The sequence below is a fragment of the Dipteris shenzhenensis genome, chromosome 9, assembly GCF_047967505.1.
Source record: "Dipteris shenzhenensis isolate YYH24624 ecotype China chromosome 9, Dip_SZ_1.0, whole genome shotgun sequence".
Classification (NCBI taxonomy): Eukaryota; Viridiplantae; Streptophyta; class Polypodiopsida; order Gleicheniales; family Dipteridaceae; genus Dipteris; species Dipteris shenzhenensis.
The window spans coordinates 38,221,025-38,509,382 of NC_141604.1; the positions used below are offsets into that span (position 1 = coordinate 38,221,025).

Genomic DNA, 288,358 nt, shown 5'->3' on the forward strand with positions numbered 1-288,358 from the left:
TAACAAGCACAAACTACACATTTTAACCTGTACGAACCCAGTAGGTGCCCCTGATGAGTTTTATTCTTTCTATTAATTAGTGAGGGAGAGAGCGAAAGAATTAACCTAAGCTTGGGGATGGAACGAAAGAGTTGACACCTAAGCTTGAGGAGGTTTTACGAAAGCTTGGTCTCGAAGGTTCTCACCTCTTCTCGTGCCTGTGTCCCCTCCTCTATAAATCTGCTTCCTCTGTCACTCCCTTGCCCTCCCTTCCTCTTTGTCGTCACTCGACCTCCTCTCAATCAAGCTCTCTCTCTCTCTCTCTCTCTCTCTCTCTCTCTCTCTCTCACTCCCTCCTCTGCTCTCTCCCTCTCTCTCTCACTGTCACTTGCTCCCTCTCCTGTGGGCTCTCTCTCTCTCTCTCTTTGTGCTGACGTCATCTCCCTCTCTGCATACTCCCTCTCTCGCAGCAGCCGTGCCTTTCATTTGTTCATGGGAACTTTGTATTGAAAATTAGAATCCCATTGTGTAGAAGTACAATGTTTGAAAAAATAAAATAAAAGCATTGGTTCTCTGTCCTCCATGCGTTTATTAGGCAGTTACCTCCTAAAGCTTATAACCTGCTTTATCAACTTTTGGAAGTCCTTTAGTGTAATCTTCCACTTCCTTTTCTTTTCTGGAAAAAGCTTGGAAGCCATGCTTGTTAATTGGTTCTGCCCTTCTTCTTGCTATTTTCAGAGTCTTCTATTTAAAAGAGTAGTAATGGTGCATAGGAGGTGGACACCTTAGCATATAGGGAATGTTAACGGCAATTACCTGGTATTGACCAATTTTTATCCCATCCTAGACCCCAGCCTCCAAACCACGAGGTGGATTTTGTGGATAGATTTTGTGCCTGCGAACTCAGGTATGGAAGACTGAGTTTCTATGTTTGTAAATTCATACAAATCAGCCAACTGTGGGTTTCCAACTGTGGAAGAAATGCTAGAAAAAAGAATTGGTTGTCAACCAGCCAGTTTTCAGAGAACCCAGCTCTCCACATAGGAAATCTTTGAAACAGGGGCTAGCAACCTGGGTGGAGCACTATATATCCAGCGTACGCCTCGCTCCATAAGTAATAAGTATGTAGGAGACACTTGCAGGCCAAGCCTTTCAGAAATGCATCCGCCTCTCAGTGATCGTCCGAGATCTTGATGTCCCACACTCCAATAAGCATGTAGGGTGTGGATGATGTCTTGCCGAATGGCAACTAGGGTGGCCTCCTATCACAAAACTGCAGCAGGCAACCCAGATGTTCCAAACAATGATGCTTTCGCATTTGTTTGGGATGACATAGGACCTTGTCGGGAAGGAGGCATCATGTCTTGTGCCTCTATTCAGAAGATCTGCTGACCATGGATCCTGTAAGCTAGAGAGGCCGGATTGATGGAAAAGGCATGACCCCCCTCGTCAGCCTAGCAGCCATCCCCTCCCCCCAATGAAGTCTTGCTGTATCCTATGTGTCCCGGCATCAATCTGGAGGGCCCTATCCGAATCCTTTGTGCTGCACAGCAGCTCCAAAGACAATGTGGGATCGTCTCCATATCTTTATCTGCATAATGGTGGCATCTACCATCTACACCCACCTGCTCCAGCCATGGTTCAATGGGCAAAGCTCCATGGGCCACCATCCAAAGAAGTATGAAACCTTCTGTGGCCCGTGGCTCGTCGTCCATAAGCGTGACCAAAATCTAGAGATAAACTCCTAGGGAACAGGTTGCTCAACCCAGTGACTTGCTCTCGAGGGAGTCTTGGCTGCAGCCTGCAACTAAAGGCGATGACCAATGCATGTCGTGTATGAGAAAAAGGACACCTCCTCCACCCTCTCCGAGTGTCAGGCTAGAACCGACGATCCCACTACACCTCTTAAAGAGGCCAATCCTCCCATAACCAAAGACACCACCACCACCCCTTCTGCCCTGCCAAGACTAGAATCAGGTCAATAGTCAAGTCCTTACCCAAACGGTCTACTATCTAGATCTTTTGCCACTCAAGCATATCTAGAGCCCCATCAATCTCTTAGTCGCCACCTGTCTCGGGGTGAAGGTGGCCTCCGAGCTCCACTCTGTAGCATTTGGAACAGAGCTCGTGGGGATCTATGCAAAAATGGATCTTGCTGGGCACCCTGGTCCTAGAAAACTGCCCATACCATCAGGGGGGAGGCAAAGGCTTTATGCAAACCCTCCCACCAAGGCTTCGGGGTCACTAAGTCTATCTCCATCATCGGAATACCTACCCCCTTCGAATGAGAGAGTGCTCTTGAATTGGCTGGGCCACTATCCCATTGTGCCCAATCAATGTGCATCCGTTGCCCTAGCATGAAACGTGATCTCGAACCTCCAGGCGCCGCAGGAGGGGCTGTCACTCAAACTCCTCATAGCACCACTAGGTGGCCCAAATGAGTCCTCTCGACAAGCGCTGCCAAACTCTGTGAAGACATCAGGGGGGAGCCTTTGATAAGATCCAGGCGCCGTAGGAGGGGCTGTCACTCAAACTCCTCATAGCACCACTAGGTGGCCCAAATGAGTCCTCCCGACAAGCGCTGCCAAACTCTGTGAAGACTCCTCATCAAGGGGGAGCCTTTGATAAGATCCACTTGTGGGACTGTTGCCACTGACCTTCAGTGTGGGGTCTATTCTTGATAAGCTTTTGCTGAAGCAGGAGCTTTTAGGGCTCCGAGCATGTAGTGCGACCTCGCACTACTAGCTTGCCTAAAGGGCTCTGCTCTACATCTCAAGTCAAAGCCGATTCCTCCCTCCGCTAGGGGCAGGATCTCCGTCTTCCAAGCGACCTTGGCTCTAGCGTTCCTCCTACCATCCGATCCCGGGCACAAGAAATTGCACACTAGGCACCCAAGCTGTCCATGCAACACTTGTGAAATTCCTAGCACGAGGCTATGTACCATACCATGCCCAGAAGGACGTGGTTGACCACGAGGGCTTTCCTACTAGGGAGAGTTCTGCTTAGCTCAAATACAGAAGCTTACTCCTCATACTCTCTAGCACATTGGCAATCTACTGCTCTGTCGAGATGTCAATACCCATCTGGCAGCCTCAATTGTTTGCCCTCATAGAATCCAACAAAATCCCAACACGGCCCCCCAATTCGGGATCTCTTGGACCTTGTCAGTCGCTGTGAGGAAGCCGATTGATTTGGTCCACTAGATCGTAGCCCTAGAGGCCAAGCAAGAACTCTCTGGGGCTCCCCAGACCCCCTCTAGGCTCTGTGCCGTGCCGTGTCATCTGCATACTTTGAGTCCAGTAGCTCCTCCTCTGGGCAGATCCGGAGCGTCAACCCAGTGGGGTCCGTTGCATGGGCTTGCAAGAAACAGCCTAGGGCCTCCACCAAGCAGCCTTGTACAACTGAGTGGCAAAGTGAGGCGGCCTATCCTTGTGACCTCAAATACGCATCAGGTTGGGCCTCCCTGCGTACAAGGCATAGACCCTCTAAATCCATTTGTTTGAAAAACCTAACCTTTGCATGGCGCGCTCCAAAAATACCACTCCACCCTATGACAGGCCTTCTTGAACTCCAAGAGAGAGATTGTGAGACTCCTCCGAAGACCAATCCATTGCCCGAAAAGGTGAAGATGTTGTTTAGGATACTACATTCTTGAACAAAAGTTGTTTGCATGTAGTGGATGACCTGAGTGAGGTGGGGCTCCAACCATAGGCTTAAGATCTTGTAAGGGGTATCCAATAAGGTGATCGGTCTCATGTATTGAATGCCAGACCTCTTCCCCCCTTTGGGGATCAAACAAATCCACCCTTGACTCAATGACTGGGGAAGCGAGTCGAATTCAACAATCTCTTGAAAAGCCAGATGTAGGGGAGTTGAATGTACTCCTAGAAGCACCTAAAGAAGGGTGGTGTCAATCCATCCTCCCTAGGGCACTTTTGTGGAGGGAGGGCCTTGAGGGCCTCTGAGAGCTCCTCATCAGTGGAAGGGTCCTCCACTTGTGTACTCAGGCTTGGGGAGACACATTGACGGGATGTGGGCCCAAATTGCCTCTTGGGCTGAAAGGATCCAGGGGGAGCACCTGCTTTTGAGCCCCATCAAGGGACATGAGGTTTGCATGGGGAAATTTTTATTGGTGTAATTATGACCTTTCTTGGGAATAGAGAGGATCCTTCTTAGGTTGTTTCTGGGGGCTGTGAGGGCCTGGTCTAGGCACAGCAATCGCTGCAGGAGGCTGGAGTACAGCAGCCCCAACTATATGGGAGACTGAGCCTGCAGTAGGCCTTGTATAGGTTAGTAACTAGTCGGCCAGCAGATAGACTGGTCGGCTGGAGTAGGTTGGCCAACCCTAACCTGGGTTGGCTTCCAACACGGATACTCAACCAGTTTAGGAGCTCTTCCAGCCCCTATATAAAGTCCACCCCAGTCTCTCTTGTCACTTTTCCCCTCACTTGAGCGATTCTCCTCTTTAGTTCCTGCCTACCCTTGCATACCAAAACCACTCCCTCACGTGCGTGGGGCAGTAGTTCTGGTGCAGCAGTGGTTTCCTCCACATTGTGGAAAGGCTGCAGTGAATCTTTGTTTATAGGTTCACTAATTTGTTGCTGTAATATATATACAGTTCAATATACTGTGTGTTTTCTGAGCTGATTGCTAAGTTGAACTTGTGTAGTGCAGGCCACCCCTTAGTGAGAGGTTTTTGAGTTCTGGTTCAATTCGCTTCTATACCATGCCTACTTCTTCGACAACAGTTGACAAAGGAGAGCAGTGCTAGATGGCTCACTCGGGCAACTCGAAAGATAACTACACAAAGGCACAAATTAGCAGCCAATGCAAGAAGCAATTTCAACAATGTCAAAATGACTCTGATTCCTACGACAACAGTAAGCATGACCACAACAACGCTCAGCTGTGACAAACTCTTCTACAGAACGCTAGACTCCTACAATTGACTAACAGCTGGCAAACATCACAGCGATCCAACTTCAGTGCAAACACACAACAAAGTGATAGCACTTAGCCCTACTAGTATGTGCCTTGTAGGTCAGGTCAACTCATAGAGTTGACTTCATTGGTCAACCATATGGTTGATTTGGGGGCCATATAGGCCACCCTTTGTACTTTCTCATTATCCATTTGCAAGTACTCACGTTTGCTTCAGTTTGTTGTTTGCTCCATTGCACTCCCATTCCATTGCTGTTCGCACCCAACAGTGGTATCAAAGTAGGTTCTTGCTCTAGGCTTCTATCCTGCGTGTTGCAAATGTGCATCCTTGCGTGGAATTGCCTTACAAATTCGTGGCTCAGTGTCGGTCATCCGTACACACGCTTATGCCGTACGTCTTCCGTACATTTGCTACCGTACAAACACAAGTTCATCATCGCTGCAGTTTTGCAAATCGGCGTACATACAAGACTACTCGTCGTACATCATCATCTGCACAACTTATGGAATCTGCCCGTACAGCCAGTTGATTTTCCATACACAGTACAAAATCTGTCTGTACAGCCGGGCATCATCGTCCATACAACGTATGGAATCTGCCCTGTACAGCCAGACATCATCATCCGGACAACGTACTAGAGCTGCCCGTACAGTTTTTTGATTTTGTCCGTACAATGCCTAAAATCTGTCATGCAGCCTGCTTGATTTGCTCGTACAATCGCCGTACATGTATTGCATAGAACTAACAAACCTTCCATACAATTGTCCATACAGCCTACAAGTGTCTTCCGTATGATTGTTAAAGATTGGCCGTACAATTGAAGATTTGCAATCTTGGATAAGAAATTGGGGCTTTTGAGTGCTTAGACGTCAGATTGACAATTTGCAGCAATTTTTTAGGCTTTTTCTCAATTTGCCCTCTTTTGTTGCAATTTGCCATATAAAAGTTGGGGCTTTTCACATTGGGCTTCAATTTTGCAAAGGACAAGGCTTTTGGCACATTTGCAGGCACTTTTCCACTTAGTTTGAGTTAGATTGTAGGATATTTTCAGATTTGCAGGCTATTTTGTCACATTTGCCTAGGTAACAGTGACACGTGGGTCCTTTAATATGACATTGGGATTTCTAAGTGACATTGGCAAGAAATTATAGCAAATTTGGTCGATTTGCAATTTTGCAGCTTAATTTGGGCCTTTTTATCACATTTGCCCTCTTTTTGGCATATTTGTCCTCTCAAAATTTGGGGCTTTTACCAAATTTGCTGTCAATTGCAGTGACATTTGCTTGGTACATGATAGCAGAAGTGAGAGGGAGAGAGAGAGGAGTGCACACGATATAGCTACCTGTATACTAAGTGTATTGAACATGAACATGAAGATATACATGTGAACCCCTTAGGGTTAGGGTTAGGGTTTTTCCCTATGCCCTATGTAGATGGCCCTATGTAGATGGTGCAATTTACACCATTCTCAACACCTCCTCTTAAATTACACTGGGTAAGTAGAGGATGCATGTACAAGACCTATTTGTGGATTTCGTTTGGCGCATATGATAGCATCTAGAACTGGAATAGAAAATTGAAAGAAATTAGAGTAGTATGTGTATATGTGAGCACATTGACTACATAGCGGAAGCATGTACAATGAGTACAACTTACGATCCTGTATATAACGTGGATATCCCCCTCTTAAGTTGTGGGTCATCCTTTGCCTTTGGAAATAAAACCGAGAAGATAGGCCGAAAGGGAGAGGAAGGAAATGTGCAGAAAGTCAAGTCCACCTAGATCCAAAACTGGCCGATCGAAAGATGGCTGCGTGAATGACGGTGTGTATGGCTGCATGCTGAACATGTCAAAGCTGAGCATGTCATGAGTTGCCGTGGACTGTGCAACTGCTCTGTGGCACTCAGTGCTTAGGAGGCACTGCTGATGTGGTGTCACTACTGAGGTGGCCAGTGACATGACACCGTCACATGTCATGATGACATAGAAAGAGCTTGTGTCTGTTGAGTTGGGAGTTAGGGATGACATGGCAGTGCCACGTGTCTTGCTGATGTGGCAAGGTGGTATGCCGTGATATGGCAACTGTCTGCCAGTGTGGCAAAAAAGGATGGATGCCTAGTGCCCATTTTACCATTTCTACATGGCAGATAGGGCTGCCATGTGGCGGTTTGTTGAGGTGGTACCTTTGGAGATAAGGTTTGCCACGTGTTGCTTGATCGGAATCTTCTAGATTTTGATGCAATCTAAGAAGATTCTATTTAGGGCAACAAATTCCATTGAAGGTGGTCGTCCGCACGGCTCGATACTTGTCGAATAACCAGGACCTCTACAACGAAAGCATCCACCGATTGTTGCACTCTCAACAACAGAGCCACGCCCTCTTGCGCCAAGACTCGACCTCCACGCACAACAATCCCTGCATCTCGGACGACTCAGCAAAGCGGCTCCCTACTAGTCCCGCTCCCAGGGACTCAACCATCCACGCCGGCTGACCTACCAACTAGGCGCCTCCTCGAGCAAGCATATGGGCAAGTAAAAGAAGCCACGGTCGAACAGCAGTGAACTCCAGGGCACCTCCCAAGCGGCTCAGCATCTCCAACATACTCGACCACAACATGGCAGCTGCGACCTCCAACGTCCTATATGCACACAGAGCCCACGTCTCAAAAATCTTCAACGTCTACGACTCCTAAGCTCCATGACGGCCGGCAGACGAGCAGCCTGGCCACAACAAGCTCCTTCGGCCAGCAACCTTCAACGGCCACTACCCTCCAGCCTACGGCTCCTTCATGCTCCACATCTACGGAGCTGCTTCACCGACGGAGGGCTTGTTGCCTTGACGGAGCAAGGGCTTGCGTGCCTTGACAAAACAAGGGCTTGTGCTCCCTCTCTCTCTCAAAAACTCTCTCAATGGAAGATGTCTCATGGAAGGAGGGCTTGACACTCATGAAGGGAGTGGGAGCATGGTGGTCTGATACCATGATAGCGGTCTTAGCAAAGGGACCCTCATGGCAGCTACCTAGACTCCCCAAGCCGTTTGGGTTTTCCTCTCCCTAGAGAGGTGTAGATTGAAGTTCAGTCTTTGCATGACAAAGCTTTGGTGGGCTGCATGGTAGGCCTCACACCCACGAGGAGCCAAGTATGAGATTGAATCTAGGCAAGCTTCGCGCTGGAGGGTGACCAATGACTACATCCAAGAGGTCACGTTCTATGGGAGAGGCATAATGTAATAATGTTGTAATGCTTGTTAATTAACAAAATAGTCATTTTCCTTGTCAAGACGTTGTACAGCCAATCTTACAGTTGTACCAATGCATCTATGCTTGCTGCCTAGATGGCAGATTGATTGTACTATCTGATTTGCCCACATGGCTTTTCTCAAGCCAAAAATATATTGCTAGTACGCCTCCCCCATATGCTCATTTGGGGGCTTACAAGTGGGGATGGGACCCCAATAATTCCAACACTCTTTCTTGCCAATCCACTGTGGTCCTACATCAAATCCTTGATGTAGATGTTGCATCAGCTCCTAGAGAGCAGCTCTCAGGAACAAGTTGTAGATGTCCTTAATTTTTGGTCTTCGAACCCATAGCTCCTGTTCCTCTAGGTCCAACTCCACCGAGATAAGCCATCTTGAAACACATGTACAATCTAGTAGCACCCATTGTCCATGGTACCACCATCCTCGATCCTAAACATGCCAACGTACTCGAGCAATCCTGATACAAACTTCAAGCACATCCAGCTGCACCCCTCAGAATCCAAGGACAGCTTGGTTCCTGTCAAGCATCATGCTCCAAGAAGTCTGTTTTAACTGTCACCATGCTAGTAGTGAGCAATGAGATCTGAGTGTATGATCCACATAGATCTCCATCACCAAGTATGTCTCTAGAACTTTTGACTGTTAAGCTCCAAATGAGCTCACACCTGATAAATCCGCCGGCAACAATATCCTCTCTTGATTTGTAAATGTTCCATAAAGATTTCAACAAGTTCACCTTCTTATGCTTCTAATATCCTGCAACTGAGACTTGATGAAGTCTCTGACACTCGTCCCTGTCAGCAAGTCATGCTCCTCGAAACAATCATCATGTTCTTTTACAAAAGGCATGCAGCAGGCATTGATGGTCTTTGCAACAAGACATTCCCCTCTATCTGCCAGGAAGACTTTCATTCTACATTTCCTCAACATCTAAGAAACACAAGGTAATGCCAATCCACTTAAATTTTTTTCTACAGTTGTTCTTTAACACCCTTGATTATTATGCCCTTCTCTATTCATCTATCAGCTGTGTTCTTCACCATCTTGAAGTCTCCCACTGCTACAAAGTTTTCATCTTGGAATAATAATTTTGTCATGGGTTAATAGTTTATTGTTTTTCAACTCCTCCAAAGACACCGCCCTCATGCAAGTGGTATAAGCCTTGTAGAATAGCTACATCTAAATTTACATACCTGATCTTGGCAACACTTGGAGTAATCACTAAGAAACGTTCTTATGTTGTTACGAGGCTTGCCATTGGTTGTGACTCGTCTAACTCTTGCTTGGACTTTCTTTTTGCAGTCCCTCTAACCTAGTTGCAATCAAAGCATGTTTCCCTTGCTTCACTTCGGAACTTCCTTCTTAGAGATGTCCTCATCAATTTGTCTTGTTTCTTCCTGTTGGGCTTGCTGTTGGCTTGCCCTTTCCTGTGCCCTTACTCACAACGAAGGTTTTGTCTTTATCACTATCCCCGTCGTAGACCCTTGCCCTAGCTTCCACCTATACCAACATAACCCCCAGCTTCTCAAAGATGAGTGGCCTTGATCTTTCCGAAGTCGTAATGCTGGTTACAAAGGGCAACATGCTGAGCACAAGCATCGACAACTCGACCAGGTCCCCCTTATGATGCCAATTGAATGTACCGTTTTCTGGATCAGCTAGTTTTCTCTCTTTTCTTGCCGCATCCTTTTCGTCTTCAAGTTTTAGATCCTCTCCCGTGGTCATCTTCCACCAACTTCCTTGCCACCAAGTAGCTTCACCTTCTAGATCGGGAAGCTATCCCCAGCTTGCTTGCTTCTCCAAAGGTTGGAATTAAGATTCAGAGAGGCATGCCTTGGTAAGGGATTGCTAGTATCAAAGAATCATAGCCCAGGAGACACACAATGCTAAAATCAATCTCGCTCATTTTCGTCATGACACAAGCTAGTTATAGACACAGATCTTGAAGAATGCATAGTAGATAGCATGTATTGTAAATTGCTCCAAATGTGGACAAAAGTTCATACGAAAGGTTTGCTCAATGTGCCACCATGTACCAGATAGGGTACTACCTAGATGAGGACCCCTGGCTCCTTGGAACTGTCTTCTAGCTCTCTTGGCAGCTTCAAAACTTGTCAGCCTGAAGCTTCAGTTGATTGCTCAGATGCTGCACAAACAGGTCTCCTTGCAGCTCCGCAAAGCAACCAATGGTGAGACAGTGTGTACCTTCTCCTTGACCTCCCTGCTGCTCTGGATGCAGCCCAACTGTGAGGCACAAGGTGAGCTTAATTCCTAGCCTCCTTGCTGCTCTGGTATGCAGCCAAATATGGGGCATCGGACGAATGAATGGATGCCCCCTCATGGGGCCTATTTGTAGACTTACCACCCTCTGAGCGGGCCAACATGCTGCAGCATTGCCAATCAGTCTGTCAGTGGGCCGACCTAGTCTGCCCTTCCTCTGATCAACCAATTTGTTCATGGGCCTATTTAAGGCCTTCAAGCCCCTTGTTGGGACCTTTCCCAGCCCATTTGCAGTGGTGAGCAACCCAAGCGTGATCTACTGACACCATTGAGTTGTTTCTCACAAGCGACCCTAGTGTTGCATTGCTGCTCATTTGCATTTCCAGGTCTGATTGGTGGCCATAAAGGAGTTTGTATGTGTTAGCTTCATGGATTCTCTCCTATCATCTCTTGATTCCATCCATATCTGTGGTTTACCTATACTGCTTCAATGCTAGGTGATAACGTTCTGTTAGCCCCAGGAGACATGTTCGTCTACTAGCTTCTCCTACTTCTGTTGTGGACTTGCTAAACTAAGTTCCCCAAAATTCAATGTCACACTTGATAGCTCCATAGATACGGTGAGAGTTATGCAGATAATCCACGTATGTGCAGGGGATTCTTAAGTCTGAACGGTGGGTGGATATATCTATTTATACCTTAGGGATTCATAAATCCTGAAAGTTGGGTGGAGATATCTGTTAGTGCAAGGGATTCATAAAATAAGAGAGGTGGGTGAGTGGTGATAGAAATGACCCAACAGAGGGTGTACACAGCAGAAGACTTATAGTAATGCCCAGGAGCTCACACAGTGTGCGTGTGGGATGTGGAATCACAAATTTCTTTACTTATGTGCATTCAATAGGTGTGCAGACTCATCAATAGACAATGAACCAGCTAGATATAGAAGACACCAAAAACTTATATATTTCCATCCAAAACTATGGACACAATACAAAATAGATAGATCCAGAGTCCCACCAATGGTGTGGTCCTCTGATCTTACCACAAGGTCCTTCTCCTATCTGCTGGCTATCTCTAGACTCGAGTCCGCGTGCTCCACCTCGAGCATCTGTAGACTTTCCGTCCATTGTGTTCTCCACCTTACTGCCTGTGAATCAGCCTAGGTGGGCAGCCTCTGCCAAGCTTTGTCTGCAGCACACATGTCCCTGTTCCACTGCTCCAACCTGCTTGTGAATGGCTGCTCCAGAAGGTATGATGATCTCAGCACCTTGCTGCCCTAGAAGACAGCCAAGGTCCAGCCCCTTCCTGGCGCTAATAAAGGCTCCCCCCGTTCTCCACTCCTTGTCTCATAGTTGGGGGCCTTTCCTTGGAGCTTTATCTCTCTTTGACCAGCCCCCTTGGCTATGGTTTTATTTTGAATTATATAGTTGTTATTGCCTACATCTCTCTCTCTCTCTCTCTCTCTCTCTCTCTCTCTCTTCTCACACGTGGACACATACACAACTCTCACATATCTTCATGATGTTGAGATGAGCCTCAACATCTTCCCTCAAGATCAACATCATGATGTAGGCCTTCCCAAACATGATGTAGGCCTTTCTAAACAAGCTGATGATGAATCCTCATCATCTTCCCTTAAGATCAACATCATGAAGTATGGTTTTCCTCAAGATGGTGATTAATGGAAAATGGAAGAAGGATTGTATATTCCACACCTCCTTAATGGGAATGTCTTTCCTCTGAGTCAAGCCAAGATCTTGTCAGTGTTTCTCGGAAAGCGCTTTCCCAAGAGGTTTGGTAAGATATCTACAACATTCTCTTGTTGTCACAATGTTGCAATGTGATGTCCCCAAGTAATACTCTTTCTTTGATGAAATTCTCTCTAGCATCAATGTGCTTTGTCCTGGAGTTATATACTGGAACTTTGGCTAATACTTGAGCTAAGTGATTATCATAGTATAGTGTTGTTGTCTTTGTATCATCAAATTAATATGTTTAATCTTCTGAGCCATATAGCCTCACATGCACATGTTGTGAGTGCTCTATATTATACTTCTAAGGAAAAAATTGGTTATTTTTTTAACAACCATGATATAGCATCTTGACCAAGGAAAAATGCATATTCTTGTGTGGATATCCTAGTCTTATGATCTCTTGCATAATCACTGTCACAATGTCCTATGCAACCTTAGATGAGTTCCATTGTATTCTACTTCAAATTGTCTTGTACCTCAAGGCTCATGGCTACATTCCAACGCGACTGTTTTGTATTTCTCATGAACTGTGCTAGTGAACTTACTGCAAAAAATATATTTGGCCTTGTGATAACCAAATATATAGAGATTCGATGAGACACTGATAGTATTTGTCATTGAATGTAGGCTTATCTAAGTCTTTGTTAAGTTTCAAATTCTACTCCATGGGAGTTTGATGCAATCTTGCAATCTATCATGTGAAACTTCTTTAAAAGACTTATACATATATTTCTACTAACTCATGAAGGTGCTATTTGAGTCTCTCTAAAACTCAATTCCAAGATGATAATGCATAAGTCCAAGCGCATATGGGTGGAGACAGATGAAAATGATGGTGTAGACTCTTCCAATGTGAATGCCCATGCATAAGTTTCAGAATTTCTTTGTAATTTTAGTTATGTGATTTGCAGTAAAGCCAACGTATAATGGACATGAGTTGCAGTATAAATGAGAAATTTTGTATTATTGGATGTTAATTATAAGTATTTAGCTCCAGGTTGCACTAATTTTACTTTTTTTAGGGTTTTTATTGAAATAAGTACTTTTGAAAATTAGGGTTTTGTGCCCCTATATAAAAGAATGTGCCCTCATTTTCATTTCATTGTTTAAAGAGCTCTCCACTCCCACACCACCTCCCAGTTGCCCCTAACATTTCCACCCTATCTCTCGCACCCTTATCCTTTCTCTCGTACACTCTCTCCATCCCCCATGGCCAGGCCCAAGATCAAGGCACCACTAAGACTGGCACCACCAGACCCACCTCCAGACTCAGAGACAAAGAGTGATAGCCTCCCCCCCTCTCCCCCCAGTGATCCCTGTCAAAGGGAGAAACTACCAATCCAGAAGCCAGACAAGGAGCAAGAGGGACATAGAAAGGCACAATAAGATCCTTTGATAGAGACGGATGACTCAGAGAGCACAAAGGAGGAGCATGAGGAAGAGGAACAACGAAGGACAGAGTAGAGGACCAAGGCAAGAACAAACAATCGAGGTCCACGCCAATGGGGGAGAGGTGCCCGAGCTCCAAGTGCAGGTCAAAGAGGCCCTCAACATCTATGAAGAGTCCCTCCACATCAAGGGCAAAGAGGCCCTCCTCCAGTGAGGCAGTACAGATTCAAGCCAAGGACAGTGGCACTTCGAGAGATCAGAAAGTCCATTGATCTGCTCATCTCGATGGCCAGCCTCGCAAGGGTTGTACATGAGGTCATGCAGGACCTCAACCTTAGCCCAACACCCTGGTTTTATAGGCGCGGAGTTGTGGAGGCTCCTTGGAGTATTTCTACCTACAAGCGTCTACCTTGTACTCTGCCTAGGGGCATTAATATAATAAAATGTCTTTTTTAGAAATGTCTTTGTATGTGCAATCTCAAATTTATTTTCAGTGTATTTGCAATCTATTAATTTACTTACATGCACTCTCAATTTACTTACGAAAGACTTTCTAATGACATATACAACAGCAAAATGAAATAATAAACATCAAATCACAATAGAACATGCAAAAGGAAATAATACTCAATTTTACTTAACATAGAATAGGAAACAATGTTGAGAAAATGATTTGAAAATGGTATCCTTTATTTACATTGAGTAGTATCACAAAGATCATCAAAGCTTGAATGCATAAGCTACTCTAGTCTACGCTTCTTCTTGCTTGGCTCAGATCCCTTTTTTGCTTGCTGAAGTAGAGAGGAATGCACAATTTCATTCTCTATAGCCTGGGGATGTATAATCCCAACTAGCCCTACAATAGCTATAATACTATGTAGCAGATCGGATCGTGTGTTCGAGAATAAAAATAAAGCTACACTACGCCTAATCAGAACAACACGATCGGTAGTAGGATGGATGGGCCTCATCTTCACCATCCGACTGAGGACCCCGAACTTCATGATATTCATCTTTTTTCCATCTGGTGATAACTTTCGATGAAACACCAAAATGTGTTGAGCCACTCTGTTGATGTAGTGGCCGATCGACACCATCCTCGCACCTGAAGACCCTCTGGTTCCACCCTTGCGTCCGGTATACTCATCAACCCAAAAGATATCCTACAACCAACATATTACATAAAAACCCAAAGATTATATAAATTAATAAAATATCATTTTTCAAGAATTAATAAGAATAAGGGTTTTCTGCAAAAACTGGGCTTTGGTTGCATGATGTCAGATTTTGGGCTTGTAGGGGTTTTTTGGGCATAAAATTGATGCACATGGTTGCTAGGGTCCCAATGGCCTCCCAAATATAATTTCTTAAAGATATGATTTTTCAACTGTGAAAAAATCATAACTCTAATTGTTTGCACAAATGGAGTGGGAGGGGTAGCATGTGTCAGGGGCAAGTGGCAGGGGCAAGTGGCAAGGCAAGTGACAGTGGTAGGATGTCCTGGGTTTAAAATCATAACATTTGGTTGGGTTTTGTACCCTAAACCCTCAACCTTATTTTTTATTCCCTAAATCAAATTTGGGAGGCCACTGACACCCTAGCAACCATGTGTAGAAATAGGGCTCTGGTCGCATGATGTCAGACTTAGGGTTTCCAAGGGGTTTTTTGCTTGAAAATGATGCACATGGTTGCTAGGCTTTCACTGGCCTCCCAAATTTGAGTTTTTTTAAATATTTTTTTCCTAAATTACAAAATCGTAACCCTAATTGTTTCCAGAAATGGAGTGACAGGGGCAAGTGGTAGGGGCAAGTGGCAGTGGCAGGATGTCGGGTTCAAAATCATAAAATTTGGTTGGGTTTTCTACTCTGAACCCTAAACCCTATTTTTTATTCCCTACCAGTTGAAGAAAAAGCAATGATTTTTGTTGCTAAAATGGAACCTAGAATTATACTAATGATTTTGAATCACATGATGAAGCTGGCAAAGCTACATACCTTTTTTGCCTCATCGCGGAGTACGTCAGCTACAGTGTCCAACTGGACTCCCTTTTGTGGTTGGTCTTGAACTTCATGTTGGCTTGAGGTGCTAGCTTCTTCATCTCTCTCCCCAAACAATCCCTCTGCAAATTCATGAACTGCTCATCGGACATGTCGTACTCTGGTGTGGCATCCTCGATTGCCTTCTGTGTTAGTTGGATTGCCTTCTGGTGTGACATATCGATAAGGCTCGAGTCATCAAAGTGTGCATTCTCATCAATTGCTGGATTGACTGGAGCATCAAAGTCAATGACAGCATCAAAAGTGTCATTCGAGAGCCGACATAGCACCTCATCCTCTTTCTTCTATCACTTCCAATAGGGTAAGGTATTCCTCACCCTGAATCCTGATTGGATCAACCAAAGCAAGGTGTGGCTTGGTTGCTACCTCATTTGGATTATAGGTAGATGATGGATATGCATGAGTTAGATATGAAGATAAGATGACCTCGCTTTTAACTTGCTCCTCAGCTAGGCTAATAGTATGCTCCTCAAGCTCCAGGTCTAGGTCATCTCCTCCACCACTTGGTGATGGACCTGCTCCACCACTTGTCAATGCAAGACCCTTGGGCTACTCGCCAACATCCTCATCAAACTTGCTAGTAGTAAGGAGAACAATAAGGGCTGCATCTCTTTCGATCAAATGAATTGGGGAAGATGAATCATCCTCGATGGGAATAGTGTACTGATGGAGAGAGATAGGGACATTATCCATGGCCCTACCTAGTGTCTTCTTGAAGTTAGCACTCTGGTCAAAAGAGCTCAAAATATCCAATGAAACCCATTGGTGAGGGGAGTTCGCAATTGTGACAGATTGCCCATGGATAAGTCTATCAAAAAATTAAGAGAGGGATTATCAGCAGGAAGGAGAGCTCTCAAGTGTGACTCAAGATGGAATGCCTTATAGAAGATAGGATAAACCTGATTTGCAGAGGCATGGCAATCAGTGGATGAAATCCACTGGTCAAAAGCCTCTCTAGGGGAAGCCATGAGTGTAGGAAAATGCTCGGGAAGACAAAAGAGGAGGTTGTGGAATGCAAGGTTGCTCAAGAGTGGGAAACTGAAAATATGAAAATGACCTTAGAAGTGTACTTTATAAATGGGCATTGCCCTTAAAAATGGGCATTGCCCTTAAAAATGCATTGACCTTAGAAGTGTACTTTATAAATGGGCATTGCCCTTAAAAATGCTCCTAATTACAAGATTTTTATATTTATTGTTTTTTCTTTGAAAAGTCTCTCTCTCTCTCTCTCTCTCTCTCTCTCTCTCTCTCTCTCTCTCTTCTCTCTCCCTCTTCTCTCTCCCTCTCTCTCTCTCTCTCTCTCTCTTTCTCTCTCTCTCTCTCTCGTTGCCCTTAGCTATCTCCCTCTCTCTCTCTCTCTCTCTCTCTCTCATAGACCCGTAATGTCTTTCGAGGATGTTAATATATCTTTCTTTCTTTCCCTTCTTTTGTGTCCCTCGTTGCTCTCTCTCTCTCTCTCTCTCTCTCTCTCTCTCTCTTTCTCTCTCACTCCCCCTCTTTCCCTTGCTCTCTCTCTCTATCTATCTATCTCTTTCCCTCCCTTTGTGTCCCTATTCTCTCTCTCTCTCTCTCTCTCTCTCTCTCTCTCTCACACACACACACACACCCAATGATCACCTTGTTGCCATGTTGCCCTTAGCTATTTATGTCATGGACATTGATTTTACATATACACTTTTTGTATTTTGTTAGCGGCTCCACCCTTTGGTTCAGTTGTATTTGGGTTTTTTTTCAATCTCATAGTCTCTCAAAGACCTTAATTAACGTTCTTATTTTTCTCTTTCTCAACTTAGAGGTGCAAATGAATAAATATAATCTTACTCTCTCTTTCCATTCTCTACCTCTCTCTATCCCACTCACCATCTCCCTCTTTCTGTCTCCATCTCCATTGTCATGGACATTAATTTTACATATACACTTTTTGTATTTTGTTAGTGGATCCACCCTTTGGATCAGCTGTATCTGGGTTTTTTTCCAATCTCATAGTCTCTCAAAGACCTTAATTAACTTTCGTATTTTTCTCTTTCTCAACTTAGACGTGCAAATGAATAAATGCAATCTTAACTCTCTCTGTCTCCCTTTGTGTCCCTCTCCCTCCCTCTATCTCTTTCCCTCCCTTTGTGTCCCTGACTGCTCTCTCTCTCTCTCTCTCTCTCTCTCTCTCTCTCATACATCTAACTCTATCTCATGGCCAAGTGCATTATTTGTGTCGCTTATTATACTCTTAACTTCTCTCTCTCTCTCTCTCTCTCTCTCTCTCTCTCTCTCTCTCTCTCTCTCTCTCTCTCTCTCTCTCTCTTGCACGCTCTAATTGCTATCTATCTCTCTCACACACTCTCTCTTGCACAATACAGATATACAAATACCCACACAAATTTAAAATTATAAATATTTATCGCTTTATCATTCACAGACCATAGAGAACCATCAATCTAGAGGTGCAGATTTAATTTAGAAAATATTAACAATAAATGAAACAACACTTTGTATTATATATGATTTTAGTTCATACATGTAACAATGCCTCATTGCCAAGTGCATTTTTAAAACGCTAAGGATCCAAGAAACTGGATATCATATGAAATACCTACCATCATGTCTCCACTATCTCTAGAGTATGGGGGGGGAAACAATTCTTACAAAGGATACTTGTCTCATCCCTATATCTAACTTTGTGATTATCCATTCCTACAAAGGATACTTGTCTCATCCCTATATCTAACTTTACGATTATCAAGTCTAAAATAATAGTCTTGGGGAGGGATTGCTATTGCCAACTGCAATTCTTCCCTGATAAATCGCATGGTCTATTCCTCTTCCAATTCCAACATTAGATCAAGATGTCCTTGCTGATAAATTGATACCTTGACAACAAGACTGTGAGTCCCATCGTGCAGATCATCATCCATTGCTTCCCATTCTTCCATCTAAACCTTCTATATGTGAAAGTCATGCAAAGATTTTGCCTTCCAATGAAATACATGTAAAATTTTGTATCTGTTAATACATAGTATCCTGATCATTTTTTATACAAACAAGAATTATAAGATTTACTCACCGAAATGTCACATCCGAAGTGTTCAATCGACATTGTACTAAATCTTCAGCATAGCATGTTCTTGTTGTCCATCCATTGTCAAATAGCTCAGACAGCCAGTCCATTTCTAAGCTCTTGCAAGCATAAGTAATCTTTGTTTTCCTTAATTGCCTACAACTTGTAAAGAAATCAACAAAGCATAGAAATGAAAGAAACCAGCTCAACCTAGCATTTCTTCCACTAGTAATTGGCTTCATAGCATTTCTTACATAATTAAACATTCTATTTCTATATGATTCACTTATCTCCATGCTTGGAAGCGGCCATTCTAGACTATCAAAAGAGAGCAAGGGAAGAGATTCTAATCTACCATACTGCACAATGAACATTGAGTCATAGAAGAAGATCCCATCCTTTTTTAATTCTAATGGTGTGCGACCTTCATACTGAAGACTCTTGAATCCAACATGAAGGACATGCAACACCCAACAAATACAAGGATGAAGATAGTTGTGTCAAAGTCCCCAAATAAATGCAAATACTCTAAAAGCAAATTAAGTACTAGTACACTTTGAAAAACTTACAATTGGGCCTACGATATGGAAGTCCTGCATTTAGATACACATATATGTTTGCATGGGTAAAGACATGCTTAATATATACCTATGTCACTATGTTACTGCCAGGAGAAATTTCAAAATCTAAGATCCTTCCCTTCCAATGTTTGGAGATGTCCATTGCATCCTTCCGACCCACTTTGTAGCACCCACAATTAGTGGGTTGCATTGTGATCCAAGAATATTTCATGTAGAGCTGAGGGATCCATTTCCCATGCTCATCCTTAACATTCTTCAATACAATAGACTATAAACTACTTGTATATCTATCATTTTCTATTTCCATAGTTTCTGCCCTTGTACCATATGATTAAAATTGGCTCTTTCTACTTCCAATGACCCTCCAAATTTATGTCTTCTATTCTCTCTTTCTCTATCCCTCTCTTTCTCTTTCTTTGCAAGTCTCTCTCTCTCTCTCACTCTCTCTCTCCCTCTCCTTCCCTCTCTCCTTTAACTAAACCTCTCACAAAAACAAACAAAATATTATTACAAAAAACATAGAATACTTCTCTCTCTCTCAGTCAATCTTCCAAGGTACCCCTCACACAAACAAACATTAATTTTTTTAAAAATACTTAGTTTACGATATGCTCTCTTCCTGCTCTATTTCTCCACAAACAAAGAAAACATTATCAATATCATATCACTCTCTCTCTCCCTCCCAAAACTCTTTGATTAGGATCTCTTTTTCTTCCTTCTCTCAATCCTCCCCTCAACAAAAGAAAACATAGCAGTTCGAAATATAATCTCTCTCTCTCTCTCTCTCTCTCTCTCTCTCTCTCTCTCTCTCTCTCTGTGTCTCTCTCTCTCTCTCTTTCTCGTGTAACTATGCGAGAACCAGCTAACTCTACTTGTAAGCACCCCATATGAGGAGAAGGCATTTGAGTAGCTCGGTTATCCGGTAGGTCCTGGTTTGGACACCAGATGGGGGCCATGTGTGGCCTGATGGCTGGATGGCTTCAGATAGAGTTGGCACACTGCCAACTAGGCTACATGCAAGTGTGAGAAGGCATCCCTTGATTGACCATACTGAGGGTAAAGGGAGCATTTCCCAAGGCAGCTCACTCTCGGGTTGCGGGGCCCATTTGGAGCCACATATGATCCCGGATGGCTCTGGGCCAAACAATAACCGTAGGTTAGTTGCTCTATTTTGTGCACTCGTTCTTTCGTATGGTTGGTGGCCTATTTTGGGACCGACCCCCAGTCGACCGTTTTGGGCAAACTAGGTCAGTTACCCAATTGAGCCTAACCGACTAGGGCTGGTGGCTATATAAGAGCAAGTCCGTGAAGCCCATTTTATCATTGGCTAGAGCAACCCTGATTCCTTAGCATCCAGCCTCCATCTTCTACTATTTCCAGCACGCCATCAAAGCTTCTTTCATAGGAGCGCACGGTTGGGAGCCAGTGCCATCTATTGTATCAGTTCTACAGTAATCAAATTTTTGATTCTTCATACTATCTTGTTTTCTCTCTTACATACAGGTTCTTGTTATCTGTTGAGCATAGATGTTGTATTATTTTCTTACATGGTATCAGAGCCTGGACTCTAGCAAGAAGATTTGGTAGTGTGTTTTCTGTTTGCAAGCAGATTGTGAGAGATGGCCCAGCCCGCAAGACTGTGAATCCCACTGTTTGGTGAAAGCGAAAAGTTGGACGGCTCTAACTATCCACTCTGGAAGTTCAAGATGAAGACCATCCTAAGTGCATACGAGCTTTGGGACACTGCTACTGGGGTGGACGTGAGGCCGGTTGCGAGACCAAATCCAGCCAATGCAGGACAACATATGTACCAATTGCGGATGAGATTCTCGTGTGGACAAGAAGAAATGCACATGCACTGTGTTCTGTTGTCTGCAGTGTTAGTGATTCCATCATGGTGTTAATTCAACATGTCACCAAATCGGAGGAGGCATAGATGGTCTTGAAAAAACAGTATGAGACCACGAATCAAACGCGGATTCAGAATCTGGGGACTCAACTCGCAAACGAGAAGTTGTCTAAGTCTGAAGCGGTAGAGAAGTTCATCACCAAGGTGAAGAATCTACGCGATCAGATGACAGCGATTGGCATCACCATCACCAACAAGAATCTAGCACATGTTGAGATATCGAGCTCCACTCGTGATATGCCAGGGTGACCGTTGTGCATTTATGTCATCGACTTGTTAACTGCATATGCAGTTGGTACACCACCCATGAATAATAGCTAGATGACAGCTATCCTTATGTACTCTAGTTCGTGGCTCAGTTAGTATGCCACCTTAGTTAGCTGAGTTTGGTTTGAGACCCACATATAGGGTTTTTCTATTTCTTTGTACTAGAATTCTTTTGGCTTTCACAACTAAGAAGAGAAAAACTGTTTTCAGCTTCCACCTTTCTGTGTATTCCCCCATTGTGTATGTGAGAAAGCCGCAAGTGAGACTCCTTTCCTCTCTCCCACTATCTTCACATGGTATCAGAGCCTGGTTCATGGTAAGGAGCTCAAGAAAGCAAACCAAGTTCGTGGTGTCCTGGTAAGAGGACCAGCGTTGCTTTCCTTTTTCGAGTTTGGGAGCAAATCTCTGCAGGTAGCACAGCCGAAAAGTGCAAGAGTGCATTGTCTCAGATTGAGACACCCTTTGCAGTGTGGCGAGAGGGCATTATTTTCTGTGGGCAAGGGCGAAGCCCTTGGTGACTTTATAATTCTTATTTGAGGTCATTTCAGGGCCCGTTTTAGAGGCGGAAGTTCTCCACAAGCATTGAGAAAAAGGCCCTGTTTTTGTTGTGCGACGACTGCTCCACAGGTCAGTGAAAAGTTGCCGCAAAAATTGCATCATATGCCTGTACGCAGAGATATAAGGAGTTACAAAATCATCCTTACTGCCTATTGATGCAAAATCGTCACTAGGAAGTGACTGTGTGGTCAAATACCACTTTCGTCAGTTTTGCAAATTTGCCCTTGTGAGGCAGAAGCTGTGTTTTTTGCAGTGACATAATATTTTGTAGTGTTCTGTAATGGTGTCTGATTCTCTTTCACAGATTGTCACTAAAAAGCTTGACAAGAACAACTTCCAAGCATGGAAGTTTAGAATGACGAATTTCCTTATGGGAAAAGGCTATTGGGAGTTCATTACAGGAAATAAAGAAGAACCAGTTCTTCCTAATGTTCCCAATCAACACGAAATGTAGGCATTTAAAGGATGGCATGAGAGAGCCAGAAAAGTTATGTACTGGCTGTCTATCAGTATTTTGGATTCTATGATTGTGCATATTCAGGATGCAAGTACGCCAAAGGAGGCATGGGATACTTTGGCAAAAATATACAGCATAAATACACAAGCCAGGAAAATGCAACTCAAGCAGGAGTTGCACAATGTACAGAGAGAAAATATGAGCATCAATGACTACCACATGAAGGTGAAGAAAATTGCAGATGCACTTGCTTCCATTGGGTCGCCAGTGGAAGATGATGATCTAGTTTCTGTGACCTTGAATGCTCTAAGAAAGAATTATGCACAGTTCTGAACATCCATTGCCGTCCGTGAAAAATTTCTTGATTTTGAGGAGTTGTTTACTCTTCTAATTTCTGAAGAGAAGAGAAATGGTGGTGCATCTTCTTGAGGAGGAACTTCAAAAGAAACTATCTTCTACTCAAATGCTAGAAGAGGTAGAGGCACAGGTAGAGGAGGTCGATCCGGAGGCCATGTTAGAAATCAGAATATGTAGCAAACTCAAGAAAACCAGTCCTATGGAGAAGGACATGGTAATTCTAGAGGCAAGGGAAGCCATAGAGGTCGTGGTGGATGGTAGAGAGGCCAAAATGCAAACAGCAATGTTGAATGCTACTATTGTGGTAAAATGGGTCATATGGCTAAAGACTGCTACAAAAAGCAGAATGACATTATGAATGGAAAATTGCAGCAAGGCAATTATGCATCCTCTAGTAGACAAGGTGATGACAGAAATGAGCATTTGTTTATGGTGCAGCACATGACCAATTCTGTGACAAGTGCAAAAGAAAGTAATGAATTGTGGTATGTTGACTCAGGTGCATTAAACCACATGACAGGTCATGCAGAATGGATGCAGGATGCAAGGAAAATGGAAAGACCAGGATTTGTGGAGACTGGTGATGATACTGCACATCCTATTGTGCAGATTAGTAAAATTCCTTTGTCTATGCAGGATGGGAAAAAGAAATTCCTGTCTGATGTATTTTATGTCCCGAATATCACCAAGAATCTAGTTTCTGTTAGTCAAATGGTTGAGCAGGGCTTGCAGGTCAGATTTAAACGTCATGGATGCTTTGTTGAGGATATGAAAAATAACGGTCGATTGATAGCAAAAGGAAAGAAGAAGGGCAGGATGTTTACATTAGATGCGGACATGCCTCAATTGAGTGTAGCAATGTTTGCACATGGGACCGGTGTAGTTGTAGATATTGATATCTGGCATAAACGCATTGGTCATGTTAATAGACAGTAACTCAAATCAATGCAGGCCCAAAATATTGTTGCAGGATTGCCTAAATTCAAGGTTGCAGAAATGCATAAGGTATGTGAAGCCTGTCAATTTGGAAAACAGGCAAGGAAACTATTTCCTAGACATGTTCAAGAGAGTAAGAAGCCATTGGAATTAATCCACTCTGATATGTGGACTACTAAAGTTGCATCTATTGGAGGCTGTCATTACTTTGTCACTTTTATTGATGACTACAGCAGAAAAGTTTGGGTGCATTTTATGAAAAAGAAAAGTGAAGTGTTTAGGCATTTCAAAGCTTTTAAAGCTATGGTTAAAAAAGAAACAAGCCTACAAATAAAATGCCTAAGGTCAGATGGAGGGGGAGAGTACCTCTCAAATGAGTTTGCAAGGTTTTTGTAGGAGCATGGCATAAAGCAGCAATATTCATGCAGTCATACCCCACAGCAAAATGGACTTGCAGAAAGGAAAAACAGGCATATTGGAGAGGTATCTCGAGCCATGCTAAATGAAAAAGACCTACTAGATTATTATTGGGCTGAAGCAGTTGCTACAGTAGTTTACATAATGAACAGGACTCCCACTACAGCAATACATGGCATGACGCCAGAGGAGATGTATACTCGTAGGAAACCAGATATTTCTCATTTGAAAATTTTTTGTTGCATTGCCTATGTTCATGTGCCAGATGAGTTGAGGTCCAAGTTGGATCCAAAAGCTGAGAAGTGCATCTTTATTGGTTATTCTCTGTAGCAGAAAGGGTATAGATGCTATAACCCTTCTACTCATAAGTTTACAGTGAGTAGAGATGTTGTCTTTGATGAGATGAGCAGCTGGTATAAACCAGTAAATGTGATTGATGATGTAGATGCACAAAATGGTAATGCTGCATAGAATTCACAGCAGCAATCACAAAATATTAGTGGACCTATAGTGTCCTCTAGCAGTGGTTCATATACTTCGCCATGGACTGGTAGATTGAGATCAGGAGAATCTCCTCAAAGCAATGCAGATAGTGGTATGCAGGTATCATGAAAAGGAAAAGAGAAGGTAGATCAGCCCATGCTTGATGTGAATGCAGGTCACTCTTATGTGGATGGTGAATCCAATGGCTTAGAACAGAGCATTGATGATGAGTTGGGTATTCCTTCTGTTGTTACACCTGGAGTAAGGAAGACCAGGGATGTTTTGAGAGTACCTGAAAGTGAGCCTACTTTGCGCAGGTCTACCAAAGCTAGGTATCCTGTGGATAGGCTGAAATATGATGGATTTACAGCCATTCACTATGCCTATATGGTCAAAGTGATACAGGAATAAGAACCCACTTCTTTTGAGCAAGCCATGGGAAAAGAAAAATGGAAGAAAGCCATGGATGAAGAAATGGATGCCTTGGAAGCAAATGCTACATGGGAATTGGTGCCTTTGCCTAAAGACAAGAATGCGATTGGCTATAAGTGGGTTTAAAAGGTGAAGCATAATGCAGATGGTTCTGTGAACAGATACAAGGCAAGATTAGTTGTCAAGGGATATGCACAGACATATGGCATTGATTATGAAGAAACATTCAGTCCGGTTGCAAGGATGGCAACCGTAAGAGCAGTCATTGCTATGGCTGCATCAAAGGGATGGTCTTTACATCAGATGGATGTAAAGAATGCCTTCTTGTATGTTGATTTGAAAGAAGAGGTCTTTATGGAGCAGCCACCAGGTTATGTTCATGCTATTCATCCTGAGTTTGTTTGCAGGTTGAAGAAAGCCTTGTATGGCTTGAAGTAAGCACCTAGAACATGGTCAGACAAGATAGGACAGTATCTTATCACTATTGGCTTTCAGATTTCCAAGGCAGATTTCTCACTTTATGTGAGAAAAACAGAGAAAGGTATTATGCTGCTTGTCATTTATGTTGATGATTTGATCATCACAGGTGATAGTGATGAAGATATCCTTCATGTAAAAATGCTATTGAAGTAGAAGTTTGAGATGAAGGATTTGGGAGAGCTACATTATTTCTTGGGCATTGAGGTGATAAGTTGAGGTGATTAGATCACCAAGTGGGATATGGCTCTTGCAGAGACAATATGGATTGGACATGCTGTCCAAATATGGGATGACAAGCTGTAAGCCTATTTCAGTTCCTTTGGAGCAGAATGTGAAGCTAAGTGCAGATACAGGTGAGCTTCTGGAAGACCCTACTATGTACAGACGCATAGTAGGAAGTTTGATTTATATGACTATTACCATGCCAGATTTGAGCTATGCTGTTGGATTGGTAAGTTAGTTTATGCAAGCTCCAAGGAAACCGCATTTGGATGCGGCTAGACGCATACTCAGGTATGTGAAGTCCACATTGTAGTATGGACTATTTTATGAGGCTGGGGTTCAGATACAGTTGCATGGATACACTAATGCTGATTGGGCTGGTAGTATTTCTAATAGACGATCTACCAGTGGATATGTGTTCTCTTTTGGGAGTGCTGCAGTCACTTGGAGCAGCAAGAAACAGACTACAGTTCCCTTGTCGAGCATGAAGGCTGAGTACAGGGGTGCAACAATGGCTGCATGTGAGGTAGCTTGGTTGCATAAGCTACTTTATGATATGCATCAGTCTACAAATGGGCCAGTTGTCATTCATTGTGACAACATGAGTAGTATACACTTGGCAAATAACCCAGTCTATCATGCTAGAACAAAGGACATTGAGGTGCATTATCACTATGTGTGGGAGAAGGTCTTACTAGGTCTGATTGATCTAGTTTATGTCAGCACAGAGGATCATGTAGCTGACATATTCACGAAGGCATTGGGCACAGAGAAGCTGCACAAGTTCAGAGATTTACTTGGTGTGCAGGAATTGGGATTGAGCTCGAGGGGGAGTGTTGAGATATCGAGCTCCACTCGTGATATGCCAAGGTGACCGTTGTGCATTTATGTCACTGACTTGTTAGCTGCAGATGCGGTTGGTACACCGCCCATGAATAATAGCTAGATGACGGCTATCCTTATGTACTCTAGTTCATGGCTCAGTTAGTATGCCACCTTAGTTAGCTGAGTTTGGTTTGAGACCCACATATAGGGTTCTTCTATTTCTTTGTACTAGAGTTCTTTTGGCTTTCACAACTAAGAAGAGGAAAACTATTTTTAGCCTCCACCTTTGTGTGTATTCCCCCATTGTGTATGTGAGAAAGTCGCAAGTGAGACTCCTTTCCTCTCTCCCACTATCTTCACAGCGCACGAAGGTGCATACGGATTCTCCCACCAAAGTACGACAGTCTTGTTACGGTGCTGAATTCGCAGAACAAAAATCCACCCCTCAACTTTGAGGATTTTAGTGCGATGCTTTTGGAGGAGGAGATACATCAAAAGACGAGGACTGGAGAAGATTCGGCTTTCTGGACCAGATCAAAGAAAGGTAAGGGTAAGGACTCTGGTAACCCATCTTCTTCTGATGATAAAAAGAGAAAGAAGAAGATCAAGTGCTCCTATTGCAACAAGGCTGGGTACAAGCAGAATGAGTGCCGAAAGAAGATTGCAGATGAGAAGAACGGAGTAAAGAAAGAGTCCAGCAACAGTGTGCAGGCAGTACCAGTAGAGCTGTTCATTGCAATTGAGGAGATTTGCACGGAGGCAATTCATGTACCTGCGGATGAATCGTGGATCATTGACAGTGGTGCATCATGCCACATGACCAGTCGGAAGGATTGGTATACCTCTCTGCAGCCAGTAGGGAATGACATCCTAGTAGCAGTCGGCAATGATGCAAAATGTCCAGCAAAAGGAAAAGGTACGATTGCTCTCAAGTCAGATGGAGTTGTAAAACAGTTGTCCGATGTTCTTTATGTGCCAGATATCAAGCGGAACTTGTCCGTTTCTGCAATCACAGATTAGGACCTCAAAGTTCAATTCAATAAGAATGATGCATAGATCCTAGATCTTCAAGGAAAGGTCGTTGGTAAAGGTACACGGCATAAAGGTACACGGCACAACAACATTTACGAACTCTCAGCTTTCAGTGCTCAAGTAGATGTGAAGAACACTAAGCTGTGGCATGAGAGGTTTGGTCATCTAAACCTTAGTTCCTTGAAGGAGATGCATAAAAGTGGAATGATTGCAGACCTACCAGAAATTTTAGATCTGCCCGATGTATGTGAAGCTTGCATGATGGGCAAGCAGCATCGGCAGCCCTTTCCTAAAGAGGCCAGTAGGGCAAAGGCTCCTCTAGAGCTTGTTCACACGGACCTTTGTGGAAAGATCTATCCTCTAAAAGGGGCTACCACAGGCAAACAAGAGAGTTGAAGAGGAGAGACTTGGTCCTTGGATCTTGAAAATGGAACTAAGATCACCAATGCTCAAGGCTAGCAAGTGCAACATACCCTAAATCTCGTCTGCATAGTGTGAAGATAGAGCCTAAAAGAGAACTACCAAGTACGTACAGAGAGACCATATGTTTATAAATACACTCTACACCCATCGTTGGGTACTAATGGCATCCATGGGATGTCAATAGAGCTAACCCTTGTATGGTTAACGCGTATAGCATTCAATTTTCATGGATGACTACAAAGAGGTTGCACTCTTTTTTGTTAAGAGGGAGAGCTAGAGCACTTTCACAAATTTAATTAGATGTACGTTTTCATCATATTACCAGGATATTATTTTCACTATGTCAAGTTCGTGTCTAATTGCAACCTATTGATATTGTGATAATTCATTTTAAAATCAATATATGTCTCTATCAACTATCTTTTCTAGGTGTTTGAGCTTAGAAATGCTTTCTTGGGAGAGAAAATGAATTACCCAAGTCTTCACAAGTAGTTATAATCTTAGTCAAACAAAAATCGACTCTTTTTTCCTAATACTAGCCTTCGTCTATATCTCGTTTTAACCCTCTTCTAACAAAAACTTGTACAAAGACAAACCTCTTTACAAATGGGTGCGTGCGTGCATGTCATTAGGAAAGAAGGAAACTCATTTTGGGACCCTCTAAGAAATTCACTATTCACCTATTTTTGTTACACTTAAAATATGGGAAATGCCGTAAAATACGGATACTTACTGCAAAAATGTCAATCTAGTACTTAGGCTTCACATTGAATGCATATATAAGATCCTTGATTTTCTGTGCAGTATTTGATGATTTTAACATCGCCAACGCGTCCGAAGCAAGCCAAAATCCCAAATCGACCCTAGAGACACCGAAAACCGAAGAAATTCACTATTCACCTATTTTTGTTACACTTAAAATATGGGAACTACCATAAAATACGGATACTTATTGCAAAAATGTCAATCTAGTACTTAGGCTTCACATTGAATGCATATATAAGATCCTTGATTTTCTGTGCAGTATTTGATGATTTTAACATCGCCAGCGCGTCCGAAGCAAGCCAAAATCCCCAATCGACCCTAGAGACATCGAAAACCGACGCTCGGAGGTCCGAAAAAGAAAAAAAATGCTTAGAATGAAGATTTGCACAAAAACGCGATTTGGCCAGCTACACATTGACCCTGGAGACACCGAAAACCGACGCCCGGAGGCTCGAAAAAGGGCAAAAATCTCGAAATGAGGGATTTGCACAAAAACTGTCCAACTGGCCAAATCGCGTTTATGCAAATCTCCCATTCCGAGCATTTTTACCCTTTTTCGAGCCTCCAAGCGTCGGTTTTCGATGTCTGGCCAAATCACATTTTTGTGCAAATCTCCCATTCCAAGCATTTTTGCCCTTTTTCGAGTCTTCAGGCGTCGATTTTCGATGTCTCCAGGATCGATTTAGGGATTTTGGCCTACTTCGAACGCACTGGCGATGTCAGAATCATCAAATACTGCATAAAAAATTATGTTTTGAAGATCATGTATGTCAGACATAATAAAAGAAAAAGATTTTGAATATGACTTATTTTATATTTTTACATGGTTTTTAGTATTTTTCCAACGTTACGTTGGCCCTCTTTTGATTGGTCGAGAGCCTATTTTTCTAAACCCTAAAAGACTCCAAAATGAGCTCCCTTTTTTCCTAATGGTGTGTGTGTGTGTGTATGTGTGTGTGTGTGTGTGTAAGAGAGAGAGAGAGAGAGAGAGAGAGAGAGAGAGAGAGAGAGTATACTAGCCTTCATCCGTATCTCAATTTAAACCCCTTCTAACAAAAACTTATACAAAGATAGACCTCTTTAAAAATGGATGCTCGTGTGTGTGTGTGTGTGTACTAGACAGTCCCTGGTTTATACAGGGTTTTGATGCCTCCTCCTTGGGTATCACATCATGTGAATCAGATTTGTTCTTTAAATCGTAATGTCAAATGGTGGCGTAAAAGATTACAGTAGCAAACTTCCACTTTGTCAATTTCTTTCTATGGTAAGTGATGCTTGGTGTTATTCCTTTTGGCCAACTCTTGGCTTGTAGACATATTGCTCTTGCTTTATGCCGTAGACGTTTGGCTCCCAAGGAATCCTTGCTCCATCTTTTTGGAAATTGTCCTGTCACTTGTGATTTCCTGCTATTTCTTCAGTAGCACCTCTAGGCTCGCTTTCTAACTGCTTCCTTTAGCAAGCTTTTTTGGATCTTTGGCATTCACCCACAGCGATCAAAGTTCAATCTACTTTTCATATGGATACGATATTGGGCACTCTGGACTCTATGGAAACACAAGAATCACATAGTTTTTCGAGAGCCTATTTCTTCTATGTTCAACTATTTCCGGATGTCACTCAAGCAATCCTTTTATAGTTACCTACCTGTTCGTCAGATAGGTTATACTGTCTACTTGTCCTACAATGAAATTTTTTGATCTTGTATTTGCTGATCTCCGTGGACTTTGGGACCTCTTTGTAATATAAAGATACATGGATTTGACCCAAAAACAAAAGTGTGTACTAGCTATTCTTCAATGGACGGCTATCATATGTTCTCTTTTTCAGCTTTTTTAGCGTATAAGTAGTAGGAGACAACTATGAATGTACATTCTTCTTAATGAAAGGTTCTTTTACCCACAAAGAGAAAAAGTGTGTGTGTATAAGACCATTGTCCAAAGTGTAGTCTACACACACTTCATGAAGTCCTTGGGGATACAACCACAACTAGTTCCTATAGTGTGTGACTAAGTTTATGGTTTCGAACTTGTGGGTGAAGGTCATGTGGTTAACACCATTTATTTTTCTTTAAGACAATAAGTGCCTAAAATTCATCTAGATATATACTTTGAGGCTTTTTCTCTCTAATTGTTGGATTCAATATGCAGGACTCAAGGACTGATGGAGGAGCTGCTCGGTGAGCTCCCCCCTGCTGCGTGCGGCGACCTGTAGGCTACCCACGGCTCCTGCTTGCTCCGCCTGCTACCCCCTCGTCGCCCTTCCTCCCTACCTTGCCCTTGCCCTCGCCCTCGCCCTCGCATCGCCTCGCCCCTCCTCCCTCTCCGCTCTACCCTACCTTCCCCGCTCCACCTCCTCCCCCGCCCTACCTTCTCCCCCGCTCTGCCCCGCGCCGCCTCCCCTTGTTGCTCCCTGACCCTGCCTTCTCCCCCGTCCCGCCTTCTTCCCGCGCCGCCTTCCCTTGCTCCACCCCCCTCCCTACCTTCTCCCCCGCTCCACCCCTCCTTCTGCATCCTTGCCTCCCAATCCCCTCCTTGCCGCCTTGGACCTCCTCCCGCCCTTCTAGCCTCTCGCCAGCGCGCCCCCCTCGCCATTCTGCCTCCCCCCACCTCCTCCTCTTCTCCCACCTCTCCCGCCCTCCTTCCTCTTCTTCATTCCTTCCTCCTCCTCCTCCCCTCTACTTTCCCTACCGCCCTCTCCTTCGCTCTCCTCCAACTTTCCGCCTCACCTCGCCGTACTTTCTTTTCCTTTTTTCATTTGCATCCCTGCAGCAGGAGCATTCATGTTTGTTACGATGAAAGAAAATCTTGGTGGCGACCTTTGGTCTGGCCAGAGGGACTCTATGGCAACACCCTCGACTCCCACAGCCATCAAGGTTCTTCTTTCCCCAGTTGACAAGCAATAGGTACAGCAGGCAGTTCAATCCCTCCAAGACAAGGCGCTTGTGGTCAGAATTATGGGCCTCACGTCTACACGAAGACAGGCACAAGAGTGGATCCAAGCGAGCTTGACATTCATTAGAGAACGATGACATCCAGGAGGTCACCATCTATGGACGATATGCTTTCCTCATCCAACTGAGCTCCCTTAACACCGCCTCGACACTTATGGAGCAGAGCCCCATACTCCTTGGCCCATACCTTGTCTACGTCTTTCCTTGGTATCATGGATTCACAGTGAAGGACATGGATACAACACACCATGTTCCACGATTTTCGGTTAAACTCCGCTTCCCAAGGCTCCCCAAGGAGTATCGAACCATCCTCCCTTCCATTGGGCATTTGGCACAATGCTTGAGTCCCCGCCGGAGAAAACCACCTCCGTTCTAGCAGATGATGGAGTCCCTAGGATCAGACTGGTGATGGAGAGCCCAGAGTCCCTCCCAAAGTTGATCCTTCTCGAGACCCTAAAAGGAGGCACACTTCGCCAGAAAGTGGAGATCTCTGGGTTACCAAGCCAGTGTCTTCACTGCAAATAGATGGGTCACCTTGCCAGAGATTGCTCCCGTGGCCTCCCTCGTGCGCCTCCTCCCCTCCTCCACAGAGTAGGCAGAGTCAGCAAGCCCGAGTTCAACACCCTCTCAAGCAAGAGCAGCAAGAGTCTCAGACCCCATGGGTTACCCCTCAGAAGGAAACTGGATACAGGTTAAAAAGAAAAAGAAACCAAGCAAGCAAGCCCGCAAAATGCCGCAGATAGAGGACCAACCGCAGGGAGAGGAACAGGGTTGACCGAGAGGCCTCAAAAGAGGAGGAACAGGGGCCTCCCCCAGGACTAGGGGCCTTTGCCCATCCAATCGATCCTCCAGCTTCGGAAGTTCAGCCTCCGCACCCACCCTTGCGACAGTAGAGAGCCCCAGGAGCTCCAGATGCGACGATGGCGAAAGCCGTAGACGCTAGCCCGATGAGGGCCATGGAGGAGCTGATCTAGAGCCTGGACGAGCCTGATCAGCAGGGGGGGCCTGAGGTCACCCTTTTCCCTCTCCCTCCCCCTCCCCCCCCCCCCCCCCCCCAAGACCCTCCCCCTCCTCCTCCAGGGTTCCCCCCGCCCCCTCCCCCCCCCCCCCAGCCCCCCCTCCTATGGTCACTCTCACCACCCGTCCCCCGCCTTCTGTCCCCTGCGTCCATACCTCTCCCTCTCCCGCTGCCCTCCCCTCTACTTCAGTAGCAACTTCTTCAGCTTCGACACCCCTGCCATCAGGCAAGGCAACGACGACACCCCTGCCTGCTTCCTCATCATAGCAGCAAGTCCGCCCAGAGAGAGATCCTGAGGGACGAGGCTCGTCTTCCCGACCAGCAGCTCCCAACCTCCAGCCTGGGCGTCCCTTATCACGAGACTTCTGGAAGTTAGGACTCTGGAAATATCTAGAGATTCTGGACTCATACCCTCTACCGTTGGAGATCACACTCATGGTCTTTCAGTCCCGAAAGGGGGGTTTGATCAATGCAGTGGGATCTCAGACACATCCCATTTGGAGATTTCCGTTTGCCTCCACAGGGTTGATGTTTGATGCTATTTTGGATAATCAGATTATGCTCATGATGGACGAGTGGATGGGACCACAGGGACTAGATCTTTGGTACGCCCATGGCGCAGAGGTGAACTTTCAGCTGAGCTTCACGCACGAGGAGCCGATGTGTGGTTTGGCGACAAGAGTTATCAGATTGCCGATGGAGGCAAAGGTAGAGCAGGCACACTTCTGGCCCCTCCAGACGTGTGCGGAGTTGTTCGGGGTGGAAGCCTCCTTCATGAGGAAGTGGGCACGGAAGATCGCTATTGAGCCGGTATCCACCCTAGTACGATGCCGCACAGACACTGACGACTCCCCCTCCAAACCCCTGGCAAAATCACACAAGACAATCTTTCTAGGACAGGCACCCACCCATAGGAGAGCCTTGTTCCCGACTCCCTCGTCCTCATGAGCTGGACCATAGTGAGTTGGAACGTACGCGGGCTCCATGACCGTGTTCATAGCCAGCCGCACTCAAGCAATCCTTTTATGGTTACCTATCTGTTCGTCAGATAGGTTATACTATCTACTTGTCCTACAATGAAATTTTTTGATCCTTTATTTGCTGATCTCCGTGGACTTTGGGGACAGCCTCTTTGTAATATAAAGATACATGGATTTGACCCAAAAACAAGAGTGTGTGTACTAGCTGTTCTTCAATGGACAGCTATCATATGTTTTCTTTTCAGCTTTTTTAGCGTGTAAGTAGTAGGAGACAGCTATGAATGTACATTCTTCTTAATGAAAGGTTCTTTTACCCACAAAGAGAAAAAGTGTGTATAAGACCATTGTCCAAAGTGTAGTCTACACACACTTCATGAAGTCATTGGGGATATAACCACAGCTAGTTCCTATAGTGTGACTAAGTTTATGGTTTCGAACTTGTGGGTGAAGGTCATGTGGTTAACACCATTTATTTTTCTTTAAGAGAATAAGTTTGGGTATGTGCCTAAAATTCATCTAGATATATATTTTGAGGCTTTTTCTCTCTAACATCATATGCTAACGTTTTCAAGGAACAAAAGATAATTCTTTAGAAATGAAACGAATAATGCAACTTTCTTCAATATCTACACTAAATCTAGAAAATAAACATTCAACTCTTTCAAATTTTTGCATTGGATATCTTACCATGAAAGTTGTCAAAGAATAAATGTTTAAAGAAGTATCCTTCTCATATCGAGCCATATCAAACCAAATCCCACTACAAATCGTTGGAAATATGACCATGGATTGTACAAGGATAATATAATTAAATAAAATCTATTCGTATTTATAAGAATGGTTGAAGCGCCCTTTTTAAGGTAGGAAATTATTATTTCCACTATACACAAGCTGAATCAAAAAATTATTATCTACATTTACACATCATTGCAGTCCAAAAGATTATTGGGACTTTCCAAACCTCTTATGAGAATTCACTCTTAAATTGCCATTACAAAATCGATAGCTCTCATGCTACTGTACAAAACTTGCTCAAAAAACATATGAGCTGCCGTCTACTCTCTCTTCCGTCAAATAGCCACTGCAAGATTATTGCAACGATTGCACACTCATTGATGGGATTCCAGTAACATTGATCTCTTGCCCTGGAAGTTGGTATCCTACACCAAGATCCTCAAGTTGTTGCTTGAAATATAATAACATATTGCTTTTTCTTTGAAATCTCTCCCCTGGGTCCTACAAACACAATGCTTCAACGTTAATTTGAACTAATGTTCACATATTTATTTCATCAGATTACGAATGATGGAATTTTATATCTAACAGTACTTCTACTGTTCACTAGTCTTTGTGTGTGCTTTCTATATTGTTAGAAAGTGTGGTTATGTGAACTATTGGTTATAAAACATTGTAAAAAAGGGCCAAAATTTTAGATCTTAAACATAGTATGAAATATATAGGTGGCAAACTCCAAATTGAAGCGGTAAGGTAGCCTAAGATTAGGTGTTTTTAATTATTAAGTAGCACCCATAAGGAGGATGCGAAGACACATACAAAAAATTGAACATTTATGAAATAAATAATGGCACATCATGACCCTACTCCTCCACAATGACATCTCTAGAGCAATCTCCAAAACTAGCCCTTCCTTTAGCTATTGGAGAATAGTCACTGGTTCGTTCATGGTCTTAGGCAAGCTTTGATGTTCTCTCTTAGGTTCAATGATTGGCTATTGGAGAATAGTCACTGGTTCGTTCATGGTCTTAGGCAAGCTTTGATGTTCTCTCTTAGGTTCGATGATTGGCTCTAGGTTGGGTTTTGGCATACACTCTTTTTTTGTAAAACTAGTAACTATATTATTAACATGAGATCAATGTACATGACATTAGACTCCGAGATAGAGCCTAATGGGAGAACTCAAAAACAGTCAGAAAACACTTCAAGGCTAGTAGCATCCAAGTCCCTCGCAGCATAACTATCATATAGAGATTGCTTGAGGGACATTCTGAAGAAAGCATATGCCTGAGGAAACTGTTGTCCCATCCTAGAATGCAATCTCTGTGTCCAAATGGTCCATAGTACCCAAAAGCGAGTCCAGTGAAAGAAAAGGAGGAATGGAGACATCTGAGATGAGAAGCATCCAAACATCCAGAAGAGTTTCCCGAGTCTGATGGAGGGAAACCGAAGCCGCAACAAATGAGAGACATGAGTGATCAATATCCGGGAATGCGAGCAAGACCATAATAGATGAGGAACTGTCTCACGGTGATGAGAGCAACGGGGGCAGGAAGGGGAAGCAATGCGACGTGCTACCAATTTCACCCCAATGGAAAAAGCTCCCACTATACATCTCCAGAAGAAAAGCCTCTGTTTCAATGGCAATTTGGCTTTCCAAATTTTCTTGAGTCGTGATTGCCACCAGGATAAAGGCCTATCCAAATTCCAAAGAGTGTTGGCATGCTTATCAATCCATGGCGATGGAAGAAGAAATCTGTAGACCATCGAAGAGGTCAAATTGTGCATTGAAAGCGAACAGATAGCAGGGGATGGAGAGATCAGATTCCAGTCCAACAATCTGTCCTGTGCAAACAGTGGAGGAACAGGAGCAAATGGCTGCAACATAGTTGTAAGTATTCTCCAAATGGATCTATGATGTAGACCCAAAGGGAATGTCCTGCAAGCTGGAAATGATAGCATGTAACCTTGTTGATCCACTACATCTCCAACCGATCTTATGCCCAATTTCATTAGATTATACGCTTTAATGGGTGCCTGTAAAGCGAGGGGCGATTCAAACACCTTGCTCCAATGGATGGTTTCCAAGTGAAAGGAATTGCCATGATGAGAAGAAACACCTGTCCATTTAGCATAAGAGAGAATTCTCTTCCAATCATGAATGAAAGCAGTAGAAAGAGGACAACCAGGAATTTTCCCCTGAAATGTGGTCATGACTGCTTCCCAATGATCCGTAATCCAGTGCCCATATGTATGGGACGTCATGTTTCCACACATCGCTGATAACATTATGGCCCATGGCTGTTTTTGCTGAAAAATCAGCAATCATAGTACTTTTTCTTGCCAACATATGAAACTGAAGATTGAGAATATTCAGCCCCCCATGAGTCTTAGGTGAACAAACAGACTGTTGCCGCAAAGCCTTTTTGTGAGATTTGCTTTTCCAAAATATCTCCATGGCCTGGGACATATAGGAAGCCAAATGCTTATGAGACCAGGAAAGAAGAGGCAAATAAAATTGCACATATGCCATAATGATGGATTGTACTATCCGAAGTCGAACGTGTAGAGGCCAAGTGGATAGATGCCAGTATTCCAGCTTCTTGTTGATCTTTTGAAGCACCCATATGAGCTGTTGTTGCGGGGTAATATTCCAGCCAATGGGATACCCTAAGTGCCTCACAATAGTATGGGAAGAAATAATGTGACCTGGCCAGAGAAGTGCATGCCAATCAGCTTCTTTCAAAGCTAGAAGATTTGATTTCTGAAAGTTAATATGCAGTCCAGTAGCTATGCCAAAATTGTTCAAAGTATGCATCAAATGAGATAGGTCACTTTGAGAATTCCTGGGCATGAAATATGAGTCATCAGCATATGCCTGTGCAAGAAATGGCTGTGCCCCTGGAATTTGCAAGCTATGAAGCTGCCCTGTATCTGCAAGATGATCCATATGCAACAATAATGGGAGGGTAGAAATGGCATACAATAGCGAACTAAGGGGGCAACCCTGTCTCATTGAGCGGGTCATAGTCCATGTTCTTGACAACCCGCCAGCAAGCAAACATTGCGCAGTGGCATGAGAGTAGAGCCAGTAAATAATGTGAACCAGCCAAGGGCCAAATCCCAATTTATGCATAGTCTGAGAGATAAAATCCCAATGGACAGTATCAAATGCTTTAGCAATGTCTACTTGCAGGATGAGAACATCTTGTTTGGAATATTTAGCATACTCAATTGCAAGCAAAGCATTGGAGATATTGTCAGTAATCTGCCTTCTGGGAACAAACCCATACTGCCTGGGATGAAGTCCTGCATGCAAAATGAATCGAACCCTGAGGACAATCATTTTGACAATGAGTTTGTAAATGACTGGCATAAGAGATATGGGCCGCCAATCAGGCATTGTCTCAGATAACCTTTTTTTGGGGATCAATTTGACAAGGCCATGTTTCCAAGGAGGAAGAGATTGTTCTGCCCAAGCATGATTGATCATAAGAAGAAGTGTGTGTTTGAGATCACCCCAAAATGCACGGAAGAATTCAACAGTCAATCCATCCCAACCAGGAGAGCTGCCTTTACGTAAATGACTCAAAGCATCATCCAGTTCATTAAGCTTAAAGGGCTGCTCTAATGCATGAGCCTGTTCCCGAGACAATATGGGTTGAACATGCGTAAGGAATTGAGACCTGGCTGCATTCACTTGCACGGAATGATCAATCTGAGGAGAAAAGAGATGCTGGAAGTGACTAGAGCATTGCAATTCCAATTCTGATTCGGAGGTAGTCCAAGTGCCATCATCTTTCCTGATTCTGCAAATATCCTCCTTTCGCCTATCTGCGTGTAGGCTTTTAAAGAAAGCTTTGGAGGAGCAGCCCTTGTCCAAAAGAGGTTTCATGCGAGCTCGGATTTGCCACTTCTTTAATTTACGAAGATCATTTTGATGGATGATGTGAGCTGCATAAGCACAAGAATCCTGTTCAGAGTTTTGGCATACACTCACATAACTTCAGCGGTTCGTACTCAACCACTGCTCAATGATTGGCTCTGATTGAGCCTGCACCTCCTAGATGAACTTCTATGTTTTTTCTCTTCCTTTTCTAGTATGAAGTTAGAATATTCTCCAAGCTTCATGGAAAGATTTTCACAGTCAATCGTTCCTTCCCCTTGTCAACAGTTGGCTTCACTGGGAGGCGTCTACTGTCCCACCAAGTGAGGTAGCATCTGAACTCTTGCCCAAGCCAATTTCAATGGTTACTACATCATCATCCTTCAGTGCTAGTTGGCTGCCTGTATGGTATCATAGCAGGTTTTCGGCGCGCTGTCGCATGTGTGACACGCGGCGGTGGCAGCCATTTCTAGACTGGATGTGTGTGTGGTGCTGCGGAGACATCGGGATGCATGGCGGCATTAAGTGTGACTTGGATGGCAGCGATGCATATTCCTGGCTGCTTTCACTGCAGCTCCCCGTGGACTTTGGTGGTGGCTACCCGAGGACTTTGGTGGCAGCTGGTCTTTGTTTGCTTGGCATGGACTTCGGGGCAGCTTTGGTTTGTTGCACAGTGTCTCACGTCGCCTTGTTTGGGCCCAGCCTTGATTTGGTTGTGGGTCGCCTTTGGTTTGATCAGCAGGTCACTGTTGTGTACTTCGGGGTTTATCCACAGGGGGGTGTTGGAGGTGGTGTCCTTCAACCCTCGTTTGGGCATGTGGAGTATGGTTTAGATGAAGGGGTGCATGCGCTTGTGACACTATAAGATTTAGGGATAACTAATCCCATATACAAATAGGTGGCCTGAGTGGCATTGGATATATATGCCTCATATCACTCCCGGAATTTTTTGGGGAGATGAGGCATGCGTGGCTAGGAGGAAGGGGTTCTGGGACCCCTGCACTTGGCACTCCATTTGACAAGTGGCACCTCTGGTTGGCTGCCTGCATTTCCTATAAACCCATGTTGTGCACCACCACATTTATTGCAGTGAACCATAATTGATTACTGATCTCCAATAAATACCCCTCCAGTACTCTCAATATATAGGAAACGTCATTCCTACTTAGGTTCACATACGCTACGAAGTTACTATTTGCCCCATCCCATGATAATGCAAACAGAACTCAAAATTCCCTTCCATATGCATATCCACCGTGTTATATTCGGTTAAGGTAAAAATTCTGTATCAGTTCTTCAAAATTCATAGGTAAGGAACATATGATTCTAATACCCTTGGTATGACTAATTTAAATCAACTCTATATGTTGTTGCCAAAAACCCTAAGAAAACAAATAGTTCGATGTACACGTGGTGTTGCATGCTAGCTGATAGAGCAACACTCAACAAGACACTACAAGATATTATGAGCCTGCAATGTACAACTTTATGGGAAAAATCAAGAACTGTATGCCTTCTGCAAAAATTTAATGGGTTGTGGTATTATCCCATTATATCTATGGGGCATTTCTATCTATGCTTTCTGTGGTTTCCTTGTTACCTAACTACTTTAGTGCTGTAAGTTTTTATGTAGCACATGACAATGAGACCGCTCACCATTCTTTGTCAGTCTAGTATACTGACTGACTACTGAATTTCTCCAGAATGCTGTCCATGTGCTTTTATTGCAAAATGAAAGTAGTCTCTTGGTCTCTTCCGAATTCAATTCCTAAAAATAGTCAGTGTTCCAAGATGAACTTCAAACTCTCTGCTAAAATCTGTTCAGTAGATTGATCAGTCACGTCTCCCAATCAAAATCAGAGCATATACATAATATACTTCATACATCATTTTCTTCCCTTGCATTTTCTAGTAGAACATATGATCTGCATTTGATGTTGAACTAAAATCATTTCCCTAAAAGTGGATTTATTATATTTGGCAGATCATGGTCCTTCAATTGGCACATGATCTTATTCTCCTACAAACCTAAATGTTCCCTCCAAGAAGCTGTATACCCTAAGAAATTCATGTATGCATGAATTTCTTGATTGTCTATTAATATCCCCTTTGCTTTGGATATGGCGCCGTGCGTGTCCATTTGTTCCTTTTTTTTTGAGCCATTTGTAATTTATTCTTTCATGTCTTGCTAGTTCCCATATTTCTGTTCTTTTGCAAAGATGCTATTCTGTCATCCAGAGCTTTATCCCTTTCTGTCTGTATCTTCAAATTATAATGGCTCTACAATTGTCATGATAATTGCCATCAATGCACCATTGGAAACTTCCATTTGTGATCAATAAATTCCTAGATTTTATATGAAAATTTGGATTGTGTTCCTATCTCTCATTAATCTTTTGAGAATTCTATCATTCCTGTCTACTTCTTGTTTTTGTCTCTGACTGTTTTCCATTTCCACCCCCTTGTAAGTCTAAGGAGTTGCACTTCCTCTGAGAAAAATTGTATGAGCAAGATTTCATGAGCGATTCAAGATTAGCAATACACTCAAGGAGTGTTTACGTTACAGACTCTCAACTAACTACTGATAATCACGGGAGCTAGCACCATAACTTTCCACCCAGCCAACCTTGCTGGAGCGTGAGAGTACACACGGAGAAAATCAAAATCTGAAAACATACGTGAAGGTCCCTTCTCATTCTCTCACTAACTCCAACAAGCCCCATCTCCCTAGATGGATCTAGATGCCTCATGCCATCATTATAGGGCCTTTCCTAATGCATCTTTTTTTTTTAACCCCTCACTTGGGATACTTTGAAATCCTTTGCCCCTAGGCACATTTCTTGCATTAGGCCCTTAGCCTTGAATCCACCTAGTCTGGTGCTATCAGCCCTCACCTAGGACCTTGACATTAAAACCCTCCCGATCATTTACATGAAGCGCAAACACATATATTACAAACGTAGATCCTTAAGGGAAATGTCGACTGATTCTTCCGAGGTCATGCCACCTCAGCTAGAGCGTAACATTCCTTCCCTCTTCAGACATCAGCATCCTTGATGATAAAGTCTAGGAACACTCTCCGCAACTGGTATACGGATTCCCAGGTAGCTTCTGATAGAGGCTGACCATGCCATGCAACCAACACCGTGGGTATCTTCCGATTTCGCACTTGCATTGTTCCTCGGTCCAGGATTCTTGTTGGTTTGCGTCTTGCATTATCCTCTATCTCCTGAAATAAAACCACACCTTCGATTAGTGAGTCACCTGTATGCAAAAATTTCTTTAAACGAGAAACATGAAACACTGGGTGCACCTTGCAACCCTGTGGCAATTCTAATTTATAGGCTACCTTGCCTATTCTCTTTAGAATTAACCACGGCCCACAATATCGAGGTGATAACTTAGCACACTCTCCTGCAGTCAAAGACTTAGAGTGCGAAGGAACTCTGGTAAAACTTTTTCTCCTTCCTTAAATTCTCTTATAGACCGGTTTTCATCCGCATACGCCTTGGCTCTATCCATAGCCTGGCGGATATTAGCTCTCGCAAGTGCTAGCATCTCCAGCATCTGAACCACAAAGTTCACGGCACTAGGCACTCTCTGAGATATTCCAACTGTAGTTGGATTTGCTGGTCTATAACCATAATTCAATTCAAACGGACTAAACTCCGTAGAGGAATGTTTTCTATCATTGTAGGCAAACTCTAACAATGGCAACCACTTGTCCCATGTATGTTGCCTCAATGACACATACGCCCTCAGCATATCCTCTAAAATCTGGTTGACTCTCTCCGTCTGACCATCCGTTTCAGGATGATCCCCACTACTCATTTCCAACTCAGTCCTTAGTGTCTCAAATACCGCTGTCCAAAAATGATCGGTAAATTGGCCTAACCATCCACGCAGACGAAATATATGTCTAATAAACAAATCCGCCACTTGCGGGGCTCTAACAGACTCTCTAGTGGGAATGAAGTGAGCCATCTTGGTTAGACGATCAACCACCATAAGGATAGAATCATACCCTCCTTGTGTCGTAGGCAGACCCACAATAAAGTCCATGGAAATGCTCTCCCACTTACCTAGTGGTACTTCCAAGGGCTGCAAAAGTCCGGATGGCTTCACCCGTTCTGCCTTACTTACCTGACACGAGAAACACCGTGTCACATATTCATGAATATGCTTTTTCATCTTTGGCCAAAAGAAATCTCGCTTCACGAGATCATATGTCTTCTCGACTCCTGGATGTCCCGCACATGGGCTATCATGGCACTGTCGAATGATTCTCTGCCTGAGATCATTCTGACTAGGTACTACAACCTTGCCATTTCTTTTCAGCATACCATCCCTTATGGTATATCTTGCATATGTTTGGCCTTTTGTGGATGCCAGGTCATCCTTTTCTTTCCCGGGTCTAAACACATGAGCTTTAGGCCATAAGCTCTGGACAAACTCGTCCACCTTTTGAGTTTCTCTAATCTCGGTCATTAGAGCACTCTCTAATACCGTAAAACTCATATTGTGCATAATGCGAGACAACGCATCAGCAATCTTATTATCCTTTCCTCTTCGGTACCAAATCGTCAAATTAAACTCCTGCATGAGCTCTGCCCAGCTAGCTTGGCGGCCCCTCAAGTTAGGCTGTTTACAAAAATGTTTCAGAGTATCATGATCCACATCCACATAAAACTCTGAACCATACAAATAATGCCTCCATGTTTTCAAAGCATGTATAACAGCATACAACTCCAATTCATGAGTTAGCCAATTTCGCTGAGAGGGAGAAAGCTTCTTGCTTTCAAAGGCTACTGGCCTTCCCTCTTGAAGAAGAACCGCTCCTACTACAATGCCACTTGCATCGGTTCCTAGGAAAAACGGTTTCTGGGGATCAACTATTTTTAACACCGGTCCTGAAACCACAGCTTGTTTCACGGCGTTAAAACTTTCTTGTTGATTCTGTCCCCATATAAAAGGTACTTTATCTGAGGTCAGATCAGTCAATGGCGATACTATTTCGGAATATCCTTTGATATGCCTTCGATAAAGTTGGACAAATCCCAAGAATGATCGCAAAGCGGTCAGACTCTGAGGGATTGGCCAAGTTAGTACCGCAGCCACTTTCTTTGGATCCATTTCTACCCCCTCTGGAGTAATTATGAATCCTAAATATTCAAGTCTAACCATACACAATATAGTTTTCTTTTTATTTACATAAAGACTGGCTTTCCTCAAAGTACTGAACACTATTCTTAAGTGTTCGCGATGCTCAGTAATACTTTTACTGAATACCAGAATATCATCAAAAAAATGTACTACAAACTTTCCGATATACGGACGTGACGTAGTAAATCGTTTATAAGCATGATGAATGTAGCAGGAGCATTGGTAAGTCCAAAGGGCATTACCAAAAACTTATAATGACCAAACCTGCTTCTGAAAGCGGTTTTATGCACATCTTCAGCTCTAACCCGGATCTGATGGTAGCCACAATTAAGATCTATCTTGCTGAAAATCACGGCTCCATGTAATGCATCTAGCAAATCATCAATCCGAGCCATCGGATACTTGTGCTTAACAGTGATATTATTCAATGCTCTGTAATCTATACAGAGGCAAAACGTATCATCCTTTTTCTTCTTTAATATCACTCGCGAAGCAAAGGGTGAGAAACTTGGTTGAATCTGCCCCAACTTGAGGTATTCTTCCAGTTGCCTTCGCACCTCCGCTTCTTCAGTGAAACTCATTCGATAGGGAGGTCTATTTACAGGTTCTGCCCCCGGGATTAGTTCGATCTTATGCTGAACATTCTGCTCTGGAGGTAACCCATAAGGTAGCTCATCCCTAAAACAGTTAGAGAACTCCTCTGCTGTAAGATCAGCCAGCTTGGCCATTTCACCACTTTGCACAACATCGGTGCTAGCCGAAGAATCATCAACCGGCTCTACCGATGCTGTACAAAGGAATAAAAACTCTTCTTGAGCTTTTCGGATTTTCATCACGGAAACCAACGGTCCCTGAGGTACATCTTTCTCACCTCGTAAGACATAAAGCACATCATTCATCTTAAATTGATATACGTGCTTTTTCCAATCAATGGCTGGATTCTTTCTAAAATGCCACGCCTTACCTAAGGCTATATCTGCATGAGCAAGCTTAGTCATTTCAAAATCAAGCTATGCAGAGGTCATAGGCAGATGACAACAAGCCAGAAAACAGTTTAGAAACAACTCATAACCAACCTCAACAACCATCAAATTACTAATCAAAGAGAAATTTCACTTCCAACGCAAATCAAAGCCACATAGATCACAAGCGCCTAAGCTGCTGCTCCTCCCCGTGAGCTACTACCCTCCCCTCTCCCTCTCTCAGCCAGCCCCCTCTCCCTCTCCCTCTCCCTTGCTGCCCCCCCCTCGCTGCTCCTCCTCTCCCTCCCCTCCCGCCAGCCCCCTCTCCCCTCCTCCCTTACCCTCCCTCTCCCCTTCCTCCTCTCCGCCCTCCCTCTCCGCCCCGCGCTACCCCCTACCTCTCCCTCCCCGCCCAACCTCTCCCCCACCCATCAGCCCCCCCGCCCCCCTTCTCCTCCCCCATCCCCTCCCCCGTCATCCCTCTCCCTCGCCAGCCCCCCCCCCCCCCCCACTGCCCCTTTCTCCTCTTCCCTCCCCTGCTGCCCCCCTCCTCGCTGCCCCCTTCTTCTCCGCCCTCCCTCTCCCCCGCCAGCCCCCCGTCCCCTTCTCCTCCCCCGCCCCCCCCCCTCGCCCTCCCTCTCCCCCCCCGCTGCTCTCCCCCTCCCCGCTGCCCCCTTCTCCTCCGCCCTCCCTCTCCCCCGCCAGCCCCCCCGCCCCCTTCTCCTCCCCCACCCCCCTCCCTCCCCCACGCTCCCCCCCACTGCTCTCCCCCCCAAGGTTGTCACGACGGCAAAGTTTTCCCTTAAACTTTTTCACTTTTCTCTCTTTTTCCTTTGCTCCCCGGTTTGGTCCCCTACCGGGATCCCAAAGTATCCGCTTAATCTCGTGGGGTTGCCACTGCCTTGCTGACGGGAACCTCCAGCTGGCTGAAAGTCCTTCACCTTCACAAAGCTACCTGGGTCCTTCAGATGCTCAAAAGGAGAGCACAGAGCTCCTCCCGGGAGCTACGGTCCTGAAGAACCTCTCCTTCCCAAAACACTTGTTGAACCTCCGTGGGGCAAAAGCAATGCCTAAGGCTTACCCCAGAAACTTAGTACGAGTGCGGAAACACACCTGTGAAATCTGCTCCCCAAAACTCCTTAACTGGCTAGTTGGGACTAGCTAAATTTAGCTGGGGCTAAATTAGCAAAACTGCCAAAACGGATTGGCCGTGCCTCTAAAGTTAGCTGTCCTGCCAAAAAGAGAGGCCACCTGTCGGAATCGAACTCAGGAGATGGAGGTAACAATGCGCAGAACTTTTCGTCGGGCTAGCCAAGTGGGCTGGTCTTTGCTATTAGAAACAAAAGACCCCCACTTACTTATGACGTGAACTTGCTTCCACGCGTCCCGATCTTCCGCACAACTGCGAGGCGGACTCGAACGCGGGACCTCCTTCCACGAGCTCACCGCGCTAACCACTGAACCAACCACTTGGTTGATGTAACCAAACGCTCCTTCTTACCTATATTCTGTACTGACCCGAACGCGGGCGCTCCCAAAATGGACGCGCACCTTGCGAGCAGGGATCGAACCCGGAACCTTGGAGGCAACAGTCGAAGCGCCTATCGTTGGGCTAACCAAGGGGCCTGGTCACGGTTGGTGTAACCAAGTAAAACCTCTTAGTTATATTGTGTATCCGGTTGATCGGAGCAAAAGGGGGTCGGCCCCCTTCGTCGGCTCGCGACCTGTCTCCCCTGCCCGGAATCGAACCCAAGACCTGCGCGCTAGTACTCCAAATACCTCACGGCCCGACTAGCCACCGGGGCCGTGGCCTTGCTTGAGACTTCTCTTCCACGTTATGGTTATATAGAGGACTTTGACCCTCAGAGCTATGGTGAGCTCTCCGTCGCCATGCACACGTCGAACAGACGGTTTGAAGCGTCACTTTCCTTCTCCAGGTCCTGGAGCATCCGCGGGAGCGAGGGCACAAACAATAGAGCTCGCATCAAACGTGACGATGCTTTTCGTCTCTTCCGTCAAGTCCCGTCCAGTTCTGTCGACGGGTTTTCGTTGACGCTCGAGACCTCCGTCGACTCCGTGCTCGCGTTCCGACGCTCGGCTATGATCACAGATCTGGCCTTGTGATCCCAACGACCGGGTGCTTTGGTGTGCTCGAGGATGGGTTCAGAGAAGCTGTGGAGAGCTCGTATGAAGCCTCCCAAAACTTGGCGTGACGGAACTGCAGTTCCGTCGCCTTACGGTAGTCGATGGTGGAGTCTCAGACCATCGGTTCTCTAGCGTCTGAGCCCCGCTGGCCGAGCTGCTTTGTAGGAGGGATATTTAGGGAAGTCTTCAGATCCTCACGAGTTCTCAGATCAAACGACCCACTACATCCTCCGCACAGCTCTCTGTATCGACGACGCGACCTCCTGAGTGGACTCAGCGACCTACACGGCTTCTCCCACCAACCACCGTTCGTGCTGCCCTTTTGTGGGCTGCTTCTCCAAGCCAAGGGGAAGCCCTGGCTCGAAGGGTAGCTCCTGTCTTCACTTGCAAACGCCACACTCAACGAAGGGGAGGGGGATACGTCACAAGCCTCTCATCTACCTTCATTTTCAAAACTCAAAGACACTCAGGGAGACAAATGCTTTCGTATTCAAAAGGAAGGGTCCATGTGGTCAAAACGCCACAGGGAAGATTACATTGATGCAAAAGAAGAAGATCTCACACCCTCTCTCAGGATTACAACAGGAGCTCACAGCTCTTGCATACTCTTCCAGTTCTGGTCTCTCTCTCTGGACTAAATCCTGTGTGTGTGTGTTTTGAATTTTGGAGGGAGTTCTCTCTTTGGCTCCAACGTCCAGCCGCCTTCATTAAGGCCTCATTCCTCCTTGGTACCTTTTTCTCCAACAGTTACCTTGAAGGGCCAATCAATTCAAATCCTCCCGTTTGAATTGAGCCCCTCCAAAGCCAAGGTTGGGAGTCCAACCTCACCATGGGCTGCTCCCCTTGGTTAGGCCTAAGGATGTCAAGGGTTGTCCTCCCCTTGACCCAAAAGAGGGTAAGGATGTCCTCCTTGTTGCCGATGTCCAGTCCAAAGGATGTTGATAAAAGAGGGGCGGACTGAGGCTCAGTCCCTTGTCAGCGGGCCACCCGTTACATTCCCCCCCTTTTTCTCTTGCTCTCCCGCTTCTTTGGAAAGGGGTGTGAATCATTGTAGCCGCGCACGATGTCCACGAACCGTCATAGAGAAGGTTCTGTCCTCCATGAGTCTTCACTTGAAGGCTGCCCCTTCCAGTGGCAATGGTACAACCTGTTAGGCCCGAACTGATTCGGTCTATCACGGTGTGCCATGATTCTCTCGAGGTCTTCACCCTCTCCTCGATCCATCACTAGAGCTGGACCTCTATTCCTCTGCTCACGATCTGGATCATCATCTTCTTGAGCACCCTTCAACATGGAAACGTGAAAGGTGGGATGAATATGTAGATGGGGAGGAAGCCGTAGACGGTAAGCCAACTTGCCTACCCTCTCAAGGATCTCGTATGGCCCGTTGTACCTGCACGCAAGACGATCCGTGAGCTCCTTTGGCATGCTGAACTGCTCAGGGTTCAGTTTGAGGTAGACCTTCTCGCCAACCTCGTACTCTACATGCCTCGTCTTCCGATCTGCAAACTTTTTCATCCTGTCTTGAGCTTTACCCAGCTGCTCCCGGGCAGTTTTACGCCTGGTTATCCACTCCTCGTGGAAGGCTCCTCCTGCTGGAGCTACTCCTCCTGCAGTAGATAGTACAGCTGCTTCCCCCGGAGCCAAAGGCTGATACCCATAAGCTAATTCGAAGGGGGAAAATCCGGTAGAGGAATGCTGCCAGTTGTTGTAGCAGAATTCTGCTGCATCCAGATGCATGTACCAATCAGCCTGGTCTCCCTGGACATAGTGTCTGAGAAAGTCCTCCACAAATTGGTTGGTCCTCTCAGTTTGTCCGTCAGACTAAGGATGATACGAGCTGCTAAATGCAAGCTTTGTCCCGCACATGGCAAACAGTGTGCTCCAGAAACTGCCAGTAAACCGTCCGTCTCTGTCAGACACTATTTCCCTTGGTAGACCATGGTGTTTAACCACGAACTTGAAGAAGAGTTTTGCTGCTGCTGGGGCATCCAGCGTACCCATGTATGGAATGAAATGAGTCTACACACCACTACAAGTATGCCCGTATGTGCTCCGCTGTTCGGTAGACATGTGATGAAGTCCATGGAGGCACTCTCCCATGACTTTGTTGGAATGTCAAGTGGTTGAAGAAGTCCTGCTGGCTTCATCCTTTCGGCTTTATCTTGCCCACAAATGCGGCATGTTCTTACATATGCATCCGTATCTCTCTCCATCAGTGGCCACCAGAAATTTCTTGAGAGTAACTCAAGAGTCTTTTGCTGTCCCGGATGGCCTGCCCACTGTGGCTCATGATGCTCCTGAATCATCCTCTTCCTCAAGCCTCCTATGCATGGAACATACACTCTCCGCTGCTTGAAGTATATGATCCCATCACGTACCTCTATGTGTGGCCTCTTTGCATCAGTCCTGAGTAGCTTTTTGGCAAACTCATCCTCTCCATACCCTGCCCTGATTTCCTCCAAAACTGTGGATCCCTGCAGAATCTGAACTGCAGCTAGGTAGGGAACTCGGGAGAGGGCATCCGCTACTACATTCTCTTTACCGGGCTTATACTTGATGTCAAAGTCGAAATTTGCCAGAAAATCTTGCCACCTAGCCTGTTTGGGTGATAGCTTGGGCTGAGTCACAAAGTATGATGTTGTGACATTATCTGTGAAAACAGTGAATTTACTGCCCAGTAGATAGTGCTTCCAAGCTCTCAAGCAATGGATTACTGCAGTCATTTCCTTGTCGTGAGTGGGGTAACGGGTTTCTCTATCGATCAACTTCCGCCTCTCAAAAGCTATGGGGTGCCCATCTTCAAGGAGTACTCCTCCTATAGCAAAATCAGAAGCATCCGTCTGTACCTCAAAGGGTCTCTCAAAGTTTGGAAGGGCTAGGACGGGCTGGCTGCTCATGGCTTCCTTCAATTTCTGAAAAACACTTTCATGCTTTGGACCCCACTTCCACGGTGTATCCTTGCGGGTGAGATTAGTGAGGGGGGCTGTAATCTCACTGTACATATCTATGAAGGACCGGTAGAATGAGGCTAACCCATTGAAGGCCCGCACATCATGTACACCCTTCGGAGTAGGCCAATCTACTATTGCCTTCACTTTGCTCTCATCCATCATGAGTTTACCTTGGGTCACCTTGAAACCCAGAAAGTGGATGGTCTCCTTGGCAAAGTCGCACTTGCTCTCTTTCAGAAACAGCCTGTCTGTCAAACACTTCTTTTAAATGCCTTACATGCTCTTTGAGAGTCTTGGAGTAGATAAGAATGTCGTCCAAGTAGACAACGATGCATTCATCTAGAAGATCCCTGAAAATACCATTCATGAGCGTCGTGAAGGTCGTCGGGGCATTGGTTAACCCGAAGGTCAGAACCTTCCAATCGAACGACCCATATTCGGTCCTCATGGTGGTCTTCTCCACATCAGCTTCTGCAATTCTGATCTGATGGTACCCTGATCTGAGATCTATCTTTAAAAAATACCTTGCATGCACTAGAGAGTCGAACAACTCCCTCATGTTGGGAAGGGGATACCGGTTCTTGATGGTAATTTTGTTAAGGGCCCGGTAGTCTACACATAGACGTAGGTCCCCTTCCTCCTTCTTCACGAAGAGCACGGGTGCTCCGTATGGGGATTTGGAGGGCTGGATGAATCCGGCCTCTAGCAATTCCTGCAACTGCACCTTCAGCTCTTTGTTCTCTTCCTGTGACAACCGGTAAGGTGCCTTGGCTGGAGGGTCTGATCCTGGATATACCTCTATCCTATGGTCGATCTCCCGTTTAGGAGGAAGCTCCCTTGGGAGCTTCTCGGGTAGGATGTCAGCGTACTCCGCCAGTAAACCCTGCATCTCTTTTGGTATGTGACCCTTAGATGAAGCTGAACTCTCCTCATGCTCTTTGATAACCACAAGGTAAGCTTGCTGTCCTTTTCTTACTGCTTTTTTCAACTGCATAGCTGAGAGGACTTGAGGCAAAGGGCTTCCCTTTTGCCTTGAGGCTTTGACCACCTCCCATCCTCCTTCCTTGCAGAAAACTAACTGTTCATCATGGCTGTTGATCAGGACTCTATTGGCTCTCAACCATGTTTGCCCGAATACTATGTCGAAGTCATCCATCTCCACTATAGAAAATTCTGCCTTGTGAGAACAGCCTCCCACTTGGATGCTTACCCCTTTGGCTACCTTGGCAACTGCTTGTCCTGGGGTATTTATTGTCTTCATGACCTTTCCTTTACTAATTTCAGCCTTCAGTCCTATCTCCTTAGCTTTCTTGGAGGTGATGAAGTTATGGCTAGCTCCGCTGTCCACCATAGCCCTCACTAGGCGTCCGTTTACTGTAGCAGTAATGAACAGCAAATCAGAGGCTACCTGATCTTCACTCATGGCCCCTAGAAGCTGAAGGGGGGTCATGGTTTGTGTGGGCTCCATTCTCAGTTTCCTGGATAGTCTGAAGTGACTGTCGCATAGGGCAGTCCCTGGCAAAATGGGCTCTAGTGCAGATATAACAGCCACTCCCTTTCGGGGCTGAAAGACTTGATGAAGCTTTGGCTGACCCCACACTGCTCTTGGGCTGAACAGTACCTGTTTTACCTTTACCTTTTTGGGCTGCAGTAGCTTTAGGTTTGGCCTGCTCAGCTGGAACATCTCCCATAGGGCGGTACTTCTTCTTTTTGGAGCCAAACCGCTTGAACTTCTTCTTTTTGAATGGGGGAATCCCTTGTCCACTTGGCTTGGACTTGGCTTGACCTTGTCTCTCACCACCATGCTGCTTCTCTTGCCAATCGGTGAGGCGGTCCGCTACCTCGTATGCTTCCGCCACAGTCTTTACATGCTCTCTCATGAGCTCATCATGTGCCCAAGGCCTCAGCCTTTTGATGAAGTAGTAAAGCCGATCGGCCTCACTCATCTCCTTGATTTGTAGCATGAGGGAGGAGTGAGCTTTGATGAAGTCCCTCAGGGTTCCGGTGTGTTTGAGACTGTTCAAGGCATCCCGAGCCTTCCATTCGATGTTGGAGGGCAAAAACTGTAACCTCAGCCTTGTGAGAGCGCATCCCACGTGGAAATGGTGTAGGTGTTGCGGTGGGTTCTCTCATCCTGCTTGTAATTCCTCCACCAAAGCTTGGCATCGTCCACCAAGTAGGTTGAGGCATGGAGCACTTGCTCTTGGGGCTCGGTTATCTTGGCAAGGGCAAGGTATTGCTGCATGTCATAGATAAAGTTCTCTAATACCTTGACTTCCCGCGTGCCTGTGTATGGTTCGGGCTCCTTGAGTTTGATCCGATGCTTCCCAAGTGGTCCAACTCCATCATCCTTGATTAGCTTGCACATCACATGGGCAAGTTCTATCTTAGCTTCTGAGAGTTGCTGCTGTAGCAGCCCCTAGCTGGTCTGCAGCTCAGTTAGAGCAAGCTCTATGCCTCAAGCCTTGCTTCGTGCTCACGGAATTTGAGTTTAGTTCTGCTCCTGGTGTTGCTGGGCTCAGCACCAACTACCTCATTTGAATCACCCATGAGATATGGCCTTCAAATCAGCTGGACTGCCTGTGGGAGAAAACTGTCAACTCCTATCAAGCTGATACCTTTGGGGAGACTGACTCTGCTCAGTTCCTTCAGCTCTGATACCACTGTCACGAGGGCAAAGTTTTCCCTTAAACTTTTTCACTTTTCTCTCTTTTTCCTTTGCTCCCCGGTTTGGTCCCCTACCGGGATCCCAAAGTATCCGCTTGATCTCGTGGGGTTGCCACTGTCTTGCTGACGGGAACCTCCACCTAGCTGAAAGTCCTTCACCTTCACAAAGCTGCCTGGGTCCTTCAGATGCTCAAAAGGAGAGCACAGAGCTCCTCCCGGGAGCTACAGTCCTAAAGAACCTCTCCTTCCCAAAACACTTGCTGAACATCCGTGGGGCAAAAGCAATGCCTGAGGCTTACCCCAGAAACTCAGTACGAGTGCGGGAAGACACCTGTGAAATCTGCTCCCCAAAACTCCTTAACTGGCTAGTTGGGACTAGCTAAATTTAGCTGGGGCTAAATTAGCAAAACTGCCAAAACGGATTGGCCGTGCCTCTAAAGTTAGCTGTCCTGCCAAAAAGAGAGGCCACCCGCCGGAATCGAACTCAGGAGATGGAGGTAACAATGCGCAGAACTTTTCGTCGGGCTAGCCAAGTGGGCTGGTCTTTGCTATTAGAAACAAAAGACCCCCACTTACTTATGACGTGAACTTGCTTCCACGCGTCCCGATCTTCCGCACAACTGCGAGGCGGACTCGATCGCAGGACCTCCTTCCACGAGCTCGCCGCGCTAACCACCGAACCAACCAATTGGTTGATGTAACCAAACGCTCCTTCTTACCTATATTCTGTACTGACCCAAACGCGGGCGCTCCCAAAATGGACGTGCACCCTGCGCGCAAGGATCGAACCCGGAACCTTGGAGGCAACTGTCGAAGCGCCTATCGTTGGGCTAACCAAGGGGCCTGGTCACGGTTGGTGTAACCAAGTAAAACCTCTTAGTTATGTTGTGTATCCGATTGATCGGAGCAAAAGGGGGTCGGCCCCCTTCGTCAGCTCGCGACCTGTCTCCCCTGCCCGGAATCGAACCCAAGACCTGCGTGCTAGTACTCCAAATACCTCACGGCCCGACTAGCCACCGGGGCCGTGGCCTTGCTTGAGACTTCTCTTCCACGTTATGGTTATATAGAGGACTTTGACCCTCAGAGCTATGGCGAGCTCTCTGTCACCATGCACACGTCGAACAGATGGTTTGAAGCGTCGCTTTCCTTCTCCAGGTCCTGTAGCATCCGCGGGAGCGAGGGCACAAACAATAGAGCTCGCATCAAAACGTGACGACGCTTTTTGTCTCTTCCGTCAAGTCCCGTCCAGTTAAGTCGACGGGTTTCCGTCGATGCTCGAGACCTCCGTCGACTCCGTGCTCGCGTTCCGACGCTCGGCTATGATCACAGATCTGGCCCTGTGATCCCGACGACCGGGTGCTTTGGTGTGCTCGAGGATGGGTTCAGAGAAGCTGTGGAGAGCTCGTATGAAGCCTCCCAAAACTTGGCGCGACGGAACTGCAGTTCCGTCGCCTTACGGTAGTCGATGGCGGAGTCTCAGACCGCCGATTCTCTGGCGTCTGAGCCCCGCTGGCCGAGCTGCTTTGTAGGAGGGATATTTAGGGAAGTCTTCAGATGCCCACGAGTTCTCAGATCAAACGACCCACTACATCCTCCGCACAGCTCTCTGTATCGGCGACGCGACCTCCTGAGTGGACTCAGCGACCTACACGGCTTCTCCCACCAACCACCGTTCGTGCTGCCCTTTTGTGGGCTGCTTCTCCAAGCCAAGGGGAAGCCCTGGCTCGAAGGGTAGCTCCTGTCTTCACCTGCAAACGCCACACTCAACGAAGGGGAAGGGGATATGTCACAAGCCTCTCATCTACCTTCATTTTCAAAACTCAAAGACACTCAGGGAGACGAATGCTTTCGTATTCAAAAGGAAGCGTCCCTGTGGTCAAAACGCCACAGGGAAGATTACATTGATGCAAAAGAAGAAGATCTCACACTCTCTCTCAGGATTACAACAAGAGCTCACAGCTCTTGCATACTCTTCCAGTTCTGGTCTCTCTCTCTGGATTGAATCCTCTGTGTGTGTGTTTTGAATTTTGGAGGGAGTTCTCTCTTTGGCTCCAACGTCCAGCCGCCTTCATTAAGGCCTCATTCCTCCTTGGTACCTTTTTCTCCAACAGTTACCTTGAAGGGCCAATCAATTCAAATCCTCCCGTTTGAATTGAGCCCCTCCAAAGCCAAGGTTGGGAGTCCAACCTCACCATGGGCTGCTCCCCTTGGTTAGGCCTAAGGATGTCAAGGGTTGTCCTCCCCTTGACCCAAAAGAGGGTAAGGATGTCCTCCTTGTTGCCGATGTCGAGTCCAAAGGATGTTGATAAAAGAGGGGCGGACTGAGGCTCAGTCCCTTGTCAACGGGGCACCCGTTACAAAGGTGACCCCCCCCCCCCCCCGAAGGAAGGAAAAAAAAAAGTTTTTAAATTTAAAAAAAAAAAAAACCTCCTCCCTCTCCCTCCCCGCCCCCTTCCTCCCTTTCTCAACTCCCCACGCCTCCCCCTCAGCCTACCTCCGTCTCCCCTCTCTTTCTCCTTCTTCCTGCCCCTCTGTTTCCCTCCCCTTCCCCTCTCCTACCCTCTCTTTCTCTTTCTTCCTGCGCCCGCGTTCAGGGCATCCTGGGCAGTAGTTTCACGGATGGAGCTTTTTCAGTGTTGGAATCGGCCTTTTCACATCGATTGGCGAATGGATCCCCATTCAGCCAATCTTCGTCCACCTCCACCGGCCACGAGAACCGTCATTTTTTCAAAAGACGAGCTGCAGCAGCTCAAGAAAGATGTAGAATTAGAGGGCTCCACATCACTTTTTGCCCGCATCTTTGGGTCACACCCTTCCAGATCACAGGCTAGAGACTGGATGCTAGTGGCATTACCAGGAGACCTCGCCCCTCACCTCAAGGATATTCAGCTTTTGGGACGTGGATTCTTCCAAGTGGTTTTCGACTCCCACGAGTCCACAACCCTTGTTCTCAAAGCTAATCCCCTGGCTTTGGGTTCGAGGAGGATCTTTCTTTTGCCCTACACCTTGGGCTTCGATCTGGTCGAGGAGGACAGGCAGGTCACATCATTGTTTATTAGGTTTCCTGGTCTTCCTCAGGTCTACCATCGACTGCTTGCCACTATCGGAGCCACATTCGGAGTGGTCACGGAGATCCCCTCCCTTCCTGGCATGCCTTCTTCCTTGACAGAGGCAGTCAGTGCAGACGGGGTGCCTCGTGTTAGGGTCATTGTCTCTGACCCTAACATCTTAGATGACCACATTATGCTTCAGCGTCCAGACGGCTCTCTCTTTCGACAGAGAATCAAGATTTCAGGTAGACAGGATCAGTGCAGGATTTGCAGGATCCTTGGGCACTTTGCTAGAGACTGCCCAAGGAAAAGAAAAAGACCCAAGAAGTCTTCTGGTGCGGCTCCTTCACATTCTACCACGACTGCACCTCCCTAGCACCCTGTACCACGCACTCCAGGACCACCAAGAGCAACAGGGCGCCCTGCTTCGCGCACCCCAAGACCACCAGGGATAGCAGAGCGCCCAATGCCCGCAGCACACCCAGTACCACGATGGAGAGCTATCAGAGCAGCTCCCTTACCTCAGGAGGAGACTTTTGATCCTGTTCAGACAGACGCCTTTTAGACTCCAGAGGTGGATGTTGCTGCAGCCCAAGACACTACAGCTCCACATCAGGAGGGGCCTTTAGATCCACCAGCCCCAGTCACTTTGGTCTCTGACCCCTTGGTTTCTGACCATGAGGGGACTACAGGTACTTCTTCCCCGCAGACTGTTCTTGCCACAGTCAGGACAACCGAGAAAGTGCAGGCGCAGATGAGGGCTCCTGATTCCTCTTCACCCCAGCCACAGGCCTCCTCAACCCCCAGCCCCAGTTCTGCTGATAGAGGCCTAGCAGGTCCTTCTCCTCCATCTTCCACGAGTGCAGGTCTTCTTCGCACTCCTCGGCCAGACTTGCTTATCAGGAATTCTTTTTCGGCACTGGCAGATTCGGCAACTTTCATGGATGATGAGAAGTTTGTGCCCTCCACCTTAGGGGTCCCGGTCATTGGGATTCCTTCTGACAAGGCCTCCCTTTTAGCAGGTATGGGGATCCTTTCACCTGTTGAGTTTCCTGCCCTCAGCAGGAGTGTTTCGGCCCAAGGGAAGTTGGTCTCCTCTACTAGGTCGGGTAAGCCTTTCCATCCAGCATCCTCCTGTCGATGAGGATAGTCAGCTGGAACATACAGGGCCTAGGTGGAGTTCCACACCGTCGCCGTAGGCAGCTGATCCGGAACCAGCTTCATCCACGCGTCACTAGAGGTGCTATTGATATCCTTTTTATCCAGAAACACAAGCTGGATGCCACTGATTGCTCTAAGTCTGGCAAACTACTTTCAGGACATACCTTCTGGTCGCCTGCTATGGGCACAAGGGGAGGTACTTGCATTTCGGTCTCTCTTTCTATTCTCCCCTTGGTTGCTGGTCATGGTATTATCTCCCCTTCTAGAGCTCAATGGATCATTATTTTGATTGGAGGGCGTAAGATTGGTCTTCTCAATCTTTATGCTCCCAACAACAAAGGGGAGCAGATCTCCTTTTGGAAGGAGTTACTCTCTTGGGCCCCCATTGCAGATTCTTGGATCATTGGTGGCGACTTCAACATGGTTGAGTTGCCTTCAGACAAAAAGGGAGGCAAACAGCGTGGAATTCATTCTTTGGAGAGGACAGCCTGGGATGCCTTTCTCTTTCAGTTCAGTGGCAGAGACACTTGGTTGGATGATGCCTTTCATATTATGCCACAGTCACTCTTGTACTCTTGGTCGAACAGGAGAATACACATGCCCATTCATGCACGGATTGACATATTTTATGTAGACGATTGGGCACTTGACAGAGGAGGATCTGTATGCATTTCTACTGGGGTTTCCACCTCATATCATTTTCCAGTGGTGTTGCAGATTCTTGAGCCTCATCGGAGAGGACGCTCTGCCAGTGTCAAGATTCCGGATGCCTTTTATGCAGAGGAGAGCCTCACGGAGGATATTTTACAGATTTGGGTTTCTCACATACAGGGTGGAGCTGTCCATCCATCTCAGGTAGCTGCAGCCTTATCCGGAATTAGTGACTATTATCATTCAGTCGCTGATTCTAGGAGACGTGAGATTCTCAGATGTGAGATTGGTATACGCCAGCAGTTAGCGTCCCTTCAGAGGGAAGAGCAGAAGAGGCCCACAGATGCTTGGATTCAGGAGCGCCTTGCTGCAGCAAGGGCTCATTTGCAGACATTGTTGGATTAGAGAGCAGAGTATGCCTTTCATTCATGGGAATCCTTTTGGATTCAGATGGGTGGCAGGGTCAACAAACGCTTTTTCTCTACTCATGGGCCAGACATAGTAGAGATAGTGTTTCGCAGCTTGTTGACTCAGACGGGGTGTTACAGTCAGATCCTGATGCTGTCATGCGTGTAGCTTCAGATTTTTTTGCATCCCTTCTTACTACAGATCCAGGCACACAGGCCATTGATGATGCCAGAGAGGTTATTTGGCAGTGTATCCATGTATTGGTGAAGGATGAGATGTATGTTTCTCTGGATGCACCTTTCACCAATGCAGAATTCAAGACTGCATTACTTGCCTTCACAAGGGCAAGTACCCAGGTTCAGATGGACTTAACCCCTCCTTTTTTATTAGCAGATTGGTGATCACATTACATCAGCCCTGTAGGGCGTGTGGGACTCTAATGAGATGCCGGACTCACTCACAGATGGTCTCATTCATCTCATCCCAAAGGGGGGTAATAGGAATCTTGTGTCTCGATGGAGACCCATCACTCTTTTGGGCACTTTTTACAAGATTCTGGCGAAAGCCATCAGTCTGCGGCTACAAGTTTTTCTTCCAAATTTGATTCATAACACGCAAACAGGGTTTGTGCATGGCAGAAGTATTTTTGATAATATTTTCTCATTTTGGGAGGCCTCAGAATGGGCCATGCAGAGCCACCAGAGATCGGCCATTCTACTCTTGGACTTTGAGAAAGCTTACGACAGAGTAGACTGGGATTTCTTAGAGGGTACTCTATCTCGCTTTGGTTTTTCAGATGCATGGATTAGAGGACTATCCTCTCTCTATAGATCAGCCCATAGCCAATTGCTCATTGGGGGGGTAAGAGGGGACAGGTTTCAGATATCCAGATCCGTCCACCAGGGATGTCCTCTTGCCCTATTTCTTTTTCTGTTTGTGGCAGAAGCTATGAGTATCTACATTAGATCTCAAGCTGATATTTATGGGCTGAGGCTTCCTATCCGCCGGGAAGAAGAGCTCCTGGATAGTGAGTTGGCAAATGACACAACTGTTTTTTTGGATGCCTCCCCCAGGACACTCACTTCCTTCCGGATAGCCTTGGATTTGTTTTGCACGGCTGCAGGTGCACACATTAATTGGCATAAATCCAGTGGTTTTTGGATTTGCGAGGATGACACCCCGGATTGGGGTAATGATATTGGCTTCACTTGGGTACAGAGGGGCTTCTCCGTCAGATATTTGGGCTGCCAGGTTGCTGCTTTGGAGACAATACAGCACTGCCATTGGGATTGCAGACAGGCGAGAATCATATGGAAGGGGATTGCAAGACTTTTCAGCACTTGGGGACGAGCATTTTCTGAGCGAAATCTTCCGAGCGTCCGAGCGAAGGAAAAAAAAAGCTTCCAACTATGCATAAATATGGCAAAAATCGATCAGAAGAAAACATAGTTTCACTTAGAAATATGCAAAGTATTATAGCAATGCCTATTTTATACAAAAATCTTTAGGTGAATCTATAGGAATGGTGAGAGCATAATGGGATGGCTTTTGAAGAAACCCACATGTAGAGTAGACTTCTCTATGAAAATTCCCTTATGATCCTTCTTACAACTTTTACTTAATAGGGGGTGACATTGAAAACCCTCTCTCAACCTATCTTCATGAAAGAGTTTCTTCAAAGAAAACTCATTGAAGCAAGCCATCCAGGTAGTTTCGCCAGCGAAACTCCTTTGAAGCAAGTCTCCCAAGGTAGTTTCGCCAGCGAAACTACCTTGGACAGCACTTTTAAAAGTGACATAACTTTCATATCCAATGTCCAAATATAGTCATTCAACCACTCAAATTGATCGGAACACCCCATCTGAGCACATCTATGGAGTTATATTTTGGAAAATCTTTCATATATAGTATTAAATATTACATGTATTTTATGAGAGTGATATATAAGCCCAAGTTAATACTTATTTATAGTAATTTAAACTTCTTTAGAAACATGTCCATAAATATGCTATAAAAACACTAAAAAGATATTGCCATATGATATAAATGTGTTAATAAGTAATTATATATGCATAGTATTATTACATTGAGAGTGATTATGAGGAATGTTTCTTAAAGGAATCAACACTTTTTTAAGGTAATAACAGGGGTACAAAGGGATGTCTCTAAATAAGAAAATTATGTTGTGTAAAAATGAATGAGTGACTAGTTTGTATATTTTTATGATAAAGAGATCTAGTTCTAGTGAAAATAAAAGTGTAAAAACCATGTTTCCTAAAGAAAAACATTTTAAAAAATCTCTTGAAAAACACGCTCGGATAAACCTGCTCATAGGTTTTTGCTCGTAAAATTGACGCATCCTCAGCACTTTTGTTCGCCTACCTTTCTATATGACCTGGGGATCAGTGGCTTGGCTTACTCTTTCAGGGCCCCAGGTATTTTTTGAGAGACTTGACTCCTCTTGGGCTCTTCACATCCGACGACACCTTGTGGAGTCGTGCTCTCTAGAGGATGTTCCGGCCACTCTTTTTAGGGCTGCTCACTCCTCGGTCGACTCTCCATGGGAGATCCTAGCTAGCATTGCAGCATGGCACATTTGGAGAGCCAGGTGCACTGAGGCTTTGGAGGGTTCTCAGGTTCACCCTTCTCAGATCTTGGCCAGTACTTGGACAGATACGATACACACTCTGATGGCCATTTGGGCGACCATGCAAGGATCATCTCGAGCAGCCTCCTCCAGGAGAGTTACTTTTCTCACAGATTGGAGAGACTCCCTTCTTTGTTGAGACTTCTACAGGGTTGAGATGGCATTTTCAGCCTCAGCCTTGGTTTCTTTCTACCTCATTCCTCTGAGGTGTTTTTATTACATGCTTAGCATGGTGTATTTCCGCACAGAGCTTGCTCTAGCGGGTTTCTTTCTTACTTAATAGAAGTCTCTTTTTTGGGGGGGAAAAAAAAAAAAACCACGTAGATGCAATATGTGAGTTCACATGCATATTCTGGCTCACAAAGGCAAAACTGATGCTGCAATTTATGCAAGGGGATCAGCCATGGATTAATATGATATGAAAGTTAATGTCCCACTTATCTTTGTCTGCTTTTGGTCACTGGCAGCCTATTCAATGGAACTTTCTTTTTTCATATTGAAGGCGGAGTAAAGGGTTGCCCATTTGTTACGTGCTTACTTTCTGATTCGAAGAACATATTTTCCCACCTTAAATAGAATGGTGGGGATACTCTTGCAGGAAACTCCTTGCGAATTGAGAGCCTTCATTGGTTGAAGGTGTTCTCACCCCTTTTGGCTTTGCAGGAACCCCGTCGTTCTTATTTTCTTTGTTCTAAAGGAATTTCCCATGTAGATGATGTGGTTGACCCTACTAGTATGGTCATCTCTTTTCTAGCAACGGTGAGACAATATGCTTTAGGACAGCACTACAGGCCATTATGGCATTTACTATCATAGATGCTCCATGATTTTCAGCCAATTCCTCTGCTTTAGGTTGGTGATCGCCTCAAAGACTGGTTTCTTAATTCAGATAATCATCTTCTTCATGGGGCTGATATCACAGTTTCATCTCTATACAAAGTTTCGCTGCCTCCTCCTGAATTTTCCCTTAATGCTAATCATTTATGATCCATGGCACGCACCTCTCGATGGTGGCAAAAAAGATTGCAGTATTAGCTCGTCGTCACATTGCACCTGCCACTTGTAGACGATGCCTCATCTTTTTTGGCATTTCCCTGAGTCACGGGATTTCTTGCTTCTGCTACAACGGCTTTAAGCTTGTTTTCCCAGTGTTCCCTCTTTGGAGACTGCTTCTTGTAATATAAACATACATCGATTTCACCCAAAAAATGTGTGTGTGAAATGGTGGCGGAAACGTTTGAGACAGATTTGGCATTCTAAGATTCCTCTCCGTCAGCAGGTTTTCTTGTGGAGAGTTTTGTTGGGTGTTCTTTCTCATGGACAGCTCTTGGCACGACGACATATTGCTTCCTCTATTTTTCGTAGATGTCTAGCTCCGAGAGAGACTGTGCCTCATCTCTTTTGGCATTGTCCTTCCTCTTGTGCTTTCTTGGACTTCCTTGGGTAGATTTTGAGAGCTCGGTTTCCTCAGATTGCTTTTGGCAAGTTCTTCTAGCTTTTTGGTATACATCCACCCAGACAAGAGTTTGATTTCTTTTTTGTTTGGGTTCGGTACTGGGCACTTTGTGTGAGAAGGGGAGAGAGCAAAGTGAGAGCAAGAGCAGGAGAGTGAGAGAGCTGAAAACGATAGTTGCAATTAGATGAGTGTGTACAACTGAATAGAGTGATAGGTTTTGTCTAAGTGACAAAACCTTATCCTTCACTAACCGTAGTTAGTGAACTAACTGTGGTTAGGGGGAAAAACCTCTAAGTGAGGGAAAAGTGCCCCTAACCTACTTATTACATTACATTGGTCACTGCTAAATTATAGCAATAATTCTAACACCCCCTTGCAGTGCCAATGTCATGTACAAGGAAATGATCAATCACCAAAAGGAGATAAGTTCAAGGCACTGCGAAATGCCTCAAACTTTTCACGTGGAAGTGCTTTGGTGAAAATGTCTGCAACATTGTCATGTGTTGACACATAGATTATGCTGATCTCTCCTGCATGCAACTTCTCTCTGACGTAGTGATAGTGAACCTCAATGTGCTTCCTGCGAGCATAAAACACAGGATTCTTTGCCACTGCAATAGCACTTTGACTATCAGTGAGAATTGGAGAAGGACCCTCCAATGAAAGATGAAGATCAGCAAATAAACGACACAGCCAAACACATTCAACTGTCGCTGTGAAAGCTGCCCTATACTCAGCTTCACCTGAAGAGGTAGCCACTGTAGATTGTTTCTTGCTCAACCAAGAAATACAAGCTTTGCCCAAAAAGAAACAATTGCCACTTATGGACTGCCGAGTGTCATAATCTCCAGCCCAATCTGAGTCACTATAGGCATGCATCTGCAAGTCACCCCCCCTGGGAAACATCAAGCCAAAAGACTTGGTACCTTGCAAATAAAAGAAGATGCGTTTTACAGCCTGCCAATGCATAGTCTTTGGGCTGTGCATGTATCTGCTCACCTGAGAAACTGCAAACTGAATATCAGGTCGTGTATTGCAGAGATAAATGAGGCATCCAACAGCCTGACTGTAGAGTGTGACATCAAGTGATTCACCTGCTTCATGCATTGTAAGCTTCAGCCCCGGCTCCATGGGAGTAGCTATGGGCTTACAATCCTGCATGTTGAATCTGTCCAAGAGTTTTTGCACATACTTGGATTGAGACATACCGATGTCACTTTGCTCTTGAGTGAACTGGATCCCCAAATAAAAGTGTAGCAGCCCCAAATCTGACATGTCAAAAGTGGTCTGCAATTCAGCTTTAAAATATGCAATATTATCTTCATTTGACCCTGTGAGCAGTAAGTCATCTACATAAAGAATGATGACTAAAATATCCCCCCCATCCTTCTTGATGTAGAGGGTGCTTTTAGTTGGATTGTTGTGTAGCCCCTTGCTGGTCAGAATGGCATGAATCTTTGCATACCATGCACGTGGGGCCTGTTTCAGCCCATATAAAGCTTTATTGAGCTTGCATACCTTAAGTGCATTTCCTGAAATTTCAAAGCCTAGAGGTTGTTTGACATAAACCTCTTCCAACAAGTCTCCATTAAGGAAGGCTGTTTTTATGTCTAACTGATGAACATTCCATTGAAAATTTGCAGTCATTGCGATAACTGACCGAATGGTTGTCATTCTAGATGTGGGAGCAAAAGTCTCTTCATAGTCTATGTCCTTTTTCTGAGCATATCCTTTTGCCACCAGCCTTGCCTTGTACCTGTCAATGGTGCCATCTGGCTTTCTTTTAACTTTGAAAACCCACCATGTACCTATGGCATGTTTACTTGGTGGCAAATCGACAACTTCCCATGTCTGATTTTTTTGAATGGACTGCAACTCATCGTGCATGGCATTCATCCAATGCACATTATCGTCTGCCTCTTTAAATGTCTCAGGTTCCTCCTCATCAAGAAGAGTATCTGCATAAGCTGATTCAACTGAAAGAGCACCTCCCCCATGCCTTACTGCACTCCGAGTTCTGCCAGGTAATGGAGCATCAATTTTACTCTCCCTGAGAGTCCGTAACAGCTAATTTGGGACTGTTTTTGCTGCATGTATATCTGCAATTTCTTGCTGAACAACCTCTTCCACGGCTTGTGGAGGTGGTATGACATCCTGTGGCTGAATCGAAGCATGTGGAGGTATCTGAAAATTCTGATTTTCATCAGATATATCAGCAGGGGAACCCAAGGCAATGGGTAGTAACCCCTCAAAGACATCACCGGAAGAAGAAGGCATATCAAATTCAGCTTGAGTGTGAGCTGAATTTTCTGAAAATATTACATCTCTACTAACAATAATCTTGCGTGTGACAAGATTGTAGAGACGGTAGCCCTTGCTCTCTGCACTGTACCCAACAAAAATGCATTTGATTGCCTTATCAAACAACTTATGCCGAAACTCAACAGACACATGAGCATATGCAAGGCATCCAAAGACACGGAAATGATCCACAGAAGGCTTTCTCCCTTGCCAAACTTCATAGGGAGTCTTGGTTTTCAAAGCTTTTGTGGGCGCCCGATTCAAAACATAATTGGCACACATGAGACCTTCAAGCCAAAATTTGTGAGGCAATTTTTTGCTGAGTTAGCCTCACTGTAAGCTGATGTACAATGCCCTTGTCTTTAAAAAAAGCATCAAAATCTGCAGACAAGTACTCCCCTCCTCTATCTGTGCGTAATGTCTGTATCTTGAGTCCGGATTCATTCTCAACCATGGCTGCAAAGTGTTTGAAAACCATAAACACTTCTGATTTGCGTTTCAGCCCATAAACCCAAGTATAGTTGGAGTAGTCATCTATAAAAGTGACAAAGTAAAGATGACCACCCAATGATGGAGTCCTCATGGGACCACAGACATCACTATGGATAAGCTGTAATTTTCGAACAGCTTTAACTGATCCATCCTTCTTACAAGGAGATCTGTGCATTTTACCAAGAATGCACCCTTCACAGGCATGTGGAGGAGGTGTTTCAAGAGGAGGCAATGCATCAACCATGGCATGTTTTTGAAGCGTCATCAAGATGCCATAATGCATGTGTCCATATCTGGCATGAACTCCGCATTCTGCATAGCAGCAGTAGGAGTGGAAACTGCAAGAACATGTGCTGGTCTTTTCTCATACATGTCAAGCTGAAAAAGACCACGCAACAAAGTGCCAGACAATCTCAAGGCATAGTCTTGCTCTCTATCATGGACTGCACACTTATCATCTTCAAAAATGACCTGAAATCCAGCTCTGTTAAGAGTGGACACGGAAAGTAGATTTTTTGTGATACCAGGCACATACAAGACATCAGAAATTCTGAATGTTGAGCCATCAATGGCTGTAAGTTCAAACTCTCCTGTACCATGAACTGAATAGGAGTTGTTGTTGGCACATGTGACCTTTTTACCAACGGGTGGTGGATGCACAGATGTGAAAAGACACTTCCTGAAAGTGATATTCTTTGAGGCACTGCTGTCAAAATACCATGTATTTTGTGTCTCATTGACACTAAAAGCTGATGCATCCTTGGAAGAATCAGTACTGCATGTCAGAAAAGCATAAGTGTCATCATTACAAGTGGCTGTACTATCCCGAGCAGCCAACTGAGAGTCTGAAATGCAAGATAAGAAGGTATAGTCGTGCTCCACAAAGTTGGCTGTAGATTGCTCATTGTCAGATGCATGAGGAGCTGAATCTGAGACAGCCATGCCGGAGCTGTTTTTCTTTTCTTTTGCAAGCCTTTTCTTGCATTCTCCAATGTAGTGACCTGGCTTTTTGCAGTAATGACATATTCCCTTCTTCTTGGGCTTACCTGCATCACCCTTAGCCTTTTGATAAGGCTGTCCTGAACCACTGGAAGGCTGATTTGCTGAAGTCTTTGCCTGTCCCTTTACTTTAGGCTTGAATTTTGAGAGCATGGCATGTTCACTTGCTCGTGAAGCCATGTTTTTCCTGGTCTGCTCTTCCTGCAACAGAAGTCCTATCAACTCGTGAAAAGTGAGAGAATGTGCAGCCCCCCTCAATGACAAATTCAGCGAGGTATGAAAGCTCAGATAAGACTCGGGAAGAGAATTCAGAGTAGTGGTAATCATCTCTGAATCAGGAATGATCTCATCAATATTCAGCAACTACTCTCGTAAATCTTGTAGCTTTGTGAGGTGCACTGACATGGAGTCACCCTCTTCCATATGTGTGTGAGGAGTTTTTCAGCATTAAAAAGTTTGATGGGACAAACTTTTCTTTGTGGAAAGAACAAATAAGGGATGTGCTTATTCAAAAGAAGCAGATTAAACCCTTGGCAGGTATTGAAGCTAAGCCTGCGGATATGTCTGAGGATGATTGGAATGAGTTGGATGCATTAGCAAAGTCTACTATTAGACTTCATCTTGCAGAGTCAGTTTATTTCACAGTAGTAAATGAGCAGACTACGGAAGATTTGTGGAAGAAACTGTGTGCCACTTATGAGAAGGAAACTGCCTCTAATAAAGTTTACCTCATGAAGAGGTTGTTTGAGCTGCAGATGAAGGAAGGGATCTCCATTGCTTCTCACTTGAATGAATTCAATATTATTTTCAGCCAGCTTCAGGCTCAGAAAATGAATTTTGATGCGGAGACTAAGGCAATATTTCTCTTAAGTTCATTGCCATCCTCATGGGATACCTTCCGTACAGCTGTCAGTAACTCTGCACCTGGTGGAGTACTGAAATTTGATGATGTTGTGGGTAGCTTGTTGGCCGAGGAGATTAGACGGAAGTCTATGGATGGCAACAAGCAGGATGCAGCCTTAAATGTGCAAAGGGGCAGATCACAGTTCAGGGGGAAGTCCCAAGAAAGAGGGAAGTCTCGTAGCAAATCCAGGGCACGGAACATTGAGTGTTACCATTGTGGCAAGAAGGGCCATATGAAAAAGGATTGCTACAAGCTGAAAAGAGAGCAAAAGGATAAGAAAAAGAATGCAAATTGGGGTGCAAATCAAAAGGAAGAGAGTCCAAGGGAGGACAAAGGAAAAGTGAAGATCGAGGAGATCAATGCAGTCACACGTGATAGTGACAATGATGTTCTCTTCATGTCTAGTTTATCTGCAGAGTTGCTTACCACTTCAGATGATGCATATTCCCAGGATTGGATTTTGGATTCTGGTGCTTCATTCCATGTTACTCCCCATAGGGAATGGTTCTCCACTTATGACAGTGGAAAGACAGGTTGTGTGCATCTTGGAAATGACTATGCATGTGACATAGTGGGAGCAGGTGACATAAAGTTTTCTTTTGCAAATGGGTCTGCATTTGTTTTGAAACATGTGAGACATGTGCCTAAGCTGACCAAGAGTCTTATTTCAGTGGGTCAGCTAGATGATGCTGGTTTTCACACCACTTTTGGCTTTCAAAGTTGGAAAATTCAAAAGGGCTCTATGCTTTTGGCCAGGGGTGCCAAGTGTGGGACTTTGTATCCCTTACATGTATCAGGGGTATTTGATCATGTTGTTGCAATAACCGAGCAGCCAAGCACTTCTCTATGGCATTGCAGGTTGGAGCACATGAGCCAGAATGGAATGAAACTCTTATGCCGTTTGGGTTATGTACCGCATTTGAGTTTCTCTGATTTTGAATTTTGTGAGCATTGTCTCTATGGAAAGCAGACTAAATCAGCCCATAAAAGAAGGGGAAAGAAAGAGTTTGAAATGCTTGATTTGGTGCATTCAGACGTATGTGGTCCCATGCCTACACGGTCATTAGGCGGGGCTGAATACTATGTGACATTCATTGATGATGCAACTAGGAAAGTGTGGGCTTATGCTATAGCTCGGAAGAGTGATGTGTTCCAGGTATTTCAGAAATGGCTGGCCTTGGTTGAGAATCAGTCAGGTAGAATGCTTAAATGCCTACGGACTGACAATGGTGGAGAGTATCTCTCTCATGACTTTCAGCATTTCTGTGATACACGTGGGATTAAGAGGGAGCTCACATCCCCTCGTACTCCAGAGCAAAATCCAGTTGCAGAAAAGATGAATCGTACCATTCAAGAAAGGTTGCAATGCATGCTTTCCAATGCAAGTCTTTCTGGTGGTTTTTGGGCTGAGGCAATGAAGACTGCAGTGCATGTGATCAATAGATCACCTAGTAAGAGTTTGGATGGTGGTATTCCTAAAGAGGCATGGAGTGGCAAGAAGCCCTCTTACTCTCATTTGCGTATATTTGGGTGTGAGGCATATGCACATGTGCCAAAAGAGCTTCGAAAGAAGCTAGATCCTAAGTCTAGGAAATGCATCTTTCTGGGTTATGGTGAAAGTGGAGAGATGGGCTATCGTCTCTGGGATCCAGAAGCAAAGAAGATCATACGCAGCCATGATGTGGTCTTCAATGAGAAGAAGATGCATAAGGCACCCATGAGGGATGTGGAAATGAGGAGAATCACTTTCCAGGATGTGAATCCACCTGCATATGTTGATAGACAGCAAGCTGTCCATGCACCAAATGTGCAAGAAATGGTGCCACCAAGTACTCCCACAGGTATACAATCAAGGGTAGATGATGGATCATCTATTGGTGGAAATGATGAGCCAAATGTGGCTGATATGCAAGTGGGACAGCAAGCTGAAATGCCATTGAGAAGATCATCTAGAGTGTCTAGACCGCCTGATAGGTTTGTTCCAGGGGTAGACTATGTGATGCTTACTGATTGCGGGGAGCCTTCTTGCTACAAAGAGGCTATGATGCGTGAGGATCAACGCAAGTGGGAGTATGCTATGCAATCAGAGATGAGTTCACTTATGAAGAATAAGACTTGGGACTTGGTTTCTTTGCCACAAGGAAAGAAAGCATTGCCATGTAAATGGGTCTACAAAATGAAGGTCACAGGTGATGATGTGCCTAGGTACAAGGCCCGATTGGTTGCTAAAGGGTTCAAGCAAGAGAAGGGTGTGGACTTTGATGAGATATTCTCTCCGGTTGTGAAGATGACCACACTTAGATGCATGCTTGGACTAGTGGCAGTAGAGGATATGGAGCTTATGCAAATGGATGTCAAGACAGCTTTCTTGCATGGGGATTTGCATGAGGAAATTTACATGGTGCAGCCGGAAGGCTTTGAAGAAAAGGGCAAAGAGCATTTAGTTTGCAAGCTGAAGAAGAGTCTCTATGGTCTTAAGCAAGCACCTAGAGAATGGTATCAAAAGTTTGATGCTTTCATTCGGTCCCAGGGTTTTAGAAGGAGTGAAATTGATCACTGTCTCTACACTAAAAGGGCTAAGGATAATAGCCTGATAATCTTGGCACTATATGTGGATGATATGCTATTGGCTAGCAAGAATACTTATGAGCTAGATGCTTTAAAGGCCAAGTTGCATGAGGCCTTTGATATGAAGGATTTGGGACTTGCAGGTCATATTCTTGGTATGCGCATCACGCGTGATCGGAGTAGAAAACTCCTTTGGCTTTCACAAAAAGAGTATGTTACAAAAGTATTGCAGCGTTTCAATATGGAGGGAGGGAAGGCAATGAGTACTCCATTGCCTCCATATGTGAAACTGAGTCATACAGATAGTCCCAAATCAGATGAGAAGAGGGCCATGATGGCCAAGGTTCCTTATGCATCAGCAGTTGGGAGTCTTATGTATGCTATGATAGCTACTAGACCAGACATTGCATTTGCGGTGGGAGTTGTGAGCCGGTATATGGCTAATCCAGGAAAGAGGCATTGGGAGGCAGTTAAGTGCATCATGAGGTACATGAAGGGTACCAAGGAGATGTGCATTTGCTTTGGTAAAGGAGACATGCGTGTACTTGGGTACACAGATTCAGACTATGCAGGGCATGTGGATAGTAGGAGATCCACTTCTGGTTATGTGTTCACCTTTGCAGGTGGTGCAGTGTCGTGGATGTCTCGCGCACAGAAGTGCATTGCTTTGTCTACCACAGAGGCTGAGTATGTTGCAGCCACAGAGGGTTGCAAGGAGGCTATATGGCTTGATCGGCTAGTGGGAGATTTGGGGATTCATACAGGTGTACCGACATTGCATAGTGATTCCATGAGTGCTATTCAGCTAGCACGGAATCCGGTCTTTCATGCAAAGACCAAACACATTGAGGTCAGGTACCATTTCATCAGGGAGGTACTTGAGGATAAGCGCATAGAGCTTGTCAAGGTTCATACAGATGATAACCCTGCAGATATGCTGACGAAGAGTCTACCTAGTCAGCGGTTTGAGTATTGTCGTGTATTGATGGGCATTGGATAGTATGCTCACTGGTTGTTCTCCCTTAAAGGCACATTGTCCTTTAAGTGGGAGGTTGTGGGGGTTAAAGGTCACTGTGCCTTAGCCCCGGTTATGTACAATACTCAAACACATATATAAATGAATGAAAAAGAAGATTAGGGTGGTTCTGCACCCACCAAACCTGTGTGGCTCTCTGTCTCTCTCTCTCCTTCTTCCGTTCTTGCTTCCGTTGAGAGCACTCTCATGTACGGTGTAGGTACATTACGATCGACACATGTTGTACGGAAAGAATGGCGACCTGTACGGACAAACTGCAGGTGTACGACCTGACAGTTTGTACAAACGTCGAGGCGCCACACGTGCGGGTACGGACGAACTGTACGCAGGAGCTGTACGGAACTGTACGGCGAACCGTACAGTCTGGGGACAAGCTGTACGGCTGAAGACTACTGTACGGCGACGATGGCGATGGGACAGTACGGAATGGCAACACAGGTACAGTACAGGACTGTACAGAATCAGTCCGTATAGATTGTACGGACGGTCTGTACGGACGACGAACTGATGGAGCAGGGAGCTTGTGGGTTGGAGCTAGAGGCGAGCAGCAGGAGCAAACGCAGATCGAGCCCGCTCTGATACCAAATGTGAGAAGGGGAGAGAGCAAAGTGAGAGCAAGAGCACGAGTGTGAGAGAGCTGAAAACGATAGTTGCAATTAGATGAGTGTGTACAACTGAATAGAGTGATAGGTTTTGTCTAAGTGACAAAATCTTATCCTTCACTAACCGTAGTTAGTGAACTAACTGTGGTTAGGGGGGAAAACCTCTAAGTGAGGGAAAAGTGCCCCTAACCTACTTATTACATTACATTGGTCAGTGCTAAATTATAGCAATAATTCTAACACTTTGGACTCTCTGGAAGGATCGCAATCATAGGGTCTTTGGTGATCCTGTTTTTTCCAATTTCTCTTTCTTCAGACACTCTTTGCAACAATCGCTTTTTGATTGCTTGCAATCTCGTGTCTTTGATCATGATGTATATTTGTCCTACCGTGAGATTTTCTCTTGATGTATTATAGCTCTCCCTTTTTGGGATAGCTTTTTTTGTGATATAATGACTCAAAGATTCCACAAAAAAGTGTGTGTGTGTGTGTGTGTGTGTGTGGTGTGGCGTGGTGGAGAGCTGCACGTAGGTGTGTGTGAGAGAGAGCTGTGCACAGGTGAGTGTGTGAGCGAGACGACCTGCTCCACATTTCCTTTGGACTGTGTGCAGCCTGTTCGGAGCCCTTACCTCTGCTCGCGGGAGATTTTGTTACTGTTTCGCCATCCTGTGTGCTCTCTAAAGCCACAGCGCCTCGTTTTTGGTTTCCTCTCAGTTTTGCCCATTCTGTGAGTGCGTTGGATTAGTGTAAGTTGTGTATAAGACAGTATATCTGCAAGGATTTTTGTCACAACAGGTTCTCGTGCCCTCTTGTCCAGGTCTCGTGCCCTTCTGTCCAGGTCCCATGCCCAGCTGCTATAGCGTCGCCCCCTTTTTTTGGTTTCAACCCAACCTGTCTAGTTCGCGTTCTATCTGGTTACTCCCTCTCTCGCTTGGTTATTGCTCCGCTTGTCTATTCCTTTGAAGAAGATGATCTAGTCAAGTAATTGGATTCTGAGGGTCAGCAAGACCCTGAGGCAATGGCAGAGGCCTGATGCCTCCTTTTCTTTTTGAGGACTACTCATTTCTTGTACATATTTTCATGCGTGCTTCTCTTAAATGTGTTTCTTACAATATACAGGGCCTCTGCAACCCGAATAAATGGAGGCTCCTTTGGCACTATATAAATAAAACTCATCCAGATGTTGTGTGTTTGCAAGAGCATAATCAGCATTCTTTTGCTGGCCAGCATGGATTCTTTTCAGGATATGATATATTTTATGCAGGCTCTGATTAATTCTCTAGGGTGTGCATTCTAGCCAGACATGATTTGCAGCCCTGTGTAGCATATAATGATCTTTGTGGCCGATGGATGATTATCCAATGCATGATCAATGGAGAGATTTTTGAGATTGGTTCCTTGTATGCCTCTCAGACTTCAGGTTCTAGAGCTCGAATGTGGGACTCCATAAAGCGATATTCTTGGTCCACAAATGCTATAATTTGTGGTGACCACACATAAATCCCATATGCTGCCCTCTGAAATTCAGCAATGGGAACATATGATTTCATCACTTCGTACCGCAGATTTATGGACAGCAACTCACCCTTCAGTTTTGAGATTTACTTATCATCATTATGCTTTTTCAGAATATTGGGCCAGGCTTGATAGATTGTATCTTATTCATGCTCAGCAATATGATGATTATACATGTCAAATGTGGACTGACCATTCTCAGCAACTATCTGATCATACTCCACTTTGGCTGAACTTCTCATTTGCCATGCCTCTAGATGACATGCAGCTCTCTTCAGTCAGACACTTACAGGTCAATCAATTATATCTTTCTCATGAAAAATTCCAGCAAATGATTCGATTGGCTTGCAGGCCAATGTTATCTCATGCTCAGGAGGATATTGACTTTGCTTGGAACTCTTTTGTACATCGCATTCAAAATGTCATCAAGGAATATGGAAGATGGTACATGATAGAAACCAGGCATCATATCCAGTGGGCAAAATCCTACAAGCGGTCCTTGGTACAGATTAGCCATCAAAGGTCCCTTTCTACTTCTGAGCAGAGTTCTTTGTCTTGTGCTTCTTCCATAATTGATGCTAATGATAAACACAAGCTTTCCAAATGGCAGACAAGGGCTAGAGTTAAGCCTATGCTAGATAAGGGCTGTTCCTCAAAATATTTTTTTCGGAATTTACATGCATATAGACAAAGTCAATCTATCATGAGAGTCTGAAAATCAGATGCTATTTGGACCCAGACTTTATCTCAGCTAGAAAAACAATGTCTGGATCATTTTCAGCTGCTTTTTTCTCAGCCATCTTCTTCTACTCCTCAGGTTGAATTGGCTCAGAGCAAATTTATTGATCTTGTTTCTCCTATTGTTTCTTTGCCAAAAGCTTCATTGCTGGAAGTGTCTTTCTCAGATATTGAATTGGATGATGCTCTCAAACATTTGGGTAAACATAAATCCCCTGGCTGGGATGGTTTGACGGTTGAATTTTTTGTAGCCTTCTGGGCTGAATTGAAGGGTCCAATCTTGAAGCTCATTAATGTAGCCTGGCAGCATCAACATCTTCCTTCAGCTTGGAAGCATGGTCTGGTCAAGCTTGTGCCCAAAAAACTCCTATATGAGACTATGGCTGACTGGAGGCCCATCACTTTGATGCCTGTTATATATAAACTTATTGCTAAAATGTCGGTTCATCGGATAAAGGATATTCTTCATGATGGTCTTCATCCCAGGCAATATGGTTTTGTTCCAAGAAGGAATATACATGATAATATCTCCAATACTCTCATCGCAATGGAATATGCTAAATATTCAGCTCAAGATGTTTTGGTCATGCAGGTGGATGTGGCAAAGGCATTTGATACCGTACAGTGGAATTATGTCTCTCAAATCATGTCTAGACTTGGTTTTGGGCCAAAGCTAGTTAATGTTATTTATTGGCTTTACCCAGATTCCACTGCTCAATGCTTTATAGGGAATCACTTGTCTGAGTCTTGGACTTTGGGACGGCGGTCAGTTCAACAGGGATGCCCTCTCAGTGCTTTGCTCTATGCTATTGCTTCACATCCTTTGTTTCTTTATATGGGATCATCTGGTTGATACTGGACAGCTAGTGGGGCTTCAGACTCCTAGCTCACGGCCTTTTATTGCACACGCTTATGCAGATAATTCTTTCTTCATGCCAAAGAATTGTCCTCTGAAGCTTCGCTTACTGATGGATACCCTTTCTGATTTTGGGTTGTTAGCTAGTCTAGATATTAATTTTCAGAAATCAAAACTCTTGCCTCTCAAGCATTGCGACTTGCATGCTCTCCTTTGGCCAGGTCAGATTATTCATCCAGAAAACATAGTAAGACATTTGGGTTATCCAATTGGTTGGAAAATCAGAAATAAGCAACAAATGTCTTGGGTATTCAACAAAATTCAGGACAAATTAGAATATTGGAAGATCTCCACTTGGCCTTTGCATGTTCGGCTTCGAATTGTCCAGTCCATTGTTTTAGCTTATGTCCAGTTTTACCTGCCTTTATTACATTGGTCATCTCGAGATCTCTCTTCTTTTATGTCTCAAGCCATGGAGATTTTTTGGAAAACTAAGCTTCATAAAAAAGCTTTGAGGCTGCTCAAAATGGACCTGCTTTGCTCTCCAAGAATGCATGGAGGTTTGAATATTCTAAACATCAAATTTCATGTGTTGGCTAGAAAGATCACTATGCTCAAGGTTTTTTTTGCAGCGAGAGTAGCCATGGTCTATTATGTTGGCATTTTCATGTGGCCAGATGCGCACAAATGCTTATGGGCATTGGTTAGTTGATCCATCGGAAGTAGTACTTGGCAAGTTTCAAGGTAAAATACCTTGCTTCTATAGCTTCATCGCTTCGAATGGAAAGCCTTCACTGGAGTGCTGTTTTTTACTCTCCTCTTGCTGTACAACAACCAATCAGAGCTTACAATCTCATGAAGTTGGGCATCCGGTTCATTGATGATGTGGTGGATACTCAAGGGCATATTCTCTCTTTTCCAGCAGCATGTCAACAATACAATCTTGGGATGCATCATAGACCCATATGGAAAGTTATTGCAGATCTCTTACTCCCTTTGGTTCCGATTCCAACATTGGAAGTAAGAGACAGGCTTCAAGATTGGCATCTTCAGTCTTCAAGTCTAGGATTATCTTCTCAGCCTTTGCATCTATTGACTTCCATACAGGCTTATCGATTGATTTTACCTCCTCCATGGATTGCTGATCATGCAAATTCTCTTTGGCATCTGAATAAGTCTTTAACTTGGTGGAAAGGAAAATTAAAATTGATATGGAAGTTGAAAATGCCATTAAAGCAGAGACTCTTTTTCTGGAGATGAATTGTTGGTATTTTTCTAGTGGGAGTGAAATTGGCTCAAAGAAGAATTACCTCTCCTCTTTGTCCAAGATGTCATCATACTCCTGAGAGTATTCAGCACTTATTGTGGTTTTGTTCATATTCCAGAGACCTTCTGGACAAGATCTCCTATTTTTGATCTCTCACATTTCCAGCACACAGGTTCTCGAGGTTTTTCTAGATGTTTGGCAGATTATCAGCTTCTTTGTCACAGAATTCTCTTTTCTTTCATTGGATCAGATACTAGGCATTATGGACCCTCTGGCTACAGCAAAATCATGCATTTCTGAATTCATCTCTTCAGCACCCTTATGAGTTCTTCCGGGCCTCATTGCGGCAGTCCTTATATGATGCCTTGCATGAAGAAGATTTGGATGTTTCTTGCATTCAGCTTTTCTTTTACTATTTCTGATGGATAGGGCATTGCCTCTTTTCTCGAGCACTGTCCTATTGTAAAATGGATGTTTCATAATATAATGTTCTTAGTTTCACCCAAAAAAAAAAAAGTGTGTGTGTGTGACTGCAGACTCATTACATAGATTACAATGTGTACTTGTCATATAGCAAGATCTTCTGCTGATGTACTTTTTGAGCTCCCCATTCAGGGGAAGCTACTGTGTAATATAAAGCATCTAAATTTTCACCCAAACAAAAAGTGTGCATGTGTGTGATGCTGCTTCCTTAGACAACCGCTTTTCTTATGGGGGTGTTTGGTCGGTGCTTTGCTAGAGGGTTCTTTCTTGGCTGCCAGGCACATTACTTCTTCGCATTGTCCATCTTGTTCGCATCCAAGGGAGATAGTCCTTCATCTACTCTAAACCTGCCCGATTGCCCATGACTTTCTTCCCAGATTGGGGACTTATCTTCATGCCTATTTTCCTCGTATTGCTTTTGGCAGGCAGTTCTAGTTGTTTGGGAGATATACCGCCACCCCGACTACATTCAATTTTTCAGTCGGTGTCGTTAATGGGCTCTGCGGTCATTATATCATGCCCGTACTTCTCGGCTCTATGGACATTCTGCTATGAATGTTTATCATTTCTTCCATTCCTCCTGCTAGGATGCACATTGCATGGGAGATCTTTTGTACTGGCTGTTCTTTACTGGAGCAGCTTTTATTACTTTTAGTTGTCAGTATTTTATTGTGAGTAGTAGCTGTCCCACTTTGGGATAGCTATGAATGTAAATGCTTTCTTAATGCAAAATTGCTTTTATCCACACAAAAAAAGTTTGTGTGTGAGGCTGACTCTATACAGGAGTGGGATTGAGATGTAGAGGCAAAAGGGCCAAGAGTACAGAAAGGCCGTTGGGCCGACCAGGATTTGGGCTGGGGAGACCTATAGATAGCCCCCTCTGCCCTGATACTCTTCCGCTGGTTCATCCTTGCCCCGAAGCCTATACCGGCTGCTCTTGGGCTGGGTGGCTGCGATGCAGACAGCCATGGCATGGACTGGCAGATGCCCATGACAGTTGTAGATTTAAAGCTTGGTATTATAAGTTGCTGACAGAGAACAATATTAGACATTATTTGGAGAGGTATAAACTATAGAATGTTTCCAATAATCCAAAACAAAGATGCCAGTACAATCTTAGACCTACACACAGGTGGGAGCAAAACCTGAACTTTTAAATACAAAAGGAGAGCTTGTTGATGGCTGATTGAGAGGAAGTGTTCAGCGGGTCAGCAATTGATGAAGTGAAAACCATGAAGGCAAAAGGGAGGGGGGGGGAAAAATCACATGACGCTTTAGCTTTACAGCAGCAGGAGATTGCATGCATTATGAAAACTGAAATAGCATTAATGACCTCCTATTTTTTAATTTTGCAAGCAATAGAGACGGAGTGTTTCTGTCAAAGTTTTGGTCAGTTTTAAAGATCATATGTTCATGAAATGCAATAAAAGAGGCAAATTTTTAAATGCACAGCATACCTGGAAGTTCAGGCGGTGTCTTAACCACACTGCCATGCTCATCTTGTTGGAGTCTTGGATTTTTTCACAGACAATGCGAAAATCAGGATACCAAAACTGTGGCAGGCTTTCAATGTATCTTTGCATTCTCTCTTTTAGCATTCCAAGCTTCTCCACAGGAGTGGTCATATTTATCTGAAATTCAATGGCATCACCTTGGTCTGGACTTCGATAGCAGTTTGCAATGGCTTTCACAGAAAGTAGGGCATTTGGATAGTACACTTTCTCATTTGATGGCCTGCAGACATTGAGTAAAAGAATGTTAGAAACTATCAAAACAACTAAAGTTCATAAGCTTCATTGAGAAACTTAAAAGAGGCCTGTACTTGGAATAAGACTTGGTGTCCTAAATAATGTGCTGAAGAGCTTTGACAGCAGGCTTACCCTCTTCTGTAGCAAAGGCGATCAGTCAAATAGGGTTCCTAGAGTTAGTGTCATTATGTCAAACCCTAATATTTATTATGACCACATCTTGCTCCCACGTCCTAATTGTTAGAGGTCAACATCTCCGAATGTCACAGAGAGAGAGGGCCTTGCTTGTGGGTGTGCCCGACCAGTGAGTGAGGGTAGCGTAGAGAGAGAGGGCCTATGTTGTGGGTGTGCCTGCCCCCATGAGAGTAGGTTGGTGTTGCTTTCCAATGCCACTTGTGGGCCCACGCAGTGCAACGGTGGTCATGGAGGTTCACACGAGTGAGCTTTCACAAATGCCCCACCTCAAATTGTCTAAAAGTTTGAGACGAAACCTTCTGCAAATCCAGACCTTTTGGTTGCTTATTACCATTCTACAGTTCTACTGCCTTTTCCTATACGTTTGCTTTGACCAGTAATATGAGAAGTAACCCTTTGTAGATCTAGGTGCCGCCGGCCACTTTTATTTCTCTCGTGCAAGTCTGAACCGAACCAAGGGAAAGAAGGGGGGATCCCCCTTTAATAAGAGGGGGGGTGTGCCCTCTTACAGGGCCATGTGCAGTGTGGGTCGGCCCTCATGCTGCATAGCCGTCTAGGCAGGGGGGGATGCCTATATATAGACCCCCCATTCCACTTGTTGATTACCACCTGGAGGAGCAGCATAGCACTTCAATCCACTGCCTTGTAGAGCAGCCCAACCTGCCTTGGTGAGCAGTCTTAGGGCAGAGCTGTGGAGCAGTTCATCCACTCTCTGTGCCTCCCGTGTTTATGGGTGTTGACCTGTCTGGCTGAGCTCTCGAGCAGCCTATTTGTTCAGAGGTTTTCCCCTAGTTGTAGCAGGGTTTTCTCCAGAGATCACTTGCAGTTCTCTTGTGCCTTTCTCTCCTTCTCAGTTTGGTGTGCGTGTGAGGCATTCTTCTCTCTCTCTCAACGGCTTTATTGTTGCTTCGTGGACTTCAGGAAGGCATTTGACACAGTTCCGCGATTCAGATTGTTTCAGAGGATTCGCCAGATGGGCTTCAGTGGAGAGATACAGTGGGCTATCATGGCTTTGTATGAGAGGGTCACTGGTCGGGTTCGGACACGTGAGGGGCTCTCAGAGGAGGTATGCAGCACGATTGGGGTGAAGCAGGGTTGCCCGCTCTCTCCTACTCTCTTTGGATTATATATTGATGAGCTAGAGATGTTTATACAGATGACAGGCGGTGTGGGCTCTACTCTCTCAGGATCCTCCATTCCTATCCTCCTGTATGCGGACGATGTGGTTCTCATTTCCTCTACTGCTCAGGGCCTCCAGGCACATATTGAGGCACTCCACAGGTTTTGCCAGGACAGGGGGTTGACCGTAAACCTTGGCAAGACCAAGGTTATGGTTTTCAACACCTCTGATCGTATTTACAGCACGGATGAGTTTTGCTTCACTTATGACGGACAGCCCATTGAGCTTGTTAGAGAGTACACTTATTTGGGGGCAATTTTCAGGGGACCGGTTTTCACCATGACATATGCAGCACGAGATAGGATTAGTAAAGGGTATGCTTCGTTGGCTCATCTTGAGCGTCAGTGTTTTCAGTCCCACTTTCATCATCCCGATACGAAATCCTTGCTTTTTGATACATTGGTAAGACCAGCTGCGATGTATGCAGCTCCTTTCTGGGCAGGAGACCTCGGCGCTGCAGATTGGAGACGAGTAGAGAGGTTACAAATCATCATGTTCTCTCGGCTCATTAGGGCCAAGGCTACAGTTCCGCACGAGATCATGCTAGCAGAGTTTGGAGCTACTCCCCTTGCATTGGATGCAGCGTTTCAGTCAGTCATGTATTTGCATAGGGTTAGGGAGTTTGGAGACTCAGCAGCAGGCAGAGCTCGGTTGCCATGGTTAGCACTTGCATCTTCTATGGAGTTGGCACGATCTGGGGCCCGATACTGCTGGTACTTCAAACTCACTAGGTGGCTCACATCTCTTGGACTAGACATGGATAGACTGCCTCCCTTCCGATACAGCATAGATGCCCCTCATCTCGAGTTGACTCGCCACGAGCTTAGCCAGGTCACGAGAGCAGACTTGCTGCAGCTTCATACGTATCGCACTTGGATTTATCCCACGCAGCTTCCGACGAAGATGGCCACATATCGTAACCACTTCCTTCGGATCTCAGAGGATGGATTTGTCATTCCACCAGGCTATACAGGTATCCACATGTCCCACTCACTGAGGATTGCCCTTAGCCAGCTTAGAGTCTCTTCGCATCAGCTCGAGATAGAGGCTGGTAGGATGCGACGCATGGAGGATGGACGGCGACCAGGCCGAGAGACCAGGATCTGCCCTTGTTGCACCATGGGAGAGGTGGAGTCAGAGGAGCACTTCATTTGCAGATGCCTACTATATTATGAGCTCAGAGGTAGATTCCACTGTCTCTTCACGGATGGCTTTGGACCTCTCTCACGAGTGATGGACTACGAGGATTAGCATTGCCTAGCTCTTTATGTCAGGGAGGCCACTATGCTTCGACGAGACTACCTCAGAGACCATCAGCACAGACCGGGGCGTGATAGAGCCCAGCCTGATAGAGCTCAGGCACACGCTATACCAGAGGACAGAGACCAGGAGGAGCACGAGGAGGTCAGAGCTCACACAGGACACATGCCTCCACCCTGTGGATGTACATATGAGATGGTTTGCAGACGCCGCAGGATCTTGTCACATAGGGGACGTACTCGTCGCTTCATCTCCAGACAATCCACGATGATGGCAGCTTTTCGGAGGAGACTTACTCATGGAGATCTCGCCCCACCAGCCGCTCACCTCACCTTTGCTCAGATTTGTACTCTCATAGCAGGAGGCAGAGTCGATGGACAGGATTTCCAGTATTATTTTGGTTCTCAGACTCCGTGACACCTGGACTTGTATCTTTGCATTGGCATATTGTACTCATCCCCCCATTTTGCACCCAGGGGCGGTTTCCTTGCATCTAGTTTACTTTGTATTTAGGCTCAGATTTGACATTATGTACTTTCACTTGCATTGTATTGCGTAGCACTTAGATGATATTCGACGATGCCTCTTCTTTGTGGCACGTTGATTTTGTGCTATCTTGTATGCAGAGTTCTTGATGTCCCATGGGCCCATTTTGGCCTTTAGTGGACAATAATACACTTTCTTTCTTTCTTTCTCTCTCTCTCTCTCTCTATATATATATATGTGTGTGTGTGTGTGTGTGTGTGTGTGTGTGTTTCTACGATTGTTTTCAGACTCGTTTGATTGATCAGGATGTGTATACAGCAGCCTATACTGAGATCTTTTCTTGAGTAGTAGCTACTTCGCTTTTGAAGCAGCTATGAATGTAATTATTCTATAGAAATAAAGATTTCTTCTCACAAAAAAAAAAAAGTGTGTGTGTGTGTGTGTGTGACACATGCTTATGACCACACTACCATTGTATGGATTAGCAGCGGGATTGCATGTCAATTTTGACAAATCTAAATTGCTTCCCCTGAAACAATGTGACTGGCATTCTATTCTCTGGCCAGGTTAGGTGGTGCACTCCAAAGATGTAGTCAGGCATTTGGGATATCCTATAGGATGGCATATCACCAGGAAGCAGCAGTTAAAATGGATCTTCCAAAGACTTCAACATAAACTGGAATATTGGAAAATTTCTACTTAGCCACTTCATGTCAAGCTCATAATAGTACAGTCCATTGTAATGTCCTATGTTCAGTTCTTTTTGCCTTTGTTACATTGGTCCCCCACCAGAGATATTTCAGCCTTTATGTCTCAAGCTATAGAGCTGTTATGGAGGACAAAAACTGCTGTGAAAGCATTGAGACTAATGAAGATGGAAATGGTGTGCTCTCCTAGGATGCATGGTGGACTTAATGTTCTCAATATAAGATATCATGTACTTGCAAGGAAGGCGACTATGCTCCATACTTTATTCCGTCAACAACAGCCATGGACTTGTATGATAGCATCCATGTGTGTCAACTTGAGGACATCGGCATATGGCCATTGGACTACTGATCATTGGGAGGTTGTCATTGGGAGATTTGTAGGGAAGATACCTGGCTGTCCTTTCTCTACTGCTCTGATACTTGACTGGAAACAAGTACTTTCTAAGGTCAAATGGACTCCCGATAACTGCTCGGGGACAAACTCAATGAGGAAAGAAAGTATTCATTGGAGTGCCATCTTTGACATTCCACTTGCTTTACAGGAACCTGTTCATGCATATAATCTCATGAAATTGGGAATTAGATACATAAATGATGTGGTCGATGATCACGGCTATGTCTTATCTTTTCCTCAGGCCACTGCTTCCTATGCATTGGGAATGCATCATAGGTCGATATGGAAGAAAATTGCTGATTTGTTACATCCTCTTCTACCTGTTCCTCCTATGGCTGGCACAGACAGGCTTATGGATTGGCAATTGCAACCCTCTGCTACATGCTCTCATCCTGTTCCTCTGCCTGTCTTGACCTCCATCAAAGCCTACAGGCTTCTTCAGCCTACTCCATGGATTCAGCAATATGCTAATACTCTGTGGCATATCAGGAGGCCCCTTTCATGGTGGCAGAAGAATCTTCGGATATTATGGAAGTGTAAAATGCCTTTGAAACAAAGACTTTTTCTTTGGAGATGCATGACCGGCACTTTGTCAGTGGGAATAACACTTGCCAAACGTCACATTGCACCATCCACATGTTTACGATGTCGAGCTCCTTCAGAGACTGTCCCTCATTTGCTTTGGCACTGCCCGTGTTCTAGGAACCTCCTTGGAAGAATTTCAGATCATCTTCAGCTCTGTTTCCCGAGCCAAAGATTTAGGAAACATTTTTGGTTATTTGGAAGATTTATGAGGTCTTTGTCTCACTATTCACTATTTCTCTCATGGGTCAGATATTGGGCTCTTTGGACAATCTGGAGTGAGCATAATTTGGCATACTTGGGTCGCCAGATTCACAAGTCATATGTATCTTTCCGAGCCTCATTGCGGCAATCCTTATATGATGCCTGCCATGAGGGTGATATCCATGCTTCTTGCATGGAGCTTTTCTTTTTATGTTTCTGATCTTTGGAATACTCTCCATTTTGGAGACTTCGCATCTTGTAAATTCATGAGAATATAAATACACTGGATTTTACTAAAAAAAAAAAGTGTGTGTGTGTGACATGCAAGTGAATGCATGATCAGCCTGATCATTCAATGCAAGTGAATGCAGCTAGGTCTCAATTTCTTATGCATGTTCAGCCTATATTGTCTCCGGAACAAGCTCATGCATTGGAGCAGCCCTTTATGCTTAATGAACTGGATGATGCTTTGAGTCATTTACGTAAAGGCAGCTCTCCTGGTTGGGATGGATTGACTGTTGATTTTTTCCGTGCATTTTGGGGTGATCTCAAGAACACTCTGCTTCTTATGATCAATCATGCTTGGGCAGCACAATCTCTTCCTCCCCCTTGGAAACATGGCCTTGTCAAATTAATCCCCAAAAAAAGGTTGTGTGAGACAATGGCTGATTGGCAGCCCATATCTCTTATGCCAGTCATTTACAAACTCATTGCCAAAATGATTGTCCTCAGGGTTCGATTTATCTTGCAAGCAGGACTTCATCCCAGGCAGTATGGGTTTGTTCCCAGAAGACAGATTACTGACAATATCTCCAATGCCTTGCTTGCAATTGAGTATGCCAAATATTCTAAACAAGATGTTCTCATTCTGCAAGTGGACATTGCGAAAGCATTTGATACTGTCCATTGGGATTTTATTTCTCAAACTATGCATAAATTGGGATTTGGCCCTCGGCTGGTCCATTTTATTTACTGGTTCTATTCTCATGCCACTGCGCAGTGTTTACTTGGTGGTGGGTTGTCAAGAACATGGACTATGACCTGCTCAGTGAGACAGGGTTGCCCTCTTACTCATCCGTTATTGTTGCATATGGACCATCTTGCAAATACAGGGCAGCTTCATGGCTTGCAAATTCCAAGGGCACAGCCGTTTCTTGCACAGGCATACGCTGATGATTCATACTTCATGCCCAGGAATTCTGAAAATGATCTCTCTCATTTGATGCATACTCTGAATCATTTTGGCATAGCTGCTGGACTGCATATTAACTTTCAAAAATCGAATCTTCTAGCATTGAAAGAAGCTGATTGGCATGCACTTCTCTGGCCAAGCCAGATTATCTCTCCCCATACTATTGTGAGGCATTTAGGGTATCCCATTGGCTGGAATATTACCCCTCAACAACAGCTCAAATGGGTGCTTCAAAAGATAAACAAGAAGCTGGAATACTGGCACTTGTCCACTTGGCCTCTACATGTTCGACTTCGGATAGTACAGTCTATCATTATGGCATATGTGCAATTTTATCTGCCTCTCCTTCCCTGGTCTTTTATGCATTTGGCTTCCTATATGTCCCAGGCTATGGAGATATTTTGGAAAAGCAAATCTCACAAAAAGGCTTTGCGACTACTTCCCATGCAGTCTGTTTGTTCTCCTGAGACTCCTGGGGGACTGAATATTCTCAATCTTCAGTTTCATATGTTGGCAAGAAAGAGCACTATGATTGCTGATTTTTTTCAGCAAAAACAGCCATGGGCTATTATGCTAGCAGCTATGTGTGGAAACATGACGACCCATGCATATGGCCATTGGATTACAGATCACTGGGAAGCAGTCATGACCACATTTCAGGGGAAAATTCCTGGTTGTCCTGTTTCTAATGCTTCTATTCATGATTGGAAGAGAATTCTCTCTTATGCTAAATGGTCAGGTACTTCCTCCCATCATGGTAATTCTCTTCGCTTGGAAAGCATCCATTGGAGCAAGATGTTTGAATCGCCTCTTGCTTTATAGGCACCTATTAAAGCATATAATCTTATGAAATTGGGCATAAGATTTGTCGGAGATGTTGTGGATCAACATGGTTATGTGCTCTCATTTCCACAAGCTTGCAGGACATTCCCCTTGGATCTGCATCATAGGCCCATTTGGAGAATACTTACAACTATGTTGCAGCCATTTGTTCCTGTTCCTCCACTGTTTGTACAGAACAGATTACTGGACTGGAATCTGACTTCCTTATCTCCCGCTATCTGTTCACTTTTAATGGATAATCTGGCCTCCTCGATGGTCTACAAATTTCTTCTTCCACCTCCATGGATTGATAAGCATGCCAACACTCTTTGGAATTTGGATAGGCCTTTATCTTGGTGGCAATCACAACTCAAGAAAATTTGGAAAGCTAAATTGCCATTGAAACAGAGGCTTTTCTTTTGGAGATGTATAGTGGGAGCTTTTTCCATTGGGGTGAAATTGGCAGCACGTCGCATTGCTTCCCCTTCCTGCCCCCGTTGCTCTCATCACCGTGAGACAGTTTTCCATTTGTTATGGTCTTGCCCGCACTCTCAGATATTGATCACTCATGTCTCTCATTTGCTGCGGCTTCGGTTTCCCTCATTGCGGCAGTCTTTATATGATGATGCAGTACATGAGGAAGATTTGGATGTTTCTTGTATTCAGCTTTTCTTCTACTGCTTCTGATGGATAGGGCTTTGGCTCTTTTCTTGAGCAGCACTGCCCTGATGTAAATGAATGTTTCATAATATATTGGTTTCACCAAAAAAAAAAAGAAAGTGTGTGTGTGTGCGCTCAATCTCACAAGCAACAGATGGATGCAATCAGCTCTCATAGGCAGCTCACCTATTCTGAACAGGATTCTTGCACTTATGCAGTTCATATCATCCATCAAAATGATATTCGTAAATTAAAGAAGTGGCAAATCCGAGCTCGCATGAAACCCCTTCTGGATAAGGGCTGCTCCTCCAAGGCCTTCTTTAAAAGCTTGCATGCGGATAGGCGAAAGGAGGATATTTGCAGGATCAAGCAGGATGATGGCACCTGGACCACCTCCAAATCATAACTGGAATCGCAATGCTCTAGTCATTTCTAGCATCTCTTTTCTCCTTAGCCTGATTATTCGATGCAAGTGAACGCAGCTAGGTCTCAATTTCTTATGCATGTTCAGTCTATATTGTCTCGGGAACAGACTCATGCATTGGAGCAGCCATTTATGCTTAAGGAACTTGATGATGCTTTGAGTCATTTACGTAAAGGCAGCTCTCCTAGTTGGGATGGATTGACTGTTGAATTCTTCCGTGCATTTTGGGGGGATCTCAAGCACACTCTTCTTCTTATGATCAATCATGCTTGGGTAGAACAATCTCTTCCCCCTTCTTGGAAACATGGGCTTGTAAAATTGATCCCCAAAAAAAGATTGTGTGAGACAATGGCTGATTGGCGGCCCATATCTCTTATGCCAGTCATCTACAAACTCATTGCCAAGATGATTGTCCTTAGGGTTCGATTTATCTTGCAAGCCGGACTTCATCCCAGGCAGTATGGGTTTGTTCCCAGAAGGCAGATTACTAACAATATCTCCAATGCTTTGCTTGCAATTGAGTATGCCAAATATTCTAAACAAGATGTTCTCATTCTGCAAGTGGACATTGCGAAAGCATTTGATACTGTCCATTGGGATTTTATTTCTCAGACAATGCCTAAATTGGGATTTGGCCCTCGGCTCGTTCATGTTATTTACTGGTTGTATTCTCATGCCACCGCACAGTGTCTGCTTGGTCGTGGGTTGACAAGGACATGGACTATGACCCGTTCAGTGAGACAGGGATGCCCTCTTAGCTCCCTACTGTATACCATTGCTACTCATCCGTTATTGTTGCATATGGACCATCTTGCAGATACAGGACAGCTTCATGGCTTGCAAATTCCAGGGGCACAGCCGTTTCTTGCACAGGCATATGCTGATGATTCATATTTCATGCGCAGGAATTCTCAAAGTGACCTCTCTCATTTGATGCATACTTTGAATGATTTTGGAATAGTTGCTGGACTGCATATCAATTTTCAGAAATCGAATCTTCTAGCATTGAAAGAAGCTGATTGGCATGCACTTCTCTGGCCAGGCCACATTATTTATTCCCATACCATTGTGAGGCATTTAGGGTATCCCATTGGCTGGAATATTACCCCTCAACAACAGCTCAAATGGGTGCTTCAAAAGATTAACAAGAAGCTGGAATACTGGCACTTGTCAACTTGGCCTCTACATGTTCGACTTCGGATAGTCTAGTCTATCATTATGGCATATGTGCAATTTTACTTGCCTCTCCTTCACTGGTCTTTTAAGCATTTGGCCTCCTATATGTCCCAAGCTATGGAGATATTTTGGAAAAGCAAATCTCACAAAAAGGCTTTGCGACTACTTCCCATGCAGTCTGTTTGTTCTCCTAAGACTCATGGTGGACTGAATATTCTCAATCTTCAGTTTCATATGTTGGCAAGAAAGAGCACTATGATTGCTGATTTCTTTCAGCAAAAACAGCCATGGGCTATTATGCTAGCAGCTATGTGTGGAAACATGAAGTCCCATGCATATGGGCATTGGATTACAGATCACTGGGAAGCAGTCATGACCACATTTCAGGGGAAAATTCCTGGCTCTCCTATTTCTACTGCTTTTATTCATGACTGGAAGAGAATTCTCTCTTATGCTAAATGGTCAGGTGCTTCCTCCCATCATGGTAACTCTCTTCGTTTGGAAAGCATCCATTGGAGCAAGGTGTTTGAATCGCCTCTTGCTTTACAGGCACCAATCAAAGCACATAATCTTATGAAATTGGGCATAAGATTTGTCGGAGATGTGGTGGATCAACATGGTTATGTGCTCTGATTTCCACAAGCTTGCAGGACATTCCCCTTCGGTCTGCATCATAGGCCCATTTGGAGAATACTTACAACTATGTTGCAGCCATTTGTTCCTGTTCCTCCACTGTTTGTACAGGACAGATTACTGGACTGGAATCTGACTTCCTTATCTCCCGCTATCTGTTCACTTTCAATGGATAATCTGGCCTCCTCGATGGTCTACAAATTTCTTCTTCCACCTCCATGGATTGATAAGCATGCCAACACTCTTTGGAATTTGGATAGGCCTTTATCTTGGTGGCAATCACAACTCAAGAAAATTTGGAAAGCTAAATTGCCATTGAAACAGAGGCTTTTCTTTTGGAGATGTATAGTGGGAGCTTTTTCCATTGGGGTGAAATTGGCAGCACGTCGCATTGCTTCCCCTTCCTGTCCCCGTTGCTCTCATCACCGTGAGACAGTTTTCCATTTGTTATGGTCTTGCTCGCACTCTCAGATATTGATCACTCATGTCTCTCATTTGCTGCGGCTTCGGTTTCCCTCTACCAGATTCGGGAAACTATTCTGGATGTTTGGATGCTTCTCATCTCAGATGTCTCCATTCCTCCTTTTCTTTCACTGGGCTCGTTTTTGGGTACTATGGACTATTTGGACACAGAGATTGCATTCTAGGATGGGACAACAGTTTCCTCAGGCATATGCTTTCTTCAGAATATCCCTCAAGAAATCTTTATATGATAGTTATGTTGCGAGGGACTTGGATGTTACTAGCCTTCAAGTGTTTTCTAACTGTTTTTTAGTTCTTCCATTAGGCTCTCTTTTGGAGTCTAATGTCATGTACATTGATTTCATGTTAATAATATAGTTACGGGTTTCACAAAAAAAAAAAGAGTGTGACACTCCACTTTGGTTCACGCCCTGGTTAGACGTAGAGCTACGACCAAGAGACGTGCCAAGACCGCACCTCTGAGTGACCGACAGCACTCTATTGCCGACTTCATGCCTCCACTGCCTCATCCATCCTGATATCTTGCTGTTGCTGGGGATGATGATGATATTGATGATGATGCTGAGATTGATATATAGTCGACCACCGACATCACTATGTTGTACTTAGGACTTAGTACTGCCATTCTGCATTTTTGGCATTTTGCATTTTGCATTGGTATGGACGCTCGTTTAGTAGCTCCACTACCACAGCTCGTTGTATCAGGATTTTCACAGTCTCATAGACCCATCGGTCTTCCGAAGACTTTAATAAACTTTCTTTCTTTCTTTCACCCTTTCATTTGGAATGCCTCTAGATGACTTGCACCTCTCTCCAGTCAGACATTTACAGGTCAATCAATTGTATCTTTCTCATGAAAAATTCCAGCAAATGATCAGATTGGCTTGCAAGCCATTGTTATCCCATGCTCAGGAGGATTTGGACTTTGCTTGGAACTCTTTTGTACATCGTACTCAAAATGTCATTAAGGAATATGGAAGATGGTACATGGCAAAAACCAGACATCATATCCAGTGGGCAAAATCATACAAGCAGCATTTGGTACACATTAGCCATCAAAGGTCTCTATCTACTTCTGAGTAGCATTTTTTGTCCTGTGCTTCCTCCATAATTGCTGCTAATGATAAACGAAAGCTTTCTAAATGGCAGACCAAGGCTAGAGTTAAACCTATGCTAGATAAGGGTTGTTCCTCGAAATCTTTCTTTCGGAATTTACATGCACATAGACAAAGTCAATCTATCATGAGGGTCAGGAAACCAGATGGTCTTTGGACCCAGACTTTATCTCAGCTACAAAAACAATGTCTGGATCATTTTCAGCTGCTTTTTTCTCAGCCCTCTTCTTCTACACCTCAGGTTGCATTGGCTCAGAACAGATTTACAGAGCTTGTTTCTCCTATTGTTTCTTTACAAAAAGCTACAATGCTGGAAATGTCTTTCTCAAATATTGAATTGGATGAAGCCCTCAAGCATTTGGGTAAACATAAATCCCCTGGCTGGGATGGTTTGACGGTTGAATTTTTTGTAGCCTTCTGGGCTGAATTGAAGGGTCCAATTTTGAAGTTCATTAATGTAGCCTGGCAGCATCAACATCTTCCCTCAGCTTGGAAGCATGGTTTGGTTAAGCTTGTGCCCAAAAAACCTCTATGTGAGACAATGGATGACTGGAGGCCCATCACTTTGATGCCACTTATATACAAACTTATTGCCAAAATGTTGGTACATCGGATAAAGGATATCCTTCATGATGGACTTCATCCCAAGAAATATGGTTTTGTTTCACTACGGCATATTCATGACAATATCTCTAATACTCTCATCGCAATGGAATATGCGAAATATTCAACTCAAGATGTTTTGGTCATGCAGGTGGATGTGGCCAAGGCATTTGATACGGTACAATGGGATTATGTCTCTCAAATCATGTTTAAACTTGGTTTTGGGCCAAAGCTAGTTAATGTCATATATTGGCTTTACTCAGATTCCACTGCACAATGCTTTATAGGGAATCATTTGTCTGAGTCTTGGACTTTGGAACAATCAGTTCGACAGGGATGCCCTCTCAGTGCTTTGCTCTATGCCATTGCTTCACATCCTTTACTTCTTTATATGGATCATCTAGTTGATACTGGACAGTTAGTGGGGCTTCAGATTTTTGGTTCACGACCCTTCATTGCACAGGGTTATGCAGATGATTCATTCTTCATGTCAAAGAACAGTCCTTTGGAGCTTCGTCTCTTGATGGATACCCTTTCAGATTTTGGGTTGGCAGCTGGTCTTAAAATTAATTTTCAGAAATCAAAACTCTTGCCTCTCAAGCATTGTGACTGGCATGCTATCCTGTGGCCCGGCCAGATTATTTCTCTGGAAAACATAGTAAGACATTTGGGCTATCCCATTGGCTGGAAAATCAAAAATAAGCATCAGATATCATGGGTGTCCAACAAAATTCAGGACAAATTAGAATATTGGAAGATCTCCACTTGGCCTCTGCATATACGGCTTCGAATTGTCCAGTCCATTGTTCTAGCTTATGTCCAGTTCTACCTTCCTCTATTACATTGGTCATCTCGAGACCTCACTTCCTTTATGTCTCAAGCCATGGAGATTTTTTGGAAAACTAAGCTTCATAAAAAAGCTTTAAGGTTGCTCAAAATGGAATTGCTTTGCTCACCAAGAATGCATGGTGGTTTGAATATAATAAACATTAAATTTCATGTGTTGGCAAGAAAGATCACTATGCTCAAGACATTTTTTCAACAAGAGCAGCCTTGGTCTATCATGTTGGCAATTTTGTGTGGTCAGATGCGCACAAATGCTTATGGACATTGGCTAGTTGATCCATCGGAAGTAGTACTTGGCAAATTTCAAGGTAAAATCCCTGGTTGTCCATTTTCTACTTCCTTGATTCAGGATTGGAAGCAAGTACTCTCTCACATCAAATGGTCTCCCCATCCTACTTCTATAGCTTCCTCACTCAGAATGGAAAGCATTCATTGGAGTGTTGTGTTTTCCTCTCCCCTTGCTGTACAACAACCAATTAGAGCTTACAATCTTATGAAATTGGGCATCCGTTTCATTGATGACGTGGTGGATACGCAAGGACATATTCTCTCTTTTCCAGCAGCATGTCGGCAATACAATCTTGGGATGCATCACAGACCTATTTGGAAAGCTATTGCTGATCTCTTACTCCCTTTGGTCCCGATTCCAACATTAAATGTAAGAAACAGGGTTCAAGATTGGCACCTTCAGTCTTCAAGTCCAAGAATATCCTCTCGGCCTTTGCATTTATTGACTTCTATACACGCTTATCGATTGATATTACCTCCTCCTTGGATTGCTCATCATGCTAATTCTCTATGGCATTTGAATAAATCATTAGCCTGATGGAAAGGAAAATTGCAATTGATATGGATTGAAAATGCCATTGAAGCAGAGACTCTTTCTATGGAGATGCATTGTTGGTATTCTTCCAGTGGGAGTGAAATTGGCTCAAAGAAGGATTGCTTCACCTCTTTGTCCAAGATGTCATCATATTCCTGAGAGTATTCCGCATCTATTGTGGTTTTGTTCATATTCCAGAGACCTTATAGACAAGATCTCCTATTTCTTATCTCTCAAATTTCCTGCACACAGGTTCTACAGGTTTTTCTGGATGTATGGCAAACTATCAGCTTCTTTGTTGCAATATTCTCTTTTCTTCCGATGGATCAGATACTGGGCCTTATGGACCCTCTGGCTGTAGTGAAATCAAGCATATCTGAATTCTCCCCTTCAGCATCCTTATGAGTTCTTCCGAGCCTCATTGCGGCAGTCTTTATATGATGCAGTACATGAGGAAGATTTGGATGTTTCTTGTATTCAGCTTTTCTTTTACTGCTTCTGACGGATAGGGCTTTGGCTCTTTTCTTGAGCACTGCCCTGATGTAAATGAATGTTTCATAATATATTGGTTTCACAAAAAAAAAAAAGAAAGTGTGTGTGTGTGCGCTCAATCTCACAAGCAACAGATGGATGCAATCAACTCTCATAGGCAGCTCACCTATTCTGAACAGAATTCTTGCACTTATGCAGTTCATATCATCCATCAAAATGATATTCGTAAATTAAAGAAGTGGCAAATCCGAGATCGCATGAAACCCCTTCTGGATAAGGGCTGCTCCTCCAAGGCCTTCTTTAAAAGCCTGCATGCGGATAGGCGAAAGGAGGATATTTGCAGGATCAAGCAGGATGATGGCACCTGGACCACCTCCAAATCATAACTGGAATCGCAATGCTCTAGTCATTTCTAGCATCTCTTTTCTCCTCAGCCTGATTATTCGATGCAAGTGAACGCAGCTAGGTCTCAATTTCTTATGCATGTTCAGTCTATATTGTCTCGGGAACAGACTCATGCATTGGAGCAGCCATTTATGCTTAAGGAACTTGATGATGCTTTGAGTCATTTACGTAAAGGCAGCTCTCCTAGTTGGGATGGATTGACTGTTGAATTCTTCCGTGCATTTTGGGGGGATCTCAAGCACACTCTTCTTCTTATGATCAATCATGCTTGGGTAGAACAATCTCTTCCCCCTTCTTGGAAACATGGGCTTGTAAAATTGATCCCCAAAAAAAGATTGTGTGAGACAATGGCTGATTGGCGGCCCATATCTCTTATGCCAGTCATCTACAAACTCATTGCCAAGATGATTGTCCTAAGGGTTCGATTTATCTTGCAAGCCGGACTTCATCCCAGGCAGTATGGGTTTGTTCCCAGAAGGCAGATTACTAACAATATCTCCAATGCTTTGCTTGCAATTGAGTATGCCAAATATTCTAAACAAGATGTTCTCATTCTGCAAGTGGACATTGCGAAAGCATTTGATACTGTCCATTGGGATTTTATTTCTCAGACAATGCCTAAATTGGGATTTGGCCCTCGGCTCGTTCATGTTATTTACTGGTTGTATTCTCATGCCACCGCACAGTGTCTGCTTGGTCGTGGGTTGACAAGGACATGGACTATGACCCGTTCAGTGAGACAGGGATGCCCTCTTAGCTCCCTACTGTATGCCATTGCTACTCATCCGTTATTGTTGCATATGGACCATCTTGCAGATACAGGACAGCTTCATGGCTTGCAAATTCCAGGGGCACAGCCGTTTCTTGCACAGGCATATGCTGATGATTCATATTTCATGCGCAGGAATTCTCAAAGTGACCTCTCTCATTTGATGCATACTTTGAATGATTTTGGAATAGTTGCTGGACTGCATATCAATTTTCAGAAATCGAATCTTCTAGCATTGAAAGAAGCTGATTGGCATGCACTTCTCTGGCCAGGCCACATTATTTATTCCCATACCATTGTGAGGCATTTAGGGTATCCCATTGGCTGGAATATTACCCCTCAACAACAGCTCAAATGGGTGCTTCAAAAGATTAACAAGAAGCTGGAATACTGGCACTTGTCAACTTGGCCTCTACATGTTCGACTTCGGATAGTCCAGTCTATGGCATATGTGCAATTTTACTTGCCTCTCCTTCACTGGTCTTTTAAGCATTTGGCCTCCTATATGTCCCAAGCTATGGAGATATTTTGGAAAAGCAAATCTCACAAAAAGGCTTTGCGACTACTTCCCATGCAGTCTGTTTGTTCTCCTAAGACTCATGGTGGACTGAATATTCTCAATCTTCAGTTTCATATGTTGGCAAGAAAGAGCACTATGATTGCTGATTTCTTTCAGCAAAAACAGCCATGGGCTATTATGCTAGCAGCTATGTGTGGAAACATGAAGTCCCATGCATATGGGCATTGGATTACAAATCACTGGGAAGCAGTCATGACCACATTTCAGGGGAAAATTCCTGGCTCTCCTATTTCTACTGCTTTTATTCATGACTGGAAGAGAATTCTCTCTTATGCTAAATGGTCAGGTGCTTCCTCCCATCATGGTAACTCTCTTCGTTTGGAAAGCATCCATTGGAGCAAGGTGTTTGAATCGCCTCTTGCTTTACAGGCACCAATCAAAGCATATCAGCTTCTTTTGCAGCATATTCATCCAATTCTGTCTTATGCTCAGGCTTTGGAACTTGAACATCCCTTCACTGAAAGGGAATTGTCTAATGCACTGAGATCCTATGGCAGATGAAAATCTCCAAGATGGGATGGTCTCACTGTTGACTTTTTTCTTGCATTCTGGGATCTTCTTAAATTCACCTTGCTGCAAATGGTAAATACAGCATGGCAAAATCAGCATATGCCTTTATCATGGAAAAAGGGTCTTCTCAAGCTGATTCCAAAAAAGCAGCTATGTGATTCACTGGGTGATTGGAGGCCAATCACGCTCATGCCAGTCATTTACAAGATCATTGCCAAAATGGTGGTTGATTGGATTAAAGGTTATTTGCATGATGGGTTGCATCCCTCCCAATATGGCTTTGTTTCACGTCGCCATATTACAGATAACATTGCCAATGCTTATATTGGGATTAAATATGCCAAATACACACAGTAGGATGTTCTACTCTTGCAAGTAGATATTGCAAAAGCCTTTGACACAGTTCAATGGGATTTCATCTCGCAAACTATGCGAGCTTTGGGGTTTGGACAAAAAATGCAGCAGGTTCTTTACTAGCTTTACAGAGATAGCAATGCGGCTTGCATTATTTCTCGGGATATCTCTGATATTACTACGTGTATTTGGCATATTCAATCCCAGGATGTTCTACTCTTTGTAGGTAGATATTGCAAAAATGCTCCTCTGCCGATTCCGAATGTGTTATATGTAGAGGAGAGCCTCACAGAGAATGTTTTGTGGATTTGGGTGTCTCATGTATAGGTAGAGTGCCATCTCCTTCACATGTGGCAGCAGTCCTCTCTGATATTGGTGAATTTTATTATATCGTCGCTACTACCAGAAGGTATGATATTCTCAGACGGGAGATTGGCCTCCACTGGTAGTTCCCATTCCTGTAGAGAAAAGAGCAAAAACAGCCTACAGATGCTTGGATTTAGGAGCACTTTGCTGCAACAAGGGCTCATCGGCAAGTTTTGTTAGATCAGAGAGCAAAGTATGCTTTTCATCCACGGGAATCCTTTTGCATTCAGATGGGAGAAAGACTCAATAAACAATTCTCTACTCTTGGCCCGAGGCAAGGTAGAGAAAGTGTTTCCAGCTTATTGACTCCGAGGGGGTTTTATAGCCGAATCCTAATGCCGTCTTACATGTAGCTCCGGAATTTTACACTCGATTCTTTCAACAGATAATGGCATGCCTACTTGAGATGATGCCTTGCATAGAGCTTAGCAGGGTATTTCAACCCCACACATGAGAGTATCACTTGATGAAACTTTTACCAATCTGGGATTTAGGACTGCAAAGTGCCTGCGCCTAGGATGGGTTAACACCCTCCTCCTTCATTGCTTTTTAGGACATGATTGGGGACCATGTTATCATCCCTGCAAGGCGTTTGGAACTCTGATACTATGCCTAATTCACTTATAAAGGGTCTCACTCATCTTATCCAAAAAGGAGGTTGTAGAAATCTAATCTCCCATGGAGGTCAAATACCCTTTTAGGCACCTTTTATAAGATTTTGGCCAAAGCTATCAGTTTGTGTTTATAGGCCTTTCTTCCAGATCTCATCCATGATATGTAGATGGGCTTCGTACATGGCAGAAGCATTTTTTATAATATCTTCTTATTTTGGAAGGCTTCTCATCGATGCAAAGTGGCCAGAGGTTAGTCATTCTACTCTTGGATTTAAAAAAAGCTTATGATAGGGTAGATTGTGTTTTTTTGGACGGTACTCTTCCGCAGTTTGGATTTTCAAATGCTTGGATTAGAGAGGTTTCTTCTTTGTAAAGATCCGTCAACAACCAAGTACTTATCAGAGGGGACAGGGGAGAGAGATTCAGATTTGTATACCAGTCCAACACGGGTGCGCTCTTGCTCCTTTCCTGTATTTATTTGTTGAGAGTGCTCTCAACGGAAGCAAGAACGGAAGAAGGAGAGAGAGAGACAGAGAGCCACACAAGTTTTGGTGGGTGCAGAACCACCCTAATCTTCTTTTTCATTCATTTATATATGTGTTTGAGTATTGTACATAACTGGGGTTAAGGCACAGTGACCTTTAACCCCACAACCTCCCACTTAAAGGACAATGTGCCTTTAAGGGAGAACAACCAGTGAGCATACTATCCAATGCCCATCAATACACGACAATACTCAAACCGCTGACTAGGTAGACTCTTCGTCAGCATATCTGCAGGGTTATCATCTGTATGAACCTTGACAAGCTCTATGCGCTTGTCCTCAAGTACCTCCCTGATGAAATGGTACCTGACCTCAATGTGTTTGGTCTTTGCATGAAAGACTGGATTCCGTGCTAGCTGAATAGCACTCATGGAATCACTATGCAATGTCGGTACACCTGTATGAATCCCCAAATCTCCCACTAGCCGATCAAGCCATATAGCCTCCTTGCAACCCTCTGTGGCTGCAACATACTCAGCCTCTGTGGTAGACAAAGCCACGCACTTCTGTGCACGAGACATCCACGACACTGCACCACCTGCAAAGGTGAACACATAACCAGAAGTGGATCTCCTACTATCCACATGCCCTGCATAGTCTGAATCTGTGTACCCAAGTACACGCATGTCTCCTTTACCAAAGCAAATGCACATCTCCTTGGTACCCTTCATGTACCTCATGATGCACTTAACTGCCTCCCAATGCCTCTTTCCTGGATTAGCCATATATCGGCTAACAACTCCCACTGCAAATGCAATGTCTGGTCTAGTAGCTATCATAGCATACATAAGATTCCCAACCGCTGATGCATAAGGAACCTTGGCCATCATGGCCCTCTCCTCATCTGATTTGGGACTATCTGTATGACTCAGTTTCACATATGGAGGCAATGGAGTACTCACTGCCTTCCCCCCCTCCATATTGAAACGCTGTAATACTTTTGTAACATACTCTTTTTGTGAAAGCCAAAGGAGTTTCCTACTCCGATCACGCGTGATGCGCATACCAAGAATATGACCTGCAAATCCCAAATCCTTCATATCAAAGACCTCATGCAACTTGGCCTTTAATGCATCTAGCTCATAAGTATTCTTGCTAGCTAATAGCATATCATCCACATATAGTGCCAGGATTATCAGGCTACTATCCTTAGCCCTTTAAGTGTAGAGGCAGTGATCAATTTCACTCCTTCTAAGACCCTGGGACCGAATGAAAGCATCAAACTTCTGATACCATTCTCTAGGCGCTTGCTTAAGACCATAGAGACTCTTCTTCAGCTTGCAAACTAAATGCTCTTTGCCCTTTTCTTCAAAGCCTTCCGGCTGCACCATGTAGATGTCCTCATGCAAATCCCCATGCAAGAAAGCTGTCTTGACATCCATTTGCATAAGCTCCATATCCTCTACTGCCACTAGTCCAAGCATGCATCTAAGTGTGGTCATCTTCACAACCGGAGAGAATATCTCATCAAAGTCCACACCCTTCTCTTGCTTGAACCCTTTAGCAACCAAACGGGCCTTGTATCTAGGCACATCATCACCTGTGACCTTCATTTTGTAGACCCATTTACATGGCAATGCTTTCTTTCCATGTGGCAAAGAAACCAAGTCCCAAGTCTTATTCTTCATAAGTGAACTCATCTCTGATTGCATAGCATACTTCCACTTGCGTTGATCCTCACGCATCATAGCTTCTCTGTAGCAAGAAGGCTCCCCGCAATCAGTAAGCATCACATAGTCTACCCCTGGAACAAACCTATCAGGCGATCTAGACACTCTAGATGATCTTCTCAAGGGCATTCCAGCTTGCTGTCCCACTTGCATATCAGCCACATTTGGCTCATCATTTCCACCAATAGATGATCCATCATCTACCCTTGATTGTATACCTGTGGGAGTACTTGGTTGTACCATTTCTTGCACATTTGGTGCATGGACAGCTTGCTGCCTATCAACATATGCAGGTGGATTCACATCCTGGAAAGTGATTCTCCTCATTTCCACATCCCTCATGGGTGCCTTATGCATCTTCTTCTCATTGAAGACCACATCATGGCTGCGTATGATCTTCTTTGCTTCTGGATCCCAGAGACGATAGCCCATCTCTCCACTTTCACCATAACCTAGAAAGATGCATTTCCTAGACTTAGGATCTAGCTTCTTTCGAAGCTCTTTTGGCACATGTGCATATGCCTCACACCCAAATATACGCAAATGAGAGTAAGAGGGCTTCTTGCCACTCCATGCCTCTTCAGGAATACCACCATCCAAACTCTTACTAGGTGATCTATTGATCACATGCACTGCAGTCTTCATTGCCTCAGCCCAAAAACCACCAGAAAGACTTGCATTGGAAAGCATGCATTGCAACCTTTCTTGAATGGTACGGTTCATCTTTTATACAACTGGATTTTGCTCTAGAGTACGAGGGGATGTAAGCTCCCTCTTAATCCCACGTGTATCACAGAAATGCTGAAAGTCATGAGAGAGATACTCTCCACCATTGTCAGTCCGTAGGCATTTAAGCGTTCTACCTGACTGATTCTCAACCAAGGCCAGCCATTTCTGAAATACCTGGAACACATCACTCTTCTGAGCTATAGCATAAGCCCACACTTTCCTAGTTGCATCATCAATGAATGTCACATAGTATTCAGCCCCGCCTAATGACCGTGTAGGCATGGGACCATATACGTCTGAATGCACCAAATCAAGCATTTCAAACTCTTTCTTTCCCCTTCTTTTATGGGCTGATTTAGTCTGCTTCCCATAGAGACAGTGCTCACAAAATTCAAAATCAGAGAAACTCAAATGCGGTACATAACCCAAACGGCATAAGAGTTTCATTCCATTCTGGCTCATGTGCCCCAACCTGCAATGCCACAAAGAAGTGCTTGGCTGCTCGGTTATTGCAACAACATGATCAAATACCCCTGATACATGTAAGGGATACAAAGTCCCACACTTGGCATCCCTAGCCAAAAGCATAGAGCCCTTTTGAATTTTCCAACTTTGAAAGCCAAAAGTGATGTGAAAACCAGCATCATCTAGCTGACCCACTGAAATAAGACTCTTGGTCAGCTTAGGCACATGTCTCACATGTTTCAAAACAAATGCAGACCCATTTGTAAAAGAAAACTTTATGTCACCTACTCCCACTATGTCACATGCATAGTCATTTCCAAGATGCACACAACCTGTCTTTCCACTATCATAAGTGGAGAACCATTCCCTATGGGGAGTAACATGGAATGAAGCACCAGAATCCAAAATCCAATCCTGGGAATATGCATCATCTGAAGTGGTAAGCAACTCTGCAGATAAAGTAGACATGAAGAGAACATCATTGTCACTATCATGTGTGACTGCATTGATCTCCTCGATCTTCACTTTTCCTTTGTCCTCCCTTGGACTCTCTTCCTTTTGATTTGCACCCCAATTTGCATTCTTTTTCTTATCCTTTTGCTCTCTTTTCAGCTTGTAGCAATCCTTTTTCATATGGCCCTTCTTGCCACAATGGTAACACTCAATGTTCCGTGCCCTGGATTTGCTACGAGACTTCCCTCTTTCTTGGGACTTCCCCCTGAACTGTGATCTGCCCCTTTGCACATTTAAGGCTGCATCCTGCTTGTTGCCATCCATAGACTTCCGTCTAATCTCCTCGGCCAACAAGCTACCCACAACATCATCAAATTTCAATACTCCACCAGGTACAGAGTTACTGACAGCTGTACGGAAGGTATCCCATGAGGATGGCAATGAACATAAGAGAAATATTGCCTTAGTCTCCACATCAAAATTCATTTTCTGAGCCTGAAGCTGGCTGAAAATAATATTGAATTCATTCAAATGAGAAGCAATGGAGACCCTTTCCTTCATCTGCAGCTCAAACAACCTCTTCATGAGGTAAACTTTATTAGAGGCAGTTTCCTTCTCATAAGTGGCACACAGTTTCTTCCACAAATCTTCCGTAGTCTGCTCATTTACTACTGTGAAATAAACTGACTCTGCGAGATGAAGTCTAATAGTAGACTTTGCTAATGCATCCAACTCGTTCCAATCATCCTCAGACATATTTGCAGGCTTAGCTTCAATCCCTGCCAAGGGTTTAATCTGCTTCTTTTGAATAAGCACATCCCTTATCTGTTCTTTCCACAAAGAAAAGTTTGTCCCATCAAACTTTTTAATGCTGAAAAACTCCTTTTCAGACATGGAAGAGGATGCCATGATGCAAATAAAGCAAAATCCCAAATGCTAGTGCCTCAAGAGAGAATCACACCAAATACCAGGTGCACCCAAATGTGTATGCCACAATAGAGTGAAATATCACCAAAACTCAAAGCTCAAAGCATCTGACTCATGTGCATATACTATGCATCCATATGAGCAAATCTGGCCCAAAAGAAAATGCCAATAAGTGCCAAATGACTCAAGCATAAACACTGTCCACTGGCATATGCATCAATAATGTCTCATCCAAGAGAGCATAGCACTATCAGTGCATCACCTGCAATGTGTCAAAGCTGTCCCTCAGCTTAAAATAGCATCCATGTGCAAAGCGTCCATAAAAAATAGCATCCCACAAGGCAATTTGGCCTATCAGCGCATCCAACAAGGACCGCAATGCATCCAAATGGCCTATAAATCATCCACTGCAACCCAATGCATACCACGAATGAGCGCACACACTGCTCAAACTGCAACCAGAGTGATCTGCATAAGGTATGCTCAAGAAATCATAGTCCCACGGTAATGAGCGCTACTGAAAATAGAACCTGAGATGCTTCAAAACATGGGCGCCATTGCATAATCGGACTCAGCAAGAAAATCTGCAAATATCTCTCTTCTGCCAGAACTCCAAAATCCCAACCGATGAGTGAGAAATGGGAGTCAACACTTATCCACTGCCATGTGGCATAAATCTAAGGTTTCAAAACCTTAGTATGAAAAATGCATAACAGAGAGACGAAATCGAATACACAGAGATTTATAACTCTGAAAATCCTCCACCGAATCACGCAAGAACTGATAGGTAGGGGTTTTTGGGCATCCGGAACGGAATGGGACAGACGGTTTTGGAAACCGTGGCCTCAATCACTGGGTCCAACACACGGACTGAAATACGTTTTTGGAAACAGAGCTATCTATAAACTCCACCGGAGTGCGAATGATGAGCAACATAGAAGTTTTGGGACCTCCTGAGTCCACCGGAACTGACAGATCTGTAAATGGTTGCTCCAAACTTGAGTTCCAACACCCGGGCAAAAAACGCAGGAACTGACACAATCCAATGAAATGATCCCAGATTCAAGAATAAAGGTGTTTCCAAGCTCCTGAAGTAATGTGGATACTAAAAGCAAGCAATAGTTGCCTCTACAAGTCAATATGGAGTCTCTGTCATCGCACGGAACAGAGAAAAGCTCAAAAAACGACTTTTTCTTTAAAAGCTCTTAACAGGCTCTCACAACCACTTCGCAAAGCCAAAGTGACTTTTCCAAAGGTTCCTCCAAGGTCTCTGCACACTCGGATGCAAGTAAAGTCACCCACAAAGCTTCCCACAAAGCTTCTCCTTCCTCCCACAGAGCTGCTGAGCTTCCAAGCATTCACGCACGCTCAGCTAGATCACCCGGGCTCTGATACCAGTTGAGAGTGCTCTCAACGGAAGCAAGAACGGAAGAAGGAGAGAGAGAGACAGAGAGCCACACAAGTTTTGGTGGGTGCAGAACCACCCTAATCTTCTTTTTCATTCATTTATATATGTGTTTGAGTATTGTACATAACTGGGGTTAAGGCACAGTGACCTTTAACCCCACATTTGTGGCCAAAGCAATGGGCATCTTCGTGAAGTCTCTGGTAGACATTATTGGGCTGAGACTTCCCTGAGACAAGATGAGGAGATCTTGGATAGTGATCACAAGGCTATGTTTTTATGGTGCCACTCCACAGAATCTCACTTCTTTCAAAGAAGACTTGGATTTATTTTATTCTATAGCCCATGCAGATGCGATTCCTAGAATGACACCAACAAGAGAAAACACATCATGCCGTGACCAGCAATACTTGGTTGACCACAATCACCCTGGCAATAAGCAAGTCTCACTGAACTCCAAGAAATGACTTTTCTCTTGATACTCTCCAACACGAGTAATTTGTTACAAGGAGAAATACCTATGACCTTGCAACCCGAGTATCCAATAGAAGCACTCAGCTCAAAAGAGCTATAAGAAATATTCTATGGAGATGGTTCTGCGGACACCAGAGCCAAGGTGGCTTGGGAGACCTTGATCCTCCCCACGTCGAAAGGGAGCCTTGATATCATTGATACAGACTTGCAATGCAAGGCCTTTAATGCAAGGTGTTGGTCAAGGGGCTTTTGCCTGGACGAGAACCATGTAAAGACCTTTTCATTCGATGCATATAGTCCCTTCTCCTTCCACGGATTGGGAATGGATGGAAAGCACTAGGTCAAGTTTTACTTCAGCCCATCTCAAGGTTCCCACCTTCCCTCTTATGGCTGCTATTCTAAAAACCCAGGGCAAATTCAAGACTACTCTTCTAAGACTTCCCCCTTCCTCTCAATAAGAGATTGATAGGTAGGCCTATAATGTGGAATGATAGTATACTTGATGATCATGGCAAACCACTTGGTACTTATCACTATATGCAGTGGTCTAGGTGGGAAAGAGATCCCGCTTCCTCTGTGGCTCTTGGAAGGATCTCAAAAACTTTCCAAATGATCGTAAACTCCAATTAGTATGTCACCTTAGATGAAGTGCATGGAAAATTCAGCAGATTGTGATGTAGCCACACCCTTGGATAGGGTTGATATAGATGACAAGACTCGTTCTCGATCTACTTGGCTTGGAGCCTTTATGAGGTCATGTATGATATTATCCCACTTCAGGTCATAAGACTACGAGGTTCAGACCAGGTAGCCTTGGTCTTTGATGTTCACTATGGGACCAGCTTGTCCATGTCTACAGATGAGGATGTTCCTGTGGATGTTGCTTTTCAGCCTGTCAAGGTTTCAAGTCATATGGAGCAGGGTTCTTTGGCTTCAAGATGGTATCTAGAGGTTAATGGAGGATTTGGCTCTATGGAGGTGTCCCCATAAAGTTTTGCAATGGGAGTTGGACCGGATTGATGCAAGGCATCGAGAGAAGAGTCTCCCCTTCTTTCTATACACAATCAGTAATGCCAAGAAATTTAAGCTCAGCCTTAGAGGTTGGAAATGCACTAGAGCTCCTCATTGGGAGATCAGACTTCTGTTGACGTACAAAAATCCTCTCAGAAATCACTCAAAAATAGCAAAATCACTCTTTTCTTTTGGCTTTCTATCCATCGAGGGATTGCCATGAACCAACGGAGTCCATGTTCGGGCAGCCTTTACTTGTCCTCGTTGCCTCTATGCTGAAAAGTCTATTCAGCATTGCTTATGGGACTACAAACAGGTGACAATCATCTAGAAGGGAACTACTAGCCTATCAAGCACCTTTGTTCCTTTTCCCTTCTTCAATGACCTGCGGCTCAGTGGTTTGGCTCTCTCTTTCAAGGCCTCAAGTAATAAATAAGAGGCATGACTCTTCTTGGGCTCTTTTGGTTCGACAGCATCTAGTTGATTAATGCTCTCTGGGTGATGTTCCTCGTTCTCCTTCCAAACCACCACATGCCTCAGTGGATACTTCTTGGGAGATTCTTGCAAACATTTCAGCATGGCATATTTTGAGATCCAAATGCACAGAAGCCTAGACACTTTGATGGCCATTTGGGTGAGCATGTAGGGGTCTTCCCTTGCAGCTTTTGCCACGAGGAGTATTTTTCTTAGGGAGTGGAGTGGCTCCCTCTTTTTCTCAAAGTCCCAAGATTACACTAATGCACCCACATAGTAGACACCATCGCAATGTCCCATCATGGTAAATAGGGGGACTTTCAACCTAATCCCCTCGTGCCAAAATGGCCTCGAGGAGTATTTTTCTTAGGGAGTGGAGTGGCTCCCTGTTTTTCTCAAAGTCCCAAGATTACGCCGATGCACCCACATAGTAGACACCATCGCAATGTCCCATCATGGTAAATAGGGGGACTTCCAACCTAATCCCCTCGTGCCAAAATGTCCTCGAATGCAGAGATCATGATTACATGGAGTCCCCTAGACTCCATGTCCCTTTCACTACCTGCTACCCTGCCTCTGTTCACAAATGCCAAATACTGTTAATTCCAATTGCTGATACAAAATTCACCTCAATTTTTCTGAAATTTATCCCACATTCCACACGTGGAATTTTACCTTGTCCTAAATGGCTGCTTCCCATTCTTGCAAGCTGGACTCCATGAAACCTGAAATTGGGTGAGGAATTGCAGAAGGCATACTGAATTCCTCAAATTTTGCAATAGTATGAACACATGCAGAAACATTGACAATTGATGTGGTGGCTGGTTACTCCACTGCAATACCCAAAAAATGCCGGGAAATTGAATTACTGCAGCTCTTTCAAAATACCCATAAGCCCTGATACCATATTGGAAGGTGTTGTGGAGCTGGTGGATTCGAAAAGATGAAAAAAACAGAAAATTCTTCATTATTGCAGCTCTCTCCTGCTTCCTACAGGCCTTGATACCAATTGGAGTAGAGGGAAAACAATACTCCACCCAGACTGATTTCTTGAGGTTCAGAAGTATCGTCCTTTTCCTTTCTTCATGAAGCCTAAATGATATGGTTCTGATGTAACCTGATCTTTTTTGTTCTTGATGCTGGACCACTTTGTGTGGTGTACCTTGTAGGATCGAATGAAAGAGAGAGAATGCAGGTTGTGAAAGAGTCGATAGATTAGCCATCACGTCAAAACTAGGATAATAGAAAAAAGAGAAGTACAAGGTACAAGTACCTAGACCTAGGACTAAGTGTCCTAGGTGTCACATAGGATTAAGTGTCCTATGTGGCCTAAAAGGCACTAACACTACAAGTGCCTTTATTTATGCCTACAAGGCACATACCATGGCCTATAGGACATCACTAGAACCACCAGGAGATGGCCTACAAACCCCCCTCCATGCAATGGGCTGAAGTACTCTGGAAACGTCTCAAAATACGTAGTATTTTCTGGTCATGGTGGCACATGTTCATCCAAAAGGATATAGCCACCTATGAATGTACAAGGGATGTCAGATCATGTAACAAAGGGAACCAAGTGTAAAGCCTGTCGAAAGACTTCGAACTTGGGACGAGGAAATGCCTTTGCCGATTTTTCGAGTTGGCGGACTTCTACCTCTTACTTCCTGCGCTGGACCCTTCTGGTGGCAGGTTCATCAGACGCTGTTGGAAAGACTCAATTCGCTGTTGTGCGCTGTGGTGCCAACAACCAACTGGTTTGGTTGACCTTTGATTGATGGCTGTGGTTTCGAACTGGGGACCTATTGTGGTTTCGAACTGGGGACCTATTGACCTTTGATTGATGGCTGTGGTTTCGAACTGGGACCTATTGTGGATACTGCTATAGACCTCTTCTTCCTTGGAATTATATGTCGGATCCTTTGCAATGGTCTCCAACCTATCCACTACTTGCATACATTTATTGTCACTCTCCTTCGACTTGAAGTGGGTCGTATCATAGTCTTTGGTTGATTTGCCACTACGTCAAGGCCATAGTTCCGACCAGGGCCACAAAGTACAAATCTCTTTATAGCAGCTCACTCAAGGGAACTGTATCGTCATCGTTGAGGCGCACCGTTGGATTGCTTCTGTCCACGCCATGGGGTGAGTCAGCATTCAGCCTGACATTTACTGTTGAGAAAAAGTTCAGTTGGACATATGAGTGCTACTTGTGTCGCGACCGTGTATGGGATGCAATGGGGCTTGTGTCAGCATCAAAACTTGACATACAGTTGAGGGTTGATTGATGTCCATTCCCTCCACTACACCTAGTTCAGTGTGCACCGTTGCATCGGTCGATTTCAAGCATCCCTGAAGACATCTCTCCACCAGAATAGTCTGTCCAATATACTTGGACTGAGACACCATGATACCCCCCTCAACATGAGCAAACTGAATGCCCAAATAATAGTGGAGCTGTCCCATGTCTGACATTTCAAAAATCTGCTGCAAATCAGCCTTGAAAGCTGCAATTTGCTGAGTATCTGGACCCGTGATGAGCATATCATCCACATATAAAATCAGCACAAAAACAATTAGATCCACTCCCACGGACATAAAGAGTGGGTTCTGTGGGACTATTCTGAAAACCAAGGGATAGTAAGTGTGCATGAATTTTGGCATACCATGCCCTGGGTGCCTGCTTCAAACCATAAAGGGCTTTTCTACGCCGGCATACCTTATTTTCAGAATTAACAACCTCAAAGCCACGAGGTTGTGTGACATATACTTCTTCCTGTAGATCCCCATGAAGAAAAGCAGTCTTGATGTCAAGTTGGTGCACTTGTCAATGATGATGGGCTACAATGGCAATGACACATCTAATGGTAGTAATCCTGGATGTGGGAGCAAATGTCTCCTCAAAGTCAATGCCTTGTTGTTGGGCATACCCTTTTGCAACAAAACGGGCTTTGTATCGATGTATGCTGCCATCAGATTTCCTTTTTAATTTGTAGACCCACCGGGTTCCAATGGCATGCTTGCCGGGAGGGAGATCTACTAATTCCCATGTGTCATTTTTAGCAATGGAATGTAGCTCAGCTCTCATTGCATCCATCAACTCTTTGCTGTCAAAAGCATCTTTATGGCACAAAGGCTCTTCATTGCAAGCTGTAGCAAGGAGTTTTGCAAATGTGACCCAATGTATGCAAATCTGACTCAAAGTCCTGCAAAGGTGACTCAAATTCCTGCAATCTGACCCAATGTACTGCAAACAAACAAGAGATTGCAGACCAAACTCCAAAGCCCCAATGTTCTTGCAAGAAATTGCAACCAAAGAAGGTGAAAAGAACTGGAAGCCCCAAGACTGTTGTTTTCACATTGTTAAAGAATTTCATGTTGTGGCAGCCCATTTCCTCAATCATTGTTGTCATAATCATGGTCACACTTGCCATAGAAACAGTGACAGTTTTGACCATCGTCACAATCACAACCACATTTCCATAGTCACAGTCATAGTTTGCATTGCCATAGCAACAGTCACAGTTTACATGGACACAGTCACAATCACAACCACCATTTCAACCTAGCTACCCTCAACCAAGTTTATACAGCCAGTCATAATAGTCACTGCCACATCACAATAATAACCACGACCTCTTCCAATCCTAATTTTCTACATGTGCCTTATGACCAAAACGGACACCCAACATCCATCTAAAATGTGTCCCACCCTAACCCATTCATTGTTTCGATGGATAAATTTATATGGAACTGCCCAAGGATGTAAATTGGAGTCCTCATGAGTAGTTAAGTGCATACCAAGAATGTAGGCATGAAAGATTATAAACTCTTTTTTTGAAACTGCCCAATTTGAGTTGTAAATCAGAAGTTACGACTGCCAACAGTAGTATGTAAGGTGTCCTACAATGGAGGGTGGAACACATCCCATCACTCTAAATTTTCAAAGAAGTGTCCTTTGCAACTAGTGAACTTATAAAATTGTGTAAAATGTGCGTACTTTGGCCTTGAATTTGACTGGAATCAACTCGGTTAGTTTTCTTGGACCAAGATTAGGCTGATTGGACTTGGTTCGATGTGAGCTCGCCTGACGATTGAAAGCTCGCATACAAAACAAGCGGATATTAGTGTGAGTATTAAAACAAACAGATTTTGACTCGGTAAACTCATGGATATATTTCCCTTTGAAAAACATTTGGATTGGCTTATGGCTATATGGTAGAAAGAAAGAAAGTTTATTAAAGTCTTCGGAAGACCGATGGGTCTATGAGACTGTGAAAAACCTGATCCAATGAGCTGTGGTAGTGGAGCTACTAAACGAGCATCCACACCAATGCAAAATGCAAAAAATGCAAAATGGCAATACTAAGTCCTAAGTACAACATAGTCATGTCGATAGTCGACTATATATATCAATCTCAGCATCATCATCGACATCATCATAATAATAATCATCATCATCAACAACAGCAGTAGGACATCAAGATGGATGAGGCAGTGGAAGCATGAGGTCAGCAATAGAGGGCTGGTACGTCTCCTGATCATAGCTCTGCGTCTAACCAGAGCCACTATGACCCTTGTCGGTCGACCCTAAACAAGAGAGGATGTCTCCAAGTATGATCTGTGTGTCAACCGTTTGTCTGAGCTATCGAGTCACAGGCTCCGTGTCTGGTGTGGGGGTGTGGGGGAAGGCGTGAAGAACAGCCTCGTGTAGTGAGTAGGTGACTAGGGCAACATGATCCTCTAATAGGGGTATAAAGTCAATGTATGCGAGAAGTATGTACAGACGGCCAAAGTAAGTAGGTGAGTGATCGCGATCAAAGCGTATATCATGGTAGGTGGAGTAAGAACTCAATGGGGTAGAAAGTGTTGTGTGGCGGGGGGTAGAAATGCTAAAGAAAAGATAGGTATGATCAGCCCCTGGAGGAAGAGGTGCTACGGTAAAGTCAGTGATGTGAGATGTGAAGGCAAGGGATCCCATGATGTAGTCCACAACACTGAAGCCTCCCCCATGTGGAAAGCACGTGAAGCCACCTGATGCAGGCCATCTGTCAAGACCATTATAAATAATGAGATCATGCATCCTGTCGAGGTCTAATAGGGCCTACCCATAAGATGTGAACGGTCCTCGTCTGTCAGCCGAAACTCGTAGCATACCTGTCTCCTCAAGGTCAATGTCTGGCAATAGAGTGGAATCATCCCTAAAGTCGAGGAGTGGTGCCTGACGAGTGTCTGTCCTCGCGTTGAAGTCCCCAACTAGGAGGACTTCTCCACGGCTAGAGAAGTCAACAATGGATTGATAAAGAGTAGCAAATGGGGATGTCTCATCCTCCCCTCGAATATCTCTAGCAAAGCGCGAGGTCTCGGGGGGAAAGTAGCAAACTGCAATAAACAAATCTTGGCTATCCATGTGTCGAATCCGGATCCAGAGAAACCTGGAATGTGGATCTCTCTGCTCCATTGATATGGCCCCCAAAAGTGTGGATCTGTAAAGCACTGCGACTCCTCCTGACCCTCGAACCCCTCTTGTATCCCTCGTCTCATCTCTGTAGGCAGACGCCCATGTATACCCGCTGACTACTAGTAGTGGGCACTCTGGACTCTGATGTGTCTCTGTATAAAAGACTATGTCGTGACTTGTGTAGGATTCCGAGAAGTTCCCTGGTTCTGATCATAAGGTACCATTGCAGTTCCAGATGGTACAGGATAGGGTCTCGGATGTCTGAGTCTCATAGACCCCGCCTCCGTATGCGGGAGGAGAGGTGGGTGCCCGACAGGGGCCTGTAAGGAGTCGTCCATCTCGTACTACTGCTCACTTCCCCTCCTTGCGGGCCTGATCCCGTTGCTGCAATAGAAAGCACCTCTTCTCAACCTGTAGTGGAGTGAGGTCCTCATCCATGGAGATCGTTGGCTAGGCTCGTAACGCTGACCTACGACGTAAAGCCGAAAGTCGTGTCTGGGCGTCATGGAACCGTATGATAAGGGGCTGCTCTCGGTTGGGGTCCCTCCCTACCTGCCATGCTCTCTCAATCCTGTGCTTAGTCGCTCATAGAGTAGTGGCCATGAAGGCCGTCGCATCTGCCATCGGTGTAGCCTCAGTGCGGGAAATCCCACGTACTCTGATGTTGAAAGCCTTGCTGGCTCTCTGCTGCTGCTCCAGGAGGGTAGCCGAAATGGTTACCCTTGCAGGTTCCCATTTGGCTATGTTGACCCATCTGGACGTCTCCTCGATGGCAAATTGCATGCTCGCAATCTGTGCCTCCACAACTGGGGTGCTCCCTGGGACTGTACATATAGCAGTGACCTCCTGTCGGAGTTGTGAGATCTCCTGCCGGAGCCCCTGAATAAGAGGTGACTGGCTTGTCTAAAAATATAAATGAGGGATTGAGGATCAAAAACTCGTAGGGAGAGAATTCTCACTTTTCTTGATTTTCACATGCTCTGGATGCAAGGAGGCACACTTAGTACACAATCTTCCTAACGAGACCTTGGATAATCAAATAAGATTTCATAGGTACACATATCCAACAAAATGCTTTAACTTGGGAGAGGAAGAGTACCAATCATGTTCAAAGGCTATCCAAACATGCTAGGTTCTAAAAGAGGTAGTGAATTTGAGTCTCATTCTATCCAGGAGACAGGGACATAGAGTCCTCTTCCATAGGCTCTAGACAAGATGATGTTAATAAAATCTTCCAATAAGGAATGGAAGAGATGATCTTCAATACACTAGATGAAAAATATTCAAGAATTAGGAATGTAGATATCCAAATGATAAACTTGGGGCATGGCCCAAGGACCAAAGGTAGGTGTTGTGAATATCAAGAGCGTGAAACATTCTCAAAAAATAAACTCACAAAAGTTGAAGAGAAGCCTCTGAGAAATTATTCAAGCGCTCTATGGTCACTCATGACTCAAAGTGAATTAGAACTCACATAAAAACAAAGGGAGGATGTGTGACTTTATGACAAAGGAGAGAAGAGAAGGGTTAAAATTTATGGGGCTCTCTTTCTTTAAGTTTATATGAGAGGGCTGACTGGGATAGGTGGCCCCCTTTCAAAGGATTACTTGGGCAGATGGGTTGAATAGTGTGCACAACTTAGAGAAGGGGTGAACTCGTGACTTTTTAGGAGACACCAAAAAGAGCGGTGGTGCGGCACTAGGCAGCATGCACAATTGGGCCCCCTTGTACCTTCACCTATCTAGCACTTCTCTCCAACCTATCTAGCACTTTGTCTTGGGGGGGGGGGGGGGGGTTCCTAACACTTCCGAAAGTATTACCGGAGGCCTAGGGCCACTGGTGCGAGAAGCGAGTAAGACATGCCATAGGTGTCACTGATGGTACGTAGGCAAGTGCTAGTCGATGGTGTCAACTATGTGCAAGCGGTACAAGTGCTGAAGTGATGTGAGCAAGAAGAAGACCAAAGCGGAACAACATCATAAAAGCCAACCCTCGACATGAACAGAAAAGAACTTCAACCACATGACACAGGTCCGTTGTACCAGGTGAAGGGAGAGGAGGGGAGAAGAACACAATGGAAAGAGATTTTAGAGTAGCGAGCAGAGATGGGGAGTAGCATAATTCATTAGAAAGCAAGATGACTGATACACCCGGAGGAGATACACACAAGGCGAGCTCTTGACTCTAGCCTCTCACTCCTTCACTCACGCCTCCCGCCCCTGCCAGAATGTCCTTCCCCCTTTCCCCTTTCCCCCTCTTCACCTTCTTCTCCTCTGCTCCACCCCCCGCTACCAATCTCCTTTCCTTCTTTCTATTGGATGTCTTCTTGCATCCTTGGCCATCCTTAGCCATTCCACCGTTTGTGGGCCGCTCTGCCCTTGATGACTTCCACAACACTCCAGCCTATTTTGGGTCAGTGAATCCCGTGATCCATGTGTTCTGGCTACCTCCTTCTCATGTTCCAAGCGGAGGTGTTGCTTCTGTGACAAAAGCTTGCAAACCTGGCCCGTAGTATTAAAGAGTAAGGCACCCATCTGAATGAAGCTGTCATCTATAATGCGCTGAGCCATACGAAGGGATCTTTTAGCCCATGCATACCTGTCCCGATAGGTCATTCGGTCAGCCATGTTAATGAGTTCGCCATATTCCTCGAAGGCTGCTTTCATCCCTTCTTGCTCTAGGTCCTCGAGAGCTGCCACTGGAGCCAGTGTGTCGATGTCTAGGTAGCAACTTGGAGCTCGGGATGCTTTCTTGTTGGAAGCGATTGTCTCTTGCAAGGGAAGTGTGAAAATTTGGTCCAGGTCCTCCTCCTCCATGCAAACAGGAGACCGCTTCCGCTTTAATGCATACAGCAGCCGTTTGTGTTCATGGCTCTGTTCCTCTATCTGGGCCTCATGGGTGAATAGATCTCCTGAGGAGGATGCGAAGTAGGTATCCAACATATCATTCTAAGGAAGTGGAGGACAATCAACTTGAAAAGGTATCTTACCCCCAGCAACAATAACCTCGCCAGATCGAGTTTCCAGTAGGTCCTGTTCAGCAGCCTCCATACTCGGATCAGGGGTCAGTCGTTGAGACACCCGCGGTGGTGTCTTCGCGTCACCAGTGGCTCCCAAAGTAAGATTCAAGTTCAATAACCTGTGTCGCTCTGATGCCTCTCCACCACGAGATCCCAAGGCAGAGGTCCCTACTGCCATAACTTCTGTCGATGGATCCCCCTGAGTTGTGGGGCCAATGTTCGTATCTTTGCACCCTACTGACCCTGATGAGATGATCGGAGGGGGAATGTTCATGACTCCGGGGGAGGTAAGTGGTAATGTCATGCCATGGTGGGTGAGACCTGAGGAGGGCAGGGGAGTGACTGCAAGGACATCATCAGGGAAATCAAAATCTGCCTCGAAGGGGATGGATGGAGAGGAAACTCCTGCATGAGCAACGGATGACAAAGCTCCAGAGGCTGGCCCAAGAGGCGATGGCTCGGAAACCTGTGCTGCAGATGTGGGTGGAGCAAGAGTGGGTATGGAGACTGGAGGGGAAGAGGGGATAGAGACTGATGCAGCAGAGGCCGAGGATGCTGGGGCCGCACTAAGAGCCAGTGGAGCTGATCTCGAGTGGGGAACCATAGGGACGGAAGGTGGACGGTGAGGAGAAGATGAAGTATGTGAAGGTCGAGGAAAAAGTGCAGGTGTTGCAGCCCGCCACTGGTGCAAGAGGTAGGTGAGGTGAGGTCCACAAGTACATGTGTGTGTGCCTCTACGTGTGCGATTTCGAATAGTGGCCCGGAATGTTGAATAGAAGAGGGATGCAAAATCATACTGAGTGATGGTGAAAAGAGCATTGAGAGCAAGACGGATACCTTTCGTGATGTAGTAATGCCCGGGTGCTGAATAGAAGCGAGTGAAGAAGTAGCGAGTGATCACTGCTTCTCTGCTTCCACCTTCCAAAACCTTTTTGAAATCATATTTTAGTATACCCTTGAATGGAAACATGCAACAAGGAAAGAAGATGTTGCATGCAAAGATTCGTAGGGAGATGAAGCTGGCACCGTGAGATGATGACAAGAAGGGGAGCTGAAGCAGGAAGGTGAGCTGATGACGAGGCGAGGCTAGAAAGGAAGCAGGAAAGGAAGGGGAGCTGATGACGAAGTAGAAGTGAGATGATGACAAGAAGGGGGGGCTGAAGTAGGAAGGTGAGCTGATGACGAGGCTAGAAAGGAAGCAGGAAAGGAAGGGGAGGTGATGACGAAGTAGAAGTGAGATGATGAGAGGAAGGGGAGCTGAAGCAGGAAGGTGAGCTGATGACGAGGCTAGAAAGGAAGCAGGAAAGGAAGGGGAGCTGATGACGAAGTAGAAGTGAGATGATGACAGGAAGGGGAGCTGAAGCCGGAAGGTGAGCTGATGACAAGGCTAGAAAGGAAGCAAGAAAGGAAGGGGAGCTGATGATGAAGTAGAAGTGAGATGATGATAGGAAGGGGAGCTGAAGCAGGAGGTGAGCTGATGACGAGGCTAGAAAGGAAGCAGGAAAGGAAGGGGAGCTGATGACGAGGCAAGAAAAAAGTTGGCCAGGTGATAACAAGGAGGGGAGCCAATGACGAGGTCCAAGAAGGAAAGCTGGCAAGGTGATAGTGAGGAGGGGAGATGATGACGAGGTCTGCTGAGAAGGGGATTAGCAACCAGGGTGACTGCAAGGAGATGGAGTCAAGGAGAACGCAAGAGGAGAGAGATGGAGCTTGAAAAGATGGAACACAATGGAGAGGTGGCACAAAGTGGAAGAAGAGAGGTGGCGTAGTGGGTTGGAGATGGCCCAAGGTGGCGCAGAGAGTGGAGATGGCGCAGGGTGTGGAGGTGGGCATGGAGCAGGAAGCTGGCACAATTCACTGGAAGAGGGGCTGCTAGGAGGTGGAGATGCGATCCAAGGCAAGATGGTGGAGCAGGGAGAGCTGCGTGCAAGCAAGAGGGGCTGCTGAGATGGAGTTGCAATCCAAGGAAAGGGCTGCCAGGAGGAGAAGATACGTTCCAAGGCAAGATGGTGGAGCGGGGTTGCCGGGTGAGATGTGTGCAAGCAAGAGGGGCTGCTATTGCTGATGGAGGGAGCTGCTGCAGGAGAATTCGCTGATGTAGGGGAGGCTGCTAACGTTGATGGAGGGAGCTGCTGCAGGGGAATTCGTTGATGGAGGGGGGGCTGCTATCGTTGATGGAGGGGCTGCTGCAGGAGAATTCCCTGATGGAGGGGGGGGGGGGGGGGGGGCTGCTATCGTTGATGGAGGGCCTGCTGCAGGAGAATTCGCTGATGGAGGGGAGGGAGCTGAGGAGAAGTCATGCCAGCAAGAGGGACGATTTGCTTGCTGCGTATGGTTTCATTGGAGGGGGACAGCCACGAAGACGCAACCAAAGAGAGCCAAATTTAGGAAGGTAAGCCAAAAATAGCATGAGTGGGTAGTAAGATGCGATGGATGACCTGATCCCAAGGATCTACGCTGAGTTTACCCAAGTGCTAAATATAGCACTGGTGGGGATTGGGAGGTGAGATGAAGGATCTACGCTGAATTTGGCGGCTAAATATAGCCCTGGTGGGAGGTGGGAATTGGGAGGTGAGATGAAGGACCTACGCTGAATTTGGCAGCTAAATATAGCCCTGGTGGGAGGTGGGAGGTGGGAGAAAAAGCGGTGTGGACAAGTGGTAATATTTGAGTGGATAATTTGAATATTCTACCACTTGAGAGATGGAAGGATGACTATTCTAGAAGGGTCCCATGGTGGACAAGGTTGGACAAGGAATAACCAAGGGTGGGTGAACTTAGTATGAACAAGGGGTGACATAGGTGTGAACAGGGATGACAGAGAAGTGAATATGGGGTGACACAAAGGTGAACATGGGACGGGTGACATAGGAGGGAGCATAGGTGAACTAGGGGTGAACTAGGAGTGAACATGGGTGACAAGAGAGGTCAACATGGGGAGGTGACATAGGAGTGAACAGGGGTGACCTAGGCGTCCCACCGTAATCGCCATCAACTGTCTAAGGGGAGGGGGGGGTCCTAACACTTCTAGAAGTATTACCGGAGGCCTAGGGCCACTGGTGCGAGAAGCGAGTAAGACATGCCATAGGTGTCACTGATGGTACGTAGGCGAGTGCTAGTCGATGGTGTCAACTATGTGCAAGCGGTACAAGTGCTAAAGTGATGTGAGCAAGAAGAAGACCAAAGCGGAACAACATCATAAAAGCCAACCCTCGACATGAACGGAAAAGAGCTTCAACCACATGACACAGGTCCATTGTACCAGGTGTAGGGAGAGGAGGGGAGGAGAACACAACGGAAAGAGATTTTAAAGTAGCGAGCAGAGATGGGGAGTAGCATAATTCATTAGAAAGCAAGATGACTGATACACTCGGAGGAGATACACACGAGGCGAGCTCTTGACTCTAGCCTCTCACTCCTTCACTCACGCCTCCCGCCCCTGCCAGAATGTCCTTCCCCCTTTCCCCCTCTTCACCTTCTCCTTCTCTGCTCCACACCCCCCGCTGCCAATCTCCTTTCCTTCTTCCTATTGGATGTCTTCTTGCATCCTTAGCCATTCCACCGTTTGTGGGCCGCTCTGCCCTTGATGGCTTCCGCAACACTCATCTTGTTTTGGGTCAGTGAATCCCGTGCTCCATGTGTTCTCCTGTCTATTCCATGCGCTCCTGACACTAGTTGGTTGTGAGGGTTGGTGCACCACCTATACCTCTTAACTGTTGGACTGCTTCCCCTGTGCACCAACGAGTACCGCCTGTGCACCTGTGCACTCTGCTGGACTGCTTCCCATGTGCACCATTACGCCAGCTGGACTGCTTCCCATGTTTACCAACAAGTGTATCCCGTGTACCATTGCGCCAGTACTTCCCTCTGATCAACTTTGACCATGGTGGGTCGAGGTTGAGGTTTGGCACTCTTCAGTCATGTATTGCTTCCGTCATACCCAAGTCATGTCCAAGTCAAGTCATGTCCAAGTCATGTCAAGTCATGTCAAGTCATGTCCATGTCAAGTCATGTCCAAGTCATGTCCATGTCAAGTCATGTCCATGTTTGTTCCAGAGTGACCAAGATGTGAGCATATGTGAACACGATGCGACTAGGTATGACCAAGGTCTAACAACTTGGCATGTTGCTGAGGTGACCATGATGTGACCTAGGTGTGACTCTTGGTGGGAGTCCCGGAGACTTTGAGTACAACACACTTCTCTCAGGTGCCACAAGCAGCGAACCCATCTTGGGCGGTGTCTTGTCTACCATCCGTCTAGGGTGCTCTACCCTTGACAATAAGCTGCCTCCATGATCTTTTATCATTTGACAACTACGTTGCCATGCCTAACAGCGTGGCTCTTGGCCAGTAAAGTTAACTAAGGCTTAAAAGCCTTGGATTTGGAGCTTGGGAGGCTGTTAACCCCTTCAGCTTCACAAATGCAAAGGGACTTCAAAAAGGATATGAATGGGGGCTTTGAGCTATAGCGCGCCTGCCAAAACAACAAGGACAACCCACAATGAGGGGAAGGGGGGGGGCGGAGGGTAGCTTGAGGTAAACACTTCTTCTCGAGTACGATATCATGAGGGGAGAGGAATTTCCTCCATCACTAAAGAGGACGGGAAGCGTGGGAGAGGAGAAAGAAGAGTAGAGCACATGCAAGATCGAGAGAATATAAATATACCCCTAAGTGAGCCCTATTAGGCACTTCACACATACCCTTAGCAATTTAGGACATGCCTTTTTACCATTCTTTGTTTACATAGGTCCTTACACGAGCATAGTGCAACTTACATTCTCAACATATTCTTCTCTGTCTGAATTGTGATCATGGATTACACCATAGTTGTATGTGCATCTAGTAGACAACATGTAATTGGTTCTATACCTAGCTTGTCATCTTGTTCTAGGGCTTGTTAGTTTGAAATACTCTCCCCTTTTCTCAACCTCATGAAAGATATCATATGTAGTAGCAATATCCCCTCCCACGGGAAAGGGGATGATGCAATAGACATGAGTTGGGTACAGTCAAAACAACAAGCGAAGACAGCAACTAAGGCGAATTTGTCTCATCCATTTACATGGCAAATTCCCACTATTAGAGGTGAGAAACTCCATTCCCCCTCTATCTTGTGCTCTCTGTCTACTTTTATTGGATGAAACTTTTCATTCCACTGGGAATTTGAGAGGAGTTTATGTTTGGTTACCAATGTTGAAACTGCCAGATTTTTAGTTGTTCTGCAAAGATTTGCCCTTTTCGGAAATTTCCACCTTTCTTGAGAACAGTTCAAAGTTGACAATGCACTTATTGAGCAAGTGCTGCTCTATATATTATGAACACTGATAATCTATTTGTTTTTATTGGAGGGGGGGAATGTATTGCAAAATTTGATATGATCCTTCATACAAAATACACCAAGAAGATCTTACCCAAGAAGAATGGTATTGAGGACATTCATCTCCTGCCGAAAAACCACCAAATGAAGTTCAGCATGTTGATTAGTGAAAGAGTTTAACATTTGCAACCATCTGCCACTCATGCATTTTGACACTATAATTATCACCACAGCAAGCAGATCATTGTCGAAGTATACAATCACTTAAGATTTGTGTATTTTTAGTTTCTACACAAAAGTACTCATTGGTATGAGCACTAACCTCTACCAGCATATTTTGTCCATCTACCACAACCCTGTCTCCCACATCAAACGGGTGTGTAACAAATAGAAAGATAAGAGACTCAAAAGTAGTCCTTGCAGCATTGCCAAATATAAACACAGAGGGCAGGAATACTGATGAAAAGAATACAAGAAGCTTTGAAGTTTCCACTCCAAAAATGAGAAAGAAAACTATGATAAGAGCTATGGTCAACACCTGTAGGTCAAAACAGATTATGTAAATGAGAAACATTTTTCTCTGGCAGATAAATCAAACAGTGCATTGCATGTAGACAATCAAGATACTTCTGAGAGCAAGGATTGTTCCTTATGATGCCTGCTACTTACTGTACGGTGCATTTATATTTGGTATTGCATTCAGGAATATTATTACACACAAAGAAAGATGTGGATGAGACGAATTTTAGATTAGAATCCCTCTTTTCAAAATGCTGAGTTATCTTACAGCATTTAGAACTTTGTGTAGCTTTGCAACAACAGTTCTGTTGTCATTCATTGTTAATGCAAGAGCTCTGCGTTCCTTGTAGACACCTACAACCCACTTTGCAAGCGATTTCTTGGTTATCTCTCCAGATTCTGTAGTTTCGAACAGAGAGAAAGCCCTTGCTGTCTGCTCCTCTGGTAGAAAATATAGGAAATCTTTTAATACAAGATACTTCTGACCAGGCCTTGCCATGTTGTAGAATATCTGAAAGGAGAGGGAAAAGCTTTATGCTTCATGACCGCGCATACACATATGTATGTATCTCTCTCTCTCTCTCTCTCTCTCTCTCTCTCTCCACATTATGCCTTGGTACATGTGGATACTACACCCATTATCAAAAGCTTTAACATAGGGATGAAATATCTGGAATGGATGGATCTTGACATACACCTTGAACATAGGGAGCAGAAATTTTCAGCACATGCAGGAGGTTTTAAAGTAGACCCAGACAAACACCAAGTTTATGCAGACACTTTGGATGCAAAGCTGAGAGCAATAACCAACCCCACATGGACAGCCTTGCAGGAAGCAATACTTGCCTCAGCCACGCAAACATTTGGAGCAGCAACTACAAGAAAAAAGAAACAGGTCAAAGGCCTACCACACAAGAAATGGTATGACGAGGAATGCAAACAACTACGCCAAGAGCTGAAATACATACTGGATGCAGATAGGCATAAACAACTGGAGAAGACATACAATGCCCTCACAAGGAAAAAGAAAAGAAAATATATTTTGGAAAGAGAGAAATCTGATTTGGTCACTTTCATCAAAAATCCAAGAAAGGGCTGGAAACAAGTGGAAGGCAGACGGAAACAGGTCATAGGGGATATATCAGATGCAACCATGCTTAATTATCTTACCAAGTTGTACAATCATGCACTCGCTACTGAAATGGGGAAGGAGGATCTATCGGTCACATGCACTAGTCCTTTCACCTTTGAAGACATTGAAGTTGGACTAAAGAAGATGGCTAATGGCAAAGCATCAGATCACATGAAGAGGCGGAATTTGTGAAGTGGACAGGAGACCGAGCAAGAACATGGCTCTCACACATCCTAACACATGCTCTACACCATGGTTTCCCTCAGGGATGGAAAGAAAATTGGGTCCAACCTTTACACAAAGGTGGAGACAAAAATTCAGTCACAAATTACAGAACTATAATGGTCAGCTCTACATTGGCCAAGCTCTTTTGTACAGTGCTTGAAATGAAAATCAGCTCATGGGCAGAAGAGGCACAGAAAAAAGCCACTGGACAGGCAGGCTTTCGCAAGGAGCACAGGACAGCCGACCACCTTATTACATTAAGGGTCCTCATGGATGAATGCAGACAGAGAGGACACACTCTATTTTGTTGTTTTGTGGATTTCAAGAAAGCATTTGACACAGTTCCAAGAGGAGGATTATGGAAGAGAATGCAAGAAATAGGAGTCCCTTTGGCCTTAAGGGTAGGCATCTCTCGCATCTATGAAAAGGTATTATGCCGACTCAAACAAACACAAGGTATGTCTGATGTATTTGAGAGCAATATGGGAGTGAAGCAAGGCTGCCCTCTATTGCCTACCTTGTTGAGAATATGCATTGACCAACTGGAGGAACTCATCAATGAATTTGCAGTAGAGAAAGGGTTGCAAGGACCGCAATTGGGGCTTTGGACAATGCTATTGTTGTTATACGCAGATGATGTCGTTCTTTTTGCATACAATCCAGAATCTATGCACAAACTTTTACAAGTGCTTAAGACTTTTTGTAGGAAAAGCGGGCTGCAAGTAAATGTCGGAAAAACAAAGATGATGGCAGTCTGTACCAATCAGCCAGAACATCCCCCTGAGATCACCTTTGATGGACAGATCATTGAGTATGTCAGCACCTTCAAATACTTAGGGGTTGATATCCCGGCAGATCACAGATGGTGGCAATGTATACATAGAAGGATGGACACTGGTTGGGGGAAGTACTACAAATAAGAGACTGAACAGCAAGGCCTTGAATGTCCTCGTTAGAGGACTAACAGTAGGCAACACCCCTCTAGCAAATGCCGAAGCATTGTTCACCAAGATGGGTGTCAACCTTACTTGTGAGATAGCTTGGAGAGTGGGCAAGGCTGATGCACCAACCAGGCCATTGGTAGTGGGATTCTGGACAGCAATGAATAGATCCACCCTCATGAGTATGAAGGCAACATTGAAGGCTACTAGGACATATTTGAATGATGATCTCACACTCTTGCAACAACAGCACCAGTGGGAGGGGATGGCAGGTGTGATGGCAGCAAGACGAGAGAAAGCGGGCTGCCTACAAGGATGGGAAAGTGATTATTCGAGAGAGAGCAGAAAGGGCAGAAAGGGAAAGGGGGACACATTATGGTGTCGGGCCTATGGGACAGGGGCAGAGTCAATTGTGTATGGCGGTGTGGAACTGCAATGGCACCCTTTGGTCTGATCCAAGGGGTTCCTCAGAGATCTACATTGACAGAGATGTAGTATTCTATACTGAGATATATGAGAGCCCAGAAAGAGGGCTACCCACAGGGATAGGATACACCTAGGAGTCGGCTCACAAGAGGGAAATGATAAGAGATGGTGGAATATAAGACTCTGGAGGCGTGGTAGCTCTTTTCATGTCACATCTGGCCATATATCTGTGATGCGGAAGGAGAGCAGTGTTAGAAATGAACCAAACAGAGGGTATCCCGCAGCGGAGGACTAATAGAGCATCCCAGGAATTCACACAGAGGTGTTTTAACTTTACTTGTTTGTACTCAACAAACATGCGTGTGTGTGCAGGCCAGTAAGTAGACAACGCTCCACAAAAGATATAGAACCAACCAAAATACCGATAGGACACAATACAGAAGAAGTCTAGAGCCCAATCAAATTGTAGTCCTCTATCCTTACCCCAAAAGGTGTTGTCCTACTACCTCCATGACACTTCTAGATCCTTGAGCCCGCATGCTCCTCGTCGAGCTTCTGTAGACTTAGTCACCGTGCCTGATCCCCGCACCTTAATGCCCTGACTGCCAGCCTAGGTGTGCAGCCCCCTTTCAAGCTCTGTCTGCAGCTCTCCAGCCCTTCTTTGTACTCCTAGATGTAGGCCCAAAGATGCTGGTCTGCTGCTCCAGTCTGCTGCCTGGAGTGCTGCTCTGGTGGAAGTTGAATGAGGCCCCAAGGGGCCCCTTTTATAGGGCTGGAAGCCCCCAAAATAGACTGACCCAGTAGAGGCAAAATGCTCGACCAAACAACCCCCTACTAGCCGACTCACTCGTTTGTAAAACCACCCAGGTGAGGGCACATTTGCTGAGGTATGGCTGGCCCTGCCTGGCCATGTGGCACCCTGCCACTGGCCCAGGCAGTCCCGCCCATCCCCCGACCTGATCTAGGGTTCTTTCAGCCCCAAACTGTTCTCCAAACAGGTACCTCCTTCCTCTGCCAGTCCCGCCATCTGCCAGGCTTGGTTCCAGCTCCTGAAGGCCTGCTCTAGGTCCGTATAGTTCTCCAATCCCTGCAGCCCCTCCGTACAAATCCGTACAGATTTTGCACATCTGTTGACATCATCTGCCATGTAGGCGCCCTGCTCCAGGCTGTAATCCCTGTGCAATCATGCTCCAGCCAACAACCTCTGGCCAGACACGTGGCACATCAATACCCCTGTTGTCCACCATGGTGGCTCCAAACTGCCAGGTATAACCTCTGTTGTGCTGCCCACATGGCAGCCCATGTGCTGCCCATGTGGGAGCCCCATGTGCATTCCTTTTTTTGTGTGTATTGCTGCCCACATGACAGTCTCATATGGGGGCTTATAGATGGGGAGGTGACCACACCAGTTCCAACACTCCCTCTCACTGACACATTTGGCCTGATCCCAATTTGTTGATGAAGATGCTCAGTAGCTCCCATGTCATAGCCCTCTAGACGTTGCGGTGTCGATGTCACTTCCTGGCCTTTCATCCAGTGGCTCCTACTACACCAAGTCCGGTCCCATCCAAGCAAACCACCACTTCCTTTAGTGACACACCCGCCATCGAACTCGAGCACTCCAAGCACCAACATCCCCCATTGTCCCCCTCATGATGGTGATATCACGGAGTTTTCTAGGTAAGGGGAGATCCTCTACTAGGTCATTTCAATGCACATACGGCGAGCACACAGGTGGGTCTACTTGGTTTTGGATCAAATCCCCTCAAAGTACCAAAGATGGACTCAATTGAGCTTGGGATAGTGAGACACTCTGAGGATGCACACAGGTGACAAGATATGGATGACACTTATTGGAGATGTAGTACATGACTTGATCATATATAACGGTCTCCAAAGATGGCTGCTATCCAGAGGGCTCACATGCTTTCCACATGGAGGAGGGACAAGTATAGTGAACTACTTGATGGGTTCCTCATCCTTCGTGTCACGGGTACATGACTTTACTTTCCCTCTCCCCCCACTTGGCAGCGCTAACCACACCTATCTGGCAATCAACATCTCAACTGCCAATGCCAGCCACACGATGGGACCCTCCTGCCCCCACCCGTGCCAGATAAACTTTGATCATGCCATGCACTTTATGTGAGCCAACTGCCCCATGAGCTACCAACCTTCCTAGAGATGATGCTAGACCTTGGACACTCTTGTATCAATGGTTCAAGATGCGGCCGCTAGATCCTTCCCCACGACTCGATCCACAACACACTATCCTACAGGGAAGATGCCCGAGAACCTATGGTTTGATGATGAGTGCCGAGAGATCAGGTCTCACCTCATACGTGAGCACGCTCTAGGGTGGCTCAGAATGCTTGAGACACAACCCCAACCCTAAAGGGTTTGTATATCACATCGCTTGACACCGAAAAAGAAGGCTTTCCTCTTGCATAGGATGGATGAGGTGATCTGATACTTTTGAGGAGGGGACCCCACTATTACGTGGGGGCTTCTCTCTTAGGGGAAGCTACCTATCCCCATGACAGATTTAGATGTCTGGCACACTTACGTGACATCGCTGTATGATATCCTAATGCATGCCCCACCTGACTTGTCCTCTCTGTCCAGGCCCACCAAATCCATCTTATTCGTTGCACAGAATGTGAGAGCTGCGTTATGTCGGCTCTACAACCGGAGAGAGCCCAGGACTGTGAGGGGCTGTCTCGATCTTAGTGCAAATATTCAACCATGATGTATCCACGCTTTCCCCCCTACTTGGAGTACCACTACCACCATGTCGATACACAAAGCAGAGGAACCCATGGACATGGTTGCAGGCCATCTTTTGGTGGTTCTAGTGATGCCCTATAGGCCATGGTATGTGCCTTGTAGGCATAAGTGTAGGCACTTATAGTGTAAGTGTCCTATGTGACACCTAGGACACTTCGTCCTAGGCCTAGATACAAGTACTTTGTACTTGTGTTTAGGAACCTTATCTATCAATCTAAGTTTGACATGACTTCTCTTCGACTCGTCCTGTACCTGCACTCTCACTCTCTCTCTTCGTTTCGCATCTTCAGTGGTATCAGAGTAGGTTTTGCTCTAGCCCTCCAGCTCTCCTCAGCCCCGAGCCTCCATTGCTCATTAGAGAGCTCTTGACCTGTTTTGAGCATCCTTTTTTAGTTGCAATTTGCTCTCCCAGCTTCATCTTGTACATTGGACAGCTCCTTGATCGTTTTCAGTTTGAGGATTGCAAGCCAATCTCTACTCCAGTGGACCCTGGCTTCAAATTCTCAGCTCATGATGGGAGCCCACCATGTGATATCACTCTTTATCAGCAGGCTGTTGGATGCCTTATTTATTTATGTCACACCAGACCTGACTTGCAGAGTATGTAGTATCTCAGCTCAGCAGATTCATGCACATGCCCAGTTCACAGCATTGGCAGGCAGTGAAGAGAGTCTTCAGATATCTCAGAGGCACTCAGGATTTAGCCCTCTTCTATGGTGATCAGGGTTCACTTACCATGCATGCTTACACGGATAGTGACTGGGCAGGATGTTCCGACACCAGAGTGTCACATACTGGCAATTGTTTTTTGCTTGGCAATTCAGGTATTTCTTGGCTCAGCAAGAAGCAACCGACAGTTGCCACGTCTAGTTGTGAGGCTGAGTACAGGGCAGCCTTCACTGCTACAGTAGAGTGTGTTTGGCTTTGACAGTTACTTACAGATCTTGGTATTTGCCACACATCCTCCACTATTGTCTACACTGACAGCCAGAGTGCTTTGGCCATTGCGCGTAACCCAGTGTTTCATGCGCGTACCAAGCATATTGAAGTTCACTATCATTATGTTCGGGAGCGGTTGTCAGCAGGAGACATAGAGTTGTCCTATCTTTCCACAGAGGACAACATCGCAGATATGTTTACAAAGGCACTTCCTCGTTCCAAGTTCGAAGTCTTCCGACAGGCTTTACACTTGGTTCCCTTTGTTACATGATCTGACATTCCTTGTACATTTATAGGTGGCTATATCCTTTTGGATGAACATGTGCCACCATGACCAGAAACTACCAAGTATTCTAAGACGTTTCCAGAGTACTTCAGCCCATCCCATGGAAGGCGGTTTGTAGGCCATCTTTTGGTGGTTCTAGTGATGCCCTATAGGCCATGGTATGTGCCTTGTAGGCATAAGTGTAGGCACTTATAGTGTTAGTGCCTTCTATGCCACATAGGACACTTAGTCCTATGTGACACCTAGGACACTTAGTCCTAGGCCTAGATACAAGTACTTTGTGCTTGTGTTTAGGAACCTTATCTATCAATCTAAGTTTGACGTGACTTCTCTTCGACTCGTCCTGTACCTGCACTCTCACTCTCTCTCTTCGTTTCGCATCTTCAATGGTAACTACCTCACTCTCATGATTCATCACACATTGGCCTAGATTTATGGATCAATACTATAGAGAGACTACGCAAAGACACAAGGACATGGGGCTTGGAGACAGGCAAGATTCTAGAGGCAGCATTTCACTCTTTACCATATCTTCACTCTATGGGCCGTCATCGAAGAGTCAAGACTCAAGATCGAGATCCCAAGTAGTCTACTCTTGCTTTGTAGAATTTCGAAAGGCCTTTGACATAATCCCATGAGCCTGCATGATTAGGAGACTCTAGGAGATGCAGATTCAAGGAGGTTATGGTCTGGGAGGTGATGAGCTTATGTAAAGTCAATCAGAGGGAGCCCCTGGAGGACTGTCACATTGGAATAGGAGCACGGTTGGAGTGAAGCACGGATGCCCCCTCTCAATAACACTCTTTCGGACTCTACGTTGATGAGATCACGACTTTCATTGATCGCCTAGGAGGTGAGGGATCCTTGCTTGCTGATTTGATAATACAGATACTATCATATGCAAATGCCATAGTTCTCATACCTCTTCAACGACTAGTCTACTGAGACACCGAGAGGCCCTAAAGATGTTTTGCAGAGAAAGAGACATGGCAGTCAACCTTAGCAAGACCAAGATTATGAGTTTCAACACCTCACAGACAATACTTCATCAACATAGCTTCACTTACCATGGGGAATCGGTGGAGATCGTGCAATCATACACGTATGTAGTCACGGGCCAGGTTTCACAATAACTCATGCAACCAGGGCACAACTTACATGAAGGCAAGGAGCTCTAGCTCTGCTAGAACAAGAGTGCTTTCCAGCACATCTTCCAGGACCCTTCAAGGAAGGGATGGCTATTTGATACACTTGTGAGGCCGACAACCATGTATGCAGCACCCTTCTGGAGGGAGTAACCTATCAGAGACCGATCCGTGGGGATTCAAGAGGCTACAGGTGATTCTATGGTCTAGGATAGTTTGAAGTAAGCCCTCAATTCCTCTCATCAGATCATAAAGGTATAGTTCACCATGACAACACTCCTCCAGTTGATGCCATCTTCGAAACAATGACATATCATCTCAGGGTTTGAACTTTGCCGAGTTGAAGACTACCAAGGTTGGCACTAGATTCATCAAGACAACTAACCAAGAGAGGGGTTCGCACGGCCTGCTATGCACACATATCTAGATGGTTTGCCAGACAAAGTATTTAGACAGACCACCTACCCCCCTTCCAGTACAATTTGGATACCCCTTGTCCCTCAAGATGAGATCAACCATATCATTCAGCTAGATCTACTCTAGATCTATACATCACAGACTTGGGAGAGGAGGGAAAAGTTCCCCACTAAGATCCTCTTCTACAATGACCACTTCTTGAGGGTATCAGAGGATCCAGTGATTATTAGACCCCAGTATGAGGAGGATAGACGGTTGACACAGGCATTGAGGATTGCTATTGGACAGATGCGTGTCTCATTCCTTCAACTAAGGATCGAGGCAGGGAGAGCCATAGCATGCCTAGAGAGCAGTGGATCTGCAATTATGCACACTGGTGAAGGTGGAAACAGAGAAGCATTTCCTATTTAATTGCCTAGTCTACTGTGAGATCTAAGGATAGTACCACTCTCTTTCAAGAGGAACAGGTTTTGGGCCACTCTCTGGGCTGATCCACATTCATAACCAGGTCTGTCTTGGTCTCTATCTAATGGAGGTGTGGTGACACAAGAGACCCTATTGGGGCATATCAGATAGTAGGAGGTGGCAGTGCTTCAGGAGACAATGATTGTTCAAGCAAAGCAACATGTCATAGAATACTATGCATTCGTGCTAGCCTCAAGACATAGTGGAGTAGAGGGGGAGGAGATAGTAGCTGACATGACGATAGCATGGATCAGTGGGAAGAGACGACGCGGAGCAGTGGCACCAGAGACACGAAGACCGCATACGATGCATAGGTTGACCAGAGCTCATACGATGGGGTTCATCAGCCCATCCTGGCTCTACTCAAAGGGGACCATCCAAGCCGAGGTGGCACCCTTGATGTGGATCATCTAATACGCTCCTACGCTCCACTAACGTATAAGCTGTTCCAATATACCTTGTCTACGATCAATCACGGTGCAGACACAGATTAATCCTCCAAGCCAACCTCGGTGGTTGCAAAACTCAGAATCCCAAAATTACGTGAAAGCTCCTGCTTGCAAAGTTCCACCGAGCCCCAATTTCCTAGATGGATCTAGTATGTCACACGTCTTCATTCTAGGTTACCTCCTAAATGCATCATTTACCCCTCTCTTGGGATATCATTGAAATCATTTGCCCCTTGGCACATTTAATGCATTTAGACCCCTTAGCCTTAGATCCACCTAGTCTTGTGCCATGTCACCCTCACCAAAGACCTTGACCTTGATTCCTTTTTTATCATTTACGTAAAGCTTAAACAAATATAATACAAACATTGATCCTTTAAAGGAAAATGTCGACTGACCCTTCCGAGGTCATGTTGCCTCAACTTCAGCGTAACATTCCTTCCCTCTTCAGGCATCAGTGTCCGTAACTGATATACGGATTTCCAAGTAGCTTCTGATAGAGGTAAACCATTCCATGCAACCAACACCGTGGGTATCTTCCGATTGCATACTTGCATTGTTCCTCAGTCCATGATTCTTGTTGGTTTGCATCCTGCATTATCCTCTATCTCCTGAAACAAAACAACACCCTCGATTAATGAGTCACCTGTATGCAAAAATTTCTTTAAACGAGAAACATGAAACACTGGGTCCACCTTACAACCCTGTGGTAATTCTAATTCATAGGCCACCTTGCCTATTCTTTTTAGAATTAACCACGGCCCACAATATCGGGGTGATAACTTAGCACACTCTCCTGCAGTCAAAGACTTAGAGTGCGAAGGAACTCTGAGAAAAACTTTTTCTCCTTCCTTAAATTCTCTAACGGATCTGTTTTCATCCGCATACGCCTTAGCTCTATCCATAGCTTGGCAGATGTTAGCTCTCGCAAGTGCTAGCATCTCCCGCATCTGAACTACAAAGTTCGCCGCACTAGGCACTTTCTGAGGTACTCCAACTGTAGTTGGATTTGCTGGTCTATAACCATAGTTCAACTCAAACGGACTAAACCCTGAGAGGAATGTTTTCTATCATTGTAGGCAAATTCTAACAGTGGCAACTACTTGTCCCATGTATGTTGCCTCAATGACACATATGCTCTAAGCATATCCTCTAAAATTTAATTGATTCTTTCCGTCTAACCATCCGTTTTTGGATGATCCCCACTACTCATTCCCAACTCAGTCCTTAGTGTCTCAAACACCGCAGTCTAAAAATGACTAGTAAATTTGACATCCCTGTCTGACACTATGGATTTGGGCTTCGGTACCGAATTGTCAAGTTTAACTCCTACATGAGTTCTGCCCACCTAGCTTGGCGGCCTCTCAAGTCAAGTTGTTTACAAAAATCTTTCAGAGTATCATGATCAACATCAACATAAAACTCTCACCCATATAAATAATGTCTCCATGTTTTCAGAGCATGGACAACAGCATACAACTCTAATTCATGACTTGGCCAATTTTGTTGAGAGGGAGAAAGCTTCTTGCTTTCAAAGGCTACTAGCCTTTCCTCTTGGAGGAGAACTACCGCAGTGCCACTTGCATCGGTTTCAAGGAAAAACGGTTTCTAGGAATCAACTATTTTTAACACCGGTCCCGAGAGCACATCTTGTTTTATGGTGTTAAAACTCTCCTGTTAATTCTGTCCCCATATAAAAGGTACTTTATCTGAGGTCAGACTAGTCAATGGCGATACTATTTCGGAATATCCTTTGGTATCCCTTCAATAAAATTGGACAAATCCCAAGAATGATCGCAAAGCGGTTAAATTCTAAGGGATTGGCCAAGTCAGTATCGCAGCCACTTTCTTTGGATCCATTTCTACCCCCTCAAGAGTAATAATGAATCCTAAATATTCAAGTCTTACCATACACAGTACGGTTTTCTTTTTATTTACATAAAGACTGGCTTTCCTCAAAGTATTGAACACTATTCTTAAGTGTTCGTGATGCTCAGCAATACTTTTGTTGAACACAAGAATATCGTCAATAAAATGTACTACAAACTTTCCGATATACGGACGTAGTAAATTGTTCATAAGCATGACGAATGTAGCTGGAGCATTGGTAAGTCCAAACGGCATTACAAAAAACTCATAATGTCCAAACCTGCTTCTAAAAGCGGTTTTATGCACATCCTCGGCTCTAATACAGATCTGATGGTAGCCACATTTAAGATCTATCTTACTGAAAATTACGGCCCCATGTAATGCCTCTAGCAAATCATCAATCCAAGCCATCGGATACCTGTGCTTAATAGTGATATTATTCAATGCTATGTAATCTATACAGAGGTGAAAAGTATCATCTTTCTTTTTTTTTAAGATCACTAGCGAAGCAAAAGGTGAGAAACTGGGTTGAATCTGCCCCATCTTGAGGTATTCTTCCAGTTGTCTTCGTACCTCCGTTTCTTCAGTAAAACTTAACCTATAGGGAGGTCTATTTACAAGTTCTATCCCCAGGATTAGTTCAATCTTATGCTGAACATTCCGCTCTAGAGGTAACCCATAAGGTAACTCATCCCTAAAACAATCAGAGAACTCCTCTGCTATTTGATCAGCCAACTTGGCCATCTCTCCATTTTGAGTAACATCAGTGCTAGCTAAAGGACCGTCAATCGGCTTTACCGATGCTGTACAAAGAAACAAAAACTCTTCTTGAGCTTTTCGAACTTCCATTACGGAAACCAACGGTCCTTGAGCTATATCTTTTTCACCTCGTAAGACATACAGCACATCATTCATCTTGAATTGATAAATGTGCTTTTTCCAATCTATGGCTGCATTCTTCCTAGAATGCCAAGCCTTACCCAAGGCTATGTCTGCGTGAGCAAGCTTTGTCATTTCAAAATCAAGCTTCTCTGCATAGTCCTGAATTCGAAGCTCCAACTGGGTAACCCTTTGGTCCCATACTTTAGTTGAACTTCCGTCTGCCATTCTGTCTGTGTATGCATAGTCAGATGGGCTAGTCTTTAATTTCAGCCTCTTTACAAGCTTGGAGTTAATTACATTGTGCATTGATGCTGAGTCAAACAATACAATGACATCATGATTGGCTACTTGCCCTTTCATCTTAATTAACTCCGTATCGTTAAAGGCTGTATACCCCGTTGCTACAGGCTTTGATAGGACATTATCAAGTGCACTAGTTACTCGCTTAGCATTAGACACACATAACAAAACAGGTACTGACCTTTTAGAAGATCCCGCTAGCTGAATCTGCATCTGTTCTGCTCTAGGACTTCCCTCCATTTCCACGTCACATTCTGAGATCACCATCTCAGCCATCCGACAATCCTTGTTTCGTGGACAATCTTTCCACTGATGAGGCTGAAGGCATCCAAAACATAAGCCTTCTCTCCTCGCTTTTTCTCTTTGCTATGGGTTCAAAGAAGACTTCGACCAAGCCCGGGCTGCCATTGGTGTTACTTTTCTTTTCATTCCAATGGTGGTACTTGGTTCAGGAGTCTCAACTGGCTTAGCCTGCTTGGCTTGACCACTAGGCTGTGAGGCACTCCCTTTGCTAATCCACTTCTTGTTAAACCCAGTTTTCTTCGGGTACTCATACCGAGTCCCAACCTGCACAAACCCACTTGGTCTGTTCCCTTTGGCATCTTCATAGTTCAGGGCTATGGCAATTGCTTCATCTAGCGTGTTCGCATACTTAGCCCGAACTTCCATCTTGATCCGATCATTCAATCCAAAGATAAAATCTTTTACCCCGATTGACTGAGGTAGAGGTTCATAAACTTTCATTACACTTTCTCTTCACTTATTAGTGTATCCGCCACTGATAAATTTCTCTGACGAAGGTTTCGATACTAATCCCAAGTCGGGATGCTTCGTCAGGAGGTAAGAAGTGTTTTCTAAATTCTTTTTTAAACCCCTCCTAAGTAGTGGATGCCATTCCATCTTTCTGTTGTTTTATCCACCACCTATCCGCTGCCTCATTAAACATATGGATGGCCTTGCGGATTTTCTTCATATCATTCCTGATTTCACAAATGGCGAAAGCCTCATCCCATTTGTGTAACTAGGTCTCTATGATATCGGAACTACGGTCAGACATCCGACCAGAATACTTTTCTTGCCTATAATTGGCAATATTAGGTACCTTAGCCCTCCTAGGCTCGACCGTATGAACATTGGTTTCAGGCTCCATTGGAGATTTACCTCTCTCTTCTCGAGATGGTCTAACAGACATACTATGAACCATTTTCCTGAGCTCGGATTGCCCTACATTTGCTTGTAACTGTTGCCCTAAAATCTGTTGCAAGGCATCCTCCAATAATGCAATTCTACCAGATAGTGTATGGCCTGTTGGGCGTGACACCTGCGGGGTTGGTCGGACTCCTGATTCAACGAGATCCACCCTAGAAGCTTCTTCTTCAACTTCCATTTAGGTCAATGGGTGTTTTTTAAATAAATAAATAAAACACCGCCTGAAACTGTATTTACAAACTTTTCTATCTCATAACCACAAAAGGTGTCTAAACAGGCGTAACCATCAACTGAAAATAACTGAGAATCAAGATGAATATCTTTTCCCTATACTAGGGAAATATCTGCAATCTCAAATAACTCAAACACCGAGGGCAAATAAACCATCATATACCCCAACAAAACTTAAAAGGCATAGAAACTCCCTGGTCATATTCCTGCTGCATGAAGAGATCAACTTGTCCCAATTAGCTGGTTGTTGTCGGCAATGATAGACCAAATCCTTGGAGCATTGCAGAGGTTATTGGGGAAAAAACCTCCGATAGAATTCTCACTTATAATAAGGCGTGAAGATTTGGGAGCTTCGCAAATGATTTGGGGATAGCGCCACTCTCTCCATTATTACTCAAGTCCAGAATTTCAAGGCCAGATAGATACTAGAAATCTATTGTTGTGTAGCATGCTACATCATCAGTTGCACAATAGACTTGCATCTTCACTGTGTTGTATTCTGGGGATGATGGAAAAATATCTCAAGACCTTCACTGGAATCATCTCCCCTAGCAAGTCCTGTCTATAGTTGTGCTCAATACTCTAGATAATTAACCAAATCGCCATACTCATGACGAAACAAAATACAATCATTAGGGCAACCGTGGATGGTGTCATAATCATAGTCACATGAAAATCCGTTTCATCTTGTTCGAAACCTCAAAACGCAAGACAGACGAAACGTTTCGAAACAAGACAAAACGCTCTCAACAAAACCTTTGTTTTGCCCAAATCAAAATATACGTTTTTGCCCTGTTTTTTCTAGAATCCATATGCTATTAAGTTTTGACTCCATAAATACTAAATGTCCTAAAGCTGAAACTTGAGAAAGGAGATTGAACGCTTGAATTTGAAAACATTTGAAGAATGTGTGTATTTTGAATTTCCTTTTTAGGTATCTTGACTTGTATTTCTCTTTGTTCACTCTAAACTTGAATATAGCATATCTTATTTGCCCCTATCCTTATATACATTCAGTATCATCTTGAAACCTATCCAAACTTGAGAAAGGAGATTGAATTTAAATAAATTTAAAAATATGTTTGTGTTTTGAATTCCGTTTTTAGTGTCTTGACTTGTATTTCTCTTTGTTCACCTAGCTTAAATATAGCATACCTTATTCGCCACTGTAAGGGTATATATTAAGTATCCCAACCATTGTTAACATCTTCTTTGCTTTGTATCTAGAATGGTCAAATCTTACGGGCACGCTTGTTAGAATTATTATTATATTCTAGCGGTGACCAATGTAATGTAATAAGTCCGTTAGGGGCACTTTTCCCTCATTTGAGATTTTTCCCCCTAACCACAGTTAGTTCACTAACTACGGTTAGTGAAGGATAAGGTTTTGTCACTTAGACAAAACCTTTCCCTCTTGTTGTACCACTTCACTTCATCTATTGCAAGCACAACATTCAGCTCTCTTGCTCTCTCACTCTTTTTCTAACATTTGGTATCAGAGCAGCAAGACCTTGCTCCTAGCTCCCTTGCCCGCAAGCTTCATGCCTAGCTACCCTACTCCCTACCCCTGCTCTCGTCCGTACAATCTGTACGGAATCCCTACCAGTCCGTACACCCGCTGTACTAGTTTCGTACATTCGCCGTACGACGTCCGGACCGCCGTACTGCTTTCGTACACTTACCGCGTATACCTTATGTACACCGTCGTACTGTTGTCGTACGGACTAGTTCCGTACAAATACACAGTCCGTACATGTTTCGCACGCGTTACCGTACTTTCGTACTGCTCTCCGTCGTTTCGTACACCGTACATTGTACGTACGGATTTTCGTACATTTTGCAGCTCGTGTACTTTTGGTTGGCATCTACATTTCTGTTCAGGTACTAGAGCACTTGTTTTCTGGCAGGCAGTATCTGCAGATAGCCATTGTTTGGCTTAGATCTTGCAGAGAATCTGGGGCATTCTATATTTGTGGGCAGACATTGCAAGTTGTCCACAATTCGGGGCTTTTGCAATTACACTGCAATTTTGCAGTGAAATTTGGGGCTTTTGCAGGCAAAGTGCAATTTGTGCAACATTTGGGTCTTTCAGACCATTTGCCCTCTCTTGTATGCAATCTCCCACAAGAAATTGGGGCTTTTGCATTTAGGTTGCAATTTTGCAGGTAAAAGAGCATTTTGGAAGTTTGCAAATAGTTTTGGACTCAGTGTGAGTAAATTTATAGAGTTTTGCCACTTTTTTGCAGATTCTATTTGCAGATTTTTGGGCATTGAGCAGAGTATTGTGGTGCATTTTGAGCCTTTGATAGGCTGTGACAATATTTGTCACTAAGGGCAGATTTTCTTTGGCAAATTTTATTTGTGCATCTTGCATCCCAAGAAGGGATTTTACTTGTTCAGTTTGCTGTATTTCTGAGTTTATCTAGCAAAAATGGCACAGAACAACTCAAATGAGGTGTTCGGGGTTCTCACACAGGAGGATAAGTTGGATGGCACCAACTAGTCCTTGTAGAGTTTCATGGTTCGCAATATCTTGGTTGGTAGAAATCTTTGGGATTATGTCAATGGAGATGAAGAAAGACCAGATACAATGCCTATACCTGTCACTCCTACAGCTGCAGGCAGGGGTAGAGGTACAAATACAGCACAGGTGATTGGAGCAGCCGCTCCAGGAGCTCCCACAGCAGAGCACAAAAGATGGGACTCTAGAGAAGCACAAGCTCTTTTAGTAATTTCTCTTTCTGTCAAGAGGTTCATTATACCTCATATTCGGTCATGCAAGACATCTATGGCAGCTTGGGTAATACTTGAGAGTATGTTTGCAGCAAGAAATGATGCCAGGGTTTCCTTTCTGAAGCGAGAACTTTCCCATACAAATATGGAGGAGGGAGATTCCATGACTCTCACCTCACGAAGCTTCAAGACCTCAAGGAACAATTGCTGAATATTGATGAAGTCATTCCGGATTCAGAGATGATCACTACCACTCTGAACTCTCTTCCTGAGTCCTATCTCAGTTTCCACACCTCACTGAATTTGTCATTGAGGGGGGGCAGCAATCCTCTCTCCTTTCACGAGTTGGTAGGACTTCTGTTGCAGGAGAAACAAACACGCAGAAATATGGCAACCTGGGCTAGCGAGCATGCTATGCTCTCTAAGTTCAAGTCCAAGGGTAAAGGGCAGCATAAGCCACATGCAAATCAGCCCACACATCAGCATAAAGCTGATTCTGGACAACCTTCTTATAAGACACAGGGTGATACAAATAAGCAGAAACAGAAGGGCATCTGCCATTATTGCAAGAAGCCAGGTCATTATATTGGAGAGTGCAAGAAGCGCATAGCCAAAGAGAAGAAAAGGGATTCCGGTATGGCTGTGTCAGATGCATCAGTTCCACATTCTCATGATGGAGGAGATGTTGCAGCAACTTGGTTGAAGAGCACTATGCCTTTCTATCTTGCACTTCAGATTTTTTAGTGGGTAGTTCAGATACTACAGCCACTAATGATGATGACCCATATGCTTTCTTGACTTGCAGTTATGATCCTTCAAAGGATGAATGCTCTTTTAGTGTTGATGAGACACTACATACCTGGTATTTTGACAGTGGTGCTTCAAAGCACATCACTTCCAAGAAGAGTCTGTTTGTAACTCTACATTCTTCACCCACCAAGAAGAAGGTAACTTGTGCGAATAATTCTTCTTATTCAATGTGTGGAGTGGGAGACATTATTCTCACATCCACTGATGGCACAGATTTCAGAATTTCAGATGTTCTCTATGTGCCAGGGATAAAGAAGAATTTGCTTTCAGTGTCCTCACTCAATAGAGGAGGATTTCAGGTTGTTTTTTATGATGACAAGTGTGCAGTCAGAGACAAAGAGAATGACCATGCTTTGATGTTGTCTGGCACTTTGTATCGGGGTCTTTTTCAGCTTGATCTATATGAAAAAAGATCCCATCTTGCATTATCAGTTAGCACTCCCACTGCTGCGATGCAAAATGCGGAGTTATGGCATGCCAGATATGGGCACATGAGCTATGGCAGCTTAATGATACTTCAGAGGCATGATATGGTTGATGCATTACCTCCTTTGGAGTCGCCTCCTCCTCATGCATGTGAAGGTTGCATTCTTGGCAAAATGCATATTCAAAAAGGATGGTGCAGTAAAAGCTACAAGAAAATTGCAGCTTATTCACAGTGATGTCTGCGGTCCCATGAGAACACCTACTTTTGGGGGTTATCTCTATTTTGTTACATTCATAGGTGACTTTACCAACTACACTTGGGTCTATGGTCTCAAGGCAAAATCAGAAGTGTTTATGCATTTCAAACACTTTGTGGCTATGGTTGAGAATGAGACAGGACTCAAGGTGCAGACACTTCGCACAGATTGAGAGGGGGAGTATATGTCTCATGAATTTGAGACATTTTTTAAAGAAAAAGGCATCATGCATCAGCTTACAGTGAGGCTTACACCTCATTAGAATGGCAAAGCTGAGCGGAAGAATCGCACCGCCATGGAAATGGATAGATGCATGCTCACAAGTAAGAAGTTGCCTCACAGATTTTGGTTGGAAGGCCTCATGTGTACCAACTATATTTTAAATCGGGCTCCTACAAAGGCTTTGAAGACAATCACTCCCTATGAAGCATGGCATGGGAGAAAGCCTTCCGTGGACCATTTCAGAGTTTTTGGTTGTGTTGCATATGCCCACGTGCCTGTGGAGTTCAGACACAAGTTGTCAAATAAGGCACTTGAATGCATTTTTGTGGGATATAGTTCACAAACCAAAGGCTATCGTCTCTACAATCCTGCTACACGCAAGATTTTTGTTCGTAGAGATGTTATATTCTCTGAAAATTCTGCACATACACATGCTGAATTTCAGATTCCGGCCTCTTCAGATGATGTGTTTGAGGGGATGCTTCCTATAGCATTTGGTTCCCCCGCTGAAAATCAGAATTTACAGCAACCTCCGCCAGCTCCACAAGTACAGATTCAGTCCCTAGCTGAATTGGTACAACCTCAGGGTGTGGATGAAGTTGTCAGGAAAGAAATTCAAGAGATACACGCAGCCAAAACAGTCCCGCATTGGTTGCTTCAGACTCTCAGGGAGAGTAGACTTGAAGCTCCATTGCCTGGCAGAACTTGTAGTGCAGTAAGGCACATGGAGGGAGCTCATTCAATTGAATCAGCTTATGTAGGTACTCTTCTTGATGAGGAGGGGCCTGAGACATTTGAAGAAGCAAAGGATAATGTGCATTAGATGAATGCCATGCACGATGAGTTGCAGTCCATTCATATAAATCATACTTGGGATGTTGTGGATTTGCCACCAAGTAAGAATGCCATTGGTACATGGTGGGTTTTCAAAGTCAAAAGAAAGCCAGATGGGTCCATTGGTCGGTATAAGGCAAGGCTGGTTGCAAAAGGATATGCTCAGAAAAAGGGCATAGATTATGAGGAGACTTTTGCTCCTACATCCAGGATGACCACCATCAGGTCAGTTATAGCAATGGCTGCAAATTTTGAATGGAATGTTCATCAGTTGGACATTAAAACAGCTTTCCTTGATGGAGACTTGTTGGAAGAGGTTTATGTCAAACAACCTCCGGGCTTTGAAATTTCAAGAACTGCACATCAGGTATGCAAGCTGAATAACGCTTTGTATGGGCTGAAACAAGCCCCACATGCAATGTATGCCGAAATTGATGCCTTTCTAACCAGCAAGGGGCTGCAAAGTAGTCCAACTGAGAGCACCCTCTACATCAAGAAGGATGGGGGGGATATTTTGGTCATCATTCATTATGTAGATGACATGCTCCTCGCCGGATCAAATGAGGAAGTAATTGCAGATTTCAAAGTCCAATTGAAAGCTACATTTGATATGTCAGACTTGGGCTTGTTACATTTCTTTTTGGGCATTCAATTTATTCAAGAGAAACGTGGCATTGTTATGTCTTAGTCCAAGTAGGTTCAAAAGCTCTTGGACAGATTCAACATGCATGATTGCAAGCCTATGTCCACTCCCATGGAGCCGGGGCTGAAGCTTACAATGCATGATGTGGGTGAATCAATTGATGTCACACTCTATAGCCAGGCTGTTGGATGCCTCATTTATCTCTGCAATACAAGACCTGATATTCAGTTTTCAGTTTCTCAGGTGAGCAGGTATATGCACAGCCCAAAGATTATGCATTGGCAGGCTGTAAAACGCATCTTCCGTTACTTGCAAGGTACAAAGTCTTTTGGCTTTATGTTTCCCAGGGGGGTGACTTGCAGATGCATGCTTACAGTGACTCAGATTGGGCTGGAGACTATGATACTAGGCAGTCCACCAGTGGGAATTGTTTGTTTCTAGGACATGCTTGCATCTCTTGGTTAAGCAAGAAACAATCTACAGTGGCTACCTCCTCATGTGAAGCTGAGTACAGGGCAGCTTTCACAGCGACAATTGAATGTGTTTAGCTGCGTCGTTTGTTTGCTGATCTTCATCTTTCATTGGAGGGTCCTTCTCCGATTCTCACTGATAGTCAGAGTGCTATAGCAGTGGCAAAGAATCCTGTGTTTCATGCTCGCACGAAACACATTGAGGTTCACTATCACTATGTCAGAGAGAAGTTGCATGCAGGAGAGAACAGTATGATCTATGTGTCAACACATGACAATGTCACGGACATCTTCACCAAAGCACTTCCACGTGAAAAGTTTGAGGCATTTCGCAGTGCCCTGAACTTATTTCCTTTTGGTGATTGATCATTTCCTTGTACATGACATTGGCACTGCAGAAGGGTGTTAGAATTATTATTATATTCTAGCAGTGACCAATGTAATGTAATAAGTAGGTTAGGAACACTTTTCCCTCATTTGAGGTTTTTTCCCCTAACCACAGTTAGTTCACTAACTACGGTTAGTGAATGATAAGGTTTTGTCACTTAGACAAAACCTTTCCCTCTTGTTGTACCACTTCAATTCATCTATTGCAAGCACAACGTTCAACTCTCTTGCTCTCTCACTCTTTTTCTGACAACGCTTTCTTTGACATGGGCAAGATATATGACCTTGTCATTACTAATGGTCTTCCTCAAGTGGATTCACTTGCTTTCCACAGAAGGGAGGGACTCCAACGTAGTTGACTACCTCATGGGATCCCTTGCCATCGTCCTACATATCATTGACTTCTCTATATCGCCACCACCACTAGAAGTTGACCACACCTATCTTCTCTTTAGTATACCCATCCCCCGCCACATGACACACACCACAACATCGCCCACACACACTATGTATCCTGACATCCACTTGATCATAGCTTCTCCTCTTGATACTTTGCACCCCTTCCACTTTATTCACATATCTTGGGAACATCCCGCTTCTAGAAGATCAAGCAACCCTGATCACCCACTTCCTTCACCAGGCCACCTTGCACACCTTCCCACACACCTGCACTCACCCACCGTCCCTTGGCTCAGTACTTTGCAATACCTGGTATGATGAGGAATGTAAGGCTTTATAGCTTCAACTGCAATTCAGGACTAAGCATCACCTTCCAAATGAGGCAGAGATGATATGCAATATCGTTGCCTAGTCCACCGTAAGATCAAGCTTTGCTCGCCAAAACGAGGAGTTGATAACTATTCTTTTTAGTAACAACTCCAAGGACCTCGAGCACAAGTTTCTCGAACGATGAGCCCTCTCTCCTCTCACAAATGCCACACTCTCGCACTCTTATGTATGCACATTATACGACATTCCTCACCAGCCACCACCTGACCTCTCACACTTAATCCTGCCTCCACCTCTTGCATACTGTTCACAACTGGTGGCATCAAACAAGCAGCTTTGAAGCTCCACAACGGCTGAGTGAATATTAAAAGGGACTACGTACTAAATGCATTGCACTTACACTGTCAACTGCGATTCAGGACTAAGCATCACCTTCAAAATGAGGCAGAGATTATATGCGATATCGCTGCCTAGTCCACTGTAAAATCAAGCTTTGCTCGCTAAAACGAGGAGTCAATAACTAATCTTTTTAGTAACAACTCCAAGGACCTCGAGCACAAGTTTCTCGACCGATGAGCCCTCTGTCCTCTCACAAATGCCACACTCTCACACTCTTATGCACGCACATTGTACGACATTCCTCACCAGCTACCACTTGACCTCTCACACTTAATCCTGCCTCCACCTCTTGCATATTGTTCACCTCTAGTGGCATCAAACAAACAGCTTTGAAGCTCCACAACGGCTGAGTGAAAGATCATGAGGGACTACGTACTAAATACATTGCACATGGACTAAGTACTATGACATTGATCTTAACAAAGCTTTTCAATGAAGCGATTTGCACTGGTTTCCTCCACACCTAGACCCTTAACATCATCACTCCCATTCACAAGGTAGGGAATCTCATGAGCTTGAAAAGCTATAGGAACATTATGATTGGGTATGTCATGTCCAAGATCTATGTCTTAGTATACAGGAGTCAAAGGAGAAATTTGCTCTTAGACGCCCTACATACTATGAGATTCAAAGCCATCATCATTGTCTCTTCATGGATCTGTTCGAACATATATATATATATATATATATATATATGTATGTATGTATGTAGGTATGTATGTATGTATGTATGTATGTATGCATGCATGCATGCATGCATGCATGTATGTATGTATGTATGTATGTATGTATATATGTATGTATATAGATATGTATATGTATATGTATATACATATCTATATATATACATACATATATACATATATATACATACATACATTATATATATATATAGCCTCTCTTCTCACTCGGACCAAGAACGTCTAGTGACTTTCATTCATGAGGTTGTACGACACAGAGACCACCTACTCAGGGCACATAGATGAGATCAGGGTGCTTAGTCAAATTCAACCCTGAGTGTGATCACTGAGTTTTTCCAATTGGAAGCATGGACCATAGGATAGAATAGGGGATTTTTAGTTTGTAGCAACAATGCCAAGGAGCCAATTACTAACTCCTCTAAAGCGATTCCTAGGAATTGAACGTACACACACACAAGTTACAACACAATACCGACAAGCTCTAAGGAGACAGTATAGCTAAATCCTAGAGAGCAAGAGATACGATAGACTCATCAGCGTGTTGATGCAAATTTCAAACTCAAGGATCTTCTCTCCATGTTCACAAGATCAGAGGCACGGCCGACAATGTGACAATAACACTTATCCGATGCAAGGCCATAGTTAGGAGACCAAAGCGGACCATGCATGCTGACCATCACTAGCGCTCTATCATGGGTTTTATGTGCTGCATCCCTGTACATCACCAAAGCCTCTTGTGGACTTAACACCTCTACCAACATACAGAGGAAACCCATAGTGACGCCAAACCACAGCTTCCATCCTCTCCATGGCCTCAGACACTTTGCACTTAGAGGCTCCACCCATTCAGCTCATTGTATCTGGGCTTTCCAATCTCATAGACACTTCAATCTTTCGCCACAGACTTCAATAAACTCTCTCTCTCTCTCTCTCACACACACAGACACACACACACTTTTTTTTTCGGGTGTAAATTTTAATGCTTTATATTACAAAGTAGCTTCCCCTAAAGGGGAGCTCAAGAGTACATCAGGCTGAAAATTCAGTATATGACAAGTATACATTATAATCTATGTAATGAGTTTGTAGAAAATCAAAGAAAGATTGCTTCATAGAATGTAGTAAAAAAAAGAAAGCGGAAAAAGTAGGATCACCAAAGACTCTATGATTTCTATCCTTCCATAGAGTCCAAAGCGCCTAGTAATGAACCCAAGTGAAAAACAACTCAAACCCTTGTTTGTGTGGGTGAATCCCAAAAATCCAGAAGTGCTTCCCAAAGGTAGCATTAGAAAATCTAGTTCTCAAACGCTGCCTAAGGAGACCCAAGAAATCACAGGTATGTGGACAATGCCAAAGAAGATGAGGCACAGATTGCCATGGAGCCAAACATCTACGACAACTAGCTGGAGCAATATGACTGTGTGCCAAGAACTTCCCAGAGGGAAGAACACCCAACAGCACTCGCCACATAAAAACCTATTGTCGAAGAGGAATTGTGGAATTCCAAAGCAGTCTTTTCTACCACCACTTTGCCGCGTGATTCATTTGCTAGAGCTGATTTGCCCTATCTGAAGCTCAAGGTGGGGACAGTAAAACTTTATACAAGGAAGGTATTGTAATGTGGGGCAACCTCAAGGAACAGGTTGATGACCCTGGCGAATGACGAGTCCAATCCTGAAGCCTATCGTCAAGCTCCAGTGGTGGCACCAGCAGAAAAAGCTGAAGCATTTGAGTAATATTTTGCCATAGAGGGCGATAATGCATCCCTAAATTATTGTGTTTGGCAGCCAAAGGAAAATATATGGGGGTGCCCCTGGGGTTTCCACTTCGGATCACTTTCCGGTGGTGCTGATGGTTTCTGAGCCGCACTTGACAGGTCGGTCTGCCAGTATTAGGATTCATGCTACCCTTTATGCAGAGGAGGACCTCACAGAGGCAACTTTGCAGATCTGGGTCTCTCACTTGCTAGGTGGAGTGCCTACCCCATCACATATGGCAAATGCACTCTCGGATATTAGTGGCTTTTACCATATGGTTGCAAGTACTAGGAGACGTAAGATTCTTAGACGAGAGATTGGTGTTTGCCACCAGTTAGCAGCCTTGCAGAGCGAAGAGCAAAAGAGGCCACATGATGCTTGGATTTAGGAGCGCCTTGATGCAGCAAGGGCTCGCCAGTAGATTTTGATAGATAAGAGAGCAAAGTATGCCTTTCATGCACGAGAGTCCTTCTGGATCCAGATGGGAGGTAGAGTCAATAAGCATTTCTTCTCTACTCATGGCCCCAGACATAGTAGAGAGAGTATTTCTCAGCTGATTGACTCAGACGAAGTTTTATAGTCAGATCCAGATATCTCATGCGCATAGCTACAGATTTTTGTGCCTCCCTTCTCTCTGCAGATCCTAGTAGCGAGGCCATTGATGATGCTAGATAGGTCATATGGCAGTGAATTCCTATGTTTGTGAAACCAGATATGAGGCTTTCTCTTGATGCAACTTTCACCAACATAGAGTTCAAGTCTGCGCTTCTTACCCTTCACAAGGGGAAGTGGTTCAGACGGACTCACACCTTCTTTCTTCCTGACCTTTTGGGATATGATTGGGGATAACATTACCTCAGCCTTGCAAGGTGTTTCGGACTCCAGTGAGATGTGTGACTCACTTACAGAGGATCTCATACATCTGATCCCAAAAGAAGGGTACCGAAATTTAGTCTCACAATGGAGACCTAATACTTTATTGGGCACCTGCTATAAAAGCACTCAGCTTGTGTAGAAAAGGGGTAGGGACAGATTTGGAGAAAGGGGGATAGAGGAGCAGAAGGGAGAGAGAGATAGGGGAAGAGGGGGAGGAGAAGGGGTAGGAGTGAGAGAATGAGGTAGGGGGGAGAGAGAGAGAGAGAGAGAGAGTAGGGAAGAGAGAGAAGGTGAGAGAGCATAGGGAGCACGTGGCAGAAGGAGGTGGGAGAGTAGATATCACATCAAAAGTCCCCTTGTACATGAGGATGGTACTTATATAGTACCTCCCTAGCCCTTTAGACCCCTCTATCTTACAAACACCCCAAATACTAATTATCCTAACCCCCACTAACTTGACCCAATTTTGGCCTTCATTACAACCATCCCTCCTTAAAAGAAATAATTTTGTCCTCGAAATTGCAGGTGATGGGCCCCCTGCTGTAAAGAGGACATACGTCGTCATGCATACCACCAGGGTCAAAAGGAAATGTAATATATTCCTGTGCCTTGGGTGTTTTGGCACCTCCAGGGTCATGTGGGTGGTAATCCCTCTTGCCATGATCATCATCATGAAACTCCATAATCACATAAGTTCTAACTATCTCCATGGTTTTTGTTTTGCACACCACATTGTGCTTTGCTGCCCACTTTTCTTCACATGTAAAGCATTGATTGCTTTGCCATATACCCTCAATGGTAGCTTCCATGAGCACTTCAATGAGCTGTCCTTGCATTGCATCTCTGGTTATGCTGTCCTTGCCAAATGTCAAGAACTGAAAATCATCTTCATTATAGCTGCTGTATTTGGGCTCGAACAGCTCCATAAGCTTCTTCAATACCTCAACATGCCATGGATCTAGAATTCTCCCATATGAGACAACACAGGGTTCCAATATTTGGATGCTAGTAGTATACATGTCTTTCAGACGGCTTCGAGGTGCATCTAGCCTGCAAACAGCCAAATAACCTAGGAGAGACGAATTACGCCTGCCAGGAGTCATGTTGGCATGGTCCCACAATCTTTCCTTGTCACTGGATCCACCAAAGTCCAACCCCACGACAACAAAATATTCAAACATATTGTTTGAACCTAATGTGGTAGAACAAGGAGGGGGCATTGGATAAAACAAGCAAACGCCAGATCCTGTGTGACCTCCGTTTGCTTCGGGCTGAAAAGGGTCAGCTATCCATGGTACTGTTGTAGTTCGAAGACAGCATAAACATGCCCATCCCTTAAAAGCTATCAGCCATGTGCAACCCAAAGTGCATGTGTGACCCATAGTCTTGAGTGTGCATGCCATATCGGCTGCATCTGAGCACCATTGAGCAAGTCATCTTTGCCACAATCTACTAACCAAGCTCCAGTCCAGCACTCTTATGAGTAGCCCTTCTTTCTTGAAGGTGAGGCATGAAATTGCATATGTAGATGTGCTGCAACCAAATCTGTAACATAATTACCATTCCCTGGTTGCATGCTTATGGCCCTTTTCCCAAACAACACCAGTAGGTTGTATGTAACATGAACATTAAATTTGGACTAACAAGGCCTAGCCATACAGTCTCGTGCAATCATTATGTTCCTCATGCATCATTTTGTTCCAAGTGGCTCCTTCAAGGTCAGTTAGTTCTTTTACAAAGCTGCCTCTGCTTAAGCTCTCCATACAAGGGACAATTCCCAAGATTGATATCATTGTAGGGTTTCCAATCGGCTGATAAATGAGGTTCCATAAATCCTCGTTGCGAATGGACTGAAATAGTGACATGCACGTAAGGTTGTGTAATGCATCACCCCTTGAAAAGAATTCAATCAAAAATTTCAGATCCATAGCCACCATGCTCAAATCTGGAAGTGCAGCAGCTTCATTTCCGTCCAGGCTTGAAGCATGTCTATCAAGCAGCCATTCATTTCAACAGCATGATTCCCTTCTATGATTACATTTTGCATGTGGCAATGAAGGAACTAGCAAACACATGGGTGATCTTCCTGTGATATAACACCCATGGACCTTCATTGTTGGTAAGCTGTAATAACTGCATGCAGCATAGAGTTTAAAGTTTGTAATTACTCATTTTAGTCTCTATATTTTAAAATTTAGTCTCTATATTACTCATTTTGCAAGTTCAAAGGTAATCTTAGTCTAAATTCTAATTTAACTTTTGTCTCTAGATTTCTGTAACTACTAATGAGTAACACATTCGAGTCTATCCCAAATCCTTGATGATTGGGAATTATAGGCATTGTATGAAGTCATTTTGTGAATTTTTAGCTCGTTTTGCATAGTTTCAACACATAAAATTTGCATTTTTGAGACCCCTTTCTTTTTGAAACTCTCCTTTTTTGAAACGGTTCTTTGAACTATGCTTGGTGCCTGGCTATTCCAAGATTAGCAGAGCTATTTAGGGAAAAGCGTGTTTTAGGTAAAGTAAAGCTAATTTATGCGTGAAGCCTAAAGTAACGACTCACTACTGAAGATAGCCAGGAGGAACGGCATGTCGGTATGGAATGGTGGGAATGGTGGAAGAGAATAGATGCATGGTGACTCAAGACAAGAGAACACAAGATGAAGCCAAATAGTGTTCCATTCATTGTGAGAGAGGTAACTCTCTTTTATAGAGTGTGTGGAAGGTTGGCCTAAATCAAAGACACCTCTCCTACATCAAAGGAGATCACTCCTATATCATAGGAGCTCCTATATCATAGGCATCTCCTTAAGAGGGAGCCTTGCATTACATCATCACCTGTGTCATGGTCCATAGCACTAAGTGTGCTTCACTACACACACACTTTTTTTTTTTTTTTTGGTAAAATCCATTGTATTTATAAGCTCATGAATTTACAATATGGGAAGTCTCCCACACACTAGCATAGAACTCCGAAAGAGAGCCCGATAGAAGAACTCAAAAACAAGTAGAGAACACTTCAAGGCAAGTAGCATCCAAATCCCTTGCAGCAAGACTTTACTACACACACACACACATGTGATTGCTACTTGATGGACACATGCACCTTAGAGCAAACCTTTGATCACAAATATCCCAACATACCCCCCCCCCTCAAGGGTTTTCCTCATGCTATGTCAAGAATACATCTAGTCACATAGTTTCACATACCATCTCATGGTGGTCAATGATAAAACTATGGCTAAGATCTCATGCTAGCAAGGTCACCCAAGAGTCAAGGTTTACAAAATGGGATAAACCTTTGGGGGCAAAGACATATCACTGGCCTACATCATATGGTGACTAGAGGTGATTTACAAAGACTATAAGGAATAAATAACATTCTTTTTGAAGTACTACTCCAAGCAGAGAACCTCAAAATTGACTACATGACCAAGTGATAACAAAAGTTTAAAAAAATGTTGGACTTTACAAGGTCCAATCTTTATCTTCCTCTACTACAAAATTTGTTTCTTCATTTGCTGATGCTAGCACAAAATTTGTTACTTCATTTTTTGATAGAGTTCTTTCTTCAACCATGTAAAACTTCTCAGAGTGATTGCTTTTGCCACAATAAGTGCAAGGATTAATTCTATAGCAATCTTTGTCAAGATAATTAGTCTTTCCACAATGTTTGCATGCTTTGTACTTGCCCTTTGATGAGAACTTCACTGTAAGTGCTTGAGTTTGATCTTCTACCTTCCTTAAATTCTTCTCTCTTTTTCCTTCTTGTAGAGCACTCATGATGCTCTCTGGTGTTGGTTGGGAAGATTCTACAAAGTAGTCACAACATAGTCAAAATCCTGAGCACACTCTTCAAGAGTACAGCCATTGCATCATCTTCAGTGACTGGAGATTTAACTGAGTCTCCATCCATGTTAAGTTCAAAGAACTTAATTTTCAAAGTCAATTTAGAGTTATGAAAGCTAGCACCAAATAGTACATCTGACTTATGCCAAGCCTCAGAAGGAGATTTCAAATCTGAAACATGATGCACATAATCATCTCCCAAACCTAATGCAATAATTGCATAGGCTTTCTCTAGCCTTTTAGCATCTGCTGGAGTTGTTGAAGTAGAGTCACTTGCCTTCCCCTTTCCTTTGACTGTGGTAGATTCACCCTCTTGTGATGACCGATTCCCTCGCTTGACTAAATCCCACAAATTCTCTTTCATTAGCACAAATTAAATTTTCATTTGCCAAGTATGGAAGCCTTGGCCATTGAATTTGTCTATCTTAAAGGTAGCCATGAGAGGGTCTTACCTTTATGTGAAGGCAGTGTCTGCTCTCTTACAAATAGCTATAAACCTTAACCATACAAGTGCATATTTCAAGCAATGAAATCCGAGAACCCTAGCCTTTTTGCATCAGAATAATAATATGACTTTTTCTTCACAAGCTTTGTCACTTTTCTATTGACATATCTAGGTGCTTCTTTCTTCTTCTTCCCTTTTGCTTTCACATATCCGGCATTAAAAGAGCAACAAGAAATAGGCATTGTGAACAATCATTACCAACTGAAAATTTACTGTTAATAAATCATATTTAACACTCCTTTAAGCTTGCATCAAGCATCCAATCACCAAAACTGCCCAAAACTGTAGTAATAAAACAGAGAAAGATGGAGGCCTCAATTCAAACAGTCTGAAGCATATTTGAGAGGGCTTTCATTGCGCATTGAAAGATCTTATATCAACTCATGTCCACCCAAGAGGATTGACGAAAACATGCGCGGAGTTGCCCGTGAGAGTTGTGCCTATCCCGACTGGTCTTTTGCTAAATTCTCCTTGCCTAGTGGACCATTTCTGTTCAGATTCGAACACAAGTTAGGTCTTGATGTTGCCCAATAGTAGCTAGGAGCATTACTTGAAATTTGGAGTTTGCAGGCCGAATTTGTCAAAAGGTCAACGGACAGAGAAAGCGTTGGGACGGGGTATGGCGGGACAATTTTCGGAAAAGCTTGGAGCTGCACGATCGCCTATAGCAAAGGAGTCTATAGCTGAAAGGATTCAGAAAATGACGCACTAAGGGCAGAGAATGAGCCTAAGCAAAAAAATTCAGCAAAGTGGAGACAAATGAGAGAGAAAGTGGAGGGTAAAAAAGAAGGTGATGAGGTGGTAGCTAGGAGGCTAGAGAGTTTACTAGAGCCTAGAGCTCTGATACCACATGTTGGGAATGGTGGAAGAGAATAGATGCATGGTGACTCAAGACAAGAGAACACAAGATGAAGCCAAATAGTGAACTAACCTACGGTCTCCGTTCGGCCCAGAGCCATCCGGGATCATCTGAGGCTCCAAACGGGCCCTGCAACCCGAGAGTGGGCTGCCGTGGGAAATGCTCCATCTACCCTCAGTGCGGTTAGTCAAGGGATGCCTTCCCGCACTTGCATGTAGCCTAGTTGGCGGTGCGCCAACTCTATCTGAAGCCGTCCAGCCATCAGGCCACACATGGCCCCCATCTGGTGTCCAAACTAGGACCTATCGGATAACCGAGCTACTCAAATGCCTTCTCCTAATATGGGGGGCTTACAAGTAGAGTTAGCTGGTTCCCGCGTAGTTACACAAGAGTGGAGCATTGATATCTAACACCCCCCCTCAATGTCCACCCACAAGTGAACTTACTTTTTCGGCCCAATGCCAAGTCGATGAAGATGCCTCTCCAGCAAGTCTCTTCCAACAGCCTTCGTGAAGATGTCCGCAACATTCTTTGTAGTCAAACAGTACACCAAGTCGACCTCTCCATCCATGATGAGCTCGCGTACAAAGTGATATTGAATCTCAATGTGTTTTGTGCGAGCGTGGAACATCAGGTTCTTTGCAATCGCCATGCAACTCTGATTGTCACATGATAACTGCGTAGGCTTATTCTGCACTGCACCCATGTCCCCCAAAATCCACCTCAACCACACTGCCTCGTGTTATGCTCTAGCCGAGATAGCATGACCTCGGAAAGATCGGTGGGCATTTTCTCTTAGATGACCGACTTCTGTAATATTTTATGTGCGTAAATGAAATGGTCAAGAGAAGTAATTGCCAAGGTCCTAGGTGAGGGTGAAATGGCATTGACTAGGTGGTTTTGAGTGCTAAGGCCTAGGTGCACCTAAATGTGCAATAATGCCAGGGGGCAAGTGGTTTTAAATGTGCCCCAAGAGAGGGGTAAATGGTGCACCAAGTGAAAGGCTAAAATGATGACATGTGGCAAGGGGGAACCATCTAGGGAGTTGAGGGTCTCGTGGATATGCATGAGGAAAACATGAAAGACGTATCTATTGAAAATCATGCGATCCAGGAGAGTATGGCTAGGTGGAATAATTGAGATGCCATCGCTCGTGATCCAAGAGAGTTAGATCATAGAATGTGTCAATTGGTATCAGAGCTGAGGTAAGAGAAGGGATTCGTAGGCTGTGACGGACAGCAGGCGGGAAAAAAAAATAATTGCGACTGTTTGTGACGTGTGACGGACTGCAAGATCGCTGCCCATGACGATGACCTCGTGGTAGCTGAGTTTGAGTGGCGGGGGACTTCGATGAGGTGCAGGGAATACATGAGCAGGTGGACGGGCATCTCCGATTGATGTTCTGCGGTGACAATGTGGCGTAGTGTTGACGGGCACTTACGCTCATTTACGCAGGCCTCCCTCCATCAGAGCGTTGTCCATCTATAAGCCTATAGAGATTACGTCGGTTAATGAATTGTAGGCTTAGACATCCTGGTGGATTGACGACGTGCAGAGGAGCGGGCGATGACCTTGGCGCTACAGCAGTTGTGATGAAATTTCTCACCTAGCAGCTGGTCACCGAGATTGCAAGATCTCTCACCTTTAGAAGAAACGCCTCACGATCAGGATCACGATCAGGATAGGCAAATTTCCTTGCAACAGCCTTCGAAGGTCGCCGAACAGGACCCTATGGACGTTGCTACGAACATTGTGCCCGTAAATCCCACACACGTGCCTCGGTCTGGGTACTACTTTCAGGTGGAGGGAAAAGATCGTGGTTAGCCCAGGATGCTTAAAACCCGATCGTTGAACTCGGGATATATTTAAAAAAAAAATTTTGACAGCGAACTAGAGATAAATACGACAAGGGGGATCAATCGACATTTCGAGAGAGAAATCAGGAAGCACCTTCTTTCGATACAGTTTTTACAATTTTTATATATGGTCCTGTTATTCCTGCACCGTAAAAGGAACGTTCGGAGTATTATATATTTGGGAGTTTAGTGTGCAAGAGAAAGAAAAACAGGAAAGCAAAATAGAAAAGAGGTGTATATATATTTTATTTGGGTTCTAGAAAAGACTGACCAAAAAAAAAAAAAAAAACATTTTTCCTTTTTAAACTATGGAGGTAGAAGGACAGAATTCTAGGGTGAATCCTAGTGAGTCTAGAGCACGGTCTACACAACAAATGTCACATCACATAGCACCTACTTTGATTGGTAGGATTTCGATATTAGAAGATGCTTTACAGCAGATTATGAACCAGCAGCTTCAAGTGAACCCTGGTCAGAATGAGATCAGGGAGATGGTGCAAGCCTTGTCGGCTAGACCGTCTAGAATTGAGAAGGGCAAAGCTCCAGCAGAGCCAGAGCCCAGTATACATTCATCAGAGCGCGCGAGGGTCAAAGTGCCTAATATCGCTAATTATAGACCGGAGAAGTACGCTGGTCGGATGACCAAGCACAGTTTTGATGTGATCGAGGTTTGGTTACACAAGTGGAAAGAAGCCTTCGCCATTCGTGAAATCAGATCTGATCTAAAGAAAATCCCTGAGGCCACTCACCTGTTTATTGAGGCAGCGGATAGATGGTGGATAAAGCAACAAAAGGATCAAGTTGCTCCTACCACCTGGGAAGGGTTTAAAGCTGAATTTAAGAAACACTTTCTTCCACCTGATGAAGACTCCCGAGCTTGGGATGCTTATAGAACTTCGTCAGAGGAGTTTGTCGGTGGCAGAGTACACTGACAAATTCAGGGAATGTGTCATGAAAATAACAGACCCTCTCCCCATGTCGGTTCAGTTAAAAGACTATATCTATGGACTGAACGACAAGATCAAAATGGAAGTTCGGGCTAAATATGTGGATTCATCTAATGTAGTCACATATTTGTTCGTCTATGAGGTAGACCTAGTGGATTTGTGCAGGCAGGGACTCAGTATGAGTATCCGAAAAAAGGGGGATTTCAGAGGAAATGGACTTCAAAGACAAGTGTCTCACAGCCAAGTGGCCAAACCAAGCAGGTGAAGCCGGTTGAGGGACCAGCAAAAACAAGTACCACCGTTGGGGTGAAAAGGAAAATAACTCCAATGGCAGCCCGGGCTTGGTCAAAGTCCTCGTTGACCCCTGAACAATAAGAGAAAGCTTGAAAAGCAGGAGAGTCCCAATGCGGAACATATGCAGATGCAATTGGCGGGACCTTCTCAGAGGTTAGTACCTGTGTTGTTAAGTGTGTCTGTTACTAAGTTAGTAAGCGGTGCACCTAATAACATCCTTTCTAAGCCCACAGCAACGGGGTATACGGTTTTCAATGAGCCTGAGTTGATTAAAATGAAAGGGCAAGTCGCCAGTCATGAGGTGATTGTGTTGTTTGACTCAGCGTCAACACACAATGTAATCAACTCAAAGCTTATTAAGAGGCTCAAGTTGAAAACTAGTCCGTCTGACTATGCTTATACGGTCAGGATGGCGGACGCAAGTTCAACTGAAGTATGGGACCAAAGGGTTACCCAATTGGAACTTCGAATTCAGGACTATGTTGAGAAGCTAGACTTTGAATTGACCAGACTTGATCACGTAGATATAGCCCTAGGCATGGCTTGGCATTTTCGAAAAAATCCAGCCATTGATTGGAAGAAGCATATTTACCAGTTTAGAATGAACGGGGTAGAATATGTTTTGCGAGGTGAAAAGGATTTAACTCGAGGACCACTGATTTCAGCCATGGAAATTCGAAGAACTCAGAAAGAGTTTCTGTGTCTGTGTATAGCATCGGTAGACGAGGAAGCAAAATTAGGAAAAATTGAGCGCTTGTGCTATTGCGAAACCTCCATCTAGCACTGAGGCTACCCAAGATGGGGAAATGGCCGAGTTGGTTAAAGAGATATCAGAGAAGTTCTCTGAATGTTTTAGGGATGAACTACCTTATGGGTTACCTCCAGAGCGGAAAGTTCAGCATAAGATTGAACTGATCCCGGGGGCAAAACCTGTAAATAGACCTCCCTATAGAATGAGTTTTACTGAAGAGGCGGAGCTGCGTAGACAATTGAAAGAATACCTCAAGTTGGGGCAGATTCAACCAAGTTTCTCACCTTTTGCTTCGCCAGTGATATTAAAGAAGAAAAAGGATGATACGTTTCGTCTCTATATAGATTACAGAGCATTGAATATCACTGTTAAGCACAGGTATCCGATGGCTCGGATTGATGATTTGCTAGATGCATTACATGGAGCCGTGATTTTCAGCAAGATAGATCTTAAGTGTGGCTACCATCAGATCCGGATTAGAGCCGAGGATGTGCATAAAACCGCTTTCAGAAGCAGGTTTGGTCATTATGAGTTTTTGGTAATGCCCTTCGGACTTACCAATGCTCCAGCGACATTCGTCATGCTTATGAACGATTTGCTACGTCCGTATATCAAAAAGTTCGTAGTACATTTTATTGACGATATCCTGATATTCAGTAAAAGTATTACTGAGCATCGTGAACACTTAAGAGTAGTGTTCAGTACTTTGAGGAAAGCCAGTCTTTATGTAAATAAAAAGAAAACTGTACTGTGTATGGTTAGGCTTGAATATTTAGGGTTCATTATTACTCCACAAGGGGTAGAAATGGATCCGAAGAAAGTGGCTGCGATACTAACTTGGCCAATCCCTCAGAGTCTGACCGCGTTGCGATTATTCTTGGGATTTGTGTAGTTTTATAGAAGGCATATCAAAGGATATTCTGGAATACTATAGCCATTGATTGATCTGACCTCAGATAAAGTACCTTTTATTTGGGGATAGCATCAACAAGAAAGTTTTAACACCATAAAACAAGCTGTGGTCTCAGGACCGGTGTTAAAAATAGTTGATCCCCAGAAACCGTTGTTCCTAGAAACCGATGCAAGTGGCATTGCGGTAGGAGCAGTTCTCCTTCAAGAGGGAAGGCCAGTAGCCTTTGAAAGCAAGAAGCTTTCTCCCTCTGAAAGGAATTGGCCAACTCATGAATTGGAGTTGTATGTTGTTATCCATGCTTTGAAAACATGGAGGCATTATTTGTATGGTTCAGAGTTTTATGTGGATGTGGATCATGATACTCTGAAACATTTTTGTAAACAGCCTGACTTGAGGGGCCGCCAAGCTAGGTGGGCAGAGCTCATGCAGGAGTTTAATTTAAGGATTCGGTTCTGAAGAGGAAAAGATAATAAGGTGGCTGATGCGTTATCTTGCATTATGCACAACCTGAGTTTGACGATATTAGAGAGTGCTCTAATGACCGAGATTAGAGAAACTCAAAAAGTCGACGAGTTTGTCCAGAGCTTATGGCCTAAGGCTCATGTGTTAAAACCCGGGGAAAATGAAAAGGATGACCTGGCATCCAGAAAAGACCAAACATATGCAAGATATACCATAAGGGATGGTATGCTGAAAAGAAATGGCAAGGTTGTAGTACCTGGTCGGAATGATCTCAGGCAGAGAGTCATTCGATAGTGCCATGATAGCCCATGTGCGGGACATCCAGGAGTCGAGAAGACGTATGATCTCGTGAAGCGAGATTTCTTTTGGCCAAAGATGAAAAAGCATATTCATGAATATGTGACACGGTGTTTCTCGTGTCTCAAGGAGGGTATGATTCTATCCTTGTGGTGGTTGATCGTCTAACCAAGATGGCTCACTTCATTCCGACTAGAGAGTCTGTTAGTGCCCCGCAAGTGGCAGATTTGTTCATTAGACATATATTTCGTCTGCATGGATTGCCTAGGGACATCCAGGAGTCGAGAAGACATATGATCTCGTGAAGCGAGATTTCTTTTGGCCAAAGATGAAAAAGCATATTCATGAATATGTGACACGGTGTTTCTCGTGTCTCAAGGCGGGTATGATTCTATCCTTGTGGTGGTTGATCGTCTAACCAAGATGGCTCACTTCATTCCAACTAGAGAGTCTGTTAGTGCCCCGCAAGTGGCGGATTTGTTCATTAGACATATATTTCGTCTGCATGGATTGCCTAGATCCATAGTGTCAGACAGAGATGTCAGATTTACCGGTCATTTTTGGACAGCGGTATTTGAGACACTAAGGACTGAGTTGGGAATGAGTAGTGGGGATCATCCTGAGACGGATGGTCAGACGGAGAGAGTCAACCAGACTTTAGAGGATATGCTTGTCATTGAGGCAACATACATGGGACAAGTGGTTGCCATTGTTGGAGTTTGCCTACAATGATAGAAAACATTCCTCTACCGGGTTCAATCCATTTGAGCTGAACTATGGTTATAGACCAGCAAATCCAACTATAGTTGGAGTACCTCAGAAAGTGCCTAGTGCCGTGAACTTTGTGGTTCAGATGTAGGAGATGCTAGCACTTGCAAGAGCTAATATCCGCCAAGCTATGGATAGAGCCAAGGTGTATGCGGATGAGAACCGGTCTATAAGAGTATTTAAGGAAGGAGAAAAAGTTTTTCTCAGAGTTCCTTTGCACTCGAAGTCGTTGACTTTAGGAGAGTGTGCTAAGTTATCACCTCGATACTGTGGGCCGTGGTTAATTCTGAAAAGAATAGGCAAGGTAGCCTATAAATTAGAATTGCCACCAGGGTGTAAGGTGCATCCAGTGTTTCATGTTTCTCGTTTAAAGAAATTTTTGCATATTGGTGACTCACTAATCGAAGGTGTGGTTTTGTTTCAGGAGATAGAGGATAATGCAAGACGCAAACCAACAAGAATCCTGGACCAAGAACAATGCAAATACGAAATCGGAAGATACCCACGGTGTTGGTTGCATGGCATGGTCAGCCTCTATCGGAAGCTACCTGGGGATCCGTATACCAGTTACGGAGAGTGTTCCCAGATGTCATCATCGAGGACGCTGATGCTTGAAGAGGGAAGGAATGTTATGCTCTAACCGAGATAGCATGACCTCGGAAAGATCGGTGGGCATTTTCTCTTAGATGACCGACTTCTGTAATATTTTATGTGCGTAAATGAAATGGTCAAGAGAAGTAACTGCCAAGCTCCTAGGTGAGGGTGAAATGGCATGATTAGGTGGTTTTGAGTGCTAAGGCCTAGGTGCACCTAAATGTGCAATAATGCCAGGGGGCAAGTGGTTTTAAATGTGCCCCAAGAGAGGGGTAAATGGTGCACCAAGTGAAAGGCTAAAATGATTACATGTGGCAAGGGGGAACCATCTAGGGAGTTGAGGGTCTCGTGGATATGCATGAGGAAAACATGAAAGACGTATCTATTGAAAAACATGCGATCCAGGAGAGTATGGCTAGGTGGAATAATTGAGATGCCATCGCCCATGATCCAAGAGAGTTAGATCATAGAATGTGTCACCTCGCAAGAAGCAAAGCATGCAGATTTGTACTCGGCCTCGGTAGAAGAAAGAGCAACTGTGGGTTGCTTCTTGCTGACCCATGACACAACTCCAGATCCAAGTGAGAAACAGTACCTTGTCACTGATCTCATGCTGTCCACGTCTCCTACCCAATCCGAGTCATATTTGGCACATAAAGAACATCGGACAACTGTTTTACAACTCCATCCGACTTGAGAGCAATCGTATCTTTTTCTTTTGCTAGACATTTTGCATCATTGCCGACTGCTACCAGGATGTCATTCCCTACCGGCTGTAGAGAGGCATACCAATCCTTCCGACTAGTCATGTGGCGCGATGCACCACTGTCAATGATCCACGGTTCATCCGCAGGTACATGAACTGCCTCCGTGTAAATCTCCTCAATTGCGATGAACAGCTCTACTGGTACTGCCTGCGCGCTGTTGCTAGACTCTTTCTTTACTCCGTTCTTCTCATCTGCAATCTTCTTTCGGCACTCATTCTGCTTGTGCCCTGCCTTGTTGCAATAGAAGCACTTTATCTTCTTCTTTCTCTTTTTATCATCAGAAGAAGATGGGTTACAAGAGTCCTTACCCTTACCTTTCTTTGATCCGGTCCAGAAAGCCCAATCTTCTCCAGTCCTCGTCTTTTGACGCATCTCCTCCTCCAGAAGCATCGCGCTGAAATCCTCAAAGTTGAGGGAGGGATTTTTGTTCTGCGTATTCAGTGCCGTAACAAGACCGTTGTACTTTGGTAAGAGAATCCGTATGCACCTTCGTGCTAGATTCTCGCTGGTGATGGTGATGCCAATCGCAGTCATCTGATCGCACAGATTCTCCACCCTGGTGATGAACTTCTCTGTCGCTTCACACTCAGACAACTTCTCGTTCGCGAGTTGAGTCTCCAGATTCTAAATCCGCGTCTGATTCATGGTCTCGTACTGATTTTTCAAGACCGTCCATGCCTCCTCCGTTGTGGTGACATGTTGAATTAACGCCATGACGGAAACACTAACACTGCAGACAATAGAACACAGTGCATCTGCATTTCTTCTTATCCACGCGAGAATCTCATCCGCAGTTGGTACTATCTGTTGTCCTGCATTGGCTGGATCCGGTCTCGCAACCGGCCTCACGTCCATCCCAGTAGCAGTGTCCCAAAGCTCGTATGCGCTTAGGATGGTCTTCATCTTGAACTTCCAGAGTGGATAGTTAGAGCCGTCCAACTTTCCGCCGTCGAACGGTGGGATTCGCAGTCTTGCGGGCTGGGCCATCTCTCACAATTTGCTCACAAACAAAAACACACTACCAAATCTTCTTGCTAGAGTCCAGGCTCTGATACCATGTAAGAAAATAATACAACGTCTGTGCTCATCAGATAACACGATCTCATACGCAAGAGAGAAAACAAGATAGTATGGAGAATCAAAATTTTGATTACTGTAGAACTGATACAATAGATGGCGCTGCCTCCCAATCGTGCGCTCCTGTGAAAGAAGCTTCGATGGCGTGCTGAAAACAGTAGAAGACGGAGGCTGGATGCTAAGGAATCAGGGTTGTTGTAGCCAGTGATGAAATGGGCTTCACGGGCTTGCTCTTGTATAGCCACCAGTCGTAGTCGGTTAGGCTCAATTGGGTGACCGACCCAGTCCGCCCAAAATGGTCGACTGGGGGTCGGTCCTGAAATAGGCCACTGACCATATGATAGAACCGGTGCTCAAAACAGAGCAAATTAACTACGGTCTTCGTTCGACCCAGAGCCATCCGGGATCATCTGAGGCTCCAAACGGGCCCCGCAACCCGAGAGTGGGCTGCCCCGGGAAATGCTCCGTCTACCCTCAGTGCGGTCAGTCAAGGGATGCCTTCCCGCACTTGCATGTAGCCTAGTTGGCTGTGTGCCAACTCTATCTGAAGCCGTTCAGCCATCAGGCCACACATGGCCCCCATCTGGTGTCTAAACCAGGACCTACCGAATAACCAAGCTACTCAAATGCTTTCTCCTCATATGGGGGGCTTAGAAGTAGAGTTAGCTGGTTCCCGCGCAGTTACACGCGCAGTTACACGAGAGTGAAGCATTGATATCTAACAGGTGAATCCACCACAACCAAAGGTAAAGGGAAGGCAAGTGACTCTTCTTCAACTACACCTGCAGATGCTAAAAGGCTAGAGAAAGCTTATGCAATTATTGCATTAGGTTTGGAAGATGATTATGTGCATCATATTTCAGATTTGGAATCCCCTTTTGAGGACTGGCATAAGTTAGATGTGTTATTTGGTGCTAGCTCTCATACTTCTAAGTTGAATTTGAAAATTAAGTTCTTTGAACTTAAGATGGATGGAGACAATGTTGCAGCTCATGTTAATACTTTGAGGAGTCTTATGACACAATTAGCCTCAATCAACTCTCCAGTTACTGAAGATGATGCTATGGCTGTGCTCTTGAAGAGTATGCCTCAAGACTATGATTATGTTATATCTACCTTGAAGAATCTTCCCCAACCACACTGGAGGGCATCATCAGTGCTCTACAAGAGGAAGAGAGAAAGAATACTTCAAGAATGGGTGAAGTGCACACACAAGCACTTGTAGTAAAGTTTTCATCAAAGAGCAAGTACAAGGCATGCAAGCATTGTGGAAAGACCAATCATCTTGAAAAAGATTGCTACAAGATCCATCCTTGCACTTATTATGGCAATAGCAATCATTCAGAGAAGTTTTGTAATGAGAAGAAGGAAAACATGGCAAATCTGGTTGAAGAGAGAACTCCATCAACAAATGAAGAATCAAACTTTGTGGTAGAAGACAAAGCCTATGCCTTTTGAGCACTTTGTCTTTTGAACTTTATTTATCATCACTTGGTCAATTTTTAAGGTTCTCTGCTTGGAATAGTACTCCAAAAAGAATGTTATGTGTTTTGTCTTTTGTAAATCACCTCTAATCACCATATGATGTAGGCCATGTGATATGTGTTTGGTCTATCCCATTTTTGTAAACCTTGACCCTTGGGCAACTTTGCTAGCATGAGATCCTAGTCATAGATTTATCTTTGACCACCATGAGATGGCACGAGAAACTATGTGACTAGATGTATCCTTGACATAGCATGAGGCAAACCCTTGAGGGGGAATATGTTGGGATGTGTGTTATCAAGGGCTTGCTAGGTGCACGTATGTATCCACTAGCAGTCATATGGTTGTATGTGTGTGTGTAGAAGAGGCACACTTAGTGCCATAGGCCATGACACAGGTGATGATATAATGCAAAGGCCCCCACATGGGGTGGAGCCTATGATTGTGGAGTTCCTATGATTTAGGAGTTACCTCCTGTGATGTAGGAGAGGTGCCATTGATTTAGGCCACCCTCTCTCCCATTCTATAAAAGAGAGGACTTCCTCTCAATTCAATGAAACATTTTGCCATTTGGTTCCCACACTCTCTTCCATGATGTTCTCCTTTACTCCCACTTTCCAACACCTATAGCCATCCGAACCCTGCCTGAAACCCTCTTATAATATGCCATCATTGCCTAGATAATCTTCCTAAGGTATCCCAAATCCTACATGCGTCTAAGGAGATGGGCACTTAGGAGCGTGTCAAAAGCCTTGCAGAAATCCACAAAGCAGCAATAAAGCCTCTGTCTCCATGCTCTGGCCTCCTCAATGACACCTCGGAGTGTGAGGATGTGATCTAGAATCGCATGATCACTGTGAAAGCCTACCTATCCAACAGTTCTAAGTCCCTCATGCTCTACAAACTGGCTAACTTGTGTACTAAGCATGCACAGATCTTGGCATGGCATGCCCAATCATGATGGTCCTCTAGTTTTTCGAGCTCATGCGATCCCTTGCCTTTTGAATAGGGGCAATGGTGTTAAGGGTCCCAGTGTGGGAAATATCAGTGTAGACTGCCTCATTAAGCTTTATATATACACATATTTATTTTCCTTAATTAGTCAACAATTGTTCATTTCCTCCTTAAAACTTGGTTCTAGAGTAGTCTCATTGAAAGTAAGGTTTTTAGGAACAATAGAGCACTGTAGAAAGATATCTCAAAATTTGGAGCAAAGTTCCATGATTTTTTTTGGGGGGAGTGACTTCTATGAAGCATAATCAGAAAAATATAAAAGACCAGGACAAGGTCGGAGGTCCTGTGAAAATCCATGAATTCAATGAATTGGAAAGAATTCAATGAATTAGAGTAGAATTCCTTTGAATTCAAACAAGGGATAACAATAATTGGTGATCCATGGTTTTAAAAAGCATGCATATGACAAAAGCCAAATTTTCATTACTATCCAATTACAATAACACATATAGCCAAGAATAAATTTGCCATACATGGCCAAGGCTAGACTGCCCTCAACTGGAATTCTCATTACCCTCCCCTGTCTAAGGCAAACCCATTGGTGGGGCGAGAACCATCTAGATAAACTTTGGAGGGGATAGGAAATGGACTTCTAAATCATGATCTCTCTCCTTCATTTGCCTAGCCTTGTAACATAAGATAAGATATGGTGCTGCATTCCTTCAAAATTCTAGATGTTTTCCATTCCTATTAGCATGTAAGCTCTCCGACTTTAAGTCCTAGAGAACAAGACCAACTATATATGCTACTAACACTAGCTGGCCATACTACATATGAGCATCATAGGACAGCCTAATGACCAAATCTCAGATAGGAATCTCTATGAATACAACACATGTTTCCCACACATTTTGCGACACAAACATGCCTACGTGTATATTTGTGCACACAATTTTTGTTCAATACAAGGCCTAACTATTCTTCCCCATAAAGGATCCCGGGAAAACCACACATGTTACCCACACATTTTTGCAACACACACGCATGTGTGAACACCATTTTTTGTGCAACACACAACCTAACCATTCTGCCCCATAAAGGATGATCGAAGATTAAACACACAAATGCTTTAAAGCTTAGGATGATAGATTTTTCAACATCAAATAATTTTACCAACACTACTGTGCATACATGTGTGCACGCTCACACACGTGTATTTGCATTTGTATTTGTATTGTTGTGTGTATGCGCTCACACACAAAAACCCCCCCCCATCTCTCTCTCTCTCTCTCTCTCTGATCGTATTTACAGCACGGATGAGTTTTACTTCACTTATGACGGACAGCCCATTGAGCTTGTTAGAGAGTACACTTATTTGGGGGCAGTTTTCAGGGGACCGGTCTTCACCATGACATATGCAACACGAGATAGGATTAGTAAAGGGTATGCTTCGTTGGCTCATCTTGAGCGTCAGTGTTTTCAGTCCCACTTTCAGCATCCCGATACGAAATCCTTGCTTTTTGATACATTGGTGAGACCAGCTGCGATGTATGCAGCTCCTTTCTGGGCAGGAGACCTCGGCGCTGCAGATTGGAGACGAGTAGAGAGGTTACAGATCATCATGTTCTCTCGGCTCATTAGGGCCAAGGCTACAGTTCCGCACGAGATCATGCTAGCAGAGTTTGGAGCTACTCCCCTTGCATTGGATGCAGCGTTTCAGTCGGTCATGTATCTGCACAGGGTCAGGGAGTTTGGAGACTCAGCAGCAGGCAGAGCTCGGTTGCCATGGTTAGCACTTGCATCTTCTATGGAGTTGGCACGATCAGGGACCCGATACTGCTGGTACTTCAGACTCACTAGATGGCTCACATCCCTTGGACTAGACATGGATAGACTGCCTCCGTTCCGATACAGCATAGATGCCCCTCATCTCGAGTTGACTCGCCACGAGCTTAGCCAGGTCACGAGAGCAGACTTGCTGCAGCTTCATACGTATCGCACTTGGATTTATCCCACGCAGCTTCCGGTGAAGATGGCCACATATCGTGACCACTTCCTTCGGATCTCAGAGGATGGATTTGTCATCCCACCAGGCTATACAGGTACCCACATGTCCCACTCACTGAGGATTGCCCTCGGCCAGCTTAGAGTCTCTTCGCATCAGCTCGAGATAGAGGCTGGTAGGATGCGACGCATGGAGGATGGACGGCGACCAGGCCGAGAGACCAGGATCTGCCCTTGTTGCACCATGGGAGAGGTGGAGTCAGAGGAGCACTTCATTTGCAGATGCCCGCTATATTATGAGATCAGAGGTAGATTCCACTGTCTCTTCACGGATGGCTTTGGACCTCTCTCACGAGTGATGGACTACGAGGATCAGCATTGCCTAGCCCTTTATGTCAGGGAGGCCACTATGCTTCGGCGAGACTACCTCAGAGAGCACAGACCGGAGCGTGATAGAGCCCAGCCTCATAGAGCTCAGGCACACGCCATACCAGAGGACAGAGACCAGGAGGAGCACGAGGACGGCAGAGCCCACACAGGACACATGCCTCCACCATGTGGATGTACATATGAGATGGTTTGTAGACGCCGCAGGATCTTGTTACATAGGGGACGTACTCGCCGCTTCATCTCCAGACGATCCAGGATGATGGCAGCATTTCGGAGGAGACTCACTCAGGGAGATCTCGCCCCACCAGCCGCTCACCTCACCTTTGCCCAGATTTGTACTCTCATAGCAGGAGGCAGAGTCGATGGACAGGATTTCCAGTATTATTTTGGTTCTCAGACTCCGTGACACCTGGACTTGTATCTTTGCATTGGCATATTGTGCTCATCCCCCCCATTTTGCACCCGGGGGCGGTTTCCTTGCATCTAGTTTACTCTGTATTTAGGCTCAGATTTGACATTATGTACTTTCACTTGCATTATATTGCGTAGCACTTAGATGATATTCGACGATGCCTCTTCTTTGGGGCACGTTGATTTTGTGCTATCTTGTATGCAGAGTTCTTGATGTCCCATGGGCCCATTTTGGCCTCTAGTGGACAATAATACACTTTCTTTCTTTCTTTCTTCTCTCTCTCTCTTCTTCTTCTTCTTCTTCTCTCTCTCTCTCTCTCTCTCCCGACACACTTTTTTTTTTTAAATTGGTGAAATCTTTGATTGATTATATTATATGAGTAGCAACCTCAAAAAAAGGTGCTTGCCAAAAAGACCTCATGATCTATGCAGTGGGTCTGCAAGCAATCAAAGAAAGATTGCTGCAGAGAACGCCTAAAAAAGCCAAACAGAGAGAAAGTAGGATCACCAAAGACTTTACAATTCCTATATGTCCATAAAGTCCATAGTGCCTAGTAGCGAACCCAAACGAAGAAAAGATGAAACTCCGGTCTGGATGGATGAAACCCAAATAGCCAGAAGAACTTCCCAAACGGAACAGATGGGAATCTCGCTCGCAGGTGCTGTCGAAGCAGATCAAAAAACTCACGAGAGCACGGACAATGCCAAAACAAGTGAGGCACAGTCTCCGAAGAAGCAGAACATCTATGGCAAAGTGCAGGAGCAACATCTACCCACACACACACGCGCACACACATACCCACACACTTTTTTTTGTGAAACCAAGAAAATTATATTATGTAACATTCATTTACATCAGGGCAATGCTCGAGAAAAGAGCCAATGCCCTATCCATCAGAAGCAGTAAAAGAAAAGCTGAATACAAGAAACATCCAAATCGTCCTCATGTAAAGCATCATATAAAGACTGCCGCAATCACGCACATACATGTGTGTGTTTGGGTGTGATCGGTGTGGGTACCCACACATGCATGCTGCACATTTACACACAGACACATATACAAACAAACATCCACACCCATATACCAATGCTAACCACACACAGAGTTGAAATCAAATCACTTTTTCCACAAAAACATTAAGGGAAATCACAAAGACCTTACTTGTTTAGCTGCAACTCTTGCTTGAACTTCACTACTTATCTCCCCATCCTCTTGCTCTTGTGATAAAATTGAAGAATATGTTGTTATATTTGTTTGCCTTATGAGCTTCATTAATCTTCTAAGTGTCCACACTGAAACAGTCTGCAAACAAGCTATTCAAGATGTTAGAGAATGCTTACTTCCGAGAATTGTTTCTCACAAACAGCCCTCATATGCTTTTTTGGGTGTCACGGGCATTTTTGGTCTTTTGCAAACATTAATCTCTCTCTCTCTCTCTCTCTCTCTCTCCCAATATACTAGAAGATGCATGTGAAATTAGGGAGATAGTGACGTGGAAAATGCTACAGAAACTATGGCAAAACTCGGGGACAAAAATGCAACACTACAAGCAGGAAATTAACCCAATGGACGACTACAGAATGCATAAATACCTCGGGGAAGACATATCAATATTTAAAAGTCACCTGATCTGCAAAATCAGAGTCAGTTCACATGATCTAGAGGCGGAGAGGGGCAGGTGGGCAAGACCTAGAATCCCTAGAGAAGAAAGGATCTGCAAAATCTGATCCACATGGGAGGTAGAAATTGAGCAGCATGTACTCCTGTGGTGTAGAGCCTATGTACACATCAAACGAAGGGAAGCAAGGGATCACCATTAGTTGATAGTGATTGCCAGTCCCATAGATCCTGTCTCACGCTGACTTTAATAGAATCATATCATACCATATCTCAGCCCATCCCCATCCCCCAAGCCGTCTCTCACCCACGGGGCTTCTCCTGAAACCCTGTTCACACACTCCAAAGCCCTGCCTCCATTCAGGTCTCCCAGCCCCATTGGTCTCCTCACTCCACGGGCTCTCCATCCCCAAGCAAGGACCCAACAGGCCCCGCTTTGATCACACCTGCTCAAGGAGGCCTTCAACCTAACTGGGATGCTCCAAGAACCACACCCTAGTCACATATGCTCGAGGCCTCCTCCAGCCAACTCCAGATCAAAGCAAGGTCTCTCCTAGCCCGTGGGGTGATCCATACACCCCCCACACCTGACCGCATCTGTAAAAAGGGGGTTCTCATGCCCTGTCAAAGCTCTTCCAGCCCAACAAGCTTTTGATCTTTGCCATTCAGAGGCTATTGTTGGAATGGTCACCTCCCCATCTGTAAGCCCCCATATGAGGAGAGCATGGGGGAGGTAGACCAGGGGATATTGGGGCTGCCACATGGGCAGCACACAGTCTACCATGTGGGCAGCTGTCAAAACAGGAATGCATGGGCCTGCAAAAGAGGCGCACAGGTGGCAGCATAGGCGGGGCAGACCAGCAGATAAGGTCGGCCACATGGAGGCCAGGTGGAGCAGCAAATGGGGCTGCCAGTGGGCAGTGGCATGCCTTATATAGGGCTAAGCTCCTGCCTTGATTGGAGGGCTAAAGGCCCTAGAAGTGTGGGCCCAAAAGGTTCCGGGTTGTGAGCCCTTATAGGGCTGGACCAGCCACAGACTGGTCGGCCAGTTTGCTGCAGGCTGGTTGGTGTTTTTGCCAGCCCCTTGGGGCCTATAAAAGCAGAGGCTCTTGACCTCATTTATCATCACTTGCAGCAGCAGTTCAGGGAGCAGAAGGAGCAGCAGAACAGGCACCTATGGGCCTCTATCTAGGAGGATTCAAGTGGGCTGTAGAGCTGCAGACCTAGCTCAGAGTGCTGCCCACCTAGGCTGGTGCAAAGACAGCAAGGTGGAAGGGATCTAGACGAATAGTCTACAGAAGCTCGAGGTGGAGCACGCGGACTCGAGTCTAGAGATAGCCAGTAGATAGGAGAAGGACCTTGTGGTAAGATCAGAGGACCACACCATTGGTGGGACTCTGGATCTATTGTGTCCATAGTTTTGGACGGAAATATATTATTTTGGTGGTTTCTCTATCTGGCTGGTTCATTGTCTATTGATGAGTCTGCACATCTATTTTATGCACATAAGTTAAAAAGTTTGTGATTCCACACCCCACACGCACACTGTGTGAGCTCCTAGGCATTGCTATAAGTCTTCCGCTGTGCGTACCCTCTGTTGGATTTCTAACAGCTATTTCATCGACAAGTCTGTATCCAAAATACTTTGGAAATGCAGGGTAAAGGCTCCATAGCCACGGATCAGTAAGGGGCTGAACAAAGGCCCTAAATATACCTTACTGCAAGTGCATTGGAAGACAAGAGGCAGAGAATGGCGATGGAAGATTTCATCACGCAGGAAAGAGCAAAAAATGATGAAAAGGACATTAACTGCACAATAAAACAGAAGCATAAGAGAGGTGAACTCGTTGAAGAGTTCAATTCATGGAAACTAAAAGGGAGAAGAGTTGACAAACTGTCAAAGTGGAGCTAACCCTCCTTCAAGCAAAAGATTGCATGCAGTGAATGCTCAAGAAGAGCTATATAGTGTAAGGGATGAGATGGCCAGTAATAATGCATTAAATAGAACCACCATGTGCTAGTACACTGCACTCTTGGTGGGACCAAGTCAGGCCCATGCGGAGCTCAACCCACACGATACATGATACACGGCATGACATGACAAGAGCTGCTCCCTACACATGGGAGTTTTTCCTGTCATTCCTTGATTCATCAATCATCTCTTGGACATGTGATGGACGCCTCTAACTCCCCCATCGGGGGTGTAGTCTTGTGTTGATTCTAGTTTTTGGATCCCATAGGCTTTTTTGGGTCCCATGAATCTTAATAACTCTCTCTCTCTCTCTCTCTCTCTCTCTCTCTCTCTCTCTCTCTCTCGTTGCGAAGGCAACGGCTTTATTGTTGCTTCGTGGACTTCAGGAAGGCATTTGACACAGTTCCGCGATTCAGATTGTTTCAGAGGATTCGCCAGATGGGCTTCAGTGGGAGAGATACAGTGGGCTATCATGGCTTTGTATGAGAGGGTCACTGGTCGGGTTCGGACACGTGAGGGGCTCTCAGAGGAGGTATGCAGCACGATTGGGGTGAAGCAGGGTTGCCCGCTCTCTCCTACTCTCTTTGGATTATATATTGATGAGCTAGAGATGTTTATACAGATGACAGGCGGTGTGGGCTCTACTCTCTCAGGATCCTCCATTCCTATCCTCCTGTATGTGGACGATGTGGTTCTCATTTCCTCTACTGCTCAGGGCCTCCAGGCACATATTGAGGCACTCCACAGGTTTTGCCAGGACAGGGGGTTGACCGTAAACCTTGGCAAGACCAAGGTTATGGTTTTCAACACCTCTGATCGTATTTACAGCACGGATGAGTTTTGCTTCACTTATGACGGACAGCCCATTGAGCTTGTTAGAGAGTACACTTATTTGGGGGCAGTTTTCAGGGGACCGGTTTTCACCATGACATATGCAGCACGAGATAGGATTAGTAAAGGGTATGCTTCGTTGGCTCATCTTGAGCGTCAGTGTTTTCAGTCCCACTTTCAGCATCCCGATACGAAATCCTTGCTTTTTGATACATTGGTGAGACCAGCTGCGATGTATGCAGCTCCTTTCTGGGCAGGAGACCTCGGCGCTGCAGATTGGAGACGAGTAGAGAGGTTACAGATCATCATGTTCTCTCGGCTCATTAGGGCCAAGGCTACAGTTCCGCACGAGATCATGCTAGCAGAGTTTGGAGCTACTCCCCTTGCATTGGATGCAGCGTTTCAGTCGGTCATGTATTTGCACAGGGTTAGGGAGTTTGGAGACTCAGCAGCAGGCAAAGCTCGGTTGCCATGGTTAGCACTTGCATCTTCTATGGAGTTGGCACGATCTGGGGCCCGATACTGCTGGTACTTCAGACTCACTAGGTGGCTCACATCTCTTGGACTAGACATGGATAGACTGCCTCCCTTCCGATATAGCATGGATGCCCCTCATCTCGAGTTGACTCGCCACGAGCTTAGCCAGGTCACGAGAGCAGACTTGCTGCAGCTTCATACGTATCGCACTTGGATTTATCCCACGCAGCTTCCGACGAAGATGGCCACATATCGTGACCACTTCCTTCGGATCTCAGAGGATGGATTTGTCATTCCACCAGGCTATACAGGTATCCACATGTCCCACTCACTGAGGATTGCCCTTGGCTAGCTTAGAGTCTCTTTGCATCAGCTCGAGATAGAGGCTGGTAGGATGCGACGCATAGAGGATGGACGGCGACCAGGCCAAGAGACCAGGATCTGCCCTTGTTGCACCATGGGAGAGGTGGAGTCAGAGGAGCACTTCATTTGCAGATGCCTGCTATATTATGAGCTCAGAGGTAGATTCCACTGTCTCTTCATGGATGGCTTTGGACCTCTCTCACGAGTGATGGACTACGAGGATCAGCATTGCCTAGCTCTTTATGTCAGGGAGGCCACTATGCTTCGACGAGACTACCTCAGAGACCATCAGCACAGACCGAAGCGTGATAGAGCCCAGCCTGATAGAGCTCAAGCACACGCTATACCAGAGGACAGAGACCAGGAGGAGCACGAGGAGGTCAGAGCTCACACAGGACACATGCCTCCACCCTGTGGATGTACATATGAGATGGTTTGTAGACGCCGCAGGATCTTGTTACATAGGGGACGTACTCGCCGCTTCATCTCCAGACGATCCAGGATGATGGCAGCTTTTCGGAGGAGACTTACTCATGGAGATCTTGCCCCACCAGCCGCTCACCTCACCTTTGCTCAGATTTGTACTCTCATAGCAGGAGGCAGAGTCGATGGACAGGATTTCCAGTATTATTTTGGTTCTCAGACTCCGTGACACCTGGACTTGTATCTTTGCATTGGCATATTGTACTCATCCCCCCATTTTGCACCCAGGGGCAGTTTCCTTGCATCTAGTTTACTTTGTATTTAGGCTCAGATTTGACATTATGTACTTTCACTTGCATTGTATTGCGTAGCACTTAGATGATATTCGACGATGCCTCTTCTTTGTGGCACGTGGATTTTGTGCTATCTTGTATGCAGAGTTCTTGATGTCCCATGGGCCCATTTTGGCCTTTAGTGGACAATAATACACTTTCTTTCTTTCTCTCTCTCTCGTCCAGAGAGACACACGAGAGTCCAGAGAGATCTTTGCCACGAGTGACAGGGTATACATGGAGATCTGCTTTCAGGCAGCACACTCGGACATTTGGAGTGAGAGGATCTGGAGGAGTGGCCATTTTGTACAGAGAGCATCTCGATCGGATCATCACAGTGGAGAGAGCGGATTCACATGCCCGATTCTTGTGGGTACGCATCCGCCGCAGAGCCCCTCAGCGAGATCTTTTTATTGCAGTTTGCTACTTCCCCCCGGCGCAGTCGATCTATTCTTCCATTGGACCAGGCCAGTCCATATTTGAGGATCTCTCAGCGGACATTGCGGATTTTTCACATCGCGGAGAAGTCATCCTTTTAGGAGACTTCAACGCGAGGACCTCAAACAGACAGGCCCTCACTTATGACTTCATGGAGGATCCGGTCATACTCCCAGCATTTCACGATGATAGCCTCTGTCGGACTTCATTAGACTGCACAGTACAGCCCACAGATCAGGTACGTCAGTTACTGGAGCTCCTCACCTCGCACGGTATGGTCATTTATAACGGCTGGTCCAGGTGGCCACAGTCTTCCATGCCTACATTCTCTTCTGCTTCTGGGCGTGGTACTAGCATGATCGACTACATCATAGGTCCCCCGACTCTAGTCCCTTCCATACATAGCCTTACTGTTAGCCCCTTCATGCCCTCTGCCGACCATGCACTCATCCACTTTACTTTGACTCATGTCTCCCATGATCCATCCCCCCCCTCGTTATCACGACTGCCAACCCTATTATGAGGCTCATTTCGACCACCAGTTCGATGATGTATATAGCCAGAACCTCAGCCGCCTACTCCGTCCTCATCTATTAGATGCTCTACCATCCACGCAGGACCGGTGGGAACTTGTACATACTTCACTCGTTTCTGCCGCCCACATGTCGTTCCCTGTCACATGTCATTCGTCTAGTCCCCCACCAGTTGGTCTTGTTCCTTGCAACGGTTGGTATGACGAGGAGTGTAAGGAACTCCGCAGGAAACTTCACCTTGAGACCAAGGAGAAGTCTCCTCTCCTTGCCGAAACCAAGAAAGACTACAAGCGTTTGGTTAGGCACAAGAAACGCCAATTTCTAGCCCGGAATGAGGAGGAGCTGAGAAGCTTGCTTTTCAGCTGTGACTCCAAGGAATTCTGGAGAAAATTCCTCCGCTTGAAGTCTCAGAGCCCCCTCACACATCCACGTGTCAAGTCTGCATATACTTCAGTTCTATACAATGTTCCAGATCAGCCAGCCATCGATTTATCCCATACCCCTAGGCCAGCTTCATCTAGTCTCTTCACACCAGAGACTGTCCGTGCAGCAGTCCACCGATTGAAGAACGGGAGAGCTAAGGATCATGATGGATTGCAAGCGGAGTATGTAATCCATGGGATTGATGCCTTAGATTTTGTTCTTTCCCGTCTCTTCAATGAGTCTGTTTGTCCAGGCCTACCGCAGTCCTGGTTAGGCAATACCATAGTACCTATCCACAAGTCGGGGGACCCTATGGAGCCGTCGAATTACAGGACCATCATGATTGGCCACGTTATGGCCAAGATCTATGCATCAGTTTTGGAAAGCCATATAAATGACCATGCCGAGACGACAAGACTCAGAGCCAGATGGCAGGCTGGATTTCGCAGGGATCATTCGACACTTGACCACATCCTCACACTCAGGGCACAGGTAGAGGAGACGAAGTCACGAAGGCAACGGCTTTATTGTTGCTTCGTGGACTTCAGGAAGGCATTTGACACAGTTCCGCGATTCAGATTGTTTCAGAGGATTCGTCAGATGGGCTTCAGTGGAGAGATACAGTGGGCTATCATGGCTTTGTATGAGAGGGTCACTGGTCGGGTTCGGACACATGAGGGGCTCTCAGAGGAGATATGCAGCACGATTGGGGTGAAGCAGGGTTGCCCGCTCTCTCCTACTCTCTTTGGATTATATATTGATGAGCTAGAGATGTTTGTACAGATGACAGGCGGTGTGGGCTCTACTCTCTCAGGATCCTCCATTCCTATCCTCCTGTATGCGGACGATGTGGTTCTCATTTCCTCTATTGCTCAGGGCCTCCAGGCACATATTGAGGCACTCCACAGGTTTTGCCAGGACAAGGGGTTGACCGTAAACCTTGGCAAGACCAAGGTTATGGTTTTCAACACCTCTGATCGTATTTACAGCACGGATGAGTTTTGCTTCACTTATGACGGACAGCCCATTGAGCTTGTTAGAGAGTACACTTATTTGGGGGCAGTTTTCAGGGGACCGGTCTTCACCATGACATATGCAGCACGAGATAGGATTAGTAAAGGGTATGCTTCATTGGCTCATCTTGAGCGTCAGTGTTTTCAGTCCCACTTTCAGCATCCCGATACGAAATCCTTGCTTTTTGATACATTGGTGAGACCAGCTGCGATGTATGCAGCTCCTTTCTGGGCAGGAGACCTCGGCGCTACAAATTGGAGACGAGTAGAGAGGTTACAGATCATCATGTTCTCTCGGCTCATTAGGGCCAAGGCTACAGTTCCGCACGAGATCATGCTAGCAGAGTTTGGAGCTACTCCCCTTGCATTGGATGCAGCGTTTCAGTCGGTCATGTATTTGCACAGGGTTAGGGAGTTTGGAGACTCAGCAGCAGGCAGAGCTCGGTTGCCATGGTTAGCACTTGCATCTTCTATGGAGTTGGCACGATCTGGGGCCCGATACTGCTGGTACTTCAGACTCACTAGGTGGCTCACATCTCTTGGACTAGACATGGATAGACTGCCTCCCTTCCGATACAGCATGGATGCCCCTCATCTCGAGTTGACTCGCCACGAGCTTAGCCAGGTCACGAGAGCAGACTTGCTGCAGCTTCATACGTATCGCACTTGGATTTATCCCACGCAGCTTCCGACGAAGATGGCCACATATCGTGACCACTTCCTTCGGATCTCAGAGGATGGATTTGTCATTCCACCAGGCTATACAGGTATCCACATGTCCCACTCATTGAGGATTGCCCTTGGCCACCTTAGAGTCTCTTCGCATCAGCTCGAGATAGAGGCTGGTAGGATGCGACGCATGGAGGATGGACGGCGACCAGGCCGAGAGACCAGGATCTGCCCTTGTTGCACCATGGGAGAGGTGGAGTTAGAGGAGCACTTCATTTGCAGATGCCCGCTATATTATGAGCTCAGAGGTAGATTCCACTGTCTCTTCACGGATGGCTTTGGACCTCTCTCACGAGTGATGGACTACGAGGATCAGCATTGCCTAGCTCTTTATGTCAGGGAGGCCACTATGCTTCGACGAGACTACCTCAGAGACCATCAGCACAGACCGGAGCGTGATAGAGCCCAGCCTGATAGAGCTCAGGCACACGCTATACCAGAGGACAGAGACCAGGAGGAGCATGAGGAGGTCAGAGCTCACACAGGACACATGCCTCCACCCTGTGGATGTACATATGAGATGGTTTGTAGACGCCACAGGATCTTGTTACATAGGGGAAGTACTCGCCGCTTCATCTCTAGACGATCCAGGATGATGGCAGCTTTTCGGAGGAGACTTACTCATGGAGATCTCGCCCCACCAGCCGCTCACCTCACCTTTGCTCAGATTTGTACTCTCATAGCAGGAGGCAGAGTTGATGGACAGGATTTCCAGTATTATTTTGGTTCTCAGACTCCGTGACACCTGGACTTGTATCTTTGCATTGGCATATTGTACTCATCCCCCCATTTTGCACCCAGGGGCGGTTTCCTTGCATCTAGTTTACTTTGTATTTAGGCTCAGATTTGACATTATGTACTTTCACTTGCATTGTATTGCGTAGCACTTAGATGATATTCGACGATGCCTCTTCTTTGTGGCACGTTGATTTTGTCCTATCTTGTATGCAGAGTTCTTGATGTCCCATGGGCCCATTTTGGCGTTTGGTGGACAATAATACACTTTCTTTCTTTCTTTCTTTCTTTCTCTCTCTCTCTCTCTCTCAGCCTACTTCAGCTAGTCTCTAACCCGGATTCATATATATTTGCATCTGTTTTTGTTCGAGCTATTTAGCTCCGGAGATTAGTTTAGCACTCAGCAAGGGCCCTAGCATGCCCTTCACTCCAGCCCCTTGAGGCTTGTATGAGATTTTCCTTTTTGGTGTACTTTGTACCTTGTCCCATAGGCCTGCGCGGCCTCTCGAGGACGTTAATACATCGTTCTTTCTTTCTCTCTTCTCTCTCTCTCTGATCCGGAGAGAGAAGCATGCATGACATATGTGGGTGCCAGTTCAGCTACCAAATACACGCCCAATTTTCATTGCAATGTGTTATGTTCCCCCAGACACATCATCTTATGCACGAGAAGTCACCACTGACGAGCACAGCCCATATGAGACTATTCATGATGACATCACAAAGCTTTCTAGACAGAGGGACACTCTCCTCCTCGGTGACTTCAATGCACGTACTGGGAACAGACAGGTTGGATTGCTAGACTTTGATGAAGATTCCCTCATAGTACCGGATATGGATGCAACAGAGCTGGGGATCATGAGGCAGTCGACAGATGCAAAATGCGCCAGTGATAGCATATGGGAGGCATCTACTCGAGTTGGAGGCTATCCATGACTTGATCATATATAGCGAGCTCCGTAGATGGCCATCATCTGGTGGACTCACTTGTTTCCCACATGGCGGGGAGACAAGTACAGTGGACTACATGTTGGGTCCACTAGCCTTTGCTCCACGAATACGCGATTTTATTGTGCCTCCTCCCCACTCAGAGCTCACCACTCATACCTTGCCTTCTATATATCGACCGCCATGCCAGCCATGAGGAGGGACCCCCGCCACCTACTTGCGTTTAGATCCATTTTGATCGTGCTCTCGACCCAATGTACATGAACCACCTTGCGTCTGAGCTTCCAGTCTTCCTTGGAGAGGGCATGGACCTCACACACGCATCAGATACCCTTGTCTCAGTGATACAGGATGTTGCCACCAGATCCTTTCCCACGACTAGATCTGCACGTGTCCGAGATGGGAATATGTCCCAGAACCACTGGTTTGACGATGAGTGTAGAGAGATGAGAGCCCATCTCACACAGGAGCGAGCACTGGGAAATTTGACTTCACCAGAGGCACAACGGATCTCACGCCGAGTGACAAGGTGTAAGAAGCGGGCTTTCCTCATACACAGGATGGATGAGATGATCGGATCCTTTCGTAACAGAGATTCTACCACAGGATGGGGACTCCTGTCTGAGGGGAAGTCCCCCATCTCCATCACAAATCCAGCAGTCTGTGCATGCATGCTCTCTCTGTCCCGGGTCAGGCACCACCTAATATGTCCTCTATGCCCAGACCCACTACGTGTCACTTGTTTACTGCACAGAATGTACGGGCTGCTCTTCTCCAACTTCATAACTGGAGATCACTAGATCATGAGTGACTACACAATGAGCACTTTGCACATGGACAGAAGGAGGTCTTGACCCCGGTCCTAGCAGAGCTGTTCAACCATGCCGTATGCCATGGCTTCCTGCCTACTTGAAGCACCACTACCATAGTACCGATACACAAGGCAAATGATTCGATGGACACTGCAAACTACCGCACTCTTATGATTGGCCACACTCTGCTAAGATATATGAGTTGGTACTAGAGAGGGAGATCAGCCACACAGAGGGTCACGGGTAGCGAGCTATTGGGCATGCAGGTTTTCGGAGACAACACTCCAGCCTAGACCATATTTTCACCTTGAGGGCTATCACTGAGGAGGCGAAGTCAAGGCATCAGAAAGTCTACACTTGCTTCGTAGACTTTCGTTAGGCACTTGATATTGTCTCACGTTCTCACCTGATCAGGAGGTTACAGGAGTTGCAACTCCCAGAGATCATGATCTAGGGGGTCATGAGTCTATATGAATCCGTCAGAGGGAGGATACGTTCCCCAAGAGGTCCATCAGACTAGGTTGAGAGCTTTATAGGAGTGAAACAAGGCTGTCCCCTCTCACTGACTCTCTTCGGGCTCTATATCGATGAGATCACTTCCTTTGTAGATCACCTAGGTGGAGAGGGTTCACTTCTGGCTGAGCTGATGGTGCACATTATGTTGTACACAGATGACATAGTCCTCATATCATCCTCGGCAAAGGGATTGCATAAACATCTAGAGGCTCTAAAAATGTTCTACAGAGAGAGAGAGAGACTTGACAGTTAACCTTGGGAAAACCAAGGTTATGATCTTCAACACCTCGTGAGCAATGTCTTGTTGCCATAGCTTCATATACCAAGACAAACCAGTGGAGATAGTGCAGTCTTGCACATATTTGGGGGTAGTGTTCACTGGACCAGGTTTCACGATGATCCATGCAGGTACGGCATGACTCACACGAGGACGGGGTGCTCTGGCCCGCCGACTAGAGAGGCGGTGCTTCCAGGCACACTTCGAGGACCCTCCAACGAAGGGTTGACTTTTTCACACGCTGGTGAGACCAACTCCCATGTATACATCACCTTTCTAGGGGAGTGATATTTCAGCGACGGAGTGGAAGAGATTTGAGAGGCTACATGTGATTATGGGATCCAGGATGATTTGGAGCAAGCCCCCAGTCTCCCGTCAGATTATATAGGCATAGTTCACCATGACCCCTCTCCAACTTGATGCCATCTTTCAGACAGTGACTTTCCTCCACAGAGTCTGAGCCTTACCCCAGTGGAGATTACCGAGGGCAACTAGCAGAGAACGGTGTTGATACAGCATGTTACGCACGGGTATCCACATGGTTTGGTAGTCACAACATTCAGATGGACAGACTTCCCCCCTTTCAGTACAGCATGGATACAGCATGGATGCACCACCCGAGATGATCCCACGAGATGAGATTAACCATATCATACGGTTGGACCTCCTCCAACTCCATACATCTAGGGCTTTGGGGAGAGAGGAGTTCCCCATCAAGATCTAGTTCTACCATGACCACTCCCTGAGGGTCTTGAAGCACGGTCTCATCATCAGACCTCAATACCTCAAGGATAGGAGAGTCTCACATGCATTGAGGGTCACCATCGGTCAATTGTGAGTCTCATCACATCAGTTGAGGATCGAGGCACGGAGAGCTGCAAGCATACCCAGAGAGCAGAGGATCTGCACACTATGCCGGATGGAGTAGATCAAGACAAAGGAGCATTTTCTATGTGTCTGCCTAGTCTACTATGAGATCCAAGGGCAATATCACTGTCTCTTTCAGGAGGGGCATGGCTTTGATCCACTTACACAACTGATCCTTTTTCCCGATAAGGTCTGCGTTGGGCTCTACCTGATTGAGATGCGACGACAGAGATATACTAATGTGGCAGACCAGAAAGCAATAGGGACTGATGCCACAGGTCACCGAGATCGATAGAGCACCGACACTTGTTACAGATTTCTATGCATCTGAATCAACTGTCGGTGAGGCTAAGGGAGAGGATCTTGATGAGATGAGCGCATCATAGATTAGCAGTGGGAGTCTCCGCCACGATGCTAGAGAGATGCACTCCGCGTGCAACACGGAAAGGGACCAGAGCACGCACAATCAAGGTTCAGTCTGCTTCAGCCCTCCTCAGAGGTGACCGCCAAAGACGAGGAATCACCCTTGACGTAGCCCATCGGATCCGGAGATCGAGGAGACCACACCCTCCACCGCATCGAGAGACAGCTCAACAGACACAGATACGAGAGCTCCTCACATGTCATCAAATAGCCACCAGGTTACCTGGATATATGGAACCTGAGCATGTACTAGGAGCGTTAGCTTTGAGCACCTGATACTCTTCTGTTATTTTGCTACTCTACTATTTTGTTCACTAGCTCAGCACTTCAGCTTTCAGCAATGGCCTTAGTGAGCCCTTTGTGTCTTGTATGAGACTTGAGTTACCTTTTGGTTTTGCACTTTGTCTCATAGGCCCGTGAGGCCTCCTGCAGACGTTAATACATCTCTCTCTCTCTCTCTCTCTCTCTCTCTCTCTCTCTCTCTCCAAGCCGCGCCACACCACACCCCAGCTCCAGCTCCCCCCCACCATGCTGTGACCTTCCACCATGCCGCAGCTCCCCGCCTCTCTAGACTTCCCCGACCTGCTCACCCAGCTAGCCTGCCCACTAGCGCACTCCCTCCCCCCTGTCTGCTCCTCTGCTGCTGCTGCTCGTGCTGCTGCGTGCAGCCCCCCCCCACATGCTGTCGCGCTGCCCCTACGGCTCCACGCACCGCTTACCTGCTCTCTCCCCCGCTCTCGCTTGCTGCTCCACCTCGACATTGGTGCTGCTGCTACTGTGCCACTGCCCGCCTTTGACGTGCCTTGACCCGCCACGGAGGCCCATAGCACCTGGTTGTTGCTTGCAAAGCAACCTTGGGCTGCAAAACACCAAGGTTAGCTAGGTAGACAGCCCCCCCCCCCCCACCTCATCCCTCGTAATCTACGCCTAGCACCTTATCAAGAAGCCTATCTGAAAATATCAGACCAAGAAGTGGTGACACTATGGGGACAAAGGAGAGCTCACCCGACCAGAAAACAAGGGGTGACAAGGACCGGAAGTACAGCCTCATCTGGACGAAGGTGGAGAAAATAGAAGACCCGAACACCAAGGCCTCCATATCAACACTCAAGGAGATATGCAAGATGCAAGACACAGAAATCGAAGGCCTACGCAAGAAGCTGAGAGAGACCAGAGAAGAAAGCTCTCAAACCTTCAAGCCCAAATGCAAGATGAAATGAAGAAATGGCAAGAGGAGATGCAAAACAAATGGGTATGTGAGAAAGGTAAAATGATGCAGGACATTACCTGTGCTTTGGGTGAAAAAATACAGCAACTTGACATCAAAAATTGAGACATTGGAAGCCCAGGTTGATGCCCTCCAAAATGAGAATGACAAACTCAAAGCAAGTGCTCATTGGGAAGAAGGGGAGTTTCAGCCACCTTTTAACGAGGAACTGAACACCATTAAAGAGCAAATGCAGCAACTCAGGAATGTGATGTTCCAGATGGGAAGATGCCTCAAAATCCATGGTTTGATGATGAGTGCGGAGAGATGAGAGCCCACCTTACACGTGAGATAGCATTGGGACATTTGACTCTGCCAGAGGCACATCGGATATCACACCAAGTGACACGGCGTAAGAAGCGGGCTTTCCTCATGCGCAGAATGGACAAGGTGATCAGTTCCTTTCGTGACGGAGATCCTATCACTGGATGGCCTATCAGAAGGGAAGTCACCCATTCCCATCACAAATCCCACAGTCTGGCACACATATGCATGCTCCCTATATGATGTCCCAGGAGGCACCACCTGATATGTCCTCTATGCCCAGGCCCACCACATGCCATTTGTTTACTCCGCAGAATGTACGAGCTGCCCTTCTCCGGCTTCATCACCAACGATCACCGGATCATGAGGGACTATGCACTAAGCATTTTGCGCATGGGCAAGAGATCCTAACCCCAATATTAGCACAGCTGTTCAATCATGCTGTATGCCATGGCTTCCCACCTACTACCACCATAGTACCGATACACAAGGCAAGCGATCCCATGCACACTGGGAACTATCATACTCTTATGATTGGCCATACTTTGGCTAAGATATATGGGTCTGTACTAGAGAGGGAGATCAACAGTCACACAGAGGGCCACGGACAGCGAGCACTTAGGCAAGAAGGATTTCGGAGACAGCACTCCATCTTGGATCACATTTTCACTCTGAGGGCTATTATTGAGGAGGCGAAGTCGAAGCATCAGAAAGTCTACACTTGCTTCGTAGACTTTCGTAAGGCATTTGACATTGTCCCACGCTCTCGACTGATCACGAGATTACAGGAACTACAGCTCCCAGCCATCATGATTTGGGGGGTCATGAGTTTATATGAGTCTGTCAGAGGGAGGATACGCGCCCCAGGAGGCATATCAGACTGGATTGAGAGCACCATCGGAGTAAAGCAAGGCTGCCCCCTGTCACCAACTCTCTTCGGGCTCTATATCGACGAGATAACTTCTTTCGTCGATCGATTAGGCGGAGAGGGTTTCGCTCCTAGCTGACATGATGGTGCAAATATTGTTGTATGCTGATGACATGGTCCTCATATCATCCTCCGCAGAGGGACTGCAGAAACATCTAGAGGCTTTGGTCACATGCACTGAGGATCCCATTGGTCAGCTGCGGGTCTCATCACATCAATTACGAATCGAGGTAGGGAGAGCTACAGGAATACCTAGAGAGCAGAGGAACTTGTACACTATGCCAGATGGGGGAGATCGAGACAAAGGAACACTTTCTGTGTCTGCCCAGTCTACTATGAGATTCGAGGACGATACCATTGCCTCTTTCAGGAGGGACAAGGCTTTGGCCCACTCACACGATTAATACATTTTCACGATCAGGTCTGTGTTGGGCTCTACCTGCTTGAGATGCGCCGACAAAGAGACACACTAATGCGACAGGCCAAAGAGCAGCATGGGCCGATGCCACAGGTCACCATCAACACATCATAGACTTGTGTCACAGATTTCTATGCATCTGAGTCAGCTGCCAGCGTAGCCGAGGGAGAGGATCTTGATGAGATGAGAGCATCATGGATCAACCGTAGGGGTGCACGAGGGACACACACTCCACGCGCGACGCGGAGAGATCCTAGAGTACGCATGATCGAGGTCCAGTATATCTCATCCCTTCTCAGAGGCGACCACTAGAGAGGAGGCATCACCCTTGACGTAGCACACCAGATCCAGAGATCGAGGAGACCACACCCTCCCCCACGTTGCGAGACAGCCCGACAGACATAGATACGAGAGCTTCTCACATCTCATCAGAGTGCCACCAGGTTACCTGGATATATGGAACCTGAGCACGTACTAGGAGTGCTAGCCCTAAGCGCCTGACACGCTCCTGTTACTCTGCTACTCTAGTATTTTGTTCACTAGCTGAGCATGTTAGTGTTTTAGCTTTTGTTTTCGGTCAGTTTTTCAGCTTTAGTTCTTAGCAAGGGTCTTAGTGAACCCTTTGCTTCAGCCCTCAGTGGCTTGTATGAGGTACTTCTTGGATTCGCACTTTGTCTCATAGGCCCGTGAGGCCTCTTGCAGACATTAATATATCTTTCTTTTTCTTTCTCTCTCTCTCTCTCTAACAACTACAAATAGAATGCATGTGTGGAGAGAAGAATAGTGGGAGGATTGAAAGCGTTATATAGCTTCCAAAATAAAAGCAGGACGCCGCACCTGTGGAATTAGGAAATGAGAAAATTCCCATACACTATGCTTGTGCAGACAGTATTCCTTTACAAATGTCCAGCTTGGGCACCTGGGCTCTCTAGGATTTACTGGGAAAGATTAGAAACTTTACCCCATCCTACTGGCTGAAGAAGATATGATACCTCTAGAAGGGGAGGCATTGTATCAATTCATGGTTTACCTCAACAAAGTTGAAAAGATGGATGCCAGTAGGATACCACACAAGGAGATGAAAGCTGCGCAAAGCACGGGATGGCACACGGAGCGTATGAAGTGGATGGAATCATGGGATATCACGGCTGCTGATATACCAGAAGATGCATGTGAAGTCCAGAAGATAGTGACGCAGAAAATGCTATAGAAACTATAGCAAACCCCAGGGACAAAAATGCAGTTCTACAAACAAGAAATTAACTAGATGGACAGCTACGGGATGCAAACATACCTCGGGGAAGACATATCAATATTTAAGAAGTATCTAATCTGCAAAATAAGAACCAGTTCACATAATCTAGAGTTGGAGAGGGGCAAGTGGGTAAGACCCAATTTCCCCAAAAAAGAAAGGATCTACAAAAACTGCCCCACAAGGAAGGTAGAAAATGAGCAGCATGTACTCCTAAAATGTAGAGCTTATGCACACATCAGAGAAGATTATGGGGACAGCAGAAATAGCTTGAAAAATCTACTGGAGCAGCCAGCCCAAAACTGGGGAGCTACTTAAAAGAAGTCTTGGAACATTGCAACAAAGTACTAGGGCTCGCACACAAGCTAGTTGAACAAGTACTCACTACATAGCAAGTTTTGTAATATTTACTTTTAATCAATGAAAGGGATCACTATTAGTTTCAATGGATGTAAGGGATCACTCTTTACTTTCAATCGATGTAAGGCATCACTATTAGTTAATAGTGATTGCCAGTCTCATAGATCCCCACTACAGCTCGACGTGGAGTTTCAAGTATCTCTACCACATTAGACAATGTGGCTCCTACACCATAGGGCAACGTAGGCTCCCTTGGTTGGCCTTGTTCTCATCATGGCATCGGCGGCAAAGGAAGACCAGAGGTGCTGGTATGCACACACATGCAGATGGTTTGAGAGCTTGGGGCTACACATAGATAGGTTACCGCCCTGCCGGTATAGCATCGAGGCCCCCTCCATCCCGCTTACATATCATGAGGTGAACCATGTCATTCGAGAGGATCTCTTACGGCTACATACATTCAAGACTTGGTTAGCACCTCGAGAGCTTCCTGTCAAACTCAGCTTTTACATAGACCACATAGACCACTCACTGGCTGTGGATTATAGCTAAGGCCTTCATTGTTCCACCAGCATACACACAGATCCACCTCCCCAACTCCTTGAGGATATCGATCAAACAGTTCCAGGTTTCATCACACTGCCTTCGCATTGAGGGTGGTCGGGTAAAGGGCATACCCAGAAAGGGTCACTTCTGCACTCTATGCAATCATCGGGAGATTGAATGAGAGGAGCACGTCGCTTTTAGATGCCCCGTGTACTATGAGATCAGAGGTCGGTATCACTGCCTCTTCAGAGATGGTTTCGAACTCCTATCCAACTTCCTTTCCTACCCAAATCAGAGGTGCTTGTCAGCCTTCATTCATGAGGCCGTCCGACACCGGGATTCATTGCTCCAGACAGATAGGCAAGACCAGCATACACAGCCATACTACTCTCAGAGTAGGATCACGGAGTTTTTCCAGCCACATAGCACCGACCAGCATGACTTACGGAGATGGTGGACGCGAGGACCCGATCCAGAGATACAGCAGACTCGCCAGCGGACTGAGGCACAGATCATAGTGGGAGATCTTCCCTCCATGCTCAATAGACTAGAGACACGACCCGCAAGGGTGACAGCTGCAATTGTTCGCCGCAAGGCCATAGCCAAAAGACCATAGTGGGTCACACATGCCAACAGCCGCCAGTTTTCCATCACAAGTTTTATGCCACCACATCAGCCTCATATGGTGACACCCTCCTATATAAAGGAAACTTATATTCGAATGGCTGCAAAATTTTGACAACTTTGGCAATAATTAAAGAGTGGTTTCATTAATAATACATCTCATACATTGATTTCTTTTTGCTACGTCCAGTCGCTTTGAGGTCTTTTAGCTCCCTGATGGGAGGATCGGTCCTTCTTGCTCCTTTCCTTCAAATGGCTCTCATATGCAGGTCAACATAGCCAAGACAAAAATAATGTTGATTTTATCTTGCAACAAATAGGTTGATTTCACTTCGAAGGGGAGCAAATACTTGGGGCTGGATTTTATAGATAACTACAAGTGGAATGCATGCGTGGAGAGAAGAATTCTAGGAAGTTTGAAAGCTACATCTTCCAAAATAAGTGCAAGAAGGCACAACTATGGAATTGGGAAATGCAAAAGTTTCTATACACTATGCTTGTACAGACAGAGATCCTCTATGGGTGTCCAGCCTAGGCACCCCGGCTGTCTAGAGCTTACTGGAATAGAATAGAAACTTTACATAAACGCCTTCTCATAGGAGAGCTAGGGGTCAAAGGTACACACACCCTATCCCATCCTATTGGCTGAGACTTGTATGATACCCCTCGAAGGGGAAGCATTCTGCCAATATATGGCCTTTCTCAACAAGATTAGAAGATGGATGCCAGTAGGATACCACGCAAAGCATTGGAAGCTACACAAAACACTGGATGGCACAAGGAGGGAATAAAATGGATCTGGGGCATGACAGCTGCTGGGGGCAAAAATGCAATCCTACAAGCAGGAAATTAATCCGATGCCCTACCCAATCAATGTCAGGATCTCTTGAGAGAAGGGAGGCATAAAAATATGTAGCTATACGTAAGATGGCATAAGGATTTGACTATAAAACCACTTTCTTTACCATGTCTCATGCCAAGAGTAGAAAAAAAATGTTTATTTTCTCTTCCTCCATCTGAATCCAAAAGGACTCCCCTGCATGAAAGGCATAGTCTGCTCTCTGATCTAGCAAAACCTTCTTATGATCCCTTGTTGTAGCAAGGTGCTCCTAAACCCAAGCATCTGCAGCCGTTTCTACTCTTCCCTCTGCAAGGCAACTAACTGCCGTCAGAGGCCAATATTCTATCTAAGAATCTCATGTCTTCTGGCACTAGCGATAGTTTGATAAAAATCACTAATACCAGAGAGAGTTGCTGCCATATGTGATAGAAATGGCAATCCACCTTGCAAATGAGACACCCCAATTTGCAAAACATCCTCTACAAGGCCCTTCTCTGCAAACAAGGCATCTAGAATCCTGTAAAAGCAGGTTCTAAAATAAGGCTCAAAAATCATTATAACCCTCGGAAAGTGATCAAAGGTGGAGACCCCTAGCGCAATGCATACCGAGCCGCCTCTGTCTAATGCCCATCCATCAACATAAAATCTGGATGGGCATCTGCAGTCTCCTCTTTTACCACAAGAACACGAGTGAATGAGGCAAAGTATGAAAGGCATCAGTTGTCCAAGAATCTCTACCACTAAAAGGAAGGCATCCCAAGCTACTCTCTCCAGTGAGTGAATGCCACCTTCTCTTCCCTCTTTTTATCTGAGTGCAACACCACAATGTTAAAATCATCTCCAGTAATCCATGAGTTTGCAATGGTGGCCCAAGAGTGAAGTTCCGTCAAAAAAAGGACACCATCCCCTCTATTGTTAGGGGCATAAAGGTTCAGAAGACCAACCTTATGTCCCCCAATCAGCAAAATGATCACTATGCTCTAGAAGGAGAAATGATACCATGTCGAACCATAAGGGAAAGAAGGGAATTCGAGACTGAAATGTAGGTTCCCCAAAGCAAGAGACCAAAATGTATGACCAAAAAGCAATTTACCTGACTTTGCATTATCTCTAGAATCCAACTTGTGTTCCTGAATAAAAAGCATGTCAATAGATCCCCCAGTGACACTTGGATAAAGCTGACTACGAATCAGCTGCTTTTGGCTGCAATGTGGTACACCACTAAGGCCTTGAAAATTCCAGCTCACAATCCTCATCAGCAGGAGAAAGCAAGTTTGATATTTTTATCCAGCCTGGTGGCGGAAACACCTCCCTCCTCTGTATAAGATCTTCTAGAATAATAGAGAGGAGAAAAAATCCACAGAGGAAATAACCCCCACACCTGTAGTAGATGATGTCATGTCAAAAGAATACTAAGAACCACATCACCAAAGGTAGAGAGCACAAACTCTATCCCTCCAAAATCACCCAAAGGAGAAAAAGAGTTCCTCTTAGGCAAGCAAGGTGCCGAAATGTGTAAGATCCCTACTTGCAAAAGAGATGAGGAGGCAGGAGCCACATCCTTCTCTCAATCATGAAGCAAGATTGGAGAAGAAGTGGAAGCGGGCTGCTCAGAATAAAGACCAGGACCTAAGAGAGGATCTGAAGAAGTACCATCATTGGCCTCATCCAAGGCTAGGTCTAGGGCATCCCTAGCCGTGACCTAGAGAGGTCATGGGCATCACTAGTTGTGACCATAATTGGAATATCACTAGCCCCGACCAAAGCAGGTCCGGTCCCCCTCCTACTCTAAAGGTAGTGGAGGACGGGCAACTCTAACCGCAATCCAACAAGAGAAAGCAGGTGCGGGACACGCAGTTGGTAATGGACAAGTGGGACATGCAACTAGTGCTTGACGTGCAAGACGTGTTGAAGGAGGAGCCACACCAAAAGACTTCTTGGGTCTTTTGTTCTTCTTTAGGCAATTTTTAGTCAAATGCCTAAGGTTCTTGCAAATCCTACACTGGTCCTGCTTGCCCGCAATTACGAAAGAGAGCCATCTTGACACTGGAGATTAATATGGTCATCTGAAATGCTAGGGTTAGATACAATGACCCTAATTTTGGGAACCCCATCAGCCCCAATTTCCTCTGCCTGCGGAAGAAGGCAAGCCAAGAAAGGGGGGGGGGGGGGGGGGGACCTCTATGACCAACCAAAAGGTATATACCTAGATGAATCCGGGAACATTCCCAAACTCATCCTCACAACATAGTGCAGTTTCAATCTCATGATAGTCACTCACAAGGTTGAAAACCATAAACTTCATCATGCATAGCAGGGACTAGCTACTATGACATCCCCACTGACGTCATCAACGCCCAACAGTGGGTGTAGACCATAGTATAAAAATATGCTCTCACACATACAAATCCACACACCCACACATACTTGAGCATCCATTTATACAAAGTCTTCGTATTGAGTTTCTGTTGGCACTCCGGAGGTGAAGGGCAGACTCAGCAATGATGAAGGCTAGCACTAAAGGAGAAGGCTAATCAAAAGGTAGTCCAAAATCTCTTCATTCAAGCTACAATTGCTTGTGAAGTCTAAGCATTTTCATTTTAGTCTCTCCCCAACGAGCATCTAAATCTATATCTAGCTGATAGGGCAACACACCATTTCAGATAGAAAGAATTATCACAATACCAGCAGGCCGCAACTTGGACGAAAACTTCACAAGGTGAAATTTGCATGTCCGCTAATACGGCAGAAGCATATACCTAGATGAATCCGGGAACATTCCCAAACTCATCCTCACAACATAGTGCAGTTTCAATCTCATGATAGTCACTCACAAGGTTGAAAACCATAAACTCCATCATGCATAGCAGGGACTAGCTACTATGACATCCCCACTGACGTCATCAGCGCCCAACAGTGGGTGTAGACCATAGTATAAAAATATGCTCTCACACATACAAATCCACACACCCACACATACTTGAGCATCCATTTATACAAAGTCTTCGTATTGAGTTTCTATCGGCACTCTAGAGGTGAAGGGCAGACTCAGCCATGATGAAGGCTAGCACTAAAGAAGAAGGCTAATCAAAAGGTAGTCCAAAATCTCTTCATTCAAGCTACAATTGCTTGTGAAGTCTAAGCATTTTCATTTTAGTCTCTCCCCAACGAGCATCTAAATCTATATCTAGCTGATAGGGCAACGCACCAACCGAAAGGTAGCTCCAATCTTAGCAAGAAGTCGGCGGTGATAAACCTATCGAAGAAAGAAAAAATATGATGAAGAGAGAATTGACACGCCTATCCTCCTCTACAGGGTCACAACCCAACATAATGATCCTCTTGAAGCCAAGTGCCTTCGCGACCCCAAGAGAATCAAAATCCACCTAGAAGAAGCCTCGTCCCAATAATCAAAGATCTGAAAGGCAGGGAGTGAGCAAGCATCCAGTCTTTGGCCTATGATCTGGGTGGGTGGGACCCGTGGATACATGCGAAAAGGGTGGGTAGTGGAGCTTTAGAACTCCACATCCTTTTGGAGCTACAGCAACTCCTCTATTAAAAATATGCAAGTTCTCGCGACCGTTGGATGCGGTCAAGGATTGGCTGAATGGGTATTCATTCGTCAATCAAAGGTGAAAAGCCAGCTCAAACACACAAAAAATTCTCCATCCATCGCTAGGGAGAAGCTGAGAGAGGAGGGGTTGAGGGAGGGGTTGAGGGAGGGATGGGCTGAGAGAGGACGGGATGTGATGAGGGAATGGATGGCAGGGTAGGGAGGCAGGAAAGGAAAGTGGGGGCAAAGAATAAGAGGCGTGGGGGGAGGCAAGAGGGGGACAGGAAGGTGAGGCGAAGTGCAGGAAGTGAGGCGGGGGCAGGGGGGAGGAATCTGAGGTGAGGGCAGAGGAGAAGAGGCAGGGAGCAGGGAAGGGGCAGCGGAGAGCAGGGAGAGGGAGGCAGGGCAGGGAGAGGGAGGCAAAACGGCAGAGGGAGGGAATAGGCAGCACGAAGGTGGGGAGTGGGCAGCAAGAGGGAGGGATGAGATGGGGAAGTGCAGCAGCTCCAAGCTTGTTTGACAATCAAAAATTCAGGTCAGATTCAGAATTCCCCCCCACATCCGTTTTAGGAATTTCACATATAAACAAACCTAGACTCCGGATGCAAATAGCTCTTTCTGGAAGTTGCCCACACATGTATTTAGTTGTTAAGGGATATTTATTTGTATTAAACAAAGTATGTCGAGAAACCCTTGTAATGTGCTGGTAGATGCGTTCAACTTACATCAGAAGTCAGCTCTTGAAGCTTTTCTTGTTCAATTGGAATAGGGCTCCTTGCAATAAGAGGCCCTTGGCTGCTTAAGCTAGCCCTTCTCCTGCTTGATGTAAGTGTGTCTGGGCACGCTGAGGAAGGAACTTCACACACTTCAACAGTAGTGTGCCCCTGAGTTTCTACAACAATATGCCTCTGAAGTTTTCGTGATCTTTTTAAACCCTCTTCCATATCTTTAGCGCTACAGGATCTTTCTAATGTTTGTGTTGATGGCGGACCTGCTTTATATGTACCTTGATCCTTGCTTGAATGTCCAAACTTATTCTTCCACTTCCTTTTTTCACTGCGAGCGAGCTGCATTTTGTATCCATCTTGAACAACCCCTGCATCTACAATGCCTTCCATTGTCGGAGGTCCAGATAGTTTCTCTAACAGGTATTGGTTGAATATGCATTCTTGTATCCTGTCAAAATATGCAGTACGATGGAAGCTGTTTGCAGCAACTTTTACAGCTAGAACTTTCACCATCCAAGATAGCGAGGCAGTAAACAAACACCACAGAATCTGTCAAAGGAAAAACAAACTACAGAGATTACATGCAGTGCAACAAATGAGAATCTTCAATCGGACTTTCGGTTGGAAACTTCACCAACCTTTGTCAGAATACTGACAGCCTTGTTGTCTTCGAAGCCCTGGAAAATCCCTTCCCACACACCTAGAACTAAAGCTAGCCATACGCAGTTCTTCACAGAACGTCTCAACCCATATACAAAATAGAGAACTCGCTTCTTCAGTATATAATGTTTCTCTATCAACATGACAAGCACCTTCACAACCAGGGAGGAATTGTTATATCATTCCCAAACACAGAGACTTAAAGGGGAATCAAAAGTACAATCATGAAATAATCAAAGGAAACACGCCAACAAAGGACAAGATTTCAAGTTACACATGTGATTCTTTTGCATCACTAATATTGTTATGTGTGTTTATGCAAAATGTCTGAAAATAGGTAATCACAAAATCTTATCAATGTAACCTGCCACTGTGCAAACTACAGAAATATAAGGTGAGGCGTCATATTCTGTCTTTGCAAATGAATCCATAACTAGATTAAATACGGCAACATACTCAAAGCGCAAAACTATTCGTGGACAAAATTGTACTTTGAAATTTTACATTTGTGAAGGACTGGATTAGCTAATATCAGTTGCAAAACAGCAGCATGAGAATGAAACATGATGAAGAGGTTGGACATATCAGCTATATAACATTGTAATGGAGATTGTTTGGAGCAATATTATGTACGAAAGCATTGAAAGTACAGTGGATAGCTGAAACAAAAGGTTCACAGACTTTTCCACTGTTAAAACATTCAATTGATGGTTTTAATCCATAAACAACACACTCTTCCAGAGATTTTAGCTGCAGCATACCATTCCTATTCACCAAAATTTAATTAACTTACTCATGTCATGAACTAATGGCTGAATACAGAATCCCTGTTGATAGGTACAAATATCACCACAAAAAAGAAAAGCATCAAATCATTAAACTTGAACAGGTGGGATGGGTTGAACCTGTACAATCCATCCAGAAATCAAACGACCACAGAAAACGACAAGTGTGAGGACCTCCCAGCGCCACAAATTGAGGCCCAAAAATGTTATCGTTTTGAGAGATTTTATCTTCATTGAGCAAGCTAGAAATGCCACCAGAAGAAAGAGGCTGAACCACTGCATGAAAATAATCCATTTGTTCTCCTGTGTTTTCCTCTTCTTGCTGGCTGGAATGTTGTCATCATCCAAGGCATCCTTATCCTCATCTAAAGTCAGAGGGACAATCGCATTTGCTTTTAAATTGAAAGAATCTACTGCAACACTTGAAACTGGCTGAGCTGAATTTGTTTCAACCCCTTCAGACACAGTCTTACGAGAAGATCCACCATCTACACTTGTGTTATGCTGCTCATTCAAGGCAGACCATGTCGAAGAAGCCCTTCTACGCAGCAGAGAAGAACTGCAATGAGTGAGTTGGCTTTGCACAGCTGGCGTGAGAGGTGGAGGGTCTTGCAAACGTGTTTTCAAACGACCATGTGCTGGGAGAGAGATCCTTCTAAGCAAGGGCATTATTGGGGAGGAAGCTTCATTGCTATCACTATCGCTAGAATAAGTAGAAGGAGCAGGTTGCTTGCCAATATCACTTGTTTCATTTCCAACAGTTTCAGGAGTAGTAGGCAAAGTAAGGTCAAAGAGACCAGGTATCTTTTTCTTAATATCTTGTATACTAGTGGTTACATGTGCTTCGGATCTGCCATTATTAAGTGTATCCTCTTCTGTAAGCCTAAGAGTTTCATCCTCCTTCAGAATTTCATACTTTCCAGCAGCGATTTCAATTGAATCAGCTTCGAAGATTGTCTTCTTACTTTGTGCACAAGGATCTTCAGCGGCATCAGAATCAAGGCATGAAACTACTGGGTTTCCCACAAATGAAAAATCTTCCTCTGCGAAATCCCCAATGCATTTTTCAATGCTGTCACCTCTGTCCTGCTTTGTCTCCGTATGCTCTTTCAGTGCCTTGTGTTCTGAGGAGTCAGCATCTTCATTTCCCTCTCTTCCCAATATTCCAGGTTGATTCAACATATCTTTGATATCAAGCTCTGCATTAGCTGAAAACTTCTCCACCATAGACAGATATGTTAGTCAGCAAAGAGCCAAGTTCAAACATTTTATCTTGTGCACATAAGAGAACAAAAAACTTAAGGGTAATTTTCTTTTCTTTCTGTATTGGATTTACTGAACCTGCCAAACCTACTAAAATTTGTGCTTCTAATGTTACAGCACTATCAAAAAAGTTCCAGCTATATGTGATAAATCCGTTTTCAAGGCTCATAGATTAAAACATGTAAAATTTTACAAACAACAGGCAAGTTCTCATGTTTAGATTTTATCCAGATCTAGTGTGTCTAACGTGCCATTCAAACTTCTGTGTCCCAACACATGAAAGCAAGTCTCTCACCTCAACTTGACCATAACCTAGATATAATTTTTTCTCCTACTCAAATTATACAAATATTATGCCACGTCAGTCATTTTCAGACCTTCACATATATATGGGATGATATTTTCTTCCGTCCATGCCAAGTTAATGCATTATTTACATCATACTGCCACGTGGTTATTTTCAACTTAGTGCATTATCTACATAACACACATGATTTTGAGTCTTGCATCCTTTAACACTTTCATTTAAGATCAAATGTGACAAGATGTTGTGAGCTAGTGCATGGGGTGGATTCCACTACATGTGGAATTATCTTGCAGCCCATACGGTTGATTAGGCCCATAGGGCTTGGTACTTTCTTATCGGATCATTCTCCACCTGTTAGCATCACTCACAAGATTGGGATGCTCCAAACATCCACACGTTTTTGTACCCTCTCATAGGATTCATACACCCTACAAGGTATACTAGTACCTTTGGACTTGGCCTTGGGGGTAAGCCTTGGTGTAGTTGGCAATAATGCTTGGTTTATAAGAACAAAACGAGCTTATATAGGTTAACTTGTTTGCATTATTGGAGGATGCCTTGCAACAAATTTTAGCGCAGCAGTTACAAGCAAATGTAGGGCAATCTGAGCTCAGAAAAATGGTTCATAGTATGTCTACTAGACCATCTCAAGAAGAGAAAGGTAAATCTCCAATGGAGTCTGAAACCAGTGTTCATACGGTCGAGCCTAGAAGGGCTAAGGTACCTAATATTGCCAATTATAGGCCAGAAAACTATTCTGGTCGTATGTCTGACCGTAGTTCCGATATCATAAAGACCTAGTTACACAAATGGGAAGAAGCTTTCGCCATTTGTGAAATCATGAATGATATGAAGAAAATCCGCAAGACCACCCATATGTTTAATGAGACAGCAAATAGGTGGTGGATAAAATAGCAGAAAGATGGAGTGGCATCCACTACTTGGGAGGAGTTTTAAAAAAGAATTTAGAAAACACTTCTTACCTCCTGACGAAGCATCCCGAGCTTGGGATCAGTATCGGAACCTTCGTCAGAGAAATTTATCAATGGCGGAATACACTGATAAGTTCAGAGAAAGTGTAATGAAAGTTTATGAACCTCCACCTCAGTCAATCCAGGTAAAAGATTTTATCTTTGGATTGAATGATCGGATTAAAATGGAAGTTCGGGCTAAGTATGCGAACACGCTAGATGAAGCAATTGCCATAGCCCTGAACTATGAAGATGCCAAAGGGAACAGACCAAGTGGGTTTATGCAGGTTGGGACTCGGTATGAGTACCCGAAGAAAACTGGGTTTAAAAAGAAGTGGATTAGCAAAGGGAGTGTCTCATAGCATAGTGTTCAAGCCGAGCAGGCGAAGCCAGTTGAGACTCCTAAATCAAGTACCACCATTGGAATGAAAAGAAAAGTAACACCAATGGCAGCCCGGCCTTGGTCGAAGTCTTCTTTGAATCCAGAGCAAAGAGAAAAAGCAAGGAGAGAAGGCTTGTGTTTTGGATGCCTTCAGCCTCATTAGTGGAAAGATTGTCCACCAAAATAAGGATTGTCAGATGGCTGAGATGGTGATCTCAGAATGCGACGTGGAAATAGAGGGAAGTCCCAGAGCAGAACAGATGCAGATTCAGCTAGCGGGATCTTCTCAAAGGTCAGCACTTGTTTTGTTATGTGTGTCTGTTGCTAAGCTAGTAACTAGTGCACCTAGTAATGTCCTATCAAAGCCCGCAGCAACAGGGTATACAGCCTTTAACGATACGGAGTTAATTAAGATGAAAGGGCAAGTAGCCAATCATGATGTCATTGTGTTGTTTGACTCAGCGTCAATGCACAATGTAATTAACTCCAAGCTTGTAAAGAGGCTGAAATTAAAGACTAGCCCATCTGACTATGCATATACAGACAGAATGGCAGATGGAAGTTCAACTAAAGCATGGGACCAAAGGGTTACCCAGTTGGAGCTTCGAATTCAGGACTATGCAGAGAAGCTTGATTTTGAAATGACAAAGCTTACTCATGCAGACATAGCCCTGGGTAAGGCTTGGCATTCTAGGAAGAATCCAGCCATAGATTGGAAAAAGCACATTTATCAATTCAAGATGAATGATGTGCTGTATGTCTTACGAGGTAAAAAAAATATACCTCAAGGACCGTTGGTTTCTGTAATGAAAATTCGAAAAGCTAAAGAAGAGTTTTTGTTTCTTTGTACAGCATCGGTAGAGCCGGTTGATGGTTCTTCGGCTAGCACTGATGTTACCCAAAATGGAGAGATGGCCAAGTTGGCTGATCAAATAGCAGAGGAGTTCTCTGATTGTTTTAGGGATGAGTTACCTTATGGGTTACCTCCAGAGCGGAATGTTCAGCATAAGATTGAACTAATCCCGGGGGCAGAACCTGTAAATAGACCTCCCTATAGGTTAAGTTTTACCAAAGACGCGGAGGTACGAAGACAACTAGAAGAATACCTCAAGCTGGGGCAGATTCAACCCAGTTTCTCACCTTTTGCTTCGCCAGTGATATTTAAAAAAAAGAAAGATGATACTTTTCGCCTCTGTATAGATTACACAACATTAAATAATATCACTACTAGGCACAGGTATCCGATGGCTCGGATTGATGATTTGCTAGATGCGTTACATGGGGCCATAATTTTTAGTAAGATAGATCTTAAATGTGGCTACCATCAGATCCGTATTAGAGCCGAGGATGTGCATAAAACCGCTTTTAGAAGCAAGTTTGGACATTATGAGTTTTTGGTAATGCTGTTTGGACTTACCAATGCTCCAGCTACATTCGTCATCTTATGAACGATTTACTACGTCCGTATATCAGAAAGTTTGTAGTACATTTTATTGACAATATTCTAGTATTTAGTAAAAGTATCACTGAGCATTACGAATACTTAAGAATAGTATTCAGTACTTTAAAGAAAGCCAGTCTTTATGTAAATAAAAAGAAAACCGTACTGTGTATGGTAAGACTTGAATATTTAGGATTCATTATTACTCCTAAGGGGGTAGAAATGGATCCAAAGAAAGTGGCTGCGATACTGACTTGGCCAATCCCTCAGAGTTTGACTGCTTTGCGATCATTCTTGGGATTTGTCCAATTTTATCGAAAACATATCAAAGGATATTCTGAAATAGTATCGCCATTGACTGATCTGACCTCAGATAAAGTACCTTTTATATGGAGACAGAATCAACAAGAGAGTTTTAACATCATAAAACAAGCTGTGGTCTCAGGACCGGTGTTAAAAATAGTTGATCCCCAGAAACCGTTTTTCCTTGAAACCGATGCAAGTGGCATTGCGGTAGGAGCAATTAGTACATGTACCACCTAGGTCAGTTAGGACACTAAGTCCAATTAGGGCATTTAGCCCTAGGGTTTTGTTATGTTGGCTCCCCCTTGAGCCTCCACTTGTTGTAGCAGCATTTTCAATACAGCATCTCGTTTTTGCTCTTCCATCACTCATTCTAGGCTCCCTTTGTCCAACACGGCTATAGCCCTCGTGCGCTTTTCCCAACGTATCACCGAAAACCCAAGGCTCTTGTATATTTCTGCCGTTACAAGAATCCCCATATTAAGAGCAAGCTCTGATCTCTACCGGAACATCGTCCTTTGCATGTGATCACAATCAATTCTCTTGGAGCTGGTCTTACCGAAAAGCAGGTTTTCCCACACCATCAGAACGACCAAGATTCGGGCAGCTAATACACGAGACCTTCTACGAACAATCTTCCTCACGATGATCACCAACAAAATGTCCTGTAAGCCTCACGGTGGTTAACAAATCACGTAACCACTGTGCCATTCTGATATGAAAGGTAGTCTTCACGATTGACGATCAATTAGATTGTACGCTCTTAGAATTTGTTTGAGTAATCCAATGCTTCAGATCCTACCGCTCTGATACCAAATGATACAAGAAAAACACTAATCCCAGCTTTTCTTTCAAATCACGTGCGATGGCATTGAGATGAACTCCCAGCCTATCTTTGTGTCAGCAAGCTCACAAGATTATCACACACATTCAGGGTCCTACATGCTAATCCACAAAACCCACAAATCCCTAGATGGATCTAGTTTGCCACATGTCATCATTCTAGGGTACCTCTTAAATGCATCATTTACCCCTCTCTTGGGATCCAATTTAATTCATTTGCCCCTAGGCACATTTACACATTTAATGCATTGAAGACCCATAGCCTTAGACCCATCTAGTCCGTGCCATGTCACCCTCATCAAGGACCTTTACATTGATTCCTTTGACCATTTACATGACACACAATAAAATATAATACAAAAGCTGATCCTCTAAAGGAAAATGTCCACTGATCCTTCCGAGGTCATGTCATTCAACTTGAGCATAACAAGGAGTATGTGTGGAGGCTCAAGTTGTAGAAAAGTTACCCCCTCAAAGATGTCCAATGGCACTCAAAAAAACGTTTTTGGCTCACATGGACACAGTAGTTTACGAGTACAGCGCAAGTGCCCTTCTTTCCATACCATGTCCACATTGGCAAATGACTAAAACTAGTTACGCCGCATGGACAACCTACTACGAGAGGCACTAGCTCGAAGGGGTAGGTAATGTAGGAGGTTCCCAAGATTAGTCAAGGCTCTAGACTCGGCCCCATCTTACTTCTTATGACCAATAACGCATGGTACTTCCCATTGGCCCTAGCTAGAGGAAAGGAGGAGGGATGGTACTTACCAATATTAGAAGACGAGTTCGCAAAACGATCTCCCACTGCCTGTGGAGTTTCACAAGGGATATGGCAGTGCTTGCTTAGAATCATCTTGGGCCTAAGGCACATTCGATGAATATTCACTCCGAAGATGGTAGTCTCGTTGTCAACCATAGAGATTGTACATCTGCTACCTTCGTGAGTGGAGAGACAATCATGCATCAAGAGATGCATGAGGCTACTCCACTCTCTAAGCAGTGCCTCACTAGTCTTTGGAGGACAATGTCTAGGAGACTATTGCCAGCATCAAAGCTTGGAACGTCTAGGTAGCAGGTTGCAGCCTTGTGATGGGGGGGACAGTAGATCCCACTTGCTGCTAATCTCATCAACATTTGGACAGACATTAGATATACCTTGCTCTTGATTTGGGAGCAATATGTTGAGGTTCCAGATAGACATGTAAGCGTTATTAGCAATTCAGCAAGGCTTGGCCTATAGGCCTTCTTTACATTCTTATGGATCAAGAAATCCGTTGGTTGTATAGCCCTCCACACTAGTTACTAACACCTACTCTCAAGGTACCATAAGGAGTGAGCCGGAACTCAAAGAAGCAGGCTAGAAGGCAACTAGTTTCTCTTTATTGTCAGCACTTCACAAATGACTGACTATCAAAGCATATAATAGAAAATAATTTCTTTTTGAGGACAGGGTGGGAGGGGGGGGAGCGTGGGGGGGGCGACTCCTATCCCACAAATGGTGGCCTCCTATATGTGGTCACCTTCCAATGCTAAACTCACCCAAGACCAATCTAAAACCTGCTGTCCTGAAAAGGTGACGCTTACAGTGAATCCTACATTGCATGATCCTGGAACACTTGGAGAGCAGTGGGACTCAAAGGTCCACCAGAGCTAGACCAAAGGACGTAGTACAAAGAACCCAATCTCTTGGAGGGAAACAATCCCAAGGTGGAAAAAAGAGAACCCTTCCCTTAGAAGGATGTTGAACAATCACGAAGGGGGCTTGAGGGCCACCCAACCCATTGGGCACGAGGAAGAGGCAAGCCCAACTCGGAGGCAAGGTGGGGAGATACCCATGCAAAGACAAGGAGGCAAGCAAGGGGTGTAGAATGAACCAGGAAAAAGAGTTGAGAGGGACAGACAGACCATCGAGATGAAAAGTGAGGTCTCAAGGGGGGGCAATGGCTGAGTGCTGGCGAGGCTGGCTAGGGGCATTGGGGGGAGGCGAGTTAGGCTGAAAGACAATGGAGCAAGTTGAGGGGAATGGAAGGGAGGCAAAGCAGGCTAACGTCAGCACCTATTATAAACTGCAATTACCCTCCTTCCATTTAATACTTAATGTTTCTTCATTACAAAGTAAATCCAAGTCTTATAACTGAAATCAAATGCCGATGCCAGGAAATAATAGGCTTCCCCTTTTAAAATTGTTTGCACTTTAGTGTTGTTTAGCATTGTGCACCTACGCAATAGACATTCCAGCAGATTGTGATCTTTCACATGCCAGATCTTTACTATACCAATATGATCGAATTCCAAATGCGATAGCCCTTTACCATCCAATGTTGATGGTGCTAGTGCTTTATTGCATACTACAACATTGAAGTTGTAGAGCTTGTTGCTCGGAATCTCTTTCCCTAGCAACCACGGCAGACTCATTTTAATGGCATTTATCCTTGTAGGACTTGACTTTCATGCCATAGATCTGCAGTAGATCGACACAAAATAAACTATTTGCCAATCTAAGCATATATTGCACATGGTTGAGAGATTTAATCTCACCATTAGGCATTCTCATTGGTACTACACTAATCCTCCAACCTTTGGCTGAGATACTTGTCACAAATACTTTGCACAATTTCATTTCCATTTATCTTCTCCGGAACTAAAATTTAAAAACCTTTCACCTTTCTAATTCACTTCTTTCAGAGAAAGCGTGCCTTCAGTGTCAGTATCCTCAGCCTATTGACCATTTATGTGATGTCTTGTTAAATCTTTCAACCTTCTTCTGTGGACTTGACTGTTCGTATGCATAAAATCACATTGTTTTCTCTAACAAGTGCCTTTTTGCACCTGTTGTTCCAAGCTTTCTTCACATCCTCAGTTTTTTTGCTTCAACAGCTAAATCATCTCCAATCACAGGTTCTCCCAGTTGTCTATCGTCATAAATGTTTTGTATCTTTAATCTCTAAACTGAGTAACTTGCAGTTTCGCTGACTCATGAATTAGACTCTCCATGGTCGAGTTGTACCCCTGCACCTGTGCCTTTAATCAGCTCAATTGCTGTTTACTACACAAATCAGGAGAAATGACTCTCATGGATTCAAAAATAACATCAACTCCTATCTTTTAACGTTTGCCAAGCCTTTGTCGATGCCTGGCAAACTGCCTAGTTTTTCATTCCCATAAGAAACAAATAGACTGCAATAAAGTTCAAACAATTTTCCAGCAATTAGAATCACCCGTAAATGGCTCAAATATAAAGTGCTCTTGAATGATCCCTCAAAAACACCTCCAAAACAAGCCAACCAAAATTGGTGCTGTAGTGTACCCAAACACACCCTTAAAATCATAGTGCTCTATTGTCAAAGTGGGGAGGGAGACGGAGAAGCCAAGGCGGGTTGTGCGAGGGATAGAGAGCACATCAAGGTGGGAAGAGAGGTCACGTGAAAGGAGAGAGGGGGGGGGGGGGGAGGGGGGGGGTGTTGGGTGTTTAGGCGAGGGAAGCAAGTTGAGAGGGGAGCAGGGTGACTTTGGGAGGCACAGCAGGGTGACCTTCAGCACCCAATATAAATTGCAATTACCCTCCTTTAAAAAAAATACTTCTTCCATTTATACTTAACGTTTCTTCATTATGAAGCAAACCCAAGCCTATCAACTGAAATCATATACCTAGATGAATCCAGGAACATTCCCAAACTCATCCTCTAAAAACACAACATAGTGCAGTTTCAATCTCACGAGAGTCACTCATAAGATTAAAAACCATAAACTCCATCATGCATAGCAGGGACTAGCTACTATGACATCCCCACTGACGTCATCAGCGCCAAACAGTGGAGTGGGTGTAGACCATAGTATAAAAGTATGCTCTCACACATACAAATCCACACACCCACACATACTTGAGCATCCATTTATACAAAGTCTTCCTACTGAGTTTCTGTCGGCACTCCGGAGGTGAAGGGCAAACTCAGCCATGACGAAGGCTAGCACTAAAGGAGAAGGCTAATAAAAGAGTAGTCCAAATCTCTTCATTCAAGCTACAACTGCTTGTGAAGTCTAAACGATTTCATTTTAGTCTCTCTCAAACATATCTGGATGTTAGAAAGTTGTAAGCTCCCACCTTGTTTGCATCTCGCCACAAAGATCAATATGCACAAGCTGAGCTAATTCTGTTGCTCTGTGCGACGGAAACTTATCAGGGAGTTGTTAAGCTTCATGCACCTACTACACATAGCCATCCATCTTTCGAATCAGTAAGACACTCAAACGGATCATGATCTTTCACATGCCAGATGCTTACTATGCTTATATGGTCTAATTTCTAATGCCATAGCCCTCCACCATACAATGTTGATGGTGCTGCCGCTTTACCATATACTACAACATCCAACAGAACTTGTTGCTCAGAATACTTGTTGCTCGGAATCCTGCTTCCAATAGCAACCACTACAGACAAAGTTACTGCAAGGATGGAGACACAGTGAAAGTATCTGTGGCATTGGCCTGTATTGTATCACATGTGAGTGTCTAGGTCCGTAATTACAAGAACACTTACAAATATACCATGCAGAATTTCTTACACACGGCACAAACCCACTGTGGGCAATTGTCTAGGGAATTTCAAAACAAAGTTGCTATGCAAAATTCTCTACATACAGAATTACAGCATAGCATCGAAGGCAAAGTTGGCAGCGTGTGTCAAACCTTAGCAATACTTGCAGGAAATTTTGTAGAAGACAAAGCACAAATGCCATACTCATACATTGTCATCCAATCTAGAGGCAGATTTTAAAACTAGATCGCAGCCATGGCCACATGTTGAACCAAAATCATACATGAGTACTACAGGACTGAACCCACAAACTGTTACCACATTCTCAGAGGAAGCTGTAGCCTTACCTTGCATCATGTCGCTCCTTGTCTTGCTTCCAAAAACTGATCTCAAGCTCTCTCAGGATAAGCTTTCTGTATGCCCCGGTTGCTTTCCCCTTTGGGCGTTGTTGCACATTTCCATTATTTTCCTACCACTAATCACATATCATAACGGATTACCTGGGTGGAGTGCAATCAGTTAAAAGATAAACATCCACATAAAATTCACATGAAAACAAAATGGCATTAAAGTCATGTGAATGAAATTGGCAAAATGTGGAATCCAAACTGAAATAACGTTTAACACTAGGCTAAGGAACATGAATAATTCAATAGCTGAGTCGGGTTTTACACACTCACCTTGCCTTTTAGACACACCAGCTCATTTGTTCATACCCATGCTCTTTTGCACAATAGACACGCTCAAGCTTTCATAAGTATTAACTCATTTTCAAAGCATGATCCACACACTCGAACTACAATAAGGCCTTCCTCAACAACTCCCCTGATTAGAGAAAGAATTGCTCCAGCTTCTCTCGACTTATGTACTCAAAATGCTTGTTATCTTATTAAAACTTATGATATCACCGGATTCGCTCCGCTACTCACTCTATGGGTCAGCCATTTCAGATCTTTGTGCCATCTCTTCCATTTCTTGCTTTGGACAATCCCGTCTCTCTGTGTTTTTAGCACCATCCGTTTCGTGCATTCCATTGTTACATTTCACTTTCCCTCTGCCAAACTCATTGCATTCAAGTGGTCTCTGATCCTTTGGTATATTTTTTTAGTGCCTCGAAAGGCCATTATTACTATGGAGTTTGTATTCGTCACGCAGTGGATAATCGTGATGTTATTGGGATTTGACAGCCTGTCCTGCAACGAACACCACCTTCAGAGGCGTCGTTCCCCCTGGATTCAGAACACGAAGTCGCAAACAGTTCAATTCATAAGGGAAGAACCTGTTCAAGGTGGTCACAAGGAAGCATCTTGTCGACACTAGAAGAGCAACGTGTGGGATTCACGTGCTACGACGCTTGCCAAACAGCATGTCCAAAAATGAATCAATTGCAACTTGTTATGTGATTGCAATGAAGAAATCATCATTGCTTAAACAGGCATTTGACAAAATGTGCTAAACAAATTTCGTGTATTCCAATGCTTCACACACCCACAAAACGCTGCATGGGCTGCTGACCGCTGTCGCAATTCTAGTTTTTGGCTCTAGCGGGGTTGCTACAGAGCCTGGTACTATTTAAATAGGTGTACCAGGATACCCAAATGCTAGATATACGGATCCACAGCAAACCACCCACCATTGCACGGCCTAGAAACAGTTTGAGGCTGGTATGCTGCCAAGACTTATGTTAAATGGCCGTGTGGCATTAAGTTAGAACAGATGACTGAAATACCACCGCAAGCGTATACAAAGCTATGGACGATGCTACGAGGGAGGGAGCAGCGCGATGGACTTTTGAAGAATTTCGTGAGGCTGGCGAAGTTCAACCGACTTGCTTAACGCCTTAAGTTAACGTTAATTATTGCCAAATCTCCCTTTTTTCCTTATCTTTATATATTAAACTAGTCGTACCTGGTTCCTCGAAACAATGGAGCAACAAGCCCGTGTGTGCATTGCAAGTTCTTGTGTCACCACCTCACCTTCTCGATAATTTCTCAAAACCTTCTTCAGAATTTGAGTACGAGCAGAAGTGGCAGGCGGGGTAGGAGTGTGTTGGGCCGAGGTGCCACATGGTAAGCCCTTCTCGCCACTTCTTGCATTGTTTATTCAATTTTTTAAAACCTCATTTTTGGGAGCTTTGTGAAGGTGCATCGAGTTCTAGAGAGAGAACAACATCAATTATATATAGGAGATAGAGCCACACATCAACACATGCCACATAGGCATTTTGTGGAACTTTTTCCACCTTTGCATGATATGAGAGGGTAGAAAGGCTATAATATCAAAGTATTGCTTGGAGATATTATGGGGAGGGGGGTCAGGATCAACGTATTGCTTGGAGGTATTATGAAAGTGAGAAGGGAGGGGGACGGGGTAGAGAATTATCAAAGAAAGGTTAAGGCACATAAGCGTAACAACTACACCTAGGAATCTATACCCTCTAAATAATAGCTCTCACCTAATTTCTCTATTAGTTTTCTCATTTATACTTCCCATCTACCTAATCTCAAACAAATTACTCCATACATAACACTACTCCGTATTAATTGAGAATTATTGCACATTGCCCACTTTTAACAAAATAGTACTTGATTTTAACTAAATTTTAAAAATGAGCTGAAATTTAAACCTATCCATTTAAAAACATAATAGTTTTATATAGATGTTCGTTTTGGGGATAATTTTAGAAATTCTAAAATGAAACAAACCATTGCTTTTTTATATGGGATCTTTAAGAGATAGTAGATAAATTTAGAAGTCGTGATAATTTACCAACAAAATATTTTGATAAGATGCACTTTATAATGCATATTTATTTATTATAGATTAATATTTGTGACTTTGGTAGATGGTAAGATTGTTTGCTTGAGAATTCTTGTTTTCATAGAATTCGTGACCTATTAAACAAGCTCTATGAATATAAAAGTTTATAATAAGATAATCTACAAATACTCTGAAAGGGTGACTCTCTTTAAGATGAGAAGCACCATATGTTTCAAAGTTGTTCTCATTGAATTTAATGTCAGTACTACTTCAATCTCTTTCCCCTCCTATAGAGAGAGTTGATTATATTACATTATGTTAACATTTCAAAATTTCAAACTTTACATACTTTCCAGTTGGAAGCCTTCATCAATTGGATCTTTTAACATTTAAAACCCAAAAGCATCAAAAAAGGTTTAAATAAGAGACCTCTTAGCTAAAAATGACAAAACAAAGATGATATGAAAGTTTGAAGACAAACATTCTTATTTAAATAATTATAATCTTTAAAAGTATATAATAAAATACATTAAAGCTTGCTCAATAATATATTAATAATCAACAATTCAATTTCTTATTTAAAATCATTATAAACAAAATAAAAAATAATTTAATAATCAAGATTTGTAAAAAACTTAATTATGATCACACGTAACCACCAATATAATAGAAAGGAAAAAGAAGTCTTCTCTAATAAATTAAAGCTTACAAACTTAATACACGTATGGATGAACACTATAATTTATTATGTTTACTTTATTAAGAGCATAGCAAAATAATAATAATTGAATAAGAATTTCAAAAAGTTGCTTCCTCAAATAGCTCTGCTAGCTTAGATTCTTCATTTTGTTAAAGGAAGGTTGGGGCTCTCCGGATGCCTTTTGTACTACTATATTTTGCTCCCACTTCTTGATCAACATCAAGAAGATAATTGATTGCACAAACCCTTTGCAAGATGAAAGCAACTTGCAAAGGATCCTTCTCAACAGCAATACAATTTCTATATAATTTTTCAAAGCACAAATAGTAGTTGTTTCTGTGCCAGCAAGAAAGTCACAACTCAATCATCTTGCATTGTAAACAAATCCAAAAGCTCATTGATTAGACGTTGTGGCTTCTGGTATGGATTCATGATTAATTTATCGTTATCAACATAGCTAAGCTTATGAGTGATAGCAGCAAAATGGAACACATTATTAGCATTTCTATGAGGACAATGTAAAACAAATTTACACTTCTCTATTGTAGAAAAGTATCCAATGGACATCATTCAAACGCATGTCATCCGATGTCCTAGTACATGCTTTAGATTGGTCTTCACCCTATTAGTCAAATCAATGAAAGCAAACATTATAATATATTCAAAGGTGTCATAATAACTCTCAACATACATAAAAGCTTATGGACAAAGTAATAGAGAACTCACCATATCATAATCTCCCATGAATAGGTATGATCCATCAAAGCTTTTGTAATTGATGCTACTTGGGCTGTGGAATGGAATAAAGCTCCAAACCGGAGCTAGGTTATTGCCTTGAAAGCTGACACAATGGCATCAATCTATTTGTGTCCAAGTGCAATATCATTGACACTTCCTTTTAATTTAAAACCATAGGGGATGTCAGCTATGGCTAGCTTGTAGCCAAATTTAGGGATATTAGTTGCAAAATCTTTCATGTCAAAGCAAAAGACATTATAATAAGTGACCCTTAAAGGCTCAGAGAGAGTGCTAAATCTTTTCATGTTCTCATCCTTCTCTAAAAGAAAGAGACCATCACTCCTCTCCTTCTTGAGCTTTGCTGCTTCAATGTGGGCTAGAAAGTTGCTTGGACAAGGAAAGTCCAAGCTATTAGATTTTGCTCTAGTTTTCTACACTACAAATAAAAGAAAAATTAGACAATGCTATGCTTTAATTATATAAATTTTCAAATAAGATATTTGATGTTATACTTACTATTTATTGAATGCAATAAAAAATGGCTTCAAAGACTCAAACGCACTGGAGATTGGATAATCTATTACAATCTGCTCCCAAGGTTGTACGTTTAGTCGGACCATCATTTGCTCTTGCATTCTCATGTATTTCATATGACTGCATTAAAAAAGATACATTGAATTATACATGTACATCTTAAAAACATATTTTTTTACAAAATATTTATAGAATGAGCATAGGGGCTTACTCTTCAAAAAATTGAGACGTTTCATCAAGGATGAGCTCTCGGGCCTTGATCTAGGTCAATGTTGAAAGGACAAACTTTTCATCCTTTATTCCTTGCATAGATTTCCAAATAGTAATTTTCATTTCCTCAGATAAAGATTTTTTAGAAACATCACTCCTTTTACTTTTTCCTTTCAAAAGGATGTTGGGTTCAACCTTGGCCTTCAATTGTTTTTCCCCCTTCACGTCCGCCTTTTTACCACATCTCAAATATCTCATCCTATAAATCCCATATTGCTCCAGATCTAAATGCCAATTGATCATATCTCCTCTGCATTAGAATACTTTGTTTCATTAAAAACTAAACCTATTTCTTGGCAACAATGGATCCTAAAGTTTAAATTGTAGAGTCACCTTCTCATCAGTTCTCATAAAGTCCAGGTAGTCATTGTGGATGAAATGCATCCTTTGAATGAATGAAGAAATGTATCCTTTGAATGAACACTAGTGTCAACCTCCACATGCTCTGAGCTAAGTGCTGGGTCATATTCATCCTTCTGTGGAGTGTGCTTTTGTTTCTTAATTGCCCCCTTAGCACTGTGGCCCAAGTGAGGAGTCATTTTCTTGCTCTTAGTCTTTGAAGACTTCTTGTTTTTTGTCTCCATTTACACCTTCTCAAAAAAATGTAAGGAACCAACTTTGGAAAGAGATTAGAGTCCTCCTATATGTGCCCCTTGTGAATGAAAAATTGAAATTCCATTAATTAGTGTGGCCCATTTCAAGTCCATTGTCTAACTAACATAACTTATTAAGACCCCAAATCATTAAGACTAATTAGCATAAGCTCAATGCTAAAAATTCACATGCTTGCCCAAACAATTAGTCCACCATCGCTTTCCTTGTTGCCTTGCTTTATCCCAGTGCAGAATTTGTTTCTGTCTCAGTTTTGATTTTCGATCAAGCAACGTCATTACATATATGTATGTATATACATGTGTGTGTGTGTGTGTGTGTGTGTGTGTGTGTGTGTGTGTGTGTGTGAGTGTGCAATGTTGTGTGTGAGAGAGAGCGCAGGAGCTGAGGAGCACGATCGTGCCATCCCCGCGACCTTGTCAGAGTCCGGTGCCCTCCAGCCATCGTCGTGACCTTTGCAGTCTCCCATACCACTTGTACAGCTACTCGTATAGGTTGTACGGCTGTTTCTGTACAGGTTCCAGCCTGCCTCAGCTGTTCCGTACAGGCTCGCATCTGCTACTGCTCTTCCGTACCTATTATATAGTCTTCTCGGTGTGTGTTCATCACTGCTCGCAGTATGTTTGTGTGATCTCAGTGAGGTGTATGCCGCTTTGTTGTTTCATCCTCACCAGGAACCCTATGCATCCCCGTCCGTACATTTGTATAACCGTCGTACAGCGTCCGTACGATTCTGTACCAAGTCAGTATTTCCGTACAGTCAGACTCCCCCCTGTGCAGCCCGTATATACCTCAGTACAGCTCACCGTTGTCCGTACAGTCTAGTACTTCTTGCCATACAAGTCTTGGGCTTTTTGCTCCGGTGTCTTCCCTAATAGTCCTGTGTTTCCGCCAAAATCTTACCTTTCCCTTTGCTATCTCCTTACTAACTATACTCTTCTTCTCCTCTCTTGTGGGCTTCCTGTGGATATTTCTTTGGGACTGGTTTTTTTGGCTTTCACTACCCTTTTACAGGTACATCATTCCTAAGCTCCCTTTCTTACAAAGTCATGGCAGAATATTCATATGAAAAAACGTTTCAAAAGGAGCGCTCGGCTCCCTGCAAGAAGCAAAAGTAGGTTGAGGGTCAGCATGACCCGATGCATGATACTCTTGAGGCTCAACTGGTATATGATGTCATGCATGAAGGATTTGCAGATACGAGAAAACAGTGGAAAGACTCGGTTCCTTCAGTTGGCCTCATGGTTGAGGTTGATGAAATTGTGGATCCAGTCAGAGAATATGCCAAGAATGCAGTCATATTATTTTTTCCAGGCCGGATGCCACTTGTTGCAGAGATAAGCAACTGGTTGACACGCACATTGGCTGGCTCGTTTGTTCGTAAAGTACACTATGCAGCCAGGGGATTTTTTGAGGTTATCATGGTGGATGAGATCCACATACAAATGCTTTTGGAACATTCACCTCTCTTTTTTGGGCAGCAAATGGTGCATGTATTGCCATGGTCTCCCACAAGGGACTTTCAGGCTTTAATCCGACACAGATGCTCGGTTTGGGTTGAAGTTGTCGATTTCCCACAATGTATGGCCTCACTTTTGCCTAAAATTACAGCATATTTAGGTAAAGTGGTCTGCCCACCACGGCCAAATGGCAACTCAAACAGATTTTGCATTCTCTGGGATACTGATAATCCCACACCAGACTCTTATTCAGTCACGGTGAATAATGTGAACATGGGAAGTGCTTTTTATAAACTCAAATGGGGTTTATTTGCAAGGGCTTGTTTTGAGTGCAAAAAGTTTGGACACATGGCTTCACAGTGTCCAATGAATCAGCATAAAATGCCTCGTACCACTTTGCCGGTTCAAATGCCTACCAAAGATGCTCCTACTCCAGTTGCCAACAAAAATAAAAGCAGTAGACAGCCTTTTGGGAGTCAAGATAAAGGCAAAGCTCCAGTGGCTCCCAATGGGAATCTCACTTCACATTCACCTCCTGCTATTCAATCCTCGACCAAAGGACAGCAACCTCTAATTGATGGTTGGCAAAGTCCAAGAAAAGTTATTTCTGCTCGAAGAATTCCACCCCCCCGCACTTGGAATGGTGCATCTTCTAGCGGAAATACCCCAGAGATAAATACATGAATTGGGATTACATGGGCTGCAGTAACAGCCAGCAGAACACTCTTCCTTGAAGAAGAGGTTGCTGCTTTGCTGTCTACTTCTCAGGTGGCTACTTCTTCTCAGGGGCGAGGCCTTGACCCTGAGATAGAAATGCAAGGCTGACCTCATAAATTTGTTGCTGTACATAGTTGTTACATTACTATAAATACCTGTACATATGACTGCTCACATCAAATGTCTTACACTAAATGTCCAGGGCATGTGTGACAGTAAGAAATGGAAATCTGTGTGGCTGTACATCAACAGATTTCAGCCTGACATAGTGGCATTACAAGAACACAATCAACATACTTATGTAGGCAAGACAGGACACTACTGTGGATATGATATTTTCTATGCTGGGGAGCACTCTTTCTCAGGGGTTGTCCTAATCAGACATGAGCTTCAACCAGTCATTGCTTTAAATGACAACAAAGGTAGATGGCTTGTTCTCCAATGCATTATTAGAGGAGAGGTGTTTGAATTTGCTTCAGTTTATGCACCTCAGTCCTCTAGAGAAAGAACTGCAATTTGGGATGCCATGCAACAATATCCGTGGAGATATCATGCCTACATATGTGGGGATTTCAATAATGCTCCACAACAGGGAGACAACACCTCCAGACATGACCATATGTTATCTCCTGAAAGGCATGCATGGTCTCAACTACTATTGCATCTGGATCTGGTTGACCTTTGGAAGGAATTGCAGCCTTTGTCACCGGGCTACACTTTTCAACATAATGCTTTTTTCGCTTATCAGGCACGTCTGGATCGATGGTATAGTGTCGCTCCCCAAAAAATGGGGATTTTACATGCAAAATGTGGATTGACTATGCCTTTGTGCATTCAGACCATGCACCTCTATGGTTGTGGTTATCTTTTCATAATATGCCAGATGATAGATTGCCACAAAGGAGACATCTAATCATAAACAATAGTTATTTGCAACATGCTGATTTCAAGGCAATGGTTACTGAAGCATCTCATTGTCTATCCTCTAGCAGCCATATTCATGTTGATGGTGCCTGGGATTCTTTTATTTCCAAAATGCAAGTTGTGATTAGAGCTTATGGCAAGTCTTATATGAAGACTCTGAGGGAAACCATTGCTCAGGCCAAATCCACTTGTCAAGACCTCACTGAACTCAGTCATCATTGTTCGTTGTCCATGCATGAGCAAACAACACTATGCCAGGCCAGACATTGTCTTAAACTAAATGATCACAGGAAACTGGCCAAATGGGAGACTAGAGCAAGACAAAGAGCCTTTATAGATAAAGGTTGCTCTTCCAAAGAATTTTTCAAAAGTTTACATTAGAGGAGAATCAAAACAGAAATTTGTAGAGTGCTTATGCCTGATGGATCATGGACTACTTCACGGTCACAGCTTGCTTCTGTTTCTGTGCATCATTCCTCTCAGCAATTTGGTTCTGCAGCTCCTCCCTCGCAACAGATTTTGCTGGCATGAAATTTACTGTTGCAACATGTTTCTCCTATCATTTCCCCTCCTCAAGCTTTAGAATTGGAGGAACCCTTTACCGAGAGGGAACTGTCAGATGCGATCAAATCATGTGGCAGATGGAAATCCCTAGGATGGGATGGTTTAACAGTCGAGTTTTTTCTAGAATATTGGCCTATTTTGAAGCATTCATTGCTATATATGGTGAATGCTGCATGGCAAAATCAGAAAATGCCGGACACATGGAAGAGAGGTCTTGTTAAACTCCTTCCCAAAAAACAAATTTGTGAGTCTTTGGCAGACTGGAGACCTATCACTCTTATGCCCATAATTTACAAAGTCACTACCAAAATGATTGTTGATCGGCTAAAGGGGTTTTTACATGATGGGTTGCATCCTGCTCAATATGGCTTTGTCCCGCGTAGGCATATCACAGATAACATTGCTAATGCCTACATTGGAATTGAATATGCCAAATACACACAGCAGGATGTTTTGTTATTGCAAGTTGATATTGCCAAAGCCTTTGATACTGTTCAGTGGGATTTTATTTCATCGACTATGTAGGCATTGGGTTTTGGTACAAAAATGCAGCAACTCATCACTTGGCTATATCAAGATAGTAAAGCTGCCTGCATACTTTCAGGAGATAATTCTCCATCCTGGACTCTTGCTTGTTCTGTCAGGGAAGGATGTCCCTTGAGTGCTTTACTTTTTGCCATAGCCACTCATCCATTGCTTCAATATCTGGATCACCTCTTGAACACTGACTAGTTGCACGGTTTGGAGATTCTTGGCAGTCATAGCATGATTGCTCAGGCATATGCTGATGATTCATTCTTTACTCCAAAAAATACTCGGGCTGATCTGTCCATGATTATGCATGCTCTTTCTACATATGGATTGGCTGCTGGCCTTCGGGTAAATCTTCAGAAATCAAAATTGCTGCCGTTACATGCACAGGAATGGCACAACCGTCTGTGGCCTGAGGAAATTGTCCCCGCTTCTCAATTCATTCGACATCTTGGTTATCCTCTAGGCTGGGGACTCACCCATTCATAACAAGCTGATTGGGTGCTAGTAAAGTTAAGGGCAAAAATTGGATATTGTTCGCTTGCAACTTGGCCATTACATGTTCGCTTGCGAATTACACAATCCATTTTGATAGCATACATACAATTTTATCTGCCTCTCACTATGTTCACTAAGGCAGATCTGGTTTCATTTATGTCAGCTATCATGGAAATTTTCTGGCGTTCAAAACATGGCAAGAAAAGTCTCAGATTACTCTCTATGCATCGTCTTTGTTCTCCAAAGATGCACGGGGGTCTGAGCATTCTCAATATTCAAATGCATTTACTTGCTCACAGAGGGAAAATGATGATATAGTTTATGCAAGGAGATCAGCCTTGGGCTTTCATGATCCGCTCTCTCTTATTACATCTTCATACATTTGCCTTTGGGAATTGGCAGCCTACTCAGTGGGATTTTTTATTTGGCTCTATCCAAGGCAAGATCAGAGGCTGCCCTTTTGTCTCTCGTCTGCTTCTTGATTGGAAACACATTTTATCCCACTTGGAATGGCATGGCAGGGACTCTCTCTCGGGCAACTCTTCGAGGGTAGAGAATATTTTTTGGTCTAAAGTATTCCACCCTCCTTTGGCCATACAAGAACCCCGACGTTCTTATTTTCTCTCCTTCAAAGGCATTTCATCTGTGGCGGATGTACTTTAGGATGATGGCACAATTTTATCTTTTTCTATGGCTGCTCGCAAATATGGCTTGGGAGCTCATTATCGTCCTTTATGGCATAGAATTTCAGCAATGCTCCAACCGTACTTGCCGGTACCTCATTTGGAACTTTAGAATCGGCTTGAGGATTGGATTTTACACTCTCCTTCCTTATACGCCCATCCTTTGAAGCTCTCACATATCACAGTGTCATCACTGTATAAAGTGTTATTACCTCCACCTTGGATTTCCCATAGAGCAAATACTGTTTGGCATATGGATCGTTCAATGAAGTGGCGGAGAAAAAGGCTGCGTCTCCTTTAACATTACAAAGTCCCTCTTCGACAACAGCTTTTCCTATGGCGAGTTCTCCTTGGCATTTTTCCATCCGAACAGTTACTCGCACACAGACATATTGCTTCAGCTGTTTGTCACAGATTCCAGCACTCTACTGAATCAGTGCTTCACATTTTTTGGTTCTGTCCAAATACTTCTGATCTCATTGCTCTCATCAGACAGAGGCTTCGACAGCGATTTCCTACTGTTACTTTTGGCAGATTTTTCTGGTTGTTTGGTTTTCATCCACAGAGACAGGGTTTTGATTTATTTTTTATATGGGTGTGCTATTGGACCCTATGGACTTTATGGATGGACAGAAATCATAGAGTCTTTGGTGATCCACTATTTTCATCTTTCCTTTTTTTGAAACGCTCTCTGCAACAATCATTCTATGATTGTTTTTAGACTCGTTTGATTGATCAGGATGTGTATACAGCTTATACTGAGATCTTTAGTTGAGTAGTAGCTACTTCGTTTTTGAAGTAACTATGAATGTAATTATTTTACAGCAATAAAAGATTTCTTCCCACAAAAAAAGTGTGTGTGTGTGTGTGTGTACATATATATACATATATACGTATATAAATACATATACATATATACACAAGTGACGTTTAAGTCACAAGTGGAGTAAGGAACGAATGAGTGCATGGGTTGAGAAGGGATTATAGGAGGTATGGGACAGTTAGTGGGTTGGTATGTGGGGTGGTTAAAAAGAAAGTGTAAAGGGAAGATTTCACAGTGGTACATAAAAGAATAATTCATAGTTAGGGAAGTATTCGTGTGTGTGTGTGTGTGTGTGTGTGTAAAAAGAAATAAGTGTCTGTGTGTGTGAAATACATTTACTAATCTTTTCTTCTTTTTTTCTTTTTTTCTTTGTCCCACCCCCAACCCAAAGGGTAAGACCACATGGTGGGGAGTGAGCCCACCATGTGGAACTTACTCCCCACCTACTAAAAATAAGTGAATAAAAGTGGATCTCTATGATAAGTGTCAAAATGAAAAACTAATCCCAATAGTAAACCACTTCTGCAAAATAGATATAAAAGTTAGTAATACACATATATATGTTGTATCACTATTTTTTTGTCATGTTTGTGTGCTGTGTGTTCCCTGTCATCATGTGCATTGCCTTTCATCATATGGGTTCCTTGTGTGTACTTTTCTTACCTATGGTTTCCTTTTTGGTTTCTTGCCTTTGCTACTTGTGCCTTTGCTTTTGTAGTTGCTTGCCTATGCTACTTGTGCCTTTTGTTGCATTTGATCTTGACAATGTTGTTGCATGTCTTTTTTGTGTTTGGGTTCAATCACTCTTTGTTGGTATGTCTTTTTGCTGACAGGTATGCTCCATGGCCTATTATTGTTGTGTTTTTTCATCTTGCTGGGTGGTGGTCATCATTGGTGCTACTATTGTTCTTTGGCATGTATGTTGTTTCGTGAATCATGTTCTTTCTTGTATTAGACCATGTTTGTTTGTTTTGTGAATTATGTGTCCTCTCTTAGCTACTTGCCTTACTTTTTACTTGTTACTCCTATTAAAATCCATCATTACGCCTTATACTCACCACATATAGGATTTGTATTACTCCTAATGTGCATTTGTTTTTTGCCCTCTAAGGAATTGTCAAACCAAGTGTAGTAGTTAATATAGATAAGCCATAATGAATGGCCTAAACATAAAACACAAAGATAGACTAGCTAGTTTTCTCAACAAAGTTTGGTGTTTTAAACAAGTAAAGAGCATAGCATGAGTATTTGGGTGTTATTTTGTCTTACCAATTTTGTTTTCAAACTTATTGGTGTACTCAAATTTTATAGTTTGTTTTTATTAATCAAGAAGCAATTTTAGTAGAATTGATCGTCGTGTTGAGTAAAATTTTGATCCGTTAAAGGAGAAAAGCACCCAAAACATGAATCATCTTTAAACAAACAACATTATTGGACCTCAGCCACCACAAGGTAAAATGCCAATTTAAAGAATATATGTTCCTCATTTGCAAGTGACTGCTATCTTATCAATAAGAATGACCCTAACATGCAACACACTAAAACCAATACTCCACAAAGTTGACGAGGGCCTATTCCTTGAGCTTTATAAATTGGAGAGGAAGGACCCCACACACTCTACATGGTTATACTTACGTAAAATATGTATATAAATATGTGCATTTACTTGTACTATGCAATTCAGAGAACACAAGTTTTTTGTTGTAATTAAGTAAATTGATGTTTTGAGAAGCTAACTATCCCTCTTTTTGATGCATGCCCTTAATTATGAGAAAGGCCTATGGAATTGAAAGATGCAACCATAATGGATGTGAGATAAAAGGATAACACAAATGTGCATGTTGTCATACTTGAGATCACAATATGTTATAAGCCACAACAATGACGATTCCATAGTTTCAGGCCATTCTGCCTCACTAAAGTTCGGCAATAGTGCCTTCTATATTTTAGATCATTGGGCCTCATTGTTTGTAGGCCATCATACCTCCTTGACTTATGACGTTGATGCCTCCTTTTTCTAGGGCCACAATGCCTTCTATCAAGCCATATAGCCTCAACCAACATATGTTTTTCTTGCCCCTACACTAGTTCAACATCATGTACCTTTGGTCCATAATGCCATTTTAATCTTATGCTAACTTCAAGTAAATTTTGTTTAATATTTTTCACTTTTTAAAGACTCATCCCATGGCAAATAGCAATCCAATAATTTATTCAATGGTATGCAATCAAGGAGCCACTAGAATGGAGACAATCTATAAATTAAAAACTCATTTTTGAAATATATATAGGCTGATGAATGCTAGGTCAAAAAATAGAAGCAAATCCCCCAACTAGAGTGGTGACAACTCAATCTTCTTTTAGAAATTATATGGTGGATGCATAACTATTTTCTAGAACCACCTTTAAAAAGAAAAGAAAAATTAAATAAGTTGAAGATTTTTTAATGAATTATCCTATGATGTATCTTAAGGTGTGGCATGATCTTCTAAAGAAATTGTACCTATATCCAAAATCATTGTAACTCAATTAGCAAAGCAGGTATGTTGTCTTCCTCCTTCCTAGCATCAATATAAATGCACAAGACATGATATGTGGTACTTAGCTTTACACTAAGGAAAAGAGAGAAGCTATGCCTATAAATCTCATTTTGAATTGATGTTTAGGTACCTTTGTACAATCATAAATTATTTAGGTCTTGGCTTTTCTTGATAGCTATAAGATAGAACCTATATTCAATGACTAGATTAAGTAGCAAATTTAGAATGTTTCTTGCAATAAATTGCTTGGCATGTGTACATAAACTAGCCTTTACCTCAGCACCCACAAGCCCTACCCAATCTATTAATACTTTGTTAACTAATATGTAACGATTAATATAACACCCTTTTTTGTTCAGCAACAAATGCAAAGATTGCATCACAATCCTAGTTAAATACACTACTATGCCTTCTCCCATTGCATAAAGATGAAAAGTTATACTTAATTATTGGGGCCATTGAGATATGTTGTCCATATGAGTGTCAAATGTTTTTTACTTGTGGATAAGTTGTTGTTGTTGCATTTGAAAAATCCTTTCATTTATTAATAGTAGACATTGTTATTATGGGTGTGTAATCTAAATATGTGACATTTTCTTAACAAGAAGGAGAATTTCATGATCCATTAACTTCCAAATGAAAAAGATGAAGATAGCACTACCTATACTTGTTATACCTTTCTCTAATTGAAACTAATCAATAGCCCTTAAGTGTCCAAGCTTGGCAAGCTTCATTGATCACTTGCCATATCTTCTTCTTGCTTTTGTCTCTCTACATTGTTGCACATGTGTTCCTTCTAGCTCTCCTAATTCTTATTGTTGAGCCTTGATTTCCCTCTTGTTAGAAAGAGTTGGTGGTAAACTTTGTGGGCGTTCTAGGAGACTATACACACGTGGCTTTCATGCATGGCCAATTCTATGTGGTCTTCTTTATATGTGGTTATTTGAAGCATCCATTTTCTTCCTCCCCTATTCTCAAGGTATGCTTCCATGAGAGTTAGGGGTGTTATCTATTGGCTGCAGCTAGAAGACAACCCTTGGCATCACCGTTGGCTGGTCTCTAGGAGTGCTAATGATGTGATCTAATAGGTGGATAGGAGTATGGGATGGTGGTTGTTCTTGCATGCAATTTGTGGATACTATGTATTATAGGTTTTGCTCATTCCCTTAAACTAAGTGGGAAGTAGATTGACTTCAACTGCAAACCAAAACACAATCACAAGCCAAAATTGTTGCCATCTAAGTCAAACTTGCATCAAAAGGCATAATCCCAAATCTATCACGGGAGGTCCTTCTGCTGCTACTAGTGTGGTGACATGTCCATTTTGTCCGTCTTGATCAACCAATCATGCTCTTGAACTGCTACCAGCACCATTTTTTACTTCTGGATAAGTTGTTGTTGTTGCATTTGAAAAATCCTTTCATTTATTAATAGTAGACATTGTTATTATGGGTGTGCAGTCTAAATATGTGACATTTTCTTAACAAGAAGTTCCAAATGAAAATGCTGAAGATAGCACTACCTCTACTTGTTATACCTTCCTCTAATTGCAACTAATCAATAGCCCTTAAGTGTCCAAGCTTGGCAAGCTTCATTGATCCCTTGCCATATCTTCTTCTTGCTTTTGTCTCTCTATATTGTTGCACATGTGTTCCTTCTAGCTCTCCTAATTCTTATTGTTGAGCCTTGATTTCCCTCTTGTTAGAAAGAGTTGGTGGTAAAATTCATGGGTGTTCTAGGAGACTATACACACATGGCTTTCATGCAGGGCCAATTCTATGTGGTCTTCTTTATATGTGGTTATTTGAAGCATCCATTTTCTTCCTCCCCTATTCTCAAGGTACGCTTCCATGAGAGTCAGGGGTGTTATCTATTGGCTGCAGCTAGAAGACAACCCTTGGCATCACCGTTGGCTGGTCGTGATACTAGGAGTCCTCTAGGAGAGCTGACGATGTGATCTAATAGGTGGATAGGAGTATGGGATGGTGGTTGTTCTTGCATGCAATTTGTGGATGCTATATATTATAGGTTTTTCTCATTCCCATAAACTAAGTGGGAAGTAGACTAACTTCAACTGCAAATCAAAACACAATCACAAGCCAAAATTGTTGCCATCTAAGTCAAACTTACATCAAAAGGCATAATCCTCATCCAAATCTATCACAAGAGGTCCTTCTTCTGCTACTAGTCTGGTGACATGTCCATTCTATCCATCTTGATCAACCAATCATGCTCTTGAGCTGCTACCAGCACCATTTCTATCGTCGAATTCCTTCTTATAGCAAGTCTTCTCCTCGTGACCGTCACGGCCATAGTAGCTAGCTACACACGGGCATGATTCGCTTCCCATTATCCTTGGCCTTCCATTTACCTTTAACTACAAAGGCTTGTTTTGTTGTACCTGTAGGACTTAATTCTACCCTCCTTTCTTCACTCAAGAGGATTGAAACAACATCATGAAAATTGAGTTCATCTGAGTTCACACATAAAACCTTCATAATTTCATTATACCTTGTTAGAGTTTTACAAGATAATAAGAGTAGCTACATAGCCACAAAGGCTTTACACTACATGAAATATAGAAGGTGACTACACTTGTTGACTAGAGGAAGAGACCACATAGGCTCTAACACCTTGGTTGAGAACTACACAAGCTCTCACACACTCAACAATTGAAAACGGGTGTTAGAAAGGGTTAGTGGTAAACTTCGTGGGTGTTCTAGGAGACTATGCACACGTGGCTTTCAAGCATGGCCAATTCTACATGGTATTTTTTAGAGGTTGTTACCTAGAGCATCCATTTTCTTCCTCCCCTATTCTCAATGTATGCCTCCATGAGAGTCCGGGTCTAGCATTTGTTGGTTGTAGCCAGAGGACAACGCTTTTCATCATGGTTGGCTGGTTATGATACTGGGAAACTTAGGGTTTCCTTTATTAGTTAAAGACCATGATATAATGGATGAAAAATACATTTTTAATATACAATAAGTTTATGAATTTTCTCAATACATAGGACATAAAAATTTATAGAATAATTTTATATCATGTTACCCAAGTATCATCAAAGATGCAAGAAGGATTCTTAATGAAATCACTAAGAGCACATTATATAGCAAGACATGTACTAGAGCTACTTCAAACCCTTCACCAGGGTGTAAAAAGTAAAATTGACAAGATTAATGCATTAAACTTAATTGTAATTTTAATTAAAAGGTCAATATAAATCCCTTGAATTAGTGCAAAGGAAGCTTAGGAGACATTGTCATGCATGTGCTCTGTGAAGGATGAAGCACATGTGATTGCACTATAGAATAAGTCAACAATGCTTAGAATGGGAATACCTCTAGAATTTTAGTTTTGACTGATCAAAGAGTAAGCATTGACATAAGCATCAAGAATAAGGAGGTTGTCTTTAATACTCCCAATAATTTGGCTTTATCATACAATGTATATATTATTTCTCTTGGTATCTCTTGAAGGGGGATCTATGATTTTATTTCGCTGGTATCTCTTGAAGGTGGTCTACATCCAAATTACATATAATTTGTCTTTGTCCTACAATATATATTATTTATCTTGTTATCTCTTGAAGGGGTGCTCCATGCATGTTATTCCTCTTAGTATCTCTTCAAGATGGCCTCCACCCATGTACAATGTCACCAAAAAGTGTTTCATTTAGACAAAATTGGTAGGAATGTTTCTTGAAAAAATGTAGCTTAGAAAAGTGCAAAATGTCCCCGTTAATTGGTAGGAATGTCTCTTGAAGACGGCCTTCACCCGTGTACTCTGTCACCAAAACAGTGTTTATTTTAGACAAAATTGGTAGGAATGTTTCTTGCAAAATGCAGCTTAGAAACATGTACAATTTCCCCATTCTTGACTAAATATCTTTGAGAATAGAACTCTCTCTCTCTCTCTCTCTCTCTCTCTCTCTCTCTCTCTCTCTCTCTCTCTCTTTATGATAGTGTGTACATATGATGAATGATTAGATTGTTGCTATAGGATGAGAAAAGAATTACTAGGTTTCCTAGTGCCTCTACTATGGGTAAGCAAGCTATTGTAGATACGTTAATGAGATTTTTCAAAAGTGAAAAAAAAATGGAGTTGATCCATTTAAAAAGTCTCATAATTTCAAGGATATTAGGTTTCTAAATGTTTTAATTGCCAAGTATTAAGACAAGATCCATACTAACATTTTTTTGGGTCTCAAGCCTTGAATCTAATTTATTGGAACATGTGTTTAAAGAAGCATGGGATTTTGTTTATGCTCTTCATTTGGGGGAAAGAGATGTGCTAGTGCTTCTTTTTTAAGCACACTTGAGTAAAATTTCCTTGAGCATCTTGTTCCCCTTCATAATATCTGAGATTTTGGTAGGGATGTTGAGGAGGACTTTAGATTATATGACCTTCTTGCTACAAGGGATCAATCTACCAATGTTGGTTGCATATAAGAGACATAATGTTCCCAATATTGGTAGTAGCATGAAAGAAAACCAATTAGTGGATACATGATGGAAATTACTCTGCCAATGAATCGTTTTGTTTGAAATGATCACTCTACTAATGCCAGTTGCATCTAAAGACATAATGTTCCCAATATTGGTAATGTCATGAAAGAAAACTAATTAGAGGATCCATGATGACAATTACAAGGAAGAAACATGTGAGGTTTCAATGGGGAAAATAACCCACACTATAAGTTTGGTTTTCTTGATACATAAAGTTTGGTTTTCTTGATACACACACAACCTAGGGGAATTTTTGCTAAGCGTCAAGCCTTCTTCCAATGGTGTGCTATTGATTAAAAAATCTTGAATAGGGAATTATTGGGGGTGAAGAAAACTAATAATAGTATAAATGTTCCATTGTTTCTACTAGCTACCTCTATTATAAACTATGGCACTCAACATTAATAACTTGGCAATTTGTTTAGAGTCAGTTTGGTAGATATGGAATGGTTTTAGGTATAAGTGCAAGGCTAGGGTGGGAGGAAAATGATGTTTGATAGAGGGACCAAGGACCCCCCTTGATAGACATTAATCATACATTTAAAACATTAGATCTTTGCTATGGGTTGTCTAGGAAATATTTTACATTGATTTCTTTCTAGCTAATCATTTTTCCTTGCTTGCTTGCATATTATTTAAATAACTATTCTTAACAAGAATCATTTCATGTATATTGTACTAGGTTGGGGCTAAAGCAACTATACTAAAGTGATTATTCTAGATATTTGTGTAGAGACACATCAATACCATGGCATCTTATGTGTGTATGGTTGAATATGGCTTTGGATACAAATCCTACAAGAGTTTTTGGAACACTATAGGTCCAAAACTGCTTCGTGTCTAGAATACAACATCTCCTTACCTCAAGAGAGGAATTATTAAATTCTCATTCCTGAAGAAAGAGACCAAAAACAACTTAAAAGTTTGGGGATCTTTGTCAATGGTCAAGGGTAGCTACAAGATTTTTGCAAAGACCCTAGAATTAAGAATTCAGAAGAAAATGAATATTGGATGCATAAAGAAGAGAAGGGTTACATTCACGGAAGGCATATCCTTGAAGCCATTATTGCTCTTTGGAAATGGTGAGAATATGCCAAAGAGACTCTCAAGGTATCTACTTCCTTAAAGTAGACTTTAACAAGGTGTATAATAGATTTCATTAGGACTTTTGGTAAGAAATTGGGATTGGTTAACATCTTTGTTAACTATATTGGTCTGCTTCTATGAAATGCCCCTGTAGTCGGCCACCTACCCTAATCAAAGTTAAGCTAGTTCTTACCATGTTTTCTTGTTGGATGGTGGCAGGTATGCAGATTGTCCTCTTTAATAAAAGAGATGCTTATGAGGACTTCACCAAGCTCCTTTTTTTTTGCAAAAATTCTTTTTTGTTAACATCCACAAAGTACAACTGCCTAATGCAGAGTAATAAATGAGTAAAGGTGACCCAACCGAATGATCTACTCCAACAAGACGAGCTCAAGGGACTTTGATACCCAAATACACCAAGGTCAATGATTACGAGCAATGTGCACATAGAAGGAGTATAGCTCAAACTCAGGGAGTTTGATCCCCAAATACCCTAAGCCTGCCCAAAAGTCCAAGGATTCAAGGCAATGTGCACAGGCTATATGTTCCAGCTGCCCCCACCTGGAACAAGGAGATGCACACTTCTGGGCCACGAAGAGTGCATGCGCCTTGCACTGTTCAGCTCCACATCCATAGGAAATAGCAACACCAACAAAAATAGCCTCGAAAGAGATACAGCTCAAACTCATGGAGTTTGTTCCCCAAATATTCTAAAGAAAAGGCTTCCTAGCAACATTCAGGATTACCTTTGAGTGTCTCATGGAAGCCTAGCCTCGTCACTCTAGTTTTTGAGCCATGTTCATGAGGTTCGAACACCAAATAAATGAAGGTGTGAGGGCACTCAGGGAGTTTGAGCCCCAAATCACCCGAGCCTAGGAGTGGCGAGGCTAACACAAGTGCTATTTGGGAACTGGTTAGGACCACCTCCTAATACCAGGTTTATCCCAAGCACTTTAATATGGTTAACACAAGCGCTATTTCCGCTAGTAGAGGAGAGTCGGTAAGAATAGCAATATGCCTTGGCACCCTATGAGCCCAAGAGGGAGAGTACTAAAAAGGAAAAGGGTTGGCCCTCCCTTCAAAAGGTGACTTGTTTAAAAGGCCAAATGTTTGACTTTGGTCTTCATTGTTGTTTGCACATGTCACAAGGAACGCAAGGTAAAAGGTAGACTGATCCATTGCTATCTGGTTAAATTCAAAAATTATCTAGCTATTGATGCGAAGTGGATGAAGGAGTGTAAACTGGCAGATTCACCTCAGTTGTTGCAGCTCTACCTAGAGGCATTTCAGCTTGAGCCAACTTCAATTGGGGCTCATTCAGGCTCAGCAGAGCGTCTGTCTGGAGCATTGTCTAATGCTCAAGAGGGGGGTAGCACCTCCCTTGGTTCAGACCGCTCTGGATATCTAGAGGTCACTTGGTGACATTGTCGGTCTTACCTGAGGTACCACTTGCTGATAGTATATCTACTGTGAGACTTGTGGATTAGTGTACTAATCATAGTCAATTTTTTATTGTATGTTTGGAATGGCTGGTTATTTTGAGCTCGACCAAGCCATCCCTTGTATATATTTTCTAAATTTTCTATGTTTATGCATTTCTGATGTTTCAAGCACATATGTGAACATGTACCTGTAATCTTGGCAGAGTGTCACTCAGTATATTTAGTTTTTTGATTTTATGCTTGCTGTTTTGAACCAGTAAATGAGGACATTTACTGTGTTTCAAGAGGGGGGTCTGTACGGTGGCGGGGACATGAATTTCTAATTTTTTAGGAATTTATGGTGATTGACCTGGCCTCAAACTGATTAAATCTGTAAAGGGCACTTCAGTGAAATTAATTCCATGGGCCAAGGCAATTGATCTGAGGGCTGGAGAGGGGTAAAAATCCAGTGACTTGCAGGGCAAGCAAAGGCAACTATTTTTGGCTCAGGTGGACTGGGGGCTATAGTTCAGCTTTCTCTCAAATCAAATCTCATTTCTCTTGCTTCTCAACTATCCACACACCTTTCAACAGCTAGTTTATCAGATCTGCCATCACCCAATTGTCGTGCCAAGTCCAAGATAGCAAAATCGCACTTCCCAAAGGATGCTACACAAAATCGCAATTCATCAGGGCTGTTCTGAGAGCTAGTTTCTCAAATCGCAATGTATCAGGGTGCTGCCAGGGCATGCATTTCTAGTTTATGCACTGATTTAGGTTGTTTTTCACTTCCATACAAGGTGATTCAGTGCTTTGGACGTTCACAGGGCTGTTCCAGCCAATTCGCAATCTCAGGAGCTCCCCAGCCTATTCTTGAATTTTACAATTTGCCAGAGAGCTCTTCTAGCAAATTGCTTTCAGTTTTGTACTAACTTGGTTATTCTAGTAATCTTCAGCACTCCGCTTTCAAGTTTCCTCATCTGCGAGGCCATCCAAGTGCTTCCAAGGTTGACAAATTTCTCCAAGAGGCGTCTAGACTTGGCGATTCTCTTCCAGTATGTTTTCCAGGGTTGCTTTTGTTGATTTTCACATGCCATTGTGTCAGAGATCTTGCTAGGGAATTTTGCTTACTGTTTTTCCAAGGTTTCCTAAGCTTTTTGATCGGTTGATTGCTTTCTGGGAACTTTTCTACTGCATCAGAACCTTCATATCGTTTTGCTTTGCGCATCTAGCCTTTCCGTTTGCCGGAAACAACCAAGTGTGGTTGTTTTGTTGGCCTCTGTCTTACTAGGACTCCCTTAATGGGTAATTAGAGCTACCAAGATAGATCAGGTTGATTTCTCTCCTACTAGGACTCCCCTAGTAGGTTAGAACCTTTAGCTAGATTCAGAAGAGGGGCTGCTATGGAATGTTGCACTGGACTGGGATGCTTTTTGTGTGATTGCAGAGCAGGACGAAAGTGCTTGTGAGCAGATTATTCAATTGGCTATCTGTCGACTGATGCATTGCGGTGCCATTCTTATATTTGCATGCCTTATGAATGAAAGATAAGAAAATACCGAAAGGGGCGCTAAGTTTAGGGCCAATTTGGTGTCCGATGCAAGACGGGCGCAATCTAACTCTTAGGTGCTGTATTCTAAGTTAATTTGGTTTGATGTGGAAAGTTCGAAGTGGCTGTAGATTGAGTATTTGCTGGTTGTTATCTGTTCATTGCCTTTTGGATTTCTGGAAGGCCAGTTACATATAATTGCTCTAGATTTTGGGTTTCGAGTTTCAAATTTACCTAGTTTAGATTTTAGATTCCCCATTTTTAGATTTTGGGTTCCGATTTCACATGGTACGGGTTCCAAGTTTCAGATTTACTTGTTTTGAGTTTCAGATCTTGTTCTGAATTTACCTATTCCTTGTTTCGGGGTTTGGATTTCGTGTTCTAGTTTTTAAGCTCCATGTTTTGTGCTTTGTGCTCAAGGTTTTGAGTTTAGTTTCAGGGTTTCGCAAACAAGATTCCGAGTTTACTGGCTCCAGGTTCGCTTGTTCGGGTTCCAAGTTCACATGCTCCAAGTTCTCCATTCCTGTTTCTAGCTTTCACTTTTTTTGAGTTTCAGGTTCTCTTTTTTGGGTTCCAAGTTCACCTCTAAAATGGATTTCGATTTTCAAGTTCATCTATTTCAAGTTTCGAGTGTCGTTGACTCATCCCAGGTTCTAGGTTGCATGCTCACTTTTTTTAAGCTCTAGATTGCTTGTTCTGGGTTCCAGATTCCAACTTCTCTTCTTCTAGGTAATTTGTGTGACGAGTTTACTATTTTTTTGAGCAAAAAGAGGATTTGTTATATTTATATAAAAGATATTATATTATACAAACAGGATTCAAAGAGTTTTCCACGTCTTTGCCATGTCCCAACCTAAAGCCCTATCTTCATAGTACCGATTGCTCTACAGAAGATCTCAACACACGAACGAGAGCACCAGCTCTAAACTCCTATGAGATGCGTTCACGACAATGTTAACTCCATCAACTAAAGTAAGGTGACCATCAACTCGACGACCTGAGCTGCAACCTTAACACATAGAGACAACCTACAAATCAACGATTCATAGCAGCTCATAGCTGCCTGCACAACTATACTCCACAACAACCGACTTCTCTAACAAACTCGCCTTTGTCAAGATAGTGGTATAGCAGAAATCGACCAATATTTTGCTAAATACATTGAGTCCAATGCAGATCATACTCTCTACTACAAAGTTCAAGGGGAGGACATCACTATTACACTTTTATACGTAGATGATCTGATTGTGACCAAAAGTAATGATAGCTTCATCAAGACATCGAAACAAGACTAATCTGCAGAGTTCTACATGAACGATCTTGAACTTATGCACTATTATCTTCGAATTGAGTTATGAAGAGACTTAGACAACACCTTTATGAGCTAACTAAGATATGTTGACAATCTTTGAAAAAGTTTCATATGACAGATTACAAGATTGCAACCACTCTCATGGAATAAAGATAAAGATACAAAAAAGCCTACAATCAATGACAAGTATTATCGACAACTCATCGGATCTTTTATATATCTGATCATCATAAGGCCAGATATTCATTATGCGTAAGTTCACCAACACAGTTTATCGCAAATCTAAAATAGTCTTACTAAAATGCAACCAAAAGAGTGTTAAGATACATCAGAGGTACAAGATAATTCAAAATTAAATACAGAGAAAATCATCCAAGGTTGCATGGATACTGTGACAATGACTGCAAAAGATGATGAGACTAGGAGATCCACATAGGGAGATGCATTTTTTCTTGGTCAAGGTGCTATATCATGGTTGTCAAACAAACAACCAACTATTTCTTTGTTTTTATCTGAAGCAAAATATAGGACACTTACTACAAGTGCATGTGAGGCTATATGGCTCAAAAGACTTGTGTCAGAAACAGATTAATTTAATGAATCAAAGCCAATAACAATATATTGTGATAATCAATCGGCTCAAGCATTGGCAAAGAATCCAATATATCACTCCAGGACCAAACACATTGATTTCAGAGAGCACTTTATCAAAGAAAGAGAGTTACTTAGTGACATCACACTACAACATTGTGGTAGCAAAGAGAATGTTGCAAACATCTTTACCAAACCACCTGACGTTTTTACAAGCTCTTGGTTTAACGCAGAGAAAAAACATTCCCATTCCTTCATCGATTCGGGATCATCTTGAGGGAAGGACTACTTCATGATGTTGATCTTGAGAGAAGGTGTTAAGAAACCATCTCAACATCATATGTTCAATATTTACATAGCGCTAACCCAATAGAGTGCTATAAAAGAAAGGGTTAGAAATCCTAACCCTAACTCTAACGGGATTAGAGTTACTTGGTGACATCACACTACAACGTTGTGATAGCAAATAGAATGTTGCAAACATCTTTATCAAACCATTTGACAAAGAGCTTTTCGAGAAGCACCGACAAGCTCTTGGTTTGACGCAGAGAAAGGACATTCCCATTTCTTCTTCGATTCCTAAGAATGATCATCTTGAAAGAAGGCCTACTTCATGATGTTGATCTTGAGGGAAGGTGTTGAAGAACCATCTCAACATCATATGTTCAATACGTGCATAGCACTAACCCAATAGAGTGCTATAAAGGAAAGGGTTAAAAGCCCTAACCCTAACCCTAACCCTATCCCTAACCCTAAAAGGGTTTGTATATATTTTATAGTTTTAACTAAATCTAGTGTACAGTTAGTGATTTGTGGTGCGCTCTCTAGATGTGCTCTCTCTTCTCATCTCCATGCTTCTCCTCTCCTCTCTCCATATTTGTTCAAATGAAACATAGCACCATTCTCCTTACATACATGAGAGAATTCAAATTGAAAATGTTTTATAGGCTAGGTGTAAGATTTTCCTTTTCTTAAACTCTCAAGAGCAATGCATAGGCATAAAAAAAGGGATGCAGAGATTTCTTTATTGTGGATCATCTAGGCTATTTGCTATTCAGACATGCAAAGGCTGTTTACTGCTTGAAACCAGTGAGTATGCTTAGCAAGTAATCTCGTGTTTGAATTACACATTTGACATTTAACTACTGACAAAGTCCATATAAGAAATGCATCAACTGGACATGTACAAGAAAATAGGCTTTAGAAATTGCCTCCACAATCAATTACCAAGGCTTGTGTGATTATTTACCGCATTTGCATGAGGAGATCTGATTCACATTACAATTACATATACAGCTTCTACTTGGATCTTCCTAGGTCATGGCTACTAGTAAATGACATCGATGGCCATCAGCTCATGTTCAAGAATGAATGCGCAATATTCCATGTAGACAATGAACGGTAATGAAGCTTTTTGATTTATGCTACTGCATTTCTTGCCCTAGTGTACTGTCCAACTTCTCTCCAATTGATGAAATCCATGCCTTCACATACAGAAAAAGCGAGTAACAATGAGCACTGGTATCAGAGCATCCATTCACAAAAATGCTTCGATGTATTTAGAAATTATTGCTTGATCCACGGAATCAGAAGATACAGGACTATTAATATAATTTTGACTGCAATTCAAATAATAAGGCTTCCGAACCTGATCTATTGGCCCAAAACCTCGCACTGTGTCACCTGCCATAGCCATGATACCCTCATTTCCAAGAGGCTGAAGTATTGCTGCCTGTACCAATATTTTGAGATACATTTGACAGTGCATTTAGATTACCAATGGATAGCTAGCCGAACACCATCCATTTGATGATCAAAATGAGAGCGCCTGTTCAGATGCAGAGCCCAGTTACCACTGTACTTACTAACCTGCGTGTTGAGTGGAAAGAAGTCCAGCTCAAAGCGCCCTGGGTACAAAGAAAGGTTTGCCAAGTAGTTTTCTGTACAGATTTCAAAAGATCCGAAAATGCCTGGATCATTCAAAACAATAGACACAAAGACAAAGCTTTCCAAAGAATCCTTACATGCAAGCATCAAAGTTGCTACTTCACCTATTGAGAAAATTATACTTGTAGAATAATCCGTTAGCAACATAGTTGAAACAGCATAGAGCTTTTACGTTTTCCAGAAGCCCAAACAGATTGACATAAAGAACCCTTCACAAATCTTGAAACATCCACAGTTACAGCTTGACCACTCTCTTCATATTCTGCAGCTATGCCTGCATGAAGGACACAACGGCCTTGGTAAACAACCACAAGGGCTTGGCAGCATGTTGCCTCTTTTAATGCCTCCCATGCCCTGCCTCACCGATAGAGAAGAACCTGATTAGAATAGTCTGGTTCTAAACCTGGTACAGCGATCTTTAGTTAACAGCCAACCCATACACAATTGCAATGGTCTTAAACTTCTGCTAAGCTCTGGCATCTGATATTAGCTTCGCCCTTCAAGAGTTGATACATGTACAATCCTGGCTTAGAGAAGCTTTACGTGGTAGGGTCACTGATCTTACATAAATGGAATACAACAGCAACATACCACAGAACTTCAGCTGTGGTCTTGGAAGATAAAGCCTTGTCCAATCTCAGACACTCAACTCCACTCAATTGTACCTGATCAATCGTATGTAAGTAAAAGCAAGCATTTACACTGACTGCATTCTCAAGCCATTTGGTCTTTGATGCTGGAAAAATCTGGGACTTTCTATTTCAATCCTTTGGCTAACACATTTAATTAGAATCTCATTCTTTAGAAAGTACGGAAGCAAAAGAGAAGTGCAAATTCCAAACTTCATCATATACTTATAAACACAACGATACTGACAAAGGTGAGCTCTTTAGGCTTGATAGAAATCCAAAATAATCCGGTGAACACAACTGTAGCTGCCAATGCGAGAGCCAAAACATCCGCTCTTGACTGTGCACTACAAAGTATTATCAATAGATATGTCTCAGACATTTTAATTCAATGTAAAGAATGCTCATTGGTCTCCTGTTCATACTAGGAGGAACGAAACAGTATGGCATGGTAAGCTTTTTAAGAATCATGGCACTCACAAACCTTCCAATCAAGAAAGAGGTAAACACAACATGCATACCTGCTTGCATCTGCCACTGGTGCAATGCCTGATAGAGTTCGATTGAGAAGCACAACCAAAAAAGAACTGCCTCCAAGAAGGAGAGGAGCAACCCTGACCTTTTCATCATTTTCCTTGATCCATTTGTTGAGACTATTTCCATCTTGACCGGACAACCCATGCTTTTTGTTGAGCTGATGGTTGTCATTGATATAAAATCACAAGGTAGGCCAATCACTCAAGAGTCCGAACCCAGATAATTAACAAAAAAAATCATGAATCAAGGAAATGTGTAAAATAAGATGCCCAGTAGTAGCTTGAAGGTTGCTTACCAACTTAGATTCGACATGAGCAACCGATACAATGTGTTGCTTCCTCTTGGGGTAAATTTGCAGTGAGGATCGTCGAGTACTCTTAAAGAGAACCAAGAAGCTTGAAAGGATGCACATTGAAGTTGCCATTTGTATCAACGAATCTCAAGACAGATGTATGTCTATTCTATTTGCTTTAGGAAACCTACAAAAAGACACAAAATGATAATTGCTGACTGCAGCTTTTCTAATGACATGCAAGCAAGAGAAAAAGATCTGCCAAAATGAAATTGATATAAACTATTCCTCAAGCAGCCACAACATTTGGTGTTAAAATGTATGCTTAAAGTTTGGAGAGGGGGTTGCCTAGTCCCTCTTTCAAACATTACCTAGAGATAAACTCTCTGTTGTAGGTCAAACAATAGATCCAGCTCAAATGGCCATGCTCTTGCTTGGTATGCTCCCAAGGAACAATAGTTTTGTCAATTCCATGATTGCAGGCCAATGGTCGGCACCAATCATGTTTGAAGAGCTAGTGCCTCTCCCACTGCAAGAAGAGACTCGGGAGAAGAACTTCAGTGATCCAATGACACGGCAAGTCAGATGACAATGGAGACAACAAAGAAAAGAGGAATCGTGTCAGGAAATGTTTTACTTTAACATGATGAAAGAAGAGCTCTTTCTAGTCATTGAGCACTACTCAGCTCATACACGAGTGAGTGGCTGGTATGTGGACATCCATGTCAAACAACAATAGTTGGTTCAAAGAACTACAACTTGCATATCAAAGTCACATGAGACTATAGGGGACAACAAGAAGTGCTCTATAGAAGGATTCCGGAGCACTCCTTTCACTACAGATACATGTGAAGAGAAGGTACTTACCAATGTGCTTTATGTTTCAAAATTATGCGAGAATCTATTGTCTGTCAGCCAGATTACCAAGAGGATAAAGGCTGAGTTCGATGATGGGAGAGGTCGCAAGGTAGAAAATAGTGGTGGCTAGAGAAAATACAAGGTGTATAGGTTCCTCACGGAATCAATGGAGATGTTGGGTTTGCTCATTCTATCAAGTTCGTGAGATTTGATGGAGATTGAATGTCACCAAGCTGTAAATATCCTAAGTCAAAGTATTGAGTTGTCCTATTTGATCATAATTTAAGAGTTTTCCATTTGTGTTAATTATGGTCAAAGAGTTCCTTTAATGGTCAAAGATACTTGACTCAGGTCAAGTAAGCCTGATTTTGGTCAGGGAGACTTGGTTTATTACCAAAAGGATTAACTGCGGTTAACCAGAGAACCATAGAGCAGACTACGGTCAGAGACTGTTGACTTCGGTCAATGAAACTTGGCATGCGCCAAGAGGGTTAACTACAGTTAACCGAGTTGTGCCAACTTCGGTTGGAGAGACTTGGCCATAATTAAGGCACTTCGACCGTTGGTCGAAGCCCCCTTAATTATGATCAAGAGCGTTGACTCCGATCAACCACAGAATATATATATATATATATATATATATATATTTGTTATGTGCACACATGTGTTCAATGGGGACGCCCACAGTGACTAGAAATAGTCTAGAGATTATTTGCATGCAAAAGTGCTAACCATTAATGGGTGCCATGTTTGTGCGCTTTAGTTATTTATTGCAGTTTTTCAGTTAGGAAAGTTGACAAGTGGCAAGTTGCCCAAAAAGAGAGCCTCAGAGCTCATGTAATACTTCACGTTTTGAATTTTTGGGAACTAAGCTCTACGCTGAACTCTGTAACAGTTTCCTCTCCAGTAATAAAATTCCTTCGGGGGGTCTAGCCCAACAAGTTGTCCTAGCCCTAGCGTGTTTGCACAGAGAGAGAGAGAGAGCAAGAGAGAGTGTCTTGCAGTAATTTGATGTCTTGAGAGAGAGAGTAGAAGTTTGTACGGGTTTTACATTGCTCGATACATTAGGCGGCTAACGGGATGCTTCGAGGGCGTCACGGCGCTAATGGATTGCAGGGTACACAGTGATGATGTGGCATCTACATGTGGCACCTAAGTGATGTGGCAGGTCAGCAGACATGTGGCACATAATTGACGTGGCATATGCATGCTTTGGGCTGACGTGGTCAATTAGGGCTGGCTGGTTGGTTGGTTCTGGATATATAAGGAGGGCCTTTGTGCCCTCATAACTTATCACCTAGAGCAGCCAAGAGTCAGCAGATTGGAGAAGTAGTAAGACCTCCTTGGGCCTATCTTCTGGAGGTGAAGGAGGTACATCATAGCCTGCAGACAAAGCTGAGAAAGGGCTGCCCACCTAGGCTGGCTTCCGGACAGCAAGGTGGAAGGGATCTAGATAGAGACTCTACATATCTCAAGGTGGAGCACGCGGGCTCAGAGATCTAGAAGTGCTTGACATCTAGTAGGAGAACCTTTTGGTATTGTATCCTGTCCTACTTTGTGGACGAACGGAAATATAAAGAGTTGCTTCTATATTTGTCTCTGAGCATTGTCTATTTACTGGCTTGCACATCTATGCACATTAAGTTAAGAAGTTTGTGATTCCACACCCCACACGCACATTGTGTGAGCTCCTGGGCTATTCTATCAGTCTTCTACTGTGCGTACCCCCCTCTTGGGTCATTTCTAACAGTTCACTAGTTAGTACCTTCTTCGATGACATAATTGTCTTTTCTAAGTCCGAAGAAGAGCACAAGGAACATCTTGCTACAGTGTTTCAAGAGCTGAGAAATCATCAACTCTACGCAAACAGCAAGAAAAGTGAATTCTTCCTGAAACTTGGGGCATATAATATCCAAAGATAGGATACGTATGGATCCCCGAGCCATTTAGGAATGGCCAGAGCTGAAAACTATGCATGAAGTTCGTAGTTTCCTAGGCATGTGTTCTTACTACAGAAGATTTATCAGGCATTTTGCGGATATAGCCGCTCCACTCCACGATCTTACTAAGAAAAATGCAGCTTTTAGATGGGGAATTCCACAAAAGACAGCATTCACCACACTCAAAGAGAGGCCGACCACAGAGCCAATCTTGATAGTTCCAGATTTGTATCAGCCATTTGATGTGGATTGTGATGCTTGTGGGGAATGTGTTGTAGGATCGATAGGCAAAAGAGAGAGAGAGAGCAAGGTACAAAGAGTCGCACGAGTCTACCGTCACGTCAACTAGGATAGTAAAAAAGAAAGAGTACAAGGTACTTGTACCTAGACCTAGGACTAAGTGTGCTAGGTGTCACATAGGACTAAGTGTCCTATGTGGCCTAAAAGGCACTAACACTACAAGTGCCTATATTTATTCCTACAAGGCACATACCATGGCCTATAGGGCATCACTAGAACCACTAGGAGATGGCCTACAAACCCCCCTCCATGGGATGGGCTGAAGTACTCTGGAAACGTCTCAGAATACCTGGTATTTTCTGGTCATGGTGGCACATCTTCATCCAAAAGGAATTAGCCACCTATGAATGTACAAGGGAGTCAGATCATGTCACAAAGGGAACCAAGTGTAAAGCCTGTCGGAAGACTTCCAGCTTGGGACGAGGAAGTGCCTTTGTAAACATATCTGCTATGTTGTCCTCTATGGGAAGATAGGACAACTCTATGACTCCTGCTGACAACCACTCCCAAACATAATGATAGTGAACTTCAATATGCTTGGTACGCGCATGAAACACTGGGTTACGCGCAATGGCCAAAGCACTCTGGCTGTCAGTGTAGACAATAGTGGAGGATGTCTGGCGAATACCAAGATCTGTAAGTAACTGTCGAGGCCAAACACACTCTACTGTAGTGGTGAAAACTATCCTGTACTCAACCTCACAGCTAGATGTGGCAATTGTTGGTTGCTTCTTGCTGAGCCAAGAGATACATGAATTGCCAAGCAAAAAACAATTGCCGGTATGTGACACTCTGGTGTCGGAACATCCTGCCCAGTCACTATCCGTGTAAGCATGCATGGTAAGTGAACCCTGATCACCATTAAAGAGGGCTAAATCCTGAGTGCCTCTAAGATATCTGAAGACTCTCTTCAGTGCCTGCCAATGCTGTGAACTGGGCATGTGCATGAATCTGCTGAGCTAAGATACTGCATACTGTAAGTTAGGTCTGGTGTGACATAGATAAATAAGGCATCCAACAGCCTATTGATAAAGAGTGATATCACAAGGTGGGCTCCCATCATGAGCTGAGAATTTGAAGCCAGGGTCCACTCGAGTAGAGATTGGCTTGCAATCCTCAAACTGAAAACGATCAAGGAGCTGTCCAATATACTTGGACTGAGACATCATGATACCCCCCTCAACATGAGCAAACTGAATGCCCAAATAAAAATGGAGCTGTCCCATGTCTGACATGTCAAAAATCTGCTGCAAATTAGCCTTGAAAGCTGCAATTTGCTGAGTATTTGGGCCCGTGATGAGCATATCATCCACATATAAAATCAGCACTAAAAAATCAGATCCACTCCCGCAGACATAAAGAGTGGGTTCTGTGGGACTATTATGAAAACCAAGGGATAGTAAGTGTGCATGAATTTTGGCATACCATGCCTTGGGTGCCTGCTTCAAACCATAAAGGGCTTTTCTAAGCCGGCATACCTTATTTTCAGAATTAACAACCTCAAAGCCAGGTGGTTGTGTGACATATACTTCTTCCTGCAGATCCCCATGAAGAAAAGCAGTCTTGATGTCAAGTTGGTGCACTTGCCAATGATGATGGGTTGCAATGGCAATGACACATCTAATGGTAGTAATCCTGGATGTGGAAGCAAATGTCTCCTCAAAGTCAATGCCTTGTTGGGCATACCCTTTTGCAACAAGACGGGCTTTGTATCGATCTATGCTGCCATCATATTTCCTTTTTTATTTTGTAGACCCACCGGGTTCCAATGGCATGCTTGCTGGGAGGGAGATCTACTAATTCCCATGTGTCATTTTTAGCAATGGAATGTAGCTCAAGTCTCATTGCATCCATCCACTCTTTGCTGTCAAAAGCATCTTTATGGCACAGAGGCTCTTCATTGCAAGCTGTAGCAAGGAGTGCAAACTCAACAAAGTGACCAAGCTGTCTATTCCTTGATCTTGTCCGGGCAGCAAAAGCCTGATCTTGTTTGCTGTCCCTCAATGTATCAAGAAGCCACCTAGGAACTTGCCTTTGCTGTCTATTGACAGCTCTTTCTTCAATGACTGCATCATGAATAGTGGGATCATTTTGTCCCGGAAGAGAAACCTGCAAATCAGCATGAGGTAGTGGCTGATTATTGCTTGGTGGAGGGCCGGCAGGAGGCTCATGTTGCTGGTCAAAGTTCTCTTCTGAGGATGGCAGAGGTAACCAAGATTCAAAGGCATCAAACATGTCAACATCTGGCTTAGCTTTGCAATCCACAAGAGGAGAAGCTGAATGTTCAGCAAAGATTACATCTCTATTGACAATAATCTTCCCAGTGTTTGGTTGCTATAACCGATACCCTCTGCTCTCCTGGCTGTAACCAATAAATATGCATTTGATTGCCTTGTCATCAAGCTTATGTCTCAGCTGAGATGGTACATGAACATATGCAAGAGACCCAAAAACTCTCATGTGTGAAAGTGAAGGCTTCCTGCCTTTCCATGCTTCATAAGGTGTAATAGTCTTCAATGCCTGTGTAGGTGATCTATTCAGCAGAGAGGCACACATCACTGCATCAAGCAAAAATTTATTGGGCAAAGAATTGGCCTTAAGCATGCATCTGGCCATCTCCATTGTGGACCTGTTTTTCCTTTCAAACACAGGATTCTGCTGAGGAGTGTAAGGGGGGGAGAGTACATGAGTGAATAATGCCCTGTGAAGACAGAAATGCATCAAACTCCTTTGACATATACTCTCCCCCACTATCTGGGTTGAGAGTGACAAGCTTGCATCCTGATTCATTCTCAACCATATTCAGCCACCTCTGAAAGTATGAGAAAACTTCAGATTTGGCTTTTAAATGATATATCCAGCAATATCTTGTGAAATCATCAATGAGAGTCATGAAATACTTGTACCCCCCAATGGCATTTGTCCTCATTGGGCCACAGACATCACTGTGCACTAGCTACAATTTTCTTTGTGAGAGTTTTGGACAATTCTTTTGAAAAAGAAATCGATGCATCTTACCCAAAAGACAACCCTCACACACATGTTTGGAAACTGTGTGAGTTTGAGGTACATCATTTGCCATTTGCTGTGAATGTAGCTTTGCAAGAGCTCTATAATTGAGATGGCCCCTTCTCTCATTCCAAAGATGAGTTTCAGCAAGTTGTGAATCTGAAATAGCAAATGCTTCAATAGAAAGTGCAGCTGAGTGGTGATCAAGGTGATAAAGTCCCTTTTGCAAAGTGCCAGTGAGAACTATGACATTGTCATCACGAAGATCATAAACTAGGCATCTGTAGCCATCAAAAATAACTCTGAAACCTGAGTGGCAATTGCTGAAATTGAAATCAAGTTGACTTCAATTCCAGGCACAAAAAGAACATTTGTCAGAGTGACAGGATGGCTTGAAATGGATGTGAGCTACACATCTCCAATACCTTTGACAGCATATGAAGCATTATTAGCACATGTGACAATCCCCCCTCGAGGTGCATCAGCTAAAGAATGAAACAACTGTCTGCAAGATGTGACATGCTTGGAAGCACCACTATCAAAGTACCAGGACTGAGCATCATTAGCCGTAAAGAATGCATCAGCTTTGGAGGGATCAAATGAGCAATGGACAGCCCATGCCCAATCATCCTGAAGAGCATGTGCATGTGAAGCATCTTCTACCTCATTGGATTCAATAGCATGAGAGGCATTAACTGTCAATCCTGCTTTCTTTTTCTTCAAAGCAATGCGCTTCCTGCATTCTGAAATGTCATGTCCAAGCTTGCGACAATAGTTGCATCTTTTCTTCTTTGACTTATCTGCTGTATTTTTAGATGCATGGGAGGAATTGCAGCTGCTATGCGCAGATTTTGGCTTGCCCATAGGCTTGGAAGCCTTGCCTCTTCCTGTCTGCTGTGAAGCAAATGCATGATCAGGAATAATGGCTTGTCTATTAGCTCTACTTTGCTCTTCCTGCAAAAGCAAAGTAACTAGCTGATCAAAAGAATAGTGGTCTGGATTACCCATGGCCACTAATCAAAGGGTTGTAGCAAACCCTTGATATGTATATGGCAGTCCATTCAATGTGGTACTGACAAGCTGTGAATTTGGCACCACCTCATCAATGTTGGCAAGTTGTTCCATGAGGTCCTTGACCTTTGTCAGGTATGCATCCATAGAGTCACCTTCATTCATGCTGACTTCTTGTAATTGCCTTCTCAAATATGCAACACGTGCCTCATTGCGAATTTGATAGAGAGAAGCCAATTTATCCCAAGCGTCCTTTGCTGTCCTGCAAGACCGGATGTGTGGAATAATGATTCTCTTGCATCATAAAGCAATACATGAATGTGCATTTGCATCTCTTGCATCCCGTCTTGACTGTTCCTGAGTTGGAAGAGTAGTAGCAGAAGTGCTAGAAGATGAGGCATCAGGAGGAGTACCCCCTGCAGAGGGACTAGCAGTAGAGGCAACCACTATAGCATTGGCTGGCCTCAGATCAACCCCAGAAACAATATTCCACAAATGCTTTGCAACAAGAATATGTTTCATGAGATAAGACCACATTGGATAGTTGGTGCCATCCAACTTATCATCTTCACGAAGAACGCCAAATAGATCTTGATTGTTCCCAGCCATAGTAAATGTGATACCCTGAAAGAGACCTGAAAACCCAAAAGCCTCAAGGCTATCACTGCAAAAAGCTGGCTGTCCAAAAATGACAGCAAATATCTGCAAATTTCCAACCCAAAACAAAGGGCAAATGCAGATCTGACCCAAATGTGACTGTGGCAAGCAATGTTCACTGCAAAAACAGCAAATCTGGCAAAAGCCCCAAATTTAATGAGGGCAAATAGGCCAAAAAGAGGGCAAATGCAGAAGATCCCCAAATTTTGCTGAGATTTTTGCAAATGTGACCCAATGTATAAAAATATGACTCAATGTCCTGCAAAAAAGACTCAATGTCCTGCAAAAGTGATTCAATGTCCTCCAATCTGACCCAATGTATTGCAATCAAACAAGAAATTGTAGACCAAATCCCAAAAGGTAGCCTCAAGGCTTGCAACTACAAAATTAGGACTTGTTGTCCATAAGGTGACTGCAAAAGTGCAATTGTCCCAATGTATAGACCTCAAGAGGTAGGCTTTCCAAACTGTTGAAATAGCATGATAAGACTTCAAACAGTGAAAGGAAGGTAAGGACAGAAAAAGCCCTCAAAAGCCCCAAACTTTGAGAATGTGCTGTAAGGTACGAGCTGTACGGACAGAGCAGGTACGTGACTGTACGAATCAGCGTGTACGACTGTACGGAAGCTGTATGGAGCATGTACGAGACCTTCCGTACAACTGTACGAAAGATGTACGGCGCAGTACTTCTGCTGTATGAAAGCCTGGTGTACGGAATCACAAGTAGTCTCCAACTTTGTACGGCAGATCTTCACACGTGGCTGTATGGCGACGCAGGTACAACTGTGCAGAGCTCAATATGAAGCAGAGTGTACGTCTGTACGGCGACGTAGGTACGAAATGCAGTACGGAACTTAGTGTGATGCAACTTGTACGACGGGCGTACTATGTGCAGACTGTGTGTACGTGCGTCCGTACAGTCGTACGGACTATACGAATGGAGAAGCAGGTAGGCTGAGGAGAGCTAGTGCAAATCCACGAGTAGGAGATGAGTCAAAATGTGGCTATGATACCACTGTAGGATCGATAGGCAAAAGAGAGAGAGAGCAAGGTACAAAGAGTCGAACGAGTCTGCCGTCATGTCAACTAGGATAGTAAAAAAGAAAGAGTACAAGGTACTTGTACCTAGACCTAGGACTAAGTATCCTAGGTGTCACATAGGACTAAGTGTCCTATGTGGCCTAAAAGGCACTAACACTACAACTGCCTATATTTATGCCTACAAGGCACATACCATGGCCTATAAAACATCACTAGAACCACCAAGAGATGGCCTACATGTGTTGGGGCGCATTGCATCAGAATGGTCATGTAGTAGCCTATGAGAGCAGGAGACTCCGAGATGCAGAGAGAGATCTGAATCTATGAGAAAGAGTTGCTAGCTATAATTCATGCCATCCATACATGGAAGCATTATCTTTTGGATGCAGATTTTACAGTAAAACAGATCACCAAAGTTTAAGATACTTTTTGACTTAAACAAAGCTCTCCGAGAAGCATATGAAATGGGCAAATATGCTGTCAATGTACCATTTTCAGATTGTCCATACTCCAGGAATAGAGTGGCAGATGCCTTGTCCCGAAGACCTCAGGTCAACAATGTGACTATTGCTTATCATCAAGACCTGAAAGACATGAGGGAGCAATATGCTAATGATGCAGATTTTGGTGAGATTTTACAAAAAATGCAAGAGGGGCACAGTCCACCAGTCACTATTCCCTGAAAGATGGGTATCTAATGAAAGATGACTGCTTATGCATCACCCACGAGATGAGAAAAAAGATTTTGGAACAATGCCATGCACCTCCCTATGCTGGGCATAGAGGATTTACAGCAACAACTCAAGCACTGGAGAGGTACTTCTTTTGGCCAGGGATGCGGAAAGATATACATCAGTTTGTTACTGAATGCCTTACATGTCAGAAAGTGAAGTATGATAGACGGAAGGCACCTGGCCTACTTATGCCTCTTCCCGTGCCTCAGGCACTGTGGGAAAGTATTGCAATGGACTTCATTTTTTATTTGCCAAGATCAAAGTCGGGGAATGATGGGATTTGAACTATCATTGATAGATTTAGCAAGCAAGCTCATTTCATTCCGGTTCGCAAAATCATAAAGGCAACTCATATGGCTAAGCTTTTCATGTCACAGATCTTTAAGCACCATGGTATGCCTAAGTCCATTATCAGTGATCGAGATCCTAGAATGACCAGTCTACTTTGGAGAGCTTTATTTGATAATATGGGGACGAATCTGATTTTTTTTGCTTCCTTCCATCCCCAAACAGATGGTCAAAGTGAGGTAGCAAATTCTACAGCATTGGATATGCTGAAATGCTACGTGGGTGACCAAGGTTCAAACAGGGAAAAGTACCTACCATTGGTAGGGTTCGCTTACAATAATACTGTTCACAGCTCTACAGGGAAAGCCCCTTTTGAGGTCATCTATGGGAAGGTGATTCTGCCACCTATCTTTTTGCAGCTGATCAGTTTGTGAGAGACCTCCAGACAGCTTTCAGCCACGTCCATAAAAGAGCTGCAGATAAGCATAGGAGACAATTAGATGTCAAGGAAGGGGATTGGGTACTTTTGAAGTTTGAGAAATCTTCTGCAAGTTTAAAGGCAAACAGAAAGTGTAGGCAAAGTTATCTCCTAGATACTATGGCCCTTTTAGAGTTATAGAAAAGATTAATGACGTTGCATACAGGTTAGCATTGCCAGAGCATTGAAGGATTCACAATGCTTTTCACGTGAGTCTTCTTAAGAAATTCCAAGGGTCAGAGCCTATAGAGCCAGTAATAGAGGATCTACCAGAAGTGGATGAGCTGGAGGAGGTCCTTCAGCCAGAGCAGATTGTGTATCATACTGTACGCAAAGGCCCTCAGGGCAAGGAATTTTACAAGTATCTTGTAAAATTCAAGAATTATTCGGCATTAGATGTTAAGTGGATGGATGAAGACATGTTGTCTGATCATCCACAGCTTTTGGATGTTTACAAGGAAGCTTTTTAGTTGAGGTCAACTGAATAGAAGCCAAGGGGATGTCACCAAGCTGTAAATATCCTAAGTCAAAGTATAGAGTTGACCATCTATTTGATCATAATTAAAGAGTTTCCATTTGTGTTAATTATGGTCAAAGAGTTTCTTTAATGGTCAAAGATACTTGACTCAGGTCAAGTAAGCCTGATTTCGTCAGGGAGACTTGGTTTATTACCAAGAGGGTTAATTGCGGTTAACCAGAGAACCACAGAGCTGACTACGGAAGAGAGTGTTGACTTCGGTCAACGAGACTTGGCATGCGCCAAGAGGGTTAACTACAATTAAACTCCAGAAGTTGCCCTTTAGTGGCATGTATCTAGTTTTCAGTTAGGAAAGTTGACAAGTGGCATGTTGCCCAAAAAGAGAGCCTGAGAGCTCATGTAATACTTCACGTTTTGAATTTTTGGGAACTAAGCTCTACGCTTAACTCTGTAATAGTTTCCTCTCAAGTAATAAAATTCCTTCGGGGGGTCCAGCCCGACAAGTTGTCCTGGGCCCTAGCGTGTTTGGAGAGAGAGAGAGAGAGAGTGTGTGTGTGTCTTGCAGTTATTTGACGTCTTGAGAGAAAGTAGAAGTTTGTACGGGTTTTACATTGAACATGATCAAGGAGTTGTCAAATCAGAGCTACAAACGCTTCAAACTCATCCCACAGATGCTGGCAACAATTCCAAATAATGACCATTTTGCAAAAATTCTGGCAACAGGAACGGAGGAGCATGGTTTGTACAAGATCTGGGCTTTGGTAGTACAGTCAGATGCAGGTCATCAAAGTTATGGCATGAGAGGATTGGGCTCCTGTCTGCGGAACCCTTCCAAAGATGCAGAAAGCTGGATTGGTGGATGGACTTTCACATATGGTAGACATGTTAGAAGTGTGCTAGGCTTCCATGGAGGGCAAGCAGCATCGGGAAGCATTCCCAAAGGAGGCTAACAGAGAGCCAAGGTTCCACTTGAGCTAGTGCACTATGACATATGTGGAAAAATGTCCACAATGTCAGTTTCAAGAGCTGGGTATAATCTGACGTTTATTGATGATTTCACTAGATATACTTGGATCTATTGCATTGCCAACAAGTCTCAAGCTTTCGCACTAAGTTCAAGGATTGGAAGGTAAAGGTCGAGAAGTACTTGGGTAAGAAGCTGAAGACTTTCATACTGACCAAGGGGGAGAATTTACCTCAGAGGCTTTCAACGCCTACTGCAGGAAAGAGGGGATCAAAAGGCAGATAGGGGAGAAATAGACACAGAAGAACCATGAGAAATGGGAAGGAAACGCACCTGCCATTAGGCATCACAACGTAAGGAGCAGACCATAATAGGATGGCAGCAAAAAAAGAACATCCCAGGTCAGCAGCATTGGCCCAAGCTAAAGCAGGCCAGCCCGTAGCTGACCAACTAGCTCAGCCAGCCTAATAGGCTGGTCTCGTTGGGGTTGGTCCTGGCCAGCTAGTCCACGCACTAACCAAGCCAATATCTAAGGGCTGTCTAGCCCAGGCCCTGGTACAGCCTACCTCGTTCAGCAGGGGGGATCCCGACGGAACATTGTGCGGGCAGGCTTAAAATTTGAAGGCGTTCCCCAATGCCATGCAGATGACAATAAAGCTAGGCCGCTTCAGTTTTGACCCTGAGAAGGTTGTCTTCAGATATGCCTCTTCCTAGTGCCTCACTAAATACATCATTATACCTAGGTTGCTGACATCCGTTCCCGACAGGATCTCATGCTTTTGTACATCGTTTCTGTTGGCTTGGCTTTTCGTAGTCGTACATGAGCATATAAGACTGGTCAAGACAAATTATATGAGATCAATTTGTCAAGACATATATTCAAATTGTCAATGGCTGGTAAACACAAAGAAATAAAAACATATATTCAAATTGTCAAAGAAATCATTCAAATTCAAATTGGTCAAGACAAATTATATGACCAAAAACTTTTTCCAAAATCTACGAAAGAGGTTGGAAGAAGGTAAGGAGGTACAATGAAAACAAATCTGGAGATGCAGTTTAATTGAGTGTGCTCCATTTTATGGTGCTTCGGTTTCCTTCTTTCAACTTCCTTCGTACCTCGAGATCAATTTGTTTTCATTATATCTACTAACCGATTTGCAAATTTTCATACAGAGAAATCACTCAGGGAGCGTTTCATAACTCCTCACGAGTATATAGTTTCAAACCTTTTCGGGCGGAGCTTCTGATTGTAACATTTGCAGAATTATGAGCGGCCACGGTTGGATGATAAATTGTTACTCCACTTTTCTCCAACTCTCTGAAGTTCAACAAATACGTTTCGGATATTTTGCCTATCTGCTTGACCAACCAATCCGTAGAAGCTGGGATGTTCTAGCGTACTACTTTTATCGTTTAATAGTACTAGCTATTGATTTCTTTGTGTTTACCAGAGTGCATTTCGGTTTAAATTCATAGATTCCGCTTTAACTGAAACTCTTTCCAAGACCGTACATACACTGTGATTAACATAAGCTTTAGCGTACAATAGAATAATTCAATTTATGTGTACCCGCAAGCATTTCAATAGAAATTTATGGTCTTTCCACATCTGTATTCGCACTTGCCTGATTGGAGTGAAGAACATTCCAGAGAACTTCATCGTTCTATCAAGTTATTGAGATTTTCGCTTGTTGAACCGTAGCACTGACCTGTTGACCGTACACGGCTTGCATATCCTCTGGAAATCAATGTCCCTTTAGAACTATCTTCGCATCCCTGTTACTAGAACCACGTCCGGAAAAAAGTACGCTCCAAATCGACGCAAGTCCACAGGAAGAGCAATGGAAGGCTTGCACCTGTAGCATTCGAAATCACCGAAGTTCCCGGCAGGTAGTATGCAGGAATCACACAACGATTTATGGACCTCGAAGAATAGATAGCAAGAGCATGGGAAGCCAGAGCATTGCCAACTGTAAATGCTAAGGCTATGTTCACACTAGGAAATAAAATGGAGGACACGAGGGCCAAGCCTACACAGTGACACAAAAGATTTGTGTGCGGCCCAGGAAGGCTGTGTACTCCATGGCAAACTCCTCCACGTGTAGCCTATTCCATCTTCACAAAGCGCTATGGTTGATGATATTAATGAGCAGCTTGATGGCTACTTGCGGGTAAGGACAACAGCTCTTCACACCACCTTTTGGAGGATGGTAGACGGGTGGTGTGAACTTAGCTTAAGAGGACACTTTTTAGCAAAAGGCAATGCTAACACCCTTAAGACCACGCGACTAAAAGGTGTGGGTATGTATGTGCGGTTCAGGCCCCAAGAGGGAGCTCAAGGCTTTATCTTCATCACCCATATGGGGGCGCTATTGGCACTCTCAATTTTAGTACAACACAAAAAAGGCAATGCTAACAAGGTCTGTGACCGAGCAGTGGTAGCTCGGGTGGTTCAAGAGTTTGTCCACTTCAGCGACAGCTATCCACGTCCACATTCAACATAAGCCATGATTAGCTATGTGTGTGAGTGGGGGACAAAAAGGTCTATGTCCATCATGTTATTTGCTTTCCATCTTTACATATGGCCCATTTCTAGCACCTACAAACAAGTGCATTAACCAAGAGTCTATCATGCTATTTCTTTACATATAGACAATTTCTAACACTAACAAACAAATGCATTCTCAACCAAGAAACCAAATGTCATCTCAACCACAGAACCAGCTATGCGTCTATTGTAGCCAATGCATCCTACGATAAAAGTCGCCAAGTACTCATGCCATACGTGAAGCTGATGGAGTAAACATAGAAAATACTTAAATGAGAACGGTTAGATAATGGTGACCAGTAGCCTGACAAGGTAATTGTTGAGAGGACTTTATCAATATTCCCTTTTCCCAAAGACATAAAAGGCCCCGCTTCATGATTTTTCACTTCAACTAGCAAAAGATTGGCCTTATCTCATAACCTACAAGAAGCAATATAAGTCACAAAGACAATGACCACAAGAACATCCACCAAAGAGGAGGTGGGGCTAAGAGCTTTGCATTTATTACAAATCCATTAACCAAACTTCTTAGAAAAGCCAGGCATTTCCATTAAACTAAATGACAAGACAAATCTTTTGAAGCTTGAATATAAAGACTCTTATGTTACAACTGCTGGACTTTAAGAGCCTGTTCTTTGTAGCTGTATTGATACTAGTGATTATGGATTGGAGAATTATGGGCATCCCATTGCATAAAGCTGCAAATTATGACGAGTGAAGGGCAATTATAGCACATATGACAAAAGAATTAGCCGTTGTTCTTTATGCTTTTTTGGAAACATTACTTAATAGGAGCTACATTCTACATTGAAATGGATGGATCAACAAAGTATTAAACATTTGTTGACTCAACCATTGATAGATAGATATTAAGTGGGCATCATTTATACAAAGCTTTCATCCCTTGATTCAATATGAGCTAGGTAAAGACTATTGAAAATTATGGTTGTGTCATCATCAGAGTATGCACCAGGTGTGGGGCCTACGCTTGCCCCATAGCCATGCACATGGACCTCCTCACTCGCCAAAAAGCCTCAGGGGGATGTGAGGAGGAGGCTCACTTAGGCTATATATTTCAAGGTCACTTAGGTGTATTATTGCTTATGGGATGACGTGGGGATTACTCCTATGCTCCAATGCAGCATGCCCCTTAGTCTTTTTTTCCCCATTATTTCACTTAAGTCTAAGGTGCCCATGGGGGGGTGTTAGGACCACACAAGGACCATATTTCAACACTCCGTAGTAGTCGTGACACCTGAGTTGACCAAGGTAAACACCAATCACACAGCACTGATCAATTCACACAGTGCAGACTAGTCACACGCAACCAATCATATACGGCCATCGCTAATCAGGTGCCACAAATCAAAGCTATCATCAAGTCAGGTTCTGACAATGCACATATGGGTTACCACCTCCCACACATGCATGCCGTGTCACGAAGTCATTGCGCAAAGTCAATGTGTGTGTGGGTTGCCACATCCCGTGGCACATGCATGTATTCAATGCATGCGCATAGTCACATAGTCCAGACTGTAGCAAGATGCCCCCACTAGCCGCTACCCTGTAGCAAGATGCCCCCACTAGCCACTCAAGTACCTCCATGCGCCCATTGCCTGGTGTCATCATCACACAGTCCATGAGTCGAAACCCACTCTAATACCATTTTAACTGTGGCAAAGTGCCACATGTCATCATCGAAGTGTGCGTTGGGTGTGGGTTGCCACTCCCACCCCATAGCTGTGCACATGGGTCTCCTTACTCCTAGTAGGGATATGAGGAGACTTAGGCTATATATTTCAGGGTCACTTAGATCATTATTGCTTATGGGATGACTCCCATGCTCCAATGCCATGTGTCAAGGTGCGAGGGCACCCTAGCCCGTTAGCCTCTATTTTTCCATTATTTCACTTAATCTATGGTAACCCATGGGGGGGTGTTAGGACCACATGCCATATTACAACAAAGAGAATGTTCTCTCTACTAAACAAGCATTAATCATATTACTGCTATAGAGATTCAATCATTTGTGAACATGAATAAAGAGGATCTAGGCTCTTTTGATATATGAAATAAATTGGAGAATACAAAATTGGAATCCTATGTCAGGATATTTTTATACAATGATAAATACCTCTTTTATGAAACAAAACTATGAATCACTCAACCTTTAAAACAAATAGAAATGGAAGAAATGTGCCAAGCACCATAGAAATGTTGGCCTACTATCAACAAAGATATGGCAAAGTTTGTTGCAAATTCATTGCTTGTCAAAAAGCAAAAAGGTATAAAGGAATGACTCCTAGGTTATTAATGCCTTTACCCATTTCCTATTCAATCTTGGGAGTAAATATCCATGTAGGTTATTACAAGAATGCCTCCTCCAAGTGAAAATGATATGATGTGAACTATAATAGAACACGTTAGTAAGCAGGCATACTTTATCCCATGTAAAAACCCTCTATTTGCTCAGCAAGATGCTCCTATGTTTATTAGCAAGAACCTTGTACATCATGGCTTGCTGAAGATAATAGTGTCTAATTGAGATTCTAAGATTCATAATAACTTTTTGACTTTAGTATTTGAGAATCTTGGACTCAGCTTTTGCTCTACGATGTAATGGACAAATTGAAGTAACAAATAATACAATTTGGGCTATGCTAAAAACTTATGTGGGAATTAAATCTATGACTTGGGATATGTATATTCAAAAATTATAGTTTTCCTATAATAATACACCTCATCTAGCAATTGGAACAACACCATTTGAGATAATTGGAAGTTTCTACCTATACTTATCACTGCATTAACCCTTGGAGTTAGGGCAGCTAATGAATTTACCCACAATTATGAGAATATCCTCGAGGAGGTAAATGAAGTCGTTAGCCTTGCTAAAAAAATATGTATCAAGTAAACCAATAAGAAGAGAACACATATGATAATAATCAAGGGGGATTTCGTCCTTTAAGAATTGAAAAAAGAATGTTAAAGGGTGTCAAAAAATGGATTGTTAATCAAAATGGATCCGCCATTTTATATCCATTTAAAGAGCCAATGAGGAATATGAAAAGGTGTGCCCATTAAGGTGGTTGGGTTTTAGCTCTAATAGTATAATTCATGGAAATGTATCCACCCCAAAGCTCCGATGCATTCAAAGCCTTGAGATGGTAAGACAAGGCTAAGAAACCCTAATCTTGTACATGAATCAAATTTGATAACAATACAAAATAAGCATACAACATTAAAATCAACACTACAACATGAGTGATCAAAACCACCTCTTTCAAAAGGGAGTTGATATGACTTGAGATGCTTATAAGAAAGACATCAAATAAACATGGGTGTGCAGCTCCTAGCATAGATACCAATATTTAAAATTGGCTAAATACATCAGCGATGGTTGATTACTGTAAGATTAATGAAGTGGAAGTTAAAATAAAACCAAAGAAATTATCAAAGGGATAGCAAAAAAGACAAATTGGCCATAGTTGATTAAAATAATATTTGATAAAGTCAAAGTTAACATACAACCAAAGAAACTATAAAGAGATAGCAAGAAACATGGGATGAGGTTTACAAAACCCATGCTTTGACTTGTATGCCACTGAAATTGAGAGGGATTCAAAGAAATTCAAGCCTGAGAAAAATATTGTGAAAATCGGCAAGTTGATAGTACAAACTCTTAGAGTAGTATACACGTCAATGGAATCAAATCCAATAGATGAGCCACCATGTAGTAGTTGCAAAATGGCCAAAGAGAGAAAGGAAAAGAAACTTCAATCAAAATGGTCAACAAGAGCGCACAAGATGAATGATATGCCTAGGGGGTTGGAGACTATATTCTTGTTAGGTAAGAATCATTTTCCAATACTGCCACAAACTACAGTCCAAGATGATGGATAGGTATAGTATGTTGAGAATGGTGTAAATTGCTCCATAGACTAAGGTCTAGAGAGGACCCTAAAAAGGAACATTTCATTTTCATCTTACATCATATGTAATCTAATGTTTAGTTATCTCATTTTGGTTTTGAACTTCTCTCTCTCATCCTCCATTTCGACATAGCATCAACGCCTTCCAACAAAGTCTATGCTTCTTGAGATTTGGATGGGGTTGAGTTTGCTTTGTGTTCATTGTGTCTTTCATTATCACATCCTTGCCTCTAAAACATGACATTACGTGAGCATCTCCATCTCCATCGATGGTGCATGGATACCACCTCCATGTTTTTTTGAGCTTGCAAGGCTCCATTCTCATATTTTCTCACTCCCATGATGTAAAGGGAGCTGTAATGATGTTTTTTATTTTAAGAAAGTCTTCAATCAAAGCTATCATAAAATTTTAATGGGTGTAATGTTCCTTGGATTTGTAACAACTTTTTTTATGTTTTGTAATGGACTCTATATTTATGAAAGAAGAATAGAGCATGCAAGACTCTCCAAGAGAGAGATCTTCACATTAGTCTATGAAACCATTTAAGGGACCTCTACCTAGAAATCCTATGTATGAAGAGGCTCCATTGTCTACTGATGATGAAGAAGAGATACTTGAACCTGATTGTACTGTGGATCATCAACAAATACAACTCAAAAATGATTTTGTCAAGTTATGTCAAGTATTTGCTCAAGTTTAAGAGATCATGCTTAGTGGATGGCTTAATCATTCTTTTGAGCTTTTCCAAATCTCATCAATTTCTATAATCAAGCATGCAATTGAGGCTAGTTGTAATCCAAGAAAGAGGGATCTTATGGAAGCTGCATTCTCACATCATTTGCTAGGGGTATCATAGTCTTGTTGACTATGGCAAAGTATTCCATAGGACTACATCAAATGCAATGGGGGTTCTCGTGGACATTGGACTAAACCAGTATTTTCCATTATAGATGGTTCGTATTGTGGGTAATTTCATGTTAATACTAATGGCACATGTCATATGGCCAAGGCCAATTTTTTATTAAACATTGACAAAGTGTATGCCATGGGCAATATTTTTTGAGAGGACATAAATCATTTTTTGTTAAATCAAGCCCAAAGAGGGTATGTAAAAGCATCCCTTATTTTAGTGTAGCAAGGAATAATTTTGGCTTCTTATGCTTTCATTAAGATTTCTCAATGACTCTAAACAAGGAAGCATGAGCCACTCATCTAGGGGGGAAGATTTTAGCCAGTTGGTGTCACTCTCTTCTTGGCTTTTGATTCCTTCTCAATTCATCAAGTGGTGCTTTGTGTGTGAGAGAATTATTGACTTTGGTTTGTGTGTGTGTGTGTGTGTGTGCATGGGCGGGTGCATGCGTCTGTGTGCGCATGTGTGCGCTCGTGCATGCACACCTACCCGCATGCATGGATGTGTGTGTGTGTGCATGCATATGTGCATGCATGTGAATCATATGGGTTTTGTTGGGTATATCTAGTGTTTTCAAGTGCCTCAATCTATATGTCTATATCCATACCTTCTGCCTACTGTATGAATCCATGTTCGTAGCATCTATTCTTAGTCTTATTTTTGCCTTTTAATATACCCTCTCTTTTGCTTTATAGCTATCTTTTTTTGGGCTTTAATTACACCATACTTTAGTATCCCCTTTTCACTTACATCCCTCTATCCCTTGTTGCTAAAAAAAGACCTTTTTTAATATGTTTTTGTTGTCCCATACTTTAGAGGTTTTGTCACCTCTTGGTGTTGCTCCTGAATCTCGGTATCCCTAATCAGTTATTAATCAATGCTATGTATACCCTAGTCTTTGCCTTGCTCTAGGGCTATTTAGCTTGTTGAAATGGAAGTAGTTCATTCCAATCAAGGATATCTCAAGCAACGTTAGATGCAATCTGCAGATGTCCCAGAAAGCTGCTTTAATCCTGATCTCTAGCCTATTGTGAATATTCTACATGAAGGGTTTTTTGAAATCAATCATGCTTAGGGTGATGGACCAATGCCATAATTTTGTGTTTCAATTTTAGGCCATGTTCTTTATGCTTTGGTTATGAGCTTGTCCCAGAGAGCTGTGGCTTTGTTTTTCCCTCTAGAAGGATGCCTAATGCAACTGAGGTGGCACATTGGCTAAAATCTCTTCTAAAAGGATGCTTTGTTGTAGGTTGTTTGAAGGTTGCTAGGGGATTTTGTGAGGTCATTTTTACAGATGCTCAATAAAAACAAAAACTCTTGGAGAAATCCTCGTTGTTTTTTAGAAATCAACTTATTCATGCCTATCCCCCGTCTATCCTTGAATGCCCAGGTAGGACTACCAGAGTCTTATTCGGCATACATGCCCTGTTTGGATAGATGTGGTGGATTTGCCATTATATTGTAGGCCAACTCTGTAAGAAAATGGCAGTGTTTGCAAAATTTATGGAGATGGTTTTGTGTTTGGATATGGTTTGCTATCCCGGCAATGGAACACTAAAACCAGCCTTTGAAAAATCCAAAGGGCGGTGAATAGATAATATCCTAGTGGAAATGCATACTGATCCACCTCTATTGAGAGCCAAATCATCAACATAGAATCTATCAATCCATGCATGGATAGGCTCCTATTTGACCACTCGAAAATAGGAGTGACTATGGTTGAGTGTGAAAGGCATCATCAAACCATGCATCTCAGCCACAACCAACAACAAATACCTAATTTTCAGCCATAAAGAAAAATATCCACAATACACCAAATAATTACAAACTCAATATTTAGGAGCAAGATTTCCCTTGTCTGCACCTGTGGCCCTAAACTTAGCGCCCCTTTTGGTAGCTCTTTTTCATCATCTCTCTCATGATGAGGAAACTTTACTGGAGTTGCCATTTATAGATCAAGACCTAAAAAGGGGACTTATCTAGTCCAAATCCCCAAGCCTTAACAAGGAGTTTTTTGCTAAATTTTCAATCCCATTTTACTATACATGATTAATGATGCTTGGCTCTCTAACTCTGTGCCTTCTTCTTGGAAAAATGCTTGCTACATTTGATTCTCAAGAACCTTTATGCAAGTATTTGTTAGATCGGTGGCCAATCACTTTGATGCATGTGGTTTACAAACTAAGTTTCCAAAATGTCAGACTTATCCAATGCAATATGGGTTTGTGCACCTCACATACAACTTATGGATAACATTGCCAATGCTTATAGTGGTATTTGAATAATACATCTGATAGGATGTTTTGAACATCCAGATAGATATTGAAAAAACCTTGATACTATTAGATGGGACTTTATTTATTGCTGATGTCATGCAATTTGGGTTTGGACCTAAGATACAAAGAGAGGTTTATTGGCTTTATGAGGGTGCCATTGCATATTGTATTTTATCTTATGCCCTCTCCTCCCCATGGAATTTGGAACACTTACTTCACCAGGGTTGTCCCCTCACTGCTTTACTTTTTGCCTTTGCCACTCATTTTCTCCTGATGTATATGGATGGTTTAGTTTCACAGCGGTGTCTACATGCTAATCATTTTCCTAGGGGTACTCCTTTTGTGAGTTAGGCATATACCCATGACTCCTTCTTCTTGGATGTCTGGCATCTTATGTAGGCTCACATTGGGGATTTATCTTATGCTTGCTTTCCTGGCGTCTCTGGTTTGGGAGATATGCCTCTATGCCAACTATGATTACTTCTTCAATTGGTGGTTTGGGAGACATGCCTCTACACCAGACTATGATTACTTCTTCAGTTGGTGTCATTATCATTGGGCTTTATGGTCTCTATACAATAATAAAAAATCTCATCTGTATGGGCATTCCTCTATAGATGTTTATCATTTTTTTCGATCCTCCTACATCACTTATTCACTACCATGTTCACATAGTCCTCAATCGTTGTGGCTACTCATGATGAATGTTTTTTTAAATTCGTTTCCCACACTACTAGTAAGATCAAGCAAAGGCTGCATGTTGCTTATGAATGATACGTATAAACAAACCTTTGTTGTTGCAGCTTAGCCTTTGCTTAGCCATGATCTACTAATCCTAACTTCCACCTGTGTACATAGAGTAGTCAGAAAGGCAGATGCTAGAAGCATAGCAAGATTCTTATATGAGAATTTGATCACACGATTCGGATGCCCCATTGCCGAGTCAGAAAAATGAATCCATCGGAGCTGTGCTGCTAGAAACATTGGATGGAGTCCAATTCAACACAACCATAAATGGGAGCCGACTAAAAAACTACTACTTCAACATGAAAGCCATCCCCAACAAAAATGAAGATTTGGGAAACCCAAGTCTTCCTTGGCTAGGATTAGATTGTATCACGAGCACTCACTTCCATATGTACGTCTTCGCACATATAGGTAGCATCAATTGATTTCAACCTAGGGCTCAGAAGTGATGCCTAAGTCCTAGTTGCCCTATGAAATCCCAACAACAACAAAAAAGCATATAGTTAGTCCCTACCTAGCTACTAGGTCACGTGCACTCACATGCTTTTGCTTAGACACATAGTCCATTGCATGAATGATTGTGCTACACACTTTCATTCCACACTCTCAAAGCATGTGTAAATATAAGATCTCTCACAAACACACACAAATGTCACACTTGCATGCCAACTAATCTAATGAGATCAATGGTACACCATATGCACATGGATGTAGGTTCAGAAATAATGCCACCACTAAAGAGGATGCAAAGAAAGAGCCCACTGCCTGAACCATGAGACCCCCTCCAGAGTTCACAGCCATCTACCTCCTCTCAACCACAATGATCACATGCATTTTTGGTTCAGAGTGATGGCTCTGAGGAGGATTCTATGCATGACATGGAAACCCAAGATGAACAAATGCCACCCCAGTCACCACCGACCTACAAAGCCATTGACAGGGCCTAATCATTGGAACTTGTGTGGCCACCTACATCGACTTATGCTCTTTTCAATGCAACAACATCTTTCTTAGAGCAAAGGGGTCTGGGCAGTTTGTATGAGAGCCTAAAATCCTTGGAGGATAGTCCTACAATGACCACATACATTAGGGACTTTCTCCATTCTTACCACTCCAGTGATGCACAGGTTGGCAAATACGGCACCATCACTGTACATTAGAGCCCACTCAACATTATCCTTGACAGTACAATCATTCAAAGGGATTTCTCACTCCCAACACAAGGTGAAAAATACCCTACAAGTCATGTCGATGCTAAATTTCTCAAAGTATAGCCTCTCCTCACCAAGGGCACAACGTTCCATGGGGACAGGATATTACTTCGCACCATCATTAACTTGCGCTGCAACACAATTCCTATCCACAATTCTGGGGGTTAAGTGCAGTCCCTTCCACTCCGCACATTTATTTTGCTGAGTAGGAAACTAAAGCAAGATTGGATCCAGCACTTAGTCATTTTCTTCACAAAAAAAACTAGATGGTTCATCAGGCCAAAAATGTAAAATTCTACACTTATTGGTTGTAATCATCAATAAAGAGCTACAGGAATGAGAAATGACTCTGCCCCAGTCACAAAAACCTATTGAGGAGTTGGACATTCCCTTCTCACCAGCATGGGAGCCGTCACCAAACTTCTCCTACTATCACATTGGCAAGTGTGGATACCTCAGAAGAAATGCCTATCCTGGAGATCAGAATTGATTATTTGCCCCATGAGATGCTACAGCTCGTCGCACAAGTGCAACCAATATATCTCCAACAACAGCAGCAACCAGAGCTTGAGGCTAGTTTGACACTAGAGCCTATAAGGCTACATCAGCACCAACACTGCCCATCAACGTCATGCCAGTCCATGAGTCACAAGGGGAGCTAGTGCCAGAACAATAGTATGACTAATGTACCCAAGTGACTGAGATACCATTGGAACAACCCCCAACAAGTACTACAAAATCATCAGGATGGCTACATGGGCACTAGTTATATCAAGAGTATCGCTAGTCCTCATTACTGTCTGTCATTCTCCATCATCAAGCTAGCCAAATGCTACAAATGTCGGAACTATTCACTAGCTTGGCCAAGGAGGAACATGCACGAGAATTGGAAAGACAGACTGCAGTAGCAAACTGCAGTAGCAATCGAAGACCAATTCCAGGCAGTAGCTCGACTGACTCTAATCCAGAAAGAAGAAGAGCTCCATGATTGCCAAGACAAGCTTGAAGACATGCAACAGTCTTTGGCAATACGCACATTCAGCATTGAAGAGCTTACAAGGGACTGCAGAATCTTAAAGGATCAACTTGCTACCGCTAAAGAGGCCAGCACTTCACAAGCACAAGTCTTGGACCAATGGTCCAATACCACTGAAGTCATTCCTCAACAAGCGCATGTCACCTTGGAAAAGAGAAAGCTTAAGGAGGCATATACATCCATCTACCATAAATTTAAAGAGAAAATTGATGAAATGCAATCCCAAAAGATAATCATCTCCAAGCTTGAACTCCAATTGCTAGTGCACAGCAATGAGGCAATGGAAGACAACACCAATGAAGTCTCACTCCAATGCACAACGGTGGTATACCAAGAGCTTGTGGCCGCTCTACAAGTGGAAGATCACCTCAACGCACGAGTGCCTATCCAATGGAAGCAACTCCAAATCAGGATCATATCCTTTCATCTGACAATCAAATGGGAACGTTACATAGGGACCAAAACTCTGTGCATAATTTGCCAAGACTTGTCCAAAGATGAGAAAAATATCTTTAGCTTGTCTACGCATGCCGGGTTTATAGCACTCAGAACACATGCTTTCATTGCATATGTATGCCTCATGGGTAGTCCTCCCATCAGAGTTATTGATGTGTTGCCCTTGCTACAAAGGCCATCACTATTATTTGCAAGGCATGATGTAACCAACATCCCACCCTTGCCGCAGATGATCCCATTGCACCAGCAAAAAGAAGTGTCAGAAGATGACAGGGCCTATCTCACATCCAACTTCCCATATCTAACCATTCTCTATGCCAACCTCATAACCTCACTTACCCTTGCTGCTCTACGACCCTCTTAACCTTCCCTGAGCTCCATCCTAACATTTACTCCCTTCATCATCTCTTTGCTCATGCCTCTCACCACTTTCAACTAACCCAACAGTCACAAACTTATGAGCCCCTCACACCTAGCTTCTTCCCTTCCCTTGCTAATTCTACCCTCGAGGATTACCAAGTTGCTCAAACCATTTGCCTAGTTCTTCACCCCCTCCCCTCTGCTGACCCTTCCATAACTAACACTCTTCCATATCTCTCCCCCATGTCCCCAGATTCTCTCCCTGCCCCGTCATCACCTCTAACACTACTTGTGCTGCCATCAGCAGAAAATTACTCAGTATTTAATTTTGAATATCAAGATTCGGATAATCCAATTCGCACTCCCATGCCAAATTCCACTGATGGGTATGATTTTGATGTGATACCACTTCCCGGTAACCCCATCAAGGAATTTTGGAGCAAATATCCTGATATGAAAACTCGAGGTGGATGGACCCTGGACAACTTCCCTACCAACCTTCGTCAGCATCAAATTAGTGAAGATTGGATAAGCAAGTTGGATCCCCAACTTAATTGGTGCCATCCCAAGCTCTTTGATGTAATATTCTTGAAAGAGTACCTGTATGCACGTCCATGTCTCAGAACCCATCCCAAGTTCTTTGCAATTCCATGATGTCACAGATGGGAAGCCAACAAACACACTTTGGGTGAAGATCGTACCATTAATTGGCCAATGATTGAGCCATACTCTGGTGTAGAATGGAATATCCAAGGCACACTGATCCGAGCACTTCAACAACATGAGAAAATAATGCATGGCAACATTGACTGTTTCCTTCGCCAAAGTGCTATCTTCTACAAAACATTGGAATACATTCTAGAGGTCCCCAGCCACATCGACCGCCATTTGCCTCCACTCAGTTTCAATCCCAATGAATGGATTAATGCTCAGATTACAAGCCGACTCTATCAAAGAGTCATCTTTCTAGAAGCACGCCACATATCTCTATTTGAACAAATGGTGGATACATGCTACCTAGAGATTGAGAAAAAATTGTATGGTGCCAAGGCTTTACAACAGGATCAATTGGCACGACACAAGTTCCACAGCCACCACTATATTTCATGCATGGCATCCCAGCTATGTGATCACAATAAGCCATAACCCGAGGATGGGTAATAAAATGGATCCAGGAGTATCATTGTCTCTGTGCCAACATGGACTTAGGTAGTACAGAATGTGTGTGTAGAGTAGCGGCAAAGCTCTACTTGTACTTGCATAAGGCTAGGAATAATCTCTCTTAGGAATCCTCAACATGCAAGTCCTACATGCATGTTCTACATATGAGTTCTACATGCAACTCCTACATGCAACATGCAACATGAGAGTTCTACATGCAACTCCTACATGCAACTTCTATATGCAAGTTCTTCATGTAGAGAGAATGTCTTATAATTCCTACATGCAGAGAGAGAAGCTCTCCAATTTGTATAAATACCCCATAATGGAATGAAGCCCACACTCTTTGGGGCATTGTGTTCAGTTCTACTTTGCTATTCCAATCAATTGTCTCAAGTGTCCATGCTTCCTTGCACTCCATGTCCAAAAGCATGTCCTAACCTCCCTCCTCCTCCTCCCTTCTCCTCCTCCTCCTCCCTTCTCCTCCTCCTCCTCCTCCCTCCTCTTCCTCCTCCTCCTCTCCCTCCTCCTCCCTTCTCCTCCCTTCTCCTTTCCCCCCATGCTCTTACATCTCCTTCCTCTCCCAATCCTATGCTCCCCCTAAACTCTTGGTTCCTCAACACTTAACCTCCATGATCTACGAGGGAGACGAGTTCTCCACCGTGTACTCTACCTTGAACCTTGGATCCTCCTCCTAACCCTTGAACCTCTTCTAAACTCTGGAACCTCTATCTGAACCTTGGAACATCATTCTAAACCTTGAACCTCCCTCTATCCCTTAAACTCCTCCTAAACCCTTTAACCCCCAATGAAGGCAAAAGCCTTCATTACCCCAACCATGATGATGCACGTTTCTTTCACACATGCATGCACTATGATTGCTTACCACACTTAAGCCTACGTCTCTCACCAGAATACGACTCGAGGTCCTAAGCTACACTTACACTTATACTACAAACGACAACACTAATATATCTATAGGTGACAAAAAGCCTCGGAACCTTGCATACTGAGATTACCTTGCTCTTCCTGCGAAAGCCGTGGGAAAGAGCAAACACCCCTGTACTCTCTACCCTTGTACTCCCTCATCCTCCTCCTTCCTCCTTCCTCCCTCCTCCACCTTCCCCCTCCCTCCTTCCTCCCTCCTCCACCTTCCTCCTCGCTCCTTCCTCCCTCCTCCTCCTGCTCCACCTCCCTCCTCCTCCTCCTCCTCCTCCTCCTCCTCCTCCTTCTCCCTCCCTCCTCCTTCCCCTCCTCCTCCTCCCTCCTCCTCCCTCCTCCCTCCTCCTCCTCCCTCCTCCTCCCTCTTCCCTATTCCTCCCTCCTCCTCCTCCTCCTCCTCCTCCTCCTCCTCCTCCCTCTTCCTCCTTCTCTCTCCCTCCTCCTCCACTCTCCTCTCTCTTCCTCCTCCTTCCTTGTCCCTCCTCCTCAACCCTTATCCCTCGAATTTGCCAAAGAGACTAGCTCTCCACTCCTCAACCTTGGACTCCTCCTAAACCCTGCAACCCCCTCTGAACCCTGGAACTCCTAGTTCGCTCTCTCAACCCTGTCCCCCTTTCGAACCTTGAACTCCCGTGGAGGTGAGAGCCTCCATCAATTGTTATGATCAAGCCCTCTTTCTCACCCATGCGCGCATGAGACCTGCTTTCCATGCTTTAGCCTACACCACTCATCGGAATACGACCCGAGGACCTATGCTACATTTGTGAACACCTTTGCTACAATGAACGGCAACACGACTGTAGGTGACCAACACCCTCGGAACCTGCACTTGGGAGAAACAATGACAACATGCACGTATTCTCAGGATAGATGATGAAGCCGACTTTGTTGATTACACAGGATTGCTTATGAGGGAGGAGAATCTCTATTCTAGTGACACTGCATTTGCTATGAAGGATAAGAGAAATATGAGCAGAGACACCCGTGCATTATTATTGTGGCAAGATAGGCCAGATTGAGAGGTTTTGTGCCAAAAAGGAGAAAGATGAGGAGGAGGGAAAGAAAAATCATAAGGCATGAATAGCTGAGGAGCCTGCATCAGAGGAGGTGGCTAGTTTAGTACGTGATTATCTGCCCGACTAGGATTGGGAATTCTAAGTCTATCAAATGAGTGGGATATTTTGGCTACTACAATGCCAAACAACAAGCCATGATGCTTGGGAGAGTTTATGTTAGGGGCTGCGATGCCTAGGCACATTCATGAGCTACGATGCTCAAAAGTATGTTATGTGGATGGTGGTGTTATTCATTTTATGTAGCTACGAAGCTTGAAACTTATTTGAACCATCGGCTATAATGGCAATAAGCTTGATAGGGATGAGCCAATTTTTGTTGTGATTTGATGATAGACTTCCCTATTCGGATCAAGGGTGGGTGTTGGAGAGGTGATCCTCCTAGGAGTGGTAGCAAGACTAAGGTATGATTGGTGCTTGTGGATTGGTTGTTGCTTGCTGGTCGACACTTGGTTATTGGACCATGCATTACATGACATGTGATTGGAGCATTGAGTGTGCTGTGGACACTTGGGACTTATGGAGAAAGCACTAGACGTTGCATGGAGGTAGTGTTCCCTAGCAGCTATAAAGGTCTTCACATCGAATAGTCAGGTCCTTTTGTCGTGATCACGAGCTTTGGATCCGTGAGTTGAGGTCTAGTAGGTAGTGCTCTATTGTGCAGCTGCTAATCAGAAGTAGGGTCAATAGTCGTGTCTTTTGGTTTGTAATAAGCCAACAAACTCTATAGAGTTGAGGCATAGATTCTAAGTGATAATAGACATCTAACTTTTGGGCTTTATCTGCTAATCAGAAGTAGAGTCGATAGTCATGTCTTTTGCTTTGTAATAAGCTAACAAACTCCCTAGAGTTGAGGCATAGATTCTAAGTGATAATAGACATCTAACTTTTGGGCTTTATCTCTATACTTACTCGTGATACGTGACTGTTTATTGTGCATTTTCATTTCTTTGTATTTTTGTAGGGTGGATCTCACAAGAGAGAGAACTGCATGCAATTATTTCGTTCTGAATTCCAACAAGTTGTATCAAAGCAATGCGGTTCTGAGGGTCCAGTGAAGAGTGAAGGCATAATTCATGAGCAAAGTTGAAAAATATGGTACTACCAGTCTCGACAACAATGGCCATAAGCTGGTGTGGAAGAACAAGAGTTTAAGGTGTAAAGTTCATCGACGCTCCAAAATATTGCTAGAAGTATTGGATATTGTGTGCTCTCAATTGTTGTCCAAGTCAAGTTGTATATGCTAGATTGTAAACATGGAGTCTCTAAAGAAAACCAAGTTTGAGACAACTTTTTGTTAAGTTCACAGGTAGGAACTTTGCAAGCTAGTAGTTGTCAACCAAATTGTGGTTTATGTAGAAAGGCTTGTGGGGGATAGTGTCTAGCACAATGAAGGAGCCGACTACTAGAGAAGCAGAGAAACAAACATGGAAGAAACACAATGACAAAGCTATTGGTATGATGGGATGAACCCTAGGAGAGGAATACTTCCACCACCTCGAGGTCACAAAGTCAGCAGTAGCAAATTGGATGATTCTTGAGGCCTTGTTTAGGACCAAAATGTGCCATTCAAGGCAAATCTCAAGCAAGAGTTATACAATCTTCATATGAATGACAATGAGGATTTGGCAACCTTCCTAAGGTCTCCCCTTTTCCATATTCTCATGCATTGTGAATACTCTCACACCTCCACCCTCATGCTATGGCTCTTTTGTTCACGTGTAGTGTGCAATGGTCGAGCCCTTGAGTTATGAGAGCAAAGAAATTCCACCCTCTCACAATTTTTCACCTTGCACCCTTGTTAATGCATGCCCCATGAATGTTTACCCCATCAATAACCACATCAATGGTATGGGCAAATGTGTCGGCATTGGAAGACAAGAGTTGCACTTCTGGGACTGAGGAAGCTTCTTTCTTTTGGCCTCTTCTAGTAGGAATTCCTTGGCTCAACTCTCGAGATAGATTGATGGACTCAAGGCAAGAAGTTGTGACAAGGTAATTGAAGATTAGTAGGGCTAAATATTTCTTAGACCTATGGTGTTTCTTGACCATGGTAGACTCAGACATCTTAACTTTGGATGGTGGAAGATGGACTTCATGAGTGTTTTTAGGAGCTTTGTCTATATTTCTTCTGGGCCTACCTTTCGCTTGGGTCATAATCACTACCTTTTCTATCTCTTTGGGCCCTTGATGACTCTTCTAGCTCAATAAGATTGACTCTGGGGTTTTGACAAGGACACTGAGGACTGTAATGACCCTTTTCACCACAACTATAACAAGTGACACCACTATTATCTCATGGAGGACAGTGATCACCCCCTCAGTTTTGGGTTTCAAGAAGATGGACTGTTAACTAATTGAATTTGGAGGAGAGAAGGGCCACTTGTTGCTCAATGGTAGAGGAAGAATTGGTAGTAGCCATTGGAGGGTTAGGGAGGAGAGGGGCGACTAGTGAAGTAGGAACAATAGGAGGCAATAAAACAGGGAATGAATTAATAGGTGCATTGGCAAGGGCTCTAGGATAAGCACGGTGAGGGATGGGACGACGGATCTCTAGCTCTGGTTCCTCCTCTTCTTCCAATAGTATCATCTTCCATTTGGCTGCTAGTTGGATAGGAACTTCTAGATTTGTCATCTCTTCAGATTTCAAATTTTTTCAGAGAGGCGGAATGAGGCCATTGATGAAACTTTTCTTGACTAAGGGTTCTGTCACATCTGGCCCAACAAAACGACCTTTTGGAGTTGACCTAACAATTCCATAGCTTTATTTGCATAACTTTCAACCTGCTCATTTGGGTCTTGCTTTGGTTACATTTAGGATCACTAGATAACTCTCTTCCTTCTTGAACTTAGTACACATAGCCTTAGTCAAGGCTACCCAATTGGCTTAAGTTGCAGCAGGCACGACTTCATAGCACTTTAGAACTGGCCCCTCAAAGTACAAAGGCTAGATCTCCGTATTGCGATCACCATGTGTCATGCAATACCTTTTGAATCCCTGTAAACAATTCTCAAGGTCTTGCTTATCATGTCCCATGAACACTTGGAAAATAGCCATCCTTATCAGTTCCTTGGTTGTCTTTCTAGTTGCCTAGCCAGTACCTGACCTCTAGGGCTTACCATGCCCCAATAATAGGATCACACACACACCGGCGACACACTAGTAATGTTTTGTCATATGGCTTTCCTTCACTTGATCTACTTTCTGGTTTACAACGCCTCCTTCTTAGTACTTTGAGACCGGTGAAGATGGATTTCCAAGGAGGTACCATCACAAATCCACAAGCATCACATTCTTTCCAAAGACTTTTTGTAGCACCTTCCAAAATTTGATGAAGACAAGTGAAAGAAAAAGAAAAAAGAGAGAGGGCTGTGACCCTTGCGTGGAACTACTGTTGTTATGGTTGCTGAGGTTGTCGTCATGCCATCAAACAATTCAAGAGAGCAAACATGAGGGACAAACACCAAATGTTATATCTTTGTGTCTCCTTTAGACTCCTTGATCTCTTGCTGCATCCACACAATCTCTTCAAGAGTTATCTGTTCCGGCATGCTGAATAGGGAACACACTATTGCAAGCTTCCTTTGCCAGATGATCCGTCAAGAAGTTGGAATGACATGCACCATCAAAATGTAAATTTCATTACAAGATTAATAGAGAAATAACATCCCAAGTGGAGTTGTAGTCTAGGATAAAGGGGTGAGGAGAAGCTAGTACTTCAACCAAACTATCTACACCAAATAACAAGGCAATCTGCTATTGATATAAGATCTTTCTACTACTGATGATGATGATGACAATTAGCTTTGGATGCGGTTGGAATGGTTGTTTGGGAAAATTGGCAAATGGGGGCATAACATCACTTCAATGCCTCAAGGATGGAACAACAAGAATGAATAATCTTCACAAGTACCCGAGAAGGGCCACCAAGGCATCATAATAGGTTGGCTAATGATCACACCCATTTGTCTTGATCTCTCTCTAAAAGAGACTTCACCACCATGCAGAGCATAGAAAGCTGAATATTACACCATTTTACTGCGGCCTGATTTGATGTCACAATCAAAACTTATAGCAATTCGCAATCAAAATCTCTCGCGATGCAGTTTTTTGCAGTTTTGAACTATGGCCATAACCTAGAAACACCTCTTGGTAGACCTACCCTATGACAAAGGTAGATGCAGAAAGCGCTACAACTCTGCTTTTTACAGTGCTCAAAAATTCATTTTCTACAAAAAGTTATGACCTTTTGAAGCACAATCTTTGTTCCTGTCATAAGTAAAGCTTTCCCTTTTTTTATGATAAGAAACCTTACATAACCTAGTGGTAAAGAAATTTTTTACAATAGTGCAAGTTGCAAGTTCAAATCCCCATTTTGCCATGGTGGGTTGCAAATGAAGACGTGGCATTTACACATGTGACGTTGTGGCACCTAGTGACATGGAAAGTGATGATGTTGTAGGTGATGATGTGGCACTTAATGATGTGGCAAGCGATGAGGTGGTAGGTAATTATGTAGCAACTTCTGCAAGATGATGTGGCAATCACATTGGCAATGATGTGGCAACCACGTGGAGAGAGAGGTGGCGGGGAAAGAAAGGAGAGTGGTGAAGAGAGTGAGAGAGGTGGAGAGAGAGAAGAGAGAGGAGAGAGGAGAGCGAGTGGTGGAGAGAGAAGGGGAAAGAGGAGAGAGTTGGGAATATAGGAGAGGTGATCAAGTCGAATTTTTTTAACCTTTTTTTTTTAAACGAGAAAAGAAGGGGAGTACCAAGTCTTTTACAAAGAGGCGAGAACGTCATAAAACTGAAGGCAAGTGAAAAGTTACAAGCTTGCCGCACCAAAATAGATAGATAATGGAATTTACATGCTCTCACAACTCAAGGACTTGACCGTCGCACATGGCATGTGAAACAAAAGAGCCGCAACATGAGGGTGGAGGTGGGAGAGTATTCACAATGCACGAGAATATGGAAAAGGAAGGGGGGGGGGAGAGAGAGAGAGAGAGAGAGAGAGAGAGAGAGAGAGAGAGAGAGAGAGAACTCAAAGGGACACAAGGATAGGAAATGGAGGCAAAAGGAAATCCATAATAGTAATCCATAGCATCAAGGCTATGTACAAGGAGAGGCGAGGACTAAGGAAGAGAGTATCTACATAGAGAGGTGTAGAAGGTAGAAATCCCCCCTAAACATGAGAGTGATCTCCTTTTATAGGCCAAGGTCTCCTCAATAAATTTTCCCTCGCGCATGCATAGTCTGAGGAGGCATCATCTGTGTAAGGAGGTTGCATACATGCGTCGATACCTTGCCTCAATTTTCCATATAAATCAAACGCCCCATGGGTCCTTCCTAATTGTATGATATGCACAAGGATCTAGGAGGAAAAGTGGAGGGCTAGCACAAAGATGCTTGCCGCCTCATCCATAGTCATGCACTAAAATATTTATAGAGATAGGGTAGGCACAAGATTCCTTGCCACCTCATCCTCTTTTACACATTTTATATTTCCAAGCCATTGACCTTGTGCCTAGCACTTAATATTGCCATGGGTCCACCTAGGTGACAAGGTGCCCCATGGAGATTCCTTCACACATCATCCACCTCTCCCATATCTTATTCTAGAAGCACCAAACAAACACCAAATGCACACAATACTTTATTCCTCCTACCTTAGGCAAATAAACACCAAATGCACACAATACTTTATTCCTCCTACCTTAGGCTAAGTCACATTATTTTCTTCATGAAATAACACCAAGCACACTTTAGCATATGGTATTTTAATTCCTATGATAGTAGGACAAGAGATCAGATAGGGATCCAAGACCATCTCTTAAAAGACACTTATAGCGACCTTTGATCTTTTAGTACACAAGGCCACTAAAAGCGAAATGCTACGTTGACTCGATCTCTCGGGACTCACACAAGGTGCAAATGTGACCCTCTTTGGATATGCCCTCTGACCGGCCACTCTCAACATGGAGACGATGTGATGAGACCCGAAACAACCCTACCGATATCCTCGGGGTAGTGGGGGAGGTGGATCCATGTGTACCCTGGTGGGTCGATGAAGCCCTCCACTGAAACCCATAGGCAGTGGTCTCTAGAGAAGCAGAGCTTCACAGGAAGTTCAGGAGGTGCTAACTAAGTCTTGAATGCGTGTAACTGTAGCAGATCCTACTTGTTCACCTTGTGATATGTGAGTGGGATACAAGGGCCTCAACATTGTACTAGAAGGGGAATAGCTTGCCTATGTGGAGCCCCATGCTCTCAAACCCTCTGCATATATGTGCATGCCAGCACCTGTGATGACCCTTTGCTGATGGAGGAGGACAAGGCCAACCAAGAAAGCCGGTGGTGCAAGATCCATACTGTGAAATGCAGTGGAGATATGTGATCACCTAAAATGCCGCATCGAGCTGTCGTGGGGATGCCCTGAACTCAGCTGCTTATTGCGAATCATCCGTGAAAGCATAAGAACCTAAAGCCTCTCATAATGGGGCCGATCAGCCTCTAGTAGATCTGGCCCCCAACAAGGGCTCCCATATATATTGGCTGGTCGGACCAAAGAGAAGAGTCTTGGTCTAAGGGTCCTGAAAACGAGAATGAAAGCTATGTCGCTCGAGTTTGGCCAACACGACGTATCCCCTGCTCAATCGAGCCTATAATGCTGGTCACATCGTAAAGATTGGGCTGGAGAACAAGACCCCTTAGGTATGTGTCCACCTCCACTAACAACCCATCCAAGGTAAACTGCTCTCTGTGCATGCCTCGTGATCTTGGTTTTACCAAGGTTTACCTTCCAGTCATGTGTCTTACAGAAGGTATGAAGTGCATCTAGGGAGGATGATCTGCATAACGAAAGGGGATCATAGAAAGGCGACATCAGCTGGTTATGAGGGAGCCATTGAGGGTAAACTGGGAGAAAAAAGAGGGGAGAGGGCTGCCACACAAGCAGCTGGTAGAGCCAATGGGGCTGCATGGAAGGGCTGCATAACAGGCCCTGGAAGAGGGCTGAAGCATTTGCAGTAGCAGGCCCTGATAAAGCAGCACATAAACCGCACATTTGGAGGGCTGTTTGTTGTCCTGGAAGAGAGAGCAACAGTTGGATGGGATGTGTCCCTAGAAGAGACACTACGTGCTGCCTAGGGGACTATTTATAGGCCAGAAAAGGGGACGAGAGAGCAGACTCGGTCGGCAGTCTGCTGCAGCAGGTCGGCCAGTTTGGGGATCTGGTCAGCCAGATCTAGGGCCTATGAAAGGGGCAGCTGCTCTTCAGCAGGAAGAAGAGCTACAAGGAGAGCTATTGGGGCAGAGCTTTGCCAGCCCATTGAAGGTCATTGTGAGACACAGCTGAGAGGTGCCAGACGAAGGTCGTGCACCAAAGATTCATATTTAGAGCATCCAAGCTGGCTACATGGTGACATTTCATATTGTATCAGGGTTTGACCTACTTCAGAGATTCTTCTAAAAAATTTTAACCACTCTACATGCTGTGTAGTTCATGTCTGTGTTAGAGTTTGGCTACAGTGAGCAGCTCTCTATTTTCTAACATGGTATTGGAGCCTACTTCGCGAGTGTGTGCTGGTAGTCCCAGAAGAGGGAACAACAGTTGGATAGAAGTCGCACTGGAAGGGCAGCAGAATGGGCTGCCCAGGGGTCTATTTATACGCTAGAAAGGGGGGGAGCGGCAGACCTGCTGCAGCAGACTGCCGACCCAGTCCAGTCTGCATATAAGGTCTTCCTAGACCTATAAAAGCCCCCCCAATGGAGAGGTCCGGGCATTCAGAAGTGCTATCTCTGGCAGCAGATCTATCAGCAGGAAGAAGAGCTGCAAGGAGAAGTAGGACTTTGCCAGCCCACTAAAGCTCATTGTGAGCCAACAGGCTGACAGAGCTGAGGGGTGCCAGATGGAGGTAGAAGGAAGCACACAGGTGTGCCAAAGGTTTACGTTCCAAAGGCTGCTAGCTATACAAACGATATCAGCTCAGCAAAAGGAGGGACAGAAAGAACATGCATGTAAATATCATGAAGCCATCCAATAAGACATCAAACATACATATCCACGTTTCAACCTAGAGACTCCAACAAAGATGCACTAAGAGGGCCTCCCCGCGTCTCCCTGAGGCTGGGGAGGGTGCCCATTCAGCATCTGCTCCTTTCAAGGTACGAACGTCCCCGCGTCTCTGGATTGATGAGCTGCAACTTGCAAGCAGGAGCAAACCGGCTGCACCTCCTGTAACTTGCTTAGCAGGTCCCCAGCACTTGGGAATGAAGGCTCATCTTGGCAGTTTGAGAGAATGATACGCCATTTTACCAGTTCAGCCAGTCCAGCAGTGGAATGCTGGAAAATCCAGACAGCCAGAGCAGGAGTCCACTGCCAGGAGAGTGGCATCACTCAGCATTTTAGAAGCGGGGGGCTGCAAAAGAATCCTGCTAGTAGGGCTCCCCAAGCACCACTGGCTGGAGCGGGGAGGCCCTCTAAGGCTCACCTTACACTTGAGGTTAATTCATGGTTGACAAAGGGAAAGCGATGGTAGTATACATAGGAAATTGGGGGTTTGAGGCCGTATGCAACAATGGGCACGACAGTTGGGGATGGAAGCCAATTATTGACACTTTTGAAGCATGCTATCATGATGTGAAGATCTCCTGTCAGCTGACCAGTATTCAGTTACCATATACTGCGTCAGTCTGCGTGCTAGGATAAAACACATACGGAGGACATGACAGTTTCAAGTTTCACCGCATGGGCAACAGGAGTCTCTCCCAATATTGATTTTGCTGTCCGTACATTGTTGGACTCCCCTACCACAGCAGAAATACCCAAGTTCTCATATGGGTGAAACATTATAACACACATGCACACACATATCAAGAGCCGAAGCTTAAGCTATCAACATTTTCTAGTGAAATGCTGCGCTTTTGTTATTATTCCATGCTGAAATCACGAATCATTGAGGTACTTTGGCTTTTGAGAAGACTTTGCATTATCTGTACAAATCAGATGGAGCTAGCTTGAGGGGCAGTCACCCGAATTATGGCCCGTTCAGAGTGTGATCTCTCGAAGACACAGACCATTTGCCATGCACTCCGAGCAGCTGAATTCAAATGCCACTTGAAAGACAAAGATCGCAGGCTACTAAAGCCAACCACTGATACCTCATCTTCAAAGGAAAGCTCCTGCGAGTAAAAGTTGAACTGGAATGCATGCCAGCCTCAGGCTCTACCTCTGTACAACTGCAGAAAACTTTATAGCTTGTAGGCACCCAGACTATTACATGAGCTTTGACCTGAGGAGTAGCTCATCTGCAGGATGCCTTTCTGAAGAAATAATCTTTAGCTAATAACCACCTAGAATATAAGATTCAGTCATATCAGCTTTGTGCCTCCGGAGAAGCGCTTCTGCGGGATGTCTTTCCAACTCTTCGTTCTCCCCTTCTGCCTCTAGACAAGCACGATCCTTAAACCTTTCGAATTCGGCATCCCCTGTTGTTCGTTTCTGCAGGTCTGATCACAAAGAGCACGATTGAGGTTTTGACATTGACAAAGACCGTGCCCAAATCTTTCATTCATTCACAAAAAATCCCGTACCTTGAAGCTGAAGAATTTCACGTTGAGGGTGCCACGCCGAAGCCTGTTGAAGTTTCAATGGTCCTGACCTAGCCGCTTCTCCTGCCCCAAAAAAAGCAGCATTTTTATTCAGCGTTCTAGCTATGATGAAACTGGTCTGCTAACATTGACACTCTGCACTAAGAACAGCAAGCGTATGGTAGTAAAAGCTGAGCACCCATAGACTACTTCGAATATAGCCAGTCAATCATCGTCTCGCAAAACCAATGAGGAGATCAGTCGAACGCAAAGCCCGTAGCAGCAGGGTTTGCGATTGCTATAAGCGCGACATAGAGTATCACGACGCAAGAGTAAGCATTGAAAAATCCGCATGAAATAAAAACTACGCGCAGCTTTGAGCGATAAGGGACGAGCGCTGAAATTCTAACGATAATTGAAAGGGTGATTACCTGCAGGAAAGCCGACCAGCAAGATGAGAAACAGGACCAAAGATGCCCAGAGCAGCAAGGGGGAGCGGGAAGGCAGCATTTTGCAGCAGGATTTCGGACAATGAACGGGAAAAGAGGCCTGGGACGCTAGAAACAGGTGCCTGCAAAGAGGGAAAGCAGATTAGAAAAGCGTCAGAAAGCACTTGAAAAGCCATATCCATAGCACAGAGCTTGCTCATCCTACCTCCAAACAGATTGTTTCCTCCTACAATTCGACAATCCTAGCAAAAGCTTGCTGCTTCTCCTACCTTTTCGATTCTTCGCAGCCATAGCACACACCCTTAGCAAGAACTTGCAAGCTCTTCATAGCCATAGCACAGTCTCACAGCTCAGTCGCAGCACACTCTCAGCAGAAGCTACCCCTTTATAGAGTTCTTGGCATCCATAGTGAGCACAGCTCTCCTACCTTTTCATGGCCGCTCAGGCAGCAAGATCCGCGGAACTCTCTGAGTCGCCGTCTGAGCCACGCATGGAGCTCTTTCTGCTGCTCGTCCGACAACGAAAGGCCCAGACGTAGGCATGCTATGCATCTTTAGGAGCTTCGCACGCTTCTCGGGGGTGGGTGGGAGGAGGAGGAGGACCGGTTTGTCCTCCTCTTGTCAAGGTAAAACGCAAAGCGCAGAAGGAGCCTTCCCCGGTGCCGGTTGCGACTGCTTCTGAGACGGCTCAACTGTCAAGCTCGACCCGCTCTTCGCGCTCCCAATCTTTATCCGGATTCCGGACTCGTCGTGCGTCGCTCTTTCACCCCCTCTTGCTGTTCTCTGTCGTCTGATGATTCCTTGTGCTCCGTCTCCACTCCCGACCTCTGGGCAATCTCCTCCTCGATCTCGCGCCCCACATTCCAGCAGAGGTCCGAGACTCTCTGTAATAAATCCACGACGTTGATCCCACACCTGCTGCTTGCCCCACCCAAACGGCAATTGCCAGGCTCCAGCCCCCTCCCTGTCTTGGCTTGTTCTTCCCCTCGCTTCTGCTTCCCAGCTCACACAGCAGCCCCTTTGTCGCCACCTGCGCGAACTCGTCCGTCCCGCTCGTCACTTCAATTTCCTTCGCCGAAAGTCCTCCTCGTAGGTGAGTTACTAGTATAATGTATCCGTCAAAAATATTTAGAAACGTCGCAAGCTCCGGTTTGTCATATTATAAGTTGTCTGCCTTTTTGGTCACGGGGATACAAATTTCAGCCATGGATTCTTGCGTCCTGCTCTCGCAAGCACCAGACCGAATGTCAAAATTTCGAGCAAGCAACGGATCAATGCATTATACTGGCATTGATGGGTGGTAGATTTAATGGGTTCAATTTCCGAAGTCGTGAATCATGGAACTGGGGTGCGAAATTCGAAGCAAAATCGTCAGAAGTGACGACTGAGCTTAGGTCTGCCGTCCTGCTACGAGTAGCTAGTAGCTCCCCTGCATTAACTCCACTTTTTTTACATCAATCCTTCCGCTCGCATTCACGATTGTCAAAAACAACACTCCACTGCTCTGCATTGCGTGGTGCGGGGTTCTGCAAGAGCAGGCTCCGGTGCCAATGGAATCCCTCGAGACTCTGGGCGGGCGCATTAGCGCCCCGCCACATGGAGCCTGCTTAACCTCCAGCTGAACCGAGCTGCAATGCTTTTGTAGAGGTGGGTCGATGCAAGAGATGGCCAAAGCAAGAGAATGGAGCTTTGGAGGTCCAACAGATAGGTTGGGCACATGGCTGTCTTCTGTTAACATTCCGTCAAGAAGATTCCTACCGGAGATGATCAAAATCAGGGGCACATGTTAGCCTGAAGCTCATCGGAGTTACGGGCACATGTTTGGATTGAAATCCGATAGGTGAGAGAAGCATTCCTATTGGATATCCCCTCTTGCCGGCTTGCCTGCCTGTGTAGTTCGATTGCATGAGTCAGGCATCCGATTGCCTTCCCGTACGGGCACATCTTTGGATTGAAATCCGATAGGTGAGAGAAGCATTCCTATTGGATATCCCCTCTTGCCGGCTTGCCTACCTGTGTAGTTCGATTGCATGAGTCAGGCATCCGATTGCCTTCCCGTAGGCATCCGATTGCCTTTCCTGCCTGAACCACCTGGCTAGGGTGAGAGAGAGGGGTTTTGGGCACCGCCATAGCTCCATTCTTCAGCTGAGAGTTTGAGTGTGTGAAATGCATGGACTTCGAGGCACTCTCAAACGGGCTGATATCTCCGTTTCACCTCCAAACATTGGATTTTGGCCGAGGAGTTACTCTTTTATGTGACTTGGATTTCACCTACAAGAGATCTGTTTTCCCTCCAAAGCACTGTGCATGTGGCTACGCTCTTAGTGTATTTTGCACGTGCGTGAAATTGAGCTACAATCTTTAAAATACTGCTCTGGGGAGCTTAGGCGATAGGGTCTTCGCCCACCTTAGAGAACTCTCTTGCTTAGCGTAAGTGAGCACGACTCAGAGGACATGTCCGCTCAGCGTTGGGATAGTGAAATTGCCAGTTGTGGCATTTTGGTGATTGCGTTCCCACCTTACAGCACTCTGTTGTATTTCTCAAAGGTACTAAGAGTGTTACCCAGCCCCATAATGCCTGCTAGAGAGTAGGGAAGAAAAATGTGTGGTTTAGGAATGGCGTACAAGCTAGTAGTGAGTGGGAACATTTGGCAATCCCACTCACATATCAATGATCAAGGACCACCTCTAAGGTGGCTAGCCGCCCATCTTTGGGATGTTGCTTGGCCAGGCAGATATGCCCCTCGTAGTTGGCCATATATGAGTGGGAGGGTGAGTACTCTCTCTCTCTCTCTCTCTCTGTGGCCTGCCTCTCCCCCCCTATATATATATAGAGTGTGTGTGGGAAATGTTCAAATTTTCTTGTAATATATATAGTACACACACACACTTTATATATATATATATAGAGAGAGAGAGAGAGAGAGAGAGAGAGAGAGAGAGATTACACATACACATATTTTTATTTTCTTTTGGGTTGTAAAGACTAGCAAATCCATAGGTTTTGAGATGCAAATATTGATTGACCCGTTATCTTGAGTGGTTGGAAAATGAACTTTTAACTAGCATTGGTCACCCTCATCATTCATGTTGTTGTTCCAACTTAAGCTTTTAGTTCTTGTGAGGAGGAGTTTTGAAGAGGATATTCACAATCCACCCTCTCTAAAGGTTCATCACATCGCAAGATAATGTTTTTGGTCTCTATCAATGGGCAAAATGATGATGCCGATGTGCCGACTACTCAAAGATTTGTCTTACTATTTTCAATGGGTTGGTTCTTTTAATGGGGCATTAGCTAGTCTAACTTGTCTTTATATTTTCTAATGGTCTTTTTTATATATTCCTTTATAGATGTCTTACTCCCTTCCATTTTCTTACCTTCTTGCAACTACTCTGCTGCATGGAATTCAATGGAACTAGGGTGGTGCTCCTTCATTAATCATGTGACAAGAAAACCATTTTTCACACTTTCAAAAACCTATTTTGGACTTCCTTGAAGAATGAAACTTGCTCCATGGAGTAGCTTAAACATAAGGGCACCTATTTGTGTAGTTAACAACCCAAAATATCCAAATGCTAGCTCCATAAATGGGCTTGCAACTTATTCGTAATTTGCACGGTCAATTTTCAAACATGTAACATAGCACAATTGGGCATAGAAGTGATTTTTCATGTTGAAGTAGAATTTTTGAATGAGAGGATTAAGTAAATACTTAAACTCGTTGGTTTATAGAATTTGAAATTGCAACATTTACATGGGTTTTTAAATGCATGCTTGTTTGCTATGTAAATCATAGAACACAACCCCCCCCCCCTCGCAAATCCCCGCAACACACACACACACACACACATACACACACCTGCCTAGCCTAAGCATGAAGCACCTATGAGAACAACTCAAAAGTCTCATTCATCTAAATGCTCTCTAAGTGCATCGCCATAATATGAGTCCATTTGAATGGTAGCCAAGGTGGTTAGACAAGAGCCTTCCCCAAATGTTCTACATCACACCTATAAAGAAGGAGGCAAGTTAGCAAGTAGACCATACATCCATAAGGGAAAAAATTGGCTAGCAAACACACCAACACCATAATGATCTTGCTTATGTAACCTTACTCCAAGGGATTAACACAAATCCTCCCATTTGTACCGCCTACTAAGATCTCAAACTCATGTAATATGGGACTAGGGGCAATGCACCAATGGTTTTTGACTATGCTCCTCTCAAGATTCTCATTGTGATTTTAATGAGAGCTAAAATTAATGCCCTTATAAAAACCATACAAAGATGAAGTACATCCCCTCATGCTTTCACAGGAGGTGTGTTAAGTCTCTCTTTATGGGCTTCAATTATGCGTGAGGGGATGTGTACACACATAAATGAACTCGATGAATATTACTAAAAGAACATACCCATTCATAAACCACAACTAATTGGCCTTAGCCCTTTACCTTCTTCATAATATTCTTCATTACAAGTTTATAAGACACCCTTATCAAGAATGAAGTGGCTATGATATTGACATTTTCAATAGCATAGATTGCATGACACTTTGCTCATATAACACATAAACACTCCCATCCACACATCTTGTAGAAGTGGCCAAGGTTGGATTAACTAGACAATAGCATCCCTTTAAATCCTCCAAGATCCATGAAGCCCACCCTAAGGCACAATCTCACCAACACTTCTATTCCCTAAGAAGAAAATCTTGAAAGATATCATTAGCCAAAGGAAGGCCCATCCAACCCATGTGGCCTGCTTGACAAGAGCACATTATCAGGTCCTAAAGTGCCCATCAAGATTGCACATTAGGTTTTCTACCTTCACATCACTTTTACCTACTCTATTACACCATTATCTCTTAAGCACTTTCATTAGTCTTTCAAATCCACCCCCAATATTCACTTTCAAGCTTTTGGTGATGAGATGTGCACACAACATGTTTGGAATTTAACAAACCTACCCCATAGGAAAGGCTTATGCATTAGAATAATGTGTCACTATTTGTGCACAATGAATGTGATGTCAATTGAGAGTAGCAATGTGATGGCATCCCTTGCTAAAGCATATCATGATTATGACAAAAGGAAGTGATTACTCTCTTGCTTTGTAAGCGGAGTTTTTTTCTCTTAAGATTCTTAAGTTTTTTTCTCTATTTTGATGCATTTAAGGCAATATTTGATATGCCCTTCAAATAGTTGTATGATTTCGTTTTTGCCATTGTTTGCCTCATTTACTAAAATTTTACTTCTATAGCAACAAATCTATGACCAAATTGAATAGCAACATTATTTCCAATTAAGGAGGGTCTTTTAGGGATATTTAAAAACTAACAGATTAATAAGAAAATTTAAGTTTACAATTTACAAATCGTTTTTTGATCGACTAAGAGCTTAACATGATCATAGTTGACATCGATGACCATGGTCAAATTGGGTATTCAAACTTGGGGTGATGTAGTGGCAAGTTCTAATGGAAGGAATGGAGGAGGAAATATTCTCTTTTGAATAGAGATAGGGTTCTAATAGATAGAAGAATTGAATGATGAAAAAACAACTCAATCACATGGAAAGGAGGATAGATTTTTCACCCATTCAAAGAGTTCAAATGGGGACTAGACTCTAATCTTTCTCATATCGCCATTTTCTTTCATAAGTACAATGACTTGATCAATACCCCATCAATACACCAAATAAGAAGTGGGGTAAGGAAGATGATTAACATGTGTGGAGATACAACTTTGGATGCTTTTGGAATCAAAACATTCCCAAGAAGCAAGGGGTATTGATGTGGCTAATCTTCATCATACTTTGTGAGGTAATACCAAGGTTGCAAGGATTGGTAAGGTTCAATGGCTATTATAAGGGGTGCTTGGGGAAGAGAAGGGCTTTTTATATTTGGTACTTGTTATTGTGTAAGCACTTCCATTGTCTTAGGATTGTCCTTTTTACCTTCTCAAGGTGATGTAGGATACCTTGATTACCCTTCTATGTTTTTCTATGCTTGGCATTTCTTATTGGGTAAGCACTATTATTGTCTTAGGATTGTCCTTTTTACCTTCCCAAGGTGATTTGGGGTAGCTCGATTACCCTTCTTAAAAAAAGGGATAACTCCACAAAGGAGCAAATATGCTCTTTTCTCCAAGTCAACTATTGATTGACCTTTCACCAAAATATGTTTTATGTGTGGTCAAAGAAATAGGATAACGTCCAAGAATGTTCCTTTAAAGTTTTTTGACTTGATTATCTCCCTTGGCACTAGTTTGGAGGGTTTTGGATCACATTTGCCTTGGAATGGCCTATGAGGAATATGTTGCCCCTTTTCACAATGTACTTTTCCCAACTTTATCCTCAAATGCTTAGAATTTATAAGTATTAAGGGATGTCAATAATTGACATTGTACAAAAACACATAAGGTTTGGTTTGTTTTGGACAAATAGATACCTTGATTCACCTATGGGGTCTTTAAATTGTCATCTAAACACTTTTTGTTCAAAAGACTCATCTCTTGTTCACTCCTCTCACTCTCTTCATCTTCTTCAATAGCATCTTCATTCTATATACTTTAGGAGAAAACTCACCTTAATTGTTAAAAACATTGACCAATCCAAAGCATCTTTCAAACCAAATGTTGTATCAAAAGATTCACAGAATCTATGTAACAACACTTGTGTAAGGACCCAATGGCTCAAAGACATGGGTTACAAACCAATGGTACTTGGAATCAAATTGGATAGCTACTAGTAGGTTTATTGAGGTTACCCTCGGTCAACCAAACCTACATTATGGTGGATACACTTAGAGATTTAGGAGAAATGTAAAACATGTGAAATGGGTACAAGTGATGGTAAGTTGATCATCAATCATGAGGACTAATGAAGGAAGGAGGACTGGGCCCATCACCTTACTATTTTTACTACTTACCAAAACTTTTCTTAGCTTTTCTACCTTAATAGAAAATTTCCATCATTATAGACATTCTCTCTAGCAATACCATTCGGATTCTTTAAGAATTCTCTCCAAGGATCTTCCTCTCAAGCCTACTCATACACACTTGAGTAAGTCAAAAGGTAGCAGGGGTCAAATCTCAACATATTGTTGTGGTTTGATTACCATCCCATCAACATGGGACACACTACTAAGCTCTTAGGTTTTGCACAAGTAGTGACAAAGATCCATTATAGGGGATCGTCTTGCCAAGTCAATTGCATCTTTAAAGCATATATGCTAGGATTCAAGACACCATGAGGAATTTCAACAAGGATTCTCATCAAATCATCAACCAATGCCTAATGGAGGGTATATGTTGCCTATCCTAAACATGGATGATCTAGGCATGAAGGTGCAACAAGCCAGAGGATGGAAGCTCAATGAGCTAACAATCACAGATGTGTTCATACGAGACTTGATCCCCTTCATTAGCCACCAGAGGGTGCTAGGGTGAATTTTTTTGTTATATGTCATCAACCTTGGTGATTTAGGTGGCACAATGTAATTGCAATGAAATGTTATGTAAAGTTAGATTTGATTCAAATGGGAAAGAGAAGAACATCAACAAGAGCTTGATTCTAGACATAATCCATAGATATTTGTCGACCATTGACCCAATCTAGTATAGGCAGTTTTAAGAGAGGACGGTGTTGAATTTTAGTAGTTAGAGCATTTCCTACCCGTCAACTAGTATCACATATATTTAAACTCTCCTGATGAGAGTCAGCATGTCGACCATCAATCAAGAGGTCAACACCTCCAAGAATAGGTTGCATAAGATCAACTTACTACCAGAGGAGAAAGAGTACTGGGAGCTAGTGAACCAATAGTGATCATCAATTTGGGTGGTAACAAAGCTCCGGTCCACCACCTCCAACTCCAAAGAGAAGAAGATTGAGCCATGGGAGGGCATCAACAAATTTTTCTTCTTCCTCATCGAGAGAGAATCCTCCCCACCCTACTTTTTGGTCGGAAGCTTGATTCTCCTTCTCAATTTGAGCAAGAAGAGGCCCCTTAGCTTGAGTATCTTTACCAATTCAATCCACATTTGAGATCTTTTTGATGATTACAAATATATACACTTTGTAGATTTTTCAATTCCTCCACATAACTTCTTTCCCCCTTGATAGACAAAGATCTACCTACAAAATAATTCTTTAAGCAAGAGGACTTGCAAGATGAAGAGAAACGATAAGATTACTAAAAGAGGAGGATAAGGCTGATAGTGCAATTTACACTATCTTTAACACCCCCTCTTAAATTGCACTGGGTAAGTAGAGGGTGCATGTACAAAACCTATTTGTGGATTTCGTTTGGTGCATATGATAGCATTCAAAACTGAAAAAAAAATCAAAGTAGTATGTGTGTATGTGAGTACAGTGACTGTAGCAGAATCATGTACAACTAGTACAACTTTCGATCCTATACATAATGTGGATTTCCCCCTCTTAAGTTGTGGGTCATCCTTCACCTTCGGGAATAAAACCCAGAAGATAGGCCGAAAGTAAGAGGAAGGAAATATGCAGAAAGTCAAGTCCACTTGGATCAAAGACTAGTCGATCGGAAGACGATTGCATGTATGGCTGCATGCTGAACATGTCGAGGCTGAACATGTCATAAGTCGCCATGGAATCTATAGCTGCTTTGTAGAAGAGGCATCCGGATGTGAGGCTAGTTGTTGATATAGTGATAGAGAATGAATTTGGTAGGTTGTGACATACGAGGGTGTCACCAACCCAAAAGAACTAACAACAATGTTGGATGTATGCTATAGTAGTGTAATCTCTATCAAATGATGCGAGGTCAAAGAAGACCGCATGGTCAGTGTGGACAAAGTGATCTAGGGGCTGAAAATTTGGGGCCGAAGGTGTAGGTATGATACACTGCTTTACTGATGAAGAGGCCCATAAAACTGACAAGGTATAGGAACCTGCCCTACCTATATGCTCAACTATCATGAGCTAAAGGTTGTTTGATGTGTACATAGCTAAACATACATCGGCATGGGATGTAGCATCTGTCATAGGCTCATCGAGAATGAGTTGACAATATAAAAGCCTAGAAGCTTGAAGTACAACTGTGAATGCATAAGATGTCCCTGAAGCATATGCAGTGCCGAATGCTGATGTAGGGACTGATCTGTAATCCTGGATCCAACCACTAATCTGCATCAAGTATGGACTGTATACGACAGCCATAAGTGCATGATGAAACACAGTCTCCCTCTCCCCAGGTTGCGCTATGGCTGAACCTGATGATGTCCACTGCACTGGGGCAGGACCGTACTGATGCATAGGTATCCTTGTGTTGAGGAATGATCTATTGATCGAAAGAGGTGGTGGTGATAACTGGATCCAAGGGTGGTGCAATGCGACATGATTGAGCCGATGCTGGAATGTCATGTAGACTGATCTGATGATCTGAAGTGCTAAAGGGAACTCTATGTCCATGGTATGCTCTGTGTCAGAGGTGAAAGCATCAGTGATGGATGCTAGAATGGAATCACCTGAAGAGCTAAATGCGCTATGGCATGTATCTCTGCATGTGGCTGAAGATGTGAGTGCCTCATACTGATGAGGACTTACCTATTAAATAACTGCATGATCATAATTGAACTCCTACTGAGTATCTGCATTTGTGGCAAGAGATGGAGTCAGATCTATGCATGAATGTGATGGCTATACATCACTAGAATCAGTCTATGCTCATGTAGTACCATCAAACAGTCCTTGTGCTGAGGGCTTATTGCCAAATGTGCCTCATGCTGAGGGCTTAACGAGGAATGTGCTGATCCAAAATTGTGGGCTGATCCATGCTAACATGTGAAGAATCTGCAACAACTGATATGTTAAGGCCAATGTTGCTTGACTCGGCATTGTAGACTGGTACATACCCTGTGGCAATGAATGGTCGAAGAAGGTTCTCTTTCCACTCATGGATCTCGTATGGAGTCATGATGACTAGTTTATCATCATCTGTGTGATGATAATAACTCCATGTTAGAGGCGTTCTAGTGCTCTATGCAAGAGGCTTACCTGTGTATCGGCGAGAGTGTCTACTACCCATAAGAACACTATATGCGAGCTGCCACTCGAGGGCTTATGCTGAACAATCAAAACCAAGTCATGTGAGAATTGAGTATGCCAAGGATCAAGCCTGTAGTAGAATGATGACAATTGTGTGTCGGGATAGCCAAGAGGCTGTACAAGACTGATGTATGCATTGAAATGAATGTCAAAGATAGTCAACAAATGTGATTGTACATGGGTGGCATGTGTGCATGCAAAGGTGCAACAATCCTAAATTCGAGAGGAAGATCACTGCTAAGCGTCACACTAAGGTGCTAAATCCGATGGGACTGACGTCAATGGGAACTAATCGGGTAACGCGACAATGGCTGACTTGGCTTTGTGGACTTGGATCTCCTCTATGGCTAAGTTAGTCTATAGCTAGACTACATGTCGAAGCATCAAATTCCAAGAGAACGGAACTGGTGTCAGTGTGTGAATGTGTACACCGATGATAGATCCGATGGGATTGATGTCGATGGGAACTAATCGGGTAATGTGACAATGGTTGACTTGGCTTTGTGGACTTGGATCTCCTCTATGGCCAAGCTAGTCTATAGCTAGACTACGTGTTGAAGCGTCAAATGTAACAAAAGAATTTTATCTTAATTCATTTTATGTGCTGGGTGTGCTACAAAGGATCAACATCGCATAGAGCATAATCTGGCAATCATTTTTCCTCTTTATAGCTCTGCCAAATTCCGTCTAGATCAAAAGATACGGCCCCTGGAAGGATATGCAATTTTTGATCCCAAGAAGGCCCAAAAATGATGATGTGTGGTAAGGTGGCATGCTGAGGTTACATGCAATATGCAGAGTGTGCCTGTGAGGCACTATGTGTTGAAGTGGCACTATTGACTTGGTAGAGGTGAGTTGGCAGTTGACTGGACCTACAGATGTGGCCAACAAGCTTAACCCTACTCAAACCTAACCATGGTTACATTAACTAGGATGACATGGTAGTCTAGGTCAGGGTGTTGATGTGGCATTTGAATGACTTACTGATGTGGCATTGGAATGACTTGCTGATGTGGCAGTGCAAGATGGTGTGGCAGTTAAGAAGAGCTATTGACATGGCTTTTGTACCTCTCGTTGATGACATGGCAATTGTTCCAACTGTGATGACATGGTAGACAACTATGTTTGTTGACGTGGTACTGAGGTGGAATATAGTTACATGGCCACCAAGGATGAGGTTGTGCCATGTGTCAACCTAATGACCTAACCACAATTAACCGAAGGGAACCATGGTAGGTTCCTATCTGCCACATGGCAGACATGGAGGTAGAGTGGTGCGGCGATGACTGAGGCAAGAGGTGTGAGGCAACGGAGTTGATGATAGCGATGACGATGGCAGTAGGCATGGTCAATGTTGGAGCGAGGTGGCTTTTGTTGTAATGTTCGAGGCTACAATTTGTTTCACTGGCTCATGATGAGGAGCTTGTTTCATAGAGGCTTTGCTCGCTGGTCATTTTGTCGATTGAAGGAGGTCATTTGTAGCTTTTGCCAGGAGGTGAAGTACGTCCATGGAGCCACTACTACTCCATCACTGTCTACCTTGCCATCACCATCAGTGTCGATGTAAAGGGCATCCATCATAGAGTCGGTCTCTTGGCTGAAGTCGATGTTGAGGGAGCCTTGGACCTCCGTAGTTGAGGTTTCCTAGTCTTTACGCATCTTCTGGTTGGTTAGCCTGCCAGGTGGTAGGAGGAGTCATCGAGCTACTTAAGCTATGCTTGTGGCACACCCATTCCACAAGATGCTATAGAAGGTGAAGTGCTCACTATTGATGGAGGCTTGGAGGTTCGGTGGATGTGGAAGACCTTAGAGGTAGAGGCTCTGCTCGACTGTGTTGCCGACTAGGCTTTGGCTATGGATCTTGTCATTGGTGGTCGATTCTTATGTCGTAGAGGCTAGCCGTTGAGGGCGTATGCCTTTAGACTCAATTGTTGGAGTAGAAGGATCAACTCATTAGGATTGGTGCTTGCCGTTGAGAGCCTAAGGAGCTAGTCATTGGTGGCTGAGTGCCCTCGTGGGTGTTGCTACTATGAGGAATGCCTTCATTGTGTGAACTGTGGTCGGTTGCCTTATTGCAGATGCTACATTGCTTTGGACCTTCGAGGAAGTTGTTTGCCTTAGTTGCTTTAGCAGTTGATGAAGCTCAAAGTCCAGTTTTGTTGTAGAGCCTAGAGCTCTGCTTTGTGGCATCTTTTGAACGGACCTTCTCTCTATCTACCTCTTCCTATCACCACCATTGAGTCTCTCTTAAACAAAATCTCTCTCAAAACTAGAGCCAAGAACACAAAAATGAATTCTCTTTCAAATAAAGAAACCTGAGATCTCTCCCTCACAAAAAAAAGAGCATAAGTGAAGCTCCATGAAGAGGAATCGAGAGCTTTTTGATCCGAAACAGAGAGAGAGATGAGCTCTACAAGAAGAGTTGGAGAGACAATGAAGGTGCCTCATGAAGAGGGCTTGTGCCTTGATGGAAGTAAGGGCTTAATGCCTTCATGAAGTAAGGGCTTTCACTCTCTCTAAAGTAAACATCTCTCAATGGAAGATGCCTCACGGAAGAAGGGCTTGACACTCATGAAGGGAGTGGGAGCACCTAGTGCACTGATACCTTGATAGGGGAAGTCAGAGAGGGAGAGAGAGAGGACTGCACATGATATAGCTACTTGTACACTAACTGTATTGACAATGAACCTGAAGGTATACATGTGGATCCCTTAGGGCTAGGGTTAGGGTTAGGGTTTGCCCCTATGCCCTATGTGGATAGTGCAATTTATACCATCTTTAACAATGCAAATCCCTGTGCAAGAAAGCTTTCTTGACATCCATATGCATAAGCTACATATCCTCTGTTGCCACAAGTCTAATCACACATCTAATTGTGGTCATCTTCCCAACCAGAGAGAAGGTCTCATCAAATTCCACACCCTTCTCTTGCTTGAACCCTTTAGCAACCAAATAGGCTTTGTACTTGGGCACATCATCACTTATGACCTTCATCTTGTAGACCCATTTACATGGCAATGCTTTCTTTTTCATGTGGCAAAGAAACCAAGTCCCAAGTCTTATTCTCATGATTGAACTCACCTTTGATTGCATAGCATATTCCCATTTGCACTGATCCTCGCACATCATAGCCTCTTTGTAACAAGAGGGCTCCCCGCAATTAGTAAGCATCACATAGTCTGCCTCTGGAACAAATCTCTCAGGAAGTCCAGACATTCTAGTTGATCTTCTCAAGGGCATTTCAGCTTGTTGTCCCACTTGCATAGCAGCCACATTGGGCTCATCATTTCCACCAATAGATGGTCCATCATCTGCCCTTAATTGTGGGAGTACTTGGTGGCACCATTTTTCGGTGCATGGACAATTTGATGTCTATCAACATATGCAGGTGGATTCACATCTTGGAAAGTGATTCTCCTCATTTCCACATTCCTCATGGGTGTCTTATGCATCTTATTCTCATTGAAGACCACATCTTGGCTTCGTATGATCTTCTTTGCTTCTAGATCCTAGAGATGATAGCCCATCTCTCCACTTTCACCATAACCTAGAAAGATGCATTTCCTAGACTTAGGGTCTAGCTTCTTCCGAAGCTCTTTTGGCATATGTGTATATGACTCACACCCAAATTGGCTAGTACCATGATTTGTCTCTTTTTTGTAGGAATATCACCATCCAAACTCTTACTAGGTGATCTATTGATCACATGCACTATAGTCTTCATTGCCTCACCCCAAAAACCACTAGAAAGACTTGCATTGGAAAGCATACATTGCAACCTTTCTTGAATGGTGTGGTTCATCTTTTTTGCAACTAGATTTTGCTCTGGAGTACGAGGGGATGTGAGCTCCCTCTTGATCCCACATGTATCACAGAAATGCTGAAAGTCATGAGAGAGATACTCTCCCCCATTGTCAGTCCATAGGCATTTAAGCATGCTACTTGACCAATATTCAACAAAAGCTAGCTATTTTTGAAATACCTAGAACACATCGCTCTTCCAAGCCACAGCATAAGCCCACAATTTCCTAGTTGCATCATCAATGAATGTCACATAGTATTCAGCCCTGCCTAATGACTGTGTAGGCATGGGATCACATATGTCTGAATGCACCAAATCAAGCTTTCAAGGTCTTTGTTTCCCCTTCTTTTATGGGCTAATTTAGTCTGCTTCCCTTAGAGACAATGCTCACAAAATTCAAAGTCAGAAAAACTCAAATGCGGTACATAACCCAAATGGCATAAGAGTTTCATTCCATTTTGGCTAATATGGCCCAACCAACAATGCCACTAAGAAGTACTTGGCTGCTCAGTTATTGCAACAACATGATCAAACACCCCTAATACATTTAAAGGGTACAAAGTCCCATACTTGGGACCCCTAGCCAAAAGCATAGAGCCCTTTTAAATTTCCAACTCCCAAAACCAAAGATGGTTGAAAACCAGCATCATCTAGCTGACCCACTGAAATGAGACTCTTGGTCAGCTTAGGCACATGTCTCATATTTTTCAAACAAAAGCGGACCCATTTGCAAAAAAAAATTTATGTCACTTGCTCTCACTATGTCACATGCATAGTTATTTCCAAGATGCACACAACCTGTCTCTCCACTATCATAAGTGGAGAACCATTCCTTATGGGGAGTAGCATGGAATGAAGCACCAGGATCCAAAATCCAATCCTAGGAACATGCATCATCTAAAGTGGTAAGCAACTCTGCAGGTAGACTAGACATGAAGAGAATGTCATTGTCGATATCATCTATGACTGCATTGATATCCTCGATCTTCACTTTTTGTTTGTCTCTCTTGGACTCTCTTCCTTCTTATTTGCACCCCAATTTGCATTCCTTTTTAATCCTTTTGCTCTCTTTTTAGCTTGTAGCAATTCTTTTTTATGTGGCCCTTCTTGCCACAATGGTAACACTCAATGTTCTGTGCCTTGGATTTGCTACTATGAGACTTCCCTCTTTCTTGGGACTTCCCCTTGAACTGTGATCTACCCCTTTCCAAGCCCATAGCCAACAGGGTATAAGCTTTTAGCGATATGGAGTTAATTAAGTGCACACATAAGACTCCCAACCGCTGATGCATAAGGAACCTTGGACATCATGGCCCTCTCCTCATCTGATTGTGATATATTGGATTCTTGGCCAATGCTTGAGCCGATCGATTATCAAAGTATATTGTTATTGGCTTTGATTCATCAAAGTAATATGTTTCTAGCAATAGTCTTTTGAGCCATATAGCCTCACATGCACCTGTAGTGAGTGCTCTATATTATGCTTTAGTCGAAGACAAAGAAATAGTTGGTTCTTTGTTTGACAACCATGATTTAGCATCTTGACCAAGGAGAAATGCATATCCTTGTGTCGGTCTCTTGATCTTTGGTATAGTCATTGTCATTCACAATATCCATGCAACCTTGGATGAATTTCTTTGTATTCTATTCCAAATTGTCTTGTACCTTTGATGTATCTCAAGATCTAGCCGTATGATAGTCAAATACATAAAACATCCAATGAGCTATCGATAGTATGTGTCATTGAATGTAGGCTTCTCTGAATCTTTTATCAGTTTCAAACTCTATTCCATGGGAGTGGAAACTTCTTCAAGAGGAGACTATCAACATACTTTAGCTGACTCATGAAGGTGCTGCCTGAATCTCTTTAGGCGATAGTGCATAAGTCTAATATCTTTCATGTCTAACTCTGTAGACAATTCTTGTTTCAACTTTGTGATACAGCTATCATTGCTTTCGATCACAATCAGATCATCTACGTATAAAAGTGCAATAGTGATGTCTTCCCCTTGAGCTTTGTAGTAGAGAGTATGATTTGCATTGGACTTCATGTATCCCATACTTGTCGATTCTACTATACCAACTTCTGGGTGCTTGCTTTAAGTTGTAAAAACTTTCCTTGAGATGGCAAACCTAATGCTCCTTCCCTAGTTCAAGATAACCTGCTGGTTTGTTGCATGTAGACTTCCTCATCTAGGTAACCATTGAGAAAAGCACTCTTGACATCTAGCTAGTACACATTCCATTTGCTAAGTGTCGCTAGTGATATCAAGAACCATATGTAATTTTTCTTTGCTACTACGAAATCATAAGTCTCATCATAATTTTGACCATACTAATATGGAAATCCTTTTGTAACTAGTCTAGCTTTGTATATTGTGACACTTCCATCTGGATTGTACTTTACTTTGTAAACCCATTTGTTTGCTATCGCCTTCTAACCTGGTGGAAGGTCACAAAATTCCCAAGGATTATTCTTGTACAAAGCTTTCATTTCTTCATTCATAGTAGTTTGTCATTCTAGCTTGTCAACTATGTCTTCAAAGTATGATGGCTCTTGTGTAGCCATGATGGTAGTCATAAGATCATAGATGGTGGTTTCAACCTAAATTGCTTTGCCTTTCTAAGCATATGTCAATCTGGCTGGTGGTCTTCTTTCCCTAGTAGACCGTTTGAGTTGTTGTGGCTCTTCTCAGGGTGTCTCTAGCAATTCTTGCTCTTCTTCATCAACCTTTTATGTAGGTGACCGAGTAATCGGTGTCTCTATCTCCTATGTATTTGAGGTTTCCATTCTGATTCCTCACCAAAAATTACTCTCTAGAGATAATGACCTTGCAAGTGATGGGATCATACAACTTGTATGCTTTACTTTCTTCACTATAGCCAACCATGATGCATTTACGTGACTTCGCATCCAATTTTCTGCAATGATCGTCATGTATGTGAGCATATGCTATGCAACCAAATATGCAGAGATGCCCAATGCATGGCTTGTGTCCAATGAATGATTCATAAGGTGTCATACCCTGAATCGGTTTGGTCGAAAGCTAATTAAGCAAGTAGTTTATAGTGGCTATTTCTTCTACCCAATAGTAATTCAAAAGATGCTTCTCACTAAGCATTGCCAGATCTTGTCATGTTAACTCAACCTGGTCTAGGTCCTATGTTGGCCTCTAGCTAGCCATTAATTAGATTGGTTGTTGGCCCATATTGTGGCCTATGCCAAACCCTAAGCCAACTTGCTAACTCACTAGAAAAGTATAATTCACTATGCCTCTCTGTAGGCAAGCACACCCACATAGAAGCACTCACCCATCTCACATGATATGCAATCAATTATAACATATACATGTTGTAATTTTGAATCTAGATGTCCCATCAATACATGTACATGCAAAATTATTTTAGCTAAGTATTTTTAAAATCGCCTTCCTATCTATAAATGGCCTGCAATATTCCTAAATTAAAAAATCCTCTTTGACCTACTATGTTACATGTTGTATAGAGTGACTGCCCTATGCCAAATCGTATCCAAGGAAAGGAAAAAGTAACCATAAAAAGCTATATTGAAAATAAAGGATTAATTGTGATGTACTTTGTGTTCTAAAGCTTAGATGAAACCTCTTGTCAGTTGGACAAATGATAGCAAAGAATGACACTTTAATATCTGATGGAGGTGAATGCTTGAAATTGACAAGTCAAATAAGATGTCAAGGAAGGTTATATCCTCAATACCAAATCTTCATCTAATGTCGATCGAGTACCAACTAATTCTAATTTTAGAAATACAGCACAAAATATATGGACCTAAATTTTAAAATCTTGATACAGCTAAGAAATCAAAATATGGCAATTGGTTTTCTGCAACTTAGATTTCTTGGAAAATTATGTTCAACTTGTTGCTTTGGTAAATACAAGATCTAGATCTTATCTTGATTTACACCCACTAATGTATGGGGTTATAAACAAACTAGAAGCATTAATGGTGTTGTGCACTACCTAGATTTTGTTGATGCCTACAACAAACAGATATTTTTGGATCTATAAAAAAAAACCAAAGTCCTCAATAGGCTAAAATAATTAAAATCCATGTTTGAAAACAAAATGAGAAGAAAAATCAAATTTGTCTATCGAATAGAGGAGGAGGGTGCATGTATTCAACATTAATGTAGTTCATGGGATTAAAAGATAGTTTACTTGTGTAGATGCACCACAACAAAATGCCATAGCAAAAAGAAAGAGTAGAACTTTAGCAAACAATGCTAGAGCCATTCTCATCAATTAGAAGCACATGCCCACTCTAAATTGAGCCAAAGCCATTAACATCAAAAAGTATTATTGAATAGACTCCTACTAGAGCTAATACAAAAGTTAGCCTTTTGAAGTATTTACAACATACAAGTCAAAAATTTGCCACCTCATAATCTTTGGATTCATAGCATATGCACATATTCATAATGATCCTATACAGAGGAAATCTAGATTTCAAATCTAGAAAATGCATTATGGCTGATTACACCCTCCACTACCACAACACGGCTGCATACCAATCCCTCAAGGAGCGAGAGGTACAAACCTACCTAGCTTTGACAGCAGGCCTTGTACCTGTTGCGGACCGCCTTCCTTGTCACCTTGACATGAAGTTGCTTGGGGAATTCCTCTAGGCCTACAACTTGAACACCAATGTTGGCATCCTCTGCAATGCATCAATCACCCCCCACTTCTACCACCTCAATGTGGATGTGGTGCACGCTGCCTTCAACCTCTTGGTCATTATAGAAAAGTACTCCTAGAAGGAAAAATTGCACAAGGCCCTTGGCCACAGCTGCAACTATGATTGGAAGAAGAGCAAGGGCCGCATCCATTTCTTTGAAATCACCAAGATAGAGTTGGAGAAATCGGCATGCATGCTCCAGTGGTGGCTGACCCAAGTCAAGCATATGGACTACTTCTACACCTAGGGGAAGACCTCAAGACTCACAGAAAAGTCCTAGTAGGCAATCCCATGCTATATATGCGTTGATTGGATATGGGTTGGCCAACAAAGAAGCCTCAGAACTTGTTCCAGCAAAAGAAGAGGAGACAATGGCTATACCCAAACGACCAAGGATAGATCCAAGTGCCACCCCCTTCAGTCGTCCCACTCAGCGACCCCTTGACAGCTAGCTATGCATCCGATATGAAAATTGCCAGGTGTGGGAATTCTTAAGAAGGCAACATCATCTCGAGCATTCCGCTCCACTCTCTAAGGGCAAGGCCACCACCTAGGACCCCATCAACATCGAAGACTTCCATGGGGATGATACTATACACATTGGCCTCCACCCTTGAGCCCAAGGCACTCAAGCCACCCCCTCTACTCCCCAAGTCTCGGCCTCAGCTTCTACCCAATGCGAGGAGACCACCTCCTTCATCATCGGATCCTTTGCATCCCCATGGGCCGAGCTCACATAAGCCCTCCAATTTTATAGCGCATACTAGTACCAGACCTTGGGCGAGGCGACTACAACACCATGTCAATTGAGGAGCTCTCACACACCAATCAGATGGAGCTCTAGCTACTGGATGCAATGGCCCAGCTCCCGCAGGTGGCACAAACAATTTTGTAGAGGAGGAAAGAGCATGCCTCCTAGCAGCTATCATCCTCTCTCCTCCAAGCATAACTCAGTACACGTGACAACCACACACTTATGGTCACCGCACAAGCTACCAGGCAAACCGCCCTCGACAAAACAGAGGGATATCGGGTCAAGACCAAAGAGCTAGAAGTATCCCTCACTAAGCTCAAGGATGAGCTTTCTGCCAATGAATTCCTGGTCCAAACCCTCATGGACCAATTGGACAAGGTAGAATCCAGCCTTTATGCTGCAGAGGAATGACGGGTGCAAACCGAGGAACACCATGCTAGATAGACAGACAGATCCAAAACCTCTAGGATCTCCTAGCATAGGAGCGTGCCCTCACAGTCAACATGCAGGCAGAGAAAAAAATCATGCGCACCTATGGCTGCCTAGAGGAATCGACATTCGAAGATAGGGAGCAACACGAGTTCCAAATGTACCAGGAGGTCTCTGCACAACTCATCACTTACACTCTCGCCCCACGCACCATCCCCCAACACTCCAAATGCACTTCAATGCACTTTGTTTACAGAACTTGATCTTCCACATAGACCTCACCACCCTCTTCCACCCAACACACTCCAAACCATCAGCCACCACAATCCCAACCACTACCCCGCCATGTTGTATTTCTCCCTCGACCTTTAGCCCGCCAGTCTCTCCCTCCTCCATCCTTCCGATCTTTAGACCCTCGCAACCCATTCTTGCTAAACTTCTAGGCATGGTGCTGGGCCATCACGGAGTCCACAAACTATCCACAAGACGATGAAGTGATGCAACTAGCGAAGCCTAATAAACACAGACCATGGGTCTACACTCCTGACATCCTCTAAGCAGGCATCAAGACATATGGCCGAGCCTCCACCGTCTAAATGCAAGGGCACCTAGTTGCATACCACTCCACCACCTACCATCCCCTCAAAATAATCATTTTATATAACCGAGTGCTACAAGTCCTACAAGAATCCCTCGAGTCCTTGGTCAGCCATTTTGACACTATTAATGTAGCCTACTTCGAACATGTCATCGAGGAGGAAGGGCATGAAGCCATAGCTATCTTCAACTCTAGTGGCCCCCCCACCAAAATTCCACAACCACCTCCTACAGATCCCACCCAACCCCCCAAGCAACCCACCAATCCTGTCCCGCCCCCTCTACCATGCACAAACCTCTTAAAGTACTCCTCCACTACCTCTAACACAAGCTCTGCACAGCAGGGACCTACCAGTCCATCTCCTCCAACTCTCTTGTCAACCTTCTAGATGAGGCACTCAACATGCTCCTAAAGTCAGCAAATTTTGAACCTATGCCCATTGATCCATCACCCACAGGGATTGCTGAGGAGGAATAAATGATGATGATGTCCATCCAGCACCCCCCTCATCCACACCTGAAGATGTCCAATGGCGATCCAATCTTCCAAGACTTACCCAATAGCCCCCTAATGCATCACTGGAAGGCTTAGCTCAAAGGCTCTCCCCTCCATCTCTACAAAATTATGGAAGTTTACCTCCTCACTTAGTTCATTACCTAGTCCTTCAACGACTGGCGTCGAATCCATCTGAAGCACACACGTGGCAGTTCTAACCTAGCCCCCAACGCGCCCCATTCCCCTCACCAAATCGGACACTGGCAACCCTCAACCCCGTTGGCACATCCCTTTTTTGAAGAAGGAGCAATTTTGGTGCTACTATTGTAGCGCACACGTCGATCGGCCAATCCACCTGCTTTACATGCCCATGGAATGACGATGGACTTGGGCCCACTTTTGGGAGCTCCAACAAAAGGACCCAAATATTATTTAGAACTTTTCAAAGTACAATTTTCCCAAGGAAATGACTCAGGAGGGATTTTGCTTCTGCCTCCAGCCATTCAATGACACCTATGGCTCTATTTCAAACCGCATGGTGGTTGCAACAGTCCACTTCAATTGTATCATCCTCTTGCTCTTCCGTGTTCTCCCCACCCATAGTCAGCCCATTGATGGCACACTCCATAATCTCAACAACCAGATTGTCTTCAACCCCGACATCGGCCCCTCTGAGTTCCAGGACCTCCACCTTTAGCTTCGAGTCCACAACCTCCATGGCCATCACATTTGCACTTTTGAGGACATGCATGCCACCCACTTTTGAAATGTCTGCTCTTACTTCATTGCGGATCACCCCCCACCAATTGGACCACTAAGTAGTCCTCGAGATAGCCGTCTCCACCCACCTACTCCAATGCGAGTGATCCAAGGGCGGCTCAGCAACATGAAGGGGGGCATGTTAATAGCCACAACCATGGAGCATGGTGACGGATCTAGCCATATGGATTTTGAGCCGCAAATGGCTCAACACCAAGCTGGGCCGATGGGTTTTGAGCCACAAATGGCTGAACATCGACCTAGTCCTACGGGTTTTGAGCCTCAAATGGCTTAAGACAAAGGTAGGCATCGGGATCATCCAAATCAGCAAGGATAACACAAGAGCCATTTGAATCCCATATATGGATAACACAAGAGCCATCTGAAGACGAGAGGAGGTTGAGAGAATGCCTTGGTGCCCTATGGGCCTAATTGGTTGTAACAAAAGAGATATGAGAGAGAGTGGTATAAGGAAAAGGGTCGGCCCTCCCTTCGAATGGTGACTTGTATAAAAGGCCAAATGGTTGACTTTGGTCTTCATTCTTTATGCACAAGTTTGGAATGCAAGCTCCCTCTTCTCTTCCAAGAGTATTTTTGGGTGTTCTCTTGTTTCCTTTGTAGTGCCTTTGTGTTTTGCACTCCATCCCCCTTCATTCTCCCCTTCCCCTCTCCCTCTCCCTCTCGCTCTTTCTCCCATCTCCCCTTCTCTGTCTCTTCTCCCCTCTCCCCCTTTCCTCTTCTCTCATGGAAACACATTGCAACAATCCAGGAGCCATTTGAGTGACACTTGCGGATGGCTCATTCCTTGCCTTGCTCTCACAAGGAGTAGGCTGGAGCGAGGCTCCATCCGCATTCCTTCAAGATCCCCACAACACGTGAGTCACCGTTGAAACTACACAAAGTAGTATGACCAAGGCATTCAATCCAGCAACAATCAAGGGAATTTTTGAGGAAGAGGAAATCATCGCGGTGGACATTCAAGTCGCAATCATTATGCCAATGAACCTGATAATATATATTTCTTACAAGTGAGGATCTACAAAAGATTGAAATAGTGTATCTTGACATTGAGTGCAACTCAAAAGGGGAACCCAATTCGATCAAGTAGATTAGGATCCTTGGTACATTGACAACGATGCATCATCTCACATGACAAAGCATCAAGAATGGTTCACAGAGATGAAACCATTAGAAGGACATAAGAATGTTCTACACAGCAGATAACACACCAAATCCAATTCAAGGGAAAGGCATTGTCCCTATGAACAATTTCATTGGTACAAAAGGATTGGTGAAAGATGTACTCTATGTTTCAAAGCTCAGCAAGAACCTCCTATCAGTTGGGCAAATGATGGAACACAACTAGCAAGTCATCTTTGATGGAGATGAATGCACGATTAGAGACAAATCCAGAGGATATCAGCTAGTAGAAAAAGCAATCAAGGAAGGATGCTTGTTTATAATGCTAGCTTCAGTACCAGATTTGCATGCCATGCCAGCTCAGCAAATACCACTTTTTGCAAAATGACACAAGAGATATGGACATGTCAATTTCAAAAGCTTGATAGAGCTCAGAAATCAGCATATGGCAATTGGAATTTTCAAACTTTAGTTTCTTGGAAAAGTTTGAGAAGCATTCTGCTTTGGTAAACAAAAGGAAACCAATTTTGGCAAAAGCACCTCTCGAGCATGAGGTATTCTTGACTTGATTCACATAGATGTATGGGGTTATGCCCAAACTTGTAGCATTTAGATAAACAAACAAATTACCTGATTCCAAATGCCACATTTTGATCGTTCCATTTTAGCCACACACATACCATTTGCTAGCACTACATTTTGATGCTATTAAAGAGTTTATCTTGCCTCAACCTCTCTCTCTCTCTCTCTCTCTCTCTCTCTCTCTCTCTCTCTCTCTCTCTCTATCTCTCTATCTCTCCCTCTCTCTCTCTCTCTCTCTCTCTCAATTAGTATCTTAATTTATGCTTTTGAATGTGTGCAATGTCCGCATGGTATTAGAGCAATAGGTCCTCTTAAATCTTGGACCTAGAGAGTGTTTGGATATGTACTTTGCTGGTGCTAGATGTGAACCATTCAACTTGCAGATATTGTCATCACCCATATCCCACCCACAAGATCTTGTAAAGTTTGATCAAAGAGAGAATGAGGGTTAGAAAAAAGAAGGAAATTTGAAGGTCTAGGATGTCTAGGGATTTGAATTTTGTGAAGAAGGCATCATAGTAGCCTCTTATCTCTTCCCACTCCCCCATCCATCATCCGTTCTCTTTCCCACCCACACTTCATTTCCCTTTCCTCAGAGATGTTCATATGAGCTTCAGTACAAGTGTGTTAGTGCTTGGAATGGATCCATTGCACCCTCATGTATGAGTAAGGAGGACAAACTTGATCAATCAAACTATGGTCATT

General features: G+C 43.8%; 2 protein-coding genes across 5 annotated transcripts; both read right to left on the reverse strand.

Moving 5' to 3' along the window:
• Positions 1-34,839: 34,839 nt before the first annotated feature.
• LOC147898605 (mechanosensitive ion channel protein 10-like) lies at positions 34,840-188,805 on the reverse strand. Its single transcript, XM_087379203.1, has 9 exons — positions 187,699-188,805; positions 186,772-186,945; positions 186,131-186,682; positions 162,785-162,925; positions 117,758-118,000; positions 117,293-117,508; positions 117,065-117,096; positions 76,854-77,130; positions 34,840-34,986 (listed from the first exon to the last, which is right to left on the reverse strand). The coding sequence occupies exons 1-9, from the start codon at positions 188,803-188,805 to the stop codon at positions 34,840-34,842; spliced, it is 2,889 nt and encodes a 962-aa protein (XP_087235329.1).
• Positions 188,806-223,663: 34,858 nt separating this feature from the next.
• CCB4 (cofactor assembly of complex C) lies at positions 223,664-264,380 on the reverse strand. 4 transcript variants are annotated; one of them, XM_087378953.1, is made up of 10 exons: positions 239,321-239,698; positions 238,838-238,929; positions 225,855-226,038; positions 225,544-225,716; positions 225,270-225,369; positions 224,985-225,058; positions 224,566-224,747; positions 224,316-224,386; positions 224,095-224,178; positions 223,664-223,930 (listed from the first exon to the last, which is right to left on the reverse strand). In XM_087378953.1, exons 3-10 carry the CDS (start codon positions 225,981-225,983, stop codon positions 223,871-223,873), a joined length of 873 nt encoding a protein of 290 aa, XP_087235079.1. In that variant the 5' UTR covers positions 225,984-226,038; positions 238,838-238,929; positions 239,321-239,698; the 3' UTR covers positions 223,664-223,870. The 4 variants fall into 4 exon arrangements, with proteins under 4 accessions (XP_087235079.1, XP_087235076.1, XP_087235080.1 ...); XM_087378950.1 differs by lacking the exons at positions 238,838-238,929; positions 239,321-239,698 and adding an exon at positions 264,284-264,380; XM_087378954.1 differs by lacking the exons at positions 238,838-238,929; positions 239,321-239,698 and adding an exon at positions 264,284-264,380 and having other exon boundaries at positions 224,566-224,667; positions 224,959-225,058.
• Between the last annotated feature and the right edge of the window lie 23,978 nt (positions 264,381-288,358).

What these genes read in the sequence shown, in the direction of transcription:
- LOC147898605 (XM_087379203.1), bottom strand. Translation starts at nt 188,805, where the DNA reads ATGGTGGAGAAGTTTTCAGCTAATGCAGAGCTTGATATCAAAGATATG. An exon ending in TTTCTGGATGGATTGTACAG is followed by an intron (nt 186,946 to 187,698) that starts GTTCAACCCATC and finishes CTGGTTGTGAAG; the next exon opens with GTGCTTGTCATGTTGATAGA. An exon ending in CTGTCAGTATTCTGACAAAG is followed by an intron (nt 186,683 to 186,771) that starts GTTGGTGAAGTT and finishes TTCCTTTGACAG; the next exon opens with ATTCTGTGGTGTTTGTTTAC.
- CCB4 (XM_087378950.1), bottom strand. Translation starts at nt 225,983, where the DNA reads ATGGCAACTTCAATGTGCATCCTTTCAAGCTTCTTGGTTCTCTTTAAG. An exon ending in AGCCTAAAGAGCTCACCTTT is followed by an intron (nt 225,059 to 225,269) that starts GTCAGTATCGTT and finishes ACGATTGATCAG; the next exon opens with GTACAATTGAGTGGAGTTGA. An exon ending in GTTTTGGGCCAATAGATCAG is followed by an intron (nt 223,931 to 224,094) that starts GTTCGGAAGCCT and finishes CTGTATGTGAAG; the next exon opens with GCATGGATTTCATCAATTGG.